At 39.1% G+C, this 288,358-nt stretch overlaps 2 protein-coding genes and 1 long non-coding RNA gene across 8 annotated transcripts; 2 read left to right on the top strand and 1 right to left on the bottom strand.

The window, feature by feature from the left end:
- The first annotated feature begins 156,192 nt into the window (after positions 1 to 156,192).
- prmt6 (protein arginine methyltransferase 6) lies at positions 156,193 to 159,109 on the top strand. Its single transcript, XM_044340294.1, has one exon. It carries the CDS (start codon positions 156,357 to 156,359, stop codon positions 157,413 to 157,415), a length of 1,059 nt encoding a protein of 352 aa, XP_044196229.1. The 5' UTR covers positions 156,193 to 156,356; the 3' UTR covers positions 157,416 to 159,109.
- A 9,111-nt stretch (positions 159,110 to 168,220) lies between these two features.
- Positions 168,221 to 275,539, top strand: ntng1a (netrin g1a). 6 transcript variants are annotated; one of them, XM_044340216.1, is made up of 9 exons: positions 168,221 to 168,568; positions 179,047 to 179,723; positions 218,294 to 218,937; positions 242,448 to 242,620; positions 255,889 to 255,915; positions 259,868 to 259,912; positions 260,990 to 261,049; positions 266,587 to 266,721; positions 273,827 to 275,539. In XM_044340216.1, the coding sequence occupies exons 2-9, from the start codon at positions 179,475 to 179,477 to the stop codon at positions 274,081 to 274,083; spliced, it is 1,590 nt and encodes a 529-aa protein (XP_044196151.1). In that variant the 5' UTR covers positions 168,221 to 168,568; positions 179,047 to 179,474; the 3' UTR covers positions 274,084 to 275,539. The 6 variants fall into 6 exon arrangements, with proteins under 6 accessions (XP_044196151.1, XP_044196153.1, XP_044196150.1 ...); XM_044340218.1 differs by lacking the exon at positions 168,221 to 168,568 and adding an exon at positions 171,172 to 171,349 and having other exon boundaries at positions 260,993 to 261,049; XM_044340215.1 differs by lacking the exon at positions 168,221 to 168,568 and adding an exon at positions 171,172 to 171,349.
- Positions 275,540 to 281,182: 5,643 nt separating this feature from the next.
- On the bottom strand, positions 281,183 to 283,056 carry LOC122972775. The gene is made up of 2 exons (XR_006399849.1): positions 282,839 to 283,056; positions 281,183 to 281,938 (listed from the first exon to the last, which is right to left on the bottom strand). It is a non-coding gene; the product is annotated as an uncharacterized LOC122972775 (long non-coding RNA).
- Positions 283,057 to 288,358: the final 5,302 nt, after the last annotated feature.

Below are 288,358 nucleotides of genomic sequence, written 5' to 3'. Positions count from 1 at the left end.
TCCAGGTAGAGCACAATAACATATTTTCATGGAGCTGTATGTCATGTTCAACAAACAACTAATGGAGCAACATTTGATATATCTTGATTATCAAATAGCAAAGAGCAACTGAGCAACTGAGCTGGTATACAATGTAGCGGGCGATGTCACTAATGCATCATGTGATGGTATCATTTGAGAGAAGGATTCTTTTTTTTAATTTGCACTTGTTATTGCACTGAAAAAAGGATCCAGTGTCATTGTGCTTGGTGAGATCATATTATACGTAAATTCTCCTAGTATTTGCAGTGCTTAGTCTTGTCACTTGTAGCCTCTTTAAACCTTGCATTTGAGGAGGATGTTTGTGGTGTGTTAGGTCTTTGTGTAATATACTATACTTTTAAAAAAACCCCTGTATTGGTCGGGCTATACTGGTCAAATAGTTTAGTTTTGTGTATCCACATTATGACAAACACTGCCCTCTATATAGTCAAGAGGAAGACTAAACCCTGTCCAAACCTTTCAGATAAAAAATAGTCTTGTATCACCTGACATTTCTAGTATAGCCTGTACAGTTTAAATTTGGCATTTCATTTCATTTAACCTATTCAATATTTACACAAAAATGTTAGTATTGTCAGTTTCAGTATCTCTTCCAGTGTAAATGGGACTGAAAATATCAAAGTAGAGTATGAGTGTTGACATTCACACAGTCTAGCAGTTTGAGTTACATTGAGTCTGAAGCTTAAAAGGGGAGATGAGCAAGGACTTTACCCTAATTATTATGCTGGCTAAACATGCTGTGTCGGTTAAATGATGTTTGCAACAGGCGCAACCTCTGGCTGCTTATAACAGCTACTTCCTGACACTCCCAATCAGCTTGATTGATTGGATCCCAAGCCCCTCCCTAACTCTGATTGGCAGCTTAATGACAAGGGGGGAGGAAGATAGCTAAAGGAGACAGGGCATTTTATGGTACATAGCTAATCCAAGGTAGGTTTTTGTACTTAAAATGTATGTGTAAGCTCTTATGGGGTTGGTCTACAATAACGGCAGCATCAGAAAAATATTCATCAATAATAATCTGTCTGAGCGCTTTTCTTCAGCTTTCCCAAAACTGTCACATTAATCAAGATTATGTGACTGGTGGAGCCCAATTCTCCCTTAAAATGAATCAATCTCACTGAATGCTTGCAACAACTGATGCCGACTGTCCAAGCGATTCGGGGTATAACCAACTCTGACAAATGTTCAAGGCTCATACCGAACCGCTGTTTAGACAGCTATGTGATCCATCTTCTGAAGACAATACTGACAGTCATGTTAGCATCCATCTGCATTTGTTTCTCATAGGCAGTTAATAGCATTAGCCTTTTGAAAAGGGCTATTAGCCAATGGTTTGTGTATAAATCCTTGCCTTTTACAATCATAAATCAAAGACAGAGTGGTTTCAAGCTTTGGTATCTTTTTTGATTCTGACTCCTAAGCAAACAATATGAGGAGCTTCTCATCTTTTACTCATTGTTACCATAAGGATTTCTAAATGCCCCCTGTAGTTGGGTCCTATAGTCATTAGGACTTCTACAAAAGGTACAACACATACAGTTGTGCGGCCACAAAGTAGTTTTCTAAAAACATTTGTAATCTACTTAAAATTTTGATTAATTGTTTGCTGGTGTTTGCAGGGGCTTTTCTGTCTGTTTTAAATTTTAAAATTAATGTACTTGATCAAATTCTTTATCAAGCATGTGACAGTACACCATGCCAGCTCTCTTCTTCATCTTTCATTCCATTCAAATGTGCTATTTTCATATAATATCCTTTCAGCGATAAATTGGATCTTCATCATTTTCATCTAGGTAACAGTGTCCCAGTGGAGTAAATTGTTTGTAATCAGAGAATTAAAAGAGCATTTAGTCTTAAAAGGCTTGTCGTGTGGAATCGCTTTGATGTGCACTAATTCAATATGAACGTAACCCGAGGGCACTTAAGATGGAGATTGGGGTTGCGATAAGATGTGCCTTTGGAATACCAGCGCAGGGTTGGCGCACCCACTGAAGACTAATCGTGTAAAGGAAATCTTTTCTTTGAACCCTTCCTGAACATATGGATGAAATGAATTAACAGGCAGCTGCTTGTATGCCACCGCAGGACTTGTGCCAAAGCTTGCTGGTGTATTGTAGCATAAGTTTGAATAATAAAAAGTCAATATTAAATAACTCAGATGTCAGTGTTTGGAAACGTATTTGTATCATTCTTGTTTTGCAGTCATTATAACAACTTATTAGTCCAAAGATATCGGACAGTCTTAGAAAATCTAAGAGTCTGGGGGATTGAGTATATAACACCTCCTCCCCTCCATTACATACTATTGAAGTGCTCTTAAACTGGGCAACTAATACCCATTTGTTCTGTTGATCTTGATATGGCTGACAGTACAAGACTGCAGTTGTACTAAAATGCATGCTCAGCACACCTCACCCAAGTGAATAAATATTTAAAGAAAGGAATACAATGATAATTCAAAGGGGCTGTAAACAAAGTTTTCAGAACAAAATGACCATAATATCTTGGTAGGACGGTAGATCAACAATAATGACTCTGCAGTTACCTGGCCAGAGAGTTCAAAAGTAGTTTCTGGCCAGACTTCAAGCTTGTTTTGTAGAAGAAACCTCTGTGCCAATTGGAATTTGTACACGTCCAAATTACCCTTCTCAACACAGTATTTTGAATTGCTTCATTATTGCATTTGATAGTTCAGTTGTGGCTTTGCATGTACTGGCTAAATCATGCTTTGGTGAAGATGTTGGTGAATTTCTTGTGCAATTTACCAGCCACTGAAACTCAAGGAAGAGGCCAAAACATGGGCAGGAGAGGATAAGGTCTTGAGATGTTGTCATACTATTGTCCACACATAGAGTTTGATAAAAGTCATGGGTTATTCTCGGGCAACTGAGTCTGCTGTAGTTCTAATATGCTATTTCCACCACTAGAGTATGGATTTAAAATTAGTTTCAAAGTTACTAGTAAGCTAAGAACTTTTTATCTACTATTTATTTATCAAACACATCATGCCGATATTTTTGAAATCTCTCATAGGACATAGGTCCAGTGTGTGCCACAGATACAGACACAGTTTACCAAATCACAAAGGCATTAAAACACTAGATGGACACCAGAGGCACAGGAGGAAAGGTGACATGTGATGTAACTGGGAGCAGATTGACTTATACAAGACTGGCCATTTGGTGCAATTCTAATTAATCCACTAACTCTCCATGGGACTGCTGTTAGCACCACAGCCGCTCACACAAACTTACTTGGCCAAGGACACCAGCTAAGAGGAATTTAATCAATGTGATGGATAACATTTGTCTTAACAGCTCTCACAGCAATTCCAATGTTAACCATTTGAGGTGACAGTACTTTTCCTTCCAAATGTTCTTGGCTTTTTTCTGCTGGAAACATATTTGTATGAGGTAAACCAGAACCTAAATGCAGTGAAAAAGTAAAGTCATTGCCCCCTACATAATGGCAATGAATAGGATACAACAGAAATACACCTAGACATTCAAAAAGCTCGCTTTTGAGTAGAACTGTGAAGCAATGCCACCATGCATTCACTTTGTGACATTAAAGGCTGATAAACACTCAGTCTTAGAGCTGACAAGTCATTTTGACTTTTCAAATCTGGATCTGTAGACAGAACTATTTTCATTCAAAGCCAGGAAGCAGACACCCAAGACTTTGATGTGTGATGTAACAAGATGTATAAGCAGCCTATCGACAATTAATGAGAGGCTGAATTTCCGCAGCTCATTTGTGAATCATTATTTTCTAACATTCTAAACATTTCTGAACCAGGAAATGTACCTCTTGTATATTTGTGTGTGTACACTGTTACCTTTTTACATCATTTCAGCTGTTGGTCTTTCGAAATAACTTTTCAAGGAAGGATTTCTCATAGTTCTTACTATGGGGAACAGTATTAATTTATAGCTTCTTTCTCAATACAAACCGAAGTGTTACAGAACACAGGAAAATCATTTCTGAATCGTAAGACCCAGCAGTCTTTGTCAACTCCTCCCACAGCTGACATCAAGGTCTTTTTTTCCAAGACTTATTTATTCAACTCATGCCTATAATGATACAGTAATGAGGTATATACAGGGCATCTATTGAAATTGCGTGTATTAGTTGTGCTTTGGTGTTTTTGAGCAAACAGTTAGAAAACATTGTAACTTCATTTTCAAAGTTTTGTTGCTCAGGTAACTCTAAAGCAAAATAGAATCACATCTGGCTTTCATTCTGCTTTGAGCACAATAAATCCTGTTATGAATAATGATAAATGCCTCTTGAGTGATAGTTAATCACTGACTGGAAAGAAATGCAGCCTTTTGGGGGCCTTAGTGTTATTTATGAAATTGCAGATTATATTCTATCATCACCTTATTTCACACATAGGAAGTGTAGCACAAGATGACGTGACTGTAATTTCCCCAGAATAACTCTGACTGGGGGAATGGGCATTAACAAGTTACCTCGTGCTGTATCATAAAAGCCAGAATGTGGCCCATATGTTACTCACAGAGGGGCGATGGTGTTTGGTGGAAGTAGGAAGCTGTTTTAATCAACAGCCCCTCCAGCTGCTGACCACCAGGTGAATTGCAAAGTGTCTTCTGTTGACGCAACATGAAAGAGAGATCTTTGTGTATCCACTGTTCTTCAATGTAAGTCTGCAGTTGTGCTTGGCTTTAACAAGGCTGCAGAGAAAGCAGAACACAGGACAGAGGGCTGCATTATTGCGGAACTGTGTAATCATGGGAGCTGACAGAGGGGTTTTTCTTTGCTGTCACAGGTTGCCTCATGCCATGCTGTGTGCACCAGCAAGCAATCTTACTAGACTGATCTTGTGAATTCACATCAGGCGTGTGTTCCTTCCATCTAACATCCAAACAGGCAACAATATCTTGACTTATATTTAGAAAAAACATTACACAACAGAGGTCCAACATGTTTTGACAAAGATTATATGTTACCATCTGCAATTGTTGGCACCAGTGTTGCAGTAACAATGAGAAAAATAGCATGAATTACAGTAGCGTGAATAACAACAAGAAACTTTCATAGAAGTAGCTTTAAGATGACAAAGAGTCAAACTGTAAGTTATCCTGACATTCACATGAAACCCAGCAGTCAGCGCAGTGGAGAACAAAGACAACATGAGAACAACACTGAAGAAAATATTCACGGGCCTGTCATGAATATTTATATTTACAATTGTTTTGAGTCTGGTGGGCTCATACAATGGAGAAAAAGCGTGATTGACAGTCGAATGGCAATGGCGTACCAATCAATCAACCGCTTGAATGAGTGGTAGTCCCAATACCATATGCTGCCGACGTGTAGGACACTGCACTGTCTCTTGGACGCGATACCGTTCTGCATTTTTTATAATTTCATTTGAATGACTAACAAGACCAACCAAGTGGGTGCTTGTAGAAAAGCTGAATATTCAGTGAAAATGTTAATGCATCATTTTATGGAAATTAGGCACTGATCCAAGAGGCAGCAGATTTATAAACACCTGTTTGCTTTTGATGTTTTGCCACAAACTCATAGCCATTTCAGTTGGCAAAGTGAAGACTCTACTTGTACATGAAAGACATACAGGGATTCTCAAAATATAATAAAATAAAGAACACTCAGACATCGTCTATAATAAGTTAATGGATGTATAGATGGCACAATAGAAGGATGATAAAGTCATTAATTGTTCTATTTTGGAACTTTTCTTGAAGAAGGAAGGGAATTCTTCTTTCTCTCCACCAGAGAAGTAAAAGTCTGTCCCATGAAATATTCAAAAAGCTGTTTTCCCTGGGATAGTAATTCATCATCTATATATAGCCTCCTTTTTATCACTCTTCCTGGATCATGGATGATTCCTGATTCCGGCGATGCATTTTTTTCCCCCAGACTTAGATGATGAGAAGAATGCTAGATGAATAAAATATTCAGCTGCCTACTTAGTCATGGTGGGGGTGTGAGTGTGGGGAGCTATCATGCAAGTAACCATAAATAACCAGTGAACTGTGGCTTAACATAGTTCAGGCAGAGGCAAAGACAGCCAAATTGTGATTTCAGAGTCACTTTAAGATGTGGATGGATATAGAAAGGGAGTAGTGCCCGGAGTGATTAATTGTGCAAGAAACTGAAGCAGTGAAGATGGAAATATTAGACAATCTCTTTAATACCTGAGGGCCAGACAAAAATGAATTACATACTAACAAGAGCTATGTGCAAAGGTAATCAACACCTCCACATGTGGGGGAAAACTGTCTGTGAGCTGAAATTCTCAACTTTTTCTGTGAAGTAATCCCAGAAGAAAGCTGCTCATATTACTCACTTTCCATCCAACTAATTAGTGCTTTATTCTCATTCTGTCACACATGAGTTTAAAGACAAAAGTCTGTGAAAATGCAAAGGTTCTAATTATTCTAACTTTGTACAACACTTAATAAATCTTCAGATTAATATCAATCTAAATATCTTGAGTTCTACACAGTATGCTGTGTTTCCTAGAGGAGAGATATTATTGAAACTATTTCTTTTCATCTTGTCTTCACTGCTGTATCTTGCAAGGGATTGAGATGGACAGAACAAGGTAGCTTCAAAGAGCTTGGGAGGCTTTGATGAGTCCACTTCCTCTTCCTTATGGATCAACAGGGCTGTGGCCTTTACTGGCTCCGAGCAAGACAAAGTCCTTCCTTGAACTTGTAATCAGCTCCTGGAGGAAAGAGCGAGCCAAGTAAAGGACTTGGACTTGAGAAATGAAATCACTACATAATCTTATTTAGTGATATTTTTGGTGCTTCCATGCATTTCAAGGTATCTGGCTCTAAGACAGCGGTATTATCTTTCAATAAAATAAATGCCTCCACAATTTATTTTTATCCTCATGAGCCATCTGGATATCGCAGGTCTTAAGACTTAATCTTGTATTATCATGAGGTTAATCATTTTGGACCAGCTAATTCTCATGATCAGTAGTGTTTGATTGTTCTGGGAAAACATACTTTTCAATCAATCAGTTTCTCCATTTATAATCACCATTAGAATATTTTGAATTCAGTTTTCTAAAAAAATAAACAATTATTTTCATTATCAATTAACCTATTTATTATTCTTTTAATTGATTGATTAATTGTCTAAGTGAAAAAAAAGTTATGAAAGCCCAAGTTGATGTCCTCAAATGTCTTGTTTTGTCCTAGATATACTTTATTGATCCCCAAAGGGGAAACTACAATAGTCACCACATGCCAACACATGTGACAAGTAAAAAACATGAAAACAAAGATAATCAAAGCCAGGATAAAACAGTTAAACAGCACCGGACACATGGATAAGTAATGTGTTTGACGAAAACACAATAAAAACTTCTGAAAGGGAGCAAATAAAGAATACAAAAGATCTAACAGCCAGCTGTTGTTTTTGCTTGATTAAAGTGCCAAAATGATAAAAGTATACTGAAAAAATAATTGTTAATTTGGACACATTAGAGGATTGTTTACTATTTTCCACAAATTCTTCCGAATCTCTGAATTTTGATTTAAAATACTCACACTTTTCAGAACTGCGTTTCTGACTCTAATCCTGTGGTTTAATGTGAGTCATCCCAGAGAAATGTCAAATTTAGATTGACTCTCTCATAGATGCAGTGGCATGAAATAACTGCCTCATAAAAAAAAACAAAAAGGCTTGCAGTTACTAGGGTATAAGATAAAGTGATGTCAGTTACCTGCCGGTCTTTGCTCGAATGTAGCATACTGGTGTCACAGTTCAAATATTCTCAAATACAAACAGGGAGGACTTATGGATGGACAGACTTTTGAGTTGAGATGAGAGAAACTGCAGGGTGCTTGCTGCACAGCCAGGGAGCAGTGATAACCAAAGCAAACCCCTGCGTTGCTGGATTGGCAACGGCGACCCAGGAGACGTGTTTCATGTCCGGTACATAAGTGGCTATGAGATTTGTGTGCTAAATGTGTGCTGCGTTGTGTTCATTAAATTTGAACCTGACTGTCACTGAATGGCTAATCATGACAACTTTGTCTTTCGGTTTTTCCTTATGATAAAACGTTTCTAGTGTGTACTTGGCTGCAGCTCTTCTCTCAATCTAGGGACACATCAGCTGTATCACTGCCATCTACGTCCTCTTCCTGCTCCAGTTTGAGCCTCTCCTGGACTATACTTTGTTTTTGCATCTTATTATGCCGTTCCATCTGCTTTTCATTTTCTTTAATGAATCCTACAGCATTCTACAAACCTTTACACAAATGGTGACTATAACGCAATCCTAAATAATCTTTCTAAGGTGGAGTTGAATTATGGTCATAGTAAATGTTATTTCATTACTTCAGCACCGCTATCATGTATTTCCTGAGCTTGCATATCTTCCACAGATCCCTCCTACTCACTATGTAATTACCAGATGTCTTAGTAAATCAGGTGCTAATTACATGCGGATTGAGAGTGCAAATTGAATGAAAGGTGTAATGCAAATTTTCCTTGCACTTTCATGGATATAAATCTGTCCCTCAGTGTCTTGAAATATCTACCTGTACCCAACAAGTGATGGTTTTTCAGTTTGTTTGGAGTAAACGGAAGAAGATCTGGATACTGAGCCAGGGCTACAGGAAATCAGTCTTCATCAAAAGGAAAAGGACATCATGTTACTGGACACGGAGATTGACAGGTGTTATCTGGGAAGTTGAGTACAGAGGCATCAAAGCGATAAGTTCTTAGCACCAAAGTTGCAAAATCAAAACAAAATTTCAGAAATGAAATAAGTGAACTTTCGGACTGCTATAGTAGTTACTGTTTGTGCAATATTACATCATAGGATCAGCCTCTTTACACAGAAGCAATCCCTCAGAAAATGTAACCTGAACAACTGCCTGTCACCGCAGTGTCAAACACTGAGATATGAGTGCTGACAGACTGAGTGCAAAACAAAATGTGTAGTGTAACTGGAGATTTCCCCGCACACCTTCAGGTAACACTTCTCTTTCTCACTTAATTGCACCTCACGGTTAAGTAGTTTTCTCAGATCCAGGAAGGCGATCCAGTCCTGATTTGCTTTTAACAACCCCACATTCTCCAGAAAATAATGATAATGATAATAATAATGATAATAATAATAATAATAATAATAATAATAATAATAATAATAATAATAATAATAATAATAATAATAATAATAATAATAATACCTTTTTTACATAGCGCTTTTCAAAACAAGTTACAAAGTGCTTTACATACAATTTAAAAAGACGATAAGCAAACAATTAATAAAATATTATGATAAAATACAACAAAAGATAATGAAACAAACAGTATAATCAATAAAACAGCAATTCTTAAAAGTGAGTTTTTAAAAGTGACTTAAAAGAAGACAATGTGTTAGCTTCCCCGATCTCCTCCAGCAGGTCATTCCACAACCGAGGGACCCGAGCAGAAAAGGCCCGGTCACCTTTAGTTTTAAGGTTTGACTGAGGAATGGCCAGGAATAACCTACCAGGGGACCTCAGGTTGCATTCATGCTCGTAGGAGGTCAGGAGGTCAGTTATATATTCTGGAGCTAACCCTCTGCAAGCCTTAAAGGTGATCATTAAAATTATAAAATCCACTCTAGACTGGGTGCCAATAAAATGAACCAGTATGATGTGATCTCTCCTGCTGAACCTGATTATGAGTCTGGCCACAGCATTTTAAATCAACTGAAGTTTATTGAGGTTTTGTTGTGTGAGAAGTCCAACTAAGAAACATTTTTCTTAGTTGGTAAAAACATGATTGGACAACAGAATTAATATGCTGGTCAAAGTTGAGGTGGTTATCAAAGGTAAAACTGAGGTTTCTGTAAATGTTAGATGAGAGGGGACCAAGATGGGAGGGAGTGTAATTCTGTGATGAGTCTGGACCTCTGATAATAATCTTGGATTTTTCTGAGTTTAACCATCCAGTTACTGATATCTGCAATGCATGTGTGGAGGTTGTTTACAAGGCTATATTAGATTTTAATTAATTCTGTGGCTGGCAATACTCAAAGCTAATGACGATGCAGGTATGCAACTCACAGCACAGGTCTGCAGTGCTGTAATGAATAACATGGCCAGAGTTCAGAGTGGATGTCTGGCGTGGCACTGCACTGCAGGAGCTTGATTTGAGGAAAAGCTGGAGGGACTGTAAACTCAGTGCCAGGTTTGGCCGTAGCAGTAGAGGTTACCTGCATTTAAATAGATGCTGCTGGAAAAGAGTTTTTTTTCTGTTTCCTGTGACTTTTTGGATCATGAGCTACTGTATTACTGCTTTCTTCAGAAAAAAAAGGATTTTGTTATGTCTCTGAACTGTGAATGCCTTGATCTGATTTGGTACAGCTGCTCAGTCCTTTTTGCGTGCGTTAGCATGTTCCCAGACTCCGGGTTTTTCAAAGGGCTCCTTTTTCAAAGCCAAATGTATGACCCAAACTAGAGATAGACATGTGGTTCATGTAGACAGCAAGCTTAAGCAGAGTGTCCATCACATATTAGAGGTTTGTAGTGCTTTCTTCTCTTCTCTGTTTGAATGTTTAGGAAAAATCTACATACTATCAGTACTGCATGAGGGCTTTGAGATAGTAAGTGATTTAATCTCTTGATGGGGATGATTTATAATACATTACCAACGAGAGAAACGTCCCATCCCCTCTAATTGAAACTCTAAAAATTCACTCTCTTTGCCCAAATAACATTCTGCTGTTGGGTATGAACACTTCTCCTCCGACAAGAAATGATGAATCACACATGGCTTCAGAGGGAAATCCAAAGTGTCTCTTAAATAGCAGAGAGTCAAAGCTGGGCTCAATGCTGCTACGTTTTGCCTTTTTGGTCACAAATCAACAAGGCTCGTAAACATGAGTGTGTCTCGAGCAGTTTACTGAATTCAGCTTGTAGGATTTCTGGCTTTTAAATCAAATGAATAAAAATCAGTCTTGCCACCATTTGTAGCCGCCAGTATGCAATGTTGCTTTATGCAAATTTGAATTCAGTGGTTATTTTTAAACTGTTTAGTTTGCTCGGTGCAGTTGCGATGATATTGATCATTGTGGATTTTTCTGTCAAAGGCATGTGAGTGCATGAAGGAAACATTTCCTTCGTTTGCACAAATATTTGCTTCATCTTCGTTACTGTGTTCCCCCACCTCGCACTGAATTGTTTATAGCTACTGGATGGATGCACAATTATCTGACAGTTTAATCAAATTATAAATCCTGAATACTGATAGATTGTTACTGTTTGCTGTGCACATAATATAATTTAGTGAGAAATAATCATGAATGTAATCATGAATATTACATTTGATTATGTGTTCCTCAAAATTGAATATATTACTGCTTCAGGTTTTCATAAAATGCTAAAATTTTTACTGTATATATTTCTTGATGGTCCCAGCATTAGTAGTATTAGCAGTTGTAGCTTTATTAGCAAAAGTAATAGTAGCAGAAGTAAAAATAGTGGTAATTTGAATGCTGAGAAATTCAAAGAACCTGAGCTGTTTTTTTTTTTTTTTTTTTTTTACCTCAGAGTTCACATACAGGTTAACTTGTGTATCAGAGGTCTCTATGCTGAATTAACATCCTGCAGCACAGCTCCCTCCAACACCCAGAGAGATCTGTTTGTTTATCTTCCAGACTCCTCCACTCAGGTACAAACTCTCAAGAAGCTCTCTGGGTTCAACGAATTATATTGCCTGGCATTCTGGTTGGAATATGCTGAATATAATATTGTTAAATTCCTGGTGATAGGTAATGCAGTTTCAATCAAATCCTCTTGTATAAGGGCTTCAGCCAGCAGGATGCCACATCTGAACAGACTGAAGGTCATGGGGAATGTTTAAGATCAGAATTGCTGGCAAGCTTAGGCAGGACACAACAGTGTGTAATCATAAGGGATTAAATTGAAACACATTTTGATTCACCTTCATCGTGGTAATATCTGCTCCTTTTGAAAACATGCTGACGACTCCAGCTGGGGACACACAGCATCAGCTACTGTTTGTACCCTGCACACACCTTGTCCTCCTTTCTTGAGAAATTAAACTGCTCCATAGGAAAATACCAGTCCTGCACCCAAACATCATATATACAATTATTTGCATGCCTGCATTTGCATACAAAGACGGACACACATATATACGCATTGTAACCCCACTGAGGTTCATTTCTCCTGTTACAAAGATAGTGTTATTGATGTGATGGGTCACATTGCAATTTAGAGGCAATTAAAAGGTAATGAATGTGCTCAAATGAAACCTGTGTCTGGAGGGCATTTGCAGTGTATGGTAGAGATGATATATGTGTGTGTGAGTGTGTGTGTGTGTGTACGCGTGTGTGTGTGTGCTGGACACATCCATTGGTGTAGGTTTAAAGCAGAATAAAAGATGACTCAAAGAAAGGTGCCTTTGACCATGACAGCCATTATAATATTTTAATAGATATGGCTATATGTAGATTTATTTAGTCAGTGCATTTACAACAGCATTGAGTAGCACATGCTCATGTGTACCTAATTTATCAGCAAAATATTTAATGGTCAGATTCATTTCCATTCATTTCATCCCATTAGACACACCTTCCCATTCACTTGAATGAAAAAGTGTGTCCAAACTTTTGACTGGTACTGTTGGTAGAATTGGCGTGAAATTGAACGCTGTTTTGGTCCAACAGTTACTGACCCTCCTTTTTCCTTATCTTAAACACAGGGGACAAATTCATTTCTGACAAGTTATCTTTTCAAGTGGAACAGCGTTTAGCCTCAACTATCAATTTGCTTCTCACCCTGCAGAGTCAGCAAAATACTGGGGCAAGTTCATTGTGTTTTAGGACCTTTTTGCATGCACCTGTTATTATTTGGGTGATTAGGAATAGTTCAGAAGGTGTCTTTTGACCACTTCAAGATGTAACTAGTAAATGTACTTCATTTATATGCTTGACTAATTTGTTTAGCTCATTTGGGTTGAGTAGAAGTTATGAGGTATGCTGTCATACCATGTCATATCAGCCTGGGTGTGTGTTTTATGAATAGCACCGGATCTATTCACCTGTTATTCTGATCATGCATTAAAGCTATAATATGTAACTATTCTGCATTAAAATATCTAAAAACAACTAGACCTACATTATATATTTAGTTGAGTTGTATACTTACATTATCACATATGTTTCCAACAATTTTCAAACCAAAAGAAATCAGTAATTTTAATCAAGGTAACGATCTGTTTCATTTGGCCGCCTGTCAATGGCGTAATACCCCTCTACCAAAGAGTATACATGCACAAGATGCATGCGTCCGTGTTGTGTCTGTCAGCCACAATGGTGCCTACCAAAGAGTATACACATACAAGATAATATGTCGGTGTTGTGGTTGTTCATAAATCGACTTTTATTCTGTTTTAAGCCACATTTTTATGATTAACTTTTTAGATCTTGGTTGGTTTTAACTATATCTTTTAACTGGATGAAGGATTTTAGTCATTGGATGTCTGGATCTTAAGTTATCTGGATCTTAAGTAGTTTACAGCCCCTACTGGATGTCTGGTGCCAGCAAAACAACGTCAGAGAAACAGTGATTTCTTACGTGAAACTGTTTTATTCAGTGTTTTCACCTGTTTTTATCACCGGGTTTGTTTGTTCTGGAGAGGAAGAGACCTCTGTGGATAATTCGGCTCTTGGTAAACACATCCTGAACAATGAATACTGGAATAATCCTAACCCGAAGAAGCTGGTTGTTTAACAATAGAGGCAACAACTCCCATGATCCCATGCTACTTTACGTCATCACACTCTGTCTTTTGTTATTGTTTTGATTGAGAGACCCCTAGCAACAGAAAATACATATTGTGCATTAAAACCCCTCAAAAATATGATATTGTTGATCAAAAAAGCAAGTACGTTTTGAGTCCTCTGTGTGTCATTCATGCATACCTGCCAACACTCCCGAGTTTAGTGAGAGTCTCCCTGTTTTTAACCCTTTCTCCTGTTGTGCTCCCAATTGGTAATTTCTCCTGTTATTCTCTTGATTTCATAGTGATACAAATCAAATGGGTGTTTCTCAGTTTCTGTGTGAGATATGTGTCATGGTACCTTAGCAAGTGCTGTGGTTGTGTAAAATATATTGGCGGTAGATGGGACACTGCGGGCAAAGCAGTTGAAAATATTGCTTGTTTACATGTTAATGCTTGTTGAACAGGTGGTTTGATAAAGTACTTATTATCTTTTTACTCGTGAAGGTATTGTTGCACTTACAGTAACAAGCATAGTTGTCGTCAACTTGAGTAAAACATTATCTTTCACGTCATCCACCTAGATTTTGGTTAGCATTTGCTGATTGCATCCTTTTTATGAGCAGGACAGAAGAGAGGAGAAGAGAACAGAAGGAGGGAGCAGAGGAGATGAGGAGTGCGACAGACAGATGAGACACCAAAAGAGCTGCTGGAGAGGTGAAGAAGAGGAGAGTATCAGATAGACAGACAACACACAGAGTTAACACAGTTTGTCACAGTTCAAAAGGAGGCCTTGTCACACAATAGCAACAGAAGCCATGAGACCAGGGTTGGTCAGTTTTCAAAACTGAACAAGCAATCGGCAACAGACAATCTAGTATATGACTATTTCATTCACGTCAAGGCTTTTATTTTTTCGCAGGTTGCTGAAAATAAAAATAATAAGGAAGCTGAATGAGAACTCAGATTGCACTCGCTTTGTTTATTTTGATTTCATCTTGTGAAAGCCAGCTTGACCAGAACCTTTTGGTAGAGCACAGTGTCTCACATTTTATATTAATTTCACTCTGAAATAACTGTAAAATAGTGCAGTTATTGGGTGAAAATCTTTTTTCACCCAATAACTTAGCCCAGATTTCTGGGCTGGGCTAAGCCCCCAATGTTTCAAAATCCTAACATTACCTCTGGTAATGCATATGTAATCTGGATTAAGTAAACACATTGGCCTTTTTTTAAAGAGGTAAAAGAATCCCAAACCTGTATGTATGTTTTTGGTTTAAGAGACAAGCTTTTAAACCATTGTTTCCCATAACAAATAAATTATGTTATTTATGTGCCATTCCTCTTGTCATATATCGGGCAAAACACCTAAAACATTGGTGTAGTCCTCCCATAGTCTGTAAAAAAAATATGGATGTAGTAACTGTGACATCACCCATTGGTTTGTGAGCTGCCATTTTGAAACCTAGAGTGTAATGATTTGACCATCACCATCTTGGATTTGACCGTTGCCATGTTTGATTTTTGGAACCAGAAGTGACCATATTTGGATGAGAGAGTGGAGCTGATCATAACGCTAGCTGCTAGCTTGGTTAGCACAGTGCATTTACAATCTATTATTAACAGTGATAATACTAATGCTAATTCTAATTTTTGCTAGCGAAAAACAGGCCTAAAACCGTTAAAACAAAATGTACTGACCGGAAAACTGAACATCCAACTCATTGATGGGTCTTTTATTAAAACCAAATGCTGAACAAGATTTTTTTAGATGACCAAAATGTTACAATTAACTGTCATGAACTGAAAACACACTGTGAAATAGCAGCAGCTACGCCTATATGCCATGGTTACGTTACGTAATCAACGTTGTCTCTGTGGTAGCGACTTGTCAATCACAACGTAGCCACGCCCTAAAGCATACGCTGCTTTATCGTCTATTTCACCCTAAAAGGGGCCATAATTTACAAAATGAACATCGTGATGCATTGAAGAAGACTTGAAACTAGCGATTGAAACCATAAACTCATTAGCAAAGTGTTTAATGAGGTAATAATTCAAGTGAGAAGTCGGGTCATTATCTCATAGACTTCCATACAATCTGACTCCTTTTTACAGCCAGTGGAGTCGCCCCCCGATGGCCATTAGAAAGAATGCAGGTTTAAGGCACTTTCGCCTTGGCTTCACTTTTAAGACCAAGAGCTACCCGCGTGAGTCCTCCTAAATGTTTAACCAAATTAAAACTGAATGTATACCACTATTTGGAATTCAATTTATTGTTATTCTGAAACCATCAGGCAACACATATTTTTTCATCTCTTATTTCAGGTGTCTAACAACCTAACAGGAGGAGGAAAAATGTTTTTGTCATGCACAGATGTGTTTCCCTAAATAGACAATGCCTGCGACGATAAAGGAAGAACTTATAGTGGTATTACTCATTTTCATGTTCATTAGATCTCCCTAACCTTACAAACCTAACCAGGTATTACTTCCTAACCACTCTCCTAGGTGTTTTTAATTAGTGAGGAATCCTCGTTATGTGAGGCAGATGGCACAATCCTGTCTTTTGTTAAAGTCACACTAATTAGGATTCTTCGAGTAGATGCGTCCAACCAGAATCCTTAATAAGGGAGCCTGCTTAGCCAAGTAATAAGAAACCTGATGTCTCAACGACAGTGCTCACCTTGAAACTCGAAAATAGAAACCAGTCAATTTTTCAACACAGACCTTTTGTCAATGCTTTCAGTTTGTGTGTGTTGAAGGCAAATGTGATAATGTGGTTGAAAGAGATCTTTTGCCTTGGTTAACTTTAAAAGGTCAGTTTTTTAGCCGTTGTTGATATGCCATTACCAAACGATGCATACAAATGGAGCCGGTGAAAATGCGGGTGAAAAACTGATTAATGATCAGTGATTATCCAGATATCAACTGTTAAATTAAACAACAGTTGAGTCAGAGAAGAAAAGCGATGCACGAGAGAGAATGTTTGCTGGCTTTTGTGGGGATGAAAATGCCTGCATATGAAACCCCCCTCATGTCAGCCCTCTCTGCGCTTTCCAGCACTTTGAAAGCAGGACTTTGAGAAAGATTTGTAGATCCTCTCATCTGAGTCCAGATACCTCCTTCTAAACAAGCACAGATGGCAAATTAAGGCAAATATGGCCCAAAATGAATCTAAGTTAATTTTGGCTTCTTCCACTGAATAGGGTCTGACAGAAAATAATGCTGGCTCGGGATTTTGACATTCTAAATAATTATCATAAACACTACATCTCCAGGAAACACTGTCACCTGGTTTTCGCCATCGCCATCATTCATACTGTATATGATCAAAATAAGAATATTCATGACAGACACATGCTGATTGCACCATACTGTTTGCAGATAGTAATTTTACCTGGTTCAAAAATACCTATAGTATATGTGTGTATGTGTTTTTTTCGTTTTACTTTTTTGTCATGCAATACTTACAGGACCCTTTCTCTAAACTGTATTTGTTTGCAATTTTGGTTGTTTAAAGCAACAGTTCGCTATAATAATTGTGAATATCGATCTTAAACATGGGATCTATTTAAAATGTTTATTAAAAAACAAAGAAAACTGCCATATTGGCTGCAATTCTTCTGCTTACAGTCAAAATTCTGACTTGCTTCAGCTGTTCCTACAATAGCCAATATTTACCTCACCATGAGAACCCCAGCAACTTCCCTACCCCTTATAATCAGATATTTTTCAGTTGCACATTATGTAAAAAAAACGTATGCTGGACTGACTGTACTGTATGATAAATAAGTGTTCCTTCAAAGGTACCATGTTGAATTTTCTTGCATGTGGTGTTTCTCAAATGCCCAAATTCCCAAACGCACTGTGTATCATTGAGGCCAAACACACATTTTAAATGCATTTCCTTCCTCATAAAACATTTTCAAAGTCAACTTTTTGAATATTTGGAAATTTATTTTTTTGCATTTATGTTTACATCAACCACCAGTCTTCTTTCTCGCCTTCTGCTGGTGCATTTCTATGTTTTTTTGGTGAGATGCTGCCAAAAACTGTCAATTAGTGGAATAGTGTTAAACTGAGGGATGTTATACAGCTTGGATGTACCACACATTTGCGTTCTCTGGGTACTGCGCCACTTAGATGCTTGTATGTGTGCTTGTATTCATGCTAGGAGAGCATGAGATAATCCTATCCTTTCTGCCTGCTGTTGCAATGTGAGCTCTAAAAGTAAGGAAATGATAAACTGTCATAATTACAACACAAAAGTGTAGAATTCAGCCATTCTGATACTTATTGGTTGCTTACCTTGGAAAAGGACAATATATATAAATCACTAGACTTTCCTAGTGTGCAGTCAATAATGGTTCAATAACTCCTCATCTCCCCTGTGTACTAATAGCCAGAGCTGCCTTTACAGAAACAAACAAGACTGTGCTGAGGAAGACAACTTTATAGTCTGGGCTTCCTTCTTCAATTATGTGGTATTACTTTAACAACAAAGAGTTATCAGTACAAAGCTGATTCATTTTCCATTTGGTCAGGTTAGAGTGCTTTGTGCTTTGCATCTCTTTTATTCAGCATCAGTCACTTTTTTAAAAGAACTAATATGAACACCATAATTAGAGAGAATAATGCACCACTTAATTCAATTTGCTTTTTAAGATGGAATTAATAATAGGAAGGGTGAATGGAATTTTCTACCTGAATCATTTTCATAAATCTTTATAATGAGGTTCACTCCCCTGTTGGCTCTAAATGTCATACCTTGAACTCAGAAACATGGTGCCTTTCTCTCAAACCAATTAATCTTTAGGATGAACTCTTTCCCTTTTCCAATAACAAGCTCTATTATAGTCAGCAGAGTTTCCCTGCCTTGTCTATGATATCATCTTAGTCTTACAAGATGACATATTGTACATCTGCCTGTATTTTATGCAGGCAATCTCCCCCTTAGAATAAAAATAAAGAATGTTGGAGAGCATACAGCAATTTTCCATTTATGGCTTTACTGCTCATAAAATAAAATCATAATACTGCTGTATTGTGTGCACAAATAAAACACACTTTTATTAAATGTGAAAAATATAATTACTGGCCACCAATAGAAGGTGATACATTTAATAGATTATTTAATACCTCTTTACAAAATCATTTCAAACTATCAATTGTATGGCATTATTAATTTCTATCAGTGGCTTGGCAGTAAGTCATTTAAATGGAAACCTAAATCAGCATCAAAACACTTAGAATGAAGTACAAGACCAATTTGACATTTGGTTAGTGAGAGCTGCATATATTATAATGCAGATAACTAAATAGGCCCAAATAAATGTGGATATAGACATGATGACATGAGGAAACAGCAGCAGTTGAGCTGAATGACGTGGCTTTGAGGCCTGTGTGCCTGTAGACCACCTGGTGCAGAGGGAATAAAGAACAGCCTGTTTGGAAAGCATGCCGGATGACAAGGACGCCACTGACTGAGCAGATCAGAGTGTTTGTTTCACACACCATATGCATCAACAATTTATTTACAGTGATCTTGTGCACAGGGATGGAACCAGCCTGCATTCATCTTAAACAGGAAAAGAGGAAGTACAATCAGAAGATGTCGTGGGAAGGCATGTGTCGTATTTCGTAATGTGGATTTCAGGGAAGTAAACCCCACTCACCAGCTCTATTTCAAGACCAGGCTCACATATGGTGGAAATACAGGCGGAAAATGTTGCAGGAGGGAAGATTTCAGGGAAGTGGATCCTACTCACCAGCTCTATTTTAAGATCATGTTCCATCCATAGGTGAATATTTAAGGAGCCACCCCACAGACTCAGTTGTATGTTCTTTGAGTCTGGACCACAGACTGGCATATCCAAGAAAAATGGATAACAATGTATAGGTGAGCTGTGTGAGCATGGCTGAAGAAGGTGCAACCACTCGTAGGATGAGGGATGTTCAACTTCAAAAGGGGGCAAGAGAGCAGAGCAGCATGGAATCACAGGGACAGAACACTAAGTATGTTGTGAAAATAGGCAAATTCTGATCTTGAGAGGGGAAGTAGTGTATATTGGTTTAGGCCTCTTCCCTGTCACTTAGTCATGTTTCTGGCTCCAACACTTGCTTGAAACTACATTCATATGCAAACTAAATTGCAACACAAATAAGTTGTTTTTTGTCCACCAACATATCTGATCTTGCAGTATGATATCCACTAGTAAAGGAATATTTAACTTTTTATGGTTGTGTTTATGCACTGGCAGCACTTTGTTAAGGTTAGGGAAAGATCATGGTCTTGGTTTTATACAGAAAAAGGACCACAATTATTAAATGCATAACATGCTAATCAACATTTAAGTGGCACCATCAACTTAACTTTTTTTGTTTCTTCCTGCCTTTTCGGTGTGTGTGGGCAGGAAAAAAAAAAACAAAACAAAAAAAAGATTCTTATCATCTATAATTCTGAATGCTTACAAATTAATGCATTTAACATTTTTAAATAAATAGCTGCATATTCTCACACAAATGTTTCTGTTTTTTCTGTCTGTGGCCTTCATCAAGCCCTGTTAGCTTAACTGTCAGTCATGTTTCATATTACAGGTCAGTGGACAAAGGACACGAGTCACTGGTTTGGCACACAGAATCAGAATCGAATGATGAGATTCCCAAAGATTCCTCCTGTAATTTGGGCATTATTGTTCTTTTAACCTCCCTGCATTTGGAGGTGACAGATGTCAGCCACACCCTCAGCAAATGTCTTATACTCTAAAACATCACAGAATCACTAATAAGCCAATTTTATGTAACACAACTAACATGCGGATGAAATATATGATAAGCTTTATTTGTTATTTTAACGGGTGGAAGTTCACAGTGTAAACTCTGTTATGCATTAGTAACCAGCTGAAAGTACTTGCACAGTAGACATGGAAAGTTGGTGATCTTGTGTGGGATTGAGGATGTAGACATTGACCTCTGACAGCCAGAAATCCTTGAATGTTTTATTGTTCTACTGTAAGCACCACTTACTTCAAAGACTTCTCTACATCAAATGATCAACAGCCTCTTGTATGGAAGAGGATTAGGGCCACATGTGAAAAATGTATTTGAGTTCCGAGACTAAAGTCAGAATTCTGAGTTTAAATTCTGGTCATCTTCCTTACTCTTGACTGTTGTGATGTGATTACATTTCTTTGAGTGACTTTGTCGTAATATGTCATTCACAAAAAAAGTTTCACCTGCAAATGAGAGGGTTACTCAATTATTTGACACTTAGAATTTTTGAAGCACCACAAACCAGATGTGAGCGGTTAGTTCAATACCTTTTTCGTCCGTCTTGCAACATTGTGGTGAGCCTTGGATTCAAATCCCTGCAGATAATGAGAGCATTAAGGAGACAAGTGTGAGGAGGTCTCACCTTCAAGTACCACTTTCCTCATGAGACAATTTAATTTGAGGTAATTAAGTCACAGGTTGGAATAAGTTGGTGGCATTTACAGTCATAAGGGGATGAAAAGGCAGGATGCACCAAAAGCCCTCTCTGAACCATTTTGTGTGTGTGTGTGTGTGTGTGTGTGTGTGTGTGTGTGTGTGTGTGTGTGTGTGTGTGTGTGTGTGTGTGTGTGTGTGTGTGTGTGTGTGTGTTTTTTTTTCTGTCCTGGTTACAAGTTATATGCAATAACAAGAGGCTAGTGCAAAGAGAGCGTGCCTTGCCCTTAGTTCAGCCACAATAAATAGCCTGGGCCTCCACCACATTCGTCATATTGATTTTTCTTTAATGATATGCACAAGAAAGTAATTTCCTTGTCTCTGCGTTGTCAGCGGTGACTAATCAGATTTTCCTGAGACAACCAATTCCATACCTCAAGGAAATGCTTGGCTACAGATACTGGTCATCCAAGTGACACAGACATCACCTAACAGCTTGTACAGGTGCAATCTCTCTCTGCATGCAGGGCTGGAATACTAAGTATGTACTACCTACACTGTGCCCTTGGGTTTGTTTTAAGCAACATGTGCACCTTAGGCAAGGCATTAAAAACACAGATATAATATGACAAAAGTACTCACTAATGTGCATAATCCTGTTTTCTTTAGAATTAGTAGATATTTCTGCTCTTTTTCCAAAAAGTTATTCATTTACAAATATTCCTTTAGGTGCTAACTACCAGAGAAATTAAATACACTGAGCCCTGAGGTTGTTTGTGTTGGCCACCTCAAATACCAAATAATGACACAGTAGCTCTCAAAGAAAACTCAGTTCATTACTACACATTTCTTTTTACAATGATCTATCAGAAGGAAGGCTTGAGTCAGTTTATGGCATGGTTTTCATTGACCAATAAACAGCATAAAAGGCAAAACCTCCAATAGTTTATGTATTGTTTGTGGGATTTTCATATGCTTGTCTTCAATATTTAACCTTGGCCAAATGAAATTTGAATATCAAATCAATCATGCCATATTAAAGTTGAATGCTAATCGCCATCGGCTCATTACTATTTCACGAGGCGGCTCCATTTATGAAATGTCACTCAAAATAGTGTACCCACAAGCCAATCGATGTCAGCCGTCTTTCCGTCTGAATGTTTCATTTGCTGTAAATACAGAAACTGAGAGATATAGATTGGGGGCAGGCAGTTGGACGCCCACATGTGGTTTCTGTGCTGGGTGGGGGCGCACTGAAAAGGCATTGATCAGCGGTGGGGCTCAGTATACAGTTTCCTGGAGGCCTAGTCTAAAGCTACGACTAAGGCCTACCGGGGACAAGACGTTTGGAGTCAACTCATGACCTTTGAGGTTGGTCTGAGACCGTGCTATTGATAGAAAAGCAGATACGGTTACTTCCCCACTGGAAGTTGTAATTTTTCAACAACTAATATCAGTCTGTGTACGCCAATGCGCAGACAGAGAGAGGTGCTGCAGCATCACTGGAGCATGGAGTATTTATAAAGGGGCTACGTGGTGTATTGTATATTTGTGAAAATATTATAATGACACTCTCACATTATATTACCTCTCTTATATTGTAACTAGAAACAGTAACAGATGAGAGATTTGTTTAGTAGCCTCTCTCGTTTATCGGTAAATATAGTTTTATGTAGAGAAAGCTTGAGTTTAAAACATGACTGTGATGACCCCTTTAGTCCCTTATTGCTCGTGTTTTACATCCACTCTTACAGAAGTGACTCACCATTTAATCTGCTCTCTGAAACAGCAGAGAGACTATAAATAAGCCAGAATGGGTGATGTGGATATGTTATTATGCAAACTGAATAATAATGAATTATCCACCGCACGCTGAAAAACACTGTGTTTCTGTTTGCAAACAGCGAAACATGCTGTTTTGTAGGCACAAATACATAGAAATTAAAAGGACAAAAGATAGTGTGAGTGCTAAAACATTCTTGTTGCACTGAAAAATTATACTGTAGAGACCAAACTGTGTCTGATTGAGAAGAGCAGCTGTGATGGTGCAGTTTCATGAATGCTACATTTAGTTTCTAAATCTTAGAGTATTTTCCTCTGTGGAAGGTTGTTCCTGGACCCTTCTACACATGCTTAGCATTCTTTATCAAATCACTCCTGCAGATGTCACTAAAGCCACAATTCCTGTAAATAAGCTGTTTATTGTAATAATTACAACATGATACAGAATGAGCAGCCATAGAAAGACATGGAAAGCGATAAAGGCAATGGTAACAAATGCCCCCCCAATCCTGAATACAGTAAAGTCGCTTTGATTTTTATTTCATTCTGTGTGCTTCATTTTGTAATGCTGGTTCTATCAGAGCAGAATAACACGGGTAACATTTTACATTATTTGTGAAATACACATGCCACCTGCATTTACTACCTGGAGAGCAACAACAGAAAGAGGAAAATTATTGAATATCACAGTGAGTACATGTTTTTTTCCCTTTGTCATAGTTGGTGCGTGGCTACTATTGAGCCTTGATTGTCCCCTTGTTGAAACTACTAATACTGTAACCTGTGGATGACAATGAAATTATGCCAAACAGTCTGATCTAATCCAGAGATATCACTGAATCTGTGCATCAGATGACATGTGCATGCCCTTGCACAACTCATGTGAACACAGTTTTTAACATACTCATCTTACTTGTTAGCTGTTAAGAGCCTAAGCAAACACAGGAAAAAAGAAAAAAGCCCAAATTATAAAAGGATGCAAATATGAAACACCTTTTACAGAGCTAATACATTGCTTTATGAGCCATTCAAAACATTCTTTGATGTCAGTTGTTCTCATAAGCTTTAACTGTGTAAATGAGTATCAAACTGTAAACTGCCTTATCTGCTGTTTTACAAACCTGTCACAACTCTCAAATGAAACCATTATGTTAATTGGGGAAAAAAGAAATTCAGATATTGCAGCTTTCAGAGTGTTGCTTTTACTTCGAATTGTGAATGAGTAAAGAGTTTAACCCCGAATGTTCATAATCACCCAGAAAAACTCATTAATTGAAATAAATAAAAAACAATTGCATGCTTTGTGTAATTTTTAATTGGCAGTAAACAATATTCTTTCTGGTGGAAAAGACTAATGACATGTTGTCTCCGTGTCACTGCTTTCACACTTCAGCCCATGCTTGATCTCTCTGCGGAGCAAAGAAAGGGAGGAGGTATCACAGTGTATTTTTCCAAACAGACTGTGTCATATGCGTCTCTAAACATCCCCCCCAAGCCCCCCAGACCCCCACCACCACTTCTTCACACTGGCTAGCACTCTTCCTTCTCTTTGTAGCCCTGGCTTTGGTGAATATTCCTGAAATACACATATTCACCACTGCCAAGGGCATAAACAATTATCAATCAGCTCTAATCCAGTGTTCCGCATAAATAAGAGTTTCTCATGCAGTTTGCAGAGCTTTGCTGTCACTTTTTTTATGACTAATAGAATTTGACTTGGCACACTGAGCCCAACATGATGCATGACAAGTAACTTACATTGGGGTCTCAAATCCTTTAGAACACTTACACAAATAGAGTGTCAATTTGCATATGCAGTAGATGTGGTCCACATTGCTGTTTATAATAAGTGTGCCCCACACAGTATTATTCTCATCAGGGTGAAAAAGCCTCTGAAACAGCACTTTAGCATGTGGATTTATTCACTCCAATATCTTTAGTTATGCTAGCGGCATGGCTGTAGAGATGGCGATGTCAGTCTGTCAGTTGGGTGGTCCACTGTTCTGGTCCAGACTGAAATCTCTATTGGGTAGATTGCCATGAAATTTAATGCCGCCAGCAGGTTGACATTTTTGGCTTTTAGTGAAATGTCTTGACAAATATTGGATGGATTGCCATGAAATTGGTTACACATATCAAGATGAAGAAGATCTCAAGCTGAATTGCAATCACTTTGGTGATCCCTTCATTTTTCATCTAGTGCCATCATTGGTCTAAATGTTCAATTACTAAATACTTGCAAAAATAATGACGTGCCCATCAGCCTGTTATGCTTATGTTTATCGCTAATTAGCATGTTTTAGCATGCCAAAATAGCTAACTAAGGGGGTAATGGTTATTTGTGTGTCCACTTTTTGGCGAGCCATTCACTTTTGACATCCACATGGTAGTGAGTAATGAGAAAGTGAAATATCTTGCAAAACAAGCTACTACTGTACTGTACTTACAAAGTACTTTACTATTCCACAAACTGCTGAGTGAACAAGAAACATTCAGATAAATCCAAGAGGGAGGGGGTTAATTCAGGCAACAACCAAAGTTGGGTTTCAAGACTCACCATAAGAGAAGCATCAAACAGATTGCTGAGGACACAGATATACTGTATTCAGATGTATTCACTTCATAGGTAAAGGCATTATGTACAGCATGTGCCATTCTGGATAAGCCACAAAAGGGAGCAGAAACACACAGTTGTTGACACAGTGTATAATTGCCTTCCTGTACCCTCCTTCAGGCATTTTTCCAGTCAGAAACTATGAAACACCCAAAGGCAACTGCTTGTGTGCATAACTCTGAGACACTAAAAGTGAAAATGATTAGACTGTGAAGGCCTGTGTGAACATTGTGCACTGGAGGGCATTTGTTTAGCATGCATATTGTTTGGTTTGTTTTTACCGTATGGGCTCATCAATTATGCAAGGCGACTTAACCAGCAATTACAATGATGAAGACATCAAAATGCAAAACAAAGGGCTGTGAGCTCTCCTATCCAATAAGAGTGGTCTGCAAAGGGAGGACTACAGACTGGACAGACTTTTAATTAGTGGGCTTTGTATCCCAGCCAGGAACAGCAGATTGGCTGCTTGCTCTTTCTTGTCATCATAGCCATAGAAACCAAGAACTGGAAACATGACTATTTGAATTATGGGTAATTTTGTAGAGTTAGCAACGCTTGATGGGCAAAGCACTTCTAACCAACTTTACAAAAAGATGGTTACATTTGTGAAGACTATGGACCAGACAAAGTAGATGTTTTTGTCATGTTGTGCTGGCCAGTACATCTGTGAGGCATAGAGGACTTTGTTAGACATATAAAAGCACTAAACATTTGCCAAGATACAAGCAAATCAGTTGGTCATTTGTGATAATTATTTTCCCTCCTGACAGTCCACAGGGAAGGTAAATAATTTCCCAGGCAAGACTCCCAAGTGCAGTGAAAAAGTTTTAAAAATAACTTTACTTTTCTTTCTTAGTATCATCTAGTGAGTCAACCTTCTGTACATGTATACCCATTTCTAAGCCACATTCAGTGTTTAAAACTCTCAATATTTCAGTTATTTCAAATGTTATATAAGGATGTTGTAGGAATAACTTTATCAACAGAATGACTGTAGCTGTTTAACTGATTACTTTTTTGTGCATGTTTGAAAAATTAATATGTGTAACAGTGGTGGAACTGCTTTTATATTACCACCAACACTCCAAGTTGTAAAGAAGAAGAGCTCGTGTTAAGGTGCTGTAAAGTCTCTGTTCCTCTATAAACTTGTGAAGTTACAGAGTCAAGTCATGCTGGGGACCAGTAGTTATTATGCTTTTCAATTGACAGTGTGTTGAATTCTCTAGAAGGCTTTTTTAGTGTTGAGGCTCTACTTTTGCTGAATACAAAAAATACTAAAAATATACTCTTTTATGTAGAGGGATACACAATACAACTGGACTGCTGTGCCAATTTCTAAAGGATTTCATTTTCTAAGAAGAATCCACTGTCCTAAGTTTATATTTTTGTAACTGAAATGTTTTGCTTCATATGAATTCATAACAGGCAAAAGCCCCCCTCCCCCTTCCCATTTCCAACAATGGAGGCCATTCTGCTTATTCTTAGAGTCCAGTGTTAGCTGAGAGTATGTGTGAGTAGTTTTGGGTTTGGACTTTCTTACCTGCAAATTTGTAAATCATTTTACACTGTCAATATTTAAAACTAAGCTAGTAGTCACTAGGAGTGAGAAGCACTTTTCCTTTTGTAAATCATTTTTCTCCTGTTTTCCAGTTAGGAGTTAGGTTAGTGCTTTGTCTTTTTGTTTCAACTTTATTTCTTTGCCAGGGAAGATTAGGGTTGGGATTAGTGGATTTTTGTTTGTTGTTTTGTTTTGGGCATTGCTCAACTCTGAAGCTAGTGAAACTAAACTGCTACATTGCGAACTTTGATTGCTGTTTGGCTGACCATTCTTGGGATTGGGAAAAGCGTGGGCTCTAAGCACGTTGTGTCCAGGTTTCGCTTAGACCAGGGATATAACATGATTTTGGGGCTCTTCCATCCTTTCTTTTGTCTGTTGGCGTGGCGGGTATGTTTGGTGAGTATTTACCTTTTGTCTCTATTTGTCTAGTTGGCAGGTTTTTCTTTTCTGTGGGTGGCAATATGGAGTTCCAGTTAGAGGCTTTCACTACTTATCGGACTGAGGGCAAATTGGATAGGTGTAGGAAAGCTGACCGTATCTTGATTACAAATTTCTTTGACGTGCAATTGCCTTTGAATGCAAAGAAAAAGGAGTTAAAAGAGCTCCTGCATGAGAAGCTGAGTGAAAGGGGTTTGTTTGGTGAGCCAGCTCCTGCAGTTGGAGTTGAGCCGGGTGAGTTAGCTGGTGTTCCGACCTCACGCCAAGACCTCCCAGTGCAGGTTGGCATGACTGCAGAGGAGCTCACATTAACTTTGCACATAAGGGAGGTGGAGGTGAAAAGCCAGGAGTTAGAAGTGGAAGCCATGCATTTAAGGGTTAAGGCTCTGGATATAGAGCAGGGAACCACTGTAGCCGCCAGTCCTCCATCCCTTTCGTCACCCTCCCCTAGTCCCCGAGCTCGAGACAGTTTCGATGTGAGTAGGCACATTGCACTAGTCCCGCTTTTTAGAGAGTCTGAGGTAGATTCATATTTCAATGCATTTGCATGCATAGCAGCTACATTACACTGGCCAAAAAGTGTTTGGCCTCTTTTACTCCAATATAAGTTTGTGGGGAAAGCTCAGGAGGTTTGCACATCTCTGTCAAAAGACGACAGTTTAGATTATGATATTGTGAAAGCCACCATCCTCCATGTTTATGAATTAGTGCCTGAATGTGAAAAGACTGCCACCCAGACATATGTAGAGTTTGCGAGGGAGAGAGGTGCGCTTTCTGACAAATGGTGCCAGGCCAGTAGGGTTAAAACTTTGGATGACCTACATGAACTCAAATTCAAAAATTGCGAAAGTTTTACTCAAATGAACAGAAAGTAGCGTCCATCAATGCTCCTGTAGTACTGGCAGATGAGTTACCTTTGATGCACAAAAGTATATTTTCTACGGCAATTCGGCAAGATCAATTTCCCTTTGAGAAAAGGGTTAAATCTCCCGAAAGTGTGCGTCGTCAGCCCTGTAATGAGCACCTCATTGCTGCCTGCCCCACTCTTAAAAAAAATAGCAGCTCAAAAATGCCAAAACTCCATCTCCTGTAGGTCTAATACAAACGAAACCAGAGTCTACTCAAAATCTGAATTTGGCAGAGACAGAGAGACAAAATTGATGAGGATTCCCGCCCATTTGTTTCTCAGGGTTTTGTTTCTCTAGTGGTTGAGGCAAAAAGAGTCCCAATCACTATCCTGCGGAATACTGGTGCAAAATAATCCATTATTTGTTGAGGTGTCCTGCCCCTTTTGGCTAATTCTTACAGTGACTCAGTTATTCTGGTGTGGGAATTAAAAATGCGTGTAGTGCGTGCGCCTTTGCATTTCATTCAGTTGTCTTTACGATTTGTGCCAAGCAATTTCAAAATTGCCGTGAGGTCTGAGCTGCTGGTAGCTGGTATTGATCCTATCCTCAGGAATGATTTGGCTAGCGGAAACGTCTTGTCTCCTGAAGTAACCGAAGACCCGATTCCCAATGTTACATTGCTACATTGTGAACTTTGATTACTGTTCAATTGACCATTCATGGGATTGGGATTGGGGCTCTAAACATGTTGTGTACAGGTTTTCCTTTCGACCAGGGACATAACAACTGAAAGATGTGGAAAAGGAGAACAAAACTGAATGATTGTTTTGGTTTCCCTCTCCACTATTACCTCTCACCCAATGCAAAATGTACTCAGACAGCTGTAGGCAACATGCTTCAGTCTCTCAACCATAGAAAACAGCTGCCTCACAAAGCAGGACAGTCATGTAGATTTTTGGCCACTTAATGTAGGCTAACGTAGTGTAACATGCACCCAGCATCTTCTTCAAAGACTGCTTTTCTCCTCCAGTTCTTTCCCTGCATGACTGTCCTAGTCTATAAAGTACCTGTTCTCTCTGCTTGGAGAGGGTAAAACATGTACTCAAACAGCTCTCACAATGACATCAGTAAGTAACTCTCATTACCAATCAACATCATATAAACCAAATACATTTATGCATGGTCTGCTCATATAATCTCTAATAATCTTGCTTTTAATTTGACAAGTTTATATTATCAATTTCTAGTTGGCATGTGGGTAAGGGTTTTTTGCTTTGTACTGTTTGTTATTATGCTGTTATATGTTTTATTTGTAAGGGACTGCAGATGAAAATTAGCTTTAAAGCTAACTCTGGTGCAGTCCATCAAATGTTAACATTTATGTTTAAAACTGTACATTGTTCCAATAAATACAATACCAAAAAAAAAGTTTCATTGTTGACTGTCAAGTTCTTGCTTGTGTTGACATTATTGTGGCTGGAGTTTGCTCCCATATCCTGCACATTTGCCCATGTTTACAGAGGGTAAAGCTGAGCACTCAGTGGCGGTCGAGTTTACGAAAACAATCTCTCCACCTAAGTGAGCTCTCACCCACAGCGACCTTGGTCTCATTTAAAGTAGAGTGTATTGTCTGACCTTTTCAGGAGACCTTGCTCAAGTAAGGAATGTCCCTGTCAATACCAGTTTTCATGGACCACTTACAGTATTTCTGCTTTTCTTCCTTTAGCCAGGAAGTAAGAAAGTCTTCACTCAGAAGAAAACAAGTACAAGAAAACTAGACAAATGTACAATTATAACATGTAACATTCAGATATTTTGAAGCATTTTAACTCTGCCAATTTATAAAAATGTTAAAGACATATTTTTCATCTCTAACACAAACGGAACTTTTTCTTATTTTTTTATATGATTAGATTAATACTGAGTTCAAAATTCCATAACTGATTTCACTGTAGATTTTTTTGGACCTTTTGTGTTGCTACACTCTAATACACACACAGAGCCAACCCGATCTTTAGTCCAACACAAAAAGTGTTTAAACATGTCATTTGCACATAATAACTTTTACACTGCAGTGGCACTGTACCTCTCCACCTAAGTTTAACACAGAATAGGATGTCTGTGCTCTCACATTAAAACCTTGACTATTGCAGCTGTAATGTTTGAAAAATTTTCAGTACTTTTCTAACACTTTTTTTTTCAGCAAAGTGAACATTTTGTCCATTTACGATTCATGAGCAAAATGTCAAAACAAAGTGCTAGAATCTTGAACCTGTCATTGAATTCTTGTAATTTATGAAAGTTTAATATGAATCTGTCACAGCTCTTAGTACTTTGTGGAATATGTTATCTGCTAATGAGGGCAGGTTCTGGCATGGTTCGATGTGGAATACCTGACACGCTGGTTCTATGTGATCATGGGCTCTAATACCTCCTTTAATCAACACAGCTTGGTAGAAGGTATTCTGGGGGCATTTGTCTCACCTCGCCAGCGACACTCGCTGGCAGATGCTTTGCATATCAGGCCTGCTGGATCAATATGTTATTAGAGAACAACCTCTTGGAGGCATGTCAATTAATTCTGGGCTGTCAGCTGCCCCCCTTGCACTGTCCAGTGGGGCTGAGAGAGAACAGTGGGTGTCTTTTTAACTTGGTGCCTGTGGAGGATCTGCGACCTTAGCAGCTTCAAGGTTTCATCCACAAACCCAGAACGGGGATAGTAAGGATTATTTGTTAAGTGACCACATGGATTCACTTATATAAAATATTAAAACTGCACTAGACATGATTTTCATGTTGAAAAACACTGATGGCTGTAAATGAATCTTACTTCCCCAAGTTAATATCATGTATGTAATATCAATTATAAAACTTTACAGTGGCCCTTTAGCGATGTATTCATCTATTCATACCTTAATTAATTTAATTTGTAAGAAAACAAACAATGCGCCTGTTTTTGTTCTCACCTTAACAACTTCTTGAGCATGTAGGAGGTGCCAGGCATAAAAGCACGATTGAACCATGCAGAACTAAGTTCCAACAACAAACAAAAAAAGAAAATACAACACATACTTAGAGCAGTGAGGAAGTGTGGAAATGTAGCTTATTGTATGAGTGTGAAAGTTAATTCTTCACCTTGGAAATAGTAGTTTGCCAAAAATAATTTTCACTCAAGGTCCACTTATTAGCTTTTTCTGGAGCTTTCAATCTCATCTCTCTCTATCTCTATCACATCAGCAGATGGAGTTTGCTTATTGTAGTCGCTAATGTATGACAATGACAACTACATTCACTTTGGGGGAAACTATGACATACAGTTGAAATGTTGTGGACCAGAAATATTATTATTGTCATCATAGCTTTGGTATAAAAGTGTCTGGGGCCAAGAGGATAGTGGAACCTAGTCACTGACACAATCTCTCTTTCACAGATGCTATTTTTGAACTAATATGCACAATAAATATTGAGACTAAATACCAAAGATTAGACTCAGTAGGCTAACCAGACAACACAGATTATAGCTGTTGATTTTTCTTCTGTTTCAAACCCTGGAGTTTATGCAGACGTTTGGATAACACACACTGCTTCACAATCAAAACAGGGGCTGAAGCCACAAGATTAGTCTTTCCCTCCATCTCAAACTTATTATTTTCCTCTCCAAGTTTGACTTTTCTTTTTTTGCTTATGGTTCTATTGTGCTTTATTTGTCAGCAAATCTGGTATTGACTCTTTTGGGAATTATTCAGTGTTTGCATAATTTAATATAGATAGACACATTTCAGAGGGATGATGTAAAGGCTGTAGTCTATCATATCATTTTATTGCAGCATTACTGTATTATATACAGCATTATCCAGAGAGGGTAAACGCAGAGGAAGTTTATACTCCTGAGGGAAATGAGATAGTATTACCACATATTTTCTATGTCAATGGAAACTAAGTTGATTGTGGTAGGTGGGAATAGCTGGGCATTCTCTAAATACACCGTAAAAAAGGAGTTGGCTGTAATGTGTGTACCTCTGTGTGCCCTCCACTCTGATACAGACAGACAGAAGTGTTTGCACAGACAGAAAACAATGAGATAACCTTGATGACTCTTGGCACTTTTATAAAAGGCTCTTTTCACATAGAAGTCTTCACACTCTTTGAATCAATGCTTTCTAGCGAACCGCTGCACTATCAATATGTTGATGCTTTCTCTGTACTGGCTGTTACAGTTACCTCTCAGAATTTAACATCACACATCACACAGCAGGGGCACCGAGGGACCTGTTTCTTGAAGTAAAACCTCCAAGACAGCCTGTCCAGCCATTTTCTAAGATTGACCCCAAAATCCAGCACTTTCCACATATTTCTCTCCAGGCATTTGAAGTAAAGTCATTCTGCTGGCACTGGATGACAAAGATGGAGAGACTATTGTTTAAAAAAGTGAGTGATGGTTTTCCTGCCTGCTCTGTCTTGAAGAGAGAGATGGTGTTGATAGATGAACCAATACACTCCAAACTCTTTCTTTTTTAGGTTTGCTGTGTGTATTGTTTGATTCTCCTGCTGAGGTGATATTTCGCCCTTTTGCTTTGACACAGCACAGCAGTGCCAGTCTCTGGCTGTGGATATCTTCATTAGGTTACATCTCTCCCTTTTTTTGCCTGCTGAACTTAAGTCTGTGTCGCAGCTCTTTGCTCTTCCTCATATCTCATGACAAACTAATAGTGTGTTGTCTGAAGTATAAAAAACATGGCAGAGAATTGTGTCTGAGGTGCTGCATTAAATCAGTGGATAGAAGAAGGAAGCACAGTGATCAAAAAGAAACTGTTGGTGGAGTGATGTAAAGAAATATCAGAGCCACTTCATTAAAATCATGCATACAGCTGTATCAGAGGAGGAAAATGTCTAAATGCAGAGCTGCTGCGAATGTCATGAACCTTTTAACCCCCTGCAGCTTTTAGTTTAGAATACATTTGAGACAAACATATCCTGTGATGGAAACCCTTACCTATTTTTTCTCCATCATTAAAATTTTAGCATTTTTAAACTTTTAGTGGGTAACAAACTTGAAGTGGTGGCATTGTTGATGGCTGACTGGCCATAGTTAACACAGTTCTCTATTTATTGTAAGCCAATTCACCACAGCACTCTCAACTTTTGTTTTTGCACAATGTGTAAAATGTCGAAATTGTGAAAATTTTGTTATTATATTGATATTATACATGCACAAAAAGGTTACTTTTAGTATCTGTATTTTATGCACAATGATGACAGCCTTGCAGGTGGTGCAGTTTATTCATAATAATAATAATAATAAACTTTATTTATATAGCACCTTTCAAAACCTAACAAAGTGGTTTAAAAAAAAAAACAAAACACATTTAAAACACAAAGAGATTAAAATGAATTAAAAAGCCATAAAAAAATAAGCACATCATAAAAAACAAAGCACGTTAAATGAACTAAAATGCTGTAACATCTAAATAAATTCACAGAAAAGCAATTTTAAAAAAGTGGGTTTTTAAAATCTGATCTCCTCAGGCAGGTCATTCCAAAGTTTTGGAGCCCAAACTGCAAAGGCTCTATCCCCTTTGTGTCTCAATATGGACCTTGGGACAACAAGGAACGATGAGTGTGAGGATCTCAGAGAGCAGGAAGGGACATAGGGTAATAAGAGATCTGATAAATAACTTGGGGCAAGGCCTCTCTGGGCTTTGTAAGTAATCAATAAAATCTTGAAATCAATTTTAAAAGCAACAGGTAGACAGTGTAGGGAAGCCAGGATTGGCGAAATGTGATCATGTTTCCTAGTCTGAGTTAAAATACTGGAAGCAGAGTTTTGGATGAGCTGGAGGTGAGAGAGAGATTTTTATGCTTCTGCACTGGCAACAGCTGTGGCTGGAGGCATTATGTTCTCTGATTTTTTCAGATTTTTTCAAATTTGGTACAAACGTCCACTTGGACTCAAAGATGAAATTATTAGAATTTGATGGTCAAAGGTCAATGTGACCTCACAAAACATGAGGTTGTTGACCATAACTCAAGAACTCACATGTTAATTATGACAAAGTTTCACACAGTTGTCTAATAGGATAAAATGATGAAGTGATGACATTTTATATCTAAAAGGTCAAAGGTCAACTTCAATATGACATCATAATGTTCTGCAAAACACTTTTCTGGCCATTATTCAACACCATAACTCAGGAACAGAAGGGGAGATTGTGACCATATTTCACATTTGGTCGGATACTGAATTGGTGACACTAATCTTGGTGCCCATCCTGAAACTTGATTGATGGTGATTTTATTACATTCCTTCAAAGTCTTCACAACAAATATTATAGTCTGGATAGACATGGATGTAAACTCCAACTTGACTGGTTGACGGAGGCATACAATTGCAAGGCGACATTTCAAGTTTTATTGATGCCAGAGAGGAAGGAATTACAAGATTTATACAAGATACAAGATTTTTGATAGAAAGAAATGGTCTCATCCTTTAAATGTTTCTGAGATAATGAAAGCAGGACCATTGATTTAACATGTTTGTCTAAGCTGAGGTTTTGATCAAAAATGACACCAAGATTTCTGCAATGCTGAGTCATTGAATGGGACAATGAACCAAGACTGTTTGATATTTGGGTATTTGCATTATCTTGACTGATGATCAATATCGCTGTCTTGTCAGCATTTAGCTGCAGGAAATAGGCAGTTTAGCAGGTTTAGCAGTGCCACTAATGGTCAATGGTATCAAATGCTGTGCTTAGATCCTGGAGAACAAGAATGGATTGGTGGCCAGCATCAGCTGACAGCAGTAAGTCATTTATGAACTTAAGAAGAGCAGTTTTGGTACAATGGTTTTTTCTAAAACCAAACTGAAATTTCTCAAAGATATGGTTTTCACAATTAAAAGCTAGCCACAACCTTTTCTAGAACCTTAGCTAAAAATGGGAGCTTAGAAATAGGCCTAAAATTGTTAAGATCAGAAGAATCAAGAGACTGATTTTTGTCAGTGGGTGTCAGTGTCAAGTGGTTGAACAAAAGCAAAATTCAGGAACAGAACCTGTCGACTGAGAACAGTTTAAAATTTGCAGAATCGAGGGGCTAACTGTGTTAAAAACATCCTTTAGAAATTTTATAGGAAGAATATTTAAAGGACAGGTTGAGGGTTTCATTTTCTTTATCATTAGTCAGTATAGATGGAGAAATTGGACTGAATGAGAGGAGGGAAACTGCACAGGGCTTCTTAACATTGATTGGAGAAATGCAATTTCTAATAAACGGGATCTTCTAAGTAAAGAAGGAAAGAAACATGTCGCATTTCTCAGGGGTGGCATCTAATATCTGGCCCGGGGGAGGATCAATGACATTGCTCACAATGACATTGATCAACAACATACTTGGGTTGGACTGATTATTTTTGATTAGAGAAGCAAGATATGCAAATCTAGTGTTAAAAGTCTGAAGTAGAGATGTGGGAATTGTGAATTGACCCCAAGCTTGTAAAATAAATAAATAAATCAAGATTTAATTTTTTTGAACATATTGCCCAACCCTATTTGCGTTCTCTGCACAGTGTGAATTCTGGACAATATCTAAATAAAAATCTATATCATAATATACTGTTAAAAATCAATACATTTCCTCACCTGTTGGCTTTCCTTTTATGTTTGCCAGACTCAGCATAATTTCTGAATTTTGGTGTTGTTCATTAGTTTACTTATGTTGAATTCAGACAATTTATTTATTGAAAACCGCAATGACAGTAAATTTAGTTTGATAAGAGTAGGTAATTTGATTGTCTTTTCAAAGCCTGAATTAACTGACTCCCTCTTTTTTCAACCTTCAATCTTATTGCCTCCACCTTCACAACTACCCTCACCTTTCCCCCGTTAAACTTATTTTAGCTTAAATGCATCTTAATTACCATCCTTCTGTGTCTGCCCCCATCTGATTTTTCCTTTTTCCCTCCTTGTGTCTTTGCCTCTCCACTCATTCATTTGTTCCCCCTTTGTCATCTCCTCTTTACACCTTTGTGACCAGACTGCCAACCTCAGGGGATGTTACTTCCTGTTGATATGCAGAGCACCTCTCCTTCCAATCAGTACTCTTGAAAGGTTGTTACTAATGGTCCTCAAGGAGGGGAATCAACCTTGAATACATACAAGGCCTGTGCCGGCATTTTGCAGGTTCACTGGGCAATGGGAGTGTCACGTCTTGTTTTCCCCTTTGTCTCTGCCAAGGTTCAATTGCAACCCAGTCTCACATCAATATGTGTAATAGCTAATAAACTAACTAATGATAACTAATAATGAAACTAATAACGTATTCGTTTCATTATAATGGCTCTAAAATTGTGAGATGCCTACATTTTTTTGGCCCGTTCTTCTCTATTGGCCTGCGTCCATGTCACGTGTCAAGTTCACATGAAATGGAATGAAGTCCACTGACAGCAGACAGCCCTAAACAGTAGCCGTGTCATCCAATAAAGCACTCCAGCGTGGTGTGTGTGTGTGTGTGTGTGTGACTCAATGAACCAGCTGCACACAAAAATCTTAATCAGTTTGGAATAAATTCAGTAATTAAAAGTAAATAGCAGATATAATAGTAAATAAAAGTTTTGTAAGCTAACACAAAGCAAGCTGTCTTTGTCTCCATAGGAACTGTTGATGAGGATTATGGGTAATGTAGCCACTTCGGCTATCAACAACTGAAAAAAAAAAGTCTTGATATCTCAGAATCAACGGTGAAATAATTAATGCTGATGGCCTTAACATTAACCCATTGTATTGTTGAGTTATCAAGGATGCTTGTTTGTGTTTGTGTTTTTGTGTTGAGAAATGTTGAGGATATCATATTATATACATAATTGACGGTGAGGAAAAATGGGCTTCTTCCTAGCAGCGGGTCTTCCGGTCCACCCACCGGATTGATGCAATCTATCAGAAATCCAAAGAAGAAGAAGAAATACGTCAACCCTGGGTTCTAAAATCTTTTATTGAAAGAACATCATCAAACAGTTACATAAAATAACACAAATAATATAACAGCTCAGACACAATGCAAGGACAATCATTCAAACAACGTGTGAGCTACGTGTTTTCAGCAACAGTAGTGTCCATAGCAACCACCATAGCAACGATAGAAAATTCCAACAGTTTTCTGGCGGGACCTGAAACAATCTTCATAATAACAAATTAAACATCATATACATTCACTGAACAGAGATTACAAAGGTAAACTGCACATTTCTTGCTAGAAATGTTATCAAAACACATTTTAATGCTGAAACTATCTTAAAATATTGCATTCTCCATTGAGAATAAAAGGAATGGTAGCCTTTTTTTTTGTTTTTGCGCACAGAACAGTCATGTGACATGATGTGACGCAGGCCAATAGAAAAGAATAGGCCAAAAAAACTTTGGCATCTCACAATTTTAGAGCTGTTATTGTGAAAATAATACATTTTGCCCTGCGGACTAGAGGACCCGTGTCCCGTGGGATACCAATGCACCTTGCGGCAGTGGGCGGTTTTAACTTTGCTGCAGGTGGGAGCAGGCAGTCAAAAAATATACTGCAGGTCCCGGGATTTAGGCAGCGCTGCAGGCCGACTCTCACAGAGCCGGGCTGAGTGCTCAGTCAGCGCTCTTCCTGGTGCTCCCTGATACTGCTACCTGCTGCTGCTCCTCCTCACACACATACACACACACTGATGAGTGCGCACCTCTGACTGCTGCAACCTGCCGACTTCACCTGAACGAGCAAGGAACAGAAACACCGAACAATGCGTGCATATTGCATTATGTGATACCGCAGGTTATTACTACTTTTGTGCTCTTTTAAGAGGTAACGGAGGAGTTGTATGCCATCATCATGATGAGCACTACTCCTGATTAGTGTGTTAAAAGACACATGGAAACTAAACAAAATAAAACAACCACAGCCAACAACACATGTTCTAAATAATAAGTAGGCTAAATAAATACAATGTAATTTCGCCCGAGAACAGGCGTAGCCTACTTATTGCACTAGAATAACTGTTATTATTGCACTAGTATGAATGTAATCATGCACTAGAACACAATTTTGCTATGTTATTACCATATAAAAATATAGGTATGTGTCTCTTTACTAATACTACACAGTAAAATAATGTGTTTTCCCTGTGGGATGGGAGAGGACACAAAATCGATGCAACTCTATTGTGCGGGTGTAAATGATCAGAATGTTTGCGGGAGTGGGCGGTTAATGGTCAGAAATCCAGCGGGAGCGGGATTAAGGAACCAATGTAGCTATTACACATATTGATGTGAGACTTGGTTGTCAATTGCAATATAATGTCTATGAAGTGGAAAACAGCCAATTCGTCTGGCTTTTATTGTCTTGCTGGAACCGTCTGAATGGTTAAACACACAACAACTTTATTAATTAATACCCAAGTATGTTGTGAGGGGGTTGTAATCAGAAGAATCTGGTACATAAACATAGTATTCTTGTAATTAAGAAGGAGATCTAACACTCACTGTTTAACAGACCATCAAATTATTGTCTAACTTTGTGCCACACACTTTATGTCATTAGTAGCTGTGCTGATGTGTGTTGTAGCAAGCCACTGAAAGCCCTGCCTATTTTTATCAGTGACAATGAACAGGCTGCACAATTTACTGTGATGGTCAGGCACAGTCTTGAGCTTCTGAGAATAGCTTGATTATTCTACTGGGAGAAGTGCATGGATGGGGAGAGGCATTCCATATGTTACACTTAACAACCAATGAAGCTGCGATTCAGAGACTTGGGGCAGAAAGAGCTGACAGCGCTCGTCCACACCCCTGGCTTTCTCCAGAACAGCCGAGGCAGGCAATAATCTAACTATAATTAAGGGGTATAAACCATGTCATGCAGCCATTAGACCAAATAGCTGGCAACCAATCAACTATGACATTAATGGTAGAAACCAGCTTCAGCTTTATATTTCATCTCTGTTATAAGAAGGCAAATCTGTTTTAAGATTTCTACAGTTTGGTGCACAACTCTTTTTGAGTCAATAGATGACAGTTTATTTTATGTAAATGTAAATAGTGTATATCCCATTATGTTTTTTTTTGTGTTCAAGGTTTTGTTGCAGTAAGTGACAATCAATGTACAGCACATTCATGCACGCATTCATGTAAACACATGCATACACACATGTACAGTTTATAGTTATCAGTAATTGTCTGCAAAGACCTTTGGCATTGACATAAAGATATACAGGTGAATCTTGACAATATAGTGTTTCACATACATATTGCTCTACTCTGTTTAGCCATTATAAATGGTTATGACAATGTAATATTTCAGAACAGTACAACAAAAATAAATGTGTTCTGTATAGGTATAGCCAGTCTTTAATTTATTTTTTAACCTTTCTTTGCCTCTGATGACTATTATTATGGCCATTATTTTCAAGGCAGCCACATTCCATCATCTGCACACCCCTAAACTCTTTAATCATCTGTGTGTATCCACACTTCTTAAAAATAGGTCAATTACTTTTTTTTCCAATTAACCCTAAATGCCTTATAAAAATACTCCTTTGCAAGTGAAGAGAAAACATGCATAGGTTTTTTTATCAGTGGAAAATCTGAGTTGCCTAACACCATTATCCAACAAGCACATAAATGTCCTATTTATGCGGCAGAGGGCAAAACAGGTCTACACACGAAAGTGCTTGTTTTCTTCTCAGTTCTATATCAATCAAAACTCAGTGCAGTTACAGGTGATTCTTAATGCAGCTACTGAGACCATTTACCCCCAGCATCATCAAAACGCCAAATGATTTCTTGCTGATGAATGAAGCTGCATCAAAACTTTGTGTGTGCTACTGTGCCAACTGAGAGGTGATGGGAAGGGTACCAACAACATCAAAGAAACAAAAAATACTACATTTATGGTTAAAACATCACAAACTCAAACAGATCATAATGAAGATTTAACTTATAGTTTTATCAGGTTCATGGTGTATGCTCTCATTTTGGCACTGACTTGAATTTTAATGATTATGCATGGTGTGCCTCAAGGCTCTATGTTTGGATCTCTATAGTTCACTTGTATGTCATCGAACAGGAGGGTATTCAGAGGGCAACACATTTCCATTGCACATATACTGCAAATATATCATAATAAAAATAGAGCTTGCTTAGCACAAAAATAATGAGAAGGAATTGATAATTATCTGCCTGTTGAATATGCAGTCTGTTGACTGAAAATAGTTATACTTGCATGTTAATCTGTAAATGCAATCTGCAAGTTGTTTCAACAATTACTCTAATACTAGTTTAATATTCTACATTAACTACTAACTAATAATAAACAGAAAACATACAAAGATAAAACATATCAGAAATAGACTCTTAGTCAATCTGCTATATACTCTTTAGCAACAAGACATAAAGGGACTAATGCACTACTGCACTTTTGCTTAGTTTTGGAACTTTACTCTGTGGTTACACTGGTGGGATGAAGTCAATCTCGTGCAAATGTGTTGAATGTGTGTGTTCATGTCAAAAGTGTGATTAAGTTATGCATTTCATATTGTTTTTTAAACAGATGTAAAGTTAAAGTGAGAATAAACCTGAACTCGATGTACTGCAGTAACAGTAACTTGATCCTGTGAGTTCCTCTATAATTTCAAATATATAGTATACAGTAGACCACTAAAACAAAATTGAACAGTATTACTAGGAATATTGCTAAGCATTTTAATAATAAACGCAATACTATGCATCTTTGTTGCCAGCAAAACTAACTTGCTTTACAATCACCTATTTTGATGAATTGATTTTATTGAGTGTGGCATTGTCTTTGTTCATAATGGGCAACTTGGAAGGATCGCATGTTTACTCAGCAAATGATCAGTCAAGAAATTACTCTTAATGGAAACTATGGATCCTTCCCAACCTCATTCTTCACATGCTCACAGCTTAAAGATCTGCTCCTATAGACAGTCACTGACAACAGCAGAATTTACAGTATATTGGATTGTAGCCAAAGACGACTTACGGTATGTGAAAGTTAAAAGGATGAGCTTTGTGTTCGGCTGTACATGTTATTCAGTGTAACATAAACTAATATGAAACCTAATAGTTATAATTTTATAAATTGTACACAAAGTAAACTCAAATTCTCGGTAACAACTGCTGCATCTTTGCTACTTGTTGCTTCTTATTTCTGTTCTTACTACTGATTGAACTGACTGAACTCAGGAAATCAAAGAGTTCACTATCAAATCTGCAAACAATCTGCAATGTCATTAAAAATGATCATCTGTTTTGGTCTAAAAATCTTTTTTAATTAAAGACAAGACTTTGAAGATTAGAGTATATTTAAAATAAAATCAGAAGTCCTTTGCACAGCAGTATAATTTTATCATATGCTGCTCAAATACAAGCAGTCCAAGTGAGCCTGATAAAGCATACATAAAAAACATAGCTAGCTCATCTACCTGCAGAAAATGTTAAATAAATACCAAGGAGTTTTAAGTAGGTCCAGAGCTGAGTTTTTGGTGTGTTGCAAGCCTTTTCTTCATTTTTGATTTATGTTTGAACAGACTTAAAGTGAGAAAAATCTCAGAGCAGAGGCTTATTTTCTGTGCACATAACATAAACAAATGGAAAATAAAGCTAACCATTGGTGGAGATAAAACGGCAGCAAATCCATGCTGATGCTGCAGCAGGTTTATTTCCACAGTGCTAAGACATGCCAGTAAGGTGGACTGGAGAGTGTGGTGGACAGCCAGACACAGGACAGACAGACTGTCTGGATGCAGTGCATTTTCAGTACATCCATCCATTTTTTATACCCACTTTCTCTCTTCAGGGTCAGCCTATCCCAGCATGCACTGGGTGAAAGGAAAGGAAACACCCTGGACAGGTCAGCAGTCCATCACAGTTCTAACACGAACATTCACATTCACACTTACACCCACACCTACACTTAATTCACAGTTTCCAGTTCACCTGAGTAAACTGCAGCACCCAGAGGACACAAACACAAGATGCATAAATAAAAATAGTGTATGCCATTTCAAACAACAACAGAGATGAATCTTCCACAGCCAGGTAGTTAGCAGATTGCCCTCCGCCCATGCTTTCCTTTGCATTATGTAAATGACTCTTTGTAGATGTAGGATTAGTGTTTAATCATCCATCCTGTCCATTAGCCAACTGAAAGAAAACAGTGTAATGAGCAGGAGACAAGAGACAGCTGTGTGCAGCTGTGATTGTTGTCATATACTTAATACACCAAGTGTTCTCAAAAAAAAAACAAGCATGCTAGCATGACCAAAGCGACGGCTTCTTGAAGAGGATTGCTTGTTAAGTTTGCTGACAGTGACGGGGCAGGTAACCTTGAGATGTGTCATCTCATCTTTGATTAATCTGTGAGCGATTGCACCTTGTTTTGTTAATGAAAAACACACACCTTTGCATTGCCATTCCTCAAGAAAGGAGCATTACAGTGTCTTCATCTTTCAGCAGAAGTGTATCTCACTTCTTATGATATAACATGTTCTCTCACTCTTTAAAGCATTGATGTCACATCTTGCACCTGTATGGAGCAGATATGTATTAATTAATGGCTCATAGGGAGTTTTTTTTTTTTTTGCTGTGGAGAGGATGGAGAGAGTAGAATAGCTAGTAAAGACTGCAAACCTTTCTCAGACGTGACTAGAGTGTCATGATCCAACATGTTTTTCAATGAGTGGTTCCTCTATAGACTTTGCCTGAGCATGGAAGTGTGAAACTTCAAACTGAAAAGGTGTGCCAAAGCCTGCAAGAAATAGGTCAGACTGTAAGATGTAGCTACTGAAAGTCAAAACAAAAAATTTTACACATACTGTGCATGGTGCTATTACAACTTGTGCTGTTGGTCATGCTGTGACTCAGAATGTTGCAATGGTGGGAAAGCATAGGGAACAGGTCTAGTGAGGAAACAATATAGTAACTGGTTGATTATTTTGTGGAGCAGCAGCACAGGCAGCCTCACTGGCTGCCACAAATATAGCAAACATATAGCTTTGATGTTATTGCCTGCTTGCATCTGCATCTGAACTGTAGCTGTCTGTTCTTGGACAAATTTACAGACACAATCCTTGCAAAAGCATCATCCAAGTTTCCAACCGTCACTGCTTTCTCTTTGTCAGTGTGCTGCAATGGAGAGGAGAAATGAAGAGAGACATGTTAGGCAGGGGGGGTTCTTGACTTTACATCTAAAGAAATACAGATGAGAGAGATTGTGATGTACCTACAGTATTAAGTGTCAGTGTGTGTTTTATCTTTGTTTTCTCTAAGACTGACTTAGTGCTTCATCAGATGCTGAGGTCCTACACTAAAGGCTACTGGTGTCTGTTCAGCAAATGGTGGAAGTGTCATGGCCAATGTTGCATAAACAAACCCCTCATAAAAGTCATAGTGTAATACAAATTCATCACAACACTGTGATAAATTCAGGTTAAATTACAAATACAAAAGGCCAAAATTATAGACATTAAAAGAATGACATAATTAATTGATGTTTTGGTCATTTTTGTGCAAAAAAAAAAAGGTTTTCAGAAAAATATTGGCAATAGCTGTGGCCCAGTTTCTCAGTGTGCACAGAATAATATGGTGCCAATAACATTAACATCTGTTTGATCCGTTGCAATGTAATATAATAACCCTGCAGCAAATAATAATTCTGTGAAGCTCATAATGTTTTATTTTTGACTGTGCCAAAGAGGTGTGGATTCAACTCAATGGTGACTTTTTAATCCATACTTTATGTTGCATTCCATTGGTTTGAATAGAGAGATTTTCATTATTTTGTAAATATTGCTCTTGTTTTTGGTAGGTAAACATCACTGATTAAATGATGTGTGAAAATATCACAACACTGATGAATACAGTCATATATTCAAAACATAATATTTATGAATGTAGTGTTGAAATATTTTTCATGCTGAATGTGAAGTTCCGCCACTTCTAGAGGATGGAGAAAAAAGAAATAAATAACAAAGGGAAGGATGGAGGGAGAAGTCTCAGTGGGTGAGATTCTAGGTCTCTTTGTCTCTCTCCTCCCCTCCCCCTCGCACCCCCTCCCCACAGTTGTCACCTGGAAGCTTTCCGTCAGCCCCCCTCTCTCTGGAAGCCAGAGATGAGAGCTGTTCAGAGGAATGGCCTCAGGCGCAGGCCTCCGCGAACGCTCAACTCAACAACCCCGGCTGCTTCAAGGGAGCCTCTCTTTATGCTTCAAAAGCTTTCTACGAATGGGAACCAAGTTGGCTTCCCACCATAGGCTGCCTCCATAAAGACGTTTTTCAGTTGCTCGGCTTAAAATCAATATGAAAAGGTAAAACCACAAGCACACTTGGGATTAAGTGCAGAAAAGGAGTAGGATTTAAACTGACAAAAAGTGAAATTCCTCGATACCTTAACAACTGATATTTGGAGACGATTGAAATTTGGGATAATGTCAAACCTCATGGGAGGCTCAAAAAGCCGCGTTGCATCATATCAAAGCCTGACAGAAAGCTAACAGTTTGACAGAACAATACTGATCTCTGTGTGGCATTTCATGGGATTTCAGCATCAACAACCCAGATAAAATGCCACAGTACAAATAACATGGGGGCAATTAGGGAATTAAATCTGAATTTGTTGTAGTACTGTGTTCCCTGTCCATTTTTATTTGTCACTTTAATCACATATAAATCATAGGACAATCTGAATCAGCTTGGGAACTGTCTTGAAATTTTATTCTGATGGATGATGGTGCTTAAATTTATGACAGGGTAATAACTACAAACTACAGAAAGAGACCCAAGCACTCACAAACACAAAGATATTACAGGTGCTTTATTTGTTACCTGTTAAAATGCATTATAATTTACACAGGATTTAAATATTAGAGTTCAGGTGAGGCCTGAAGATAGTAATAATAAACAGAGCAATGTCTGCCCCACCTACAGCAGCAAAACTATATATCTCTGCACAAAATATAAACATACAGATACACACTGCATCCTACAATCCAGCTCTCAAGTGCATCTTTGAATGGTAAGCATTGTTTCCATGGAAATGGTATTTGAACCTGTATTAGGACAACTTTTTTCCTATTTTCATCATCAGTTCACCATTCAACAATTTTGTAAGGAACGCTTCATGTGGCAGCTCCGTTCGCCCAGATCTTTTGTTGACTGTAACAAATTAAACCCACATCCAGATGTTTCCTTTGAAATGAAATCTGAGCACCCAGACAAGCCAGGGAGCATCTCACTTGGCAGACCAACAAAATGTTAACAGCATTAAGGTTGACATAGTGTTTTATTACAGTCCTGGGCAATCATCTGGATCATTCATCTGCACATTCAAAGTCTTTACTCTCTCATTTGTCAACCCAGCGGCCCGGCTTGGGGCTTGAGCTGGGCTATTGCAAGCTAGCATGTTGTCTGTGATGTATGGTGCTATGATAAGCATCTGCGTGCAGAAAATATGGATCTCTGTTCAAGATATGATTTTAAATGTCCAGTCTTTGATGTAAATGCAAACAAACAGGCACTCTGACCAGTGAAGACCCAGATATGGATCTAGTTTTTCAAGCTAAAATTGATGTGTGGAGCTTATTTTATTGGATTTACAGCACATGAAGGGTAAGGTAAAGGGGCTGCCTTAGGTTTATAATGTATTTTGAGTTGCGCTGATTTTAAGTAGGGTGACACGGTGGCTCTTGGTGCTCCATAGGAAACCCCATGTCTAAAGGGAGTCAGGTGAAATGGAAGCTGCAAATTTTCCGTAGGTGTGAATGTGTTTGTGTATGTGTTAGTCCTTCCACCTCTAGAAAATGAATGGATGTGTATTAATCCTCTTATCGAAATCAGTGGAAAAATTAACTATATTTATGCTGTATAATAGTACTGTAATAACTCAAATTTATGTATGGCAGATTGTCTTATGTGTAATTCTTTTCTACTTCTCTGAGACATCTCAAACTTCTCATGAACCAGTTCTTTAATCAAAGATAGTTATTGTTGTTTATTTCTGATGCCAACACTTTGGTAATGGGGGCCATTCAAGTTGATGTGTGGCACATTTAGACATTGCTACTGCTGTATAGTTATTCTTGTAATAGAACTGATTAAAAATTACCATCGCATATCATAATTCAGTGGCAAAGTTATCTCTTTTATTCAGATTATGTTGACGCTAGCATTTATGCCACACAATATTAACATGCTCCTTGAGCCCCTCTGAGGAAATCTCATAACTTCAGTGTATCAAAAACAGTTTAGCAAGCACTGAAGGTGAATGCAGTATCCCTGTGTATCGCCTTATATTTTTCCACAGACCAAGCGAGGAACATTTAGAATATTTATAATGGAGATTTCAAATGGCACATAGAATTTTCCAAGGCTGAAAGAACGATAAACACAATGAAAATGTCACAACGCTACTTTAAGAACTCATAAAACAAGCTACAACAAGTAAACGCTCACAGCGACTTTACTACAAAAGCTGTCTTCTCTCTCACTGCATTGTTTTATGGGCGAATCTTATCTGTGGTCACCCACAGTATGGTTTCAGGGGTTCAGGAGGGAGGGTTGGAGAGAAGGGCAGTTTGAGTGATGCCTTAAGGAGGCTATTATCCAGTGCAGAATGTGCTTCCCTGGTTCGCCCTCTCTCTTAATGTAAGTTAGTTGAAATGTTCAATCTGCTCCTGCTGGCTATAAAATATTGATGGAAGGCCTTCAGGTCTGAATATGAGACCACAGGTTTTTGACGGATTTTTTCTTTTTTTGTTATTATTACAGTTTCTACTCCATCTTTCCTTGTCAGCACACTCTATGTGTTGATCAAATCCATTGTCTCACTGCTTGTGGTACCACTTGGTGGGAAAGCCTCTTCGTAAGCATAATTACATTACATAATTACATGCTATTATTATTATGAATCATATTTTTATTATTATTGTTATTATTGTTGTTGTTGTTGTTGTTGTCTCTCTCTCCCCCTCCCTCCGTCTTTCTTTCTCAATCCAACCGGTCAAGGCAGATGGCTACTCACCTAGGGCTGGTTCTGCTTGGGGTTTCTTCCCATTAAAGGGGAGTTTTTCCTCGCCGCTGTTGCTCATGGGGGAATGTTGGGTCTCTGTAAATTAAAGAGTACGGACCTGCTCTATGTGAAAAATGCCCTGAGATAACTTCTGTTGTGATTTGGTGCTATATAAATAAAACTGACTTGACTTGACTTGACTTACATCTTAGCTAATACTGTATGCACCAGTCATTGGAGTGTAATTGTGACCTTAATAGGATGTAATGAGAGTACTGGCACCAAAACACTTCAACATGCAGTATGTTGTAACATGTAACTGTTGGTAACCATAAGTGTAAAGATGGACCTCTCAGTAATCCAAATTTGTCATTTTTTTCCCCTGTGCACCTTCTGTGAGGGAGGGGAGCACCAGCAGCTCGATGGTGCTACTTCCCAAGAAGGCAACACAATCTGTCAGTAGATTTAATGTAGCCACCAAAAACAACTATCTTTGACTGTACCTGCGATTGTCACAGGTGTTGTAAATTCTTACTTCGCACCAAAATTTATAAAACATTAGATATAGCATCACACAGAACAGATCATCTGGCCATTATTCAGCAAAAACTGAAAATGCACTCAGTGTTCCGTACAGCTCTCTATATTCAGGAAACACAATGAACAGAGCATTCAGGATTTTGATGTTTAATTATTTGATGTTGCACTTGATTATCTTTTCTAGACGTTCAAACACTATTTAAAAGTCAATGTACACTAAATTATACTCTTCTCCTGTACTCTTCTCCCGTAGACAAACCATAGACATTATGTTACTGCTTTCATAATCAAAACTTCATCATTAGTAAAGAGTAGTAGGAACCAACAGCGGAAGAACTTTATTTTTCTGGCCACTTTGTTTAATGCTTGTGTAAACAACAGAAGTTGTGCTGGAAGTCTCATGGGAAGAGAGCTCTTCTACTTCTGAATTTCTGTCTTGTTTGCCAATCTCTAAGCAAATCTGGAAGGTTTATACATGTCATTAAAATTTACTAATAGTCCTGCTGCTACAAGCTCTCATTTCATCACTTTTGATATGAACTAAGTTGTCTTTAATTAGTTAACATGCTGAAATATAAGTAGTAAGTAAATACTGTAAGTATTCTAAACAATATGCACCCAGGTATTCTATGTAGCTGAAAGTTCATTTCACTCTGAAATGACTGAACTCAAAGTTAGTGCACAACACACCTTAAAACGTAATATTATAGACACTTTGAGCTTCTCTACACATTAGGCACAATTTTAAAAAATGCAAGACAGCTGTTGCAAAGAGAGAGAGGAAGAGGACAGTGTTAGTAAGAGGAACATGTTAGGAAGAGAAACAAGTGCCTCTCTTACATTTAAGGACTAGCTTATGCAAACCCTTTTGCATACACTCTGTTGCACCCACACTGTATGCCCTATTGGACCTCACCATGATCGGTGTGATGGGAACATATGCCTAGACAAATCCCCCGTAGCTTGACGGCGGGATATTCTCAGTGTTGATGGAGCTATTGATCATGCACACATTAAAATGATGTTGGCAGCGGTAAATGCCAATGGTGGAGAGGTCCATTAATCAGGAAATCAATGGCCCTGTCAATATGCTGCCCTGGCCCTGACAATAGATGACAGTCTGGAGGTGGAGCTTAGGCTTAGCTGAGCAGAAAGCATTCCACTGCAGGAAGTCCATCCTGTGTCACCGCTGAAGCTCTGTCCTGTCTTCCACCACCCCCAGGCATGACTTCATCATTTACTAAATCCTTTTAGGGACTGCTCAGCCCCGCAACTCATTGTGGGCCGAAAGCGTGAGTGGGTCATGAGTCATGAACTGGTGGGATATGAGTAAGTTCAGTGTCAGCTTTCCTCCACTTACGCCCCAGAGACACTCGCCTCCATGACTGATAGGCACAGCAGAAGTGAATCATGTCTTGCAGTTGTTAAAGTAAAACATCAGCTGTATAGTGCAGTACAGCATGATGTTCAATAGCCTTTCTAAGAGGGATGGTCCACCTTCAAGGGATGCTAACATATGTTCCATTTGAGGCCATTTCAACGTTGCTATTCACTCAGCGCCATTGCACATGATGGCAGGTACTCACACAAAAAAATGTATTAGTGCCATTGCACACTGGCTCTACTGTATGTTGACTTTTAGAGTCCATAGATTTTGTAGTTATGGGACTTGTTTCCTTGTTCTCTGTCCTGCTGTAGCTGCTAGCCATTGATTTAATTTGTCACACTGGCTCTCTGGTCGGCTCAAAGTACACCAAGAACACAACTGCAATGCTGGCTTACGTATCTTAATGTGCAGTATTAATCATATTACTTCATTATGCTTAACTATCTGACTTCATGACTTAGAGCTATGAATAGTGACACAGTGGATGGAATTGTGGTATTCAGAAGAGGACCCATGGTCACACCTTCAGAGGAAATTTTGAGTCTTTTGTACATTGGACCTGCATCTCTCTGGACCACATAAAGAACAAACACAAAGAGAACACTAGCAGACAGCCTGGGAAATGAAACACAATAATCTCTTGCTTTGATGGTGACAGTATCAACCACAGAACTGATCGCCAACAAGTTTTTTGTTGTTTTTTTTTCAAAACATTTTTTTCAAAACACTATAAACAGTCTGCTGAATACATGCTTTAATTTTGATTTAGAAATATGTCAGTATGAAAACAGAAAAAAACTGAAAGTGAACAGAGCTTTTACAGTTTTTAACGATTTGACACTCATGTTCAATTAACACATACTTGCAACCTTGAAATAAAATTCCTTAGTAAACCATAAATACCTAAACAAACAAAAATTCAAAGCCTTTAATACATTTTTTTTTATTATTGTGTCAAATACTGAAATACTGTAGCACTGAGGGAAGTGACACAGGATAACAAGCTTTCTCCCCTTTTATCATTTCATTTGGTTATCACACACATTTCCTGGATATAACTCCTCTGGCAAGAGTATAAAAAGAATCTTCAATCACCAGAACTATCACCAGTTCATATTAAAGTCAACTTCATTTAGGATTCAAGTGTTATTTTTAATTTCTTACTGGGCTCACTACCAATATTGGGCGCTCAGAATATTCCTTTATATTTCTATAATGAAATTCCAAATGGCCAGTTGAACACAGCACCACTTCTAATGTCTTAAAATAGAACAAAGAAAAACATTCTTATTAAAATCAAATCTGGGTCAGTAGATGAAAAGACAAATGCACCTATAATGGAACTCCAAGAAATCAATCTAATCAAATTGCTCAGATGTGTGTTTATAGCCAAAGTACCAAAGTGCTTGAATAGCACAACCATAAAATTACAATGCCACTCCACGTGGGCTGGACAGGTTTCATGCCATTCAATAGCAGCTTTATAGTTGTCAAATAATTGCTTAGAGGGACTTGACTTTTCTATTTTGAAGCCATTCCTTTTTCCGTCAAGCATTACATGAATGGCATTGAAAGAACTCTCTGCTTATGTCTAGACTAGAAATTGGCAGGCAATCTGGTGTGAGTTTTCTTCTTTGTGAATGCATCTTTTAGTGAAAGCAGCAACTTGGAACATTCCTTTTTAGCAGTTTTTTTTCCCCCTCCTCTTTTCGATAAGTGAATTGAATTGCAAAGACCTGGATATAATTTGACTTTAGACATAACCAATTTATCTCACACCTCAGTGCAATCCAGGACCCTGTAATGAAAAGCCAGACTGGGAGTCAGGTTTGGCGGAGAGTGACACCTGCTTCAGTTGGTTCAAATTAGAAATGCCAAAAGAAAGGAAGAAACTGTCAAATAGAAATGTGTCAGACATTTTACAGGTCTAATACTCTTGTAGGCTGGAGGGTTGAAGGTTTCAGTCGAAGGGTCTCTCAAAAGTGTGATGTGAGCCGCACTGAGCGCAGACATACAGTAGCCTACACAATGAGAGGAGGCATTGCAATATGCTCGCCTGTCACAACCATCCGTTCTTAGCCTGTTCTAATGCTGCTTTGTGTCCAAAACTCTGGAAAACTGACTTCTTACTATGGAAAGGGCTTTTTAATTGAGAATCCCGAGAAAGTAAAGCAAGTTTTCTCAACTATAAAGTTTCTGAAATACATCTGAAGTCAACGTGGTGGTACACAGTAAATAAAATGCAACATTAAGTTTAAAACTTGTGTAAATTGGTTCCCTTCACTTGCCAAAGAGCTATTCAAAGGAATCAGATTGAGCATTATTGGTTCATTACTATTGAATATCATTTGAAATTGTCCTTTTGTCTCAAAAATATTTTCCCCCCCAGCTGTGTCAAGTGTCTGGTGGAGAAATACTGCTGAGCTTAAAATCCATTTAAGTTCACCTTTCTGTTGTGTGTGATGCTCAGGGGAGCTGGAAAAATGTCCAGCTGGAGTGTTTGTTATTGCTTTTTTGAGTCTGGCTGTTACCAAAGATTCAAGTCTTCAATCGACCAGCTTCCTATAAATCACAATAAACAGTTTTATACAGGAAATTTTTATTAACACATCAGTTTAGTGATAAAACTGATTGCTTTAATGTTATAGAAATATGATAAGAGATGATGATATTGTATGATATACAATGTGACTCCAAGCAGTTATTTGTTATGATACGCTTCTCTTGGGTCTCGTGGTGGACATCAAAACCATTATGAATCCATCCATCAACAACATTGTCAATGTTAACATAATTATTATTAGCATTGAGACTGATGATTTCACACTGTAAATTCAATCCATACCATTTTTAAAAGTCACATCTTGTTTCCCTGTTCAGTTGGCACATACAGTAGCACAGCTGGCAACAACATGAACCGTTTTCTTTTATCTAAGGGGTTTGAATTAGTGTCATTCTTGTCTGAGTTTACCTTCCCTTCCCCACCACCTTCCTCTTCTCATATTCTCACAAATTTAACCTCAAAACAGAAAGTTTTACTGATTACGCCAAATCACTGAAAGTTGTTATTGTGCAGGCCTCCTGGTGAGAGCAGCTGCTCGGCTGTCGCATTAATCCATGTTGCTTATGCAAATGTACACCCTTTTGAAAGGTTCTCCAGAAATATGATGTTATTTAGGCTGCCAATCATTGTTTATATAATTACGCCATTGCATAATCTTGTGGAGTTTTGATGAATGACACCTAGATCAACAGCAGAATTTGAGACTGACAGCATGAAACATTTTGTATACATGGAAAACTTTTTGTACCTAGTAGAAAACCTTCCCAAGATATGTAATTAATAAATGTGGATTTAGGTTGTTATCAGTAATGACACTGATGCATTGGTTCCATCACTGAGACATGGATTGTATCCCATAATTGCCAAATTGTTGGTTAAGTCAGCCAGCTGTGCAAACACGCCAGTTTATAATATCATTGCTCTTCATGTCAAATGTATCCTTACAACTCTTATCTCCCTGTAAATAATGTGGGGAAATTGGATGAGGCCAGTTGGATGAAATACTTCTACTTTTTAAGGCGGTATTATGTTAACATGGCTTAGGTTTTTCAGTGATAAATGAGCCGACAATACAGCTCAGAGGAGAGGAGTTAACATGAGGAGACAGTCGCTCCAGCATGCAGGTTCAATTGCTTTATTGATGAGGCAAGGGAAGCAGTCAACAGCTGATTGCAAGTTTAATTAAGTGTACTTGTCAAGGACACAGGCCTCAGCTCTGCTGAGTTGAGGGTATCGCGTCCATTTCCTGAAAATCCCATCATACCCCTATAGCACCTCTTTTGTCTTTGGGCACCAGAGAGACTCATCTTTGAGCTAACTCAGGTTTTTTAATTAGCTTCTGCTCCACCTTCCATCTCCCAGCACCTCTCTGCTTTGCAAAATCAGTTAAGGCAGAAGCCTGCAGGACTGCCAGTTCAAAGCATCCTCTGGATTATGGACGCTTTGAGAGTGTGTGTGTGTGCTCTGTGTACCTTACACTCAGGAATTCTGCTATTCTGTTTGGACACAGTGAGGGGTATCTTTGTTGTAGTCTGACTTGATATTGGTCGACATGCATGTTTGATCTGTGTCTGATGTCTGATGATGAAAGTGCTATAACGTGCACATTTCAGCTTCAGGGTGCTACACAACTCATCTCAATGGATTACCTCCATAGAAATGTTGTACTGATAAACTCTGTTCTCATGTCAAATGCCGGCTTATGAACAATCAAAATGATAACATTAAGGGGTTGTGCGGGAGCACATTAAAAGATGATGGCTCAAAAACATCCCGTAGAAAAGTATAATGCCAAGGAACCATTTGAAGTACAGCCCTACTGTGCAAGTTATTTCACTGTGACAATATAATATTCATTCATTATTTTGCTAAAGTTTTCATGGCTGTGTGAAATGTTACCTAACATTTAAATAACCTGAAGCAGTTAACAAATTATATGTCACCATGATGATGTAAAAGTGTCCATATACAATATGCTTTGTACAAAATGTTTATGGGAAATAGCCTTGCAGGAGAAATATTAAAAAGCTTATTTTTTGTAAAATGAAAAATGCCATCTACTTACATATAAACCTTGTAACTTAACTGTATACTTAAAGTATATTCAAAACAAAATTACAAAGACTTGCTGTGAAAACATTTAAAGATACAGTAGTTTTGTATTTAACACTGTAAGCCCACCCTGGGGCCCTTGTTTGACCCAGACTAGGCTCATCTCACCCTTACAACAGCATAGATCACTGCTATGTGTTTACGTTTCCTGCTGTGTTCACTGGATGAGATCTTCGCCTAGAGGCTGACATAGGCGCAGGGTCTACCATGTGCTAATGCTGCGTAGATTCATCATGTGGTGTTTGTCAGGCTTTTACATGGGCTCCAAGGTTGCTGCAGCCATCCATTTTTTAAGACGCTGCTTGTCGCCTTGATAGATGGGTTGCTGGCTGTTTGGTTGTCTGAGTCTTTGACTGTCATGCACTATATATCCACGACTCCATCCAGTCTCACATACCAGCCCTCCAGGTCGCTGCGTGCATGTGTGGGTTGTGGCACAGCGTTCATTTTCAGCAGGCTCCATGCTCAGCTTATGTGTTGAGCTTCACTCCATCAAGATGAGGTCAACCTTGCTATGCGGAGTGTTTTGCACAGCATCTTAAAAGCAACAGACTTGCTAGGAAAATGTATTTCAACATGGTCTAAATTTATGTTAATGGTCAACTAAAAGTAAACACAGCTTTTGTGAGGTGAAATAAATTCAGGAAAAAACACTTATAAAACACACAATTAATTAATTTTATGTATTTAGATACTTTAGCCATTTCAGAGAGAAAAGGTAATTGGCATGATTTATAATGTTGGACATCAGGTGATATTATTTGAGATCAATGTTTGATGTTTTTTGAACTTTTTTGCATGTGAATGAAAAGAAACTGGAAGAAAAGGATCACTTTGATCATTATATATTGACTGCAACACTGAATCAAAGAGTCTGTCACTCAAATCACAAAAAATGTTTCCCATTTTTCCCTGTTCATATCTCGCCGTGCATATATTGAGATCTCAGCTGCAAGCCCAACACAATTGAGATGGAAAGATTGGGAGGTTGCAGAATTCTCCAATATGAATGTGGGCTGTACAACTTTGGCCCTGTTTTTAATGTTTTGGCAATAACATTGTCTTCCCAGAGTTAATTCCTGAGATCTGGGAACACAGCTGCATCACTAAAAAGAAGTGTGTTGGGGCAAGATACATAAGCATACAAGTTTTAAACAAAATCCCCAGATTAGCCATTTGAGGGGGCAAACAAAAGCTGTAAAATTATTGTCCAAACTGTTTTCCTCTGCAATGAGAGATTATCACTGACATTTTGGGTTCATTTTTACCACCAAATAAAGTGAGATCATCCGGATAAACCGTTGGCGTGTTTACCAACTGTCTGATTGTCTGAATTCTGGTGTTTCTTTGCCTCACTGTAGCAAAGTCTCAGTTTTTATAGATCTAAGCAACTGCTTTGGTGAGTACAACATTTTATCATAACCGAAAGAAATGAAACAAATTCCAAAAATAGGTCCCTAACTATAATAAACTGGAATTATTCTTTAGTAAGTCATCTGATTTTGACACATGGTTATAAGTATTGCTTGATAATCAGTTTTGTTATTTAGATTTGTGTTAAATTTCAGGTACCTTCTTCCATATCTGCTAGATTCAGTGTGTTGGGCTTGTGCACTGTCAGGGCGGCCTGCTTGGAGGTGCATTGGATTAATGGCTTTTATGTACTGCAGCTAATGGAGTGGGAGATCAGTGGTCAGTAAATGTGACTTACTCCAATCAAGTGCAAGGCTTTCTAAGCCTGACTGCTGCATCCTCCAGAGCTATAAAAGCTGTTGTTTTATTTCCTTCTCATCACCCAGTGACCTGCCTACACCGCCTGGTGTCAGTATTGGGCATGGAGATTTACAGCAGAGGTCAGAGGACGGATGGATGTACAGTAGACATGAAGGGTGGGGGATAGGAGGGAGGGAGGACAATGTTGGGATTGTAGGGAGAACCAGCTGACTTGTGAAGCACCACTGGTTGCACGGATGCGTAGCTATGAATTATTGACGGCTTTCAACAGTGAAATTGTAATCGCATGTGGGTCTTTTATCACCACTGGAAGGCAAGAGTCAAAACAGAGCGGTTGCACGCAGTGCAGAGGAGATGATACCAGAGCAGTTTTCATGTTTTATTTTCAAGAAAGAGAAACAGTGTGCACTGAATGCAAGTGTTAGCTGTTGAGGCTGAGCAGCATCTCATCAGCATGTGAATGCATATGCTCATGGTGTGCTCAAATTAGGCAGCCCTCGGTAGTGGTATCATTTCCAAATTTAAGGCTGATTCACAGGCACAGCATGAAGTCCCTTCTGAAGAATGAAAACTGGAGCACTCATTTGATTCCGAGACTGACTGCTAAATAACCAAAATAATTGTTACCTCTATGGCAAATACTATTATCACTAATAATAGATGGCATACTCTGTGTGTTTTTCTGATTCAGCTGTCAGTGCTGCAGAATATTTTTTCAGATATTTCAGTGACTGTTGGCTGGCATGAATGGCGTTGTTTGCCATGTTCCAGTGAATGTCAGCAAGCATGGTGGAAAATATGGGCTTGTTGTGTACTTTTAACCAAGCATAAAGATTACTAGGCTTCTTACGTAAGAGCCTCTCAACAACTTCTATTCTTGAGAAATCTATATTGAAATCAGTCAGGTGAACAGAACCTATCTGGACAGATTGCTGAGAAAAAGGTTTGTTTTGACTTAATAGCAGCAGCCAGCGGAGTGACGGGACTGTTCCTGTAAAAACCTTTATTGATAGGAAATGTGGTTGTCCTTGATTAATGTACATATACCATCTTATTCTTTTTATTCATGTCCTTCTTGTCATAGAGTTAAATAGTATAGCCTGTTATAGTTATTGATACAGTAAGTAATTAGGGAGAAATACTTTAGGCATTCATTCCAGATTGCATTAATATTAATTTGAACACTAGTTATCATATGCCTCTACTTGCAAGACATGATCACAGTACTGAGGACGTCTTACAACTTAAAGTTATGCCCAGAAGTTGAACTCCAGTAAAAAAAAAAAAAAAAAATCTTGTGCACCACGCATGCACATCTCCAGGCAACACAAGTGTCTCAAGCTTCTTCAAAAGTTGAATTTCTCCGCCACCACTGTCACACATAGAGACAATTTCTCCCCTCTAACACTTGGGCCTTTCAAAGCTTCGATACATATTTTAATACAATCATGGGCTAGGCGCCACAGATAAATCCGTTTGTATAAGTCTGATAAAGTATTTGCCCCCAGCTGTCAACCTATTTCCATGACAGTTGTGTAGTACCCAGGGTAAGCATTATATCATTCCAATCAATCAAATCTGACATGCTTTCACTTGAAATGAAGTCAAGTCCTTGAATGGCTTTAATAATGTCATGGAAAACATGCACTGGTTTGGAAGTTGCCTGTGTTTAGCCTCTCAACTGAAACCCAGCTTTTGGGAGACGTTATGCTGTATATGGATTTCACAAGTTGTTGATTTCAGCTAATTTTTCAACGTTCAATGTAAAATAATTCATATAGCCTATGATAGGATGTTTGGTTGAGATGCACCTTTATTGAGCTTTATCTTAAACATGATACTTAGTGATTTTTTCCCACTAACTGAGGGGAAATATTGTGTCCACTGTAAATATTTTACACTGCTCAATCACAACTCCTATTCATATCACAGAATGTCATATACTGAGTTTAAACTCTTTTCACTGAAGCTATGAAGAATACAAGCACTGTCTTGAGAGATGGAGAGACGTCGCATTGTGAACACATTTGCATTGAAATGCTGGAATAGTTCAGGTGTTTCCCCTTATCTCCCTTTTATTATCATTATCCATGCTTACAAAGATGAGGTGCACCTGCATTAATGCTTTCTGTCCTCTGAAAGCTAATGAAGAAAAGATTCATAAAGCTATTGGTGATCTCTTGAAGCACTGTATAAGTCAACAGACAGCTCATGTTAAACCAGGGTAGCCGCTGTTCCCGTTGACCTCCCTAGACAGGGATTGATTGGCCGGCATTGTCACCAGACTCATACTCATCACAGATTAAACCTTGAGGTGCATGCGGGTAATTACCCAGGATCCTTAGTCATCAAGCTATGTAAATCACTCGCCAGCTCATTAGCGGGGGTTTATTTGAAGAACACTCCCCATCTTCTTTTTTTCTCAGCTTCTCTGCCAGATTTTGCACCTCTGTAAGATGCTTTGCTGAGCTGTTTATTTCCCATGTGTGTAACTGGAAAGTGAGACTAGCAAAGATGATGCAATAGCCATAAAACACCCAACATGTTTAAAGGCTGGCAAACATAGAATCAATTTAGAAACATTTTTAAGTATCTATTTTTTTAGCAAACAGCAAAATAGATGGGCTTGAAATGTTTGTTATATAAAGATAATAGTAACATTAGTTTATTTGCATCCTTTAAAAAGTGCGGTGGTGGGGCAACAGGAGAAATATTGAAAACAAGATGCTCATTTGATATGCTTTTGTCAATTATCAAGAAATATCTTATTTCACTTTGCTCATGTGTCTGTATCATCTGCCACACAACTGTCTTGTCAATATTATCTACCTCAGATAATTAGTCGCCATTCTGTGTAACGAAAGCTGCAGGCTCGGTGGAAATGACTTTATTGATGAGCAAAGCAACACTATTGACTTTTCCAGTAAAGCAGGAATTAAAAAAGCAACATTTCTGTTCTAGTCATGAGATCCATCCCGTGTCAGTTTACCTTCAGTTTTAATATTTCAGTGCAATTAAACATCAAATTAAACGAGACAACCCTTTAAACCTTGAATTCAGCTGTTTATATAGAGTCAGACAACTTTGCAGTTACTGAGATGAAGACATAAAACAGAGTAAACCTATTTTCTCATAATATATTTATTATCATTTATAAGTGACAGCTGCTTCAGTGAGAGCTAGATTCATTGTGATGCCCTGAGGAATGCAAGGAAATCCCTTAGATTAGCGAATGCAAACAGAGGCTACAGAAGCTCGATTTGAAAACTGAGGACAGAGTTTTATCAAAGTGGGGGGTGGAAAAGGGCTCAGAAAACAAAAAAAATTTGCAAAGATGGCCACAACTTTCACAAGGGAGCTGAGACTAAATCAGTCTTAAATTCCCACATATACACTAAGCATATTGACTCATACAATATGTATAACTGTTGAATAAAAACATTCATTTTCATTTAATTCATCATTATTTTATATCAATTTAATGAAGTTTTGAACACTAGTAATTCACCTCCTCACCTGAAATATTTTAAGATGATTCCTACAGTGTATGTAATCTATTTTCTGTGTCCTCATCCCTTCCACAAATATTTTACATGTACTCAGCACCATGCAAAAGTTGCACACACACACACACACACACACACCTCGGTAAGTCATCTTGAAATTCGGTTAGACAGATATCATGAATGTTGAATAAAGTTGCCCACCTGTCTGGCTCGGAGCTGTTACGTTTAATGTCAGGGCAGCGAGCGCTAGTGGACAGACGAACCCTCGAGAGTTCATGAAAGAGGCAGCCGGAGCAGCAGCTCATTTCACATGCAGCGCCTGCTGAGGGGAAGCTAACGCCCCTTATGCACACCAAGCCAGAGTCATTATGGAAATACGTTTTGTCTGTGCTGGCTGCATTTTTATGTAGCAAGACAAACAATTTACATATTATATTCTCTCAGTTCCTCTCCGTTTAGAGGCCTCTAGAGATGATCTTTGTGCTTGGTGTGTGTGTGTGTGTGTGTGGTGTGTGTGCATGCATGTATGTGAGTGTGTTGCCATTATATCATCCCCCGGGCATGTTGTGACTGCATGTGTAAATACATAGCCGTCGTGTGTTTTGTTTAACTGTGTGTGTATGTGTGTGTTAATGTGGGTTATGTGATTGTGCATGCTTTAGTTTATGAATGAAGAAGTAATGGAGTGCCTGCACTTGAATATAGCAGTGCGTGTGTGTGAATTTGCAGACATGTGTGTGCATATTTGGTTGAGTTTGTGTGTGAACTGGTGTGTGGGTGTGCATATTGTGATGTATGTGTGTGAGAGAGTTTGTGGCCGCTTTTATGTTTTTCTTTTTCTTTTTTTTTTTCACCAAATGATTCTTTCTACGGTAGAACAGACTGAGTGCTGCACTGAGGTCGGGTGCTTACCAAATGTGGGCTCCCCGTCTGCTGACCCAGCCACATCAGAACACCCTCCCCTGCTCCCTCTGAGTGATTTGCAAGGCACTGCTGTCCTTCAACAATTGGTTGTGTCTGCGACTGGAAGCATTTATTTCCCCCAGCCTATCAAGCCGCCACTGGCCTCAGCCTGCTGTAATTGTGCTGACCATAGGACATGTTGCTGAAAAAAAAATGCACCGGCTGCAAGGGAGAGAAAAAAAAAAAAAGAAAGAACTGAAGTCAAATATCCTTTTTTCTGTTGGAATGGTTTGGCTGCAGGATGCACAGATCTACAGAAACCACAGTGAGACTTATAAGACAAAAAAACGCTGCTTTCATGGATTCTGCTTCTTCTGCATTAAGCTTAAAATGAAAGCTTTACAATAATTAAAGGTTCTTTAAATACATTCTACTGGTCTTAGCATAAAAAGGCCATAAAACACTAATAACAATGACTCAGTGATTACAAGACCAGATGCTATGATTTTGGGACTCACTCTATGGCTTACACTCAAACCAAAATACATTACTATTGCTACAGTAGTTAGCATGACAATACAGAATATTTCAAACCCAGAGAGCGAGCTGGACTAAACATCAGTGGCTGAACCACTTCAGATTTTGACTATGGATTCAATGTAACTAATATTTAGACTTCACTAATATGTCATGAATTCAATTCTGGGTACATTTAGCCTTTTTTCAAGGTACAAAACATGGATGACTGAGTACATTTAAGACTTTGCCTGAATGCATCCGTGTAGAATCAAGCTCGGATGGAGGCTGCTGTTGCTGCTGCTCTGCTAACGTGCTGCTTTTGCTATTCAGGCTGTGTAGACACTTGTAACTTTAGACTAATCTACGAGCAAAATTAAGTCTGGCCTAACACTACAGACTAGTACAAAATATCTTTTTGAAACTGGCCCCAGAGTGCGATAAACGCCATTTATCAACACTGTCATTTTTGGAGAGTGAAGTCATCTAAAGTCAGACAGTTACCTTTCACTGTCATTTGGGTCACCGGTGTAAAAAATTCCCAAGTGCAGCAGCATTAAGCTTTGAAAGCTGCTCTTTCATATTGAGATTAAACTGATAATGAAGACTCCTGTGGCACAGAGCTGCCAGCTTTGTTTAGTCACGACTTAAAATAGCTGCTTCATGCTGGTTTGCTACTGGCGTGCTACCTGTTTTAATGGACAGATAGCAAGATTTGACTTTTCTCATAGTGTTACATTTATATGATTTGCTTTTGCATACCAACATTTCTATGACCAAAGCAACTTTTTAGCCATGCTAGAGGCATGTCTGTCTGTTGATTGTGCTACCACTTTAATTCACATTGAAATATCTCAACAAGTACAGGATGGATTGCAATGTAATTTTGAATTCTACTGACTTTGGTGATCATCTGACTTCCTCCAGTGCCACCATGAGGGCCACCATATGTGGCTCAGAACTATTTCATGGATTGCCATGAAACTTGCAACAGATATCCATGTTTTAGTTGGCCACTGTGCTCCTGCTGACTACAACCTGCTTGTAATATATTGGGCCGGCTCTCAATAATCACCTGAAAGCTTTCTCAGTACCTGCATTTCCCAGGCAGGCTTTTGCTTGCTGTGGGTGATACAGGTGTTGGTGGCACCTCGGCAGCCTGTTAAGTTGATCAGTGAGAACAGTGGGTGATGTCTGGCTCAGTGGTGTACGGGGCAAAAAAACTGGAACAGCACAGTCTATTGTTACTGATGGCACAGTCTCTGCAACTGGTGGAACCAACTTAACTGGGGGTCTCCCAACAGTTTCTCACCATGGCAACGTGGTTGAGATGTACTGTGCGCTGTCTCTGTCCCTCTTGTATAAGGTAAGTGACAGTTCCTGCTTAAGAACTGTTGCCTGAATCCATTTCTCCACTTCTCCCCTGAAATTTTGAATGCAGACAGCCTTTACTTTCAGAACACTGAGACCCCATGGTCATGATGGTGCTTCTATATGGCTTGTTTTTTTTTCAACCCGTCTGGAAAGCTCAGGCTTTAGCAAACTGAAATGGGTTCAGATCTGGCGTTTCAGGAATAACTCAGCTGGTGTCTGACCAGTCACAGTGTGGGGTTTACTGCAGTACATGAAAGGGAAATTTGCCAGTCAGAAACTGATTGGCAAGGAAGCCATATCACTGGAAACAACATAACTGAGGCGGTGCTACTTGCACAGGCCCTTGTGAGTGTTAATAGTCAAATATTTCTCTTCATCTAACTGCAGCTGCTGGTGGGTATGAAAAGGTCAAGTTTACTGAATGATGTTCCTCCTGGTAAAGTATTAAACAAATCATTATTGAGTAGTGGGTATGTGTCCTCTTCAACAGTGACTTGCTGTGTCTCATACTGTGTCTCATTTCTCATTTTAACTTGGAAGCTGGTTTTAAGGGAAAACGGGTGAGGTTTGTCTGGTAATATTTGTCAGATACCGCTGACACTGCTGACCCAGTAGCATAGCTGTGCTCTTGTCCCCCAGTGCAACATTAACTGTGTATACTTTTTCATAGCCCACGGTAGAGTATACTGCATACACTCCAAAAAACTCAGCATCATCATCTCTTCTGGATGCATTTCCGTCAGTTACTGCATACTGACCTTGAGAAGTGACTTTTCCCTTTTTTCAAGCAAGAGCAATGTGTCCAGTTTTGGAGCAGGCATGGCGCTTTTCATTTTTATTTTATTATTATCTCATCTGAACTGTCCTTTCCTCCCCTTTTCCAAAAAAGTGACACTTGACAGGGCATTCACCTGGTGAGGATCACTGTGTCTGGAAAACTCCATTGTATTTTTGGGCACAAGCTCTATTGATACTACAATCTCACAGGCCCGAGGAAAAGTCAGATCCTTTTACGACAGCAGCCTGCACTGCACAGCATCAGAACAAAACGATCTCTAAGAGTATTGTCCAAGTACTGTCCAAAATTGCAGTTTGCAGACCACCTTCCTTCACAAAAACACTTGTTGTGGTTACATACAACCAGTGTACAGCTCCTTATACAGTCCTTCCATGCAGTGGTATTCTTTAATATTCTCGTCACCATTTGTAATATACTGAGGCGGCTCTAATCAGGCAAGAGAGATGAACTCAACACACGTCTTTTCTTGGAGACCTCAGAAAAAAGACTACAACAGGTTCCAGTGAGGCATACGCAGACTCTGTTATTTGCTGGCCTACCATAAAGTAACATCACAACTGTATTTGCATATTAAAATGACAAGGTAGCAAACAAGACCAGTCTATTATACTGCTCAAGGGCTACTATTTGCTAACCACCCTTATAAAACACTTTTGACTTTCAGAGGCAGAGGTTGCATAAAGGCAACAAACCATGAACCAAATGTCAAATATAAATATCAAAATCAACTTAAAAAGGACTGAAAAAAATCCACTGATACTTTCAAGCCAGGAAAACACTCACAAAACAGTAGCACTGTCAGTGAGTTCTGCCTGTGTGTTAGCAGGGGAGAACACGCTAATGCAAATTATAGAGGGGTCACAATGTGGAGCAGTACCCCTTTCTGCACACATCTTTGTGACTATAATCCTGGCACAAATCAAATCCCACCGCTATACTGAACCTGGATAATTGCAGACAGGGCTCTGATAAGCCCTTGTAATGGAACTCTGTCAATCAATTCATGCCATATACCCTCTCTCTCTTGGGTGTTTGCTCAAATTGAATGAAGAAATCCAGGAGCCACTTACATTTAGGTCTACTGCACTACTGATTGTGGGAAGAATGTTCTGGTTTAATTTCATTAACTGAGAGAAAGTAAAAGCAAATTTGCCGTATGAAAAGCAATTATGGTGCTGGTGACTGGAGCTTTTATGCTCGGAAAAGGTCTTCCTCTCATTGTCTCTCTGAGTGGAGAAGAGTTCCCACGCTTTACTGCATGAGGTATTTATCATGTAAGCAAAACACAGGCCTCATGGTGGGTAATTATTTGGCCCCAAGGTCACCATGATCCAAACTGAATCATTTCATGATAACTCTACAACTAGTCAGTTGTTAAGTCAGTGTTAAGGTGAAGTCGTTTAGGTGATGTGTTGCCCTTTGTATTCATGTGACAGTTACATGCAAAATGACAATTCACATGGGTAAAAGGTATTTATTTGTGCCCTGGGAACCACTGTTTATCAGACATATAAGGCCTAAACTACAGAGGCAATGATTTTTTTCAGGTCAGATTCATAATTGACTTACAGTTAAAAAAATAGGACTGAAATGAAAGAACATTCAGTAAACCAAAATCTGATGTGGAAGATCCACTGCAATTACAAATCACTATTGTAATATGAAACATTTAGTAAAACACATTGTAAAACAATATATATGTATATATACATATATTATTATATATATATATATACTATATATATTCACGTCTGTTCATGTTTATTGTTTTCATGAAACATACGTCCTGAAGAGAAGCAACAATTCTGAACAGATCAAACAGCATTATTGGATGTGTGCCAGATCACAGTTTAATAAAGGGGAAAATACAGTTTGAAGGCTCTCAGTTTAACACAACAACACTTACGGGACTGACAGATGTTGGAAAATGAGTTCTTCACGTGCATTGTAGAAGTCATACTGAGAAAAACACGTGTTGTTTTACTGATAAAAATACTATGGTAACAGAAGTGAAAAAGCACTTCCACTATCATGTTCTAGTTGCTTCTTTGTTGAAACCTGCAGTTGATCATCATTTTTAACCACAGCAGTTTGACTAATCAAACTGAATTTGAAGACTAAATTGTCATCTATTTTCATAAGCCATTAAATAATTGAATATCTGACGTATGCAAGTGTGTATCTGATTAAAGATGATTAAAGAAAGCTGACAAGGAAGAAAGAGAAAGTGAGCCAAGAGTGGAAGTAATTTGACATAAATGATTAAGTTTTTCTTCACATATTTAGAATGACCAGGAATAATTTCAAATAATAGAAACAGAAAATTTTGAATCAGTCTTATTTATTTTAGTATTGGTCTATAAATTTAGAATGGTAAGCGACACAACAGCACTCTCCCTAAAAGTGGTATTATACAGGGAGAAGATGACCATTATTCCCAATGAGAATAAATTACAGTACATTGTGTCTAAAAATGAAAACAGATGAAGTATGAATAACAGCCTGTAGTACAGCTGTTCCAGACTGAGGAACAGTAATCATTTGACAGATGACTTGATTTTACAGAAGGGGGAATACACCACAATCAAAATGTGACATGTGGGACACTATCACACATTATGAAACCCCACTTGAAGAAACATAATAGTTGATGGAAGCCAGAGACAATGGCAGAAACCAGGTAGACAACAGGGAGCATTTATTAATTGTGTTGGTTGGGAAGATGCTATTTAGTTACACACCTCGTGTTGACACATGGATACAGATGCAGTGGCAAAAATACATTTCATAGGTGTACAACGTACAAAAAAGGATCTAAAACACTTTAGTAATTGCCTGAAAATAAAAAAGTGGTCCATCCTGAAAACTGAAGTTTTTAAAAGCATTGACATAATAAATACCCAGAATTTAAGATAATTTGTGGTAGAGTTGGATTAGATGACCTGTTCCCAGGCAAAACGGACAGAAACTTAACAACTTGAAGTCTGAAAACCTGATAATGGACCCTAACATTTTCAGGATTTCTGAAGTGTAAGTGAAAGCTGTAGTAATATACTGTTTTACAATGTGATATCAGTACTTTTACTCAAGTAAAGCCTCTGAATACTTCTTCCACCACTGTTAGTTAGAAACCTGAAGCAATCGCTAAATATTCTAGAAAAGAAATCTTAAAATTAAGGCTAGTTATACTTTGGCTGCGCAGGGCACAGTGTTTCATAGCATGGTGTTTTCTGAAAACTCTAAGCACTTAACACACAGAATAGGCAACTTGTTTTCCTCTCCCTGCCTTGGGCAGCCATGTGGGTGTTCCTGATATATCTCTGAAGCAACAATGAACATATTGTGTAGAAAACAGGCTGCCATTGCAATTATCACCACAGCATCAATCTGGGTGTTCTCTAGATCTCAAAGATGCCTCCACTTGCACTTCATCCTTCCGAAGGCTTGCTCAACAACCACTCTCCCACGGCTGATCTTGGAGTTCTGCAGCTGGTCTACTTCAGTAAGAGCCCCATTGTCACGCTTAGGAGTGATGACAAAAGGCCCTCAACATTCTGGCATCATGAACACTGCCTGGTGGTCCAGCAAAAATGTCAATGCATCACACCCTCTTGTCTACAATCCCCTGAAGGAGGATGGAGTAGAATGACTTTCTGTTCATGTAGTTTTCTCTTATGTGTGGCCTGTGCACCCTGATGTGGCACTCATCAATTGCACCAATGACACCACTGAGTCCACAGAGGCAGTGGAAAGCAGCAGCAGACACTGCTTCTCACAAGTATTTGGCCAGTAGATGAAGGTTGGTCCCACTTTAAAAATGATGTTGAGCACTTCTAGGATGATCCTGTGTGCTGATGACTGTGACACATCAAACTTGTCTGACATCTCCCTAAAGCTGTTTTGGTTGGCCATGTACCACAGAAATATCAGCACCTTCTTTGCCACAGGGACTGGTGGTAGACCTTGACTGTGTTGCTTTTTTAGGCTGTTCTCCTGCAACTTCATCAGGAGATATTCAAACAATTAAAACACAGTCAAAACATTTTTAACACAATGAAATATGCTGAAAAACAAACATACCTTCTGTGCCTTCTTTCTTCTTCTATGATGTTTTTGAGGTGGACTTCATATTTGTTCTGTAGTTGGCTGTATTCTGAAAGTGCAAGCACAGCAAAGGTTTTCCTGGAGGTGTCCATTTTGGTTTTCTGACTTCTTGTACTGGAACTTGGGTGTGACATCATTCCCAGCTCCGACTTCCAAGGTAAATGGAGCGCAGCATCAAACTATGGGTCAGTTACCGTGGTAACTGACTCTGTGAAGCAAACCTGATCGCTGGCAGGTTTTCTTCAACAAACTCTGAGTCCCTCTCTGTTTCCTACTGCAGAGCCTGAAGCAGCTCTGTCACGTTTTATTTCCTCATACATTTAGTCCATATCAAAGCAATTATCAAAGTGCATTCATTAGCAGAGGTTTACTGTATGTCAGAATCAAAATACCGGTTGAATATTAGTTTATTAGTTTGTCTAAAATTACCGCTTTTATATGCATCAGTCATTTCTTTGATTAGCGGTTTTCGCCCTCACATTCAAATATTACACAGCATGAATTCACCCTCAGCTCAGAATAAAACCTCTGCATGTCCTTCTTGAGTGGAAGTTTTTTTTTATAACACTGTGACTTTGTGCACATTGATCAGACAGCTGATACAGTAGGTTATTAGTGCAGCTACTGCACTGAAATGTTTGTTGCACATGATGTGTAATCTCAGTTTAAATTAAAATATCTGTATGAAGCTTTAGACACATAAGATCAATGAATAATTAGCCAATCTCTATCACTCACACAGTGATTGGTCGCACTGATTGAACATTCCTGTCATAGTTTTCATATCATATTAGAGATTATGTTCATATTTCTAAGTAAGCAGGATTGTGGTTCATCTGCAGACTGCAAACTAAATGTTGTTTGAAAGTGAGTCTTTAAAATAGGCTGCTCATAGTCTTGTTTTTAATAGCATTTCACGTGACTATGTTTAAATTTAATACATTTGTTGAAATAGTTGAAATAAAGTCACTGAATGCTGTTGAGCCAAGAATATAGATGTCTAAACATTTACTCTGTTTGAACCTCTATGCCCTTTCAAATGCAAATCACCAAACTCATTATTACTGGATCAGACTGAGGTTACAATCACATGTCTCTATGTAAAATATGTCTTATCTGTTTCAACTATATTTTTAAAAAATCTTCAACTATATTTTTCATCTTCAGTTGCTGCCCCCTGTGTTTTGTCTCTGTCAGATTAAAGCTGAATAAATCTATTTAAAAATGCAATGTAGGATATAGTCTGATACACAGTAAGATTCCACCACTTTATCATCCATTAAGGAAATTCAAGTCTGGTAAATGATGAATTAATGGACAACACTGAATAAAACTTTATTGTAACTTAATAGCTTTTTTCCCGCTCTGACTCAGGTTCTGTCACTGCTATCTTCTTTAAAGATAAATGTTCACTGTCTAGCATACACATGCATTATTATCTCTACCTCCAGTGGATTACAATGGAGACTCTGCCTTTTATTTACCTGTTGCCATGGTGAATCCAGAGTTGATTGAACCGACTCTGATCAGCTGTTCTGGAACAGAATACTTAAGGCCAATTAATGCTTTCCAGGTCCAGGGCTGCAAGGTTTGGTGTTGGTCCATATGACATAAATTTCATCATCTGCCCATGTCTGCAAGGGTCTGTGCACAGCCCAACATTTGTGACTGAGCGGACTGTACTCAACTGCATGTGCTAGAAAAGCAAACAGGAATACCTGTCTCGTTTGCTGTATGTATATACTGTATTCCTGTTCTCAATAAGCTGTTACTTTTCTTTTTTCAACTTTTTCTTGTTGTTCAGCAACATAGAGGAAGTAGACCGGAGGTAGGAAGTTAAGTGAGCACAGGTTAAGAACTGGTCTAAGAACTGGGTACTGGACTCAAAGATGGCACTTATTCAATTGATTAAGAATTGCTCTCCTGGTGCATGAGCCAAAAATGTTTTTAGCTTTCGGGTTTTACTTCTGGGTCTGTGTGTTTCTCCTGCTTGGCTCATAGACTTTACCTTAGGGTGAGGTCACAGATCTTAAAATTGCCTTTCTAGGCTTGAGGAAAGTTTTACTAATATAACCCCTTCATGGATCAAAAATTCATACAAAGAGTCATAATTGACCCTATTTGTAGTTTGAGGTGTCCTGTCAACAGTTTTACAGATGTCTGTTTTATAATGGTGGTCTATGTGAAAAATCCTTTTTGGGCCACAGGAGATTTTTTAGCTGAAATACCATGAGTGGCCACTGGGCAACATTGGCAGCAAGGCTGAGTGGTGGCACCATATCCAGGACTTATTATACATCCATGGTCTAGTGGAGGGCTAGAATTTTGTCTTTTTCTAGAATTTTTGAAAGCTACCAAGGGCAGATGATAGCTTGATATGAGATAATTATCTATAGGGAAAATAATGTATTTGGTTAATATTTGTTAACATAGTTCTAGAAGTAACATTAACTTTTGCTAAATATGTTGTGTTAAACTATTTTAAGGTGCCTTTTACATCTGGCAGAGGAGAACAGATAAAAAGCAGCAATAAACCACAGGGACATGTGTAATATTTAGAATGACAAACATCCCTGCAGGCCTTTTCCCCATTATGTCAGTTTAGTCCTGGGTTTGTAAATTCCCTTACTCTTCATGACCAGCACAAAATGATAGAGTGTGCCCTTCTGAAGAGAGTCAAACATCCAGCAGATCAGAGATTCAGATATAGTTGAGGGACCAAACTAAGAAAAAATGCTGGTGAATTGTTTTCAGCAGTTCTCAGTGGTGAAAGTAGACCCCATGATGTCTCTTTGTAGCTGACAACTACTTAAAGCCTCTAGAAATTTGGCTTGGCCAAGTCCGGTTGCTTAGCAACACCCATTGTTTAGATGTCTTTTGATATGCATGCTGCCATATCACAAGATAGAGCTGGCTAGATTTAATAGAGGAAGAACTGAGGTGTAAAACACAAGTGTGCAAAAAATAAAACATCGAAAATGTGCATGAAGTGCTAATGTGCAGTGTTGACAGTGCATCGTGAAAGTCTACAGCATGTGCCCATTGACTTGTGTGTGCGTGTGCATGTATTGTATCTTTTTTGTTGAAAAGGTGGGCAAGGCACAATTCTTTGACTTGATAAGAAAATGCCTGTAAGTCTGTTGCTGCATATACCAAGAGCTTATCTGGGAATTTTCCAAATACATTCACTCATCATCTCCTTGCAGTTTTCATGCATAACTTCAGTGTTCTTGACTGTGTAGTTACTGTGGCAACTTTGACTTTCATATTGGTGTTCAAGTTTACTGTCTGTTATTGTTGCAATATCAAGTGAGAACGGAAAACCCTGTTCAGTTCAGGTTTATTTCTCAATGTATATATTATCACATCTCCCAACCCTACTTATCAGTACTTATTTTTATGCTCACAGATAATTTAGCCTAGCACTACTGCAAACATGTATGATCCATGGGTGAACAGATGAGTGCTGCCAAAGCACTGTGTGTGTGTGTGTGTGTGTGTGTGTTTGAGAGAGACACACACACACACACACACAGAGAGAGAGAGAGAGAGAGAGAGAGAGAGAGCGTGAGCACTCCCTTTCTTTATTCCCAGTGTAAAACATATTATTATCCAAAATTTGTTTTCTTCATCAACAATAATTAAATTAATCAAATGTGTTAATTATTTTGTTGTTAGTTTGTTGTAGCCTACAGTTTAACAATGAATTTTAAAATGTATTTGACCCTTTTGATCTGTAATTAAATAAAGCAATTGTAAAATTAGTAAATAGTGAGCGCTCCATTTCTTTATTCCCAGTAGTGTAACAAAAACATATTATGCAAAATTCATTTTTAATTTTTACTTAATGTTCTTCTTCTACAATAACTTAATTATTTAAATGTGTTAATTATTTTGTTGTTAGTTTGTTGTAGCCTACAGTTTATTGATGAATTTTAAAATGTATTTGACCTTTTCAATCTGTAATGAAATAGCCTAAAGCAATTGTAAATTAGTAAACCCCATAAACTGAATTTTAAATACTTATTTTGTCAAGTTTTACTTATTTAAAAAAAATAGATGAAAATGAACAACTTAACTGCTTCAAGACATTATATCTTTGTGATAACTGACACGGCGGATCTAGTGTTAAATCCTTCTATCAAACCACAAGATCTTGAGAAACTGAAAGCAAATTTCTTGCACATTGCTGAACCATGACTGAAAATCTCTTTATCATCATCAGCTGATTTGAGATGCTGGCCTTTAGATTTAAACAACCCCTCAGAATCCAACAGATGGCATTAAAAAGTAATCAGTATGCAGAAAAAAGCAAGAAGTTCACTGAGGAAGAATGCTAAGCTTGTTAAAGTATGCAAAGAAAGCTCACCTTTGCCAAACACAGAGCATTTACTTGAATCTGCAGCATCTTAATTTCAAGTTAAGCACTTCTAAAAGCAACCTACCACCCCTGTGATACACCCTGAAACCACCGACCACACACACTCACATACATTCATTCTCTTTACCTCTGCAAACAATTGTAGGGAAACATGCCACTGCTCTTTAAACAGACATACAACAAACTGTGAAGTAAGATGAGAGGTAAAAAAAAATACAGAAAGAGTGGAGAAAAATCAATCATGGCCTTTATATCCACAGCTTCAACTCCAAAGTATCCTGCTGCTTGAGTGCCACGGTCTGCTCTCTCCTTTCTTCCCATGAACATGCCCCCTCCGAGGTGGTAGAATAGTCTGACTGCATGGTAGAGGTCACTAGCTACCCACCTGTATTTCTATCAGAGTCACAACAGCTCCGGCAACTCTTGCTGATCCAGGAGAACACTGGATTAAAACATGTTGGTCACACAGAGAGCTATCAGTAAGTACACATAGGTGAAAGAGAGGGAGCAGGAACTTCTGAATGGCACCCTGTCGCTGCACTGTCCAAGTGTTGTCTGAGAGAGAGATGTCAGAACCAACAGGGTGCGGAAATGTGCTCAGACATTACAAAATGTTCTGTAGACTGAGAGGAAACAAGAGCATACTGGTTTTGTCAACCTAACAGAGAAATAGTAGTAACTATTTATTTACCAGACTTAAATGATAGCATTGTAATGACAACTTTCCATGTAATTGTGTATCACTGGAATTATCCTACCTATGCACATGATCATGTGATCTATTGGCAGTGGGTGTTTATTTCTTTTTTCAAGTTACAATGAGCACATTTATTCTCATTTCCAGGGCATCAAATAGCGTCCTTCTGTCACTTTTTAATGCACAGGGTACCCCTTAGCGTTATTTTTCAATGTGCAGGGTAGTCCGAAAGTCTTCTATAGAACTCCCACAATGTCTGAAATAGACGCCTTGAGACTGATGACGTCTATATATGGTGACAAATTTCCTCATTTGGTGGTGAGGGTTTGGGTGAATGGCTATATAGTTAGCTGGCAAAAAGTCGCAAAAGCAGCAAGAGAGCACTGTTCCACCAACCGGACATCTTTACTGTCATTTCGGGCATTTTAATGCTGTTAAATCGGACATTCGATTGGATAGGCGCCATCTTTGAGTCGGGTATCTGGTTCCTCTAATGCATCCGTGACAAAAAATCTGATGTCATCACAAGGAGGAAGTAGAGATAACATTGCATTCAAAGCATTAAGAGCAGGATGAAGCCTTGGCTTCTGACTTCTACATACGTTCACCTCAAGTTTTGAAATTTTTGGAAATTTGAGATTTAATGGAGATTTTCTGTCATCTGAAAATGTTGCCATCAGAGTGAGCCTTCCTACATACAGCAGGTCATAAGTAAAGACACACAGAGGTTTCTAATTATACCTCATATATCATTTGAAAATCAAGACATTCTAAGACATTAGTATAATTATTGGTAAACGAACAGCAGCAAAAATGCTGTCAAATAATTACATCTATACTGCATTTTACAATGTATGTCACGATCCCATCATGTCAGCACTGTGTTTCAACTTGTAGTGTAGTGATCACAGTGAAGGTCAGGTTTGGCCAAAGCATTAAACAGACCTCCGTGACCCAAGCCCCTGCACTATCATGAGACTGAATACATCCTAGTTCAGCAGCTTTACCTAACAGCTCCTCTTATCTCTCCCACAGATTGATTTAGCCACTATCATCACTCCTCTATTCGGAAATATGCAAACAGCCAGCTCTCACAGCGTTCCCTCAGCCAAGAGCAGTCACTAGTGAGATGTCTCAGATATTCAAATACTCAACTTAAAGGTGAAGAAAATTAAGGTGCTGATAAGAAATGCTTGAAATGAGGAGATATTTGGGAATCTATAGGTTTAGATAAGCATTAACTGTCTATTGTGGAGGACATACAGTATTACATATTACATTTTGAAAGAATAGTTCACATGAAAGGAGCCATACTGTCTTTGATATTACCAATTACACTCCAACTGATTTTTTTTGTTTATTTCATTTTTTTTTACTACGGTGCTGGTAACCCATGGCGAGCACAGAGGAGACATTTAGTTGTACTGTATGTAATAAAACAGCAGCAGAATAATTCACAGGGGTAAATAGGAATCAGGGCCCTGGGAGCCAAAGTCTGCCAGGTTGCTGGCCGGTCTCAGCACAGACTTCCCTCGCCAAGCCTGTCTCATTAGTAACAGGGAAACGTCACAGGATGGCTAGCTGGGTAAAAGAGGTTGACTAGGCTCACCAGTAGAACTGTTCTTGGAACTTGCAGCTAACATAAAGTAATGTGGGGGGCTCTGAATATTTTTGACCTAGTAATGATTTGTGGGGCTTTTGTATTTGATTTTCCCGCACAGTTAATGTATGTGTGTGTGTGTGATAAAATTCAAATGTAAGCAGTGAACCATGATGCAGTCTCAATTACTCAGTTAATTTTGCTTGGAGCTGTACATTTGGGAATAACGCAGGAGAGACTAATGCAAGTCTGTGGTACTTCTGTGGGGCTGGGTGGGATAAATAGGAAAGGAAGGGCAGATGAAAAAGTCCTTGAAGGATCCTAGTAATGTTGCATCACTCTTTCTGTGTTCTAATTGTGCATCGTGAAACACAATGAGGGAAGATGAGAATTCAAAGCGGCCCATGGCGAATGATGAGAGAATGATAAAATGGTGCGGCGTGCTTTCTGACAGAGGTTGGAATGAAATGCGGTAAGGCCACGACAAAGACGAACCTCTAGGGAGACACAGAAAGAAACTTTAATGAATTCTTATTTTGCAAGGCCATCTAATGCATCTCTCATGTCGCTTGACAGGTGCACTGGTCATTGTTTAGAGGCAATTGTGTGAATTGTCACAACGATTGTCATGCCAAAAGGGGAAGGAAAGACAGCCTTTTGCCACACAAAGAGATGAAATCAAACCTGATAGTGTCAGTGAGTTTTTTTGGTACTGTTCATATTTAAATTATATGACTCCAAGAGCATCTCTGGATATTCTGGCAACAGGTCAACTGAGCAATAAGCAGCAGTGGAGAGTGCTTCAACATTTTCATGCGGTTGCTAGTGTGAAGCAGAGAATAACAGACAATATTGAAAAATAATTCAATGACAAAAGGTCACGATAACTTTAATAAAACTGTTACCAGCATCTGCAGCTGAAAGGTTTACCTGTATATACAGACAGCTCTAGCTTCTCTTCTGTTTGAGATAACATGCAGCTATTATTGCAGCACTGTTATGGTGCTTGTGCTCTGTATTTTTCTACTTAAGTGGAATCACACTGGCCACCTTTCCTTAAAGACTCAGTGAAAGCGGTCTACTTTTCTTGTAATGTACATGCCTCAAGGTAAATCCATAGCTTTTAGAATGGAAACATCACCAGATTATATAACAATTAGACCTGAAAGCAGGTATATCAGGGTCCAAACACATGACAGAAATCTAATACTGGCTATCATTCCTAGGCAAATGTGAAGTAAAGGGCAATGGATTTTATTAAAAATCTCCAAGATGCTGGTTAATAAATATACTGGCATCATATTGAAGTGTGGTGCAGTATAGTAATGTAATGTTTTAGTGTTTAATATAATCAATCGATAAATTGATAATTATAAAAAGCTGCTGTAAATTGATTAATGAAATATTGAAATTGCATTTAAATCATTTATAAAAAGTAAAGATTTTTTAAATTTTATAATCCATCATCATGCTTGTATATGACTATCAAATAGTTAAAAAAAAATAGCAAATGTAACTATAAATTAAAATGTTTGTGTTTGTGCTTGTAATTTCCAGAGTATCGCTATACGGACGGTTCAGTTGCTGTGTTTGGCTTTGATGCTGCTTTTTCTGCTGGCTTAGCTCTCAACTGACAACTGACCTTTCTTAAAGTGGGTATCACCACACAGCTTACCTGTCTGACTGAGTATGACCTCTTCCAACCCATGCTTCTCATCATTCTCTGCACTAGGTAGGAAGAACTGCAATTCTCCAATAAATCTTAAATGACAAATATCCGGCACAGCTATTGGTGGTGCTTTGTTATAAAATTGTGTGACCAGGGTTTACTCAAAGACTATTATTTTATAGGGGCTGGACAATGCATGTAGAACTGCCACTGAATAAAATATTGAAAGTAAAGTATATTCAAAGTAAAAATGTGTGTGAGAACATACGTTAGTTCATTTGTATCAGAAAAATGTATTGATGGGCCATGGATGTATACTTTCTCTTCAACTCGCATTCAACTCACTTTAATCCATTTGGCTTGTAGCAAGGTCCTGATGAGATGCTATGAAAGAGGACAGCAAGCCAGCTCCAGAGGGCAAAGACCACAGTCATAAAAACACACACAAATCCCATTCTGCAAATGGCTGCAGCATACAGCTTTGACCAAGAGACACACACACAGAAACCCTCTTAAAATGAATGCCAATCATAACACAGTGCCTAAAATGGGTCAATGTGCAACTTAGAAAAATGGACAGTGCCTCTTCAACAATCAAATGTCAATGAATAAAGTGCTCTTAAGGCAAAGTTGCTGGTGTCCTGTTGCAGCAGAAAAAGGAAAGTTCTCTGCATCTGTTTATTACAGAGTTCCCAAAGCCAGAATTCTGCCAAGTCTGGTTGCTATCACGAGGGTTCATTGCTCATTAGTTGTGAGAGCAGCTGACTATAATACATGTTGATTTCTGACATTGACTCATGGGACTTCAAAAGCAGTAAAAACAGGTGGAAATAAAAGGCCAAAATTGCCTGAACATCACTGTTTGACCCACATGTTGTGTTTTTTTGAAGGCAATTAAACTGAACTACATGTTGGATATGTCAATGGCACTGATAGTTAATATCTTTGACTAGTTTTACACACAAAAATACAAGTGATTTCCCCAGAATGCTTCTTTTGTCAAAGCTTCTTTTCTCTTTTTGGAAAGCTTCTGAAACAGCATTTAGACTGTCATTGGACAATAACATTTTTTGTAGCTGTGGTGAACAACATGACTGGACATTATTTGATAAAAGGCAAAGACTACTAGCCTAAAACTGTGTTGACATCACGTCTAATAGGAATCAGTGTGGCGGAGTGTATTGTATTGCAATTATAAAACTGCATCCATGAAAGTGAGATGACTATTTCTTAAACAGTTCAATATGACTCAACAACACTTGAAACCACTTGTTAAAGTAATATTGCTCAGCCAAGAAATTTTAACTACTTTAATTTAACATATAGGGTAAAGCAGACTGGATATCACTTTTTGGAATATGTAGAATAGTAGCTGTTGTATGTAGCTCTGACATTTTTAGTATAAACTCTTTCTTCTCACTTTCTTTAGTACTGGTGTCTGTCCTAACGCCTTTGAGTGGGAAGCAGTTCAAAGAATTTAGGTCAAGATGAAAACTTGTTTCAACTCATGTAGTTTGGTGTGAGATTTGCTCTTCTTTCTAGTTTGGCATGTGCAGACAGATGGGTTCAAACATTATTATCCTTGACATAATTACCATTGTTAGTAGAAGTTTAAATCTGTCAATAGTGACCATGTTGTGATACAGCAAACTCTTAAAATGGAGAGTAAGAAACCAATTACCTTTCTGCTCACTTGTGCTGAAGATGTAAAGAGGAAATATCCCAAACTGTTTCAATACATGGTATCAGTCAAAAATTTGGATACACTTTCTCATCCAAGTGAATGGGAAGGTGTGTCCAAACCTGGGAATTCCAAAGAAATATAATACAGAAATATAAAACATGTACTTCTATCAATCCCTGCTTATCCTGTCACATTTTACTGAAAGTACATGTCAGTGATGCTCATTTCATGAAGTGTAAATGACTTCTAATGTCATTGTCAGCGTCCATTTTCTTTTTTATCAGCTTAACCAGCAGAGAACAAAAGGTCAGATCTTTACAGGGGGTGGCAGGTGATTGTGATTATAGAGAGTGTATATGTGTGTGTGTGTGTGTAATGTATGGTGTGAGGATTTAAAAGCCCAGTCTGTGTAAAAAAAAAAAAAAAGCCCTTCTGCTAATCCATTCATCTGATGTGACCAAATGATGCACTGTTGCAAAGTCACTTTAATCAGTTATAATGAAGTTTGAATAGAGAGGATGCAGCCCAAGCTTCCACCGCCTCTCCATCTGTGTCTCCGAGCACACATCAATGAGAACTCAACGCGCCCGTGCTGCTGATTCATCCAATGAGAGATTTAACTTTCTCTTTGGTCACTTGGGTTAGTTTCAGTGTACGAATAGAGGTAATTAATGCTGTTTCTCCTCAAGAGGAAGGTGGTATCCTACCCTGAGCAGACATATTGCCTCTGGCTGTCTTCACCTACACTTTCAACCGGATTAGGAAGACATCATGATCAAAGGTGGGGGGATTATATTGGACGTTGGGAACTGATGGGTAGGGGCAACATGTGGGCCTCAGTGTACCAATGCTTCAGTCAGACATTGACCTAGTTATAGAAGGTCTGGGGAGGAGAGAGCCATTGGAGAAAGTCATAAGTAGTAATAATTGTGTAAATATGTTGGAAGATGCACTGAGACATGGATCACTCATAACTTCTGTAAGATCATGTCTGACAATATCTCAATATGACAAATTGTTGCAAAAACACACTTTCAGATACAAATAATAATGTAACTGTGACCTTGACAGACCTCCAGGGTTGTGCCAGGTTCCTTAAATAATGTGAGTGGGTGACATGTCAGGTCAGCATGACAAAATTTAATCGTCTTCAGTGTCAGATGCAGGAGGAAGGCTTTTACTGTAATTTAAAATCAAAGGAATAGCTTTGTTGTGTTGTTGAAGCTTAGAGGAAGATTTCCCTGTAAAGCTCTGAAAAACATTAAAACAATGTTGCTACTGTACCATCTCCAAATTAAAATGTTTCTGTCCTGACTATCCCCTCATCCCCGTGTATGGAGAGGATTACTTGGCAGAGAAGATTCTGACCATAACTCACCTCAGCCAAACCTCATCCCATCACTGAAGGACAGGACACAGGTTTTAAAGTATAATAATAGCAACACTATTGTTGCATTTGACTAAATAATCACTGAATATGAATATGAATGAATATCAACAGTCAGTTGTCCACTGTAAAGGAGAATAGTGCTTACTCCAATACAAAAAAAATGACCAAACTATTGCCACCACAGTGAGAGAAAGATATGTAATTTAATAGAAATGTGTTGCCTGTAGTTTTGGGAGCAAACTAGGATGGAAGATTGTGATGAAAATGAGAAAAAAACTGTATTGCCTGTGTGGTGTGCTGTGTGTAGTGTCGCAGATGGTGCCTTCCACAAAGCTTCATTAACTAGAATACAATACAGTGAGTCCTGAAGAATTTCCCTGAAAAATTCTAAATGAGGGTTTAACAGCTGTAACAAAGATTTAGCTGAATAGCAAATGTGTAACAAAGATTTTTAGTCATTTCTATGTCAATTTTAGAATTAAAGTCCATAAATACTGGCTATTGTGAGGCATTCTAAAGACTGAAAGACAAACTTAAATAGATGTGATAAAAGTTGCAAATAGATGGATCCAATATGCCAATGATATCATTTTGTCATATCAAAGCAGGAAAGGCACAGGTGCAACTAACAACATTAATCATGGCTGAATCCCATTTAGTTTTTTCAAATTCATAACCCTGCTATAGTGCATGATGGTTCACCAGTATGACTTGACCTGTACTAAATTTGGATTGAATAAAATGCTCCTGAAACTTAACCCTGATTTGGCATGTGCATTTGCACCTCCCACAACTGCAGTAAGAAAATGGATACAAAGTCCACTTCACACACTGCTAGGAGTCTCCATATATGCCTGAAGGCAGCAGAATAGATTAATTCATAAATTAACCACAATTCGGGCTGGTCCTTGACCATGGTGGATGAGAGGTGGTTCATGACGATGCAATATTTAACAGTCAAGTGAAGACTGAGGCCTTTGTGTATCAAGAGAACTCGCACAGGGCAGTTGCTGCAGAATGCAGCACCACAACATCAATAAAAAAGGGGCTGTGCACAAGACAGTGGCATACTTCTTCTGAAGGTTGCAACAGTATTGTCAAATGATTCCTTAAATATTAAATCAATTCAAATAATGGAACATAGAAAAGTTTAGGATTGGCAATTAAATGGACCAACAAATATCTACACAATTCTTTTTTATAAAAGATACAATAACGAGTTTGGGTAGCGTTCTCTTGTTCAAGTACTAAAAAATGCATGTATACACACATACTGTACACATAAACACACTGTGCACACCTGTACAGTTATTCTAGCCACATGAATACCTTCACCTCACTTTGCTAAGGTCGTCTATTATTATGCCATTCTGGCTAACATTACAGGCCAACTTTTGTCTAAAACAAACTTAATTTTAATACTAAAGGCAAATCTAGACTGGTGATGATTTTCTCTCATTTACATTGTTAGGTGGTCAGAAATGCAGTTTGTAAATAGGTTCCACTCTTTTTGTTCTGTTTGATGTTGTTGTTATTTCAATAAAAAATAATCACATACTTTCTTCTGTTGATCTTCTCATATTATTCCACAATGATAAAGCAAGAAACATATTATATTATATGTTAAATACATATATTTTTTTTGAAAAAAAAGAGAGAAAAAAAAACAATGCACATGCATAAAGAAAGGGGGGTAAAATAGCAGCAACATCACATGTGTAACACAGAGGCATTGCTAGCCCAGCCCAGATATCTTTAGATTTTCACCGGATAACTGCACCATTTTCAAGTTATTTCAGAATGAAATTGATATAAAAGTGAGACACTGCGCTCTACCAAAAGGTTCTGGTCAGGCTGGCTTTCACAACATGAAATCAAAATAAACAAAATGAGTGCAATCTGAGTTCTCATTCAACCTCCTTATTATTTGTTATTTTCAGCAGATTCAGATAGATTGTATGTTGCCGATGCTTTGCTCAGTTTTGAAAACTGACCAAGCCTGGTCTCATGGCTTCTGCTGCTATTGTGTGACAAGGGCTCCTTTTGAACTGTGACATATTTAAACTGTGACAAACTGTGTTAAGTCTGTATGTTGTCTGTCTATCTGATACTCTTCTCTTCTTCACATCTCCAGCAGCTCTTTTAGTGTCTCATCTGTCTGTCGCACTCCTCCTCCTCTTCTCTTCTTCTCTCTCTTGTCCTGCTCATAAAAAGGATGCAGTCAGCAAATGCCAACCAAAATTTAACCAAATCTCTAATTTTTTGATGTGATGATTAGATCATAAACACATTATTTATTAATCTATTTTATACATGGACTATAAAATAAAAAGCAGGCTAGCTTCACCAGTGGTGCTCAAACTGTGTGCCATCGCACACTGGTGTGCCTTGGGAGCTGGCCAGGTGTGCCTTGGAACTAGTCTTATTTATGATTATTTATATAGCTATAATCACATGTAAAGGTGTGCCTTGGAAATACTTGTTTTCATAAATGGTGTGCCTTGTGACAAAAATGTTTGAGAAGCACTGAGTTAGACTAGCTAGCTAGCTAAAGAGTCTTCTTCTTCACCAACCTGAGCTTGTAGGTGAGGCAGTGGCACTCTCACGTCCTGACTCATCTGCTGCTACAGCAACAGGATAGAACTCTTCCTCCACCTCCTCTAGCCTCAGACTTTTATCCTTTTTCTTTTTTAAAAAGCTTCTTATGTGCACATGACCTGTAACCAGAATGTACTCTCTCACTCTCTTTCTCTCTCTCGTAGGCTCACACAAAATTTGCGTGTGCCAAGTGGTGTGAAGTAGATAAGCTGCTTGAATGATACTATAGACTGTAAAAAAATAACCGGCATAGCAACGGTGACGTGACCCATTAGTTTGTGGACTCCTGTTTTGAAGCCTTGAGTTTGCCATGTCAGTAGTCAGTGCAGTCGTCTATGATCTGGGAGACGCCAGTTTGAGACTTCGTGTGGGGACCTCCTTCACAAGATAATTGTTTACTCATGAACACTTATTGTAACACTTTAATTTTCTAAAATTAAAAGCGTAAAAAAAATAAAAACAGGACTTTTATTCCAATACAAATACAAATGATTTTGCTGCCTCAACAAATATAGATACAAATACAAATACTGGGCTCTCTGCACATCCCTACTACCCACACCATCCAGCCTCTTCTCATCATCTCCTGAACCTGTTTCCCTTTGTGTTTTTTCCATGTAGGAAAGGCGAATAAATGTATCCCATTGTCCAGTTTTCTCCCTGAATGATGGTGTGACCTACAATGCAGTTCTTGACGTAGCAGCACTGACCTACCATGGCGATATTTTCCAGAAAATCAAAACACAGCCTTCAACTCACCAAAAGTATCTCATAGTCAAAGAGAAACAGCAACTTCAAAGCTGCTACTTTGCACTGATATTTCATAAAAGAAGGAATTCACTGCAGAAGTGGAGACACCAATATTTAGAGCCAAAGTAGCACCAGCGAATAATTATTATTATTATATAGGCCTTTTATTATATTTGAAGCACTGACCCCTCACAGACCTCACAGCACCCACTTGCACTCACCTGTGTGAGTGCAAGTGGGTGCAACGGCTGTATAGCTGTTTGAGGAATGTGACAGCACATTATGAAATCATGATGTCTGAGCAGTAACCATGGCCAAAAAATTGTAAAGATCGTATTTCATACATATGATAATAAAATTGACCGTTTGACAGGCTTTTCATGTTAAATCATTATTGTATAACTTTATTTTAAAATAACACAAGGACAGTGTTTCCTACACGTCTCTTACAGCCCCCGTACTTCCCATACTCGTCGTGAGCTGTGTTGGCCTGTAGCTGAGTGTTTTAAAACTCTTCTCCCAGTGGGATCTCAAAATTAAAAACAGTTGGAAGATGAGAGTAACCTCTGAAAAACTTACTTCACAAATATATCCTCACTCTGAAGGAGAAGCGGAAGAAGACTTACACAGACTTTACTTTTGTGCCTCCCCCTCTCCTTATCCATTGCTCATCTCCTGTGTGGTTGCTTTGTGACTGGCATGTGCTGCGATGCCACACGTGTATGAAAAAATGTCATTGGAGAGTTTGTTCTGCACCTCTCTGTTTACCAGCCTCCTGTCATTAGTACACTGCACGTGAAAGCCATGACGGATATAAAGGGGAAGAAAAACCCTCCTCTAGAATAGAAGATTGAGTTTGCCTTCCTTCCCTGTTACCCTTTTGTTTGCCTTCCATTCCTCAAAAGTCAGCGTAATATCCATCTGGCTCTCTCCCACCTCTGCTGCACCTCCTTCTATCTCGCAGCCTAAAAGACAGAACAAGAAATGATTATCTTTGCCCAGAGATATCGGGCCCTGACTCCAGTGTAAACTCATTTGGAAAGCAGATGCTCATATATCATATTTCACTCACCAAAATACAAAACTGATGACCATGACACCAGCTGAACTATGAGTGGCAAACTTAGTTTGAGGACTTCCTACTTTGTTGATGAACCGACACACTATAATGTTTTCTACCTCAAGTACTGTGCAATCTCAGTCTATCTGTGAGGGCAGGACATTACACTGGCACTCATACATTCCACAGAAGTATGAGTTTCTCAATTCAAAATGTCGCTTATAGCACTGGCTGTTTCCACAGACTAATATAATTCCGATTTCCCCAAGGCTGGTTCATGAAACCGTCACTGGCAGCCTTTCAACAGTGTTTTATGCACTGAGGAAACATTTCATATTTTTCTAACGGACTGTGAATTTACAGTAAATTTAAATAAGGCACTGGCTCCAGCTGCAGAACTGGGGCAATAATTTACAGACTACTGACACCGAACGGGTTTCTGTGGCAGTAGTCCACAGGCTGTTGGTCTGGACTTTCCATGCCGATAGTAGTTTGTTCTATTGGTATGGAATGGGTTTCCATAATTTATTGCCAGACCTCTTGTAGACCACTAACCATACATTTTTTAGCGTCACGTCAGACATTTTAGTGCTGTTAAACATGACATTTTTACCAGACATTTTGACCATTACATTGGGCATTTTAGTGCTGTTAAACAGGAATTTTTACTGCATTTTACTGTTTTAACCCAAACCATCATCTTTCCTTAACCCTAAGCAAGTGGTTTTTGTGCCTAAACCTAACCATTTTAACCCAAACCATGGGAAGGATTGGCATATTAAAAAATTCCCCCATTTTGAAACAATTTGAATTTGATCACATGAATGAATCAATGAATCAATATCAATGCACATGCATAATAATTCTGAACCAACAATCAACGGACTACTGACATAGAGGAGTCCGTACCAATAGCCACTTCCTTTAAATAATTAGGAATGTAAGTCCTGTGAATCAGTTAAGTGATTTAATAATTGAGAATGAAGGCCTACTTTATTACTATAAAAGTATTGTTTATGATGACATATATTTTTAAAAGGTAACTTTCAATCCCAGACATGCATTGTAATTCCCTTCACATCACGGATGACTAGCTCAAAATTATGGCTGAATATGTGTAACTTTTGTGTCATAATCCATAGAATATGCAGATAGCTGCGTTGCTGTGTTACAGCATTACTGGATATATATTAACTTCAAACACTGTATCATATGAAAGTGTTTAAAAATAATCACTATATTTGTGACAGATTCACATGTAAGTGAGTCTTTTACATGTAATCTGTTAGGCCTCAGTTCTATAAATTACATAACAAGGATTTGACCCATTAATATGCTAACTTTAACATAGTGTGAACTCACAGATGTATTGAATGTAAGTAATATTATCTTTTCCCTCTTGCTCCTTGTATATGCCACAACACATCAAAGCGCTCAGAGGCTCTTTGCCCCTAAGCAACTCATTCTTTAGGTTGTTTGTTTACAGTATTAGGAAATAAAGCCCCTCTTGTTTTCAGCTAAATATGTAATATCAGTCGTATGCACATCATCTCCAACTGAGTGTTGCCTGTGTTTGCCTTTGGAACTATCTCAATTCTCTGTTTAATATGAAGTTTAGACAGAAATCCTGTTTGTATTGACCTTTTGAAGCTTTCATATCAGTACCCTTGTTTTGGCATGAGTAAAACCTGTCTTAACCCAGTGGTCATGGTTATTTTCATCACTTTTTCCAGCACCATATTGGCTTTCTTACTGTTGAGGAGGGCCATGAATGCCTCTCTGTCACCGGGCTCGCTGTTGTCTCAGGCAGTGGTGAGACCTGTTTCCATCCGACGAACATTCAGTTGTGATTTGATTAGAAGCACAGTTTATTTTGCCTTGACTTGAACATTTTGTATTTGAAATATCCTGCTAGGATTGGTGTTTTACATAAAGAGTAATTTAACATCAGGCTGAAAAGCAGAGATTTACTGCCCTCTCCGAAGATTTTTTACTTTTATTAAATTTATTTATATAATGACATAACATGATAGTGAAGTATCACAATCAATGACAATACACTATACTAATAGTTGTTTTACTGTTTGACACAATAATAAGATTGATAGAATAAACAGATTGACCTTGTGAACACTCAAAGTACCAAGCACAGTGCAGCGTACATATAAGTTTTCTTCAAAGACATTTCAAAGTCTGATCTCTACTTGATAATTGAGCTGGTTTGGTATGTGTTTTTATATGAAATATAAAATAGATGCTTTTTGGAACAAGACAATTTCATAGCCATGACTTTCATTCTCTTGTGGTGTATTGTATTTATTCTACAGTGTTTTTCACCATTCCTGGGTTTGTGAGTGAGTGTGAGATAAGGCTTGAGGCTGTGTAGTGACAGCAGAGCACACAACACGCCTTCATCGACAGTTTGTTTGATATGACGAAGCTTGCGGACGCACACTGTGCTACTACACTGGAATTAATCTGACATGCTATATCAAAAGCAATAACATCAGGAATCCTTTGCATGCCATCGCCCATTACTAACTCAATTAAATGATTTAACATTTTCAAACATAGACACCAGCCATGTCTTCAATAATGTAATAAGTAGTTTCAATAAGATTATTCAGTCATACGCTGACGCCGGTTTTGCAGGAGCAGAGACTCAAGTTTTTCGACAAATATATTTATATAAAACATTTTGATATTAATTTGATTCCATTGCTGCTTGTGGGCATGTAACGTTTTAGTGTATACTGTCACGTTGTTGCTGTAAGGGCATTGCTGAGAGATTTGTCCTCAGACTGTGAGAGTGCTCTTATCCTTGCATCCACAGAGGGGACTCATTTTAAAGGCTAAACACAGAAGGTCATGTATGTGTTGGCAAATACAGCGTTGCATGTTAGTCTTGTGAAATGCAATGGAGTGTCTTTCATAGAGGCTGTAGGGCACCCACATACATTATAGTTCAACACAATGCAGCTAGACTGTATGAAAGAAAAGGGCTGTAGTCCACATCACTTTAACAGAGTCCAACTCAATTCTGACACTAGGTTCAAAGTCAATACTGAGGCCAGAACTCTAACAAAGGTCAAAACAGACTTTAAACCAAAACATTGTGTTCTAAGCAGAAAAAGTCATTAGGGGTACAAGCAGCAAAGCTCATAAACAAACTGTTTTCTTGGATTCTGTGGGTCCAGATAAATCTATCCATATACCCCATTTGTGAATGGATAGATTTTCCGTGATTTTAAATTTTGTCCAGATCTGTTTTTTCGCATTACTCCTAGAAATTTTGCGTAAACGGCATCAAATTTGGCATATAGAATATCTGGATCAAGCTGTAAAAAAGTAGTTCTTCAGATGTTCGATATGCCGTACCGTTTTGAAATTATACATTTTTAAACCTGTGTCTTTAAGTTCAATTTGATATCAACGCTCATAAACCAAAATTGGCTTAAGCTATTGTAACCAAACCTGGTGCATGTGTGAATGCTAGGTCCGAGCTTTGCTGCACAGTCCTGGGATATTCTGCCACAAGGGGGCGCCACAAATGCAAAACATTTATATCTCACAATTATCTGGGCAGATTTGAGTGAAACTTTTTTCACATGTTCCAATGTCCAATTCATTGTATAAAGTTTGGTCATGATTGGTGAAAAGATGAGTGGTTTATAAGTGTAAACTCACATGTTATCAATATTGCAGTCAAAACTTCCAAAATTCACCATAGGTCCTAGAGAGCTGAAATTTTTTCAGCACACCCACTGATGTGTGACAAATGCCTCATTGCAGCCTATGGTCAATTCAGAAGTCTGTCACTCTATGTTTTTCAAAATATGCAGAATCAATTAACATCTGTATCTCTACAAGTCTTCATTCAAATGCTACCAAAATTGTCACAGACATTCTCTAGATGGTAGATATCAAGTGTTTCAGATGGTGTTCAGATCGATTAAACAGTGAGTCTGCAGTGATTCAATATCTAGCTGTAATTTGTACTGTATGCACAACATTTTCTTTTTTGCTCAGTGTTGGATTCAAAGTCATCAAAATATTTGATGATACACCCGAAAAGAGCAGAATGGTGTGTGCTTTTTTCAGAATTTTCTTACCAACATTTTAACCAATGTTTTAAGTTTAAACAGACAAAAATACCCCAGTCTGGCATATTTGATGTCATTGTCTCAAGTTGAAAGAAGGTGCATGGAAAGCCAAGTCTCCCTAGAGGCGCAGTCAGTAAGTCACCTTCTCTGGGGATACAAAGGTCCCTGGTTCAAGTCCCAGGGTGTCCACTTCAAACTTGAAAACTGTCAACTTATGCATTTGGAATTTTTTCAAATTTTTCTGAGGGTCATTAAGTCAAAGACTTTGTGCTTGGACCCTGTTCATTGCCACCTCTAGCTATATCTTTTATCTATAATCTCAAAATATGATAAAATATTGTAGTGGTTCTTTTGGGATGAGGCATTCAGAACCTTAAATGACAAGAACAATTTATCGACTGTGCCTCTTACCAGTAAAGGCAGATTGACAGACATAAGTAAAGATAGTAAGTCAGCCTTGTAAGGACAAAGTTTAGAAAACTTTGCTCAGGCATCATTGTCTCTTTCTGTTTCTCAGGCTCTGTTAAGGGGAATTAAGGGGAATCAGGCACTCATTGCTGCCTTTGTAGTCAGTCACAGACTAACTTCTCTTCAACTCCAGAACCAAAGCTCAAATTCACCCCTGCTTGCCCCATACTTCCACCACCTGATGTAGGCTGCTAATCTGTACAGAACAATAGACCAAAAGGACACTTTCTTTTGAATTCACCTGGCTGGAGATCATGTTGAACATAATTGTTACTGATGTTTTAGGAATGTGTCATGATGTTTATGATGAGACTGAATTATGTTTTGCATGAATTCCTGTCACAGGGCCGAGGGTTTCTTTGAGATGTTGACAGAGAGAGAGAGTTAAGTGAAACATGGTAGAAAGTAGAAAGGGGCCCACACAGTTTGAGAGAGTGTGCTGTGAATGCAGTACAAGCTCTCAAACTCTCTCTTTTTTCTTCTGAAGTGTATTGAATTAATGTTGCATCATGGAAAAGCTTGGTGAGATTTAGTGTGTATAGTCACACTGTAGTTAGAGGACACAGGTAAACAATAGTCTTGTTTGTGTATGTGTGTGTGTGTGGGGTGATGGTGGAGATGTTTGGCCTCTACAGTCTATTTGTAAAGGCATCACACACAGACACTGAATCAGTTTAACTGACACTGAGAGAGAGAGATGCATAAAAAGAGGAGAGCGAGAACTAAATAGAAAAAAATACAACTGAATGACTGAAAAAAAAAACAGAGTCACCAAGAAATGGCTGTAAAATGATATGTAAACTATTAAACACTGTGTCCATTGAACGTTTTGTGAACCGGCTGGAAAGAAAATGAATCTGAAAGGTTATACAATCACTGACAGATGGTTAGACCATGATAGGATGGAATTGGTATTAGGAAAGTGTCCTACCAATCCCCCTACGCTGGAGCCAACAGGCAAATCATTTAAGTGATAGTCACTTATCTAATCTGTATTTTATATTTTTCATGCACAGCTAACCGCTATTAAACAGAGCATGGCTTACTGCAGGACAGCCCAGTAACAACAGTTTCCTCCAGTGACGTTTCGAATAAGCTCTGCACTTTCTAACTTTTACTGCATCCACAAGGTCACACACCAAACCTCTTGTCAGTGGCTGATCTGTTGAAAAAAAAGAAGAAATTGTGGATAGAGAGTTGTTATGAATAAGAAATGATAAATTCATGAAAGATTTAGCCCTGTCTATACTGAGATTTTAGGTTCTGACTTTGTGTCACTTGCAATGTACTGTGGCTCCAGTGATGACTTCAGGTTGGTGGCCGGGCAGTCAGGACTTTTTTCTTTTTTGCACCGTAAGCAGATGTCGCGGTACGTCAGTGGGCAAGCAGGACAAGCTGATGAGGTGAAGGTGTGACTCTGACTCATAGCTGCACAGTCACTGTGAAAATAAACCTATTTCTCTGAAAGTCTGTGGCTCATTCATGAATTCTGGCATCAGCGTACTGTCTCATATTGGACATGTTTGGGAACTCAGTTGTAATTGATGATCATATGATGAAATACGGCCATCAGTCTAGTGGATAAAACTAGTCCTCAGATCAAACGATGAGTATCACTAGGGGTTTTGTCTAAATTAGTGATTAATGTGTTCTCAGTTAAAGAGAAGAGTTAGTCAAGTCAAGTTTAATGCTGATAAAAAGTTTTGAATTAATTTATTTTTTCAAATATCAATAAGTTCTTGAAACAATTAAATTATCTTTTTTTTCTTATTTTAGTTAACTGGCAGTCAGTTTCTACTTGGTTAGGTTTGTAGTCATGGCTGGTTGAGTTTCATCTGTGAAACACTCAAATCCTCTATTTTTTTAAACAACAAACTAATTTTTCGCCCTTTAAAATGAGCATCTGCAGGTCTTGAAAAGTCTTTAAAAAGCATTGAATTCCCCAAATAAAGGCTGTAGAATTATTATTAGTATTAAAAAGACAGTAACATTAGTAATAACTTTTTTGTATGTGGTTGTGGGCTGTTGGAAAAGGTTCATCTATAAAGTACATGTGAGACTGGAACAACAGTTTGTGTGCGGATGAAGCTGTTTAATCCTTTTTTGTGGATTTTGTGTAGCAAACACAACAACAGCTACAATAGCTAGATAGCTGATAAATAATTGAATTATTACAATAATTCATTTCAAAATTAATTTATCTTTTCCATCATTCTTTCATCTGTATGACTGTGAAAAAGGAATTAAATTACATTCTATGTGGTATTAAAGAGGTTTAAATGTGCTTTAGATTTAATTTGGGGAACACTGCAGAAAAAGAACAATGTGGCAGTCATGATTGGCCAGCTGTATGGTAAAGATTAGGCAACTAAAACTACATGTTTAAGGCTAGGGGAATATATTTGTCATGGTTAATGTTACAAAAGTTTGCGGTTAAGGCTTGCATGTTAAACCACAGTCTCCTCTGTGACACATGTTATACATTCAACCATATATAACCATTCACCTCAACCTAAGAGATTTTGCAGCTGTATTACAACATCACATTACTTCCATCTTGGCTACAGAGAGAGATCAGCTGTTTGTGTCAGAAAGTGCTGTTGCGGTGTAATACAGTGCATGGCATGCGTAGGAATACAGAAGTTCTATGGTTGAGAAAATGTAGTGCCAAAGGAAAGGGCTGTCTGATGGCAAGGTAAAGTGGTGAAAATATTCTAAATATAGCGTACACTTAAACTGAGACTAATTTCTTTAGGTGTGGCTAAAATATGTTTTGCTGCTGGCCCCGTCCAGAGCAGTACATTGCTTAGCTTCCATGCTGGTACTCCTGTCTGCTTCTTCAAATAGGGTGGGAGGGGGTGGGAGTTGGGGGGTGACTACCCAAATCTACTGCAGGTAATACACTGACTATGGATAAGTACCTCATACAACCAACTTCAAAAAATATGAACTATCCCTTTAAGTGTAAAAACACTGGAGTTGTTTTTTAGTGAGGACAGTCTCTATACAGTAAGTAGCCAGAATTAGAAGTACTGCTATGGCCATCTGCTAAATGTGACACATACTGACAGAATTGCTTCTTGCATGACAATGAATTCATTACTGAATATAATTAATGAATTTTTACAATCTTGGGACATGTATTTATAAAATTAGAACACTTCAGAGGATGCAGTGAGCAATGAAAAGACACTATTTTGTAATTAAGCCTTTGATTTCCTCTCCATATCCTCTCTAATGTAATAGTTCCATAAATGTAGAAGTATACTTGTCGCAGTTGACATACTAGTGCACATCTACATACATGTTGTAGGAATGACACAAGTTGATTCAGTGTACTTAACACTTGTGAGCCCTTACCTTCTAAGCAGGTGTTTATTTTCTTTTAATTATAATCATGCGGATATGAAGTGAATAGAATTGAATAAACAAAGCCTTGAGCCAAAGCATGGATTCTATTTACAGTGGATAATTGGTATGGGTATGTCTAGACTCTAGCCTATTAGACACAGCTTAGCCGACCACGCCGCCGCTGATACCATTGCTCGTAATAATCTGAGCAAATAATGAAACGGAGAATGAAAAATGCACCTGAGGCAAATCTGTGGATTCTCTCTGAGAATAATAAGTGAAAAACAAAGATGACAAGCACACTGCAGTGATGCATCAAGGAGGGAGCGTGGGTCATGCACTGATATTCATCACATCTGTTAAAAGATAGATGGATCTCTCATCTTTCTCTCTCAACTCTGTCTGTGTGTGTGTGTGAGAAGGACATACAGAGTGCAGCATACATACACAAGTGTTTGTTTGTGTGCTGTTACGTAAGACAAGCTTTGTGATTGGGCGTATCTGTCCTGTTTACGCCTGCATCTGCCTGTAAATCTTCCCATATGCTCTGCACCCAACCAAAAATGTGACAGGTGCAACAATCCCGGAAACTCAAGTGGATAACTGAGATATACACGAGCTGCTGTCCAGTATTAGTGATTTGATGTGTTAGCATCTCCTCTATGAGATGAAAAAATTGTGCCAACTTTGGTCTTATGAAACACTTACAGAATCATTTACATAAACCTATACATGCATGGCGGTCAAGCTGAAAGCCTGTGCTTGAAAGCTTCTGAATAGCATTGAAAACATGTATGACTGTCCCTTTACAATGTGAAACATGAACATTAACATTTCTCTATCAAAGATGATAGACAGCCAACCTAGCATGCATCTGCTTGTGCTCGTATTGAAAAATGTGTGTAAATATACCGCCATAATGAAATGTCAGATAATTCAAAGCTGTGTGAATATCAGATTTGATTATATTTTGTATCTCGAAAATGTACTACTGCTTTGATGTATAATAGGCTGGATGTTTTAACCTCTTGCATGTTATTCTCCCTCAGATTGCGAGTTTTTTGATTTCACTTTTTATTTTTTCCCCACCTCGCGTTAAAGCCTTTCCAACAGTTTCTCTGTGGAAGGTGAGAAGTGTGTGAAAGCTTGAAGGCTGTCACAGCCTCAGCCTGGACCAGAGGGCTAACCCCAGCGCTGGGTGACGTGGCTTCACTGCCATCAACAGCGAGTGTGAGGGAGTCCTCTTATTGACCCTGTATATCTCAGTGGGCTTTAACATGTTGGTTTTGAATGGTGTGGCTTAAAGTCTCGCCTGCCAGCAGACTGGCTGAGTAAACACATTCATTTGCCCACAGGAAAGGTTTATAAATGGATCAATTGTTAAAGAGACATAATTAGCCCTTGATAGACTGATAGGATGAGTCTAAATTATTAACATTTATCTAGTTTATTTTCTATTTCTGCTTTTCTCATGGGTACTGTGGTATTACAACTATTCAAATACATTGATGTGTTTCAGTATAAAGGAATTCTGGATATTGTCTGCAACCTCAGATTTGAAATAACTGCAAAACATTTAACATTTAACAACCTCCTTCACCCTTCTGAATTGCTTTGAGATGAGACAAACTATTATAGTATTAGTATTAGTATAGTATTAGCTCTATTAAATTTTTTATGACAACTTCAAAATTAAAAAAAAAGTCAGAATTTGTGTTTTTTTTCTTTTTCTCTCATGGTCATGTCCTTTTTATTTAATATTAATTCTCTAGAACAGCTGTCATAGGAATTTTTCATTGTTGCTCAAGATCCACACAGTGACATAAAGAAAGCATTAAACATTGTTACTTGTTGAAGCAGTTGTAGACACTGTACAATCCATCACACCATCAGTAACAATTCTACAAATGTCCAAATACAAAAACACAAAACTAAAATACAATCATCTTGTATTTTTGGAGAGAAAGCATGTTGTTCAGCTGCCCTTTCCCTAAAGATTGTGAACACAAACCAGACAGCTTTATACTTCTCCAGAAGCAAAGTTAAAAACAGTCAGGTCCCTAAACGGACACTTCCACAAACTGTTACACCTTCTTACAAGCAAGTGTGGTCACATGATGATCCCACAGAGACCTCCTGGTCAGTCAATAACCCTCAGATAGACACAAGTTCAAGAGTTCAACAAGCTTAGGAGTAGGATTTCTTCACAAACATGTATACCAGAATGACAATGACATTACATCACATTCAGTTGAAAACAAACAACACTGTCCTCTAAAGGCTTATCAGATTGACACAGAAATCTGCATAACTATGATTTGTCTTCCCACTGGCTCAGACAAAAGTACAACAAAATAAACTAACTGTTCAACACTCAACTGTCTCATTTTACAGAGCAAAGAACTAAGTTTAGAATAGACACAACATGTAGGTATTTGGAACAACAAACTACCACTAAACTTAACTTGAGAACGCTATTTGTAACATGTATGATATATACAAAACATACATCAAATGATAACCTCAATTTTCTCTCACACAGCACACTTAAATATTTCAGAAAGGACCCTTCAAAACTCAACAGGCCTATGATTCACCGTATACTATATATTTCCCTATAAACCAATAGCAGTGGTGCTGCTTTGCCTCTGAGGGTCCAGTAACATAAGCAGTCACTTGGAGGGGATGAGAAAGCTGTTTCTAATGATCCCCGGGGACGACCGGTATATTTACCATAATCCCAAGCCTGAGGGAGCATCAACTTCTAATCACCTCCATCTTCCCTCCTTACTGCAGATAGAGATCAGTGCCCATTATAAACCTCATAAAGCACTAAGCTTTAAGATGATTGTCTCTCTCTCTCTGTACAGAATGGTTTATGCAAACTGTAGGAAACAATGCTTCATAGCTTTGTGTGTTTGATTAATGTTATCGGCGACATGATGTGACAATAACGATGTTGGAATAACATTTCTACATGTTGCTACATGAAGTGTTTTCAAAATGGGTGGTGCCATGTTCAAATTTTACATAAAGTTGCTTCAAACCTGCATTCATAGATTTCTTGGCCACTTGGGGGCAGCTGTAAACACAAAACTGATATATTATCACCTGATAAAGTTGATATGATGGATGTGTTAGCAAACAGTGGCTTATTTACACATCGAGCACACACACAGCAACATTAGCATTCATTTGGAGTCTTGTTTGTGTCTACCTGATGAATGCATCCTTTTAGCTGTGTTTTGCTCTCCACTGTCAGTTTTCTGGCTCTGGTAAAGGAAGATGTCCCCATTTTAATCCCATCCACAAGAGTTTGTTTGACTTAGTTTTCCACCTATGGAAACAACCAACAATGAGCACAACATCAGAGTAGAGGGCAGTGATTTGAAGGTCTGGAACCAGGCTAGATAATAACATTAATAATGATTGCATTCCATTCAGGTGTGTCAGCATCACAGCTCTGGTATTGTATGCATGTTTGCTCAGTGGCACACCAAAAATGTAATGAGCCATCATTTATGTGAAGTTGTTTGACCTACAATACCTTAGCTCCACCCAGGCTCCAACCCGTCGCCCAGATTTGGACTTTCTTCCTCAAAACAACAAAAGATGGTTTAGCTATAAACTGGCTTCACATTCAGAAACCAGTGGATGACATCAGAGATGCGGAGAAATAATTTGCATTGTGGTGTCTGATGGTCTCTTTATGGTTTCTCTATGTGGTAATTATAGACATTTCTCAAAATGAATGTCAATGAAAATAAAATATTACTCATAGCACATTTCAATAAAACCATACTGGCTTGCAAAGTGAATATTAGTTAGCTGCCCCTTTTTCTAGATGGGCAACTACGCATATCTGAAATGATTATCTTTTATTTTTTTTTTCATCAGCATTTCTGCATTTCAAAACCTTTGCATTCACTTCCACTTGTGGCACGAGTCATTCATCACTAGTCTCAGGCTATCATTTTGTCATTTCTGCCTGCCTTACAGCAGTGAATGAATGCCGGCCATTTTAATGTCTGCTCTTATGGACCGCTAGGTTGCACTTGCACTGTCTCACTTCCATGCTCAATTAGTGTGACCTCACTTTGCATAATTGCATATCTAGGTAATTACTGTATCACACACATGTGTCATTTAGTTCATCCAGGCAATTAGTAACTGTTTTTAACTCCTTACTCCTTGTACTGTACATACACTATTATCCCTATATGTTTTGTAAAATTCTTGGGGGCATTTCAACAGGTGACAGGTTGTACGAGGATGTTGTGGAATAAAACCAGGTCAGGGCCAGTTATCAAAACAAAATGTGGCCAAATTAAGTTTCTTTAGAGAATAGTAATTGGGTTATACTTAGGTTTGTACAAGGAGGAGAACATATCGCTTCCTGGGGGGGAAAATTGTTGGTCCACCATATTGGCAGATCAAGCGAATTAATCCCTTCTTTATTCTTAATCCCTTTCCTTATCATAAGATTATGAAAATCCAGATCCCTCCCTCCTCTCAGATATTAAATTGCACCCATAATATAACTCATGGCTTAAAGAGGAAAAGAGGACGAAAGAAAAAAAAAACAGCCCAGGCCTTCAGCCATTGCAGATCGTGGCTCAAGTGCTCTTTGTTTTGAATTTCTTTCAGTAATTTCTAATTCCTCTACTCTGTGAGCCTGGTCCACTGCGCCATGAATAATGTCAGGGGGCAGCTGGGCTTTGGTATTCAGTAGTTGACAATCTGCCTAAACAGAAGCAAATTGGGAAAAAATAGCTTTCAAATGCACTTTCATTCCTGTGTGCGGGGGTGAGGTTGAGGCAGGGTTATTTTCTCAGCAGAGGGCGTTTTGCTCTGACAAGATGTCAGCCTCTCTCACTCTAGCCACTGTGTGCGTGCGTGTGTGTGTGTGTGTGTGTGTGTGTGTTGTGCGTGATACTCAAAGAAGTCATCTCTAGTCATTACAAGTTCTTTCAGAAACTGAAAATATTTATGTGATACTGGTGCTTTGCCTGCTTTTTGCTTTTTTGTCACATACGAAATCTTGACATCTTGGCATACATGTGTTACCTATGTATCCTGACATCTTTTTCTATGGGTATTCTGTTGATGAAGTTGGAAATTGTAAAGGTGGTGGTATTTTCTCTTTTTTTGGTCATGATGGGTATTGCTACTGCTGCACATGCTAACTACAGTACACAGTTAGTCACTTTCATTTTATTTCTGTGTCATGCCAAACATTTGGCCCATCCCACACAGGATTACAAGACATGGCTTTCAAACATCTGGTAACACATTCACAAAATTGAAAGAAAAAAAATATAAATTATAACATTATATATACAGTATGTCTTTCAAATGCTGTATATGTAAAATGTTTAAATAAAAAAGGTCTCCTAAGGAAGAAGAAAAAGGGAGAAGAGAAATGCTGCAAACTTAAAATTGATCCCAATAAAGGGCTTTTTTTCCTCATCGCTCAGGCCAAATAACTGGGTTTCATGCTCATTGAGGTTGTGTAGTTTGGTGTGGTGGATAGGCATATATGTGTATACCTTCAACCCTGATGTATGGATTGGTGTTCAATGCCCACAACTACTCTCTCATGTCAATCAAGTGGGTTTAGTTTAACATACTTAAAACAAAGAAAAGTTGGGAATACCCAACTGAAAAATTCTGTCAGTACATACTAACTACGATAATACTAAATCTGTCTGATAAGCTGAATGTGAAATAGATTGGGTTTTTTCCCCAGAGTATAATTGCTAATGCAGAACAGTTGAATATGAACATACTGTATTTCATGGGAGATAATGTTGGAATCGCTGCTGTGTTCTAACAATCGGTGATAGAGAGCAGTAAAGAGCTATTGTGTACCTCTCAGTACAGAAGGCAAATACTGCTGACAAGCCACAACATATTTCTGTATATCAGGACATGAATATTTCTCCACAGGATTTCTGAAGTGTAGTGCCCCCAGCTATGAACAAATACAGTTTATAAAGCTGTTGCTCTACAATTACTTTCCAGGCGCACAAAATCACATATGCAATAACTTTTAATGGTAACTAAACTTGATAGAAATAAAAATGCATGTCACCACCTGTGACTTTTACTGTAGACAGTCTGTCGACACCTCAGTGACAAGAAAAACAGGCTGTATGTCAAACCATAAGAGCACATCCTCTGCTACTTTTTGTCTTGGGTTAAATCGGACATTAATTAAGTGTTTGACTCCTCACAGCAAGAGAAAGCTGCACTACCTGCCATTGGTGGCATGGGGCAGTTCTATGAAAAAACTGCATCATTAGCACATTATTAGTGTTTCTAAATGTCACAGAGCCACAAAGGGGATGATGAACCATTGGGAAAGAGCCTTCGTGCACAAGCAAAGCTCTTATTTAGTGTTAGAGTCCGCTTTGACCTCTCAGAAAGCCACACGGGAGATCATTATTAACCTTCTGCAGACGGTGGCAGGAAGTGGAGTCGGCATGTTTCTGTGTGCATGTGTGTGCTCATATTTCTGTTTTTGTGTTCCTCATGTGTATGCACAATAAGAGGGGGAGAGAGAGAGCGGGTGGGGTGTGGGTGAAATAAAAAGAAATGGAGTGTACTCATAAATCAAGTCAAGGTCCAGCCAGTTACCCCTGCCATTGCAATTTTTGGCTGGACCGCAACAGCGGGGCCAGCCCTATAAATGCGAAAGTCTTTCCCTGACTGACTGACTGATGAAGTTACAGTTCACTTGACAATAGTGTAACTTCAACTGGTTGGCTGAATGGTGTTACTTCATCAGTCACCTTGGCTGAGTGTTGCCACTCCCTGTATCTGTCCTTTCAAATTAAAAGCCCTCTGGTGTCTCATACACAGTCCAGCCATATGCTAGTTTTGACTTAGTCTTGTTTTCTCCTCCGTGTTTCCCAGCATTTGACGCTTCCATCTTCTCCTCTTATAATCTCATCAACCTCAACAAGTGCAGGAGAGGGGGGCGGCGGGGCTCGGCGGCAGGCTGTCCGCTGTGTCAGATGAGGTCTGTCGATATCTCTCATCAAACAGGAGCTGATCAAAGGCCTGCCTGTGCCCATGCAGGCAGAAGGATTAAGTCACATCATGCACAACCTCCTTGACAAAAAAAGCCTCTCCACACGAATAAAGAGATTAAGTCAGGAGTGAAATCTAATTCAAGGGGAATTGTGAAAAGGGGGCCTCCGTGTCGTGCTCTACTGACAAGATCTGTGTATGAGTGTGATGCATTTGTAAGCTTTGTCGCACATTAATAGTGACAAGCTGATGTTTTCTCAGCGAATGACCCCACCAGAGATGCAACTAGATAAATTTGATTATTTTCAGTGCATCATCGTGATGAGGTTTCTTGCTGCCTGCACTGCGCTGAATGTTTGTTCTCCTTACATCTGAAGTAGCATCAAAGTTCATCCAATAAAATATCAAATGTGTAGTTTAAACGCTGTTTCGGAGGCTTTTCTGACCTGAGAAATACAGTTTTAGAGAATAATTGCAAACATTTTAAAATAGTCAAATTAAAGATACTGACTATTGACACAAAATGTCAGCCAATGAAAAAACTGACATAGCTGACATTACATATTCTGTAATCATGTCAATAATGCACTGTAAAATAGTTTTCCATTAACAAGGTAAAAAAGACATTGCATATGTATGTTATAGTATAGGGAGTCATCCTTGGAGCCCTTCCAATAATGGTAGACCACAGCTCTCTGTGGACCAATCAAAACATTATCATTACAGGGCCAATCAGCAGGTGGGATTAGTGAGGCTTTGATCCAAGGACTGGGCTTTGCTTCTTCTGATCCACTCCTCAGAAAGCATTTACTGGCTTTGAATTGCCAATCATGTTCCTGTACAATATCAGCCTAATGTTGTAGTACAATGCCTTTCATGGAGGCGCTTAATTGCAACATCTGAGTGCTTCAAAAGACCCACCAGACCAAACCAGTGTATTGGAGGCGCATCACTGGTTTGAAACGCCCTGATAAAGAATTTAACTGTGGAACTGTATTGTTGTTTATTTGTTCCATAATGGCATGATTGCATTCAATAGTCAGAGCTGTTTTGAAGAATTGGCCTGTTAAATGTTGTATTAGAGCCAGGGATGTAGTGGAGAGTAAATCCATTTTACCGCAATGCATTCACCTTATTGATTTGTAAAATAGTCTTGACTCATTTCTTTGTTGGTTGTAAATCTTATGGGTGTAAATTCATAGTATACATCACAGTCAGAGGTATCCAATTTATGTAAGAGGGAGAAATCAATCGATTATACTCCCTGTAAAAGTGCAAGCTGTTTGCGTTATAACAATCACCTGGTCACAGTTCACCCACTGATTTTTATTTACCATTACAGGCTGACTGTAGCACATTGTAAATATCTGAAAGATAATGGAAAATGACCAGGGTCACTACTTCTCTCATAGAGAGGGAGTGCTTATTGGATTGGATGGGGCTTTGAAGCTGCATCTCTTTGATGTGAACAAAATGCATTAAAAAAGTCAAAAACCTTCTTGTTTAATGGGGTTGCTGGGGAGCAGATAATCTTAATTTGCCTTGATTGAGGGATGATGCACATTGTCTTTGTTGAACAGATAAAATGATAGAGCTAATGGACAGACTCATTAAGCATTATATTCATTAAGTTATAGAAGCCAGATTGCAACATTTGATTAACTTTCCAAAACAATCCAACATTCACACATTAAGTGAAAACTCTGACGTACTGGTGGCAGTGGAGGAAAAGTCAGGGGATCACCATCGTCATTTGGATTCATCCTCTGGGCACCATCTTCACCACATTTCATATCAATCCACCCGAAAGTTGTTGAGACATGTCACTAAAACCCTAAAATTTTAACCTTATGGTGGCACAAGATGAAATGTCAGGGGATCACCAAAATCAGTAAGTAAGTGGACCTTAAATGTCTCTTCTAAATTTTATGCCAATCCATCCAAAGATCTCCATCTATGCAGATGGATAACGGGATGGTATGATATGGTAATATTTCAAATAATTCTGAGCAGATATGTATGCTGTAGTAGACAATACAATTTAATTTCAGTTGGACTTTAAAATGTGACTTACCCCACCTTGTCTGTCCTCACTGTGGGTGTGAAGCTGCAAATATGCATTTCTGAAGCCACTGCATCCTTAAATCAACAATCATCACAAGAATACAAGACTTTCCTGGTACATCTAATACATAATGTGCTAAATTTGAAACATGTTGACCTACACTAGACAGGGACAAACTCTTACTTTGAATAGTTAACATTAGATGTGTGTCTCTTTGGCTTGGGAAAGGGATAGAGAAAGTACATAATGGAAAAGAATAAGTCTGCACAGAACCAATACAGTATTTTTCACAAAACATTGGCTTGGTCCTGGCTGCAATTTGTCAAACATTTTGTGCAGAGATGTATTCAGATTCTTCTCAGGTATCTTTTACAGCAGCACTTTACCTTTTTTTCTGATTTTATCTTTTTACACTGGTCTTTCTATTTTAGCCTTGCCATGCAATTACAGCACCCATTAATGTCTCCATTCTCTCCCCTGCCCTCGATAAAATGCCCCAGATCAGTGTCAAATGGGGAAGAAGACCAAAATAGTCTCCCTATGACATGCGTGTAATATACCAGCCTTGAAGGATGATTCAATAGTTATTCACAAATGTTGGAAACCAGAGGCCTTGAAGACTAATAATGTTTCAAATGTCTTCTTTAGTTACACACAGGCAAGGGTTAGCTGCACTTAAAGCTTATTATAAGATTCTAAATATTATTCAACATAAATCAGGGGCACTCAGAGAGGTAGAATATGTGGCAGACAGATTAGATATTTTGTCAATGCAGGTACAAGTGAGCATCCTTTAATTATCTCTCATTAACTGCAATGAATAAAAAATATTTCAGAAGTCATCACATGAAAAAGTTTTTTTTGCGTCTTTTATTCTTTGCTGCTGCAAGATATTGTCTCGCAATCCCTTTTCCTCTCAGTATCATCGTGCTTCATTTCTTTGTGACCTTCAAATGCGTCTTGGCATAAAGAATGTCTACATGAAGGGATGTTTACCAGAGATGACAGTGCGTTTGCACAATATTGCCATGGTAGAAAACTGAGTGATCATCTTGTTGTGATGTGTGGGCGACGACTCACCGGCAGGCAGTTGCCAAAGGAACTAGAGTCTGTGATAGTGATGCATCGTATCAATACTAGACACGGGATAGAAAAAGGACTTGGCACCTCTAGCAATATGTCAAACTTGCACCAGTAGACACAATCTGGGGTTATGATCCATTCAGATCACAATAGTGTCTGGTGTGTCCTCAGCTGGGAGGATTTTGCAAATGCTGTCCATAAAACTGTGATAACATTCTTTCATAACGTACCCTAGAGAGAATAGCCTGAAAGCGAAATTCTAAAGAGGACACACCTTAAAGAACCATAAATAACTTGAAAAAAGGAAAGCTTTTAATAAACATAGTAGGAATATTATTTCCTCTTCACAGTACAGTGTGAAGCTGCTCACTCGATATACTGTCCACAGAAGCCTCTGTGCATTAAGACAGCAAGCCTACATGAATACCAATCAACCTTGAATGATCTTAGAGTGCAAGGATAAAAACACCACAGGGAGAGGAAATATCAACCCACAAGCTATAATAACCTCAGAATCCCGAGGATCAAAGATTATTAAACATAAAGATGACTACAGCCTGAGACATGTGCAGCACGACCTTATCTACATGCATGCACCGTAAACTCCCATACTTGTTAGTCTTGGCATTCAACTATTGTAAGCAATGACACAATGGAGCTTGTGCAAGTGTCCTATTTTGTTGTATGAAGAGAAATATCTTCCACGTGACTTCAGCTGATAAAAGCATCGGCTAAAAGTCTGAAATTTAACGTTCATTAGCCTGTCACAGGCCTTTTTTTGAATGGAAAAAAGCTCATCATGTAAATCCAACCTTTTCAAGGGTGGCTGACACTAATGTGCAGTCATTCATCATTGTAATAAAATCAGCTGGAAGATTATTCCTGTAAGTTGCTGTACTGCTGGTGAATGACCGATCATCAGCATGAGGTATGGACGACTCTCAGGTGGCGTTATGGGCTGCTTTGCGTTCTTGTGACTTTATATCAATCACTTGGCCCAGTTCTTAATTTCAGTATAGTAGATTGTGGATTCTATTTTTAGACTATAAGATGACCTTTGTGTTTTATTGTATATAAAGGTATTAGGGGTGTAATGCAATGACAGTATCTATCTATTTTTATTCAGATTTATACCAGAAATGGGCTGTATAGAATGAAATGAGATGTATTTCAACCCCACCTTCAAAAAAAAAAGAAAAAAATAAGTCTAAACTAAGTCTAAATAAAAGAATTAATTATCCGGGTAGAAATGAACAGTGGAAATAGAGCACAAGGTTTTAACCTTTGGGAAATACAAAGTCGGAAGTGCTCATTAGGCCATATTACATGACTTTCTCTAAAAACTGGAGGATGTGTATATAGGAAGGTGTAATAGGAAGGTCACATGAGTATGAAGTAATTCTAAAGTGTCTGTGATTAAAAATGAGAAACCTATTGACAATAAAATGTGCTATAAAAGCTCATTGGGTCATATTGCACATACAATTAGTGGACAAAGTGCCTAACTTCAGCTTGTCCATAACCATGTGGCGAAAGGTGACAGGTGACAATATTAGATCACGGCGTAAAAATAACACTTGTGCAACATCAGTTAAACTTTATCCAAATCAGGTATTGAGAGTAGTGGAACTTCAGAGGTAATTGCAGTATAGTGACATCACTTGTATATACTGTAAGTGTCATATAATTTACTGATGACTTATTTTGGGAAATTTTCTACAGTGCTTCTGGTTTGGCTAACATAGTTGTGGACACAACAAATCTATATATATTCAGATTTGTTGTGCACACAACAAATCTGGTTATTGAAAATGAATCTCTCTGAATATTGAACTTAAATCTATCAACAACTCTGTGTTTTAGCTATGCTAGACGCATGTCTTTAGGGGAGGCAATGTCAGTCGGCAACTGTATGAAATGTGATGCTCTAACAGCAAATACAGCTGTGTGATTTTGTGCTCTCATTTTGGTTTGCAATCTTGTAGGTATGACTGAAACTTTTTGTTTCAGCATTTAAACAAACACACTCTGGCTATATTAGAATAATAACAGAGTCATAGAGTGAGTTACCAATGATAACTAAAAACACTGGTATTAGTATCATTTTCTAAATGCTGGTATTGATGTGGTATCTATCTGTCTATGGTATCCATGTATTGGTTCTTGTGACATCCCCAATTATATCCACTTTGTAATGTGGTTATCAAGTTGTTTAGGAGAATGATTCCCAAACTGGGGTCTAAAGACCACCAGGAGTTCTTGAGAGGGCTGCAGGGGTTCCCAGCAAAACCACAAATAGATTAATTTCATTTATATTACAGTAACTTCCAGGGAATGTATCTTCTTCGAGGGGATTTTTTCAGACAAAATCCTCTCAAACATGGGTCTGTGGTCTATTGAGCATCTTGTGCATCGAGGTCCTTGACATGAAAAAGTTTAAGATTGCCTGGTTTCTCAAAATCCCAACAGTGTTGTATTTTTCTAGCTTCCATTTATGTCCATTGCTCACTTTTTGCTCCTCTGAAGCGGGGAAAAAAGTTGTCATGTCATATCATGTCATGTCACGTCTTTCTATTTGGAACACTCAGAATTTGTAAATCTGAACCCATGATTTGAAAGTTTTTGTTTTTTAATAAATGAAATTCTGAATGAGTGTTTCACAAATTTCTGCTTTGATTCTTTCATAAATGTAATAAGTAAGTAAGTAAGTAAATAATTATAATAGTATACATATTTATAATATTTTTGTCATTGTTCAACACAGGCCATTTTGGTAGAGGCATTAAATATGTGACAATAGAATAGACAGAATTTTGTTTTACTTTTGTACAGCACTTTGTAGGCGGGATGTTTACTGGTGTCATTCAGGTGTCAATACATTAGTCGCCTTCAGTCCAACATGGTGGAGGCGGAACTCTGCTGCTGCACACTTATGTTGCAATGGAACGACCAATTAGCTTTCACTTCTTATCAATGTGAGTTCTTAGTCTCAGAAACATATATTTTTTTCCCTGGATTCTTTTGGTCCAGACAAATCTATCCTTAAACCAACCCCATTTGTGTCTAGATCGCATCTATGCAACTCACAGTAATTCCAAAGTTATGTTGTAGCTTAGCCAGCTTGCTAACGTTAGCCACAGGTACACCTACATTCAGGAGTCACCTCATGCTAGTTTAGTTCAGAATTGGAGGGTGTGTGTGAAAGTAAAGTAACGAGTAATATAAGGCTTTACTTTTGCTGCTGAGTAATAAGTAAAGTAATATAATTACTTTTTCAATGAGTAGTATGTAATCAGTAATTAACTGCAATTTCCAACTAACTTGCCCAACAGTGTCTGTCTGTTCTTCTCTTTTTTTGACAACCATTGATCAAATTGACTTCATTCTTGGCAGGTGTATTGCTGAGGACCCAAGGAAATACAGTGTTGAGTGTGAGCTCATTATACTCATTATTACCAATAAATTATTGAGAATTATTACATTTTGATGGAGCTTTTCTATTTTAACCAATGCGGCTTTTGTAGCCTTTACAGCACAGGTTTAGTGGCCCAGGACCAATTGCATGTGTTGTAAATCAGCTCACATGATGTTACTCAGCCATTCACATCTGTACATTCGACTGCAATCAATGAGTGAGATGCGCACATACAATAAGCAAGTCAGAGAAAAGTAATTTCACATGGCGTGCTCTAAAAAGAGAAAAGTAGAAAGCTAAAACAGATTTTAATCAAGAATGGACAGACTTATATGTTCATTCTTTCCACAGTCAGTTCAAAACCAGTTTGTCTCGTATGTTCTTAGACCATGGCATTGTGAAGCTCCACTGTGAGACAAAGCACAAATCTTTTGAGCAAACATACCAACTCAAATCTGAACTGAAGGCACAGAAAACAATCTAAGAGTCCAATATGATTGATCCACTTCATTTTAAGATGCACATTTTTTCAAAAGCTCTGTTAGTTTCTTTCATGCTGTTGGTGTGTACCCCTCACATCAACAGTATTTATTTTTCTATGCGTTAAAGCAGCAATACCAGAGGCCAAGCTATTGGCCTGTTCCAAAAGCAATGGCTGAAGTCTTGTTAGACTATAGCCTTTACTGCCATTTTTACATTTGTTAACATTTTGAAAAATCTGAGTCATGCTGCAATGGCTACTAGCAGTTTGCACTGAACAGATAACACCCACCTGGATTACTTTAAATCTGACGACTATGATCATAAGGATCCTTTTCTATGGACAGTTATTCTTGATGGACATCGGAGATCTGAGTTCATATTGTGGCACTCCCAAATTTGACAAAATAAAAAAATATTAACAAATATTCTATATTTTAAGTTTTTCAAATCTTCAACATTTCTATTACAGCTAATCACAACAAAACATTTTCATCATTACTGTATATAAAAGATGCAACTAACCTGTGATGAAAGTGGAGAGATTTTTATCAGCATTCTTGCCCGCTTCCATACAACCATTAGAAAATACAGATAAACAGATGGTTATAATTCACGACAGGACCAATATTTCAAAGACAGCCTGTTCAAAAATGTGCATCCTCACACTCAAACATTGTACATGTGTGCACACAAACATTCTGTCGAGTTTCAGCTGCCTCTGAACACTTGCACAGAGGGGGAAACGTTTCCTCATCAAAGTCACTCCTCTCTCCACTTCTGTCAAGGAAACCCAGTGGGATCCTGGGAAAGAGCAATGGTGGTGCTCTCTAGTGAAGGCCCATGCTGCTGCCTTGCTTTGACAATGAAAAGGAAAGCGTTCATAGTTTCTGGACGGTGCTTTTCTCACTGTTTTATGGAAATGCCATTTTGTTTTAAGTTCTTTGTTTTGGATAAACAAAAAGACTAGATAGAAATGAGAGTTTAAGATAAATGGTGGAGCCTAGTCGCTATGCCTCAGGGAGTATTTTCAAACGTGAACCCACTGAAATAAATGTCATTTTTACTGCTTTTATTGTAGAACAAACTGTTCCCTGATGAGCCTATTAAAGTGTGTATTTTCTCAAGTAAAGTTGAACTAAATAATTTTTATGTGGTCCTCTTTCCCTGTGTTACTGTTGATGAATATAAAGGCTCATTATTGTCAATACCTTTTTGTTCTGTTGTCTCTGTTGTCTTCCTTTTGAAGTTCAAAAGTCCTGCTGTGAAATAGGAACTATTTTTTAATGTTTTTCTGTAATAAATCCAGTCAGGGGGGGAAAGACTTATTTTTCTTTTATCAATCTACTTGCTGATCTTTTTGTGCCTGGGCCAGTGAATCCAATCAGAATGCAACCCTTAAGCCCTTTGATTCCCCTAACAAAAGTTGATGGTCTCCCAGCTTGTAAGCTGCCTATCAGATAATAAGGGGGACTTGAATACCAGCCGGTGTGCTACAGTGAGGGTGGTCCTGGTGTTTTCACCTGACGTCCAACATGTCTTTGCCGGCCCTGTCTCACTGTTTTCTCCAGGGAAATCTCCCAAGAGCAGCTGTCCTTATCAATGTGCCGGCTCCCCGCTCACTGCCTGCCTTGGCCGCATTCTCCATGACAGCAGCACTGAGGTAGCGGTAATCTGCCAAGACTTCAACAAAATTAAACCGCCAACCAGGCCACCGGGGGAGAGGCAATGGGGAAAGATTTCCTGCTCACCGTGATATGGCAACAGAGGCCGCAGACATTAATATGGCTTTGCATCTGCAAGAAATAAGCACTGCTAAGCGTACAAATCTGGAGCCCTTCTATTTCTGCTTTTCTCTTAAAGGGTCAGTTCACCCAAAATACAATACAACTTTTTCTTTTTTCACTTGACCGCTATCTATGCATCCAGATATTGGTGAAGTGATTTATTGAGCTTGATAGCTTAATAGAATGGAGCTCTATGCAACTTGGTTTGTTGCACTCAAAGCATTAAAAATGCATGGGAAATGTCTCTGCAGAGGCCACAACACGGCAACTTGTTGTGAGCAGTTTAGCTGAAAACTTTCTAGAGAGACATTGCTTTTGAGTTCTTCAAATAGAATAATTTGGCACTTTGAACCCTAAAAATCATGACATTTCAGTGAACTCCTTTGCATGGGTGCGTTGGCATACTTCAAACCTCAACAAATCACGCTGAAACTCTCACTCTGGATACACAGATAGTAGTTAATGTAATCAGATAAAAGTAATCTTGAATGAACTCTCCTTGCTAAGGAAGTAGCCTATGGACCAGTTGAACTAATTAATGAATAACAAGTAGTTGTAAATGATAAAATGATAAGTCTGAATTAACTATACTGTAGATAATGATAGAAGTGAACGGGCTGCTTGATATTATGTTAATCAACCAGAATCTAATTGCTAGTTCTTAGGTATTTGTGGATTTGCATACAGACCACTTTTTCATTAATCGTTATTTACTATTTCTGACTAGGTCAGCAGCCGGGGCTTCTAGGACTGAACAGAAAACGAAAACAGCACCACCTATAGAAACTCACACTCCAACAACAGAACACTCAAAATACACTCAACGGTGGCTGCATGATAAGAATGCAGGTGAATATCGCAGGTGTCTCTGAACTGTTGTATTTGCACCAAACAAGTGATGAAATTTGGAAAAAAAATATTTTTCAAAGATTGTGATTTGAGCAATACTGACCTTCAGTGAGTTGCTTTGTATAAAAGGAATGTCATCATTTTCCCATTTCCCTTTCCCTTCTTTTATCTACTGCTATTACTTGTGTCACATGAAAACAATAAGCAGTTTGGTGGTGTTATTGTTAACCTGTCAAGAGCATGAATAGAGCTATTTAAATAAAATATTCAAATAAATAAGGTTAATATGAAACTCTCCAACTGGAAAGCAGACATGTATTAAGACTAATAAAAAGACTCTGTTTTGAAAATATTGCGTGTCTGACATAGTTTTTCCACATAAAAAGTATAATTACCACATTAAAATCCTTAAAATGACATCTACTTCTTCTCCCTCATTAAAAATTCCAGATTCTATGAATATGTAAATTTCATTTCATTTCAAAAGTTTAACTTCTTCACACAAGATGTTTCCTACTTCACTGTAAAGTCCATTCTCAGTGTTTGTGCACTGGAGGCTTCATGTTTCCACACCACACTTGTGTAAGTTGAATATTGGACCAGGATTGGCTTCCAAACTAGTTGTAATCCTTATAATCAGATTTTCAGTGAGCACAGAGAAACTTTCCACTTTCAGCAGATGAATGTGAAAACAGCCTTCAAGTGTTAAACTCTGCAAATACATCATTCTGCACAGTGAAGCTCAAACATTCAACAGACGGAACAAGAAGAAAAACATATTTTTGAGTGGAGGGGAAATGTAAGTGGTCCAACATTGTAAAAAGTACTAAAAAACACCCAGGGCTGGATTTTGCTTTTGCACCTGTTTTTCAAACATGTGCTATGTTTATCAAACCGATGCAGCAGCCTGGAGTCACAGTCTGTAGGCCCTATTTTCATGGAGGTGCAACAACCAGAGCTCTCCGACTGTTTGGTACAAATACCAATACCAAACATTATTATGAAAAGTAGCTAGCTAAGCTATAGCAGCATGGCAAATGTAGTTTGCTATATCGAAGCCACTTTTATATTTTTATTTGATGATGATGATGATGATGATGATGATGATGATGATTATGATTATTATTATTATCATTATTATTATTATATTTTATATGATTGGCAGTTTAAAAAGTGGTATTTTTCTTCTTTGACTAACCACCATGCTTTGGTTTTGTAGACTTGCATTTTGTTGTACCCTTTATAGTCAATGTTAAAAACTACAAAAGTAATATTTCAGAGTAATCTAAACTTTTCCTCTGTTCCCTCATTTTTTCCGATCTCTTCCCTCCTATATGTAGCTGGGTGGGAAAATGTGACTGTAGCTATTAACGCCACCAGATGGCACTGTCTAAATTTTGAAAACGCCTTGTGAGGGCAAAGGATGTCGGAAACAGTTTAGAGAGAGAACCGGAAGAGAAAAGCTATCTTGTTGTTTTCCAGTTATTATGGACTGTTTCTGAAGGTAAATATCATGTAAAATGTGACTGTTGATACAAAATATCAAATGATACACATGTAAGGGTAATGGATACCTACAAATTGTAAGATGTTGTACACTGATGTTTCTGTATTTGTTGGATGTTGACAGACATGCAGACAGTGTATAGAGGGAAGTCGTGTGGGGAACCTGATGTAATTAGTGTCCCGCTATCACTCTTGTTTGTGCTCCTGGACAGACGCACAAGTCAGTATGTATTTTAGTTTACACATTCATTGTAAAATTTCAAGAACTGTGAATGTATGACTGTTAATTGTGAATTTGTGGGCTCTTTGTGTTATAGGGATGAGCCATTACAGTTATTTTTGCACTCTTTTGTACTAGTCTACATTAGGGCTGTAGTCTCCTGGTTGACTGGTCGATTAGTTGGTCGATATGCTCTCGTCTGACTAAATTCTCATTGGTCGAATAATATCTGTGTTACTTTCATAAGAAGAAAAGTGCTACATCAGTAGCCTTCCAGGATTAACCCATTATTTCCTGCGGTGGGAAGGACAAACTAGCAAATTACCTGTGAAATTGTATTCAAAACACCCCCGTTGTTTTCACAACTTTTAACTCACCCAACCTAATGGAGACTGCTGGGTCAAACTGTACTCAACGTTTACTGAACTTACTGAATGTGTACTGAATCAGCGTTTCTCCTGTAATAATATCAACGAACCCCTGCCAGGCCAAAAGATATTTTTTTAATGCCAAAAATAACGCTAAATATCGGTAGCGTAACTCCGTTTAGGAATAGGGCAGTGCTTAGTATGTTTGCATAGCGAGTGGGGAAGAGTGGCAGGAAAGTGACAGTGGATGCGAGCGGAGCAGACGAAAAGGTTAGCGGTAAGTTCTCAGTCTGGCAATAAATGTACAATACAGACTCCAGTGTAACAGTTAATAAATGCTAAAAAGTCAGGTCTGTTGTTTCCCCAAGTGCTGGAAAAGTGAATGGGGTTAGCTACAAAGTTGGCAACAATAGGTTAGCCTAACTTGAGGAGGCAAAACGGAGAAATGTGAGTTCACTGTGCACTCTGTCCCGTTACATCACCCCCTTCCCACCTGTGACTAATCGATTAGTTGAAGATCATGTACAATTTCAGTCTACCAAGATTTTCTTTGGTTGACTACAGCCCTAGTCTACATATCTGTAGTTATTTTTGCACTCTTTTGTACTAGCATACTTGTCTCAGTAGTATTTGGTAGTGGGTGGTTTAACACCAGTAGTTCATGGTTATTGATACTACAACTGTACAGAATACAGTGAAGAGCCTAGGTGTCTCACCTTAAGCAACTAGATAGGTTTAAGTGTTACAGTGGATAGAGGAGAGTCCTCCACTGGTACTGATTTTGTTTATATAAAAAGAGTGCATATACAGCAGCAACCTTCTGCATGTTTTGTTTTAAAGTTTTTTTTTTATTTTATTTTATCATCTCAGCTGAACACCAAATTTTCCTGTTCAGAATAAAGACCCCAAAGAGATATTTCTGTGTCCTGTGCTGGTTTAATTTTTGCCAGGCTACATATATGTATTTGCTTATTTATTTCGTTCGTCTTTTGCAAGAGAGCAGCTTCTTCTTTAGATTGCTCAGTTAGCACCTAAACACATATTCTTTCTCTGCTCATTCAGCTAAACTCAGGTGTTTGTCAGGTAAGGCCATGGCGACTCCTCCGGGATCAATTTCTGTCCGTCCTCAACGTTACAGGTTCCATCTGCCATCTTTTCATCAAGTAAACACACGCTTGTGTGTCTTTATTCTCCTGCACCAGACATGTCGTAGGCATGAGCCCAAGGATTGGTAGGCCAACGTGATGTCACCATCATACAGGAGTGCAGATGCGGTGGGTTGTGTGTATCTTGTGTGTCTTTGACTTGTCTTATGATGTGACTTCATCTCCTTTTCATTTTCCATGAACAAGTTTATTGCATCTCAATGCATTAATATTCAGATATATGCTAAAGATGATAAAATAATACTATTATATGAAATATTTTGACTGATAGCCTAACACTTTATCTCCAGTGGATTTTAATGGCGGCCAAAGTATATATTTTGTAATCAAGATCACAGTGACCAGATAGACCTCATGACCCTGGCAGGTATAACGTCTGCTAGATGGGAAAAAAAAAATAAAAAAAAATTAACCAGCCAATCTGCAGGCTTGATGGAACTGATTTTCACTTATCTATCCATTTGATATTTTTTTAATCAAGAAGCAGCCCAGGGGTCCAGGTGGTGGGGATGTCTAGATGAGAGGTTTACAGTACCAGTGAGCTTCACATCAGTTTAACACACCAAAGAAAGTCCTCAGCTCACATATAAAATACACAATATTTTCATACTTATAGACACAGAGTGGTGCTATTGAACACCATGTTGACACATGCTACACGTTTTGTCATTGCTGAAGCACTTCCATTTTCAAACTGTTTCTGAAGCCTTTTGTTACGCCGCTGTGCTGTTGTTAAACCTCCTCACAGTGTCGTCAACATTATGAGTGGTTCAGGGTAAAATATAGTCAGTTATTGCATATGAAACCAAATTTTCTTTCTCCTTATTTGAAGTATCTTGGGAAAGCAGCGGAGCTCATTGAGGGCTAAAACAAGGAGAGGGAAGAGAGGCATGAGGATTAGATAAAGTCTGGCACATACTGAGACGATAATAAGCAAGGAAGGAAAGTGAGGGGAAAGAGAGGGAAATGGAGAGAGAGAGAAAGACAGGGAGAGACACAAACAGATGAAAACAGAGAGGGGGTGGTTATAAAATGATTAAGGGGCATGCTATATAGAATTTCACGATTTGAAAAACACAAACAGGTCTGTCAGATGGCTCTGCCTCACCATCTGTTCTCTGCTGCCAAAATGTACAGCGGGGAAAGATTTGCGATGCTTCCCCGTTTTAAACTAAACGTAAATAGCTCTCTGATCCAGCATTATTGGAATAATAGTTTGGCCCTAGAAAGTTAGTTATATTTTGCACATGTGCAAACAAACCTGTACAGTGAATGTAAATGTGAGGGAATATACAGTAAATGTGGCCTTGTATTTATTTCCATATAGTATCAAATCTCACATACTGATAAATTATTAAAACAAATTGGAAACAATATTATTGCTGCTCTTTTTTCCAACTGTTTATTCCCTCATATTTTACATACAGTATGTCATCATGCAAGAGACACAGGTTTATATTGTGTTGTGAGGTGACTGTTTTCATATAAAGCCACCATTCAGTAAAGGGTTAACAGTGTACATGCTGTAAATACTCTGCTGGTATTTTTGCTTCATGGAGCCTCTGGCCCCTTCTTGTCCGGAGCCTGTGAGTCTGGACACACAGACTGAGGGCCAAAGTGGTCCTGGCTCGCTAATGCTGCACTGACACACACACATGCACACACACAATGAAGGATATTTCTTTTGCAAAACCCCTGGCATGTAAAGTGCACTTGGTTTGATCACATATACTGTACACAGAACAAGAGGAGAACCCAATATCACCTCACAGTATCATTCAAAAACCATTGATTTTTTAACTTTTCATAAGAAGAAGGTGCATTACAGTAATATGATGCCTGCTCATTTCTGCACCATGATGAATGGCTGAGGATAACTCTTCAATCACTTATGCTTCTGCTTACACTTAATGCACATGTCTTCAAAGGTAATTATGTGAAAATGTGTTTATTTAAGGCTCCACATGTAGGATTTTAAAATCAATGAATTATTCCTGTAGTTATTGTGATCCATCAGTTTTTAAAAAAAGGCGCCATGAGTCAGACTCATTACTCATTGTGTGACACCAGGTCAGATCTGGAAGGAAATATGCTCAACAGCTTTACGGGAAAAGGGAATAGATGGATGCTGGCAACGGCAGATAAGAAATAAACGACTGATAGAAATATCTCGAGAAAAATGTCTTAATTTAAAAAAAACAAACAACAACAAAATCACCAGCACTGAGTTGGAAGCCCTCTTCTCATCATTTTAGGGCTAAATCTAGGTTACACATGCATCATGCACAGTCAGGTAAGGTCTGTGGTTCTGTGGCTACACTCACTGAGATTTTACTCTACCAATCAGATTACTTCTACCCCCAGAACAGTTCTGCTACTGAGGAAGAAATGCAGACTTGCAGACAAAAACTTACCATTGTCTTGTGTATACCCTGCTTTACATGATTTTTTTTAATTAAAATGAAGAAAACACAGAAACATGATTACACAAATGGTTTCTCAGCAAATCTATATTATTTTACACATTATCCAGAAAATAACATGATAGGAAATTGCATTCTAGCAGAGCAGTACTGTAAATCAACAAAAAAAGACATGCTTAGTTTTTAGCATCTTCATAACAAAGATGTCAGACTTTGAATGTTTAAGGAAAAGGGCCTTACCCAGCAGTATTAGATTACAAGAAGTTACAAAGGCTGAAATAAAAATGGAAGGAGAACGACTGTCCCCATCATATTACAAGGGCTATTCTGATGCTGTTTTACCTTCATAGTCTCCAGGATGATTACAACGGCAGCACAGTGGGAGGTGAAATAAAGCTGTACGGCTGGTTCTACAGCTAGCATCAGATGACTTAATCAGGCCATAAAGAAGGCCTCACTTATAGATGCTGTGTTGCCCCTGTGCTCCGCATTTCATCAGCCCCAGGGAAGGGTGAAATATGCTTCCTCTGAAGGTAATGTGCCCTATCTCTGTCCAAGCGGTGACAAATTTATCGCCCCCTCGACTATTTACAATCCATCCGAGCCGTGATGATCTGCCTTGTGTTATTTAAGCTGCAGAGGTACAGCCATGTTGATAATACTGCTGTTGTGAGGTGCCAACAAAGGGGCACAGCAAAAAAAAAAAAGTAAAGCTGGAAAAAGTAAAAATATATTTGTTTCATGTGTGAGGTTTTGTAGTCCCCACATGTGGCACCTTAGCTGGTTTACCACAACATGATTAAAGTAAACCAAAAATGGCATGCATTAAAGAGCTGAATTCAAAGAAGTATTGCAGGTTGAATCATAAAAGCAAATGTATTCCAGTCAGTCTAGCTTACATATCAAAGCGCTCAAGGTGGGATAATCTCATGTTTCTACCATATTGTCATGGTCTTCTAGAGCCAAATTCTGCCAAGGCAACACTGCAAAGACCTCTCACTGCTCTATAGGTGCCAAACCTCAATGTGCAATAAAAATCATGTACATGTCTTTTTATTGAGCAGCACTCAGAATTAACTGCATATGTGACTTTACCTACAGTATGAATCTGCACACTTAAGCTGTAGTTTGATGACTGCAAACAGTCAACATTCAATTCAAAGGTCATATTTTTACATGCCTTTCTCGTGTACATCATTATAAAAGACAGCGGGATTCAGAGCCTCCTCTTTGATCAGAAGAATTAACTAAATAATAACGACAAGAATTCGCGTGGTATATATATGACTACCTTGGTTAAAGAGACCAAGTTTCCAAAGCAATTAAAACTAAACTACAGGCTGGTCATATTTCTCTCAAACACAAGATTTTCTCTCAGAGAGTAAATTAGCTACTCACATTTAATGAACCTAATTAGGCACATTCTAAACTATTATTCACAACAGTATTAAAATATTGATTTACTAATGCGTCCAAGATGTATACAACCACGATCAATAAAAGCTAATTTGCACTTGTTAAATTATGAATGATCTGTTTCTGCCACAAGGAATAGCCAACAATATTGAAATACATCTCATTAGATTAAACAACACAAGGAGCTTTAAATCGATGTGTTGAAGCTGCTGTATTTTAAAATTGAGTCAAAAATATGTAGTAGCTGGACATGTAAGGCATTTTTGAGGCATTACAAGAATTTGTCATTAATTACAGTAATTTCTAAGAATTAAAATATAAATAATATAATAAATTAGTTCAACACAACCATGCTCCTAATAAGAACATAGAATATAGAATAACAATATAGCACCCAAGACGGCTTATGATACAACATGACTAAACACGCACACAGCACATCCTTTGCAAACCATCAAACAAATTATCCACCTCAGCTAGTGTGCAAACTCATCACTAAATGTGCTCCATTATGTTGAACAGCTTCAGTTTGCATGTTAGCACAACCCAGCCTGTTTGACAGACCATAAACAGGGACTGTGAGAGGGGCTGAATGGCTATTTAAGCAATTCTACTGTACATTTAAGATGAACACTGTGCCGTGACATGCCATAATCACAATCCCCTCTGTCTCCAGTGGCCTTTGGTGTTTCTACATTAGATTTCTCAGAAATCAAATAACAAAAAATACATTATAGCTCTAGTCAGTACTTTGTTGAAACAGCCTTGTTTTATAAAAAACTCAGCTAGCTGTTCTTCAATACAGTGGTGCTTTGAGCTTAATACTAATGTCTGCATGCTAACATGCTCTATGACAATGATAAAATGCTGATGTGTAGCAGGTATAATGTTTCCCATTTTTAATTGAGCATGTTAGCATGCTAGCATCTGCTAGTGCAGTTGAGGCTGATGGGAATGCCGTTAGTTTTGCCAATATTTTGTCAATAACCAAAGTATTGGACAAATGAAGAGTTGACCTGATAATGGTGCCGGATGAAAAGCTTATGGGGCCCATGAATGTTTGCACCAAATTTCAAAACAATCCACTTAACAAATGGGGAGATATTTTACTCAAAACCACAAATCTCGACCTCATGCATAAGATATATCAATGTCTTTGTGAAATTTTGTGCCAATCTATTTAGTAGATGTTGAAATATTACACTGGATAATTCAAAACATGACTATGACTGACAAAAGTCATAGGGATTCGTCTTCTGGGCACCATAGATATCATAGTTGTAACACATAAAGTCATAGTAATAATGACCAACACCTCAAATGGGCAAAGGAAAAATAAAAAAGGCAGATCCCATGCAAAGACAATACTGTGGTTATGTTACAGTTTTTGGTTATATATGGCTGCACAATCATAATATCACACTGAATGCTATTAGATGGAGACACTTACCTACAAAAGGTATGTTGATAATCCAGCATAAGGGTTGTTGCATAGGGAAAAAATGACAAAACCAAGTTTATTATTTGGGGAGTGACAAGGTTGGAGCCTACTCACCAAATACCAACTCTCCACATACACTCTGTATAATCTGTTCTCTTCTAGCTGATTGAACTGCTTATGAGATCAATTTAATCAGGAAAAATCTGGTACTTAACATCAGTGACCAGAAGAATGGATTGTGATTCAAGACACCAGACACCAAACCTTTATCAAGACCTCGCAGAGACTACAGAGACTGTTTAACTTCCCCTTGATGGCGCTTTGTGTCTGTTACTCTGGAAACTGTCATCAGATCAGTATTTGCTCTGCAGTTTAAACTGTACTCCCATATCTTCAAAGCTGTCCTATCTCATATCCCTCATTCTTTTAATATAACAATGCCAGCTGGATCTCTGCCATGGGGTCTTATTGTTGTGCTTGAATGTGAGAACATTGCAGTGTTAGCCGCCACTGGAAGCAATAATATTCTACTTCTAAAGGGCAATATAACACTGATGAATAACTCATGCTGAAGCAGGTAACTAGACAACCAGCATTACAAACACCATGTTCATATAATGTAGGGTGTTCTTTTTCTTCTATTTTATGTAATGTGCCTGTGTGATTGTTATTCTAATTACCAGAAGCCATGTTACATTAGACATTTTAACCCTTGGCATTCCCCTTTTAGGGAATCCCTGCAGCCATTCACATTATGTTCCATTATTGTGATGAGCACACTTTCTAAGATCAACCCTTCAAGGCCCTTGGAAGTCCACTCAGAGTTGTGATATTGTATTAATCATTGCCATTTTCGATGGCAAACGTTGCTGCATCACATGATTGGCTAATTTGACTAGGGCATATACACCAAATTGCTGCAGAGCCTATTCGGCTTGTCCCTGGGAGGTTTCGTAATAAAGTGCTTTTTTCTCAGCTTTTGATGTTCTTCTTTTCTCAGGATGCCTTTTGACATGCTATGGAGGATTGGCATGAACTTGTTGCATCACCTGTGGGTTATATATTGTATTTAAGTGGAGAGAACAAAGGCAGTAACTGTGCAGAGGTCAGTGAGCACTTTTTCATATGAAAAAGGTCGAAACATTTTTTTTTTCTTCATATTATCATCTGGACAAAGAGAGACTGCCATATTAGTCAGCTGCCAAACTAAATCAGCTAACAAGATATAAAAAAAAGAAAAATAGATGACACTTTGTTAGTGGCAGCCCCTTCATCTTTCATGTACTCTGTCTTAAAAACATACACACCATGTCATAACAAATCCCAGTGAACAGAGAACAAGGTTAAATTACAGTAGTTTCCTGTCTGCTGCCTGACACAGGTCATGATATCTGGTCAAGTCAAGTCAGTTTTATTTATTTAGTGCCAAATCATAACAGAAGTTATCTCAGGGCACTTTTAATATAGAGCAGGTCTAGACTGTACTCTTTGCAATATGATTTACAGACACCCAACATTCCTCCATGAGCGAACTCCCTTATAATGGGAAGAAACCTCGAGAAGAACCGGGCTTTGGGTGGGTGGCCATCTGCCTCAACTGTAAGGAAACAAGAACAGGAAAATTGTCTCTCAGTGGTTGGTTGCCATGGTTGAGATGTAAACCAGCAACACCTGTGTGGAGTATAATAAAAAATAACTGTTACAATAACAACTGTTGCCACTGTATGTCTTTGGATTCTAAAATTATTCTTTGGTATAAATTTGGTGTCGAAAATGAAATGAAAATCTACATGCAAGCTAATCTTTTACAATAAATGTGCCATATGCTATTTTAAACTTTAACCAACAGCTCATCAAAGAAAAGTAAAACTCTAATTGACCTTGTTTGGATGGAAAGAATAACTAAAGCATTCAATCTGATCACAGGCCGATCAGACATTGGCTGAAAGCTGACCAGGAAATGTGGTTCATCATACCAAGAATGACACGAAATCTGTAAAATCAGAGATTCCAAAATGTAAAATTGCAGATTTTGAAAGAGAACTGATCAAATGAATTGGGATACAGTAACAGAAACACATGACTTGAACACTTGCTGTGATAATTTCATGACAGCAATTAATGGTTTAATAGACAGATACACTAAAACAGGAAAGAGTAGCCCAAAAAAGAAGTCACTCCCACGGTTTAGTCAAGATATCTGGCAATTAATGAAAAAACCTGACTTTGCCCTCAAAAGGTTTGACTGATACCGATCATCTCATTTACACAGGCCTAAGAAACAAAATTGTCACTGAACTATGCAAGGCTGAGACAAATTACTTCTGAAGACATACTGAAGAGGCTAAGGGTAGGAGCTCCAAACTGTGGAAACACATCAGTGGTTTAACCAACTCAAACACCCATAAGCATCAGAGAATAAAGGAACTAAGAATAAACAATGAACATATCTCTGATAATGCCCTAACTGCAAATTAATTCAATGGGTTTTTTTGTAGTCAGTACAGGAACTTGCAAATAATTTTAAACCAGCTGTAACCCAACACGGTGGACCATAACACTAAAAATCTATTTTACATCAGAGGTTAATCTTGAAAAAGTCAACAAAATCATGAGTCACTTTAGCACCTCAAAGGCAAGGACATCCATAATCTTGATTCTGCACTGATAAAGAAATACAGAACTCAACTACTTATGCCAATAACACACTTTGTGAACTTATCAATTAAAACAAAAATTTTCCCTGAGACCTGGAAAAAAGCCGTCAGTCCAATCTTTAAATCTTGTGAGCAAGGCTTGACATATAATTACAGGCCCATTGTAATTACCGACACAGTAGCAGAGCAACTCATATTACATCTAGAGACAAATCAGTTACTGCATCAACAACAGTTTAGATCCAGACCCAAACTTTCTTCTTTTGGATAAAGGTCATGCTGTGGGAGTAGTATTCTGTTAATCACAGCGTGATGATATCCAAATTTCCCAAATTCCAATTCTCTGACCATGCCCCACAATGGTTTGACTCGTACCTCGGGGAAGAGTATAATGTGTGAGAGTGAATGGGGAAAAGTCTACCCTCCATGCCAATAACATAGGGATACCCAACGGGTCAGTCTTAGGTCCATTGCTAATTAGCATATATATCAACGACCTACCTGAGAGATGTCCTGTCCTGTCCTGTCCATATCATCTGCCAAATGTATGCAGATGATATGGTCATCTATACATCTGCCAGAACATCCAACAAGGCTGCTGACCAACTTAATGACTCCCTATATTCTGTATCACAATGGCTGGAGTTCTCTCACTTAACTCTGAATGTGAACTGTTTTTTTTATACATAAACGAGACAACAATGAAAGATTCATGGTAAAAATAAAGAATGAGGTCATCAGTGAGGTTGACAAAGTAAAGTGCTTAGGAATCATCTTAGATTCGCATCTAAAATTTGATAAATAAGTGAATAATATCTGCAAAAAGGTTAAATCAAATCTCAACTGCTTCAGACGCATCAGAGAGTATCTGCCTTTCACTACAGCCCAGCTCTACATGCATGCCATGATATTCTCAGATCTAACATATTGCATCACTACCTGGTCACAAGCCTCACAATCAATAAAACTATCATATCACTATATAATCAGACAAAAAAATCATATATAAAAAACCAATGAGGTGGCACCGTCACATCTTGGAGAAACACAATATTTTCAGTTTTGAAAGCTTCATAAGCTATTCCAACCTAAAGCTTATTTTTAAATGCCTACATGGTCATGCTACTTCTTTGCTTAATGAATTTGTTACAAGATACCAGCACTCCAGTAGAGTCAGCACACGGGCCTCAACAAACAGTAACTGTCGCATTGCAATGTGCAAAACCTCATTTGGACAATCAATTTTCTTTGTTAAAGGAGCACAACTATGGAACTGTCTACCCACTGAGTTGAAAATGCAACACAATTTTAATGCTTTCAACACAGGTGATAAATCATGGCTAAAAGAGAGACAACATTGTTCTCACACCTAATACCCCTGAATAGACACACCTGTATTTTTATGTATGTATTTGTGTATATAATCTTGTTTTTCCTCTCATGTTTCTTTATTTTCTTCTTCACATTTTAACTTTTATATTCTATTTTTTTTTCTTTTTAAAAAACCTCCTGTGGACAGGTGTTGTAATTTAGCGTTTTGCTACAAAGACTAAGCAGTGCATCTGGTGCCTTTACATAATTGTATGTTGCAGTTCCAATGCTATTGTGATGCCCATGTCAAATAAATAAACTTAACCTAACTTAACTTAATTCAGTTCAGTTTTAATGGCTTTCATGATATTCTGACAATATTTTGTTTAATGTCACCAAGTCAAAAACTACTTCTTGACTTTTATAGGTTATTTTGTAAATGACCTCTTTGAACCCAGCAATCACAAATGTGTTTTTAGCCTTGCTCATGGTTTGACAGGGGATGGCAATGTTGATGGAGTCAGTCAGTTGGAGTCAGTTTTGTCCAGACTGAAATATCTCAGTAGAGATGCCCTGACTTTACCTTTAGTGTTGCCAGCAGGTGGACATTTTAGGCTTTTATTCTCTACAGAATCTAGCTACAGAATGGATTGCCATGGAATTTGGTAAAGATTATTATTATTAGCATTCAACTCACAGCGCCACCAGTGTGGGTGTAGATGCTTGTCTTGCTCGATGATGAGTTGGTTGGGAATTCCGTGGCACTTTTCATATTCAGATGGTTTTCAACTGCACTTACTGCACTTACAGTTACCTTTTTTTAGGATAATGTAAGATTTACATCTGCCTTGCTAGCAGTTTTTATTGATTGATTGACTTTGTCTCATTGGATGCAATATATGAATTTGATATCTGAAGCTTGATCAGTGACAAGACAACAACGACAAAGTTTCAACATTATCCAGTCAAAAAGATTTTACAATAACGTTGATAAAGCTGGTTGCAATGATGGATGTACAGTTCATTTTTAAAATTAACTCAAATGGCTTCAGATTCTGCTTGTCAGTATGGCATGTCAATGCACACTATGTTGTTAATTTAGCAATTCACGTCTTCTTCTCAACTAACTCCTTGTTGCTTAGCTTCTCAGTTAAATTAGATATTGTCAAGACAAGAAGTAAAAATTTAAGCTGTAAACTCTTATGATTTCTTAAATGTCAAGTTGAAGTATGGTGCCACATTTGTCTAAAAATCCCAGCAATGTTAGCTGTGCATGATGATAGATTTACAGGCTGTTTGTGAATACTTCAACTCTTATTTGTTTTTTGTGGTGTCCTGGCGTATACTGTATTTACCTTTCAATAAAAATTATTGGATAAATGGATGGAACTTGAGCAAAAATCTCATCCACAATCCCAGAGACCCACAGTTGGATTCCTAATAGCATTATTTCTGGTTGTAAAAGTACAATTAGCCATGTTTGTGGGTGGGTCACTGCACCAGAAAGTCCTACTGGTTGGTTGGGGTACCTGCACAGTGGAGTGTGGAGCTAGGGGGTAGCAACAACCTCCTAGGTGCTAACGCCCTCCCCAGTTAAGCTCTCAGTTGGCAGTTGAAAAGGAGCATGTGGCTGTCTATATGCTCCCTACGACAACAGCAGAGTTAGCAGTGAAAAGGACGTCAATGCATACTGAACTGTGCATTCCAAATTGGGGAGAAGATGTGGTAAAAAAAAATTGACATTACCTCCAGTGGGTTGAGTGCCAATCACATTTTCCTTCCATGACAAACAAGCATGATAGGTACAAGGATAGCCAACATGTTCCACTGTGCAAACACGCCCGTCAAGCTGCCACAAAAAATAAAATAAATAAATTAAAAAATCAATGGCTGGACCTCAGTATATCCTGCCAGTGTTTTAACATCCCTGTTGGTTTCTCAGCCTCTCTCAACACGTGAGTTCCCCTCATCCCTGTGTCAATAAGATTCCCTTCCACTTGTCCTGCTCGCCAACTTCTCTCAGCGGTGGCTTAGAAATTATGATTGCTTGTTGTACTGTGACTTTCCCAGCCACTGCCTCTCAGTCACCTTACTTCCTCTATTGTAGCCTCAGGTCCCTTGCCTCGCTCGTTCTCTCCATCTACACCCCCCCACACACCTCCCCCACCCCCAATTCTCTGCTTCATCTTGCTTTTCCTCTCCATCCTCCACTCACTTCAGTGCCTTTGTGATCGGAGTGACAGGCTTTACAATATGTCGCTGTGGATCTACCTCACCTTTAATATTTCAATGAAATGCCAATGCAGGGTGGTGTAGGACCCTGGGGAAAGCCTGTTCTCTCTCTCTTTCTCTTTGGGTCTCAGTCAAAACAAAAGGCTAAACAAACAACCACAACCAGTAATTACCATAGACAATATAGAGGAGAGATGGATTCTTGTTTGGTTATAACTAAGAACAAAAAGTCAGTAGAGTCATCTGAGCTGTTTTGAGAACGCCTATAAAGAGAGGTAATTTGAAAATTTTTAGATATATACAGTATTTATCTAAAAACAGCTCAAAGGACCTCTGAGCACTTTTTATAGACTGAGTCTCCAGTGTTTGAGAATTAAGGTCTGTAATTGGAAGTGATGGATTTGATGTGAGAGCCACATTTCTTACAAATGCTACAAACCACCTATCTGTAATAAAATTGCATCTGAAATAAAAACATCTACTGCAAAGTGCAATCAAATCATTTGCATAATGAGTAGAAAGCCAAAAAGCACGACAAGTAATTTTCAGCATCAATATCCTACTTATATCAACATCTTTAACCAGGATTTCCCCTTGAGATTGGCCAAGTAAGCAGCATAATAGCAAATAAAAGTGGCATAAACATAAAACATAATGAAACATAATCAAAATACCCCCAAGTATTAAGGCGTAATTTGTTACAAATACCCTCAAAAGGCAGGAGTTCAATGGCAGAGGAACCTATTAGACCAGCTTTCACTTCTACTGCCTGAAAATTAAGCCAAACTGCTGCAACATTTCACATATCCTTGAATTGATGCCAATTATACAGCCAAATGAATATTTATCAAGGTCTTATCTGAGGCATCTTTGAGCTAAATGTGGTTAAATCTCCTTGAGTAAACTCCTGATAAGAGATATCTACAATAGATGTATAAACACCGTGACTAAAGAGCATATTTACTTTTTACATCATTATCTCCCATCAGCTTGTCTTATCGTCGGGCTACTGTACAAATCCCTATTTATTTGTCTGACACGTTATCTTGTTTTTTGCTCAATTTTAAAATGTATTTCTTGTAGTGGATGTGTCTGCAGTACAGAAAGATGATACCTGACAGTCAGAGTTTCTCTTGCATAGTTAAAAACTTCCTGTGCAAACCTGTGTGTGTGTGTGTGTTTGTGTCTGTGTGTGTGTATGAGAGAGAGGGTAGAGAGAGGCAGGATATGTGAGCAAGACAATGCCCCAATCTCCAATATTAGAACATGACCTGGGGATAATAGTTAGCACCGGGGCCTTTGAATTCTTAATCCAGAAGTCAAGAGGCATGGATTAATCATGGAGGAAATCTATTTTAGCGACAGGTCAAGTATGTTTGATAGGCATTAGCAGGGGGCAGAGTGTTAATACTCAAGGTTAAAGAAGCTACTGATGTGATCACTTTAGCAGACTGTGAGACATTTCTGAAATGCATCTAACAGGCTTTCGTGGTCACGTAGTTAACAATGGGATTTTAAAGTTTTTATTGGATATTGTACCGGAATAAACAATAGGAGAAAGATGGAGCAGAAATATAAAGAAACATAGTGGCTACTGTTAAATGTTATATACCTTAACCCATTAAAAATGCCAAAAATTAATGAATACTCTTTGGTAATCAAAATTGATTTAATAATCAGGTTGCAGATTGTAATCATGGTAACATACATATTATTGATCATGTACATAAAACATGTTACTGTTTTGTGGGCTTTATGTGATATGAATCTCATTTAAGTTATCATGGCTTAAAAGTTGGAAAAAAACTCCAGAAACCGTTTTTATCATATCCCTAGAAATGAGTATTTCTAGGGACGTATTTCATGTTTACAATGGACTACAACCACTTCATGTGTTCATGCTATACAAAGTACCTGAACCAACTCAACAAGCCTTGATGGAACTGTAAGGGGGAAGACAATGAGATGTCCTCTGGCTTGGTTACTATGTCACCTAACACAGTAGACAGAAGGATCAGAAGGACACCCATGGGGCCTGTAGTGCTGGTGAATTGTGACTTTGTCGTGACATAAGTGGTGTAAAAACTGGACATATGCTTTTCCTGGTTTTCTGTTATTTTTATAATAATCATCAATTTTATTTGCATTGCACTTTTCAAAACACAGTGACAAAGTGCTTTACAGAACAAGATAAAATAGAACACACAGTCAGGATAAAAACAACAAAACCATAAACATAGAACATAAGACCTGGTAAAACAAAGTGTATAATAAAAAACAAGTGAAATAGTGATAAAGAGACAAACAAGAGATTTACTATAAAAAAAAGAGCCTTCCTGTAAAAGTAAGTTTTGAGAAGTGATTTAAAAGAAGGCATTGAGATTGCTAACCCAAGTTCCTCAGGTAGGGAGTTCCATAGCTGTGGGGAAAATGCCCAGTTACCTTTTGTAATGAGGCGAGCTATGGGAACAGTTAGCAGAGTCCTACCTGAGGCACACAGGCAGTGGCTAGGCTCATAAGGCATGAGTAAATCTGTGAAATAGGTAGGAGCAAGGCCATGTAGGGCTTTAAAAGTAATTAATAAAAGTTAAACATCAATTCTATCCCTAACGGGTAGCCAGTGTAGCATTGCAATGATGGAAATCATAATGATCTTGTCTCTTGTCTTGAGCTTTGAACGAGCTGGAGAGATAATAAATTTTAACTTTGGCAATGTTCCTAATTTGGAGAAAGCATGATTGTACTACCTTGGTGATGTGTATGTCAAAACAAAGCTCAGAGTCAAAGATCACACCTAAATTGTGGGTGGATTGCTTAATGTTGGAGGACAGGCTCCCAAGATTCTTTTTCAAGTCACCGGTCGGATTAGGGGGACCGAAATAAAGAACCTCAGATTTGGACTAATTGAACTGGAGGAAGTTTTGTGACATCCAGCATTTGATATCAGGGAGACACGCCAAAACATGAGAGAATTTGTCTGTTGCATATGCTGAACATGGTCAAAGTTCCAAAACTTGAGGTTAACGAATGCAAATCAAAAGCCAGGGCTTCCACCTGTTCTGAACACCTCATTTGCAACGTTTTTTTCTACCTTGCTGACAAACTGATGTTAGTTTGTCACACATGCCCATAAAAGGACATCCTTTACATAGCCTTTGTTGCTAAGGTTGTTCCATGGATTGTTTGCGTTGTGCACTCATATTTTGGATCGGATTTCAGCTTGAACATGAACAGATGTATTTGAGAAGTTGACATTTCGAGTGAAGAACGAGAAAAAGTAGTGAAATCTTAGTACTATAGTTTGTTTCATGGTTTGGTGGCATTGCCTCAGTAGCCGGCAGATGTCTGCCGAGGGACAGCTTCAGAGAGATGGCCAATCAGAGTAGAGTGGGCTCCTCAGGAGGAAGGCCTTAAAGATAAGGAGTTTTTTTTAGACGTAAATCATGCAAAGATATTTGAGTAGAGCCCCAGAATAAAAATGTAAACCTGGAAATATGCATTAACCTCTTTAACTACATTTTCAACTGACTTAGAGTAGCATCTTTAACATTTAATTATTTTTTAATGTGATCTTTTCATTGTCAAGTACTATGCAAATCAAAATTATTCTGTTTATTCCTTACAGTATTATATTGTGAGTAAGCCACAGTTGTGGGTCAGTCCAGACCAAGTACAACTGTTAAAATGTACGGACAATACTGTGCATGCAACACAAAAATTAAAGAATTTTTTTTCATTTCCTTTTGTGATGAAGCAGACATGTCTATTTGGTTTGGATCCTATTCAACTGTTCACCTTTATTTAGTTGTTTCTTGTACTTTTTGTCATAAGTTGTCTTCATCATCAGCCCAGCTGGTTTGCTGTTGAGACATCCCTGCTGCAGACATGCAGTGAGTCTAGAGTCTCTGGAAAACTCTGGAGGAGAAAGGCGATACTTCTGTCGCCTTCCCTTCAGTTCATTCAGACGTGAGCTTGATCAATGCTTTGGCTCTGTATGGACTGGGACTGGTGTTCCTAGGCGTCACTGCACTCGTTTGTGTAGACTACCCTCCAGCCCACCCTAACCCCCTCCAGTCCAATCACACTTCAGAGATCCTTTGAAAGGAGAGTTGGTTAAAAGACTCACTGTTTCATGTTAACAGTGTTTTTTCATTGTTCTTTTTAGCTGTTTGTTCAATTCTTTGTCCTATTTTATTCCAATCTCACTCCCAGCAATATTTTACTTTCTGTGACCTCAATGACAAGATAAGCAGCTGCTATATCACCAGCCACAGTCAGTCAATTGTTCAGTGATCAAGCATCGAGATGACATCATTATGTGCTGAAATATTAGCCGAGCCCGGAGCTATCTGCCCAGTCCTACATTCCTGTCACTTCTCCTGGCTCCTTTTTGCATATTCATTGACGGTGTAATCTCCTTGACGTGTACCCAAGGGAATCAGGGGGATAACCTGAAGAGTTCATCTGTGCCCGTGTTTATCTGGGCCGCGGCATGGGGGTGGGTGTTAGGGTGCAGAGCGGGCAAGCTAGGGCTCAACTGGGTGTGTGCATACATGATTTATGTGGCTTATACAGGAGGGGGAGATAGAGACGACCTTCCTTGGAGTCAGAGCCAAAGCTCTCTTCCTACTTGCTAGAATGTGTTTGATTGCTGCAGGTGTGATGATACATTACAAGAAATGTCACATTACAACATATAAAGGTAGTAAATGTATGGCTTTGAAGATTCAATCAGGGTTTCTCTTTTATAGCTGCAATCTTAGGTTTTATGTCTGGATTTGAAAGTGGTTCTGCTTTGAGGAAAGGTCTGCAAATTTTTCTTTTTTATATATATAAAAATGTCACTTTTGCTGCTGTTTGTTGCTGATTGACACAACAGTGTAGCTAGTTCATGAAAGGTTTTACTGTAGCTCTTCTAAACCTCTGCTGCAACAGATGTGAGGCATTTAACATTTAGGAAAGCAACAGCATTAGTTCAGAGTAAATACTGAAAGTAAAAGAAATACACACTCCAATAGTTGCATTAGAACAGCCCCTAAACACATCTATTAAACTACATGTGAGCTTGTAATGGGGCTGCTAATGCCTGCAGCGCTCACATGTGGTTTTACAAAATGAACATATTTCCAGTTGCTCCCTTTGCCCTTCTGTTCACTTTGACCATTCAATCCAAAATCAATGGTGTGCTTGACCGTGAAGAGTTCTTCTAACTCTTGTCAAAACAAGGGAACGCATAGTAAACGTTGTATTCAATCGTTGTGGTTGAAACCTTGTACATGAGTTCAAAGTGTCATGAGTGCAAATAAGACCTTGCTTTGATTTGTGTTCTCAGTCTTATCTGACATACAGGCCACTACAAAACATGTGGAACCTGTCACCTGTCAAGCTTTAGATCTTTACGATGCCTCCAAACAGGTGCTACATATAAAGTAGTCCCAAATGTTTTTTATCAGTGTGTCTGTTAGTGTGTGTAATTCCTTTCACTGCATTCAAAGCAGCTGTTAATTCACTTTGCTGTTGTCGTATTATGTTCATTTACTTACAATAGCATTTCACCAAACATTTGCTCGAGTCTTATTTAATACATTTAACTACAAGCCAATTCGACATAAATGTGGATGACAGCTTGTTAGTGCAGATTAAAAGCCTCCCTCTTGTTGACTACATTTTGGGAGAGATGTGTAGTGAAAAAAGAAAACAATTTACCTGTGCTTATTAAGACTGAAGCAATCACCCACATTGGATATGCTGTATTATATACAGTTGTTTATGTGTCAGTTCTGTCACAGCTGTCAAATATAGGCCATGTAAAACCCAGACAAAATGAGAACGCAGGCAGCATGTTTCCTGAGACAAGATTGCTCTGCGGAGGTGGTAGGTGACATGTTTATCCTTAATTTATGGGTGAAATGTGTGTCTGTGTGTTTTCATTTACCTATCGTACCGACAAGCAGTTGATGATAGTAGTTTTATACTGTACATATACAGGGTGCAACCTCACTTTGCTAAAGACTTAGGTTAGAGAGAGGACTTGTTTTAGGGTTGGGGAATGAAGATATTCTTAAAAGAATTTTAAGTGGTACTTCCCCAATTTTACGCAATCAGTAATGGTCAGTTTACTTGTCATGAAGAGTTCTATTCAGCCTGTGAAAATGGCTTTATTATATCTTCTGTGGCTGTGGAGGAGCTCTCCAAAGTCAGAAAAAATAACCCTCAGGGTCATCTTGAATTAGGCTTGAGACTTCAAATATTTGACATAAATGCTGCGTTATAAACTGGGGGGCAAATGAAAGGAGCAATTGAGTCGTATTACGGGAATTGTAGGATCCAGCATCTTTGAAGATCCACTCATATAAGGGGCTAAAAAATCAGCATATCTCTCTGCTCCACTGATTTTGAATAATATTTTTAATCTTTTTCTCCAAGTCCCCAAACTTTATGGAAGGGAAATACTACAAGTCCTGTCTCTTTTTTTTCTGTCTTTTTTTTCTTTTGATTTTCTGGTGTCAGAAAATCATTTTCTTAAAAAAGTTTTTCTAATGATTATACGGTCTGTAGGAGTTATTGTATGTCAGTGAATGTATTTGTAAGTGATGTAATTTTTCTCATGGTATGTGAGTAGGAGGTAATGTTTGTTATATGTCATACTCCGTCTCTCTACAGCTATTTCCTGTATGTCTGCCCTTTCAAAATTGTCATGTTAAAAAGAAGAAAAAGGCAGAAAAAAAGATTTGGGACATGAGTTTGGCAATACTAACTCAAAGGACATGCAGACTACTGTGCACAGTATGCACAACCATGTTGCAATGACCTTAACACAGTCACTGTGATTTATGAATACTGTCCTCGCTAGTAAGTGTTTTATGAGATTAAAGTAGCCTATGTGTAACACAATTGTATGTTCTGAAAAAATAGTTGCTCTAAAAATGTGAGGTATGTAGAGGAATAAAAAAACATCCCTGCAAGGTTTAAACAAACCTCTCTCACATGTCTTTCTGTGCTTCAAGGTTCTACTCCTATGTGCACTTGTATGAATCCCATGTGCTTGCATACCTATACTCGCTCCAGTGGCTCACATCCCCTGCTGCTATATCCTACTACCTTTTATAAGATGGAGATTCCTAACAGGGGAATTTAATGTGATGCCAAGTCATGGTTCTGAGACCTTTTTGCTATTCTAAATGGCTTCTCCTCCTTATTATACACGGCCATCCCGCTGGCAGCACCTGCCCATGTCCGTGCACCACGTCAATCTAATAAGGCACGCATAAACAGCCTGCTATTATTCAGCAGCATGAGGCTGACTACATGTAAGCATGTTCATGATTTATATTCACAGTCACACTCAGGCCCACAGGCTTTTCTATAATTTTGGTCAAATGGGTTGGCAGTGTGAACCTGTGGTTAGGGAGGGCGTCATGTGGCCATCAGGTCACAGCTTTGATCTCTCCAGTAGCAAGTGTATCTGCCTGTTGACAACTGACTATCACTGTATGTCACTTTGTCTGCAAAATGCATGAAATGCAAATATTAGAGGTTTGTTCATTATAATTTTATGTTGCAGTTGAAATCAATTTCTCAGAAAATCCTATATATGTCATGGTTGATGTTTGTAGTGATCAGCTCCCCATACCCAAATCATGCAGAAGCTTCAGCGAGATGCCTCGGAGCCACTTAGCAATCCCAACAATCTTCAAATGCAAAATGTGTCACTCAACAGTGTACACATGCATAAGCCAAGTTATCCATATTCATAAATGTTTCTAAATAAGGAGGACAAACAGATTGTTTCAGTAAAATAACAGCTTTATTCTTAGCAGATTAGATGAGAAAACAACAGAAAGCCCGTCTTGAGACTCACAGTGAGTCCGGGTGCAAAGAGCTCTAACAAGGACTTTCTTACAGTGGCTGGCTTTCTCGCATCCATCTCTTCTTACGTTGCAGTTGACAGTATAAGAAACAGTAATTACTGTGGCTAAAAGAAGGAGAGTCCCATTTGTAGGGAAGTATCAACAGTTTTTGTGCTCAAAAACCAAAACAATTGCATTCTGCCAGTTCAGAAAGGATTCTGTATTGATTTACCAGTCTTCTGTGCACATTGCTAATGGTGGGTGATTTAGGAAACTGAGATCCATTTAAAAATATCTCATATTGATTAATCAATATACTCAATATGATTATTTCAGAGTTTTTTGGCTGAAGGTGTCGATATATTTTGTTTCATTTGAATGTAAGGGATTCTTCCTCCCAGACTTCTATTAATGTCAGCATGAAAAAGCCTCAGAGACATATGTAGATGTGACAGTCAAATCCTCCATTGAAAGTAATTAAGTTCTGCTGTGGATGCTCCTGAAGGGGCAATTCTGCTCATATTCAATAATAAAATCTATCTTCCTGTGCCCCTTCAGGGAGAACTGTGATCATAGGCTAAAAGTTTGACTCAGCCCCAGAGCCAGGATTGCCAGGCCCAGCAGGATCAGATCACAATAGCAGCTTAGGTGCCTTGGACACTAATTTGACATGTTCCCCCGTTGAGGCAGTTGGCATCTAAGCTGCCAATTCTAAAGCAAAATGATTTTTTCACGAAATGTCCCCAAATTAAATCTGAAGTGTAGAGATGCATCAGTGTTTTGGTTCTTTGCAGGTATTTCATTTCTACTCCCACAACATGGAAGGTCAAGAGAATTCTCAATCTATCAAACGTCTAAGGCAGAGGAAGAATCTCACCGTCTCACTATGCCAAAAGAAGAAAAAAAAGACCTTGCCGTAGATGAGAGCGGCATCCACTCAGCTGTCTGCACACAGAATGACACTGAAATATTTACTAAATTGAGAATAATCACAGTCTTCAAGAGGCAGAATTGCTTTTGATACCGAAATATAAGCACATAATTATTTGGGTCATAAGAATGAACACACACAGATCAGGTTTTAGTCAGCTCTCAAATCATCGGTTTCACATTTAGATCCCACTTTTTTTCCCTTTAAAGAGCATCAGAGAAGCATCTGAGCTTTCCAGGCTACCCATGTGACCCGACCCAGCTGGATGCTGCAAATCATGCTTTGGCTCAAACTTCTTCTCTGTGATCACAGCACTCCCCGAGGGGATCACCCAGGAAATGTTTACTATTGTCAACCCTGGAGCTATTAAAGAAAATCAGAGCCTCACCTTCATCACATTGGCTTATCACTGACTGATATCCTGTTTTTACTGAAAGGTCAACATCAGTAAACAAATTTCCGCTATATTTCCTAAATTTTCTCTTCTAAACCATCTATCAGTGGTGTAGTTTGGGGTATTGAGTATATTTACAAGCGCCACAGAAATATTCATAATAAACACACTTTATCAGTTACCACTACACCACTGATCCCATTGACAGCCTTCCCTTAACAGCTGAGTGAATAGGGAACAGGAGCATAAAGAATACTGAGAGGCCATGGATGTATGTGAGCAAGGGAGGATTATCCATATAGAGCCACTTTCTTCAGGCCATATTAAATCACCTGGCGTTCTGTAGCCAGTGGTTGAAGCCCCTCACAGGGCCGCTGGCAACTCATAATGGTGCGAGCTCTCTGGCTGAAACCTCCAGCCTGACAGCACTTTAATAAGCTGCAGGCTGACACTTAGACTGAGGCAGAGGAACTCCAGCGCTCTCTTTGGGAAAGACACCTCGCTCTCCTTGACGGGTGAGTGTGCGGCGTAGTTATGAAAAGGGCTGCAGAAACATCCCAGCTGAGGTGAAATCATAAGATTTTAAATGAGATGTCAAGATTCATGCCAATGACAGCTGAGTTTGGAAATGGATCTGGAGCTCTGTGGTATGATCGTAATTGATGTGTGATATAACAGTTATAAACAATAATTGTAGAAGTTGGAATAACAATTATGTGATATTGTGAATGGTCAGGCTGTGTGATCAATTTTAAACTAGTTTATTTGAGAGAAGTAGCGCTTCCCTCTTTTACATTTGATCACAGCTTCAAGCAAAACCAATCTCATGATGGGGGGATGAATAAAATAGCAAATATACATTCAAGTCACCTGAAAGTATCAGAAAGCCCTTTATTACTTGAGTCAGGGCAATAAGAATGTAGGAGAACTATTAAAGGCGCTGCGACTAACATTAGGAGAAATGGAACAAATCAAGCTGAGGGTTACCTAATTGCTTGCAGAGATAGACTGCGTGCCTGTTTAGGAGCAAGGATTGCAAATCCTGCAAGGAAATTACCTGCCTGTATGTATCTCATGAGCAGGATATATTTAACATCCTCTCTTGAAGAGAGAGTTATTCAATGATCTGAGGTTTATCAACAACTGCTTTTATTCGTAAGACTTTTACAGCCTATTTCCATTCTGGATTGTGGAGGCCCTTATTACAGAAGCTCTTGCCATCCCCCAGAGTGCAAGAGTGAATCTACTGTCAATGAAAAATGCAAGTGCTACTGCATCAAATTTTTAAATATGCTGGTAAGCAGTCTGATATGCTGGGTCTCCAGGCAAACAGTGTCCTGAGACTTCCTGTCCTGTCATGCACAGTGACCTAATGGTCTGCAAAGCTGCAACTGGAGCACAAATCCAGTTTCCATTTCTTCAACTTCATTGGTGTCTAAAAAGTTGGCTCTACGTGATCCTCTAAAATTGATTCACTGCCCCAGGCTGCTGCCTCTTTATCCCCATTCAGATGAACAACTGTTGCAGTTTTGACCAGTAGAGCTAGGAAATGCACCCTGTTAAAAGATTATTCCTATCAGCCGTCCGTGCATTGACTGACTGAGCTCTTCGCCATGTAAAAGAATTCCACTGCCTGTCCCCTGATTAGAGCGCTATCACACCGCGTTTCCATTGCAGAGCAATAAAATGTAATATACCTAGCTGTCACTCATGGGTTATATCCTGCTAAAAGAATAGGGAACTGGCAGTTTAAAAGCAGAAAGATAAGCAAGCTGTAATACTGCAGGTGTGGCTCCTTCAGTGGCAGGTGTTGAAAAATGTGTGGCAAACCTGTCTCTTGTATAGGAATAATGGTTCTACTGTTGTGCATGATCTAACTGGACTGTACACTCCAAACTACAGATAAAGTAAAGCAAATTAAGTATTTAAATCTTATGGGAAGATGAGAGACACATGAGAGACAATGTGGCCATGGCAGACAGTTAACTTTGGTACTTAATTTTAATATTGTAGGGTGATTTCAAACCTGCAACCTGCACTGTTCAGTTGGCTACGGATGAGCGAAATCATCAGTAGCTAGCAGTTAGCAGGAGAGTGAATTGAGGTTCAACTTGTACTAACAATTAAGTGCATTGCATTTTTGATATTTTGGAGATAGGACCTTCTTCAGGACCTTCTTCTTGTTTTTACATTTTGCTCCCACTGTAGACACACCTCTGACCAATGAGTGGAGTGAATGCTCTTATGTGGCTTGTAGTGATGCATTAGATGGATTATATTTTCTCTGTGCAAAAAGAAACTGAACCAAGGGCAAAATTCACCAAGTTAACCAACTCATTCATTGATTCAGACCAGAGCAAACAAACTATAGGTTTGAAAATGCCCTTAAAGGCCTTGCATGCCCACATAGGTGCTTTCAATTGCTCTGGCTTATTAGACCTCAAGTTGAAGTTGGGTGGAGCCATGTGGGAATTACATGATGTTACCAAACTCTAAGAACTAATGGCGAGTTTGGAGAGTTTCTTTCACACTTTAGCATACACTGTTGAATGATATTAGGCAATTATTTTGCATGAGAATCATGACCTTTAACTAGCCTAGTCAAGTTGCTCTCCTTGTGCAGTATGTCTTGTAGATATACCACTTATAAAACTGAAATACAGTGAACTCAGTATAGCTTATGTAGCTGTGGTTCTTCAAAAGAAGCCAACTGCTCCTCTCACAGTAAAACTAATATGTTTAGTTATTTTACTCAGATGTCCTGGTGATTACCAAGACATTAAATACAAAGTGCCTTACTGGCAGAAAAGATGTGGTTTAAACCTTTGGTACCTTTGATGTCATTGATTTGATTCTGAGTAAGGACATTAGGCTCATGTCTCTCTCCCATTTTTTGATGTTGAAAACAGTAAAAGAGATCATCATGACTATGCAACAAGAGGTAGCTTAACAAACATCATTCCTTTTAGATTTAGATATCAGAGTTCTGCAAACACATTTTATACTTCAATTATGCTGCAGTTCAATGGACCAGTTCTCTAAGTTCTCTGAAGCAACAGTAGTCAGAGAGGGGTTTTAAACTCTTGCTAAAGACACGGTTGATAAAAAGCCAATCATAGGTTTGCTTTGCTTGTTGTATAGTTATTGTTTTTGTCTTTGTTTGTCTGTTGGTTTGATTGAGTATGTACTGTTATTGCTTGCGTTTTAACTGGTCTTGCCTGACTTGAATATCTGCCATCTTACCCTTTTTCCCCTTAAAGGACCACAGTGAAAATAAGCTTTTAGCTTTATTGTGTTCTTATTCTTGATAATTTAATTGTATGTCAGCACTGAGTGACTGCAGTCTTGTATGTACTTTTATTGTTAAAACTGACAGATTAATGAAATTCAGAAGTGGTTCAACACTTAGAATTAAAGCTGCCTGACATGAAGCTCCTAGCGCTTTTCAAATGCAAAGATAAGAATTAGCTTTCCTGCCAGGTCATTGTTAGACAGGCCCTTTGTTAAAGACACACTTCCCATGAGAAGTACACTATGTGCAGCCCACAGGAATCTCCCTGAATGCAGAGCAGAGTGGAACAAAGAAGAGTAAGCTGGCATTTTCCTTCATTAATAAGGCTATTTTTTGGGTAGATGCAGCAAAAATTTACTACCTTGGGGAATCTAAGATTACATTTGTGGGTGATAATGTGCTCACTATAGCACAAGGCTGTACTTGTGACAATATCAATGTCATTATTTTGCCCTCATAAGATAGACTTCGTAATCTATCGAACCACTGCTAAACCTGAAGTTTTACCTTCTTTAATTATGTTCAATATGTATGTGCACATAACATGCTCTATTGTTCTATTGAATGAACTGATCGTGTATTGATGGCACATGCTTAATGGCAGCTTGAAATTTATAAAACATTAGAGCCGCAGGCATCATATTTTACTCAAGTATGTATATCTTTTAAAATCACAAAATAAGGCACCCCATCTGTCATACATTTACCTAATTTGTATAAATTAAAGTCATGTGGGAATCATTACTAATGTTAGCAAGCTAGGCAAACCAGCCTCCACTTTCACTTCCACTTTTTGGAATACAAACTCAAAAGCATGAGGGCAAACAAATTAAATTGGTAATGGGTGAATAGGAATGCAATGTGGACTGTTGAAAAATGGGTAAAATTTGTAGCGTAGTTGGTAGGATATATATGTCATGCCAGTGGTGCACCACAGACGTTTACAGCGTGTCTTCTGGCAGATGTCAGTCAACCTCTGCCGTAAGAAATGCCTACCCAGATACTTAAGTGATGTTTCCACAAATATGTCCAAAATTATCCTCTTTAAAAATGTAAAAATATGCACAGCAGCTGCAGCATCATTGTAGTATACATTTCCTCACACAAAAAATGTGAGGAGAATTAAATGTCAGTTTGACTTTGAACAGCTGCCCAGCGCTACTACTAGATCATGTGAGTTCATTGACAGATTGTCTATTACATTTCAGTGTGAGAACAAAGTCAAATTGTACAATGCATTAAAATTCACTTTTCTATGACCTCAGTTTGGTTTTTGATCAAGTGACGCCTCTGGCATCAACAGATAATGCTGGAAATGCAATAATTTTAAGAAAGCATATAGGCAAGATAAGATGCATTATTTGAAGTCCTACAGTACAGTACATGCAGTACTTTAATGTTACATTTTCATTTGAGCGTGTCGTTTTTTGAGGTCTGATTTTATGGACACACACTGGTCAGTGTCCCTATCTGCTACACATAATGCAGACTGATGCTTGTCTAGATTCTTCAGTCATACAAGAAGGAAATTAGAAATTCTTGTTTCATATCGCTCAGTTGTTACTCAGTAGTTGAAATCTGCTTAAAATTTCAGGTGACTCCCAAACCCATCAACACTCCAGTATATTTCCTAGAAACCTATTTGGCTTCACCTGTTTCTGCGTATAGCAAACCTCCATCACACAAGGATCTCTTTACAGCTCACTTCACATTTCATCTGAGAGCTGGGAACATAAACCAGACCACTACACTTGCTCTGTTGGCTCCAACTGCTGAGGCAAAGGGACAGGAAATCATTGCTATCAAAACAACTCTTGCAAAGGTCAGTCAAATCAGGAAAAATTAAATTAGTCACCTTGAAGAAAAGCAGAGACCCTATAACAAATGGAGGGGATATGACAGAAGGCGGAGACACTCGGGAAACTCCACATGATGGAGTGGATTTGTTGGTGGCTGAGTGTGTATTGTGTGTGTTTACTTGCTAATTAAGGTGTGTAATTGGGCCATTCCCATTTCTGAGTGAACATGATAATAAAAAAGAGGATTAAAATAAATAAATTTCGCTGAAAGCTTACATTTGGAAGTAGATAAAATGGCAGCAGGGAACTAAAATGAAAAAAATACACCATCTAGTCTTTTGTTTCATTACACACATCACTATTGAGCACAGCAGGGATTTCAACAGAGCCTGTTTATTAGAGGTAAATCCTTTACCAGCCTTTTCCAGCATAGCTTTACCTTTACCACACTGGTTCCAAAGAGAAAGAGTTGCAAAATAAGTAGTTTGGAGCTGAGGACCAGAAAATTTTGAGCATGGGGATATCTTTTAATAGCTGTTGCATTTAATTTACATACAGTGTGCAATCTCATCTTGCAGAAAGGTTCACAGGAAAATATGAGGAAAGGTTGAAAAGGTCGCGACTGGCAAATTTGTTCCTATTGTAGGAGACACTGAGGAGCTGCTGGGTCTTTTCAGCAAGGGGATTCATTAGATGAGCAATTCATTTGGTTGTTAGCGAGGTCTCATTATGTCTGATACACACAGACTGCAGCTGTATTCATAGAGTCATCAAGCATGTTTGTACTTGTCATACACCTTAGGAGGGTTGAAATAATACACAGCAGTGAAACACTGGAGAATTTGGTCGCACAGAATAACCCTTTTATTTAAGTTTTCTTTCATCAATATTCCATTTTGTTTTCAGTGACTCTGAACAATGTAAACAATGTTGAGTGAGTGATATAGGAGTGACAAAAGTACAGTAGCCTTGACTGTCTCGGATGTCTCTCACCTGATTTAGTATTTAGAAGTACAACAGTTACTGATAGATGAGCTGTACCTTGAGGTATTGCTTGTTGCTGCACTGGACACACAGTTCCACTGTTAAAACCCCTGAAAATAAGGTTTTGATTCCGAAGTATTTCCCTGCAACATTAAATATTCATTAGTAGATGCACAACAATTAAAGTTAAAGTTTGCAATAAAACATCATTAGTTATTATTCATTAAGAGTTAAGGCAAACTCAGGGCTCTGTGTGTGGTTTGATAAATTTGATTGACAGTGGAGTGGCAACAACAGTAAAAAATGATCAGATTTTGATTAAGATATTGTTAAATCCTGATTGGTGTACAGAAATGTGTGACTTCACCTTTTTTCAATGGAATCCTGACCATTTCAAACCAGTAGGCAGAGGACAAACAAAACAAAAAACCCCAGAAATCTCACATGTGAAAAAAACTGTTTGAACTTCAGCCAAACATTCTGTGTTCATGTAGGACATCACTGCCCAGATTAAGAAGCTGATTGAGAAAATTTCAGGGTTATCAGGGCATGTAACCTTTTTTATAGCCCTGGTAAAACATGCAGGACACTAAAAATAATGCACACTAAATTTCACGACAAATTAATTTAAGTCTTGCTATTGTCTTTACATTATATTGACTTACTTTAGTACTACTTTGTAGTTTAAGTAATTATGCTAGTACTAAGTACATTTGAGTGACTGTCTCAAGCTTACAATAACCCTAATAAAAACATGTGGGACCAAAAAAAGCCAGCAGATCACTCATCCAGTTGACAGCTACAGTACAGACATGACTAATGATAAATAATATCTCAATATTCTCCTCTGCCAGTTTTTACACCCATGTGCTCATGTTACTGTGGTTTATATATAAAAATAATAATTAATAATTTTCATATTAAATCTTAATTTTAAAGCTGGATTGCAATACTTTTGTCTCCCCCCTCTAGCTGTGAGAGTAATTACAAAAACACTGTCGACACATGCTTACGTCATAGGCTCTGCTGTAGCCTACACCGTAGCTACTGTTGCGGCTGTAAAACGGTGGATAAATTATTTTGAGTGTCACACAACGCCCGTGAAATGATTTGTTTCACTATCAGAATTTGATCCATTTGGTTCAATAACATTTGGAAAGTCTAGAAGAGCGGCACGATTAAATTGTTTTAGCTCCATTCAAGTTAGCAGAGGGCTAACCAGAAGTTAGCCACTCAGCCGGCAGGAATCTCTAATGCTCATAGTCTGCCCATAGAGCATGTGCAGTATGCATTATTCCTGCCAGTGAAGGGATATCAAACCTGACACCAGATTAAAAACTCTGTATGCTGTGAAATACAGAGAGATTTATCTGGAGGTGATAGGCTTAATCAGCATTGTGTGAACTCGTTTGGCATGGGCTTGAATGTAATTTCATTTCATTTGTTTCATTTTCATTTGTTCATTTATATGTAAAAGTTCTGCACTGCAGGGTTAAAATCAAGACATTCAGACTCTAACACAAGAGCTAGGCCAATGTTTCCACCAGTTACCAAAAATTAAACACTAATGTTCAAGCACTACATCCTAAACTGTTAAACCACAAGAAACTGCTGTTAAAGCTATATTGATTTCATATGAAAAGAGAATGTGTTTAATACAATGCAATTTGTGAATTTTATATTTTATATTTATGGGCAGGTCAAACAATCAGTCACTCAGTTTTAATGGCAAATGCAAGAGGACAAAATGATTACGCTGTTTCCCTGTTCAGTGTTCAGGATTAAATTAGATTTAATGATTTCACATGAAGGAGTACATTTACATTTAGGTTTTAGCAAGTCTGCTGAATTGGAGAGAAGCACTGGAGAGAGCATTTCTTATTTGAAAACACATTATTCCTTGACAAAACAGGCCAAACTTCAAGTGCCTAATCATCAATATGTATTTACAGACACTTCTGGTGATGGATATAATGGTGTCTTTATGAATACTGGTGCTGACAGCTGCATATGACTCACTCTGTATATGAAATTCAATTGGTCTGAACCACTTTTTACATAACAATTTTAACATTTAAATGTGCTAGTTGCAGCATTTTATGTTTCTTGAAAATGAAGACCACATGCCTGTTGCCTCTTGTCAAAGGATGATGTTGCTACTTGTCCAGCTCCTGCCCCCCAATTCATTCTGTTATATTTGAAGATCCAGAGGAAGGATTAAAACCATTATCAGCCCTTGATAAAAGCCAATATGTATTTCACCAAATTAGCTGACAGAGTAGAAACCATGCAGTTGAAAAAGTTGCATATCACATCATATAAATTAAAGCAGTAACTGTTTTGTGCCATAAAGAAACATGCCTCTGTGTCAGAAAGTCATTGCCTGAAGGCTACACAGCCAGCTATCCTTATAAACTACACCTAGTGTAGTTAAAGCTCAAAAGTTCTAGCTCTGAAAGCTCCCTGCGATGCATGTGCAACTATCTCACTTGGCACTAACTGGCAAGATTAGGGAACTACATTAAAAGTCAAAGCTGCAAAATCAAACACAGTATCTAAGATACCACTTAATACCACTTGAACTGTGATAATCAAAAGTCAGTTAAAACAATAAAAAGTTAACAAACAAGGCTTACAGTAATGGTAGGCCTATAGAGGCTTGGAGGTCAAATCAAAGATTTGACTTTAATAATTTGCATCAAAACTTTTGCATAATTCTTCACAAATCTACTGTAGGTAACAAAATAAACACAAGGCTTGTGTAAATCCCAATTAATATGTTACCTACTATCCTGTCCCCACAGGAGGAGAGGCATTAAAACTGTGGTTGCAGCATGCTATTTGAGCAGTGCATGGTGCTGAAATTACATCTAGTGAACCAGAAATTAAATTCTGATGTGTGAATTTGAATAGTATTTTAATTCCACAACTTTAGCCTATTTGACCACAATAATTTATTTTTCACGTAAACAAATAGTTGGCAGTTGAATAGAAATGGTGTGTTGATGCCATTTTTTTCAAAGGCAACAACAACAGTATGCTCAGTCAACCGTGAATGAAGCAGGCCACTGTGTGTGGATAACTATAAAGTATGTCTCTAGTCCCAAAGTGCAACACAGAACATATATTCATCATTTTTAGCTAAATGAATATTATAATCTGCCCACAGATACAACAATAAACAGAGTTATAAATAACAAGACTTATGGGCATGTGTTTCCACTGCACTGCTTAATGGTCCGCCAATTAAAAATCCTTAAAAAACTGACCCATAGTTATACCCAATTGCTGACTCCTGGCTTACAGTCTACAGCCATGATAATGGCTCTTTGTGGCTGTACTTAAGCACAATGGTGCTTTGAGCTGAAAGCTAACATGCTCACAATGACAATGCTTACATGCTGGTGTTTGGCAAGTATAATATAGAAGATGGTAACCCTTGCCAATTTTACCATCTGACAGTAATGAGCACTAAACACAAAATACAGTAGAGGCTGTTGGAAATCGCATTGGTTCCACAAGTACTAAGTCATGAACATGACAAATTGAAATTGTGTGCTATATAAAATGTTAAGACATCACCAAAGTTATTACAGTTCATCTTGAGGGAGAAATTAACATGTGTACCAAATTTCTAGGCAATCCATCTAATAGTTTTTGAGACTCACTCAAAGCCACAAATGTGAACCTCATAGTGCGAGATGAAAAGTATGTGATTCACCAAAGACATTAAGAAACACTGACAAAGACATTCATGTCTGGTAGTTCATTGACAAATTTCATGGCAATCCATCCAGTAGTTGTTGAGATGTTTCCGTCTGGATCAACATTGCTGAAAAATGCTCAACAACTAACTAACGGTTTCTACAGAGTGTAAAACATGAATGCAATAAGGCAAACCAGTCACTTTCACTATTAGGTCCTGATGTGACTGACATGCTCTCTTTCCTTCAAAATATCACATCAGGTAAAATTCTGATTTCCTGAAATAAACAAATAAACAGCTCGCACACTGCAGGGCTCCGATGTCCACTTATTTATTGCACCAAAAAAATCTGACTTCCCCCGTTTCTGTTCACCACCCACAGTTACAATATTTTTGAAAAGGAAAATGCCAGCATGAGTTCACATTGATTTATTGCAAAAACAAAGGTTCACTGAGAGTGCGCTGAAGTCCTGTTGTCTGTAATTTACATCCATGTTATGCTAAGGTAATGCTGGAAAACAAGGGATGCTCCAGGAGGGACCCAATCCCCATGCTGTTAAAAAAAGGTTTGATCCAACTGAATGTTTTCTTATTATGCTAGACAGAATACAGAGAAAAAGAGGGGAGTGAAGCCTAGACGATTATTTACAGCTTATTAGCCAGATGCAGTGGGGCATTCCGTAACTCTATGCTGTGCAGCCTGCCATCTTGACTGCATCCAGGGACCTCACAGCAGAATCCTTTCATCTACAGCACATTGTTTGTCTTTGCACTTTCTTCTAGGCAATGTGGCAAACCAACTCTCCGGGGATAGAGAATGACCAACTTTGACTAATTGTCCTGTGCAGTGGCCCGGAGTAGCCATTTAGGAATGCAGTGTAATGTTCCCTCTGACATATACTGCCTTGCCAATTAGAGGTCAGAATGAGGGTACTTGTGCAGAGGTTTGTTTGGGGATGAACACAAAGCAGAATGAAGAGTCATGGCTCACTGGATCCCCAAGTGCAACTTTTAGAAAGCCCAAAGTAAAGGCAAAGGCTTTTCCAACACTTCACTTTTAGCAAGAGGCAGTTACTAAATATCCAAGTGTGGGTATTGTGTAATTCATTAAATTAGGCAGGAAGACAAGAAGAACGTAAGCAAATCAGGCAATTCTCCTACTTCATGTTAACATACCACAAAATAACATTAAATATGTGGCTTTAAACCAAACACTGGGCTGTTGAGAGACGTCATTATGTGTGAAAACAAGTGTTTTGAGCTGGGAAGTAACACTTGTTTACTCTGCCTGAGGACACTGGCTATATTTGCCTGAGGTCCACATGGTTGCCATGACAGGTTCAAATAAGGACATCAAAACCACCCAAGGCAAGACTGTACATTTTACTTTCGGTCAGCTTTGTGTAACAATAAAGAGACCCCTCCACTTACTCACATGCTCAGTTAATCACACACGGGCACACATCTCAGTGCAGATAAAAAGGGAGGTTTTAGCTATTAATGTGGCTTGTCACTGACAATGCTAACATTTGATTCAACTGAATGATGCACTCTAGTTGGAGCGATTATTTTCTGTGTTATGGTAGCAATCTAAAAAAGCAAAGTGCTTAGTTCATAGGATAATAAGGCTTACAGTGCAGTCAGTTGAGATTTTGCTTAACCTGATGCCAAAATTTCGATTTTCTGGCTCCATACACTGAAGCCAGGAAAGGAAAGGTAGGGAAGCTCAGATTCTATGTAATGCTGTGAACGGTCTAAGGTGAGCACATGTAACTCAAAGAAAAAAGAACAAGGTGCACTTTGGCTGCACGAGGAAAGTGCTTTTTACTTATTTTTTCAACCAGGTTGTTTAAAATAACACATGTGTAGTGCGCTAGTGATTCGATTATGCTGACTTTTTTGTGGAGCGAGCACATTCAAGTCCATACCCTTGAATTATTCATGCAGAATTTAAACCTCATGTGTCACTCTAAGCTTAAAAGACCTGGTACTATAGCACAACAAAATCCACAACTGCCCCATACATTCAGGCTATACGATGACCATTTCTGTTCCTCATATCTGAATCCTGTGGCTGAATGTGGCATAAAATCCTTTATCTGTCCACTTAAGGTCTTTAATTTCACAATTCCATTTCAACTGGAGGAGGTTGTGGACAGATCAATGTGTGCAATTAGACACACAGCAATTAGCAGTTGTGCTAATGTGCTTGAATGGATTTTCTCATTCGGTTGGAGGAAAGCAATACTGTACAGCTAAATCTCTCGCCACCTGTCCTCAGTCAGCGTCTCCCTGATGGTACAGCCAAAGATATCTAAAGCACCTCTGCCTCACCCACACACTACAGTAGTAAACCTTTAAACAACATTTGATTTTTCCTGCAGAGGAAAAGCAGAATTTTACATTTAAATTGACATGTTTCCCTTTTCTTTTTAATGTAAAAGTCTCCTTTGCACTGAATGTCTTTGTCTCTGTATGATGGCATATCTCTACCAAAATCCGTGAGCACAAATGAGATCCACAAGCATGGAGGTAGAGGAGTCGTGCACGCAACTCAAACAGCCACACACGCATATTATTTTTGGGAGGACTTTCACAGCACGCTCACGCAGAATATCTCTGCTTGCACTGTTATCCCCGAGCGCACAACTAATATCACTGTTCGCAAAACTTTCACCTGTTCGCTCATGGGTGGTTTTTCTTTTTGGCAGTAGATGAGAGGACCCAGTCACCATTATAGGACATCATGGATGATTCATGGATAATTCATGGGTAAAACAGCCTTTTTCTTTCATTTCAAACTGAGAGACATGGAAAATGCCTCAATCCTGGACCCTGAACTGACCTCTTTACCAATTGGGTGTCTGTTAGCTGGACATTACACAAAATCTAAACATTGTGACAAAATGGAGATTGAACAGGCCTCCTGAGTGTTTAACTTTTGATCTGTTAACCTCATAGACAATCAAATTTTAATAGTTAAATTAGATAAGTAGTGGCATTGAAAGAATGAATTTTCTGAAGTAATAGGAATGTAAAGATATAATGTTTGAAGAATATCGAGTTGAAGTTTTCTTGTAGTATTGCACAATAGTTATATTGAATGTCTTTATATTATGAAGTAAGAGTTTTGTTTGATTTATATTAGAATATGTTTCTGAAAGTTGAATCCAGTCACATAGTCGTTGCTTTAACTTTACGTCATTTCACTACAGTATTAAAACTTTTATCTCAGTGTAGATGGTTTGAGAAAAGTTGAATCAATGAAGGTTGGATGTCTAGACATAATGAGAAGTGTAAATATGAAGGTTAATGTTTGATATGTTAATAGAAGAATTGATTTATTATGAAATGAATGTATACAGCTTAACTGTTCTCCTGAATGGTTTTAAAAAATATGATACAAGTTGACATGAAATGTTGAGACCTTGTGACTCTGAAGCATTTAAAACTCAAAACTTAATTCTCCAGTGTAAGAGAAGTTATTTACCATATCAAGTGGAAGTCAACCACACCTTAAAAGTCTCTGAAACAAAGAAACTGAATATTCATCAGTAATTCAGTGTGAAAATATTAAAACATACCAAAAACTCTGCCTATCTTGTTCAAAATTATAAAAAAACAACCTCAGAGGAATTTTTCTCTGAGCTCGACTCCAAACTTATGAGCCTAGACAGATTGTTATTAAGATGTCTCCTTTCTTTGTTTTTTTCACTAAGTATATGTTTATTTTAATATTTTATTGAAATAAGTTAGGTTTGTTTTGCTTAGTTTGTAACATTAAGTTTCAAGTTTCCGTGTACAGTATTTTATTTATGAAGTAAACACTGCTGAAGATTTGAGTGTAGTCAGCTTAAGCTTTATTTTTTTCATTTATGTGCCTTATTTTTCTTTTTATTTATTATCTTATGTTTTATCATGTATCCTCAAGATGTTTAGCTATTAATAAATGTTTTCATGGAACTTTATAAATAAAATTGACCTGACTTGACTTGAAATATGTATGCAAAATCTTACACAGAGCAATGTAGTTGAATGTTGTTGTGTTTGTCTGAGCTCTGTCTTTTGTTTCTTCCATCGTTGACATTAATTTGATAAAACACTGGTAATTTGTTTTTTAACTTAGATCTTGTAGTTATTTTTATGTTGTTTATTTTAGTAAAATGTCACTGTAGGCAAAGATATTGAATACATTGAGATAAAACAGAAATATTATTTCAACAAGCACAGACTTACCTCATGGAACTTTTCATCTGTTTCCAGCAATCTAATTGTATTGCATGACATTTTCACAGCATATGAGTTATTACATAAAAATGTGTGTGTGTGTGTGTGTGTGTGTGTGTGTGTGTGTGTGTACTCACACATATACACAGAGGACCAATTTCAGTTTTAGACCTGTGTGTCAGTGTCTGTGTGTGTTTTAGTGTATGTATGAGGGTGTCTACCTTTGTGAGGACCAATTAGAGTTTTAGATCTGTGTGTGTGTGTGTGTATGTGTGTACACACACATACATAAACTTGCCCCTATCAATAGGTTGATAGACCACACACAGGGAGAGAGAGATATCGCAATGGTTGAGCAAGGCATTGCAACAGGTATAAAGGCACTGTCAGTATTATTTGTAACACCACTACAAAATGACAAACAACAGGAAAATGAGTTTATTGTCTATTCTGTATATTTGTGGTAATGTAGGCAATAGCTTATATTTTTTTCAGAATGAATAAGCAGATACTGAAAGTTTGTATACTTTTATTTTTTAACACTACTTTTATAACTTTCAGGGCCAAAGAATTACATCTTGAACATGAACCAAACTGTTTTATCAAAATAAACAATATAAAAACAACCAGAGGGTCTAAGTAAAAAGAAAAAAAAGTCCCAGTGTTTTATCAAATTAATGTCAAGGATGGAAGAAACAAAAGACAGAGCTCAGACAAACACATTCAAGTCCATTGCTCTGTGTAAGAGTTTGTATTCATATTTGAAGTCAAGTTAAGTCAATTTTATTTATATAGCACCAAAATTATCTCAGGGCACTTTTCATATAGAACTGGTCTATGTGGTTTGTCCAAGTAGCGTTGCTGTACCTAGCTGTCCAAGATGGCAGACCTGATAATCCAATTATATTTAGGGCTACAATGGTGACTGGTTCCACCCACTTACTACCAAAAAGAAAAAACACTCACAAACAAGCAAGGGAAATTTTTGCAAGCAGGAGAGCAGTGATAGTAGTTCTCTGCCCGGGAGATAACAGTAACACGCTCCTTTGGATTCTGTGCACGCTCAAAGTATGGTTTTCTCCTCGCAGGCTACAATATTGCTCACACGAGCAGAGATATTCTGCATACAAGTGCCGTGAAAGCGCTCACAAAAATAATATGTGTCCGCCGCTGTTTAAGTTGCGCACACAACTCCTCTACATCAGCACACGTGGATTTTGGCAGAGACATGCTGTCATACACTGCTATGTAAACTTTTAAAAATGGTCAATTTTAGCATAAATACATTGAATGTTATATTATATATATATATTTGTTTTGATTCAGCACTTCAGCACATAGTTCCATTCATAGTTTTCGGGGGTCTGCGGACACAGACGTGTTCCACATGTGCACACTACTAAACAGGGTTACAGCGTGATAGAAAGAATTACAAACCGCAGTGCTGTGTTTTTCTCATCAGCCTTTAAACACAATAATCTGTTACTCCGACTGATCGTATTTCATTGTCTCACTGGCACTTTAGACAACATACAAGGGGCTGTGTTGGTGTGGGACCAACACAGCCCCTTGTATTGTTTTACACAGGACTGTTTTCAGCAAGGGCGAAATCTTCCGTCAGACATCGGAGGATCCTTATCTTGGACTTTTAGCTACTTTAAATAAAAATGTCCTGACCTGATGGAGCTCAGGATTCATCCATAAGGGCTGCTTTATTACAAACAATTCTACCATATAAACAGCTGACCTCTTTATATACAGTCAATGGTGTAGATGTGTAGCAGGACACAGAACATTAATTACCGTCAGATCCTGACTGGTCCGGTGACGTTACTGCTGTTGTGCCACAAAATGCACACATCACTGGAGGAAAGCCTGAAACACTGGAAACCGCTCTGCTCACTCTAAACAGTAACTTAACCGCCTGTAATGCATCCATGGCCTGTATGCGTCTTGTTATGTGCCGCACTATATTTCTCCCCTCCCCCTGTTGCTTCACATTCAGTTCCATTCTGTTTCATTAAAATACCAGTTTTGAGGACCAGACATATGCTGGACTCAGCTCAAAACATTCTGAGCTGAAGCAGTGGCAGCCCACAGTAGCTACAGGATGGACCCAAAGCTTTGGCACCATGCTCACAGCTGTAGTGTTCACTGTTGCTGTTGACACGAACACAAGCGAGACACTTAAAAAAAGAAGCAAGAGGTTTTCTGTGAATCATGGAAAGTGTTGCGATATAGGGGCATTTGAGGGAATACAGTGATTCGTGACTTAAAAAGAATGTGGGAGGAGTGTGAAGTGGGGGACCAATGGCCCCTTGGCTCCCCTACATCCATCACCACTGCACTGAGGGGAACTACTGAGTTCGATGCAAATTTTCTACGAGCAACCCCTTTCTGATCACACATAGTCATTTGATCTATTGTTATTATTAAAATATTCATTATAGCTGCTTTGAAGACATGCTATTGAAGGTCTTTTGTATGTAGCAATTGAAAAGGCATGGGACACAAGTATGAGTCAAGATAAATGAAGCTGACTGGCTAATGTCCTAGTTTAAACAATGTGCCAGTACTGGTAAGGTATACTCTAACCCTACCCCTTAATATCTAGACCAGTGTGAATGTGTCTGTGTCTATCTGTTCAGATAAACCTTCCACTGACACGCACTAACTAACACCAGAGGTTTTCTCTTCCCCTGTCTTTCCTTCTGTGGAAGATGCACAGTACCTTAACAGAAAGTGAATACTGCCTTCTGTCCCTCTGAAAGAGCATCGATTTTTACTTTGCAGCACCCAAGGTCAGTGCGAAGAACAAGCTGAGAGGATCTTATCACCTCAGAAGTACAGGCATTTCTCTCAGTCTATTTATTGGAGGGAAAATAAACACAAATGAAGTTGAGAACACAGCTGTCTGACTTATCGTGACCTTGCATAATGGCAAAGCAACACAACTAAATGTTTAAACTGAGGTGTTTTATGTTAAAAAGAAAATTGAAGAAAGTACTATGATGTTACATATCTCTTCATTTTATGGCTTCTGCTGTAAGCTATGTGTGTCAGTGTTTTTGAATTGCTGCACACCTGTTTATCTACTCTTTCTCAGTTGAAATTTACCTTGTAACCCCAGACTTAGCACTCCCTTGGCTGTTTGTGATATCATACTTGGGATACAAATGGCAACACACAGTGACTTGGAGGCAGTAAACAAGTAATGGGCCTAATCATGGCAGGTGACAACGCCTCCAAATTAATTCTTTTCCAGTGAATGACTTAAACTTGGCCCAAAGTACATGAGCAGAATTAGAACTGACAGGAGAACACAGGAGGTAACGCTGCATCAAAGAGGGAATGAAGAGGATGCAAATTCTCCCAACACAAACATTACTCATTACATGATTGTGTTGTTGTTGTTATGGAAATTTCCCTGACACATACAGCACCACTATGTGATGGTATGCATCCCATTTTGAAAACCACTTGCATTCCTTTCTTTTGGGGAGAAAAATTAGCACATTAATAACAAGGTCATGATTAATTTCACAAATTATTACATTCCTCATTTTGTATTTTTCACACATAATGTCTACTTTGGTTTGCATTTTTAAAATAACTTGTCAACTATGCTTCCATATTTACATCAAATAAACACATAACATACTGTACATAGTATTATTTCATGTATGCGTGATCACATTTTGATTGATTCGTAACAAAAACATACAATGAATTCAAACATTAAGTTGATCTGCAAAACTTATAACGCTACATGAATTATAATACCACCTCCTCTGCTTCAAACAAACTGGAAACAGAACATTTTGTTAAAATTGGATTGCCAGTATGTGAGATAATGGGTGAAATGGACAAATGAATGAAATGAATGAACTTGAGTTTGATGGTCGAGACAGCACGGTGATGAAATCACCTTTAGAGCCTTGACCTCCCCTTAAAGTGATCATTATGGGACATGTCGACATGCTAGAAAACAAGAACGAATCAACTTTAGTCAACAAAAATGATCTCACTCTTAAAGGAATAGTTCAAAATTTTTGGAAATATGCTTGTTTGTCTTCTAGCAGAGCGTTAGATGAGAAGATTGACACTGTACCACTCTCATGTCTGTGCAATAAATATGAAACTACAGCCAGCAGCCAATTAGCTCAAATTAGCATAAGGGTTGGAAACTGGGGGAAACAGCTAGTTTCACTCTGTCCAAAGGTTAGAAAATCCATCCACCAGCAACCTCTAAAGTCTTGTTTTAACTTTGGCAGAGACTCCAAAACGTCACTGCACCCAGCCAAGAAATAGTCAAGCACATAATCCCCCATAAAAATCATAACTTGATGATAAAAAAAACTTTAGAGCTTTAGAGGTGCTGGTAGGTGGACTTCCTTACATTTTGACAGGGCCAGGTCAGCTCTTTCCAGTCTTGATGCTAAGCTGAGCTAACCGTTTCCTAACTCTAGTTTTGTATCTAGTGTGCAGACATGACAGTGGCATCAATCTTTTCATCTAATGCTTAGCAAGAAAGCGAATAAGTGCATTTTCCTCAAACTACTCATTTAATCAAATTTGACTTCTACCTTCACTGTCTCCACTGGTTGAGAGGAAGGGCTTTTACAACTCTGTGTGTGAAAGCTGCTAGCAGAATTGCACAAAATGTCATCCTCTTTGGCCAGAAAGATTGATCCTCTCATACATTTGCATGAAGTTAACTGAATTTTCAACTCTTCTTCTGGCCTTTGCCTCACGCTGCGTGCTTGCTTTACAACACAAGTGCATTACTTGTTACTCATAGAAGAAGAATGGAAGCAGAATTGATCTGTTAGTGGTCTGGAGTTGGTGTGACTCGCTGGTGATCCATAGTTCTCATCCTGATGTTATTGTGGAAGAAGTAGAAGAAAAGCCGAAGTCTCACGTACAAGAGGAGGATTATCAGGTAATCCTGACTTGCAGAGAGTGCAACTGGTTGCTTAGCAGCAACTCCCAGACTCCCAATGGCAAACTGATGTCTGCATATATTAGTCCTACCAGGAATTCACTGATCCGTGATTGACTGTCTGGTTCTTCTGTGAAATTATGATCTATCTAAAATGGAAAATGTCATAGAAACATGCAGAATTGTTTCCTATGCACTGTTTATTTATCATCAGGTCAAGTTTTTGTTCAGTACTTTGGTTAATGACTAAATACTTAATTTGAAATACTAAGCAAAACTAATGACATTCCCATCAGCTTCGGCTGTACTTTGTGTTTAATGCCAATTAGCAAATGTTAGGAGGCTAACACACTTAACTAGGCTGGCAAACCTGGTAAACATTATACCTGCTTAACATCAGCATGTTAGCATTGTCATTGTGAGCATGTTATTATTGTCGCATTAGCATTTATTATATAGCACATATATTAGCATTTAGCATTAGTGTGTGACTTGTAGGGAAAAATCTTTTTTCTGTTGTGCATTGGGCATGAACTGATATTGCTGTGTTGGTTTTGTTCCTACAAAATCATATTTAATGTTGCCCCAGGACCATTATTGCAACTAACCAATCATATTGTTGTGATATCATAGCTTTGCGACTTGGGGAAAAAGACCAGAAAATATGTATACTGTATGCAGTGGCAATACTGTATACTGTATGCAGTGGCAATAAAAATACTTTCTTTAATAATATGATAGGACAATTTAATGTTCCCCACAGCATACAGCATGCATGTAAGTGGGCAAGGAACTGCACCTCTGTATTTTCCAGTCGCAAAACAATAACATTACAACAATGTGATTGGTCAGTTGCAATGATGGTCCAGGAGCAACATTAATTATGATGTTGTAGGAACAACACCAACACAGTGATATCAGATCGTGCTAGGTATTGGTATTGATATAGTATATACTGATATACTAGCTAATAAATAGAGTTTAGTGGAAGTTTGGGCCTTTGCACTTTTTTTCAGGCTAATTGTACAGAGGCACCGATAATGATAAATCAGCTTAGAAAGGTTTATCTAAACAAATAAACATTGTGAAGACATTCTCTGGTAGACTTTTGTTTAACTAAGACATATCATATTGCTATTAAGATGTGATGCATCTGACAGAATCTTTTATATTTGATTGATGAATAAATTAACACATTTTATATAATAACAGAGTCATTATGGGCCTCATTTTATATCGTAGAGTATTGCAAAACATAATTTTTGAGCAGCATAACTCCCTCAGATTTTTATTTATGGAACCCTAATGGAACTAATACAGTATCTCCTCATTTATGTATTTATCAAATGACCTCCATTAACAAACAGACAGTATTTCCATTTTACAAATTGCGCAGTGGGATTGTCATGGACTCAGCATAATACCCCCGCTGACGCCGCCATAACAGCTGTCATATACAGGTTGTACTTAGTAATTTAATCTAATTGCAGTGTAATGTAACTAATACTTGGGTGGCATGAGGGAAGTGAGTCTGCAGGGACAGGGATATAATTAATGAATTGATTACCGGTGCTCTAGATTGACAGGCCAAGATCCTATAAAGTGATTGGTTGGAGTGATTGAGAAGAGGTAGGGTTGGGAGTGCTGTGTGTGTGTGTGTGGTTGGTTGGTTGTGGACTGTACAAACAAGGGGAATGAAAATGCCTGGGGCAGGAAATTTCGCTCTGGCCGTTGTTATAACTTTTCCCCTGATAAGTACTAGCGCACACTGTGTCCATATAGGGAGATGTCAAAGCATGAAACAAGATAACACACACTTGGAAAAGGCATTCAGATGGATCCATGCGTGAAACAGTCTTTTGGGTGAGATGAATTATGTTTGCTGTATAAAATAGGTGAATAAGAAGGTGAGTAACGGATAAAAAGTGTGTTATGACACACCAGCTTTCACAGATGTGGGTCCTTTCTCTGGGAGTGAGATATCAAAGTAGCCTGGTATTGATCCCGGGAACAATCAATATGAAGCCATTGCACCTTAGTATTTGTTGCTCAGCAGTCTGCCTTCCTCTGAAATAGGTGATCATGACACCAAAACTGATGGCTGTGTGTGCACGCGCTTGTGCACGAATACAATCTGTACATTATTTGTGTGTGCATGTATTTCAGGCAATATGGGCGGAGGTGTGTTGAAGTGGCCTCTGTATGCCATTTCTGCAGGTTTGTATGCATGTCTATGAGAGGTTGTTTTTATTGTGAGGGTGTGTGTTTGTTTCAGCGGCTGACAGGTCCAGTAATACTGACAGGACGCAGGCGGTTCCCATGAGGCTATGCATGTTGACAGCCGCTGGCCAAGAAGAAGAACAGCTGCTGATGGGTATCCAGTACAAAGAGCCTGCACAGTCTCCTCTTTATTTCTCCATCCTTTAGATATTTATTCACTTTCTCACCCACTCTTCCAGTTGTTTCAATTTCTTTGTTGTATTCAGGTGTGTTTGTATTTGACAGTTTGAGAGTTAGACTGTCAAAGTTAAGGCCAGGGTATATTTGAAATGAACTATTTTGCACAACGTGTTATCTGATCATGTCTAAAGGCAAAGAGTTTATAGCTGTTCCAAATGGCCACACTCAAAGGTTAATTGTTGCATCCAGTGGTGCCAATTGGTGGATTGTCAGTTTCAGAAACTTACCGAAATTGTTGGACACCAAAGGCAATGCCGTAGCTGATGTGAACCTCCTCAAAAACTAAAAAAAAAATGTGCTCGGCTGCATGTGTTTTCTCCTGCAAGTCTCTGATGACTGTGGAGATAGTGAAGACAATATTAAGGAAGTTGACTTAAAAATCTTCTCCTTTTCAGTCACACACATCTAGCAAAGCCATCTCTACTGCAAACCCTTGGCTCACCCTATTCAGTAATGAGACAAGGGAACTAAAAGTTACTAGGATGTAACTCCAGTTATATGTGTGTATTGCACTCAATACCACAAAGCAAAGTAAAACCGTCACTGTGGGGAATATAATTAAAGAAGGACATAGCCATAGTGTCTGGTGGTGCAGTGGTGCAAGTAAGCAACTACACTGTAGGTACCCATGATGGGACTTTCACAAACTCTGTTTCAGTTCTTGGAACTGAAGCAACTAACTAGGCTGTATGTTGAGTTTGACAACAACTTGTAAGAAGGATAAGAGGGCAAAGTGGGATAAAAGAATAATAAAGAGACAATATATGATTGGTCAAGGACAGTAAGTTTACCTCATATAGGTGCACTGATGAGCTAGTGCTTTGAAGCCTTTTTGTGCCATTGTAAAACGTTTAATATGGGAAAGACAGGTTATTCCAACTCAGTTTTGACATTTACATGTTATGTCCCAAACCTGCATCCTGTGAGACAACTTATTGGAAAGCAGACATCTCTGTGCATGAATACAGACTTGTTGTCATTTACATACTTTAGGATAAAGGTAAACCAGGCCAGCCATCACAGTGGGAGCTGGGTGTTGGCTGTGTCTAGGCCTGGCAGCAGTTCTACCTGAAGCTTGAGAGGAAGAGAGGACAACATGGCCAACAGCTGCTTGTCAGTCTGTTCTCTCTACCAGGTACAACGCCTGCAAACCCTCCTGCCAAATGCATACAATCACAACATGAATTCCACTCTGTATTTCACAGTCCAGTAATCTATCCTATTGTATATTTCCATTCCTGCATTGCACTTAGTACAATTTTGCTTTTGACCAGCTGGGTGACCAGCTTTGATATTTGGCTCTCTTAAGGATTACACTGCATCTTTAGATAATGTTTGGGTTTATTGTGCGTCTAGTTCAACATAAATAGAATATGTCCAAAAGGGAAAACTGGATCTTTGAATATAAAGTCAATGTTTACTACAAAGGTATGGCTCATTTTCCCTTGATGGTTGCTCTTTCCATTACTCAAGCTGAAAACATATCAGTTCATGCAGAATTATTTATATGCTTTATTCTCTATATAGTTTTGAAAAGACTGAATTATGAACTGTGCACAATTTCCCAAGAGTATTGTGCTTTAAAGGCAGCATCGGATACAAATTTAGAAGAAGCTTGTAAATGCGCATGCATGCACATACACCCACCTATCCACCCACACACACAGCAATATTTTCTTATTTGTGCAATGCAATTATTTTGTATTTCCTACATCACACTGTTCTGTCTTCTTGCTTCAAAAGGTAGTCTTGAAAACAACAAACTCCCTAGCATCTTGCTGTGTTTGTCTTCTCAAACCACTGCTTCTCTTTTCCTGTTTTTTCCTCTTTATGAAATAGGATACAGCTCCTGCTCATTTGTCCAGTATCTTTTGCCAAAGACCTCTGAAATAGAGTGGTGAATGTCCCATAGGACTGTCTAGAAGAGAATGGAGCTGAGCCACAAGCAGCTGTGTACTGCCTCCCATAACTTTGTGGGAAGCTCAGAACTGCTAATGGCCATACTGTGTTGTGCAACTTGTTATCAGATAGACATTATACATGTACTATAAATGATTGAACTCTATTAATTATAGAGACCGAGATACTGTGGATATTCTATAGCTTCAGTTGATGATAGATATTCCCTGAAATATAAAAAACAGCAAAAGTAACGTGACAAGATGACACACTATTATGAATCTGATCATGCCTCTTTAGTGTAGCATCATGTGGTGCACAATGCACAGTGCATTCATCTTAATGTTATAAAAAATAATTTTGTACATCAACAACCCCAAAGGGCAGTGAGAAGTTATTATGAATGTTTTTTAGCATATGCAGTGTGAGGGGGCAGTAATGAAGAAGTTGAGGAGATTCCAGCTGTTAGTAATAACCACATTATAAACCACAAGGTACATGGCAGTGATGGGGAGTTATTTCACATTTATTGATCTTTTTGTGTTTCTAAAATGACTTGTATGTTTAAAGGCAAACACAAATGAATGACTATACCAATTTTTTGGTACCAGTAGCTTTTTCTCTGACCTATGCTGAAAATATAATATAATATATATAATATTATTTTCAGCATAGGTCAGAGAAAAAGCTACAGGTACCAAAAAACAGCTGCTAGAAATTTTAAAACAATAGCACATCAGAATTGTACATCTTTCCCCCAAAGGCAATATGTTCATATGGATACTGCACAACCAGATATTATAGTGACAGTAATGAGAAATAATTAGTCATTTTGTATTTTTATACATTACATCAATGCCATCTAAAATACTAAAAAAATCATTCATTCTTCACCTTCCAAACACACTGTATCCGTGAATGGGAATCCGGGGCAAATTTATCATTTCAGAAAGAAAACACGTAAAAAAATATGAAAAGAAAAATAAAATAAAATGTATCAATAGGGAATCTACATATGAAGAACAAAACTGGAGACGAAACTACCTGATATGACAAGCAGAGAGGAAGCATTTTCTCTGTCATTACTCACTACTTTGCACAGGAGGAGAATCTCATATGTATCTTGGCCAAATTTTATATTCACAAATCCATATTTTTAAGCAAAAAGACAAACTTTTCAGAGCTGACTGTCCATATCAAAAAATGATTTTTTTCAATATCTGAATGTACAAACAAAAAAGCTGTTAAAACGTATAACCACCGTAAGCTTTACAAGTTATTTATTTATCAGTACAACCTTTACTTCCCCTGGCGTGTCTGTGATTGTAGACTCAGGTTGCAGACAGAAGGTGTTGTAAACTTGTTGTAGCATGCACTTGTTTTAATTTAACAAAAAGAAAAAAGGAATCTCATATGTACCACCTTCTCCTTAACCGTGAATGCAGCAATCCCACTTTAGCGTCACTTTCGTGTGTTTGTGGGACTTGTAGTCTATTTAAAACGTGGATGTATGGTATCACGAGCCGCGGGAAACTACAAGTCCCATATTCCACAATGAGGAAGTAGCGTGACAAAACACTGCTGAGGTTGCTGCACAAAACGCGAAAAGATGTCTCATGTTGTAAAGAAAAGAAAATTAGATAAAACCCGACAGGACAGCCTGTACTTTGACAGCTACTCCGATGTGACTATTCACGAGGAAATGATAGCGGACCATGTACGAACCAACACGTACAGGATGGCGATACTGAGGAACAGTGAGTGTATTCGGGGTAAAGTTGTGCTGGATGTCGGGGCAGGAACCGGCGTGTTGAGCATCTTCTGTGCACAAGCCGGTGCCAAGAAAGTGTACGCGGTTGAAGCTTGCTCTATCGCCGAGCAGGCTGAGAAAATAGTGAAGCAGAACAACATGGAGGATAAAATCCAAGTTATACGAGGCACGGTGGAGACGGTGGACCTACCGGAGAAGGTGGATGTGATAGTGAGCGAGTGGATGGGCTATGCGCTCCTACACGAGTCCATGCTCAACTCGGTCCTTTACGCGCGGGACAAGTGGCTGCGACAGCCGGGCGGTGTCATCCTGCCCAGTAAAGCCGAACTCTACATCGCACCCATCAGCGACCCGGTGGTGGAGGACCGCTTACATTTCTGGTACACAGTCAAAGACCAGTACGGCGTGGACATGTCCTGCATGTCCGACTTTGCTAGGAAATGCATCATGAACTCGGACATCACTGTGAACTCTGTGACCGTGGAGGACGTGCTCTCCCACCCGGCCCGCTTCGCCGAGCTCGACCTGCATACCGTCACCGTGGAGGAGCTGCGGTCGGTGAAGGGCAACTTCAGATGCGAGTCCTTCGGTTCGGCGGCGGTGAACGCTTTCTGTGTTTACTTCACGGTGACTTTCCCCTGCCCGGACAAGCCGCAGGCGCTTGTGCTCTCCACGTCCCCGTTCAAACCGGAGACGCACTGGAAGCAGGCGGTGCTGTACCTAGACGTTCCGGTAGATGTGGTGCAAGATACGCTGATTACCGGAGAGATCAGCATGTATCCCTCGGAGCACAGCGCCAGACATATATGCATCCATGTGGACTACACGATAGGAGAGCAGAAAAAACAATCCAAGACTTTTTCTATCCCTGACTGGAGCTCTGAGGCCCAGCCGTAGTGTGGTGGCTGTGAACGCACCAACATGTTACAGTCACCAGGCAGCACACTGAAATGCCGAAGTCCTTGAACTTCATCTAATATTATCTGCCACTTAGACCTAAACTTTCTCACTGTACGCGTGTATGGGTACACAGTAGGGCAGTTGCTGGTATTTTTGCTGTGTAGATTATTATTATCATATTTAAAAACTATAAAAATCCAATTGGAAGGCACTGCAATGCTTCAGCTGACATCTATACACAAGAGTTTGGTTTTTACTCATCTCAACAGGCCAAATATTTAGTGCATTTTTAGATTTTTAGACAAAGTGGCAACTACAATCTAACGTGAGTTACAATACATGATCTTTGTTTGGAGTTGTTTACGATATGTCTTACAGTACAACATTTGTTGTCACACCTAATAAATAATTTGACACCTGAATTGGAGGAATAAAAATGCATATCCTTAACACCTATGTTACTGCATTTTAGTTAGCTTCACATAAACAAACCAACATGTTTTTGAAAGCCAGTAATGATATTTTTGTATTGCATACTGTATCAAAATATTGCAGTATGACTTTTAAAGGGGCACTCCCCTGATTTTACACACGAAGATCAGTTACTCATGAGCAGGAGTACCCTGATGATGTCATCAGGCTTATCTCTGCTCTGACTTGAGACTTGAATTTTTTAACAGAAGCCTGTGTTACAGACTGTAGTTGTAGAGTTTGAAAGAAGTGGGCATTTAAGAGGTTTTGAGGGTCTAATAAAAGACCCTTTCCAGTTGCATTATGGGAAATGTAGGATATAGTGTCTTTGGAGCTTGACCCATACTAGTGACTCAAAGTCAGAATATCGTAGCCTCTGCTGCACAGATTTTGACCATTCTCTTTTAATCTGTCTTTTGTGAGTCTCCCAACTTCATGGAAGTGACGTAGTAAATTGCTGCCTTTACCAATTTTATTGTTATCATGGTGGTAACATCATTTGAAACAGTGTTTCGCCATCTGATGAGACTAAAACTACTAAATGTCAGATCCGTCGAATATTTTTAGGTGGGTCTGAAGCTCCTTAAGGCAGAGTGAGGCAGGTTTCACTGGCGTTCTTACAAACTGTTGAATAAATTCAAAACCCAGCTTCAGATATCTGATTTTCTAATAAATTCAAACATGCATATTGTGTGGAACCTGATCAAAATGCTGCAATCGAAACAGAATTAAACCACTATATTGACTTGGACTAGCTCTAGTCAGGCAGGAGGTGTTTAACACTGGCTGGTATTCGGTTTTTAATAAAGCATCAAATTGGCTCATTATTTTGGTTTAAAGCTAGCGCATGCTGTCATCTGTTGACAGAAACCACTGACTCGATCGAAACAGGCCACACCTTGCTATACTGAAGTGAGTGAAAAATGATCTTGTAGTTAACAGGAACAATCAAGCATAAATAATAAAATTTGATAGTTTGGTGAATATTTATCACGCATCATTTATTTACTGAAGAATATCTGCTCACTGATCAGTCTTTTTGGTTTCATTACGATGCCTCGGAGTCAACATACAGAAAGTTGGTTTGGAGTTTTTTGGCATTGCAGGGACTTTCATTAAGTTTGGTGAACAGACACCTCTGTGTGTCAAAGAGAAGTCATGTACAAACTGTTCAATATTGAACAAATGGGAACTAGACTCTAATAAATTGTTTGACTGTTTCATTTGTCACGAGTCCTGTCTTCTACAAACTAAATAGATAGTAGCCCGCTACAAAAAAAAAAAATCTTCAGTATGTGTCCCGGTACAACTTCAGTCACACATCTATTACTTGCCACAAGGAATCTGCAGGTTTAAACATTCATATTAAATGACTTTATTGAGAGTGAACCGTTCGTTAAATGTGGGTCTTGATCCCCTTCTGGGAGAACTGCACTGCATTTCATTAGGCAAATTATTACTTTAAAAATGCTTTTTTAGACTCTATATTTGTGCAATGGTAGACGAAATACTTAAAATACTGTTTATTGTTAATGAGAAGTGATTTTGAGTATTATTATTCAAACGGATCATCACCTCAATCACATGACACAAACTGGCCACCATAACATCTGTTTTTATATTTGTTATTCATTCCTTTTAGTTTCTATACTGAATGATGAGTAGTTAAAAATCAAATATGAATTGCAGTGCTACAAGTGTGCTCCTGCTTACTGTTCTGCCCTTTGGCTTTGTTGGGCAGTATTTGTCACACCCGAATAGATACTAATAATTAATCCACTCCTACAGGAGAATTTAGTTACTCCGAGGTCAATACAAGGACAATGTGTTGATTAAACCTTTATGTAAGCGTGCATAGATTCTTGAAACTGTTAGCTGATAATTCATCTTTCGCACCTCGTTGCTTGAAATATGGTTTCCATTTGTGTCAGCGTCATTAGTACAAATGTGAACCCACCCCCTAATGAACGCATTTGAAATTAATCACAAGGTATAGTGTCCACAAATCAAGAGTATTGTCAGTCATTTGGGGAAAGAGTGAATAATGACTGTATCACATTTTTGAACTGTAATTGTAAAACTTCTGGTTTCCATTTGGATGAAGATTTAAGATGTTCTTCATTCTGTAGAGCTCTGTATTCTCACATTATCCAGCTATGCTAATAGTCATCAACTATCATACAATTTTATTCAGCTTCCATTTCCTTTTAGACAAAAAGGAATACATCATAATATAATACTATGTGTAACTAGAACAGGTGTAAAAAGGTAGTCAACTGACAACTTCCCAGTTATTTATTCACCTTTCCTTTTGTTAAGTGCGCCTGCCATCATAATCTTTCAGAAACTGTTTTGTCTCATGACCTTCGTGAAACTCAACTACATTTCAACATTCTGAGCCTGAATAATGAGTAGAAATGAGTTATGTGCATCCAATCAACTACTGTGAATCAACAGACGGCTGATTGAATACATATGCTGTTGACTGCCTCTCCACCGGGAGCTAAAACAAAATAATTGGTAGTTGCTGTCATAAAAAAATAAAAAGATTACTAATGGCTTGCAGTTATCCAAACACTATCAAAGATTCATGGAACAATCTGAAGAGTAAATCTGACTTTAAACTGTCTTTACTGGTTTTCTTGACCCTCACTTTCTCTTAATGTAGAAGATTTAACTCTGTTAATTAATTAGAAACTCCAAATCCTACATCTGAGTATTATGGTGAGTTTATGAGAGATATTAGCTCTGTATTGAAACATAAAACATTACAGAGTCTAAGCAAAGACTTAACACCAAAACACAAGACACTCTTGAAATGTGTTACAAAGACGCCAATCATCATTGCATTGACACTCGTCTGATTTACTTAGCAAATTAGACAAATTAGATGATGATTCTTAGTCGTTAGTAGCTAGACAAAATGTAAAATGAGCAGCTGCAAAGAAAATACAGTGACGCTATCAAGCTCCTGATGCATGTGATCAGTATACAGTAGGAGGACATATACAGAAAGCAACGTCGAGAAAAAAGTAGTCATCATCCATGAAGTCACAGCACATTGATAACAACACTTTCTGTGGCGAGCTTCAGCTATAGTGCCCAGGAAGAACCATATGGAGCGAACAAACTTGAAGTTTAGCTGCTCTTTATATTCCTAACAGCCATCACCTGGATCCTTTGGGGTAATTCTATTTTTTTTTTTTTTTTTGGAAAGTACTTTTGATGGTTAAATTCAGATGTTAAAAACTATGTGTTGTGATGTCTAACACTCTCTAGAAGGTCATATTTCTAATTGTGGGTGTGTGTAAGATCACAGCATTTGAGTTAAATTTGCTTAAAAGAGTTGTGGATAGGAAAATAAATGTTTTCACACAGATAATTAAAAATTATACAATATTAGAATATACATGTCATTGTTAAACAGCGTTCAGTGTCTTTGCTATAGAAATAATCACAGCAGTATTGTTTCGCACCAGAGATCAGTCAGACCAACTTAAAACCCTGCTTGTGACCACATCTGAAATTAAATTCTACCCTTGCAGTTGCCCTAATGTGCACACACAGTAGCTGAATATCATCTCAGCTTTTGCAGGTACCTAGAAAAAAAAAAAAAAAAGCCCTGCAGTCAGAACAAAGGAAGGTGTCCAGAGAATGGAAATGTCAGATGCAGCGCAGGCAGCTACTGTCAAGCCCAGAATCACACTCATGCATGCGTGGCCACTCTTGGCTGCTAAATGCTAAACTAATTGTGATCCCTTCCTGCCTGAAATGATTTGGAAACCTTTAGAAACAAGTGTTGAAACTTGAAATGGGATTATTTGTCTTGTATTGCACAGCAATTTAGGAGCCAATCAATAGACAATGTGCTTAATCTATCTTATTTCGAGAGTCATTGTTCAATGGCCGATGAATAAGTGGGAACAGAGAGACAGAACAACCAGAACTCTGAACAGCAGTCGCAACAAATGCAGGTGTCTTTAGAAATGTTTCAACTTTTTGACAGTAACAGTGATGATTTGCAGGTAGAAATAAAGTGTAATGTGATCAAGTATAATAAATTATGTTGTGCTGATCTTAAAATATTTCAAATTCAGCACCTCTAAAAACTCTCCAGTATGTATCAGACAGTAGGATTGACAGGCCAGACAGTCTAGATGTCAGGTTTCTATGACTCTGTACTAGACTAAGGCAGTGTGTGTGCAGAATGCATACAATGAAAGCATTAAAACTCATGAATTTTTCAACATTTTTTGGTGTCTCCATTTTAAAATGGATTAAATTGAGATTTGTCACTGCTTTACACAAATGATCCTATTACACAAGCTTCACAAAATTCTGCATAAAGTTTTGCAAATGTATACAAAATATGATACAAAAATATTTAATCAATCAACTGCCCTAATAACAGCTTAGAATGATTTTTTTCTCTATTCTTACAGTATACAGTACGCTTTTAACCGCTATACCATAATGCATTTGTCAGCATAGCAATTGCAAGATTTTCTCCCATTTTCCCACATAGATTCAGTCAAGCTCATTTAAGTTGGGCAGAAAACATCTGCTACAAATGATTCCACAAATCTTCCTGTGAAATTGAAGTCTGTGTTTCAGTCGTTTCCACTCAAAGGCCTTTCACATCCTTGTTTTGTAGCTCTTCTGATGTAGATTTGGCCTGCATTCAATGTTTTCTTCAACTTCACAGTTTACCTTGTTCCTGCTCTAAAAGCCATCACACATTATGATACGATATCACCAATGTTGCTTCAGTCTTGCATTATGCATAAAGTTCAGTTTTGTTGTCAGTTTCAGATCCGTGACCTTCTTGACCTCCTCTTTGACCGAGGCCTTTCTTGACCAGTATGGACAGATAATCTGCTCTACAGAGAGTCATATGAGTCATAAACCCCAAACTCCTTAATGCTCAGTGGTAGAAAGTAACTAAGTACATTTACTAAAATTTACAATATTTAGATACTTGTAGTTTACTTGAGTATTTCCATTTTATGCTAATTTGTACTTCCATGCTCAGAAAATACAACACATTGTTGAAGATGAAACCAGTGGTTTCCATCATTTTTGGCTTTTGACATCTTATAAAAAGCAGTGTGTAGTCGGGTCACGTTTCAGATGTCTATGAGCTGCTAACAGCTCCACCAAATAGTGATTTTTTCCCTCTAAACTTCTCACATGGTTTCATTTCAATAAATGTTCAAATGATCCAATATTTCACCAAAAATCAAAGATTAGAGAAAAAGTGAAAACAGATTCATGTATCAGAACTTTGTTTTTTCTTCTTTCCTCTCCCATTAATCATCTCACAACCCCTCAGATTTATCTAGTGACCCTTTGAAGGGGCCCGACCCCCAGGTTGGGAACCACTGGACTAAACTCACTAACTGTATATAAAATAGTTCAAACTAGCTCCACCATAATCTAACAATGTCATATATAATAATATATCAGTCAGAGCAGAAATTAGTACTTTTACTTTAATACTTTAGGATTTTTCATGCAGGACTTTTACTTGTAATGGAGTATTTTTAAATTGCTGTGCTGGTACTTTTACTTAATTGAAGGATCTGAATACTTCTTCCACCACTGTTAATGATGAAGATTACTGAGCTGAACAACTACTTACTGACTCTTCCTCAGATCTGTGTCTTCTCACTATTCTGCTGTTGGACTTAATAGTAGCTTCTGCTCTGACAAGAAGTGACTCATTATGTGTTCATTTGTGCAGAAAACTGTTCAATTTGAACTTGAGTACTATTGAGTATTGAATTTTTTTTATTTTGAACTCACCACAAAATGTAGTGAACACTGAATCGAACAATTTCTGGAGCATCACAGACTGTTATTAAATAATATTTATAGTCATCATATCAGGAAAAGGAAAAAAACAAACAAACATTTGGCTGATTTAGAGTATTGGTAATGAGGTGTTGCAAGATTTCATTGATCAGAAATGATTTCAAGCAGCGCTGTAGCTACCACTGAGGTCATGTTCTCAATATTTTGGGTTTTTTGTTGGGTTTTGATACTGTGTCTAACTTTTAATTTTGAAGAAATTTAGAATAATGACCAGTGACTAAATTGACTCTTTCTGAAATGTGTCCTTGGCCCCAGCATTTCAGATCTTTGTTTTGTGTGTGTGTTTGGCTGCTTTCTCTGATTCCATGTGTATATTTTTTGTAGCAATTAGATTTAAAAATTAGATCTATGTTTACTTTTTTTTTTTTTTTTTTTTTACAAAATTTGTCCAGGAACTATCAAATCATGTAACAATAAGCCTACACAGTGGATGAAGAAAAGAAAAAGAAAAACTCTTTTAAAGCCACAGGCAGGACTGATGAGTATTTCTAAAATCCTGGATACAGTCCTGGTTCAACAAACCTCAAGTCAACTCATGTGGTTTTTATGTGACAGGGGTGATATGGGTTTGTTCTTGTATTGTCCACCTTCAGGAGAGATGGGAACACAGTGTTCAGCTCCTCACATCTGTGTTGACAACAGTCTGAGCTCGTTTTACAAGAATCCCATTGTTCAGAAAATTAGGAAAACATTTTGTTTGATGTCAATCCTGACAGCAGTCTGTTGAAAAGTAACAGCACTGATGTCACTGTAACATAAAGTTGTAACACAGCCTGACTTATCAGGGGGAAAAAAACAAAATTTGGCTTTTAACTATATTACAAACATGCTAACTATACTGCATGAAAAGTGATGGATCTCTGAGTATTTCACCTCCACATTCAACACCTCATTGTCAGCTTGATGGAATCTAATAGTGCCCTGTGTGACAAAAACTATGAATTATGTATTCTGAAACTACAGTAGGGAAAAAAAATGTAAATCTCCATAATGTCATTTGGTTTGATTTGTCAGTAGTGTTGGAGGCCTATTTATTCCTGCAGTCATTTGTTTCTGTTGATGTGTTTTAATGACCTGATTAACATGGATATCCAAACTCTCTATGGGTCATATGAATCCTAAACTTCAACCATTAGATAAAAGTCGAGTGAAAATCATTGAATGCGTTTCTACTGAGCTCATTTTCGATCGCTGCTGAAACCTGACTGGACTCTGGTGGCGCGGTATCTAATCATGGCCGCTCATTCATCCTCGTATGCTAATGACACCGTGAATAAGCCAATAGGATTCAATTCCCACAGTCAGTTACAGTAACCAATATTTCTGTCAGCACATCCTGAGAGGACAAATTGGGAACATGGTATTGACAAAAGCTAATTTGGTGGACCGACCCCTTGAGTGGTGGACTTCATTTCTCTGGAGCCCAGCAGACGAGACCATTTGTCATCATTATCGTTAGCAATAGGAACTGACCTATGTGCCTAGTGCCCCAAAATAACTGTCCCACTGTATGTCCCTATATTTGTTCTCAACAATAATAAAACACTACATTTATTTAAATGAGAAACAGTATTTATTCTAGCCCTGAGCTGCAAATCTCAGCCAAGAAAGCCACTTCCTATCAGAAATGCATCCAGCTGAATGCACTGAGGCATGACTTCATGGATGGACACACACCGTACAACGAAGACAGATCTGGACTGTGCCTGTTAAGAAAGTAAATCCCAAATCACTCGCAGGGGCACGTAAATCTGAACGGGATGGCCCCGATTCACAATCAGTCCGAGGCAGACGGCTCTCACCCTGTGAGCAAAGTACAAATCCATCAAACCCTCCCCCTCCCCACTAATCCTTTTCCAATCATGCACTTTTTGGATTATGCTTCTATGTAATTCTTCTCAGGTATTGTTTTATAACTTAATATGATATTTCAATTTAGGGGAGTTGGGTTATGGGTTTAGGACACCGTGCAGGATTGGATAAGCAGTGGAGGTCTGCAGGCAGCAGATTGGAGCTGAGGGTTAGTGCCAGGCTGAAAGAACCGTGATAAACCTTTGACGCAAAGTCCAAATGGAGCAGGTGCATAAAGGTGGTGAGACTGACCCGATTCACTCCTCCGAAGACATCCCGTATTGCAATGTGAGAACTGTATTTGTCCTGACTCTCACCAAGTGTCTCCCCCGCAAAGAGAAGTTAGGATGCTTTGTGTAGTCAGACAGTTCGGAAGTAAAGACAGCAACTCTGAAGCTGCCATCTTCATTCACCTTGTCTGTATCATGCAAGCAAGGAAATCAAAAGTTCACAAAGTCAAAGTTACAGAGAAGTGATTGCACAGAAAAACACATCTCTTTCATTTCTCTGCTCAGCTCTAAGATGCCGCTTTGCAGGTTTCACCTTGTCCAAAAAATGTGAACTCACTAAATCTGCACAAGACTGGAGGAAAAACACATTTTCTCTTTTCTGAAATGCTGTTTTTGCGATTTAAACATTAATACTTTTGCACATTTTCTTTTACCCATCACCATTACTACATATGAAAGGTTTGTTCCAGTTGACGGTCAGAAGTCACTACTGTCTGTTCTGCAGATTTACCTGAACTTCCATTTGTCTCCTGCAGTCCTGTGCGCTCTCAGGTTCAGGTTGATGACACAGCTGTATTTTACCACATAAATGTGTATCGAGCACAAGCTTAAACACAATCTCTTCATGAATAACCTGCCCCCTCCTCTTCTCCTTCCAACCCCCCTCAACTAACAAACACACTCCTCCGGATGAAGGCAACATTACCCTCCATTGAACAGGCGTAAAAAATCCAATACCTCTGTGCCTGGCGTCCGCCAGACAGGGATGTGCAAAAACAGCTTTACCCATCAATTTTCTAATGACCATCATGAGATATGACAAGAAGAGAAAAAAAGAGGAAACTTAACAACGCTCATGGGTGGAGGTGAGATATCGGAACACGGGGCCACGTGATTACTGATCTCTCAAGTAAAGAGCCATCTATTGAACTGGGATAGATCTGAAGACACATGGTCTTGCGTGCATGTATGTAACCCAAACACCTTTCATTCTCCCCCCTTCACTGACCTCTAACACTTCTTCTCTCACATAGACGACCTAACATGTTAATATACATGCGCGATATCTTGCCGTTTAAGTATTTTAGCCTTTTAATGGTGTCTTCCTTTATTTACAGAGTCACAGTGTGAGCACCCAGCCTGCTCGAGCTTAGTGTTAGGCCTTGGGAGAAAAGACGGAAAAGAGCTTAACAGTGTGCAGATGAGCTTCAGAAATGTATTGTGAGTGAACATATTATACAGTGTCATTGTATTGAGTCAATAAGTGGGAATTAAATGTGCTCTTTGGTAGCTTTCCAATATGCACTCCTCTTTCTTGTCGCTGAGTGAATTAGAAAAAGACTTTCATGTCAGGCAAGTTGCCCTTGGGCTCGGAGAAGGGAGGGAAACAGAGAGACAGCTGCATGGAGAGCTGTCACCACTGTATCCTTCTCTTCCACCCTGTCACAATTAAAGATGAATTAACTCAGATCTGAACTGTCTCATGAGCCAAAATTACCACCTTAGTGTACTTTATATCTGTTGGATTTGATCGGCTTTAGTGATCGATATCAGTGATTCAACTCAGCTCGGCTTGTTGTTGAGATTTCCAGCTTTGGAAACTTTCTGGCTCATACGCTGCTTTGAACACTTTCAACTGTTGAAAAATTGGGAAAAGTAAGCATGTGGTATCATATTAGCTACACTGCATGTTTCTCTTCAGTTTCTCCACTCATTTGATTGCTTAAACCTCCTTTTTGTGGTAATGTTTTGTCCATTAGAGGCTACTGCACATTGTGCCAGAGATCTGTCAATATTCCAGTTTCTTTGTCACTTAAAATGTGCCATGTAGTTTTAAAATTGGTTTATCATTGTCAAATAAATTGCCCTAGCTTTGAATAATGACTGTAAACAACAAGGTGAGTGGCAGCCTCTATATCTGGAAGCAGTTGCTCAAAATTAAGACCACATTTACCCTCATTGCTTTTTGTCTCTGGGAAGCGGTTTTTACATCATTAGCAAGTGATTTTTCCCATCAGTCCCTCCTGAGAGCTTTATATTTCTTGCTGTTTTTGTGCAATAAAGCTTTATGCCACTAAGCAGTCCAACAGATCCCCCTCAAATTCCTGCTTCTTATGCTGCTACTGTCGCCTGGATTTGCATGTGATCTCATATTTGTCACAAAAAAAAATGTGTCAGGTTTGAATATAACTGAAAACTCCCTCTTTAGTGCAAAAATGTCTACGATGAATAGAATAATGACTCCAGTTAAAGATGTTTCTGTTCATGTTTGCACTCAGCTGCTTCTCATTGGCTTCAGCAAAGAAATAAACTTCAGGTGAAAGTCAGTTGTCAAAGCCTCACCGCCTCATTGTGTCTGAGAGCAGTGAGCCTGGTCGCTCTCAGGCTCTTTTTACAGGAGCCACTTGGAATCTTGTGTTTCTTACCAGCATCATTCGCTTCATTTTAACGAACTTTTTTAAACATTGCATGTACGTTGCTCGCAGGACTCTGGAGGATTTTTATCCTATCGTCGCCACTTGTGTGCCCGGCTCTAAGTGACGTTGCGCCGGTACCAGGAGCTCTCCTCCATTCACCGGGAGCGGCCGAGACAAGCGGGTCGCTTCACGGCGAGTTTCCCGTTCCTGCGCCGCGTTAAGATGTCCCGATTTAAAGCGGATTTATTTGGCTGCAACAGGCTACATGGCTGGCTGTCCTCGACGGTATGAAGCACTGAAAACCAAGGTGAGAGGCTCAGACAGCCGATTTCTTTTGATTTCACTAATCTCCAACTGGATGCTGGGGCGCGTAAACTTTTGAAGCTTCGCCACGACGCGCGCCGAGTGGGTGGCCAAATTGTGCGTCGTGATTAGAGAAAGTAAGCCGACTATTTTGAGAACAGATGCTATTTTTTCGGTCATGTTTTGTCAGCTGTCATTCAATACCTAACCTTTCCCACGCGTGGAAATGTACTAATCAACACAAGCGACACGTTTGGTGGGAAAACAAAAAGCAGTCAGGTGTTAATGCTGTAGCGAGTCTATAGACACTGTAAAGCACAAAGAGATGTTTTGTTTCTTTGAGCAAACTGCATAATTATTACAATTTTGTGCAAAATTCACCTGGATGTGAGACTAAAAAGGAAACATGGACGCGCTGTGCGCGCACAGAACCAAGGCGGTTTGGACACTGTTTTTTTCCAAATCCAAGTCTGTTGAATTAAATCAGTAATGCTCTGCGGATAATCATTGACCCGACACGTTTAATTCCTTGTCATTTGTAGCCTAAATAATGTGGCATACAGTGTGCGACCTAATTTGCATGCTTGATTCTCCTTTTATCTTCATCTCATATTTTAAAACCAACCCCTCTGTGATAAAAAGAAGAGCATGGCGCATCTTTCCTCTTTCTTATCCTTCAACGTTACAAGCAGCATCACAGGTCAGAGTGATCAGGGCCTCTCCGGGTCTATAGGCTGCATACAGACTGTAAACATCGACAGATTCAGCTGTTTAGAGACGCTTGTCAACCTGCTGCGAGTTAAACCTGTGCGCCAAGTGTCATGACCCGACTCCTTCTAACACCCTCCTCTGTCACTCCTCTCATTCCTTGTGGTAATCAATTATGATGTGAGAAGACGGTGCATATTCAAAGCTTGGACAAATTTGCTCTCTGCTTTTAGCAGTTTTATTGTAGGGTAGATATGAAGCAAAGATTATCAGAATGTGTCGCTTGTCATAACATCAGTAGTTGATCCAGTCTCTCCTGAGAAAAACACGCCAGTTTATAACAGCAGATCTGTGAGTCTTTGTGTCAAATTATAATAAATGCGTGGCTTAACACCCCCACTCCTCATTTGTTTTTATTTATTTATTTATTGCCTTATTAACCGAGGTCAATTGAACGCTTAATTTTTTTTAGAATGGCACTTCCACCTACGCCTTCGCACTGGAGTGACCCTCTTCTCCTATCATAATCATTTTATTCACACAGAAACGGAAAACTCTCACAATCAGGAGATGCACAACCTCCTTAATTTACATCTTTTTGGAGTTAAGTTAAACAACTTGGAAGATGAAAGGACGCTAAATCTACACAGGTACTCTGCTTTTTTTTTATTCACATAATCGAGTCAAATCGCGTTTTTGGAAGAATTACGCACCATTCTGACCTGTGACAGATATTTCAGATTTTACATTTCTTTTATAAGCTACATATAGTGATGAGCACTCAGCTGAATTAAGCACTATGTGGCTTTTAAACCTGCTCAGAAAGGGTTGGGCTTTTGAGGAGACAGAAACAAAAATGCAGTAACACTTTTCATCAAATATCAAGGATTTTTGTTCACACTGTGGCTCGGATGGCCAGTAATAATATCCAACTGCGAGTCAGCTGGGAGCTTTTCCTCCAAATATTTTTACCCGGATGCAATAATTCCTTTGGGACTGTATTAACGCGCGCATTTGTTAGATAATTTAACGCGATGAGGCGACTGGAGAACTCCACCAAAAGGGGTTCAACTACAGGCAATCCTCCTCCCTCCTGACTTACTAACGGGTCCCGAAAGAGGATGGTGCGTGTGTGTGTGCGTGCGTGCGTGTGAGAGTGTGAATGTGTGTGGGTGGGGAGGGGTTGACTGCGAGGTGGAGAAGGGCTGGAGGGGTGGGGAGAGAAACCATAGGTGTGCGTGGGGTGGGGGGGGGGAGGGGGGTGAAACAAGCTGAGTGTGCGTCTCATCTAATAGAGCCTGGGAGCGCATTATCTTCCCCGTCATCTCCGTCTGGGCCGTCGGTGCTGCGCCGCGCAGGGGGAAACGGCCAGGAGAAGACGCGTTGATGCGAGCGAATATTCTCAGCAGCCGAGTCTAATCATGTCCCTGTTGAGTGGCTGAAACCTATTCATAGTCAGGGAGAAGAAGAGAGTGGAAGGAAGAGAGAGTGAAGACGAGATCCGCGCAGAGATCCGCACGCTGGAGTCAAGCGTCTTTTGGAAATGAAGGAATTATAAAGAGGACAGAAAGAGGAAGGACGCACGCCAGGTCAAAGTTTCTTTCGCAGTGGTGGGGGTTTTTCTTTTCTGCGGACATCACAGTGCCTCAGATTGACGCCGTGATGGAATGACACTTGGAGAGAGGATGATGGACACTTTGGCACCGGAGCTCCTGCTCAGAAATCCTTCCGTTTACATCATGCGCGGTGCTGACAGAGCCCTCAGGACGGTGATCAGTCATTTGTTTTGAAGTGGCAGGAAAATCCTCCTCTTGATCGTTTCCCCCCCCCCCCCCTCACCACCACCACCTCCAACCACCCCTCCACCCCCCCACCCCCAGGTCGCCAAATAGAGTGAGAGATGGTGCGCGCAGCGATTCCTCTGAGACTGACGTGCGTACTCATCACATTAAGGAGCGCAGTTTAAAGAGCTTCATTCTTCATTCATGTTCATTCTGCTGCCTGAACTTGTTGAACGGCGATAAAGAGCAAGGGGACAGGACAGGGAGGACTGTTATAGGAGGGGCATTCAAGAAATGTAAGTTTTCCATTTGCTTGTAAAGTTTACTTTTGTTGTGTTGAAGCGTATATCGTGCGTTAGAGGTAGCTGGTTATCAGTGTTGGAAGTTACTTGGCTCTGGCCTGGCTGCATTTCTCCTCTATGATGAACAGTAAAGGAGGGGGCAGAGTGTTTTGGGTATTTTCATCGTTCATCTGCCTTCTAAACCGTATATGCAACTTTTTAAAACTTTCTGGAGCACAAAGAAATACGTATTAACTTATTATATTTTATTTTATAAAGGAGGCGACTTTAAAAGCGTCCAAAAGTTAGCTCCATTTCTTCATATTTAGAGGCGCCCCCTTGTGGAACTTATTACCTAATCGTTGCCTATCTATCACACATAATTACATTTGTGTCATGCTGCAGCCAACTGGCCTACCCTCCATACGTCATTGTATGAGCAACCTATTACAGTTAGACTTGTTTTTTGTGCGTGGTCTCAATATTGGTTCACTCTTTACACATGCGTCATGTTTTTAATTCATTCAAACGTGCTTGTTTTAAATGTGTAATGCAACCTTTTTGCTTAGGTTAGACCCAATATGATTGTCTGTGGCTGTGCTGTTTGGTTAGTGGTTTTATTTAAATGTGATCTCCTCAGCCCACATGGTTTTACCTCGGCCTTGTGTTGGATAACACATTTATTCTTTAGCCACAATTTATTCACATTTATTCACAATTATTCTTTTAAGGATGTGCTCATATCCATTATCATAGAACAAAATGATTGCTCCTGGGTGAAGGGTGAAGGCCAGTAGTAAATGGATGAACAAACATCCATTACAGCTGTGTGTTTAGAGGACTACCTGCACCTGCTGGATTACTGATCATATTAGATTTTAAATTGCAACTCCTACTTACAGTCAATACTATTTTTAATGGGATATTCTCTATTACTAATTGTGACTGGGGTCTGTTTTCATTTATTTTACTCATTCTATGAAATAATAGCAGGTAGTGAGTCATCCTCTGTGTGGTTGTTAGCAGCTGTCGCTTTAAACCATGTGGCTATTCTGGCTTTTTCACAGTATTTCCAGTTTGTAGAGAGAGAGAGAGAGAGAGAGAGAGAGCTACCTGGGTGAGCACATTCTTTAGAGCTAAAGTGGACATTTTGAGTATCCAGACATGTCACTGTGGTTGCAGAATAATGTGCTAGCAGCCTTTTAGGAAAAGTGTCTTTAATAATGCATAAGGTGTTCCCGTGTCGCAAAGAGAAGCATGCTTGGTGGCGAGGAGAGGCAGAGAGAGAGAGAGAAAGAGGGAGGAACGGAGGGAGGGTGGTGGAGGCGAGATCTTGTCTCACTGTCTCAGTGGGTACCCCGTGTGCTGCTGCTGTATATGTAGCGCTGGAGTAACTGACGCCCGAGGGTGTTCAGCTCGACTTAGGGCAGCATCACCACAGTCACCCTGTCAAAAGTGCTGCTCTCGCACACACACACACACAGACACACACACACAGAGTGCGTGTGGCAGCTTCAGCAGCTCAGGGGAGGGGAGTTGGGGGGGTTGTATGGAGTTGGAAGAGACAGAGGGAGAAATAGGGTGTGATAAGAGCATTGTGGCAGATGCAGCTGGTGGAGGCAAGAGAAGCACGTCTTCAGCAGTCAGGCACTTGCTCGCCTTCAGAGGCCTCAGACCCCTCTGGCTCCAGTTGTTGCTGGATTTGAGGAGAGGATGTAGCCACGTCCTTGTTAAAGGAATGATGATCTCAGCAGGGTTCAGATACCCTGTTCAGTGATTCTTCTCTATTTTTCTTTTTTATTTTTCAATTTCTCATCAAGGTGGAAAAGCCTCTCAAACATAAGATACCAAAGCTCTAAACTAATGAAATTCTTTCAGGGTGTTATAGCTCAAATTTTAATACATGCGGGTTTCACAAACAGGTAATAAATGATCATATCAGAGGTGGAAAACAAGCCGAGCTGACTTTTGGCAACCTGAAACTGGCAAACTATAGTCGAGCAGAGCCTCAGCTTTGATTCCCTCTAAATCTGCTCACCCATCCCCTACACAGTCACTTAACCAGCTGTCAGCACTCCACCCATTTGCTACCTGTCGTCATTATTAAAAGATCATAAGCCTGCCGATTGAAGGCGGCGACATTTTAAGAAGTGGAAAAGAGCACTAAGTGACGGGCTGACTCGAAGGCAAGCCCTGGGGATGCATTATAGGCGTGCTCACTGTTCCACAGGAAGGCTGGCTGTCATGTTTGCGGGGCCATGCTCCACTCTCCGTATGTTTATTCATGAGGACAGCGGCCCTATTGGCAGGTTGTTAACAGGCAAGATTAGGGATTCTGGAAAGGCAGGCAGAGAAATCTGGTGAGTGGAGGCAGGAGGCTTTTTTTTTTTTTTTCTGAAGCTGGGCCAGCTTCTATCTTTATTTATCTTTCATCTGTTTCTGACTGTCTGCCCTCCTGTCTTTCTGCCCTTCTCTCTCCTGCGCTCTTGCTTCTCTTTTAGTAAGGGGCTGGTGGGGAATATGAAACAGGTTGAGGCAGAAAAGATGAAAGCAGGTAGAGACAGGACAGAAGCAGGGTCAGAAATTGCCCTTGAAAGTGCATAAAATGCGTGAAATTAAAAATGAAAGGGGAGAAAATAGCCCTGATATGAGCGGTAACCTTGTAATTATTCCACGTTATTCTGTACTGAGCACATCCTTTAGAGTTTAAGTGGACGTTTAAAAAAATTTTGTGACATTTTTAATTTGTGGAGTTGTTAAATAGTCAGGCAGGTGTTTAAGTACTGCCCCCTGTGGGCCACTGGGGATGAGTCAGGGCATGTTATGACCTGACAATTTTTTTCTGCTGTGTCCTGGGTGAGAAAAATTGGGCCTTTTTGATCAGTGAACAACTAAGAATGGTGTCTGGAGCAGCTTAAAAGTGTTGGCACCTCACAGCCAGCAGCAGGACAAAATGCTGAACTCACACAAACCACCGGCCAGCAAAACATAAAACGATCAATATGATCAAAAAATGAAAAGTGGAAGGATGGGAGATGAAGTTGTTGGGGACAGACGGGGGGAAATACAGTGGATCAAAACAGCAGATGGAGTGTTTGTTTGCCAATTTGAAATGTAAAGGTATTATTTTGAACCAGTCCAAATTAAAGTGAGAAAGAAGAGCTGGAAAAATAAGAGGACACAGATGAAGGACATGTTTGTTCATTTATATATCTGATCATATGCATGATTTATACAAGTGACTCCCACCAGCAGTAAAGAGCTGCTCTGGGGACACGCGTGTAACATTTCCCTCATGATTTTGAGAAACACTCAGTCATGCTCGAGTGGCCTCGGGGATGAAATGGAAGCGGACACCAGGGGCTGTTTCTCCAACCTAGAGACAGGCAAGCGGTCGAGTGCATGGGTGGCTGTTTGGGTGGATGGAGTGACCTCGCCAGCTAAGCAAACCTTCTCTTGGGTCGCCCGGGTCTCGTGAAAGATTCATGTGTTTAAATATAAAATCTAGCTTGCCGTGTGCAGTGCCGGAAAGGTGGGACACACCATCTTCTTTGCACACCTCACAGACTGATCTACTCTATGAGGTATACTACAGTAATATTGCTCGATGTAGGTTTTCAAAGGCCTGTATCTACATTGTTGACTTGAAGTTGGCAGTAGCTATTTTGTTGCTTTTTTTAAGGTAGTATTCATTAGATCAGAACATACATATTGGTTCATTTTTAAATGAAAATCATTTTCATGCAAAGAAATTTGCAAGTTTTCAGGATTTCATCAATATATTCTTTTTAGGGTGGAAAAGACAGAATTTAGAGCAGCAGCCTCCAGTGTACATAAACTGAGAATGGACTTTTCACATCTTGGATAGTTAAATATTTGAAATATAAAATATCAGCAATTTTATAGATTCTGGATTTGTCAGTTAGGGAGACGGAGATGTAAGTGTAAGAACTGTTAACTAGGTAATTGAACTGTTTGCTGTCTTAAAATGTGTCCTGAGTGGATCTTTAAGGTTATTTCACTTGTTTCTGCTGGTTTAACTCCCACATACGCAGGTGAATAACATTTTGGTTTACTCAACTTCACTTTGGTAAATATCTTTTAAAAAGTAGTTGAAACATCTTGATATTAATTGTTGATGTTAAAATTATTTTATATCTTCATTTTTCATATCTATTTCATGTGTTTTAAATTGTACTTAGTAAAACAGTAAACATAATATCATTGTGACTAAGCAAGCTAATGTACATTATAAGCATTTCTTTTCTCAGTAGACCAGGAGAAAAAACATTTTTCCAAATTTAACACAGATTAGTTTTTGTGCAGTCATGGCTCCCTAACACCCAGCGACCTGCGACTGTTACTGTAAGTGTTTATTGCTCTGTGCCTACGATGCAATAAATATTCTTGTACATGGAAGACTTTGAGACTTCCTGCGAGCGGCTCCTCTGATGTCCTCAGACCTTGATCGATGGTTGGAGGAAGCAACCTGCCCTAAAATAAACCCTTTTCTCACTTAAAATGCACATCCACACTTCTTCCATCTGCTCTCTTCTCTCTCTCTCACCTTGCCTCCTTGGGGCAACGGAGGGTTATAAGCAGGGAGTAATGAGAGGAAGGAGCCGCGGTGTCCAGGATGGTAGAGTGATAATGACCCAGCTTTTGTGATATCTATTGCTTGTTATCGAAGCCCTCGCCAACGCTTGTTGTCTCATTACCCATGACTTGAACCTCTCTTTATCCAGAGGTTGCGTATGTCGCACGCACATACACACACACACACACACACACACACTCTTACACACATAGAGACACTTTCCGGCCAGCTCTTTAGTCTCCTCCTTAACACGATAATATTATGTCTCTTAATGGGAACAGGGAGCTCAGTGCCAACAGTTCCTCTGGATAATTGGCTGCTTCCTCACCTGCTGACATCTCCCCCATTGACATTCTTACATTTTACATTTAAGGTGCTTCATTTCTTTCCCCCTTAACCTCTTTCCCCTTCCTCTGTCCCCTGACTTGAAATACTTGTTCTTGTTTTTCTTTTTTTTTGTGCTGCTCTTACATTTCTTTTCTCTATCATCATCTGCAAAATCCTAGTTTCCAACCATATCTATACATAATGCTCATTTCAATTCATGCAATGGATTTTTTTTGCACTAAAATGTAGTAAGTTAAATTATTTTATTTTTTAACAAAGCACAGGATATGCTATAGATTTTTTTTTTACTATTTGTACCCAGTTTTTGTGAGTATTTTTCATCTTATAATGTCCATTTTAATATCTCACCTTTACCAAGCTTTTATTCCCATATGCCATCTGCTTTCACGTAGCATTAAAGGATGTTTTTTTGTGCTGTGTGTATTTGCTGCTTTGTGCAGTGTGTATTTGTAAGCTACTGAGCCTTTGCTACTGACCTTGTCCGACCCCTCAAACAATTATTTACATTATATCATGTTAAAATGACTCGAAATGCTGTGAAAGTATTTGACACAGGAGCTGCTCTAGATCAACCATACCTGAGTACAATGCATCATATTTACATTAAAAAGTCACAAATATATCACTGAAAATAATAAATATCACTGTATATACATCTGAAACAGCGCCTTCACACTGTACGTCCTTCTGTACGTCAAATCCCCACATCTGTACATCTTATTGTTTTAACTCTAATATAATGAAGTGAATAATCTAGAATGTGTCTTGCTGTTTTAACCTGTCTTCAGGCTTTAGGCAGACCATTAAATGTGGATACAACTTCCAAAAGCAGTATATTATTTTTCACAGATTGTCTTTCTCACACTCTCATATTACACATATGTCACCTCTTCTTTTTGTCACAGCTTGTGCTCTGTTTACAGCAACCTGCATGTGATTTATTAATATAATCCATTTTTTTACTGATGCACTATTGTTTGCTAGGACCCAGTGTCTAATCTAATCTAATCTAATCTAATCTAATCTAGTCTGATCTGATCTAATCTAATCCAATCTAATCGAATCGAATCTAATCTAATCTACCGACAATTTAAATAATTAGCAATGTGTGTATTAATACCATAATTTTGCAATAAACAACTGTCAGCTACATAAGGTCTAATTGATCCCTGACTGGAAGGGGCGTTGGGTCAGCACACACACACACACACTGACTCAGCTGACGGATTAAGCAGTGCTAAAATGTCTACCAGTCTGTCCCTCCTGTCTCCGACCGCTGGCTCTGGTCTTCATCAATCACCTGCAGTCGAGCTGCTGTTTGTAGGCAGGAAACCTTCACACACTTGCATCTGTGGGCTCGGCCAACTGGCTCACTGCTGTGTTTCTGGCTAGAGAGATATCAAGGTATATGCAGGTTGTAGACAGGCTAATTTTTTACAGTTTAAGGTCAATTGAAAAACGAAAATCAAAAAAAAGGAAAAGATTGTGATTTGTGATTACACATACATAATGTAGCCAATGAAATGAACAATAAGAGGGAAAAAAGACAAAAGGAAATTGAATGTTTGCAATCTTAACGCCCGGCTGTGTTTCAATAGGTGTTTTAATGCAAAAACTTGAGACAAAAGGAAAAGTGAGACCGCAGGCCAGAACGGTTGGCAGATATAAATGGATACTACGTAGCCTAGAAAGTAAGTCACTGTGTGTGATATAGTGCAGTAGCTCCACCACTTAAGAGATGACACTTGAAAGCAGCACAAGTCACAACATATTTATGTTAAAATACAATGGCTTATATCCTAAACTGCAAACTGGGACAATAACAAGGAAGAGTGACAACTTCAACCTGTTTAAGTGAAATTCTAGTGTCAGTGCTTTTGCTGTTCACTCTATTTCAAAGGATCTCAAGTACATTTAAATTATCTCAGCTACATAAGCAGAAAATTGAAATATCCTTAGTTTATTTCCATTGTTCGACGCATTTCTTCTATGACATTTCAAATGAACATTGACATTACTCTCCAGAAACAGGTTGTTATTAAACCAGAAAAAACAGGTCCATCATCATACTGCTCTAGATGTTTTAAAGAATTAAATATTGTAATTCAATATAGCTGATATAGCCAAGTTTTATCATTTAAACCACTTTACGCACAGCTGTATTCATTGCAGCTACACAATCTCACTCTTGTTATTGACACCTGCAAAAAAAGTATTTTATTATAAAACTGTCATGTAATGTATAGAATGATAAGATAGTCTCTCAATAAATGACATTTACATTAAGCAGAGCACTTCAGAGTCCTGCTCAGTATTTATGATTAAGGCAGCATCGGGTCAAGTCAAGCCAGAAATCTAATTTGTTACTATATGACCATAATTGCTTAAAAAACACAACGTTTCTTGATGGTTTTTTGATATTGATGCCTGCTCTCCATCATTGGAGCCCATGCAGTGCGGGGTGTGTGTGGGTGGCGAAAACTGTAACACTGTAGGCTTGATACCGTCTAGTGAGATGAGGGTTTGGTGTGAAAGCAGCAGGATCCAATTCACCCTGATGGCCTCGCTTACTGATTTTCTCTGTTTTGATGGACAACAAACACCAACATGGCACCCCTCCCTAGCACCCATCCAACTTTCTAGTCACACATACACCTTTCACCCATGCAATGGCGCCAGCTAATGCTCTCTCACTGTCAAGTTGTCTTCCCATAAGGGAGGTTTATTCACCCTCCTCCCCTTTCTTCTGTTTCTCATTTCTCCGCAGCGCCAGATCGCCACGCAGGACAAGGACCATGATTGACAGCCAGGGAAGCTGAGGAGACCTGTCACTCATCTTCATATCAGCGTGTCAGAGGGCTATCTCCTTCTCGCTTCCCCCTTCTTCCTCCTCCTTCTCCTCCACCATCCTCCTCCCTCCCTCAATCCTCTCCTCTTATCTTATCAATGGGCTGGTAACCTCACCATCCCTTCGTAGTTATCCACCACTCCAGAGACCTGAAAGAGACTGAAATAGTAAAGAAAAACACGGCAACACTTCTAAACAGACCCTTGCTCCACCTGACGGGAGTTTGGCATGCCTCCTCACTCCAGCTGAGTGAGCTGTAGTAAGTGGAAGTAGAAGAGGGATCCCTTGTTCATACGCCTTCATAAGGAGATACAGCTCCTTGAGAAGGAGCCGAGAGAGGACCAGTCATGCGTTTCCAATTTGCGTTGACGCTGCAGGCGCTGTGGACTGGTGTTTGCCAGGCGGCCATGCAGCACTACCCTGCAGCGTGGGGCCACTACGATGTGTGTAAGTCCCAGGTTTACTCAGATGAAGGCCTGACCTGGGACTACATGGCCTGCCAGCCAGAGGCAGCAGACATGACCCAGTACCTGAAGGTTACTCTGGATCCCCCCAACATCACCTGTGGAGACCCTCCAGAGACATACTGCGCCCTGGTGAGTACATAAGCACACTGACATGCAAAAAGCTTCACTAAAAAATGCAGAAAAGAAATCCATCCTTTAAATAAATTGTAAACCTAGCAGAAAACAGTAAGGCAGCTCTTTTATCTGTGTGTGTGTGTGTGTGTGTATCACATATCAGCTCGGCTTGTTCTGACCTCAGAGACGTGACAGACACTTTCAAAGCCCGTGTGACTCAGACACGTCGCTGTGGCTGGAGAAATAGAGGTTCGCGCCCGTCGACGTCAGTGTCTCTGCTGTTCAGAGAGCTGCTTCTCGACGTGCACAGCAAACACTGTCTGATGTGCTGTTGACGCTGCTTACTCGCAGAAAACACGCTACAGTGTGACTTTACCAACGAAAACACACCTCCTCATCTCACTCCATACACATATGAGAGTCACATAAGAATACAGCTCCCTCAGTAGTTCTGATTTCAAAGAGAATAGATGTTCCAGCACAGCTTTTTCTGTTGCATCAGTGTGTGTCTTTTAGCAGAGTCGGATGAGTGAGCGGCCTTAAAATTCAAACAATCTCTGGGTGATATAGTGCACATGTGGGCTAAAAATACAACAGTATGTATGAGGAACTTAAATGGAACACTATTTTAAGTGTAAATACGCAAGTTTTTTTCACTTTTATAGAGTTTTCTGTCATCTTTACTTATAAGCATTCATTGTTTCGAACCAGAACACACTGGTGCAAAATTAATAAGAATAGTGTAGAGTGCTGTGGTGTAATGGTTCAAGAACATTCTGTATTAGTCCTGATGGTCAGTTTTCACCCTTAAAATCTTTATTTGTGGAATCCAGTGACACTTTTTGTGTTGTGGACATTTGTTTTCCTTTTAATCATACCTGCCTTCCTTTAAGTAAATTTATCTGCTTTAGTTTTCTCAGATCTTCTGGTGATCAACTTTGAGATAAAGCGGGTAGGAATACTTCTTTTGTCTGTTTAGCCACGGAAATTCTCAGTGCTCCTGCTATCCGCTCCATTTTTCATCTACTTTTTACCAAGCAAACTATAGACATAGTGAAACATCTACTATGCAAAAGAGATATTTCTCCCCAAAAGAAGATTTCAGGAGCTTGCAACAGGCTAATTCATTATCATACTGTATGAATCAAATTTCTTTTTTAATATGACAAACTGCACCATTTTTCCTACTGTTAAGCTTATAGTTGTTTTGGGACCGAAAACACTTGACTGTCAGAGGGCATTTTAAAATAATGAGTCAATTAACATTTCTTTTGGTTTGATTTTGCAACAATAGCTAGTAAGAGTTGTTCAATCACGGAACAAATTTGCCATGTTTGACTTGTGAATAAGTGGCTCTACATTGTTGCACACTACAGCAAAACCATGCTGACTTAAAAGTGATATTTTTCCAGATGAGAGGGATTTGATATTTAAACAGCACAATAAAAAGCAGTGATTGGTTGATTGGCTCCCACTTGGAGAGCCTCTGTGGTGGCTGTTGATTCTGCAAATTATATCGCAATCATGAAAATCACAAATTCCTGGTGGAGCTGAAAATAAAATGAGCAAAAGATGCATATTAGGTCAAGTATTTAATTAGCAAACCGCCCTCCTCCTTATTCCGGGTCCTTTTCACTTTGAAGTTCACAGCTGGTCGTCTCAGATTAACACTAAATGATGAATTCATTTTGGGTCGTCGTGTGTTAGCGAGTCATCAAAGATTCCCTCAGAACAAATACACTCCTCAACAGCTTCAAGAGCTCTTTGGATAAATAGAGAGATGTTCCAGGAAAAGTGGGAACTTGAGGAGTATAAATAGACAGTCGCCATCAGCACGAAGTCAGCTGAGAGGAGAGACAGAGGAACAGAGAGGGATTAACAAAACACAGATGACAGAGACAGCGAGCGAATGATCAAGAGAGAAGTGAGAACGGGGGGATCATGGGGGAGACAGAGACTCAGAGGACTATGTGCAAAGCATACGGTGTCTGAAGAACTAATATCTCCTGCGTGGGGCGGGATGGGGGCTCTGAAATGTGAATAATTCAACATGTTTTGTAGCTAATGTGTTTTATTCATAGGACACATTATTCAGCCCGACGTCTCTCAGGCACTTTTTTGAAAAATGCTGACACCCATGATCGGCTGAAGGTTGGTTCAAGGCAAAGGGAGTTAGTGGCGGTTGAGAGGGAAGGACGCCGTATCTAGGAGGTCATCATCAAAATGGGGTCAACCTCCGTTCTCCCTCTGGGCAGGCCCGTGACCTCTGATTGATCCGCATTTGAACCTGAAGTGTGTCTGGTATTTGCTTTGCAGCGGCTGTGTTGCGGATAAATTGGATGATGTCTGAATCCTGGATGAGCAGCGGTCCGTGTCTGATTCTTCCGTTGAGCCGTTTCTATTTCTGGAGTCACAGTTGAGACTGAGTTTATTATTATTATTGCCAGCCTTTTAACAGTCTGATGATCGCTTATTGAATTAGTGGGAGTTTGCGCCGCGCTGTCGCCCTCATGTCTCCGGCAGTCAATGTGATAGGAGTGTTTCAATTAAACAGGCAGTGGTTAGCTCCCACATAACCATTTCCTCCCTCTACTGTACTCTACTCGTCACAAATCACACAAACATCAGTGAAATATGACCCCTGCTGCTTGCCATAGAGTCCAATACTCTGCAATTGGTTTATGTTTACCCCAGGCGGTAACGTGGCTCCAAATCAACATCAGAACAATTGTCATTGATATTCCAGCTACTCTAGCTGCCAATATGCTGCTGCAATGCCAATAGTGGTTTGTATCGTAAGTAAGATCATTGCAGATTCGGGGCAATTATCATTAGGCCGCATTATCGGAGAATTTCATCTCTCTGGTAATTGATTTTGCGCTCATAGAGGCTGGTGTATTTTAAAGCCTTGTGTCTGCTTCCTGGAGTGCTGAAGGTAACAGACACCAAAGCCTGACGAGAGGAGAGAGAGAGAGAGAGACAGAGATGCAGCAGCCCGAGGGCGTGGTGCTAATATGAGCATGGTTATCTCAGGTTGCGGCCTTCATCCCAGGGTCACAGATAAAGGAAGACAGCCTCACACATACACATACAGTATGTTGGCACGTACACACACCACTCTCCCCAGTAAAAGACTTTTTTATTCTGCTTCTAGCCCAGTGACCTTTTCGATAGCAATAAGCTGGCATTCACTGAACTCTGCAACACGAATCTGCCATCATATGAGATTTCTCTGTCCCCTCCAGTTAGACTCTGACTGGCCTTTAACAGCCTGGACAGGTCACACAGCCTCAACCAGTTGATGATTGAGTTTTCGCAGCATTCAAGCGAGAAGCTTCGACGTCATACAAAAATTGGGCACCACTGCAGAAGAAGCTGAAGCTCATTACTTGTCTAAGAAGTCTGATTATTGTGTATACTGCAATACTACTTGAACTGTGATTGTGTTTCACAACATAAAACATAAAATATAGTGAACTGAAATAATTCTGTTGCATTTAAATGTGCTGGGCAGTATAGGTAGATTAAAGTGAGTTGTAGTTGTGCTTTCTGTGTAGCTCCTGCATCATAGTATAGTGGACTCTCAAGGGAATGATCAGTATTTCATTTACTCTACTGCAGAGATATGCTGTTAAAACTGACGTAAAGTAACATCCACTCATTTACTTACACACTCCAACACACAACTCATCAAACAGCATGACCTTGTATGTGTCGGTTCTTCTTTGATGCATATGGCATTAAAAATAGAAGAACCCCCTTTCTAGGTGTAACTCCATAATTCATACCACATGTAAGATACATGCTTGTGTGTATGTGGATGTCCTCACGCATTCCCGTGCAAGTACTGTATGTCTCCATTTGGGCCATCAATTTGCAACCAGGAAATGCTGATGAATGCTGAAACCTGAGTCCCGGCAGGCTGGTACATTTCAGAGCCAATCAAATCTAAATGAGGAAACGAAGGGGATTATTAAAAAGGTGGTGCGGAGTGTGTGAGTTTTTTCCCATTTTAGCTCCAATAAGAGGTCATTAAAGATGTGCCATGGTAACTCACAAATAGTGTCTTAATTATTCTCCTTAGCTAATGAGAAAAGTAGAGCGATGCACTGATTTCAGCTTTAAAAGTGGACTTTTGGGTCTTTTTTAAGCATTAGCAACGCTGGAAGAGTCAGTAAAAGTAGCTGCATTAGAGTATGTGATAATTGTTTTCTCCACCAAAGCTGCAGTATGGAACATATTCATGTTCTTCATGTTAGAAAGTTATATTTCCACTCTGAATGTTTAAATCCCTTAAACTGTCATTAAATGATGTTTTGGATGCTTTGTGTACCATTTGCTCATGCAGCAAGTACTTTACAGTATATATGGTTGATGGTGCAAATATGCCACATGGTACATCTATGAAAATAAATAGAAAAGCCTCATGAAACAGCCCTTTCCTTCTGTTTTAAGTGTTAAATAATTAATTTCATCCCTGAGTTTTGCCAACTAACCAGTTTATTCATGAGTCAGCATTAACTACAACAATAGCAGAGCACAAGGTTTTTTAAGTTAGTATTTATTTGTGTCACACATGGTCGTGAACTGACAAACAGGTTAAAAATACTGAGGTGAAGAGTAGATGTGTTTTGTTTTTTTGCTACTTGTGGTGTTGTGGATCATCTCGTTTAGTAAAAACAGGTGTGTGTTGTTATATCTCCTCAGCGGTGACAGGGCACTGTCAAGTGAAATAAGGGTAAAACTGTTGCTCAGTGGATGACATTCTATTTAAGTTATTGCGTTCATGTGTGTATTTGGGTGTGCTTATATCTTAACTTTAGATGTCAAAAATATTTAAGTATATGAAGTATTTATATTTTTGTTTTGTCTTTGTAGTTTTTGACTACTTGTAGCTATTAAATTCACCCCTGTGCTTACCTGAGCAGATGGTACGTTCCAGTTTAAATTAGGCTTAGATGCTAATGGTGTTACTCACTTCTCTGCAGTGGGAGAGAAGTCTGCAGCCTACTGTGAAACTCTAGCTTTTGTTTGTTCATTTTACCTCAGATTAATGGTGTTTTTGTTGAACTGTGCCTCTTGCTCCAGTTTTTTTTTCATGAATTCATCATCTCCTTCAAAGGCCCAGTGGGCCAACAAAGAAAAAATGACGAGTTTTATTTGTTGCATGCTTAAATATGATCTGCCTTCACTAAACAGACAAGCAGCACTCATAATAGTAATTTAGAGCATATCATGTTCAATGTTTTATTTGCTGTCTCAATGACCAGCCCACTAAAGCATTAGCAAGGGCTTTGCTAGGTGTTTTAGCCAATAAATGCAAGTGAGGGGTGCCACTGGCTCCCATGGATTTACACTGGGATATACAAATCTGACCTTTTCCTAAGCTGATCCTGATTAGAGGTTTCAGACAGACAAAGCGTTTTACTCCGTTCCCTGTACCCCACCCCACACTCAGGCACTGTGCCGCCTCTCCACAGGCTCCATGCTGACATTTCCTTGAGAGACGAGTGTGCTGTCAGCAGCAATATGTCTCATTTCATAGTAACACTCAGTCAATGCACAAGTTAGAGGAGGATGAGAGAGTGAGAAAAGCGACGGCGGCATCTTTCGCAGGGCTACAGTGTTGTCTGTGACATTCTGTCTCATAAACTTGTTTATATTGGCTTTTCTGTGAGGGGGCGAGACTGCAAAAACATGCACAAAGGCAGCTTTTCAGACCTGCTGATTGACTTCAAAAAAGGTCAGATTCCAGGAACGTAGTAGCAATTAACCAGCATTGAAAAACTAATTACTCATTCAATAGAACTGTTTAACATCAGAGGATTAAGTCAACTTGATCCATTTTATGTGTCTTCTTTCATCTCTGCCCAACCGAACCAAATCAAAGGTTTATTGAAATTAGTGACAGAGGCACAGGATATGGACCAAAACAAACTAAAAGGAAAGACGTGTACTGTAATTCTCAAACTCTTAGTGCACAACTGATTGTTCTTTGTTTGATTTGTGATAGCTATCTGGACCCCGAAACAAAGCAGGCGTTATTATTTCTGAATAATTCACAGACAGGCAGTGTTTGAGACCAGGCTGAATTTTTCACACATGATCTTAATTTATGCTCAAGGGAATTCTGTTTCTTTTACTGTATGTGATTTTAATTAGCTTAATCAACACTAAACACATTTTCAATTTGTAGTTAAGGTACACTATTTTCACTTTCATTTCACTTTTTCACTTCATGTATATGACATGACACTCTTATGTGTGGAACAGTTTTCATTATCTAGGAGCCATAAAATACTCAAATTACCTTTAACGCAACTGTGAATGATATATTATGCTAAAGGAGCAGGGCCTCTTAAATTACTCTAAAATACAAGGGACTGCTACTTCAACATTAGACCATATCTCCATGAAAATTAATCTCACACAGGAACCTCTTCATCTTTTATTATCAACATCATGACATAATGTACAATACTTATAACAGCAGCTAGATTGTAAACTTTACTGTAGTTATTACCACTAACACATTCCCATAACACAAACCAGATACTACTACTGCCTCCACCCTCTCACTGTTGATGCTGATGGGATTGTGGCTGTTATGTTTCAGTCTCCTGAAGACCAATGTCAGTTCTTTTGTTTTCTTTGGGTATATATACGTGCAAAACCCATTATTAAATCACTGATATCAACATATTATTGTCAACAATGCTATTTAAATCATCCTCACTCAGGAAGAAGCTTCAATGTCAAGGGCATTATATCTTGCAACACGAAAAATGTAATACATATGCTTAAATTTCCCTGTGGTCTTGCTTATATGGGGAAAACAACCAGAGCCCTCAAAACTAGAATCCCTGAATGCAGCCCAGTTGCTGTCCATTTTAAAGAAGCCCAGCACAGCATATCCACTCTCAGATACATCGGCATCAAAGCTATTAAATACCTTCATAGAAGAGGTGACATTGACTCTCTACTCCTGAGGAGAGAACTGTTTTTTTATACACTGGATACTCTCATACCAAGGGGTGTGAATGAGGACTTTAATATCAGACAGTCCCTGTGATTGTTTATTTATTGCTGCCATGTGCTCTTCAGGTATGAATTCATTCCTGTGCTGTTTATTAATGTCTGCATTATTTATATCTGACATGGTTATTCCCTGCACTATTTTTCGTATTTGAGTAATCATCTGAGGGTTGGATATTGTAGATTCCTTTTTAGAAATGAGGGACATCTTTTTAGAATATGGAGGTGCCTCTATTTAAATCTAGCCATACTGAAAATATGATAGATACTGGCCTGATGTATTTCTATTGTGCTCTGAGCATCCTTTATATATTTCTATGCATTATTTGCATATATTTTTCTTTACACATGTGTTTGGCAGTTGTGACTGTATATATAATATCAGTGATATAATGGATTTTACACATATATCATGTGACTGTCATGTAACCGGAGTCTATGATCTATTTAAGACGGCGACTGTATATATTTTGTGTGTAGTCTGAAGAAGAGCATGTAGCGCAAAACGTCACTGGTGGATGTCTCAATAAACTGCATCTAAGGGAGCTACAGTGTTCAGTTCATCTTTTTTTGTCATCTTATATAAATATCATTGGTCTCATGGCGTCTATTTCAGACATTGTGGGAGTTCTAGAAGTCTATCAGACTACCCTGCACGTTGAAAAATGATGCAAAGGGGTACCCAGTGCGTTAAAAATGACGCCAAGGGGTGTGACAAAGCAGCACTATTTGATGCCCTGGTAATGAGAAGGGGCTGCATTACCACAAGACACGATACATGCAGCATTTTGATTCATTTTCATTTTGATCCCCCCCCCCCTCACACACTCCCCACTCCCCCCTAATCTGAACCCACCAGCATGAGGAGCTTCCATTTTGTATCTTGATACATTCAGCTGAAACTCCAGTTCAGTGAGAATGGGTCAGATATTGTCTAACACAGCACAGAACTGTCAAGGCATCCAGACTGCATCTATCTGACCAATGTGAAGGTTAGACACTCTGTGGTCACAGGAGGATCTCATCATATTCTCCCTTCGCCATCCTGTGCCATAAACTTTGCATGAGAATCAGGCACTGTCTGAATTTTTATCATTTTATTTCCTTCAGCCACTTGTTCTTCCAGGTCTTCAAGCGCCAACACAAACACAGAGTGGTCAGCCAGCCTTGGCCAGGCTCAAGAGAAGTCCATTAAACAAGCGTTGGCAGAAAATCCCACACATTCTGTTATGGCCATGCCAGGAGTTATTTTGTGATAGTGTGTTGTCATTTACATTTTTAATGTACTGAGTTTTTCACCAATGTGCCACATCTAAATGATTTCCTACATTTCCTAGAATGCCTTTTGGCAACCCACAGGAAATACATATAACCCAGAGTTGGATCAAGAGTGTATTTAGTGATATGGATCATATTTTGTCACTTTTGGATCATTTATGAAACTCATATCTCAATAGATTATTAGGGACTTTGGTGAAACACATGATGGCTTAATTGACTGTGTGCAACTCATCAACAGTGATTGTCCAATTAGCCTTAGCAACCGTAAGTAGGCACAACAGACCAGTGAAGTTTTGGATTTCTCCACATGCCAAAATTATGTGCTTAGGGCTATATTAGGAGCAATACTCTGCATTTAATGAGTCTGGATTTTTTCCCTAGCTTTTCTAAAACCAAAAACACAAGAGCAAAAGTGTAAAGCATGGATTAAACAGTGTATTTACCTGCTCTGATGTAAGCTGAAAATGTTAGCATATCAGCTAACTAGCTTACTACCTACAGTAACCAGCCATTACTTTCAAAGTCAACAAGCATATAACTAACTAACTAAATAACTAACTACCTAACTCCATTAGCCTGGCATATGTATTCCCTTCACTGTGTAGGAGTTGGTCCTGGATGCTATCAGAATTTAGGATAACATTAGTGGCTCTATGGCTGGTTTTACAAAAGCAATTTGCGAGGACTGCTTACATGCATACCGCAAATTGTTCTAACACCTCATTTCACAAATGACTATCACTTGCAAAGTGCAGATACATAGGATACAAATGGATATACAGGATATGAATGGATATAAGAGTACTGTAAAAATGCAAACAGGAAAGGAAGGAAATGTTTACTCCCAAGGAGAAAAGTTTATAACAGTAAAGTTGGTGAAAAAGTTGGTATGCAGACAACATCAGGTGTTGCTGTGTGATGTTGTGTTGTGTGAGTGTGTGACTCGTCTATCTGGGCTCCATCAAGGCGTTCAGTGTTGCCTCGCCGTTTACACTGCCATAACAAGATAACAGGGGGCCTCCTTGACTCCAGCCTCCCACAGGGTTTTCTGTTGACTTTTTGTTTTTTTCAAAGTTTGGAGAAAAAACATCTCTTCCTTTGCCACAAACTGCGGAGAGGCAAGCTTGTAGAAGCTGAAGGATGGAAAATCTCCATCTTTTTTTGTACGTGTTTTATAAGAAACTATATGTCAGACTGTGAAAGTGCCACGTGAAAAATACTGCCTCGCATGCATGAGAATGACGTCTGTAAGAGAAGGGCTAATGTTTCATTTTGGGAAACAAAAACATTATATTTCACTCTTATTCAGCTTTGACTTCCAAATAAAGAAATGAATTCCCAGAAAATTAGTATTGAATATAAGTCAAGGAAGGAATGATCCCTCATAGCTCAGATTTAGCCTCTGAATATCTTAAAGACTCTCACTATTGACTACAAGTCACCCAGAAATATCACATTGTCTTACTGTTAAATGCTCTCTTCACTCACTGGATTTGAGGACCCATGCATAATATGAACCAACCATATGGGCCTTCAGCCTGATTTCTATGACACAGGGATTTTTTTTTTCTTCCATGTATTTTATTTGACGGAGGCATTTTTACCCCCTCTCTCTCTCTCTATTGCTTTGTGGGCTCTAAATCCCTCTTGCGGTAATGGGGGCTTTTGTTGCATTTCACAGTTCATCACTCATGGAAAATTATGGTCTGGAACCCCCCCCCACACACACACACTCATCATCCCACTGTACTCCTTCCACCTTTTGTGCATGAGGCTCCCAGAATAGATGGAGATACAGTAGTGGGCTGCTGGAGAGATCCGTTGACTTCTAATTGCTCTTTGAACCTCTGGGGTGGATTTCCCCTCAGAGCTCATTCGGTTGAACACTGATTTTCACAATACCCCTCCCTCTGTGGGATAACAAATGGCGAGCAGGCAGACTTACAGAGCCGCAAGCATGGCATATGGTTGCATTCATATTTAGAGGCACTCATGATTTCATTTATTTGTGTTGAGGGCTTTTAATGTTAATTGCAGCAGATAAGTGGTAGCGTTCTGAATAGAGCAATCCCAGTGATCCCATCCCTCATTTTTATCCATGGTGGGAGGTCAGATGCTCCCACAACCATGGCAGACGCTCTCCCTCCTCTACTCAGCATTTCAAAGCAGCAGGGCCTCCCATCCCTTATCAGTACAATAAATGCCTTTTTTTTTGAGGGGGGGGTAAGTGTGTATGCGTGCTTCTTTGTCTGTTTCTATTTGTATGTGTGTATCTATATCCACACCACAGGCTTTTGTGAATTCTGAACTGCAGCTCATATCTTACTGTTTTAGACCACTGTTCACATCTATTTTGGGATGTAACCTACTGTATAGGCTGTACCAATATGAGCTGCTATGATGTGGGAAAAAACATGTGAAGAACAACATGTGCAAGTATGTGCCTTCAAATTCTGCCTGGATTGAGTTTATTTTCACCTATGTTGCTTTCTTTACACCGTTGGGGTTTCTTAGCCAAACTGTTACACTACCATTACACCAATGTCACAGTTATAGTTGTCTCAGGTGAGCATTTACTTACTGTCATGGCAACACGGTTGCATGTAGGCTGCATGCTTTGGGATCAGTCTTGTATGACACATTCATGTCAACCTAATTGGAACTGGAAAATGCAGTTGCTGCTTTTTGTGTTTCAGACTCATCAGAAACCATAAGATCTGTATCAGATAGATTTAAAAAAAAAAAAAAAAAGAAAAAAGAAATGTGTCACTTTCAGTTGCAGCTTTTTGAAAATGTAAGAGATGTAATGTGTGTGTAATTTCTTGATGTCAAAACAAGACTGTTTTCAATCAGACGCAGAGAAAAAAGCTAAGGAAGAGATCAAGTAATTACATAACATTTTTACAAGGCAAAAGGGGTATGACCTGATGCTAAACACTATATTTTTTGTTTGTTGTTGGCTCAAAGCATTCATTTGTGTTTTTTTTTTTGTTTTTACCTCAGAAGAATAAGTGGTAAGCCGTTTAAGTTTTATTTTTCTTGCCTTTTTGGTCTCACTTATTTTCCTCTGTGGAGAATTCCTCTCTCTTAGACAGCTTTTAGGCCCGTTCTGTCTTCCTCCTTGTTTGAAGGAAATGTGAGGCCTATGTTTCACCCAGACAGGCTTCAAAAAAGATTCCTGGATTACCTTGACTGACAGCTCCCAAACTCTAATATCTGTTGTGTCTGGTCCACTCTGAGCATAGGGCAAACTCTGAATCAATAGCAACGCTATCAGTGATGGAAATTGAATGCTGCATCTGAACGCTGAGTACCCCCTCATGAACTGCATAAGAGCATTTTTTTCCGCTGCTCATCTCAGGTATTTTTCTCCCTGGCAGATATGGGTATAGCCGCAGCTAAGAGAAAGTGTAAAGTTTGTTGGGACGTGCACCTTTTCTGGAGCATCAAAAATAGAACTCTGGGAGATGAGAGGCCACAGATGGAATTGTCTTCAAAGTAAAGAATCGGCTCTTTTTTTTAAAGGGATATAGCACTGCGTAAGAACATTTTCATTTTCCTGTGCACTCAGCTAGATCTGACAGGGAGAAGTAATTTGAAATTTGCTGCCATGTATCATTTTGTTGACTACTCATTGATAGTTGCAAACAGACCAGATTACTTGTTCAAAAAAGAACACAACAAAACAAGCAGAATGAAGTGACATTTCTGCTAGAAACTATTATCAAACCTATACAGGGAGATATATTCCAAAAACTACAGAAACATGAGAGCTGTCACTGAGATTTTTAGCCATTTGAACTTTCGGGAGAGCGCTGAAATGGCTCCTCTGTGCACTATCCCACACATGGCTGAGTTGCTTTGTAAGCTAGCATCTGCCCCGCAGAGGGAACTGGACCGGTCAGCACACAAGATGAAGGCCTGGAACATATGCTTGCTTAATTAAAGAAGGGGAATAACCAGTGCAGCTATTTACACCTAATTCTGACATAAATTTGCAGTTATCGCACTGGCGAGATTGTCCTCTCCCCAATTTAGGAAGTACCCGAGAGCTTTTCCTTAATAAGCAATCCTCCTGATTAAGCCAAGGCAAGAGTTACAGTCTCTTTCTGTGAGCGAGAAAAGGAGAAGAGAAGCTGAATTTAACTAGAGGGGAGGTAGTTAGCAAAGTGCCGTCACGGATATTGAGATGGTTAGCATTTTATTAACCGCAGTCAGGACAGAGAGAGTAATTGGTAAATTGGGTGCAGACTTGCAGTGTCTGCAGGACGTTGGCCTAAGGGTGCTGGGATATAGACACTTGGCATTTCAACCTCTCCATCTCCCAAACCATCCACTCAGGCAATACTGTCTGCCTCAGTCCATTGCTCCCTTAATTAGCAAGTTGTTTTATTTCCTGTGGCTGCTAAACTAGTTTTCAGTCCTTTTTTTCTCCCAGACCTTACTATGGAATGAGAGGACATACATTGAAAACATCTCCCACAAGGTGCCAGGCACTTGTCAGAGAAGCATGATGTGACAAGGATGCAAACTGTAATGTGACATGGGTGCAAACGGTAATCTGTTCATTATGTTCGTAAGGACAGCGAGCAATTGAGAGGCTTGGTGTGGAAATGCATTTTACATCCCCTCTGTCTGCACATCAGAGGCTCTAAATGAAATGATTTAGTTAGAGGTGCCAGGCATTAGCTGTTACTCTGGGACACACATTGTTGTCACGTTGAAGGCTCTCTTTCAACGACATTCAGCATTGCTTCAGACTATTCCCCCACCGTAAACACGAGGGCGATACGCCAAGCTGCAGACACTGTGGCAGGGAGCGTTGGCGTTTGATATGAGTCTGCTACCCGCTCCTCGCCTGAATTCCCTTGGATCTCATCAAGGGCTTTCTTCTACTCGTATTATTAGCTGGCTTGCTGGCTTGCCATCACCCTTACTGTTTTAGAGAATACGGGAGAAACACTGAGAAGCAGATTATGACAGATCAGTTGTCGATTAAAATGAATATCTGAGTTTTATATGTTTGATGCTTTTCTTTCTGGCCCACCATTTGGAACGGGGCGTCGACAGATTTCATCTATCAGCACATGTGGAGTTTCTCATTTTCCTTTCGTGACTTGGTTTTGAAATGTGACTGCAAATTTGTGACTGCATGTATGCCAACATTAGATGCTGTGTATGGTGATGTGTCTGATTTTGTCTCCATTGTTGTTTCTTGTTGAGAATTCTTAATATTCCCCTTATGCCAAGTTAGACTGTGGAAATGTCTCATTGTCTCTTGTTATCAACTGCCTAAGCTAAAGGACACTAGCATATAATTTATTTATTCTTTTATTAAAGCAGGTTCTCGACATATTGCACTTTTTCACTTTATTGATGAGAATTAGATGAGAGGATTTATAGCACTCTCATTATCTGTCCTCCTAATAGTAAGCTATAGCCAGCGGTTTGTTTAGCTTAGTTTAGCATACAGACTGGAAAAACCATTAGCCTTCCTCTGTCAAAGATTATAAAAACTGTGCCTACCACCACCCCCTAAAGCTCACTAATTAACATTTTTTATCTGATTTGTTTAATTGCACATAAGTATAAAAATGACAATTTGTGGTTTTATGGGTGGTTATGTGCTGCACTGTTTTGTGGCGGGGTGCACTGACTTCCTGGAATCTTTGCTAGTTGCCTGGCAACCTTATGGTGACAAAACTCCAGTCTTTATGCTAAGCTAACCTAACCGGCTGCTGGCAGTAGCTTCATATTAAGTGGACGGAGTGGTATTTCCTTAAATATCGAACTATTCCTTTACAAAAAGAAAAAACTATTTTGTTGGCTGCAGCAGTAGTGCGGTGATCCTCTGTTATGAAACCACGTTGCAGAAAACTGTCTTCAAACAATGCAAAGCAAGAGAAACAAGGACGGGACATGACAACATAGTTCTTGAGCCATCAACTCCTACAGTATGATTTAAAGTTAGGCAATGATGACGAAATGATGGAGCTGTTAAACATGCATGGTATTTCGTGTTTGAGCTGCTGACTAGACTTCATGACAGTCACTTTGAATCGCACATGACATCACTAGTGTCACTGAATCCCCCTGAGGTAGGGTTTGTAGCGACACTACATCTCACAACACATTCTGGCTTTGAAAAAAAGTGCAAGTGCACTTTCGCTGTCAGTAATTCTGCACTCATTTTCAATTTTGCTCCGCAACAACTGAGCAATTTATTTTAGTCCCAGCAGAATAAAGTATGTCCTGCTAATAATCCTAATTAGCTTCTCTAATGTACTCCCCCTTCCTCCTCTAAATACTCCCTCTGGTGTGCAATTGAGGCTGGAACCTATTCAGCCCTGCCGCTACCTCTCAGCTGTCTGTCTGACTGATAGGGAGACTTCTAGCTACTATGGAAGGTGAAACCGGTGTTTCTACTGAGGCTTCAGTTAATACAATAACAACATTTCGAATTTTTTCTTTAAATTAATTCATCCATGGAACTGATCATGTCTCTGCTTTAGTGTCCATACTTGGGATAATTTTCAGCCATGCTAGACAATGTATGCTATTAACTTTGGTATTAACGTGTGACTTTTTCTCTAGCACCATCATGAAGTGGTCATTTGTAGTTTTGAGTGAAACACCTCAACTAATATGGGATGGATTACCATGAAATTTAGTACAGACATTCCTGTCCCTCACAGGATAAATTGTAAGTACTGAAACTTTTTCATCTAGCGCCATCATCAGGTCAAAATTTCAATTTGTCTAATACTTTGGTTAAATACACACAAAACTAATGACGTTTCCATCAGACTCAGCTGTACTTCGTGTTTAGTGCTAATTAGTAAGTGTTAGCATACTAACTCATTAAACTAAGATGGTGAAATGCTAAACACTTAACCTGTTTAGCATCAACATGTTATCATTGTCATTGTGAGCATGTTAGCATGCTGATGTTAGCATTTGGGACCACACTGCTTTGAGCTTAAGTACAGTCTTGCAGATCCACTAGCATGTCTGTAGACTCTTAGTTTTCTTAATTACTAAGCAGTTACTACATTAGCCTACCTATTCAAAATGCCTAAAAAGCTGTGAGTATTAATGTTACTTAACTCAAACTACTTTTAAACCATATGTAGCCATCGTCCATCAATTTGCTAAACATTGTAATTTATTTTTCTAGTTTGATATTTGGTGTTCACCTGGTGTGGAAGCAGCCCATTTCAATCAGTTCCTCTGTGTGCCACTTAGCTTCTGCTTTGCTCAAGAGCTCATCTACTCCACACTACAGCTATAGATGGAAAAAAGAGTTTTTACCCATTCATTTTAAACTCACTCATTTTTTGGCATCTTTTTTGGAATTCAAACCAGTCACCAGCCTGCACCTCTCCTATATGGACTGCCACCATAATTTGAAGTTAATTCATTTAAAAAAGAGTTATTTCCTGTAGTGTATCTATTAGTTTACAAGAGGAAACACTACCAGATTTAGGTCAGATTACAAAACCAAGAGCAAACTGCGATATTCCCAGTTTTCCCTGCGGTGTTGATAATATTAAGGAGAGAAACCTGGCTGGTGTTCTTGCTTCATTGCTATTGACTCTTTTGAACCTGCAGAGGTACTTTTGTGGAATAGATCATAGAAGCCAACGTGTGTCTATATGTGTGTTGGTGTGTGTGACTGTGTCTCACTGTGTATCCGGGTGCCATGTGGCACTAAGCGACTCAGCTTTGCTCTGCCAAGAGATAAGAACACAGGGTAAGCCGCTCGCTGTGCCAGCCTACTGGATTTCACCTCTGAATCGTCTTTGTTGGAAGTTGTAGGGCTGCTCTATTTCTAAAGTAACAATTCTTGCAGAGCGATGTATTGACTTTATATGGTGTACATGCTCAATGTGAGAACCTATTTGAAATAGATTATCAATGGCAAAGCACTTGAGAGCGAGGGGGGAAAAGTTAAATCCTTCAAGGGCTGGAAATTGTAAGGTTGTTAAAGCATTGTTCATGAAGGACAGTTTCGCATGGTGATTAGGAATATTAGCGTGTAGTGGCTGTTCTAATTGTTTCTGATTATGTAAGCACTTTAATCTCAAGTGCTTTATATTATTATAGCAGCACAAAGATTACGTGAGAGATGCTGTTTAATCTACTGTGTTATTGCAGATCAGTGCATAGTGAAATAAAGAGAGAGTAGCTCTTGAAGTAAAGGTGTTAGACTGTTGTGCTGACTGGATGCAAGCCTTGCAGAAGAGTCCTGCCAGTGAAATGTTGGCAGCAGTCAGCAAACAGGTCTGCAACAAGAGGGCAGTGCCTGCTGGGAAGTGTAGGCGGAGGCAGGCATATGGCTCGCAGGCTTTTGCTTCAACAGTGCTTACCCTTGCTAGGCTGCCTTTTTAGCTTGTTTTAAGAGTGCAGAACTGAGATAATTGAATCCCATAGTGGTAATTTAGTGTCTTATATTGTTGGACAAAGGGTCAGTGACCACACAGTGTCATGCAAATGGTTTTACAGCTTCTCCAGGTGTGCAACCACAGATTTATTCAAAATGATCTAATTTTATAAGTGAATTTGGTTGTTTGAGGCTCTTCCTTATTAATGGTCATTAGTCATATGATGTATCTGAAGAAAAGGAGTAGCCTAATTGTGGAGAGAGGCTGGTTGGCTAACAGGCAATGTGGCACTGTTACCAAATTATCTGATTTCTTTGTGTCTGCTTTTGCATCATTAATGGATTTGACTGTTTTTTAACTTAGGAAACTTAACTGTGTCTGTCTTATGGACACTTTCTCCTGTGTATTACTGTAAGCTCTACACCAACTGCTGCATTGATCAGTGACCAGCTAAGTTATTAGAGATACAGTTTATGCAGAGTCAGTGTGGCAATTAACAGATGTTGAAATGACAGCTTGCAACAAACTTGCAGAAAAATGTATGTAAATATCAGTCTTTGGTGTATTGTTGCTACTTGTGTATGATAACATGAATATTAGGAGTGAGATGACTAATGTGAAAATTCAACTCCTCTGGTAGAAGTTGAGTTTTCCTTAGATACAACTGCTGTCTGACCTCTGTAGACGAGCATCTGTGATTGAAGAAGCACATCCTGAGATCACAAACACATATGGTGCTCACACTTTGGTGCATTTCTGCAGCTCATCATTTGATTGCTTCAGCTCCTTCAAGCCCTGTTAAATACTTACTTAGGCTATGAAAGTTCAAATAAATTGCTTCACAACTATTGATATGAAAAGTGTTCTTTTCAGGTATTTTGGACTTTTTGTAACAACATGGACGTTTTTCTTTTCTTGACATATTTGATTGTTCATGTTTAGCGTTGGATTCCCGACTCCTCCGTTCCGCATATCAACGTGTCCTTGCTGCTCCCGATGGTTGCACCAGCACCTTGCATGGTAGCTTGCCGCCGTTGGTGTGCCAGTGTGTGTGTGTGTGTGTGAATGGGTGAGTGAGCAGCAAAAAAACCCACTGTAAAGTGCTTTGGATAAAAGTGCTATATAAAATGCAGCCATTTACCGTATTGAAAGCTGCTACCTGTCAGCACATGGTGCTAACCATCTGAGCAACAGAATAGCTAGCCCCTCCTTGCACCTAAAAACAAGTCTTTGTTAATTATGTGCTAGACAGGTACCTTCTTATCTAACAAAAATATTATTGCTTTAGGGCCAGGACTCCCGTCGTTACCCTTGTACTTACTGTGTCAAGTTTAAAGCCACTCAGTTGTTATTCTCTAACCACCATGGCTGCTCCCTGAAGCAATTATAGTAGATATGAAAATTAAAAACTTGCCCTGTTCTCTGCTACTGTACACTGAACCAGTGTTTACCTTGTTATATAATTGCTTGCGGTGTATTTTGTGTTTTTTTTTACTTTTTGGGGGGCCGTTTCAAGTTCTACCTTATGAATATTCAGCACAGAAACTTTTACATAAAGGCCTGGTAGAAATATGATGTATGTTTGAGTGACAGCCGCTGAACACCCCCCCTCCTCCCAAACCTTGTCTTTTCAAATCCCTTCTGGACACCGCCTGGCTGCCTCCAGCATAACAATTTAAATCCCACCTGATAATTCTTCTTGTCACACTGACAGCTGTCATCAAGTCAGCCGTGTTCACTGTTTAGTTTGCTTTTCAAATTAGCAAGTGGATATTCTCACAATGGTCTTTGTTTTTCCTCTTCTGAAAAAGGAAAAATACACCCTCAGGGAACGCAACCAGACATAGAGCAAGTTTTGTTCGTGTTGCTGAGAATTGACAGCCAGTTTGATTTGACATTTGCTGCAGTTTGCTGCTGCAATTATTGAAGTTTTGAATATTTCAGTTTGGATTTGTCCGATAGATACTCAAAGCAATTGATCGCGTTCGTTGTACATGCGGTACAAACTGCCCGCTGCTATATCTGAATTTATCCAGTTCATTTTAGAAACTATAAAGCCTTCAATCTCATTCTGAAACACACCCAGTGAGTTGCTGACAACACAGTGACATACATATGGTGACCAAGTCCAATAGGGCACAAAGTTTTCACAGTATGACATGATTGCTCATTGGTGGCCATAAATAACAGCGAGGGGTAACTATTTGAAAACAGTTTGAGCTTTAGTAACCAGAAGTCAGCTAACTGTGCACAGCATGTTCATGTTTACCAACTAATCCAGTGATGTTTGATGCCATAAGATAGCAAAGACATTTTTTTCTCGACTGCTGCTTTAGAGACATCTTGAAGAAAAGTTCACATCTGAAACCTGAATCATGATTTTTATTTGCTAAAAAATAAAGGATTAATCTACAATATCTGAATTGAAGCTTTGCTTTGAAGAAGAATCTTCCATTTCCGGTCTTTAAAAACCCATAAAGTTGAGACGTCAGCTAGGTGCAGACTATCATACCAAGGTCTGTTCAGCATCTATATACTCGCGGGGAAGGATCAAACCTCAGCTGCATGTAAAATAGCAAAACAATCATTATGTTAAATCACACCAGCATTATGGCAATGATTTAGGCTCATTGTAGGCCATAAAAAACAGCGTAAGTGGAGCCTGTGGAGTAATCAGCTAATGTTCTGAAAGCAACAAACAATAATATTTAATCGGCTGACAGAGCTTGGAGGGCTGAGGCATGCCAACTCGTAATCACTCACCCTTCCGATTACCCCCAACCAGGTCTACAGTATTTGACTTGTTACAACGGCCATGATCTGTAACTTTGACCGTTGATGTGCACAGGGGTGCGAGTGAAAGCTAAATAAATGTACAGTACATCACCTTGTCTGGTGATGGTGCAGTACAGGAGCCAAAGCTTGGCATTTGCAAGTGAGCTGTGTTGTGTGAAGCAGGCTGAGGTGAAGAGCAGACCAGCCTGAATTATTGAGATCCAGTCTGGCTGCTGATCACACCCTTCCTCCTCCCCTGGTAGAAAGATCCTGCTGTGAGGAGATTCAGGTTGAGGTAAACACACCAGGACTTGTTTATTTCTCTCTCTTTCTCTCTGTCTCTTCTGTGTCTAATTTTAATACATACATGAACTGATCCAAACAGTTACCCAAAACATGAATCATGCAGGTGGAACATATGCATCATTTTTACTTTTATGTTCTCATAAATTATAGGTAAATGATGATTGGGCCAATCCCTTGAAAACCTTGTGTTGACTGAAGTGAACTTAACTGCATACTAACTGGCATCCATTGCAATGTGAATTTTGTCTATTCTTAATTGCTAACTTGTCAATTGGAATATCTGATTTGTGCTTGGTTTTTGTTTTTGCACAAGGAATCTTTTAGATTTTTGTCTTCCCATGAAGCAAGCTGTTCATATTCTTTTGTCATCCTTGTTGTATTGTGTAGGAAATACAGTATATGCAATGCTTTCTTTTCTAAAGTTCATTTTATACACACATTTACTTTTAATAACATATCCAGCATGTTTATAAAAGTAGCTGTATTTCTATTTCTGCAAACTTTCAGCAGACTGTCAGTGCATCTACCACACTTACATATCCAGCTTCACACATGCATATCTAAATAAAGGCTGCCATATACACACATGCGCAGCCGTACACCTACAGCTTCAGAGTGTGTGATGTTGTGTATACTGTATACACAACATCACGTACTCTGAAGCTTCCCCCTCTCAGCCTCTACATTGCTCTTTCCCATCTTTTATCTGCCTTTCTTCCCTCACATCTGAATTCCTCCTGAGCACAAGCACACAACCTTTTGTTACCTCGCTGAACAACACGCCACCCCTTGCTGGAGAGCTAAGCCTTCAGAATCCAATCGGGTCGTCTCTCTGACCTGTTTCGACACTACAAGTCAAAGTGAAGGAGAGAAGTGAGAAACCAGTATGTCCTGAAGAAGTAACTAATTATCTGCTGATAATCTGAAAGAATTTTTACAGCATTGTATTGTGTATGTCTGTGGTGGTATATTTACAACTGTATTGATAAATCATAAGCATTTAGACTTAATTAGATGTTTTTTCGGACTGAATTGGATAGAGAAGCAGGATTTGTAATTCTGGTTCAGCTCCCTGGATCATCCTGGAAATGTGATTGGAGGCAAATGTTCCAGTGCAGCTACAACGGTAGATAAAGCTTTATGCCAATGATATAACTCTCTACAAATGACTCTGCTTAGTATTGACTTTTCTCATCCTTTTATAATAGGCTTATTGCGCCTGAGGTGACCTTTGTGTTCATATGCCACAAACAATGTGCAGAGCATGTTTTATAGAGGACTTCAAGGACTTGATGCTAATTCGAACATGCAACATCTGTAAAGAGTAGTCTTTATTCCTCCCACATGAACATGGCTGCTTAAGAGCCCATTTATGCTCTTTCACAGAGCTCAGACCCAAGGTCAGTACACAAGATACAGCACATCAACCTAAAGATCTCCATCCTCTATTCAGGTTTCAGGGTGCAAACATTAGTTCAACAATTCCTCAGCTTGTTAAGCTTCAGTTTCCATAATGGTGTGTTTGTTTACTAAGGGTTAAGGGTTTTGTTGTTAGGCGAAATCACCATCGTCATGTACCCAACTTGGAAATATTAGATTTCTGACCTTTTTGCCAGCGCTTGAACACAACAAAATAATTGAACAATAAAAGCAATTGGCCAGACCCAGAGCATGATCAAATCTATGATTAGAGCTTATTTAAAGACAATATTTAAACATTAAGAGAACCACTTGACCACTCATGGCAGTGGCACCAACTGTCTGGGTAAAATGACAAATGACACTCACAGTTTTCAATTATGTTAAATTTCCACACAGCTCCACAGCTTGTTTTCAGGGCTCTATTGATATTTAGGAGGTCTATTAATTCAGGTAGATTGACTGCCATATTCCCATTAAGAAGTTAAAACTGGGAGGAGGTTTGGCAAGACTGTTGTGTCTCGCCGCCAACAGACTCTCTCCAAGGGTTTCAGTCTGGAACTGTAGGCAGACACACACAGAGTAGAGTCAGTGAAACGAGACAGCTTACAATGTGTGTGTGTGTGTGTGTGTGTGTGTGTGTGTGTGAGAGAGAGAGAGAGAGAGAGTCTGTGAGCCTCATGTGCTCAGGCATAATTTGGTGGATTAAAGTAATATTACAACTCAACATTTTCAATGAATTGTCAATTAATGTCCATTTAGCTATTTTGTATCAGTAATTGCTAAAAGACAAGAGTGATTCAATAATCTACACTTGCTGGTCTCAACACCTGAGAAACCTGGGGAACATTTGCTGACACACAGGAAGTAATGTAGTTAATGTGTCTGAAACAGAATTTAACACCTGTTGTACCAAATGTTGCAACAGCCCCAAATCAAATGTACACAAAAGTATGTGGAAAAAAACTGTCAATATACCTTTGGACATTTTCTCTGGTAAAGTGAAGAATAGGTTTTCCTGTGTTTCAGATCACAGACAGCAAATGAGCCCCTCCCTTTCAAAATATACCATTTTGTTAGATGATGTCATGTATAAAGGATAATATGAACACTTACCATGTTTGGTTGCCAGCGGTCTTCTCTTCCTCTTCTGCTTTTGTTTGCAGAACTCCTACAGTTCTTGGTATGTTACCACCACCAACTGAGATACAAACAAACCCACCCTAATAACATTGGTCCAAAGCGCTTCTAATAGTCAAAAACTACACAGGATACCTTTTTTAAAGTCTGAAATCAGTCCTACACAGACCCTCATACCCAGCACCAACTTTCTTTGTTTATACAGCAGTGCATCATGTAATCCTTAACCTGAAACTAAAACATGGCCCTAACCAGAATTTTGAATTACAAGTGATCTGCAAACACACAGACCAGAGCAAATTTACACACACACACACACACACACAGACACATGTATATTTTTCAAATCCGGGCAGTGGTCTGATAATGCCACAGAGATAAGATCTATAAGGAAGGCTGAATTACAGCCAGACCTCCTTTCTGCTGATACTGTTGAGTCAGAGGAAAGGTGGAAGTTTGATACTCTGCAGTGATATGCATTAACTTTATTTTTTCCACCACCGCTTCAGTGACACCTTATTTACGTTGAAATGAAACGCCAGTTTGAGTGGTATTGACATTGTCGATCCCTGTTGCAGCATAAAAAGCTGCTGTTATTTGCTTTCCGCTCCACAGTGCTTCCGATAATGTGTCTTGTTTGTTTATGGTGTTTTAGTGTTTTACTCAAACATACATACAAAAGGCCTGTTTAACCAAATAGTGAACTGTGTTTACTTTTCGTATGCATCATTTGAACCTGGAATTTTTCCCTTCGGCATCCACCGCTCGCCTTGCCTCTCCCTGTTCCTTGCCACCGCTTGCCTGCCAGCGAGTTCTCCCTCGCCAGCATCAAAACTAGGCCAGCTGAACGGGGTAGGCACAGAGCACTTTGCCGGTGTAGTTGAAATGAGAGATAAAGGCTGAAGTCAAACAGGCGGCGGTGAGGCAGAGCATCGTCGCCGATTTCCCAAGTTGCATCCGAGAGCTGTCGAGGCGTTCGCTTCCTGCCATGTTTAGCGTGGTGACAGAGCATTTGTAACACCTCCGCCTATGGCTTTCACAACCCTGTCACGTCAGATGAAATCAACTTTCAGAGAGGAAAAGTAAAGGAAGGAGGTGGTAGAGGGGAGACGGGGAGAGGCACGTTACAGGAGTGAGAGATCTTTTTCTGCTTAGCGGAAAGGAGTTTGAGACATTGTTGGGGCTGAAAACACAAGCACCCTAGTTTCACTATGTATCGTTATTGTTGTCAGTCACAAGCAAAAAAGTCTAGCCTTGGGTCGGGTTGATTGGACGTGGGGGTGGTACAGAATAGCAGAACAGGAAGCCAAGGGTAAGAATAAATGGAAAAAGCACCTTGAGTGGTAAAAGAGTGAGCCTGTAAGAGCTCGAATCAAACAACCTTGGTGTTTTATTTCCCTGAATGAAAACCAACAGACTGATGCACACAGTACCACTTCAGTGTAATTCATAAATTACAAAGTAGCTCTTTAGTTGTTGCACTTTTCACAGTTTCAGCACAGCAAAATATACCTGTCTAAGTTAAATCAATAAAAATGAATGAAACAGAATAGTAACAGTTCTTTATTAATGCAGAATGATTACAATTAAAAGTCATTAACAGTTCCTCTGAATCTCTTATATGGAGCCACAGGTGCTCAGTGATGCAGTACGAGAGAGACAATAGATGAAATAGAGACATTAATTTGCTTTTGTGTTCCTTGTTTTCCAGATAAAATCGGTAATAATTGACAGTTTATTACTCATGCTTACATGATTATCAGTAGAGTTGAGGTTTTTTGTCTGTAATTTAAGAATGTACCTGTGATTACACCTGTGTACCAGTGGAGGCTTGTAGATTCTAAAGCACAAGAAGAAATTGATTAAATGGATTTAGTGTGTAGAAATAAGCACATGTAAGGTTGATAAATGAGGCCCGAGCTCCCTTTTTCTTTCAAGATACATGTGTACTGCTGTTCATCCAGTAGTCATGTTTAAAGATCAGAAAAAGTGTTTTTTTTTTTACAATATTTATAATTAAAAACCAAAAGTTTGGCAGAAAGATTTTCTAGCATCTTCCTTAATGAGCAAAGCTTAGAATTTGAAATGTAAGGTGAAATCCTACTGCGGTTGCACAAATTTAGTTTCGAAAGCACATATCTCTGTAGGAGTTCATAAATAGTCAAGTACCAAAATAGGACATGGGAACCTGCAGTCAGCACTGTTCTCTTTCATTTTCCAAACCCAGACTACAAAAACCTACCTCATACATCTCTAAAAAAAAAAAAAAAAAAAGGAAAGGTAAATCCAGGGGATATTACTGTATTCTATGTCCTGGATCATGCTATATTAAAAGCTGATAAAAGGTCTAGGTGCTGTGGTGATAGCACATTCCCAGGACAGCTAACTTTAAAAAGCAGAATATCGTTGAATGTGGCAGCTCTTAATGCTTCTATAGATTTTAGTATTTTGAGCTGCAAAATAGTGAAAAACCAAATCATGTGTTCACGCAGTTTCCCCTGAGACACTGACTATTAAAAACACACTTGAATAAGCCATTCTGATTTTCTTCAAGTGTCTACAGTAGTAGCTTTGAGACGAGTCTGCTGTCTTGACAATCAGCTCTAACTTGCTGTGACTCTTCTCCTGTGAGGCTGCCAATCAGAGCCGGAGCTCATTAGCAACGAAGCTGCTCATATGAAACAGCAAAACGGCTCGTTTGCTTGTACTGCAGATAAAGAAGCACAAAGACAGAAATTGAAAACTATGTCAATAGAATCTTTACTAAATCATCCTTCATTTTTCGCTTTATGATCTTTTGTCAGCCATGTTAAATATCTATATTCTGTGTTCTACAGATGCATAGAACAGATGAATATGAATATGCAATTCACATATGAGATGATAATGCACTCTGAACAAATACAGTCAACATTCAAATATTTGCAGTAATGTGTTGGGTTTTTTGTGTTTGTTAGTTTGTTTTTTTCTGTTCATTTATAGATTTTAAGGCATTCAGTAATAACTTTTCAGCAGTTTTCACCAGATTTGTTAGGCAGTTCAGGATGTTTATAGGTGATAGTTTTACGTTTATTACAAGTTTATGGTTTACTTGCGCTTTTCATGTACAGTCATTTTTTTATTTTATTTTAGATGGTGTTAAAATACAAATAATGATAATTTATTTAATTAATTTAGGTACATAGTTTAAATATTGTGCTAAATATTGCAGCACTATGTTAAACTTAAACATGCATACTGTATATGTTAATGGGAGTATAAATGATAACAGAAAACAATGTAACACAGAAAATAAGCAGTCTTAACGATTTCGGACAACTTCTAGTGTATGCCCCCACGTCCAGTATGAATCCAAATACAGATATGAATACAGACATTGTTTGTGAAATAAACACATACAGATACAGATAGCAGCTTTGTGTTACATCCCTAACATGCATACTGTATGAAGATTTAAAACATGGAATACATAAAATGATAAATCTTCCTCCTCGTTAGCAGCAGCCTGCATGACCATACAACCCCATTATATCTTAAAAATATACGCAACACATGAAAACCTGCTGCTGTTGCTGCAGGAGTGAACCCTTTGCTTCATATAGGCAAACTATGAACATTAAATATAGATATGAAATCTTACTTTACTGCACAGTAGTTTGACATGTCATTATCGTGGGGGTGTAAACAAAGGTAGGTTTATGAAGCCACAGTGGTTTCCCCTCCCTCAAGTCCGAGAATATTTGCAGGTGTCCCTTTATTTCAGCTATTTTAAGCCTATCTGTTGACTGTTTAATGAGCACAGGCGTGTGTGCAGCAATCACAAGATCAAGCACTGCATCTAATCCCTCTTTAAAGTGGGTTGCAGCCTGAAACCTGCATGTACTTCTGTGTGCTTCTGCTGTGTTTGGTGCCAGAAATGTACACAGGAAATTTTACAGGCCACCCCACTTCATGCACACACACACATACATACATACACGCACATTGCTCTGTGTGGTCTCATTAATTTGAATCTCTTGGTTTAATTAATCACTAACAGAGTGCTTAATTCATCTATAATTTCAGCAGAGTGGAGTTGATTAGTGTAGTATTTCCCTCTGGCCCTGTTAAAGTTTTTGATTTCCGTTTCTGTATTTTTTTTTTTTTACCCCCCCACCCCCCTCGCCCACAACCCAACCACCATCACTGCTTCTCTCTCATCTTTTATAATGGCGGCTCATCAAGAGCTCAGAGACAATCAGCTGGCAGAGCACCCTTGACTCCCTTTTGAGGGTTGTGATTACGATGATGGTGGAAGCTTGAAGTTATTGTCGTGGAATCAAGTGGATCCACTTGTGTTTCATTGTTGCTGGCTGCATGCTATTAGAATCTTACTTTAGTTTTATTTTACGGACTTACTACCTATTTTCAGCTTGACGAGTGATGAAGATGAGGAGTGCAATGTTTTTTTCAGAGAAACGATGCATCAAGAGTATCCTCTTGTGTTGTACCATTGTTGCTGATGGGACTGAAGAGTTCCTTTAACTCGCTTTACTGATGTATGATGATGGAGAATTACATATTTCAGAATGGGATTTGTTATTTATAGGATTTTGATAGCTGGCTTTGTGTTGGTGAATGTTTGCAAGCGTTTTCTATAGTTTGAAACTTAAGAGGGTATTTATCATGGGTCTTCCTTGGTTGTCACATGTTTTTTTGATAATAATCCTTTGACAAAAGTTTAAAGTGGTGAGTGCAAGGGGACATAAAGTTTTTTGTCATTGCTACTGCTAATAATACCAGGTTATTAAGCTTGTTTCATGTAAAATCCTAGAAAATTATGTCCAGAAAGTCAATTCCCCAACCAGGTTTAGGAGTCTCATTCATTTTTGTAAATCCCAGGAGGGTTGAATCGAGGGCAACTGTTGCACTCGATTCAACCCTCCTTGGATAACCATGACCTGGATGACTGAGAATCTTCACAGACATTTTTGTAAATATACTAAGCTGTCAAGGATCATAACAATGGTGTCAAGTCGATTCCTGTGTGTGTGTGTGTCCTTATTTTTCTTCAGTGTTCTGTGTGACTTGCCTTTTAAAATGAATTTGTGTGCGTGTGCACACGTCCGCACGAGGCCACTTTGCCTGTCAGTGTGTTTGAGTGTTGTGATCCTCTGAGCTCGGAGAGAGGAAAAGGCCTGAGCTCTTTTTCCCAGGAGTCATCTGCCAATCATTTTCTCAGATTCAGTGGTAAAAAAAATGGAGGGGAAGGAAGGAGACAGAGAAAGAAGAATAAAGGGAAAAGAAAAAGAAGAAAGTCTCCCTGTAGAATGACTAAATAGACCTTCAGTGATCTGACAGAGAGGCCTGGAGCTGAATCCCAACTACGCGCTGCACAGTTAAATATCCACACTGGGAATGCAGAGCTTTACCACACTATTGATTTTAATCATCTCTTAAAAGCTCAGACATTTAAAAAAATAAATAAAAAGATACCCTAAAGGCCAGGGTAAAGAAAATAGAAAACTTGTGAATCCGGAAGATGATGACTGATTGGATTTTTTTGACATCTCACACCCCCATCTGCACCCTGAGCTCCGTCACATAATCCCTGAGACCCCTTTGAGATGATTATAAGGTGCTAAATTTACCCCCTGCTCTGGCCGCTGCTGACCGAGTCACAGAAGCGCTCATTAACAGGAATAGATTCTCCATGTACTCAAGGCGGTCTGTAGAACCACTAATGAGGGGTGAAGCTTGATGACGGGAACTTGATTGAAAAGGCTTTGCTGGGAGTGAAATGTGATGGCACTTACGACTGTAAGAGCTTTCAGAGCACAAATTGTGTGATGGACACTACGCTGCTCTGCTTATTCCTCAATGGTAGGAAGCCCAATGAGAAGCAATTTTTAAACTTTGTTCAGCATTTATATTCACTGCTCATTCTTAAACTAAAAAGTGTATTTTTTCTCTTTTCCTTAAACCAGAACCTGAAAAACGCTGACATCTGTCCAAACAGAATATATCTCCTTGAGCTGAAGGTCAGAATCAAATTTCAGTTAAAGGAAAACATTCAATAGGCCACATTTTTCTTAGTCACTAAACCCATCCATAGAAACCTGGTCCTTTCTTTCACTTTTCCACATCAGGAACCTCAGAGTATCTTTATCCAAGCTGAAGTTTCAAACCTGCTGATATAAAGAGGTCTGGTGAGCGTAACTGTGAGGGTGGACAGGGCGTTTCTGGAATTAACACAAATTAGTTTACAGCTGACTCTGTGAGGCTGTTCTGCTAACATGCTGCTAAAATGCTCACAATACTCACAACATAGTGATGTTTAGCAGGTATGTTACCATGTTAACCTCTTAGTTTAATGTGATTGCATGCTAAGATTCTTTAATTAGCACTAAACACAAAGAACAGCTGAGGATGATGAGAATCATTTTGCAGGTATTTCATCATGAACCAAAGTATTGGACAAATTGAAATTTAAATCTGATGATGGTGCTAAATGAAAAGTTAAAGGATCACCAAAAATAGTACAATTCATCCTTAAGGGGGAAGTTGACAGTCTACCAAATTTCATGGCAATCCATCCAATAGTTGTCCAAATATTGTAATATAATATAATAAACCTCATGGTGTCACTAGTGGAAAAGTCAGGGGATTACCAACATCAGTAGGATTCATCCTCTGGTGACCATTAACATTCGTACTAAATTTCTTGACAATTCATCCAAGAGTTGCGGAGGTATTTCAGTCTGGACTAAAGTGGTGGACTGACCCAACAGACCAACCGCTAGCACTGCTAATAGATAAAAAACTTTCCTCTGACTGAAACTTCCTTTGGCGAATAAAGGCTGAAAAATGTGTGGATTTAAATTTAAAATAGTGGCCCTGTACAATAAATAATTAGCAACCATTGTTTATATCAAACATTGGTAATGAATTTATTCCCCATATTTTATATTATGATGAGTTGGAGGAATTATTTCACCATTGTTTATGTTCTATTCTATTGCTCCTATTATTTTATTCTATTCTTTCTATATTTTATTGCTTATGATTGTATTTACAGTTTCAGATGTATTTGCATACAGTATATTGCAGAAGTTACAACAAAGTAATCAGGACTAAAGGATGGTTTGATCTTATCTAGAATTGCTACCTGTGAAGCAGAAGCAGTTTATTTTTAACATTGTATTGTTGTATACTTTTTATCACACCATGTATGTTGCAGTGGCCAGATATGACTTGAAGATGACAGTACTTTGTAGTACATAGTGGCTGTCAAAAATTGAATTTACTAAGACTAATCATGGTTAATCCCACACTTTGCCATACCAGCAATACTTGAAATACATGCTCAAATATTCTTTTGTGTTTTAGAGTATTTTGCTACTGGCAGCACAGCAAATGAACTAACACTAATTTATAAGGTAGCCTTATTGTTGCAGGCAAGGTGGGGGTTTGTATCCATGGGGAAGAAGCCAGGGCAGCTCCCTGTGCTGGGGTTAGCCTCTTAGCTTGGTCAAGGTGACAGTGATCCATGTCTCTCTGGAGGGCTTCTATACAGGATATGTAGCATTATTATACCATTAAAAATCCCAGTGGATGGAGAGATGGTGAGAGGGAAAGAAATGGCAATGGGGGATGGAGCGGTAGTGAGAGTGTGATGTAGCCTCGGCTTCACAATGTCAACTCCTGGGGGATTTCTCAGCTGAAAGATAAGGGGTGATCATAGCTACAGGCTAGCCTTGTTTTCAAGTCTTAATGTATAGTGAAAATGTCCAAAGTCTTCATGTTATCTGACAGGACAGTTTGATTGAGAGATCTACCATTTCAGCAGCCTGTAGATCGATAATGCCTTGGTTTATTGGCTCACTGTGGAAATGCCATCTTAATAAAAGATGAATGACACTGGTGGAAAATGATGGAAAATAACAGTGATCCATCCCTGATTAGTGCTGATTTGGCAGTGCCTTGGTCATCTAAAAAATGTTTTATTATTTGAAACTAAAATAGAAATTATGATTTTAAAAAATCCATATACTGTATTGACTTAGCTGTAACACCTGAACACTAAATGTTGACTGTCTACTGAGAGTACATGAAAACTAGTTAGCAAGTGAGCTTAGAAGTCTAAACAGTTAGCTAAAAGTCATGGCTAAACAGTTGAAGTATTAGACAAGTGGTGAAAAAGATACAAGTAATGCATAAATGGTTGAAATTATGTCCAGCTTAGTGAGAGTAGTACAAATGTGAATTTGACCAAACCAATGAAACATTGACAGTTCAGTTGTATGAAAAAATGATAACAACAACATCCACTTTTATATAAGTTTAAAATCGATTCAAATGAACACATTTCATGAAGGGGTACTTGAGTTCATCTGACAGGGCTATGGGAGCATATCTGACAAAAATGGTTGGGAACCATGGGTCTAAATTTGTAGACAGAAACAAGCCAAAACTGAAAAGCTAAGTTTGGAACTAACTGTCTTATTGGACAGGTTTCATACCTTTCAACACTTTACACAAACAAGTTATTTTAAATTAAATGAATAAATTGTCATCATCATTCAACATCATTTACCTTTTCACTCCTTTTTTGATCATGAGGTCCTTTCAAGTGCCAAAATGTCTTATTTTCCCTAAGAGAACACTTGCTTGCATTATAAGTATGTGGTGATCTGTACACTTTGTATGAATAAGGTTCCTCAACTATACTTAACTGTGCCAAAGCCGTGTACTGTACCATTAACCTGTCAAGTTTACTGCCTGTGTTAGAGGTATACTTACAGCCATTAAACAAGCCCTGGCTGTGGCTCTTGATGGGTGTATATGCCTTGCTCTTACAAATATACCATCTCTTAAGCAGGGGATATCAGCCTGTCCTCCAAACCATATCGCAGTGGCACCCGGTGGGGTTTGCAATGCCATATAAAAGATAATGGAATATAAAATTGTTTTTTATAGCCTCTGAATGTGTGGACGGTACGTGCTGAAGGCTTTCTCGCTATTGTTTTAAGGCTCATGAATCTCCTAAATCGCCGCCACTGATAGTGATGAACGCAACATGAGGACATTTACACATCGTCTCGCCTCATAACCTCCCCTCAGTCGACTGGACAGCCAACACTGTGGTGCTTAAGGTGGTTGAACAGTGCAGCTTGCTGCCTTAGATCAGTATTGGATTTCCCCCACTGGTGCCACAAAACGGCATATTTCATCTGTTGTACCCTTTAAGATGTCGTTCTACGGTTCACTTCAAGCTGTTGAGGGTTGGTGGTGCACCAGTACTCTTTGTGTATTTGTGTGTTTGTGTGAGGGTGCAACAAATGTCATGCTGGAACTGATTGTATGGCTTCAACTCAAACGTCCTTATTATTTTTTTCTCAGTACATTTACTTAGTTTTGTCCAACCAACAGTCCAAAAAGCCAAAGACAAATATAAAAGACAAAAGCAACAAATCCTCATATGTCAAAAGTTGGAACGAAGCTGGCTTTTTGCTTGATAAATCACTTAAACAATTAATCATCAAAATTTTTGTCAACTAATTTTATACCGATGACACATGTTGCAGTACACCATGATGCTAGTGTAAGGGAATGTGTGTTTTAAAGTCTCTAAACCATCTTTAGCCAATTCATCAATATCAATTCATGCCCTGTGCTTTGACTTTGTTGACCTAAAGGTTATTGTAAAAGTAACTACTTATGTCAAAATGCTATATTGAAATATATGAAAATATATGCTAAAACCATGCCTGATCTAAGACACAATCGGCAAGCAGAACCTGGTGTGTGTGTGTGTGTATGTGTGTGTGTGTGTGTGTATGTGTATGTGTGTGTATGTGAGTGACCTCCGGCCGACCCTGAGCCATTTGAAAATATGATTGTAATCCTTGTGAGGATTTGGCCTGGGTGTCTATTACCACTGTAATCTGTCACACTGGCATCCAATATTCATTCCACGTCCAGGTTAAGCCCCTCTTTCTGTCTGCACCACCCATCACCATGGGAGAGGGGATCCAGTAAAGGTGTTGGCATGACTGGAGAGAGAGAGAGAGAGAGAGAGAGAGAGAGAGAGAGAGAGAGAGAGAGAGGTTTGGAAATTGAGAGAGCGCTGCTTCAATCAAGCCCCTGGGTCGGGGTGAAGAAATCTATCGTGGAACACAAGGTCTCATTAATGCAGCAGGGATAGCTTTAACCCCCACCCCCCATCTTACTCACATGCACACACACCTTGCTGGGGAAAGAGAGGTACATATAAAAAATATGGAAGAGAAATGGATAGATTTAAGAAGGGAGAGACTGTGCATTTCTGGGCAGAAGGCAAGAAATCCTCCACTGTTGATGCAATAAAATGGCCACACACGTACAAAGTTATAATAGAATTTCAGCATAGATTTTACATTAGTTATACATTTACTTGCTTTGTGGATTCATGCCAATCTGAAGTTGAACTTTAAATGTGCTGCGTGTAGCAGTTTTTACTCACCGATAAGTTACGTTTATTGTCAAATCAATTTTGATATGATGGTATATTATGGTTAGCCCTGTAAGAGACAGCTGACCTGTCCAGGATAGATTGTACGTTTTGTCCAATGCATGCTGGGAAAGGATCTAGTCCTCTGACCTTGGAAAGAACAGAGGATGGATGGATGGATGGATGGATGGATGGTATTATTACACTTAAACCAATAAGATCCTGGTATTAGAGATAGCAGATATTAGAGATATTTAGGTATGATATCATCTCACATGACAGTCTCATACTGGTATTGCTATTACCTGTTTTTACATATTTTACTGGAAGGAACTCTTCCACAGAGCAATCCCTCTGTGAAGTAAAGTAATCCATCAGATTTTCTACCCATAACACAGTGTCATGTTGTATCATTTGATTTAGATCAATGTTCTAATAATTTGTAAAAAAAACAAGTTGTTGCTCTCATTAGGAGTTAGGAGTTGGGCTTTGGTATCTATGTGTTTAGTGACAAACTCCTCTGATCACTCTCCATCTATCTTTAGTCTCTATCTTGGTTTTTAGTGACAGCATAGGCAGCATTGCATGTGTGTGTTTTGATTTATTTAACTGTGTTTTATTGTTAAGGTAAATCTGATAATGTTGAAGGTGAATACAGAGAGTCAGAGATGGGTGCAGAAGCTCATTAATCATTACTTTTTTGAAAGTGTTTGATCCAGGATATGCACACAGCAGTTGTATTGTACCGGTAATAATAAAAAAAACATTGCATTTCCTTCCTATTTCCTTTTGTGACAGGCACTGAAGCTCAGCTACATGAAAGTTGGAAACACTACAGGAAAGGCTTAACTTAGACAACATTAATTCAATGAATTTGATTGCCTCTTGTTTTATTTTTACAGATTTAAAAAGTTAGAGAGTGGTCAAACTGTGAAAAGGGCCTGTATTGATTTAAGTGCTGTGGCAGTCTGAATCTTGATGTCGGTGCTCTTTTATCTGAAATGCACTATACAGTAAGTCCTGATCCAACATTTTCTGCAAGGTTAGGTCTGTTCAGTGATAAGAAATAGCTAATAAATATAGCAGCTATAAAATAGCTAAAGCTTCAACAAATATTGCCTGTGACTCACTGTGTCAGTCCATTGAGAATTATACATTTTTTGCTTCTTTAAAAAAAAAAGGTTATAAAGTTACTTGTTTAAAGCAGTGTGCACACTAATCACTTTTGAAATTAAAACTGTTATTGGAAAAGTAAAGAGGAGAAAGAAAGAGAGAAGAGGAAAGGGTACAAGGAGGAATTGATGGAGGATAGACTCAATTTGCTATCTGGGTTACAAGTCCAAGACATCTGTCACACAAACGGATTGATTTGATTGGTGGGAGCCCATCTATCTAGATGGCTTGTCAGCAGTTGGTAAATTTATATTCCCCCAAGTCCCATCCTCCATCAGCGGATACGGTGTAGCCTGGCCAAGGCTGTCAGCCACCACGCTCATATCTTATTTTAAACCTGGACACGGTCAAAACCTCAGTTACTTATCTGCTCTACACCTCTTTTGTATATATATACCCATATCTACTTTTAATGGATCCCAACTGTGACCTCGGCCAATGAGGAAAATGGCATAAAATATTCCCTACCCCCTTGGTCAGAGCAACTTTTCAAATAAAGGTTTGCTCTTTAGGGTACTTTGTCAGGGTAAAGGTTGAAGCCTGTAAGATGATACCCCTCTTTTCCTCTTGTGTATAGTGCTACAATGAGAAAACACCTGTGATATGCAGTCGTCTATGTTTTCCAGGAATGACCAGTAGATATTCACATATTCAAGTCAAGTAATAAATCATAAAAAATGTGAGAATTTGCATAAAAGTATGAAGAATTTTTCAGAGGATAAAGCTTGCATGCCTTTTCCTGTTAAAGGTGCAGCAGAGAAGCATATTTTTAACTTAAGAACTCTAGTTGTTTAGATGATAGATTGATCGTTGTTCATTTAACTGTTGCAGTTATAGAGGCACAGCGAAAGATGTCAGAACTGAAATGATACCTTGATTTGCAAATGTCTCTGAGGTAAATTGCTTCAGACAAGTGATATGAAGACCGTGAGTGCATCAGGCAAATTGTTCTGTAACATGTTTAAAAGCCTTGGTTGGCAAAGCAGGAGAAAAACATTTCCCCATGACCTAGACACTAAAAATAACGCTGGTCTGTGAAGTGCAGCTGAATGGAATTAGTCTAATTTATTATCCTCTGTGTTGCTGCATTGTTGATTTTTATTACTCTAGTTGGTTGGTAAAATTAGCCTGAACAGTTTGACAGTAATGGGGACAACGCCAGAGGAATTTAGAGCAGCTTCATGATAATTTGTGAAACACATACTACACCCGCACACAAGCACGTACATGCTGCTATACAACAATGCACCTGTACACACACACTCCCACTGTCTCACTGCATCACAATGCTAATAATCGGATTAAGCCGGTGTGTTTTGGGTGGCTTGACGGCATCTCTATTAGCGCCAATTTAGCGTGACCTTTCCGCTCCAGCAACCTCGGTGCTGGCTTTGTAATCTGTGATGGCTGTCCCCCATCTTGGCCACTTATCATCACACTGAGATTAATAGAAACATCTTTTGTAATTACAGAAATGCTGCGTTGCCGTGCCGGGCGCTGTCAATTATTTTAATGTGTGCCAAACCATTAATCGGCTAACAGAGCCCTCAGTGGTGCCCTACAGTAAAACACAGAAATCTGCCATTGATTTTCACGAGGCCTTATACTCAGCATTTTATCTCCTTTCTCTTCTCCGGGCTGACCATTGAGGTTATTGATCTTCATAAAGGCGGTATTTTGTCGCAAGGCGAGAAGCGGAGGAGACAGTAATGAAAGGTTTTTAACCTGTGTGTTCGGGGGAGCGCTGGACGACTGGCCGAGGTTGCCAGGTGCTACACGCAGCAGATTTTCAGCTGCTCGGCTGCGGGGATCGATAGGGATACATCTTTGTCTGATTACAGAGATGTGCTGGTGAGGATGGGGGGGAGGTGTTACAGTAATAGCTGATCATTGGATCTGCCTGATTTAGACAGAAAAGAACAAAAAGTTTGACCTCAGACATGATACATTCACTTGCACAAAGACACTCTAAGAACTGCTTGCTTATTCTCAATCTTCAGTCCAGAGGTACAGTAGAGGCTTCACTGTAGCTTTAGTTTTACAAACAGAGGTTTTGGCTTTTGGCAGTCCGGATCAAACTCACACTGGAATACTACTGTATGGGCTAATGGTGGCATAAATGCATTCATAAGACGTGGAATGTAATTGTCCTTTTACTCAAGAACTGTATTTCTGTTATGTTATACTTACACTCCACTACATTCTAGAGTAAAATACTGTTTACTCAACAACATTTATCTTTCAGCTTCAGTTCCTAGTTACTTTGCAGAATAATATTTTATATACAGAACCTTTGGACATATAAAATATGAAGAATTCTAAAAGACGAACCTGTCCAATGGTGTATATAAAGTAGTTATAAAGTAAATCAGCCTCACTTTGACTAACTACAACACTGAAATGCTGCTTACATGTTCACACATCAGTAATTAATATTTCTATTATATCTTATATAATAGAAATACAACAAACACAGGCACAATTCTGCTTCATTTTCAGTGTTATTACTTTAGATACATAATGTAAATTTAGCTTACGATACTTCTGTCCCTTTACTTAATACGATTTTGAATGGAAGACCGGAGTATTTTTAACATTGAGGTATATCCACTTATACTTAAGGGTACCTCTTCTAGCACTGTTTATAAGTGACATTGAAGCAAAAATTTCAGTTGCAAAGACAAATTGTATGAGGGCAAGAAGAAAATGTAAAAGTATCGCATAATTGAAAACCTGATCTGAAGGTAAAGATTTAATCAAAATACAACTGTCTTAAACAACATGCAATAGAAATTCAAATTTGAATGGCACCACTTTTAAAGGGAAAGTGCTGATGACCAAATGCTCTTCAGTAAAGCTCTTCAATTGTACTTCTTCTGTAGTTCAGTTAGTGTGGAACAGTGTAAATACTGTATATTTTTGTGTTGTCATTATTATTATATATTTTGTAATTATAATCATTAAAGCATGCGGTTTTCTCTCTCCTTCTGACTTTAACAGTTTTAGGTCTCCCTCAGTAGTTGCAGCTCGAATGCACATATCCAACAAGCCACAACACCGAGAGCCATCCTGCATGCCAAGTGCATTTTTTAGACACTCCACACCCACTAAGCAGGCATAACTGTCGCGTATGAGTTATTACACATCTGTCTGTGGGTACACGGTGCACCAGATGCTGTAGTTAATGGCACACCTAACCTCCCACCATGAGATGGTATACTAAAACCTAAGTGGAATTTTCCACTGCCAGCCTGCCTTCTTTTTCCTTCCATCTCTTCCCAGCAACCGCTGTCCAGTGCTGGGAGAAACCTGTAGGGGATGGTCCAGACAGGATATTAATGGGGCCCTCCAACAGTCAGAAGGCCTGACAGAGCCCTGTTTCATTGTCACCTTGCCTTGGAGGACGAGGAAAAACTTGCAAAGCTTATTAGTCGAATGGAGCTGTTTCTCCCTCTAACTTACTCGATCTCTGCCTCACTGCTTCATTAGACTGTCTTACATCAGACGGTCTGCTCCTTTCCATGTTTCCTCACCACATCACCACACTCACTCCCACATATACACACACATGCACACACGCACAGGGTGACATCTCTCACCTAATCAAATAGTGGATTATCTTGTCCTGATAAATTGGAGCTTGTAGCACTTGAAAGGTCCTCCTGGAGGAGTGCCTGCTCCCCCTGACAGCCAGATTGAGCCCCCAGGGAGCAAGGAGAGAACATTGCCTGGTAATGATTTGTGGTAAATCGGACAAATGTTTTTGGAAAGACCTCTTTCAGGCAAGGGGCTTGATGAATTTAAAGCTTGCAAAGAAACTCGAAACCCACAAGTCAAACTCAGACATGAGTGAGAAAATAGACATCCAGTTAGCCCTCTCTGAATTAAGTAATGATGGAAATGATTAAATGGTCCAAAGGATTTAGGTGAACTAATGTGCACAACCCGTTTGAAAGAGCGAATGTACTCAGTGATACGAATCAAATTGGCAATAAATTAATAAGGAAAAAGATCAACTAAAGATATTTGCAGACCCAGTGAGCTCACTGTGCAAAAATATGCCAAAAGAGGCAGTTATTTGCTTCCTTTTAGAGTGATATTCAGTTAATCCAATCGGTTATTTAGGAGGTTTTATATTCCTCATGGCCATTTTACACATAAACAATGCCAACATGCGTGAGCAAGAGACATTAAACATGTCATATTAGTCCCAGTCCTAAATTAAGATAATTATAGTTAATTATGTAACAATGCAAAAATGATAAGAGTTAACAGTGTAGGCAGACTCACAAAAGATAAATGTGCAACACAAAGCCAAATGCCCTCAAATAATATTCAAATACAGACTGCACTTTACAGACTGCAGAGCATGTGTATTTACAATTGATGAAATTCAGCCTGTTTCATGAGAAACTTAAAGCTTGACAAATCTGTAAATTACTACCAAGCATGGTGGTATATGAGAGACAATATGCCATGCTTACATTGATTTATTGGAATAAAATTTAATCAACTCTGAAAATGTCTTGATTTGTTACATTTCACCACGACTAACAAGTTTTCTTTACTTTCTCTTCTTCTTCTCTGATTTCTCTGTGTAGGAAAACCCCTACATGTGTAATAATGAATGTGACGCCAGCACCGAGGAGCTTGCCCATCCTCCAGAGCTCATGTTCGACATCGAGGGCCGTAACCCCACAACCTTCTGGCAGTCCACATCCTGGAAAAAGTACCCCAAGGCCCTCCTGGTCAACATCACCCTATCTTGGAACAAGACCATCGAGCTGACAGACGACATCGTCCTCACCTTCGAGTCAGGCCGGCCCGAACAGATGGTCCTAGAAAAGTCGCTGGACTATGGACGAACCTGGCAGCCCTACCAGTTCTATGCCACTGACTGCCTGGACGCCTTCACCATGGAGCCCAAGACGGTGCAGGACCTGACCCAGCATACCCTGCTGGACATCATCTGCACTGAGGACTACTCAAGAGGTTATGTGTGGAAGTATGACAAAACGGTGCGCTTTGAGATCAAGGACCGCTTTGCGCTGTTTGCCGGGCCCCGGCTCCACAACATGGCTTCACTTTACGGTCAACTGGACACCACCAAGAACCTGAGGGACTTCTTCACCATCACAGACCTGAGAATCCGCCTGCTCCGGCCTGCCACAGGAGCTACGATGGTGGACGAGAACAACCTGTCCAGATACTTCTATGCCATTTCTGACATCAAAGTTCAGGGCAGGTAAGAAATTCTTTTGCACACATGCTTTCTCTTGGGCTAACTCTCAGACTGAACACTTTTAGGATTGATGTTGTAATAATGATTCTGTAGACCAGAACTTCTGTGGTTTCTCTGTAGCTTTGTTGCAACTACAGTACAGCTACCCAATAGTGAAGAAAAATGTGTTTACCGTTACCATTCTTTCCAATTAGGCAGCAGATCTATAATGATGTGCCGAGTTCACCAGTTGTCAGCATGTCTTAATTAACCAAGCTGCTTATGGCTTGCTGAAGCACTCTACTGTATTTTGGACGCCAAATTCACTCAGCTGTCTGTCTATTAGCCTATGGAAGACATTAGAGGTAGCATTTCAGCTGTCAGGTCACTGAACGTTGTAATTAGTGTTTGATTTACGGAACCCACAGAGGGTCATATAACATGAAAACAAGACGCCATTATACTGTTAGCAGAAAGGCTGACAAAAGCTTCTTGACGCTACTACAAGAGTCACTGGGGCATAGACTTAAGTGGATCTGTTTTACACTGTGTGGTTTTTCAATTTAACAGATGTGAATATGGTTGTAGGGTTGGAGGAATGAAGATTTAATTACTCTTGTTTTGCTCTTCACACATGAGAGGCTCGCAGTACAGAAGTGCAGAGCAGCGGAACGTCACAACAATTTGAGGATATGGGTAGAAGTGTTGAAGTCAGACTGCCAGACTATGGCTCACAACAGTGGCTGTGTCACAGTGTGCCTCAGCCTGGAGATAGACTTGGGAAGGTGACTACAAATAGAAAGATTAGTAGTGTCAATGGCTGATACCATTATGGCTGTGTGAAAAAGTAAATCAAAGTTTCCTGAGCTGAATGTTAGGATCAGCATCAGGTAACAATTTAAGAAAATAATGGGACTTTAATTGTTGGCATCCTCGTGCTACACTGGCTGATACATAGTTATATTGCAATAATATGTTAGCTGCTGTGACATTATTTACACTAATAATGTCAAATGCCTTCAAGCAATTTAATGAATCTCTAATTTGTTGATTTCCTTAATATGCCATTAAAATGGAGTACAGCCATACTACACATTGCTCATTGCACTGTAAATGGGCAGGTACCCTTGAGCACAAGGGGCTATGATAATGAATGCCTCGTTCAGAAATTGAATTTTTGACTTTTCTCGTGATTGAGAAGGTCATTCAGCAAAACTAACTGGAGGGAATTTACTAACACAAAAGAGTTGGATGGGGCATCCATTCAACATCCGCTGAAATGAAGGGGGCTGTCATAAGCGCAGATTATTTATTTTATCTGACTAATCATGACCGAACTCATACATCCCTGTGGGGCTGTAGATTTGAGCAATGGCTGTGCGCCACTGTCGGGCTGCGATCGTTTACTAGCCCGCTGCTTTTAGAGTGACGCTCGCCTGAGAAATGTTCCCAATGGTTTACCAAAGGTAACACACAGTTCAGCCATAATGAGATACAGTCTACACAGAGAGAGGCTTCACTCTCCTTTTTCCCCTCCCATGGCGAATCACTGCTCAGCCCCTTTCTCCATGCGTCGTATACGAGACATAAGCTCCTTAACCCCCGGAATACAGTTCTGTGGGACTCGGTGGGAGCGATTTTGCAGGGGCAGTGAGGTTGAATCTGGCATATTTCACTGTGCTGGACTCGGCTGCCATCCGCCTGGATCAAAAGTGGGTGGAGGGGGTGGAGGAAAATACCGTAGGAGAGCTTGCCGATTTTCTGGCCTTGCCACAACAGTGTGAGAAACAAAGAAAGGAACCTAAGCTCTTTGCCAAAGTAGGTCAACCTAGAAAAGATAGAGAAAGAAGGGAAGAGGCACAACTTTGCAGAAGTACATCTCTTTGCATCTGTGACATGTAGCTAAAGTTGTTACAGGGAAGCCAGAAGTGTCATGCATGACCATTCTATTATGGTTGATTACAAGAAAGGGCCAGACCAAAGGCACTGGGGAGAGAAAAATCGATGCAAAGAATTTCAAATCAAACCAAGCATGCAGCTGTGAGATGGATGTGAACAATGCATAGTGCCAAGTGACTTAAATGAATTTGACACCCTCACTGTTTTATTGTATCAGCAGTGTTAAATGGGCGTGTGGAGACAGAAAGCGTGGAGAGTTTGGAGGATTTTCTAATTATCTACCGTATGACTTTGGCATAATTGCTCTGCCTTTTTTTTTTTTTACATGCTTTACAGTAACTACAGCCTGCAATTTCGCCAACTGTGTCTCCCTCTTCGCTCGACCCCCCTTCCTGCTCTTCCTCCCTCCCGCCTGTGATCAATACAGTGTAATTAAAGCTGGAGAAGATTCAGGCTACTAAAGGATCTCTTTCTAGCTCTCTGTTTCACTCTTTCAGGCTCTGTCCCCCCCTCCCCGTCTCGCTCTATTTCTCCTGTGCAGAGTAGACTTGTCTCCGAAGGGGTTCTGGATCTCTGCCTTGAATTATATACGAGAACCCAGCCCCATTCCATCCCTGTACCGCCACTCCAGAGATAAACACCAACCACATACCCGTAACAAGAACTGTAGAAGGGATATTTTGGTGCTTTTTTTTTTTTTTTTCCTTTTTAATCAAAGCACCGTTATGGTTTTTAATTGCCAAAATCTACCAGGACAATCCTTTTATAGGCCAAACTCTGAGGTAACCTCCCAATAAGGCACCGCATTTTTACTTGTGCTATTAGTTCCAAACTTTTCTCCTGCCGTCAGGGCTAAATAATAATGCAAGCCCCATATCAGAAACTGAATTTCCAGCTTGTTTCTACCCTGTTTGTGTAAAGCAAAACAGAAGATAGGGAAGAGAAAGTTTGTTTCACCAATTTACCCTTGTGCCTGTGGGAGTTGTGATTCAATTTCCAAAGCATATATATGCCGCGAGGCATTATCAGGGAAGGTCAGAAAAGACCTCAAGGGTTCACAGTCACTTTGACTGCAGGGTAGACAGGTAATTCACTCGAAGGGGTGAATTGGTTATTAGATGCACTGCCTTTTTCTGGTCTAGACTCCCTTCAGCCTCACGGAAAGCAAGTCTTGTTCAGTGAGTGTGAAGCCCACACTGACAATGAACCCCAACATCTCAGGATATTGCTGCATTTTAACTCTCCCCACTGAATTCTGAGGGGGGAGAGTTTACACTGTCAGTTTACACTGACTTCTGATGTTCTTCTGAATGCAAACATTTCTATATGTAAATATAAGAATAAAATTCATCTTTCTACATGTAAATTCACCTAATGTGAAATCAGTCGGATCATCACTGTTTGGATTGGGATAAAATCTCAAAATATATTAAATGCTAGAAACATCCAAAATTAGGCTATAACTGGTATGAAATATATCTGTAATCCTATTGCTATGTCCGTTGCCACTGCCAACAGAATGCAACCACTGGTATCCTTCTTGGTCACTTAAAATAATATATATTAGTATTTTGGCACATTGCATGTTTGATTGACTCAAATCTATCGCCATATAATAATGTCAATATTGGACAATTTTACATTTAGTGCCAATATTTTTAGAATTTACAAAGTCTCTGTATGGAAACTACAGTGTGGTTAAGATTGGGGTAAGGGTTTATTAAACTGCATGTTTTGCAATAAAACCACTGCAAGTATTAAGTGCAATGTAGCGCATTACACTAACATTGTGGATGAATTATCATTACAAAAGCACTGCTATTATTCTGTATTATTTTTGGGTCATGTCCACACTTGCTCTAATATTCAAATGTGTGATAAAGAAAAGAGATCATCTGGCACAGTCCCTAAGAGATTGCATAGTTCATCTCTCCCACAGTGCACAGGTCATATTGGCACACAGTGTATGCATGTGTGCTTTGGATACAGCTGTTTCAACTACAGATCAGCAATTTGGTGAGTGATGGCTCTATCGGATCTCCCCTAAGGGAGGAACAAACAAGAAGTCAATCTGCTTTTCTTTTTTTTTTCCTCCCTCCCTCCCTCACTCTCCCTCCACAGTGCTTGGCTTGCTCTTAGCCCTGCCTGGAGTCGACAGAAAATCTGTTTGTGCTAATTTCATGTTTCTTCCTGCCCACTTCCCCCTTGAATAAGTCATTCCACTTGTCTACCCTCCTTAGTCTCTCTCTCTCTCCCTCAATGCCACCATAGGCATCTATTTACATTGGGCTGTGCTCTGCATTTCAGCCTTTTTTGGAATCAGCAGTCTGTATTACTCATTGTGTGGGAGAATGCCATGTGTGTGGGACAGGCCAAACGATCGGTCCAGTTAACTTGCACCATCTGTTAACATCCACGCCACATGTTGGTTTTATACTAACATGTGGCTGTAATCAAATGACCCACAGCCTTTTGTTAGTCCAGCACAAATGAGTTCAGTGAAGTATTTCAAGAGTCAATGAGGCTATAAGTCAAAATGATTTGCTGTGTGTTTATGTTGTATTTTCTTTAGGTCCAGGGTGACTCATCAAAGAGGAAATACAGGAAGATAGTGATGCGGGTACCACTTAAAGGGCAGTAGTATAAAGTGGTTGTGATCATTGAACCAGTTCATTCTGCCCTCCATTTATCATTCTGTCACTTTTTTTATTAAGTGGGTATTGTGTTCATTGGTTTGTAGTGTGAGACAATTTTAGTTGTCTGTTTGTATTGTTTTTGTTTATTGTTGTAGCAATGTTTATGCTGCTCTCTTGGCCAGGTCTTGGAAAAGGGATTTTAATCTCAATGAGACTTTTACCTGGTTAAATAAATATAAATACATTAAATAAATTATATGGTGTGTCTTCCTCAAGCTCGGGTCCTCTACCAGAGGCCTGGGAGTTTGGGGGTTCTGCGCAGTATCCTACCTGTTTCTAGGACTGTGCTCTTCTGGACAGAGACCTCAGATGTTGTACCTGGACTCTCCCAGTTTGTGGGTCACAGCCCCCAGTGCTCCGATTACCACTGGTACCACTCTTGCCTTTAAAGAATAGAATATTCTTTAAAGGCAAGAGAAGAATATATTTATTTATTTATTTATTTATATGTACATACACTGCCCTTTACCCATTACCAGACCTAAAGTAATGTTACTTTGTGCAGTAAAGCTGTGCAGCAGTTTTTAAATCAACTAACCTATTAGCAGTGGAGGAGGAAGTGTTCACATCCCTAAGTTTAGTACCAGTACCACAATTCAAAAATAGAAGTATTTACAATTCTATGTAAGTAAAACTACAGAAGCACAGTAAAATGTACTTACTTTACTACTTACTCAGTATCAAGTACTCATTCTGCAGAAAAAAGCCCCTATGATTAATATATTATTATTTATGACATTTATTAAAAATAAAACAAAGTGCACACAAATTTCTATTAATCTTCTAAACTTTTCTCTAATCTTTGGTTTTTGTGAAATATCGGATCATTTAACCTCTTTGGACATCAAACAGTAATTTAAATGAAACCATCTAAGAAATTTAGACCTGAAATGAATCTTTGGTGAAACAACTCATACACAACAAGACATTTTTGGCTTTTTCATAAGCCAAAAAGGTTGGGAACTGGTTTAATCTTAACAGGGCATTTTCAAAGCCCATTGTATGTTTCTTTATGCAAAATCTTAATCTGTAAAGTAACTAGTAACCGTAACTGTAAAAAGTTCAGTATTTCCCTTGAAAAGTAGTGGAGTACAAGTATAAAATAGTGTCATGTTGTACTATAGTGACAGTCTACCACTGCCTATTAGCACATACTGAAATATAAATCGATTTTTTGTCATATTTATTTAGGCAATTACTTCATACAGTAAATATTGCAATGCTAATCACTGGGTGTAGTGTGTTTTTGTGAATGGAGCACTTGGACAACAAATCAACAACATGCAATTAAATTGTTCTCTTGCTTCAATCTGTCCTTTGACATACGCTCGCCTTATTCCCCTCCCTGCTCTTGTTTATCCTCCCTCTCACTTCAAAGCGCTCGGTGAAAATGTCTTTTATTTATTTCAGCTGTGTTTTGAGTCAGCTCAGTTGGACGGTCTGCCATCCTACACTTGTGGGTCCACGGGGAGAGGAAGCAGAAGATGCTTTATTAACTGGTGACCTCCAGTTTGCAACTGAAATATCATCACTCCCCTCATTGAAGGTCCAAGGTTCCCATGTCTTTGTCTAAAGATTTTCAAGTTCAGTTCTAATAGCTTGGAACTTTAGCACAATGTTTAGCAGATCTCTACTTTTAATTTGTGCAGAAACAATGAACTGTGAAGTCCACATTAGACGTTTGAGAGTCAGTTGACGTCAATGAGCAGGTGTTCTGCTTTTGAGCTGACAGGAACCTTCATTTATCTCAGTATGACATTTTAACTCTCCTTGCATCTGTGTTACTTTACAGAACCGATAGAACTCAATGAACCATTCAGTCGTTGCCTTAGATTCTACAAAACCTCCCAGCTGCCTCGCTACTCCTTTTGTCTCTTTCTTCCTCCTCCCCATCAACACCTACATCACCTGTCACTCCTGACTTCTGTCCAGGCCATTTTTCCACCTCTCTGCCTTTGATCCTCCTCCCTCAGTTCGTCTCTAGCTGACGCCCTCCCTGCTTGAGTCTGCCAGGTTGAGAAGCTCAAAAGAAATTTTTATCAGGCAGGGCAGAAACTTTTCACTCACCCTGTTCCCATGCTCTGGTAGTGCCATGCTTGATAAGGCTATCATATCTTTGAAACGTATGCATAAGTAATAGTGTTTGGACAACAGAGCATCTCAAAGTTTTTTTGGACCAACCCGCAGCTGCAGAGAAGCGGGGACAAGCTGGCAAAAGAGAGAAATATCCCTGCCTACAATAAATCCTGATATGACGTATTAGTTCCATCTGTCCTCGTAGAGTTTTTAACCAGCCTCAACACCTGCAATGCCCTCCTCATTCTCATGCAGCTCATGCTTTGGCTTCACGTTTAAAACATGTGTTTACATAGATAATGAGAATAAAAATGGGGAATTTGTTTTCACTGGTTTGTGTTCAGTATTTACCACTTTCAGTCATTTTCTCAAAGCCAGCTGTAGTGGGCGTGTTTCCTTGTGAGGCTGTATTATTATAGAATCTGACCTCCCTATCCAATTAATTGGATATTCCCAGCTGCAGAAACCTCCCCAAGCAATACACATGTGAACCATGAAGGTTAAAAAAAAAAAAAGAAAAAAAAAAAGAATATGAGGAGAAGGCAGATTTGATAGGGCATAGGCGGATGCAGAATATGAGGTGCATCACTTAAGCAGCAGTAGAGCGTAGTGCACTGTTTCTAGAGGCCACAGCTGCCTGTGCAGAGTCATCTGCATATGGCTGCTGGCAAAATCGGACCATCGCTGCCACACCTGTGTCCCCTATGGCGATGGACAAAAAGGGGCTTGATGCTGGATGTCGGGACAGAAATATTCTGTGTGGTGATGTTTCTCCTGTCAATCAATCATTGGTTGAGAAGCTTAATTAGCTCTTATTAGGGAGAGTGGCCACATTTTTCTTAATTTTCTTGTAATGGTAGATATACAGCAGCACGGGCATTTTACCACCAAATTTAAGCCACATATAATTCATTAGGGTCATGTGAAGTCATTGCACAGCCATCATTTGGCAGGACTGGACATTTTAGAGCTATTCATGTAGCAAAATCTATATTAGCTGCATATTTAGCATAGTATAACCTGTGATAAGGCTGAAAGTGACTGATATGAGATATTTTTGTTCAGACACTTATAGCTTTGCTTTTTCACTATTGACCAGGTTTTAACATTGTGATGTCGTACAAATAGTATCAGATGATTCCATGAAAGATGTTTAGATTTGCATGCCAGAGCACAATATTTCTTATTCACAACCCATTCATACATTGCATTTTTTATTATTCACATACCTTTCTAATCTTTAAATGGGTATGCTATTATCTATTGCACTTGGTTCTGTAAGATAGAGAATACAAATGGAGTTTAAGAAAGTGAATCTTACCTAACCCAAGGCGTAAACATCAGTTAATGAGCTTAATCTTAAGAGAAAACAGGCATTGCATTTTCCTCAGAGAAAGTACCACCTCACAGAAATCACATATTTAATTGTTTTGAAATGATTTTCAAATAAATTGGACATAAGTGACTGATGTTTTTTTTGGGATGTACCTCTAAATACATGTTGCAGTCCTATTCATTTAGTGAATTTTGTTAGTCTAAACCTCACATGGGGTTCCAGCTCATTACCAAAACAGACACTTTGTAAAAATGCAGAACCCGGTGTCATACATATTCCACCATATCTACTCTGTTTTGATCAGCTATTATCTGTCAGATACAATAGGTCTGAAACACTGGAGAGTCTGACAGCCATGTTTTGTTTGAGGGGTGAGGTTCATGTATAACTCTCAGTTGAAAATTACCATATCTATAACATTCAGACCCCGTACAATGTGGATAAAAAAGTGACAAAAAAGGAAAAAAACAGGTATCCAAGGCCCCCTGTTTAGCAAATGAAAAGTTCTTTGTGAAGAAAAACAAGTTGTGCAATGTGAGTGTTGCTTTAGTTAAGAGAAAAAAGATATCTCTTGTTTTGAATATCAAACAAAAACGTAATACTCAGTGTTCAAGGGCATCTGTCTGAGTAATGCATTTTATCCACCCTGTGTGTTTAGAAGGTGAATATGAGTTTGAGTGCTAAGGTGGACTTTTAAGTCCTAGACTGTTTCCATGTATAAACTGCCTTTTTCTCAAGCACAGATTCTTTTCTTTTAAAACCGTCTGTGTCTTTCCCCTCGCTCCCTACCACTCTCACATACCAATGGCAGGATGAAAGAGGGATGGATTTTGACTGCTTAGTCTCTGTTTGCTGAGTTGCCCCTTTCCAAAGACAATCCAGCTTAAACCTATTGTACTGCACTTTCATAAGGCCCATGATATTTCAATTTTTTAATATTCACAACACAAACAGCAGAGTGTTTGCTCACTGCTGTTTCCAGCCTGAATGAAGTTTTACAGCAGAAGCAGTATTTATCTATAGAAACCTGTAGGCGTAGGTTGTGTGAGGAAAGGCACCTGGGTGAGGGTGACAGTCTTTGCTTTTGAGATAGATAGCTTCAGAATCACTGGTGATTTTAGAGGCAGATTGTTGAGGTGAAAAATGCAGTCTTTCACAGATTGAATATGCTTCACTTACTGTAAAAGAAAATATAACAATAAATTACAACAAATCAAAACAAATAACAGTTGTTTATATTTATTATAATAGCAGTACTTCACCAAGCACAAAATTAGCAGCTAGTTAAAGCATCACAATTTGATAATATTTTAACAACTACAACTGTTTCTTTCAGTTTGTTTGAGGAGAAACAGTTTAAAAATATTCTTGGTCATTTGCAAATAATAAAACATAATGTATTGATTTTGCATTATTTATTATTTATAAGCATACAATAAAATGAAAAAAAGCATGGTGATGTTATTCACCAAGAAAAAGTTGCTCTATATGACATGTAATCTGCATTTTTGCTATAAATAAAATTTTAGCTTAAAGGTATCCTTCAGAGTTTCGTGTAAACAAACAAAAGTTATGTTTACATTCCATGTTTCTTACCAAAATGCACAGTGTGTCTAACAAACATGTTACATGTTTAGCAAGGTAATTTTTTTGAATATTTTAAGTCTGCTTGTCAAGCTAGTTTGCTAGCTTGCTGTTTTTCTTCACAGCACATTGCTATACTTATTTGCACTTTACAGCCATCAACTGGTATTCAGCAGAAAAATGTAAAACTGGCAGAGGGAATATGTAGAATATATTGCATCAAACATAATGGGGGCCCACTCATATATAAAATGCTCCACAGCACTACTAGTGGCGAGAAATTCCCTAGGGTACCTTTAATGATAGTAATAACCAAAAAAAGATTTAATTAAAATCAACAGGTCACATGCTTGAATTTTTACAAGTAAAATTAAATCTGATAGGATTATCATTTTGTTTCTCTTTTATATTCACCTGTGGGGTCTTCTCATAAAGAAAGCATCCAGATGTAGTATTTTTCAGTGACAACAGACAAAAAAACACAAACCCTGAGAACAGTGTAAATGGCACAGAACAGGTAAGTTGTGAGATAAAATCATGCACACTGAAAGCTTCATTTACAATTATTATCAAGTGATAAGCCACCATGTGCCTGACATTGAACCCACAGAAGCTGTATGAGCCAATCCCTTACTATTTATCACAGGCCAGAGGAATCAACTGAGTCCAGAGATATGAGGACCAAAGCTACAAGTGACATGAAGATTTTATCAGCAGAGCAGAGGACAGGTGGTGCGACGCCTCAACAAATCCCTTTCCCGTTTCCCTTCTCCCTTTCTAAAGGGATGAAGCAACATTTATTTTTCACTCCAGAAGCTGGAGGTTACACCTCAACCTGATACAATATCTCTTGTTTTCTTATTGAGTGCTGCATTGCTGATAATGCAGATCTTATATTTTGCACATCGATTTCTTTCCCAATGGGTTAACCATTATTAGTAGCCAGCACAGACAACAAATTGAATTTATGACTAGGACTGGAAGACTGCACTGCTGATGTGCCCTGCATGATGAGACAACTCATGCTTCACAGCTATGTGTAGGGTGTGGTGGCAACATATACAGTATGTCCACAACTCTGGCTAAGTGTGTATGTGTTTGAGTGCATGGGCTTGCATGTGTGTGTGCATTTCTGCTGAAAACATATCCTCCAGACAATATCTATATGCCATATTTTGTTCCATAAACCCAATTCTAGTTCAGCATGAATTCAATCTCAAATCCCCACATACACACACACACACGCACACACCCACGCACACACACACACACACACAGATTATACAGACCATGCAGCCAGCACCTTTAATTTCCATCATGATCTATACATTAATACCACCATACAAACTAAATGATTTACTAACTGTTTGCGATGGAGTTCCATTAAAATCATGACAATCTCAGGGGCTACAATGAGATTGATTTCTCATAAAGCCTTTTTATCTGCAAGTTAGGGTGGCCAATTTCCTCTTTTGTGCAAGAAAGAGGGTCATGGGCACAGAAACCAGCCATATCGGAGGCATTTTTCTCTTCCTCGCTGTCGACAGAGCACATTCAACATTCATGTGGTGACCCATTTCATTAATGGAGAGGCCTTTTTTCAACGTGTCTTCCCCCTGTCTTTGTCGGCTGCAGCCGTCTTCATAATGGGCCCTCCTGTCAGGGTTTCATGACTAATCCCCTCATTGACCTCTCCTTCACTTGCAGCCCCCACCACCACACTGATGATTCGGTAACTAGTACAGGGTGGGGGGAGATGTTGGCAACACTCGCATAGTAAATTACATCTGGAAAAACATAACACACTCTACTCAAAGTCTAAACAGTGCTATCTTACTTACATTTAGTTATATCAGTCAAATTTTTAGATTTGAAAAGGTAGTAGAGCACCTTTACACCAATTTATGAAATCAGATTTAATTGTGATGTGATTTTGTACAATGGGGTATGAACTGTTTGCAAGGGGTATGTGGGAATTTGGGGAATAAAACCAAAGTAAAATATATATCCATACACGACATGCTGTGATTCAGAGTGTGCGAAAACTAGCAAACAGAGAAGTCAAAATACACCTTTTGCCACTCCAAGTGACAGTGGTTAAAATGCAAACATGACCAAACCTCACACAAAGTCTGAGTCTGAACAGACTCAAGTACTCAACCAAGTCTGAACATCAACAGTTTCAGGATCAGTATGTCTTTGATTAAAAAAAAAAATTGTAACAATATTTACTTATATATTAAATATAATTAACTGTGTTATCAAAACATCGAGTTCAAAAGAGAATTATCACCTAACTCTGCAGTTCCCCTCAGCTCTATGGAGCTTTGTAGTGTCTTTCAGCTCAGTGTTTTGGTTTTCAGGACACCAACTTTACTGTTTCGTTCACTTTTACAGCTCTCATAGTGTAATTTTTAGCAACAGCAGGCAGCTACTTACAAGCTACCTTCCCATCACTAAATGTTAAAGGGGCAAAGTTAGTGACTTGCTGGCGAACATAGTGGAGTATTTAGCATCTTAAAAGCCAAATGTTTCCCTCAGGACTAAGTGATAATTAGGATTAAGAATTGTGAAGATTATTTCATAATAATACTTGTATCTCAAAATGAATGACTTATTGATGTGAAACTAGCATATGTGAGACCTGAAAACACTACTAATAAACCCAAAACTTTAAGGGTCACTCTGAGGTTCACCTTGATCCAAGTGAATGAAGGTGGATGATGAAAAAAAACAAACAAAAAGAGTTGCCTATTCTCCCATGAAGGGAAAAGTCCCCTCATCGCTTCGAATGCAGACAGTACAAACCTTCAAACAACAGGACCAGCTTTTTCCTCAACCACTCAGGAATGCTGGCCAACAAGACATCAGTGAGATTTCCAAACTTCTCACTTCTCACAGACCATACACCACATCCTGCAAACAGCAACAATCAAGATAAGAAAAACCCTCATCTCCTGCATGGCCCCTAAACCAGACCACTGACTCTGCCACCTTTAGACCCTTCAAGATCTCCAACATGGAAAGACCATTTCACACTCACACAGCAGTGTGAGCTGATAGCACAACTTGGATAAACATCACCCCTACCACCCTATCACAACTCACCTCTAGGAACACACAAACACACACACATACACACACAAATGTAGCACATGGCCTGGACCCCTGGCGTTTGCAGTCAGATCAAGGAGAACAAAGGACTATAAAACCCATGGACTTACACATGTAGGTTTAGATTTTGTCTTAGGACAATTAATATTGTATCTAAGTATCTATGTAAGTATGTGTGTGTATATCACCTAATGTGTCTGCTGTAGTTATAATTTTATACTTTTACTTTTATACCTTTTAAGCCAAGAAATGTATCACTAATATAATTCCATCATCTTGGATAACATTAATGTTTAGTTCCATTTTGCTTGTTTCACTTTAAACATGCTAAAGCTACAATTCAAAAGGCAAAATTAGAAACCATGCAATCATCAAAAGTAATCAACCTGGTATCACACCAAAGCATGTAATACACTCATCAGTCCACCCTGCCAGTGGTACATTTTGCCTCGCCTAGGCGTGAAAAATACATGTGTGTATGAAGGTGCAGCACCAGCAGGGGGCGACAGTTTTATGGTATAAAAACACCCAGATGAAACCTCAAAATTTAGAGTCATGAGTTAACAATCAAAACTGGGAGAAAGCCTAAACCAGGTGTATTCCTCCAATGGGAACTTTTCAAATCTGAATCGGCCGACTTACTCATCATTAAAAGATCCAGACTCCAGCTCCTCACCCCAGCACATCGAACTCCATTCTCTGTGAGAAGCCCCCCCCCAGGGAGCAAGCAAGCATTTCTATAAATCCATCATCAACTTCCTTAAATCCTGGTGCTTTCATAATTTGTAACTTCAACTGTAAAATCAGAACTAAGCTGTCGTATCTTGATTTGCTTCGCTGCTTCTCAGGTAATCTCAGTCATCTCATCTGTTGACGTGCTCTCTCATACCAACTACACAATACATAACTCATTAGCCATAGCCTTGTACCAGTTTTCCCCTTCCCTCTTGTGTCTTGTTTGTAAAATAGTAGTGTTCAGTACTTTTAGCTGTAGTATTAGCAATGTGTGTAACAAGTGAACTTGTTTATGTTTTCTTGTGTTTGCATCTCAGTCACTTAACCTTAAAAGACCTATACCCTCACAAAATCATAATTAAGATCAATAACAAACATAATTCTAATTGACCTCTCTTGTGTGGCCAACAAGGAGGACTATTTCCCTATTATTATACTCTAATATGAGGTACATAACTGGACGAATAATTTCATATGAGTTGTGCACAATAATAATTCATAATTCCCCCTTAAAATCATAATACTATTTGAGTGCAAAAATTCCTTACACCCATCAGTCAGACAGAGATAGCCATATCAGCATTGGCAACATGAGAAAAGAGCCTCATGAGTGAAGAAAACACCATATGGCAATATTTCCCTTCACAAGCTAAAGCAGATACAGCATTTCTAACAGAGGGAGAAGTGTTGACAGCGTCATCATACTGTTTCAGTTTGTCTAATTCACTTTGTGTGCACACAAATACACACACAAACATACAGTGACAGCACAAACGTGGTAAGATCCTAAACCTCCCCAAGCGAGATATTTGATTCTGATCTGAAGACGACAGGGAATGATGAATAAAAACTGCTTGATAATGGGATCATTGAGTCATGAAAAGCGATTCTGAGCAAGTTATCTTATGCAGAGGCCAATGAATGCAGACGCTCATTATGTATGGCCACCCTACAGTGCTTTAGCTTTCAAGCAGAACAGGAGCATACAATAGAGCTGCAACTGACAAAAGAGGAGAAGAATAACAATCAAACAAAGAAAAAGTGCCATATTGAATTTTCCAGACCTTTTCTCCTTTAGCAAGGTAATGTAACTTACTGGAGCACAATGACTCAGTGATGATGTGGGCTGATGATGAGATGATGGTGATTATTATGTTAGGGTCTGGGTAAAGATCAGTATGTCTGACTTACTAAGCTGACCACAAATAACCACCAGGGCTGCATAGTTGTATAATTGCAGGTTTTAAAACAGGTATTTACTAACACTTATGATGTACTTTACAAAAGTCTCTGCTAATTGAGAGCTTTTCCTCTGTTTAAGATGTGGCCTGTGCATATTTGGATGGAGATGTTTTTTGGAGAAGGCTGTTTCTTCTGCAATTGAAATATTGGTTTGAAAATGTAATATATACACATTTTTTTTTGCAACTGTGCATTGTTCCTGCAAGAAGGAATGTTACAGGCAGACCATTTTACATAAATATTGCTGTCAGCACTCAGCAAAGAGGTCAGTTATGGAATTAAAAAGTCTTCCTGGAATTACAAAAAAAGTTATGTGGAAGAATTTTTTTTTTCTGAAAACTTTTTTTTGCCATAAAAAGGGTTAGGTCTGGGGACAAAAAAGCAAACAAAAAAACATTCTCTTATTCCAGCTACTCAGTAGTGAGGAAGCAATTTAAAGGCTTTATGTTGGGCTTAAGATATTGTAATTGGCAGTTTTCACTATTTTCTGAAAATGAGTAGACCAAATAATTAATCAGTTAATCAAGGCAATAATCAACAAATTAATCAATAATGAAAATAATCATAAGCTGCAGTCTTGCAATATAGTACTCAGTGAAAAAAACAGTGAAATGAAAATTGCTACTATAAATGCAATGTTGGTCATTTGGCTTGTGTTGAGGTTTGTGGTGCTGAATGGACAGCTCCCGTAGAGTGCACTGAGTATGCATCCTTTAATATGCTGCAATATTCTTTGTTCTTGTCACTTGCATAGTTTTCATTGTAATATCATTGGTATTAAACTGTTCATAAGAGCGCCCAGACACTTCTCTTCTTTCTCTCTGTCTCTTTTCTAAATCTGTCTTCTACCCTGATCCTTTCTTTTTCTTTCTTTCTGTGCTAAAATAACTACGCCACTAATTTTAGACCTGCTTTTCCTAGATGTTAAATCACAAATACTGTACATCAGTCAATCTGCAATGATAAATCAGTTTCAATATCATTCTGCCATGTTTTGTAGTCTTAATAGGGACGCCTTCTGATACAACTTTGAGAAAAACAAGCAGTTTTGTCTTTCTGTCATTTGGCTAGCTAAAAAGTTTGATGTGGCCCCATATAAAATATAGACTAATGTGACCTCACATATTAGTACCTAAAAACTGCCATAAATATTTAGTAAATTGAGTCTTTTCAATGTTGATCTGAAATGCACAAAACACTGAAAACCTATGGCCTAGATGTAAACACATACAAACACAGTTCTTCACAATCTCTGTGCGCTCTTTGAATCTTGATCTCTCTCCTCTCCTCTCTCTCTTACACACACACACACACACACACACCAGTACTGCCTCCTTCAAGCAATTCTTTACGTCTCATGCCGCTCTCATTAATCACCGGGAGGCCAGCCTCTCATTTAATTTAGTGGAAACGCTGCCCCCTGGTCTGTCAGGGTCTCTTGTTTTCAACACAACAGTGAACACCGTAACCACCAAGGTATTAATGACCCCCGCCCCGGGTTTAAGAAGGAAAAGAGATGCTGAGAGGGCAAAGAGTTAACCCCCGCTGTTTTCTGGGAAACCGACAACATTTTCTGTAATTACACCTGCTCTTTGGGTCTTGCCCTGGTTTCAGATGATGGCCTCTGTTGGGCGTAGTCATGGGAAATGTCTACTCTAGATATCGGTGTTAGGTAACAAGGGAGAGGGTTGCCAGAGTTTAATGGCTGGTGACATTAGCAAGGAGCAACAATGGGTTTTTACTAGGGTGCTGGATGATACAGAAGATAGCAAAAGACAATTAAGAGGTAGTGGCTTTTATTATTTTCCATATTTCCTGCTAATCAGTTTTTGTTGTGGTGTTTTTACACTGCTCTTCCTTGAGATCACTTGTGACTCAAACTGTGACATCAGTACTGAAACTTCTCTGTTTCTCTCTGTTTTATTCTGTACAAATCTGAAACATAAGACACACTCTCCCTTGTGCTGAAGGTGATTAAAAATGCATAAATCAATTCATGATACTGAGTATAAAAATGGATATTTGTTTGTACAAAAAATATCAGATTATTAATGACAAAATGTGAGTCTGTGGATGAGGAAGATGTTTGATGCTGCAACAGAGAACATGCTTTCTCATTTCTCTAAACACACATGTGAGTGCGCACACACACACACACACACACACACACATACACACAGAGGTCAAATGCAGTCTAACCTCTTGCAGTCTGCAAACAAGCTTCCAACCCAAACTGATCAATTCTACGCAATCTTTAGGGAGTCACTTTGTTCAAGGGCTCCAATCAGTGATGTAGCTTATGAAATGACAAGATCGCTTCATGTCACTTCACCTGGCCTCGCCTCGATTCTGTATGGCACTATCGTCCCAGTGATGGAGCTGGCTCACTTCTCTGCAGTGAATTCTCTGTCACCAGGTCCACAGCCAATAGTCTTTAGCTGAGAGCAGTTTCAGTGAGGCCCAGCATGTCGATTCTATTGAACTGGCTTGGCATGTCACAGGCAGTAAAGACCTCTTGATTGACTCCTGCTTGGATAGCATGTCCAACTGCATACATTAGTAATGCTGAGGATTCGATAGATGGATGGCTCGGGTGGATTGATGCAGGCAGGCGGCGCATTTACCTCAATGCGGGGAACCGGAGATGAACTGAACTTGATCACAAAATATACTATAGTGTTATGTTGGCCTTGTGTGGCTGGTTATACAGTAGAACTCATGAGCGACTAAGATGAATATTTACTGTCATGCCATGTTAATTTTGCAAGATCTTATTATTTTTTAGATTTAGACTGAATTATTTTGAGAGAAACTTAAAACAGAAAGCAAGAAGCTCTCATCAGCTCACCAAAACACTCATTAAAATAATTTGGAGTGATGCAGTTTTTAAGCGTGCCGTCATAGTTCAGCAGCTGGGTCAGTGTTGTGTGTGCCACTCCAAGTCTTAATTGGCCACTTAAGCATATCTCATTTCCAGTAGAGTAAATGCGCCGTTGTAAATACGAGCACAGCCAGGCAGTGCAGTTAAGCAGTTACGACTGCAGCCTCTTCAGAGACTGAACTGCCCTGCAGTAAATAATTTGTTCATGTATGTTGCATCTTTACAAGCTGCAATGAAAACTGTTGTTTGCCATTGCTGTCCTGTCTGGCCTCAAATCATTTCCTGCAATGTCTCTCTCTTCTCTGTGTCTCTCTCTGCTCGCCAGCTGTTGAAATAAATAAAAACAGTACTGACGGTGAGAGGACTGACCGTGCACCTGTTTAAAAATCAAAATTAAAAACCACATCTGCACAGCATGGCTGCTCTTAGTGATCTGTCTTGCTTTTTCTGTGATTTCAAGTAAGTTTCTCTGCCTCACCAGACCACCGTGTTTTTTGAGATTTTGTTTTTTGTGTGATTGCTAGATACTCAAGAGTATGTCAGTCTAAAAGCCTGTGTATAAATTGTGTGTTATGTTCCTGAAGATTTCAAATTGAACTATTAATATTACATCATTTCACTTACTTATCTGGCTTCTTAGGTAGGTTACACTGTAAATGTACTGTATGTACTGAATAGGTCTATAATGTCTCTTCATGCAGTGGCTCTGTAAATTTATTTTCTCATGCCAACAAATTGAACCAAAGGTTGTCATTTATGAGTGGAGTAATACAAGGAATCTGCCATGATTTCTCCCTCAGCCTCCACTTTTCTCTAACCACATACACACCTTCTAGTGAGAAGAGAAGGAAGGATAGGGAAGAAGGATATAATTATGAGGGGTTTGGGAGCTGAGGTCCATCCTAGGGGAGCTTGTGCTGAGATCTCACTCCTTCCATTTCCCACAATGCACTGCAGGCCGGTGGTGGGGGAGAGGGAAGGCAATTAGCAGGTAACACGTTAGCAGGCAGGCTGATGTGTATCAAGCCAATACCCAGCTGCAAGCTACAGCATGTGTCAATGGGGAAGAGTGTTGTAGTGTATATTGAAGAAGCTATTGGTGTGTGTGTGTGTGTGTGTTAGGGGGAGATCAGGTGGGACAAATATATTGTTCAGTAAATTTCCTTCTGTGAGCGTGTTGTGCAATTATCCTTTCCACCGACAGCAAATCACCTGCGCTCACACCTCAAGGCCTTTTACCAGCCACTCCTGTGTTTTTATTTCATTTTCATCACACATAATTAAGCCAGAGTATTCTCCGAACCACCCGCCCCTTGCCACTTCCCCCACCCCACTGCCCGCCCCTTGCAACCCCCGGTGTGTTGTTGCTCATTTACAGCAGACACTGAATGCAGACATGAGCTAAAAAAAGCATTTATTAACCAAGCGTTTGACCCAATTGGCTATATGAAAACACCTGGGCGTTAGATTGAAATTTAATTGCTTCACTTAGTTAACCCACTTAAGGACCATGTTGAGTCTAGTCTGTTCAATTTGTTGGGATCAGCAGCTTTGTGCGTTGGGGATGTTGTAGGCTTGGATTGTGGGTAATTACTATTAATTAGTGGCTGATACTTTTGGCTTTGAAGCCGCAATGAGCGAAATGGAGCGATGTCGGGGAATGAACTTGGATGAATGGAATTATGTAGATAATGGCTGAAGTGATAGAAAGGAAAAGGGCATTTTCCTGAGAAGCTGGGTTTTGTGTTGCCTTGTTTTTGTTTGCCGTTGCTGGCATCATCAGTGGGAAAGCGCAATATGTCGTCTGCACCCACAGTCTCAATGAGAATCCCATTACTGCAGAGGTCATAGGCACACTGCTTCAGGTAAGCTAAGTCTCAACGGGATGCTCTGCTTGCATTTCCACCAGGATAAAGAAAAATAATAAATTTGTGCCCAACCATATCTTGTCTCCCACATTTCAAGGAGAGCTTTAAACTCTTGTCAGATATAAGAATATGTTTGCTGCATTCTTTCAGACAAAATGGAATCAAAACTTCAGCCAGTCTTTTTTTCTCTCTCCTTTTTTTTTTTTTTGCCAGTCTAGCAATTTGAGCTCATAGCCTCATGGGTAATTTTATGAATACATATCAGGACCTTTAGCTCAAAGGCGGTGGCTGGCACACTCAATAATGCCTTGAGCAATATCACTTTGAGAACACCACACAAAAACAAAGATGCCTTAGCTCCATGAATATTTATTAATAGGAGATACTGGAGCAGAGTTAAAAATGACGGGCTAATAGGTGGATGGAGAAGAGAGAAATGAAGAAAAAGATACGCCGAGCCAATGAAAAAGCCACCGAGCTTTCAAAGTGAAACAGGCCCAATAGCAAATGAAGACACAACATTGTACGTATGGGGAACCTTGGAGGTAATTTGCTATTAAAATGCTGTTAAATACACGCTTACTCCACTGAAGCTGTTGCAGCGGTGAGGGAGCCTCTCCTGGTATCCACATTCAGGAGCCTCTTTGGATTGGCAGCACAACAGCGCTGGTGGGTATGAGAGCCTGCGGGCCTTATTGGCAGTCTCCATCATAATGCCGATGGCGCTATCATTTCTGGATGTTGATTAAAATGTTGGCAATGTTAAAAGAAGCTGAAGGTTAAACCACAAAGGACTCCATGTGAAGTCATTCCACACCACATCCCTTACCCGCTCCTCTTATACACACATATATACATATTAACAAGTGAGACTTTTTTAACAGAAAAGGAAAGAAGCACATTGAACAGGAGTGTATAGGAATGCTGATATCTTCTTGATTTTTAACTCAACTTCAACCACTTTGTCATAATCAGTCTCAGTAAGTCCTGTCTGGATATTGCTAAGACGGTTGCTGATACTCTGATCCAGTGTTGCTCAAGGCTGCTATAGTGGGCTTAAACAGCTTGTATCATATTGGCTTTCAAAATCCTGTTTTGGTCAGCACTGGGGTTCAATAACATTTTATCAAATCTGAACCCTTTCAAGTCCCTTATTAAATCCATTTAAGTTCAGCTTCAAACATCTGTAACTAAATAATCTAAGTAACTAAATTATCACCTTTTGTTGGCTTAGAAGGAAGAAACACTACAGTTTTGAGTGACAGCCTAATTAATGTTCACAACCTGAAGGTCAGATGAGCAGCTTAAGATATTATTTAAACATGTATCTGACACTTTGAATAACAAGCGTAGCCTACTTACTTTTGCACACCTTATATTTCATTAGCTACTTAACCTAAATACTTCCCAAATCCAAACTATTACATGGATGAGCTTAAAAATGGATATAATGTGTATAAAATGTTTAACTGGGAGATTCTGAGTACTGAAACGGATGTAACTTTGTCTTGTTAAACTGTAAAAACACACAGTTTCTTTAACTTCACAAACTACTACATTAACAGCAAGTTTTATATTTGCCTATTCACATAATTAATGTTAATTTAGCTACAAGCTGATGCGATCTGCTGCTGGTAATGTTTCTAATTCAAACAGGTGAAAGCAACAGTCAGTGCTAGCTAAAAATGAGAAGCACATTGTTTGTACATTTTTAAGAGCAAGGAGGGACAAAAGATTCAGTTGAACATTTTGATAGCCTCACAGTTTAGAGAATCCAGGTGTTTTACCAACCTTGAACCCACTCCCAGTCAGCACACAGCCCCTGAATTTGGTGCAAACAGCAGATATGTTGAGTATCAAGGTCAGAAAGCGGTGAGTGGTTTAAGGTTGTGCTTTTCCTCCAAATTATTATCTTTATTCTGGGTTCAGGCTAAGCTGTGGTAAAGGAAGGTGGGCAAGGTGAAAGAGGCCAGCTGTCACTGGAGTTTCTCACTGAGACGTTAACGAACACAACTGTAGGGCTATCTGTGTCATCTCCCTCCTCAACACCTTTCCTTCTGTCTGCTTCTCTCTGCCTGGGGAGCAAATGGAGAGACGCCTTTCACCTGGCTCCCAGTAAAAAAAAAACAGCTGAATGAAAGGACATTTTCAAAGTAAGGAGACAGGCTTGAATAGTGCTATTTTGTCTGCCTCTCAGCATTTTTCCTAAAATAAACAAACACAGCCACATGCGCCATTAATCTACAATGAGTCATGCCCGTTGGAAGTCAGATTTGCAGTTCTTTATTTGAAGCTGCAGCCAGCGTTGGCATTGGTGCTGGAACGTGAGTCATGGTACGCTTTGGAAACAATAAGGTTATCTTTGAAAATCGAATGTGCTCGTGCTGATTTTTTGAGAGTGTGTCGAATCACATTTCAGTGTTAGATGTCAAGGAGCGAGGGATTCCAGCTCGGTTTTTCTCTAAACTCTCTAGTATTAGGACACCCATTAATAGATAGGGGGTGGAGAAAGTCATAACATAACTTAATCACAGCTATAGAGACAGATCTTTACTCACTGTAATTACAGGATTTAGCCACAGTTGTGTGACACCTGGAAACTAAATGTAATGAATAGTGTTGGGAGACTTGACAGACTGCTACAACTCGCAAGCTGAGGGTCATGTGGCCGACAGGGTTAGCCCAGCTACCACCATCGCTAGCGAGCTAATCTGCTAGCATGTTTACTGCTGCCTGACCTCTTGTTTGTGCGAGCTGTTACCAGTTATCTTGTGGGTTCGACTGTTGTTTAATTGGGCTTTATTTTTAAAATGGACATAGTTCAGAAGGATACAATTATTGAAAATGGTGTTTGCTTTCCTTCTGCTACAGTAGCAGTTAGTTTTGCCTCCTACATTTGATATTTGGGCAGATTCTTTGATGACAGAACTGCAATACCTAGGGGTATGATTTTATATTTTTGAGGGATGCTGGGTTGCTAGTCTTTATTTAGTTTGTTTCGCTCATAATTGTTGTTTTTACTGTTGGATATTTTTGCATAGATTACTTTTGCATCACAGTGATAAGGTGTTGCTTTATCAAACTAAATTGAGATGAAAGAATAAAGAACCTAGACTGTTTTTTAGTGACAGTTGTGTTATGTCGCCAAGCTAGCAAGGCTTTCTCTGTCTGTCATGTAACCACACTCCAGAACTGGGCATCAATTGTTGCTGCTTAGACATGTTGTCATATCAGCTTTGTGTAGAAACAACGCTTACTAATCACATCTCCGTTGCAGACTGGATGTTGCTCTCTATTGCAAAGTTCTTCAAAAAACAGTCCAGCAATTCAAATTGTTCAAATAAACGCCAGCAGTTTTCTTCACAGTGCTTTATGCTGCATGAGGATCATAAATTAATTTAACAGATAGATATCCCCTCAATACTCATCTAGCCACAGCAGAAAATGAATTTCCTGGGTTTATTGTTAAATGAAGGTTCTGGTGAGCAGGATGTGAGTGAGGATTTAGTGCACCTTAAGGGAGTCCCTCTTTCCAAACTGAAAATATGCTTCTGAGATCTCATCTCATATTAATTTGTCATCGAGAACGCAGCCGTGCTTTTGCTCCACGCCACCCTCTGGCTAACTCTGAGCTATTCATTGCCTTGCAGAGTTACAAGCCCTGCTGCCTTCATTCTGCCAGTGCTTGTTCCACAATTTAACTTGGCTTGTTTTCCTCAGTCTCCCCTCGCAACCCTTTGTCCCTCTCTCCCTCCTGATCTTCTCTCGCCCATCGACTGTGACCTTACTACAATTATGCATTCTCCAGTGGGACAATTAAAACTGAGCTACCTTCCCGAGTGGAGAGGAGAGAAAGAGAAGGGAGGAAATAATGATGCCACATTTGTTCGTGGAATCGCCTGCCTCCTTTGAACTAGTTCCTCTTGAAGTTCTGTGTGTCTGTGTTTCAATACCACCGCTAGTCAAGGACATGCTGCCCTTTGTATTGTCCAACAAAATAAAACCTATCTGTTTTTCATTTAGTGCCGGAAAATTCACTTATGTTGACGTGGTTGTCCTCTTTCAACCCCCCAATCCCAAACACCCCCTTCCATCTTTGACAGGTGCAAGTGCAACCTTCACGCCAACAGCTGTGTATATGACAAAGAGAAGTTGAGCTGCGAGTGTGAACACAACACCACTGGCCCCGACTGTGGCCGCTGTAAGAGGAATTACCAGGGACGAGCATGGAGTGCTGGCTCCTACCTGCCTATCCCCAAGGGCACGGCTAATATCTGTGAGTAGACACAAAGACACACACACATACACACCACAGACATGTTGACTAATTAAAAGGATGAGTCACATGACAGAGCAGGTATCAGTATAGGTCTTGCAGACAAAAATACAAACGCTGGGCTAAATTACAGAGATTTCTCATAAAGATTTCTACAAAAAATAACAATAAAAATAACAAAGGCATCAGCACAGACAGCTGGCAAAAGTTGAATCTCAATTAGCAGCATCATGTATCTCATCTTTGAGAGTCCTGGCAAACATCATTTTAATACTGAGATATTGAGTTGTGTGGTTTCAAAGCAATTTGAAGCAATTAACAGTGTTTCAAGGAGACAAAATGCAGAGAAGCAAAAACAGTAGGGAGACCAACTTTTCTGTATTTGATTTTGTAAACAAATGTGTCCAAACCCAGACTAGGATATAGTCTAGCTAAAGATGGTATAGCATGAATACAACCTCTTATCTGCCCAGTAGCCTCATGTTGTGATTCAGCCTAATAAAACTGGAATACATTTCAAATGAAAATCTTTTCAATAGTAGCAGGAATAGGACAAACAAATTGTAAAATTATGCTAAACATGAGCGAACTGCTTTAGCAAGAGGCACAGTGTTGGCAAGTCGTAAGTCAGTGGTAGTGAAACTTCACACTTAACATCACGGTCACCAAATATAACAAACTAAACTGCATGGCAACACAAGTGTAAGAAAAGGCTGTCCAGCAGCAGCAGCAGCAACAGCAGCTGCAGCAGCAGGTGCCCTGAGTGTGACTTCACTCTTCGTTACAATCTCCTCATCCTTTACAAAACACCCACAACATGAAAGCAGCGCTTTGACTGAAAAGACTACGCTCTCTTCTCTGTATGTTAACAAGCAGAGCATGCAGCATCAGGATTACAGTTTGCTTTACTTTTCAATTTCACGTTTTTTTAAACCTGTATTCAACAAGGCAAGCGACTGGTAGACCTCATGAGACAAGCTCTGCTTTGATGAAACTTGTGGCTCAACAGCAGTGAGAACAGTCATTTAGGAGTTATTCATTAACAAAACAGTGATTATATATGATTGTACTTAATTGGAAGTCCTGGTGATTTTTTTTTTGTGGTGTCATACAAACCTTCAGATTACAGTAACCTTCAGGTCACACAAATTTAGTGTGAAAATCTGCATTAGCAGCATTCCACTGTTGACTGCATGTGAACTATGATGGATAGTGTGTTACAAATGCATTGCACTCCAGTGTATTTTTAAAGATCCCCTCCAGAGATGTTTTAAGATGTTATTTAAACACTCTACCTTGAATAATAATTTGTGTCTGATATGGTTTTTCCACAAAAAAAAGTTCAATTATCTTAATCCTGAAAATCCTTAAAATGACACCAAATCCTTCTCCTTCATTAGAAATTCCAGTATCTATAAATATGCAAATTTCAAAAGTTCATTTCATTTCAAAAGTGTAACTGCTGATCACAAGATGTCAGCTACTTCACTGTAAAGTCCATTCTCAGTGTATGTGCACTGGAGGTTTCCACATCACATTTGTGTAAATTTGAACATTGGATCAGGATTGGCTCCAAACTAGTTGTGATATCACAAATAATGCTCATAGGCCCACCCCTTAAAATCTGATTTTCAATCAGCACAGAGAAACTTTCCACTTTCAGCACTGTCAAACTCTGCACATACATTATTCTGCACAGCGAAGCTCAAAGATCCAACTGAAGGAACAAGAAGAAAAACACATTTTTAAGTAGAAGTGGACTTTAAAGCCAGCTACTGTATAAGGTGCAACATTGAGGGAAGCGATAATTCAAATTATCTTCTTATCTTATCAAAGTTTTTTCATCTTGTTTACTAAAGCAAACTGCTAATTTTGCCCTGGACTGCATGGTATTAAACAATGTATCCATGTTTTTATTCTGCTTTTAGGTTCATAGTTAGCTCGTAAACGATGTGAGACTGTTTCACTCACAATTATTTGGGAAGATTAGATTATTTTTTGTCATCCCCTTTTGACCCCAAAGTATTTTCAGTAAAGGAGGGCATGTACAAAAGGGAAGTTACAAATAGCACCATACTAGGTTCCCATCTGTCATAATCGGGAACACACTGGTCTATAATAAACTTACTTCATCCTTTAATGTGCAGTTACAGTGTTCAGGATTCCATGTATGATCCATCAGTTCTAACTAGCAGCAGACTGAATGATCTGGTATCATTATTGTCTTTAAGTGCCTGTTGATGTAGGGACACAAGCCTTGCTTTACAAGATACACAATGTATTACAGTTGATAAATAATGTTCTCAAACTGCAGCTGCAATGCTAATGTAGGATAGAAGCAATTATTTACTTGAGCTGAGGAAATGGGGCCAACTCCTTTATGTCTAATGTCTTGTGGTGGACTCACATCATGCGAGTGTCTTTTCTCCATTCTTATATAGCTTATTCATGTGGGCTTGTGAAACCCAATGAGACATTATTTGTGATGTTGGGCTTTGCAGATACACAGATACATGCCTTGACTAGAGGGAGGCATGTATAAGTAAATGATCCAGTCCGATGCCTCATGTGTAGACTTTGCATGTGCCTCATAATGGCCACTAGGGGGCAGATAGGCCAGCTGTTAGTGACTGAATGAATAGATGGTTGGATGAATGGATGGACCTCTGAGTAGACACAACAATCCTTACAATATCACATGAACACAGGATGCACGGCGACCGGTTTGCCAGCTAAAACAGCAGAGTGATGAGCAGCAGCACTATAAGTTCAAGTGCGCTGGCATTCATTTCAAAGCCCAAGTTTTATCCTGCTCCGTCTCCTTATTGCGTCCACTGTGATTTCTGCCTTTCTCGACGATGCTCGAGGACTCTTGGCCACCGGCTGATGACTTATTCTCCCCCCCAGAGGATCCGCGTTATGAGACTTAGAGTGGGTTAGTGAAATGGCCATTCCCAGAGCTCAGATTGACAGCACATTATTAAAAAAGGTAACACACACACACACACACAGGTGTTCATCCAGACCTTCTTATTCACACACACACACACATCACACACATTCATAACTACAACACAAGGACACACACACTCCCTTTGCCCTGCAAGTGATGAAAAACAGTCTTAGTATAAAGTGCATTATTATACTTTGTCTTGGAGGGGAAAAAATCCATAATGTAATAACGCTGTGAAAAATCTATAGGAATGCAAGGCTATCCCTCCTGAATAGAAAAAAAAATACACAAGGCTGACAGAAAAATGCACCTTGTGCTGTTTTGTAATTTTCTAGACCATTCAACACCAATTCCAAAAGTCTCCTTCCCTCTCGATGTTTTCCCTCGAACCCAGTGAGCATATGGCAGCTCTGCGGAGACAAATTTGTCAAAGATGAAAATTTAATTAAGATTTAATTTCTTTTTACTATGCCCATCAAGTCGTCTGATGCGATAAGGAGATCGATGAATCATCATCCGGAGGGGGTGTGGAGTTGTGGAGGGGGGGGGAGAGCAAGGATGATATGTCGTCTCACAATGGCAATGTGTTGAGAGCGAAGAAGAAGAGCAGGATTTAAAAAGTGATGAAGAAAGAAAAGGATGGCGGAGATAGGAGGGGAAGTGGGCATCACTCTCTGTCACAGCTAACTCAACCTTCTGGGGTGGCTCTGTCTCTCTCGCTTTTCCTCTCTCCCTCTATGTCTCTCACCCCCTTCCAGTCCCTCAGCCTCACTCATTCTCGCTTCCTCCCTCTGTGGAGACAGAAGGAGAGGGATCAGTTTGAGAATTAACTATGGCAGTTCATTTCACTGTCGGGCTGAGGATGCTGAGGAAGATAGAGGTCAGTGGTGGAGGGGGGGGGACGCTGGGTGGCCTCTGAAAAGTTGATATCAAATAGTACGAATGTATCTGGAATTTTATAGTAGTGGCAAAATCCTTAAATAGAACTTTACATTGATATATCGATCTTTTTTTTCTCTAAGCAAACCACCAAACAAAGATGCATTATAGAAGCCCTGGGTTCTATCCTCTAAATTAACTCAAAATGACTAATCTGAATTATATAGTATACCATACATTATAGCATATACTAATATAATAAGACAATTAGCCTGGATGTTTTTGGATAAAGAATAAAATACAGGTCCTGACCGTATTTAAGGCTGTTAAAGTCATTTAATTTGCTTTGCAGAACAAACTGTAAGGTGTTAGGCAATCCCTGCCATGGTACACCAACATAACACCAATTAACAGGCTTGTTTTAATCTGAGGAGTATAGCATGAAGTGACTGGATAAGTAACATGCATCATTACAGAGTTAGTGTGAATGTGATTTTTGGACAATGCAACAATGTGTATTGCCATCTTCAGGTTCCTGAGCTTTATTATAATAAATAATGCTCTGACCTGTGCAGGTATTTGTGGTCATGGATCTAGTGTGACACTGTAGCCTAATACAGTGGTTCTCAACCTTTTTGGGCCCAAAAGTCAAACCAGAATCACAGGGCACACCAACTCACAGTAGTCAATTATGCAGATTGTCTCAAATGTCATGATTACATTGTCATTAAAGATATTTCCACTATATGACACACTGACATATGATTAAAGATGACAGGCAGCAATGACATCACTCATCAAAAATATGTAGGCCTATTTATATGAATCAGTACAAGAGCTTGCAAAACAAGTGTGCTACACATTATTGTTCAGATTAAATAAGAACAGCAAAAATAATTATGATTATTACGATAAGCCAATGTACATTATGATTTGACAATGACATCAAGGCCTGTGACTGATGCAGTGAGAAAACAAGGCCTTGCTGATGTGCAATCAGAGATTGCAGAAACATAGATGAGAGAATGGTGCAATGTCAACAATAGCACAAGCAGCACTTTTATGTGGAAGTAATAGGCATCTGATTAACAAGTGCAGATATTGTACAGAATTTGTATTTAACTCTTATCTGGATTAGACAAGTGGCATGCTCATATCACCAGCACCTGTTATAATCATAATCCAGAATTTACAGACTGTGAGAGGAGGGATGAGAGAGACAGAGAGAGAGAGAGTAAAGCTCTGGTGATACAAAATAGACTGGGCAATCAGAGCAACCCTAATCTTTCATGGCTTTAGGGTGGAATTGAACTTTCAGTTTACAAACATACTAGCTGATGTATTATGTGGCTATATCAGGACAGGATTAGTGGACTGGAGTACTGAAAACTCGCTATTAACGTAGTTGTCTCAGTAACATCACAACTTCAGGGAGGGAGAGGGCGGGAATTACCTGAATTTATCTGTGGAAGGAGTACTTTGTTTTCAAGAGCCTCTTCAGCTTACTTGGCAGCACTGTTTGCATCAGCTGGCATTAGTGACGTTAGCTAACATAACTTTTCACTGCAGATCACGCTCTCAGGTTGAGGGCTACTGACATCTCCAGACAGTCCAAATAACTCAAGATAATTTTCTTACTGTCTGTTGCCAGTTTTTTTTCTCTTTTTTCTTGATGTGGACTGTCTTCCTTGTATCATAAAATAGATGGAGTCATTCATAAGATGTTGCTAGCAGCTCATTATGTGCATCCTGACATTTGATGTGCAGCTATATAATTATCCCCCCTCCTGTTACCAAAATTGATGTGAGAATGTGGAAGGAGGATGTATCAGGTTTATAAAAAATGAATTGGTTGTTGTAAAATTCCATGGTACACTTGATATTGCTTCACAGCATTCTGGTTGAGAACCACTGGTTTAATAGCTAGCTAACCACTTAGCCTAAGCCAAAAAACATGCAAGCAAAATTTAGCAAACAAATTTAATGAGCAGCAGAGCCGACGAGAGCAAAACAGTTTAGAGGCTTAGAAATTGCATTTACAATTTGTAAACTGCATTATAATGTTCCACTGAAAAGTTGTGTCCTGCTTGGGTCCTGGTGCTTGCATGTGTTTGTGTTGTTGCAGACAGTGGAGTTTTGTTTGATTTATGTACGACAGCAAAACTCTCCCCTTAAAGGCATAGCGGGACAGACCAGACGTACAGGGTACAGGCAAAGTAGATGCTAGATCACACAGGGTCATCTGCTAATGCAGAAACAGGGAGGGTCATTATTTAAAAGACCGGTGTGTAGTATTTAGTGACATCTAGGGATGAGGTAGCAGATTACAACAAACTGAATGCCACTCCCCTCCCTTTCCCCTTCCAAGTGTGTAGGAGTGGCGGTGAAACTTGCAAAAAAACGCGAAAAGCCCTCTCTCGAGCCGGTGTTTGGTTTTTCAATTCTGGGCTACTGTAGAAGCATGGTAGTGCAACATTGCAGGCTTCACAAAAGAGGACCCACCCCTTATGTAGATGTAAAGGGCTCATGCTAAGTGAACGAAAACACAACAAGTCTTATTTTCAGGTGATTATGCACTGATTAAAACATACTTATGAATATTATATTCCATTTCTGCCAAGTTTGTTCTGTTAGATGCCACTAAATTCTACACACTGCACCTTTAAAGCTGCTTGACAAGATTTTTGACTTATTACAAACGACAGTCTAACTTGCTGATTTCTATTTTAGAGGATATAAACTAAGTAATGAAAACATGACTTTGCCATATTATGCACATTATCTACACACAAACTCGTTACTGCAGATTACCAATTTTATAGTAATCAATCCAATTAAATATGCATTCTGACTTCACTCAGGATATATTTTATATGTGCAAATTCCAGTGAAACAGAAACACAGATGCAGTTGCTGTAACAAAGAAACCTTTGAAGGTCGTGACCTGTCTGTACATGGCGACATAGACAGTGAAGTTATGTAAGGGACATGTGGCCTTGCTGCATGGTGACAACCTTGTGAATGTTCAAGTGTTGAGTTGGATGATGGCTGTTATGGCAACAATAAGAAGACATCCTTCCACACACCTGCTTTCATTACTGTTTTATGATGGTCACACAGTTTTAAATGATGTGCATAACCTTTGGTTTGTTGAGGGTTTTGCAGAAGAGGATTTTTTTGTGGAGAGTTTTGACTGAAATGAACTAACTAAATAATATCTCTTAGTAGTGAAACAGGGTTCCTTTTCATTTTTTTAAAATTTTGCAAATTATTTTATTTGGGAAATGTAATTTTCTCCCAGTGACACATAATGTTTAAGAAATTAATTCTTCATTTGTTATGTCTGCAGTTTGATAAAATGAGTAGAATTCCTTGTCATGGCTGGATTAGGAGACACTTGTTCAGACTTAGCTGAATCCAGAGTTTATGCATCTCCTTTGATCAAAGCAGTAAAAGGCATGGACATGCAATGGATTTAACTGTAATGATTCATCCCCTGCCTGGAAAGAAGATCCACATCAGCCCTCCTCCGTCCCAATAAAAACCCTACGTCTCCTGTGTCCAAGTCGAGCATGAAAAGAAGCACTGTCACATCAGGAGGTGGCTGTCACAATAACAGCAAATATTATTTTATATGACTTACAAATTGCATTTTTCTGCTGTTGTTGTCTAATTAGTGTACATTAATTCCAAACTACCAGATGCTACAGCCTTATTATCAGTCCTGTAGTCCAACTGGGAGGAACTGATCACAGAAATGTGACCAAACACACACACACACACACACACACACACACACACACACACACGTATAATGCCTCACACTCATTTGCACAGACACACAAATTCAGATTTTTCTGATTAATCCTCTCTCTTGCACAGAGGAAGTCGGTTTCTATACATATTACAATGGCAGGAACAAATCCCACAGGAACTGATAATGCCACTGCAGAATAAATCTCATTCTATTGTGACTGAATGCAAACAACCATTATGTATATGGGTCTCTAAGATCTGCTCCCTGTATTAAGTTATTGAAATAGATTCAGATTTGACTGGAATATTTTTACAAACATATAGGGAGCTGCGTTGAAAAATGTGTTGTTTTTAAACACATTTATTATAGTTATGAGTCCTTGGTAACATTATTAACTACTTTACATACTGCTTTACTGGACTAATACAACACTAATGTAATCATATTACACATGTGCCAATACACGTGTTCCCCCCAAAAAATAATGTTGATGCTTTAAAAAAAAAAAAAAAAAAGCCTTTTTTTTATTTTTGCCTCACCATCATTTGATAAAACAGAAGTTATTTATTTTGAGCATCATTCCTCTTTAAATCTTAACACAGTGAGCCTTGTGAGACAGACAGCTCTGTGTAAAATGTGAGTTTTATTCAGGCTCACAGCTCTACTGTGCATTCAATTAGTGCCATGTGTTTATGCATCTACAGACATAAACGTGCTCGCCTGCGTGCACATAGCTTTACCTCTACCTTCTCCCTCTCTCTGACACACAACACCCACTCATTTATGTTTGTGTTCCTTGTTCCACTTCTATTTGAATTTCCATTTTACCCCCATTCTCTTTCTTTTTTCCTTTGTAAAACTCATCGCCTGTTGTTTTGCATCCTCTCATTCTGTTGCTCCTCCTGCCCTTCTTCCCCACCAAATTTTTTTCTTCCCCCTTCTTCTTCTTCCTCTCTGCCTCCGCCTGTTCTCGCTCCATCTCTCGGTTTTGTTTCATGCTTGTGTTTCTATCTCTCTCCCCCACAACACCCCCAACCACCCCAGAGACCGAGCTTGTTTACTCTGTCTTTTCCACATCTCGGCTCGGTGCAGCTGTGACGGTAATCTTTCTTTCAAATATTTGTTTCTTCCATCTCCAGATTTTTTCTTCGCCTTCCCCGTTGCCGCCACCACCACCACCGATGTACACCTCATTCAGTCCCTGAAATCTTAAACTGTGCTTCTTCCTACTTGGCTCCTGGGCACTTTAAGACTTGCCACCTCCAATTCGGATCTACACATTGAGATTGAGCGAGCGAGCCGGGCACTCCGGCGAGGCAAGCCGAAATTTTGCTCCTGAGGAATTCAATCAAGTTGCATTCCGTGCGCTTGTGTTTTGGCAGCCTTTCCGCTGCTAACCAGTTAGCAATGCCTGTCACCATCACTGGGTTCTGTATAGCCAAAGAGCTCCAGATGATGATGGATTGCTATAAAAATGATGGCAGCCAGGGAAAGTAATTACCAACTTTGCCTGCGGTGGAAATTCAGCAGATAAGACCCTTTCCAGAGTAGTCCAGGTAGCACCAAGGCAAACAGGTGACACACATCGAAGGTCAAAGCCAAATGGATACTGACAGAAACAATGTCATGACATCCACAATCACACACACAAACAAACACGTGCAATCTGACTTCCACATCAACAAACGAATGTTCTCTTGACAGTAGCATCTAGGAGCCAAATTTGACCAAGATGTCCTTTCTCTCTCTACATGTACAGACACACTGAGGGTGAATAAATGACAGATTGGATTGTTCAGTAAGGAAATAGGATGCATGCCTAAGATTTAAAGCTCATAGATCCATGGGAGAACATGTTTATTATGGGTTTTTGATCCATTAGTAAGGTTACAGTAATGGTCTTAGATGGATGACAGCATAACTGAGCTGAACCAGTGAAGGATGAACATCAAGCACAACCACACACAGCCCCGTAAAGAGAGATTTATTGTAAATCAGTTGATGCCTCACAAGACTCAGGCTGTACTCTACTGTATTTTCATGCCCACATTTGTGTGTGTGCGGTCTGTCGCATGTGCTGACCCCACGTGCGTACAGATCATGTTCATCGAATCACACACCCCTCGGAGATCACGTTCACCACCCAGCGACTCGCAACCGTGATCCCAGCACAACTCATAAAAATCAATGGAGCACACTGTCAACATAAGCAGCTCCTAATGCTCTTCCTGTGCGATAGGACAAAATTAGATTGCAGCCATGCCCCGTAATGGCAGGGCCGGGCTGGTGAAGGGGATTGGAAAAGACGGTGATTGAAAATTAATCGAATGACCCGACATGGGATCCTGGACATCTGCTCGAACCCCACAGTTTGTTCATAAAGCAGCGAATAATTGCACTGACAGGCCATGGACGCTCCAGATCGTGACCTGGAAGACAAGGTTATTTGGCCTTGGACTAGTCAAAACTGACAACGTGTGATTTGTCAAATGAGTAGTCATTTAGGTAACAGTTTGAATTACAAATGATGCGTTTTTTAAGTACATTATATTCACATCATAACTGCATAGGCAAGTGTCACACAACTGTGAGGTATCATGAATAAGTAGATTAACACATTAGAAGTCAATTACATGCAACATCTGTTTCATAATGCGTAATTAAAATAAGTACATTGTTCCATGCCTTATTCATAACAATGTAACCAATATTCACTGTGCATGGTGTGATGGGTTTTATCACTTGTGACTTGTGCTTCTCATCTTTTAGCTGAAGGCAAACAGCAGTCACATACAGCAAATATTTTCTCTGTGTAAACACTGTTAGAAAGAATGTTTCTTATTCTCTCTGCTCAAACTGTGAACTTACAGTTTGGTGACGCACACTAACACTAGCAAGTCTCTCTGTCTCTCTCTGGCTCTCTATCTGGTTTTATATTTATATCCCTCTCCATTTAATGTAGTGGGTCCACTGCTAATCTTCTAGACTAGATGTAGATAGGGCCTGCGTATTATTGCACTGTCAGCTACTCAACTAGGCCCTTTTTAGCACTGCATTACTTTATTTTTTTTTCTTTTAGAGTTGTTCAGTTAAACAGCTAAAACTGAACTGGAACAACTTCATATAATGCATGTTTGGCTACAGGAATGTATGTGCATATATATTTACAGCTTGCTGTCATGTCATTGGCTGAAATCATTTATCTAAATGAATTAAAATGATACATTTAATCAGATTTCACACAAGTATGCCTGCATATGGCTTGATCATATCTGTAGTATTAGTATAAATGACAATATACAGTACTGTGCAGAAGTTTTAGACACTAAAAGTAAAGTGAGGATGCTTTTGATATAGGTTTTGTTCATCAATTAACTTCCAACAAAGTTCAGTAAAGAGAAAAAAACTAAATCAAATCAATATTTGGTGCTGACTATGCTTCAGCTGTACAATATGTATTGTCATTTCAATAAATATTGGCATTATCCTTCAAATATCCATAATCAATCACTACAGGTACATGCACAATACATAATTTCACATTATTTAAAAAACAGAATGTGGGCACCTCACACATACTTGAAACCATCCCATGATATGACATGATGGAGATGGAAAATATGTTGAGAGATATATGAGTAAAACATTATTTGTGTGAGGTTTTTCTACACAAATAATGTCAAATGTCACTCAATGGGACATAAACTTCATTTTGATTAATTTCTCATGTGTGATCAATTGTATCATTCTTTGTATTTCATTGAAGACATCATTGTATATCCACGTTCTTTTAATTTTATCCTTTATTATGAAGTACTTTGTTTGGATAAAGGTGCTACAATTTTTTAAATCAGTATATTTGTTTTAAAATCAATGCTGCTTAATCAAAGTGAACATGGTGATTAAGGTGATTCAGATCGCCCTTGCCCTCGTCCTTCCTGTCTCTTGGTTAGCATCTGCCCACCCTCTTGAGGTTTGAGATCCATTATGCTCCGCCTCCATACAGTATGTCAGCATAGCCTCCTGCACTTCACAGCTCTCAGACAGGTCACAGATTTGGCTCTTAAATACATCTGGCAGGCAGAGATCAGAGAGAGAGAGAGTGATTGAATGACAGGAGTTTGATCAAAGTCCACGTACACAAACACACGCACACATTCAGGAAATCCTCATGTTTCCCCTGAGCACTTGGAGATATTTTGTGACGGCTCCATTAGATGAAAAGCCTCACCAAAAAAAATCCTGCACAGATGCCTGCTTGCCTCCTTAGCTTCCTCAGCCTTAGGTGTGGCAGTGAGCGGATGACGAGAGGGATGCGAGCTAGAGAGGAAGAAAGCACCCTTTTTATTTAATTTCTTCTTCTCTAGTTTACGTGGGCTGATTTCTCCTATTGCCCAGCATGCTTCCCCTTCCTATGGTGAAGGGGGGGGTTGTTTGTTTTTATGGGCAGACTGCCTTATTGAGGGCAGGGGGTAGAACAAATAGGAGGGAGGGCCTCCGTTCAAACGGATGATTAGAAAAAGTGGAGCTGGCGTCTATGTCCTGAAAGCAAAGCATTCCTCTGAAGCCAGTGCCGTCCGAAAATACACCGCCGGTGTGTTCACGTGTCTTTGAAGAAAATGGATTCAAAAAGAGAAAAACGGCAAAGTGTTTGCTAAAATTGCCTGTGCCCGACGGCGTCTGAAACAGCCACAGATGTGAATGTGTGCGTCATTCATATTTACAGACCAAATTAATACCCAAACCAAGATGACGGTGGTTGGTTCAGATGGTGAAATGATCGGCGCGAGAAGTCTGTGAATGTCTCAATCCCCTCAGATCCACAGCCAGCTAACGTCCTGGTGTGGGAGAGATCTGGTCACCATGGGGATGAGACAGACTGTATTATCTGCTCAGTTGCTGTCTGGCACAAGGGATTGCTTGATGGAGGGACGGACAGGCAGGCAGCAGGATAAGACATGTCTTCCTTCAGCGTCGGAGGCAGAGTTTGCTATATGATGCCATTTGATGTGTTGTGTGTGTGATTGTGTGCCTGTGTGCATGAGAATTCTGTGTTATGTGCCTTTGACAAGACATATTTTTGAAAAACTGATGTGCTGAGCAGCGTCTTATAACAGTGTGCAACTTTTTAACTTTAAAATAACTAAAATCACAACAGTCTGTGAGCCTGTTGTGTCCACAGAAATTGTTTTTTTCAGTGATTCTGGTACATTTTTGGTGTGCGAGAGAGAGAGAGGGCAGTAATAACCTTCTCTGGCACTACCAACCGCAGGGACATCAAAGCAGAAATAATGGAGGAAACCAGAAGAAACCAAAGAACACTGATGCTAAACATGCAACAGACGACACTCTCACATCATGGGGAACACCAGCATTGCTTTCCCGTTTCATCCTCTGCCTTGACTATACCTGTGCTGGCTACACAGATGCCGGAGAGCCTCAGACTGTTTGTCATTTGAAATGTATGCAGCTCATAAAGATGAATCATAATAATTGGTGTGGGAACTCAATCAAATGCAAGGGATGATGGCAGGACTAACATTATACTTCTAGTCTCATGGAGAAATGTTGCAGTTGTTGTCTAAAGTCTGTTTTAATTTTTTTTTTAATGTTTTAAATGCATGTAAGTCAGTTTTCTGCCTTGATTTAAGTTGTTCTTTCTCTCTTCCTCTGTTGCAGGTATTCCCAATAACATTGGTCCAGTTAGTAAGTAAACAGTCACAAAGGAACTATAATGAATGCTTAATGCTTTGCTTTGCCTATTATGCCACCCTTCACCATACAACTCTGAGCATCCACTTAGTGCCAAGTGTTCATTTCTGATTCCAATCAATCTTCCTACAAAGGATTACTCACCAATAGTTAACGAACCTTTTTTTTAGAAGGGAGAAAGATGAGCAATAGCTTGAGGCAATATTGTCGTGATGCAGGCATATTAATTTATTATATCCAGGCTCAATTCAACCAGATAACACTTGCCTGGCCCTGCATGCCGAATGTCATTTGTTTTTTCCCCTCCTTCCATGCATTATAAATAAATAGCATCTAGACTTTATTAAAGTGCCAAGACCTTTCTGGCAGTATAATGTCACAGGAGGTCATTTTAATATAAACCGCAAGCGCCTCGGCTGGTATTATCTTTGTCAACCAGTAGCCCCTCAGGAGGAGGAGGAAGAAGAGAGGTGCCATGTCTCAGGTTACCGCTGCCTGGAAGGCCGTGTGATGCAGGAACCATAGGACTGTACTGAACAAGTCAAAGTGCATTCACAGCCTGACTCTGTTCTCCTCAATCTTTTTTCTTATTGCCCTGTTCTTATTGAGCATCCTCTGTACCCAGAGCAGCAGATTGATTACCAAAATGCCCCTTCCCTGTCTGATCCTGGACCTACATACACTGCCTGGGGGTTAAAGAGACATGCAAGTTTTTGATAAACTGGCCCCAATGATTGACATATTTGCCAAATGATTATACACACAGCAGATGCCTAAGTCTTCTATAGCTGCAATGTGGTTGGCACTTGTGCTCCATGCTAACACTTTGGCACTGGTAAGAGTGATAGAAGTCCACTAGTTTCATCTTAAGTATGAAGACTGACATTAAGTTGTACGAAGCGAATGGCAGCTTTCATGAAATTGTGTATAAATTTAGGTATATATTAAAAAGAGGATACATTATGAAGTCAGTAGAGTTGATGTAGACAAGATTATCTGCTACTGTAGCTTTAAACAATGGGCCTCGTTTTTGTATTTACTTACTTTTTTTCAGTGACATACGAGTGTACCATATTGGATTCAGCAGACCGTCATAACTGCACAAACTTGTCATAAATTACTAATTTTAACCTGATGAAATGACTCATGTGAAGAAATCTGTTTGTATGGATAGTTCTTGCTTGAGGCCCAAGTCATATATTGTGTAAATTTCACTAATAAAAATTCACTAAGATAAGTACAGATTACCTCCCATTTACCTAAAGATCTGAGTTTTAAGTGCTGATTTTCAATATAAAGCTAGTGGCTTACTTTCAACTCAAAGCCCAAGCCAGGTTTTACTAAGGGACACATGCACACCCGTCTTGTTTACATCATTTGCGAGCTAAGTCGACCTTTGGGCAAGTTTCCCAAAACATGTTGTGAAAGCCACAGTGTGGAAACAGATTGTTCCCAGGTGGTATTTAATCAGGCTTTAGAGGGATAGATTGCACAGAAAGTGAACACTGGCTGTAAAGTCTAATGCTATGTCAGAGTCAGAAATGGACATGTGGCCAAGAAGACCAAACAACCCTCCCAAAGTTCCACTGCTTGCTTCCTTCACCACCTCCTCACATCTTAGACATTATGCATACCTTTGACTCCATGCATGGCCTGACTTGAGATAAGTGTGTGTGTGTGTATGTGTGTGTGTGTGTGCATGCTCTTCATACATGTTGTATATACATATTGTACATATTCACTGCTGCACATGAGTCCTCTCTGTCCCATCCAAATGCCAGGCCAGACCATGTCCAAAGGCTGTCCTCAAATGCTTTATGGAGAGAGTGTGCATGCTGATAATGTGTGTGGTTGTGTGTGTGTGTGTGTGTGTGTGAATGTGTTGGGAGGGGGGTGGGGGGCGATCTAGAAAGGACACTCTGACAAACCAAAGTCTTCACTTCTCATCCAGATTGGCCCAAAGGGATTTAGAGTTCTCACGGGTAGCTGTCTCCTTGCAGCACAGACAGCAGCCTCCCACAGCAGAACTGGCATAACACGAAATACTAAATACTCTGACTTTTATAAAATCACACGGAAGAGGATGAGGCTGTTTTCAGTACAAACACAAACCAAGTTAACATCTGCATCATTGATAAAGTAAGAACAGAGTGGCCAAAAAAAGGTTAGGATGTCCTTGAGGTTGTTAAACGGACTAGAAGCAATGCTAATGTGGGGGGAAAAAAAGAGACCACTGCACTTTTCATGTTGTTGTTTGAAGGTAATTGAATTCCTTATTGACTTTTCTCAATTCTATTTCAAGTTTATTAAGCCAAGCAGAATTGCCTAATGCGGACCATTAAAGTGAAATTAATATTTAAAAAAACAATTCTGGCTCTGCAAGATTGCATTTCATTATGGGTATGGCATTGATTAAAATCCGTCAGCTCTCATTTAGTTCGCCTTACCTGAATATTCCCCATAACAAAATAATTAATGGCACCCAGATGTGTATTACATCCAATCAATCGCCAACACAGAATAATTAAAAAATGAACTTACGTTACCAATTAGACATTCTGGATCTGAACAGTGTGGTTTGCTCATGTGTTTTATTTTCATATCAAATAGTGCATACTGTGTGCTATCGTCATAATTTAATTGTTCATATTGTCGCAAGTCAGTTTTGTTTTGAGGAAACAGCTTCACCACAAAATGCTTAAGAAAAAGAAAAGACATGAATTCAGATAAAAAACAACAAGCAATTCACAATTTTTAAGAGTGGAGCTGTGGTGCGCCCTCTTTATTTGATAATCTGTCATTTTCAAAGAGCCTCTCAACGACTGACTCAAGTGACTTTAACCCACTGGAGACGCAGCAGTCATCACCGATGCCAGAATCCCCACACTGGATCAGTTGTGAAACATTTTTGGCGGGATTAAAAATGAAAGGAAAGGATGAGACAAGAGATACTGCATGATAGTCTTTTGTTCAAGCGGTTTTGAAATCAATGAATGGCAATGCTAGGGGGTTTAGAAGTGATTGTCACAGCGAGTAGACATGCCAAGCCCAAAGCTAATGTATTATTTAATTCCAATGCAGTAAAAAAAAATGTTTGAAACAAATTAGCCCATGCGTAAAAAGACATTTCTAAAATGATTTGGCCTTATAACCAGCAGTCATGTTCTCTATTCACATGTAGTTAGGGTAATAGGCTTCGTGCCAAGACACCACTGGATGTTAATTACCCAAGATTGCATGATTCATGGAGTCAATAGCAAAAGGACAGAAAGATCAAATGAAGAGATGAAGGGGCATGATGAGGAAACTTATCCGTATTCGTCCCTTTGCTTGAGTCCTCTCCATTTCCAACCGCAAAGTATTTCCCTGACACGGAAATACCGACTTGTATGTAATTATGAGGTTATGCTACCCACAGCAGTCCGTCATTCCAAGTCCCAACACCTGCCATTATTTATTCATTGTTATTCCTCCACCAGAAATACACTGTAATTAGATATTGATTACATAGTCAATGTGATGAATTAAACAAAATGCCCCCCTAACGTCTTAATTTGCTATACATAGTTTAGACTCGCTTGCATAAACCATGACTCAAATACTAAGTTTAAAAGGGTTTTTATCTTTTTTCTTCAGTTCTTCACTCATCATTGCCATTGCCATAAACATGTGCATACACAGCAAGCCCATGGAAGTCACACAAATTACATACAACGTCTCTCCAATGTCCTTAATGGGTCTTTGGATGCATTCTCTTTGCTCGTCCATGTCAGCCCTGCCCCATTGTATTTGCTGTTTCCTGATTTACTGATTTAAGTCATGCTGGACATGTTCGTGTCTCCAGTTGTGTGTGTCCACTACCACGTAGTCCCCACCCTAGACTATCTGTAAAGTGCATCACACAAGTGCACATGAATAACTCCTGGTTTCTCTCAATTGCACGCAGTTCGGCCGAATGTCTCATCTCTAGGTGTCGCTAACCGAAAAGAAGGTAGGCATCTAAGATTATGCAACAACTATGTTTTTTCACAGATTCATTGATCTCGGGGTGTAGAAGCAAAAAAATGACTCTTTGGTAGATAAAAGCATTTGTTCGTAGTAACTTACCCCTTCCAAGTCTTGGTATCTTTTTGACAAACCAAAAAAACATCCTCAGTTTGCTTGTCTTCTGCTCATTATAAAGGTTTTTGGCTCCTCAGTGGAGGCTTGAGTACTCATGGGACACTCATGTTGCAACATGCTGGAGTGCCGTGCATTATCCTCTCAAACAATGTGTGCACGGTACATTTATACACACACTCTACTACTTTTATTGGCCATAAAGCTTCCAGGGATTCTCAGTCCTATCTTAGCGCATCAGGAAGAAAAGCAGGAGAGGCTTCACAGTGGTTTTATGCAGATCGATGTTAGGCTCATCTCAGCTTAATCCATTGCGCAGATGTGATGTGCAGCCACCTCGCAAACAACTAGCACACAACCACTCAGCTCTGTGTTTCCATGACTGCAGCCAAGCGTATGTGTCAGGGGCTTATGTCTCCCAGTACAATGGCAGAGGCTGGGCCTATTATTTCTTTTTCCCACTGTTTGTTTTATGACCGGAAAGGAATCGAGGGATTGATGTGTTCACTGCTAGCCAGTTTCCTTACCCATGCTCCTGTGCACAAATTTATAGGGAAAATTCTTGGCTGGCCTCCACCGAGGTGGAGAGTAGTTTGTCAGGGGGTAGTTTCTGTCTAGAGAAACATACACACGAGCTTTTGAATTATACAAAGCACTTGTTAATGAAATGAAGCATAAAAGAAGGACCATAATATTTGAATTGTTCGGCATCTAAGGCATTTGTAACAGATGCTGCTACATGCAGCCAACTTCACTTGGCAATGTCACTCCTTATTTCCCAATGCCATCATTCATTGTTATTGCGTATGTTTCTTTCGTTTTTATTGTTACATTTATTATTAAGCCTGATGCTCAGTATTCTTAATTCTCTGACATTACATGTTTTATGTTTAATTGCAATATCATGTTTTTTTTTTTGTTTGTTTGTTTCTTCTTTTAATTTGTCTAGTAGCTCCTCAAGTTGCATTGTCCACTGCCCCTTCTGTCCACATTGCAAACAGCAAGCGAGGTAGGAGCTCTGGTATTCATACATTGCCCCCCAGATAACACCCAAGCTTCCTCACTGTATGAACTGATGTCTCTGTTTAACTGTAAGCCCCTTAACCCTGCAGCACTAACCCAATGTTAGAGCACTCTGTCTTCATATCTCAAGCTCAGTGCTGGACTGATGGCTTTCACTGTACAGGGCACATTGAGGATTCATTCGTCTATGGAATTGTTTCTAAACACTATAAAAGTCCCTTGGAATCATATCTTTTTCAGTGCAAATAAAGTGGGTGAGACTACAACTATTTTTGGGGAACGTGTTTCCGAGATCCGAGACTTTTTATTCCCCATGCGTGCATGATTTATGACCTCAGCCCATTTCTGAAAAGGGGAGATTATTTGTCTTCTGAGAGTATGTCTGCAAGAGTGAGGCATCTAATGTAGAAGATCTTAGCTTACACTCGGTCAAGACTTACCGCTTTAGGTGAAAGGTAGAGTGGACTAGACTGCTTCTCCTTCATTTCCAAGCCTTGTCGGGTTGTTAGTGAGTGGACAGAGAGACCTGACCTCAATACAGATCCTTAATAACCACAATCCTTTGGACGAAAGCCCCATCCGCCAACCCCCCCATTCTGGATCTGTGAGTGGGCTTTCTGTCCAAACGGCTGCCAGTGAGGCTTAAGGGTCACATCTGTCTGCTCTGTGACACATGGTGTCAGCGGTCACTCAGCACGGCGGACTGATCTTCACTTGGAGAGAGCTGAGCTGAGGCTGCACGCTTCCCATCCTGCACCCCTTAAGGCAGGGCTGCCAGTGAGTATCATAGACTGCAGCATGAGGTTTCACATATTCTCTAAGTTAGGTTGTAACTCTGTAATTCTACAAACCTTTAAAAACAACTACCCAGCTATTTTAGAAATATTGGATGAGTTAAGGGTTTCTCAGATTTGGAAATTATGCATTTCATTACAGAGGGTTGTGATATGAAGCGCCATTAAAAGTTCCATCTCATCCTCTTTTCCCGTTACTTCAAACCAAATCAACCATGACGTTCAAGAGATCAATTAGACAATAATTTCAAAAGTCTGCCACACCATTCCCTGGGTTGAAAGATCCATCTCATTCATGGTTTGACCTGCCTTACACTGTGTGGTGTTCCCGATGTGACCGTGTCTCTGTGCCATCATTACAGAGCCTCCCTTGCCTCGTGTTGTGGTGTGCTTGAAGTGATGTGACCTCTCCGAGTCCTACTAATGCCGTGCTTTTTTATGTGATGTCTTTTTCTAACTCTGGCTGTGCCCATGCCAGACTAATCATGAACTACCCTCCCTCTCATCACTTCCCCAACATCTCTTTTCTCCTCTTCCACAACGCAATTTCTCCATTCTTAACCTTGCATGCCATGGCGCCTCGCTCAAACTCTTGCTAACCCCACCGCCGTAGCGCTCGCAGCAACAGCAACAATTCCAACACTCCCTGCTGCGTCTCTCTCTCTCTTTCTTTCTCTATCTTTTTCTCTCTTTCTCTGTTCTCTCCCCTTCACACGTTCTCCCTCTTTGCAAGACTGCGAATGCTTCGGCCACTCCAACCGATGCAGCTACATCGAGCTGCTAAACACCGTCATTTGCGTGAGCTGTAAGCACAACACTAGGGGCCAGCACTGCCAGCTATGCAAGCTGGGATACTACCGCAATGCCTCGGCAGAACTGGACGATGAAAATGTGTGCATAGGTTAGTCCCCTACCCCCTTCACTGCCACCCTGCTTTCACACAAACTCTCTACTCGCCTCACCTCCTGTCTTTGACTTGTCACAAGAGAAAGTGTCACCTTTCATCCCCTATGGCTTCATCATCCATTTTCTTGCCTCCATGTCTTTCTATGGTCTCCACATCTTCCTCTTTTGCTTCTTCTGCTTTCACACAACAGTGTCACTCATTAACCTCCTTGACAGAGTGAGTGTCATTGAGGATGCTAGTCATTTAGCTTTAATCAGATACACCCAAATTTGATGCTGAAGTGCTTTCAGTCATTCTTTCAGGTATGGTATGGATTTCTGTGGACTGATATTGGGCTAATGTAGTATGTTACAGTTGATGTCTAGCTGTCAGCTTGTATTCAAGAGGCATAAAGTGAGCCAAACATTGATTTAAAGCTTTTAAGTGTAAATGAGTGAATTATCTGAGTCACTAATAGATATCAATAACAATAACAATACAGAATGTGCACAAAATAATAGAAACACCTAAAATATGAAAAAATGTATGTCTTTGACCTACACTAATCACAAATAGGCTTGTGTTTTACAGTCAGAACAGCTAATTGTGAAGGGTATCCTCATTTATCCATGTAAGCTTTGATTCCATTGCCAATGCAGTTTTCTTTTTGGGTAAATTCTGTCATGATTTTCTATTAAAAAAAAATCCCTTGCCACATTCAAGAAATAGTCATATTTAGACATTTGTAGACATTTTGGGAAATGCGTATTCCCCTTCTCATATGAGTACAGTAAATATGAAGTTACTACAAGCAGCCTCTTAGCTTAACTTAGCACAAAGACTGGAAACTACTGTAGGAAATGACTAGCCTGGCTCTGTCCGAAGGAAACCTCTAACCTCTAAAGCTCATGAATTAACATACTATATCTTGTTTGTTTAACAAAAACCTAGCTTAGCTGTTTTTCGAGCGAAGCTAACCAGCTCCAGCTAAATATTAACTGTACAGAGATGAGAGTGGTTTGATCTTTAACTCTTGGAGAGGAAGCAAAAAAGCATATTTTCACAAAATATTAACAGCATCATTTGTGAGCTAAGCAGATGTAGTTTTACTATTTAGGGAGTAAATAGGTTTGGTGCCATGCCATTGGTCTGATGGCCCATTTTGATGAAATCCCAATAGTTTGAAAAACTTATTGGACTGAAAGCCCATAGTCCAATGGCCTGTTATGTCCTTAATATCTTAGTGTATTTTAACCCAAACCATAACCCTAACCAAGTGGTTTTTGTGCCTAAACCTAACTAGACCTTAACCACAACACTGTCACACCATAAAACATTTTAACAAGCATGCCAAAATAAACTAAGATATTAAGGCGAAAAGATGACAGAGGTAGCCTAATCGGAACACCTAACCATAAATAATGGCACTGCGTTAGCAGACACAGATAATGTTTATTTTATTTGATTTAATAAATCAGCAGTTATAAAAAAAAAATGCGTTGTTAAGGCAGACGAGCATTATCTGGGAAACATCACGTTTATTCACTTTACGTGGAGCTAAAATTAATACTGAATTATGTTCGCCTAATGAGTTAATGTCTGTTTATGAGTCAAAAGAAATCATAAACGATTGTTTAGAAAGAGTTGCAGTTTACCAGTAAGCTCAGCTCTGTTAAATTTAACAATATTGTTATAATATATATATATATATATATATATATATATATATAATAGTTAATAGAGGCCAAACTGCATAGTAAAAACTGCTATGTTTGTGTTGCTGCCTCATCATCAGTCTTATCAAACAGACTTTTTACAATTCACTCAGTTCTTTTGATAAATTCGCCATCATATTTCACAAAGCAGAACTCTTTAATGAAATCATGTAAAAATTCTGTGGACGTGCTGACTAGCGGTGTTTCAGAATGTCAAACAGTAACGTTACACATCTTACTTTAGTTTATTTACATTAGTTCACAGGAGAGCCGTTAAAGTTAAACAGTCTTTCTTTAGGAGTCATACAGAGACATACATTATGATTTACGTTATGAGTTATATGTAATATGTAAATTGAGCAATATGTTAACATGTGGTGAGTATAAGGCCGACAGTCACTGAACTCCGACTGCAGAGTGTGTATTTTTGCAGCAATGGGCATCTGTTTTCGGGCTAACGGGCCATCGGACTAATGGGCTTTCAGTCCAATGGGACATTTTTCAAACTATTGGGGTTTCGGAATAATGGGCCTTTGGACCAATAGGCAGTTCCCTTAGCTTTAGCATGCCTCTCTAAAAACTGACACATGAAATGAGTCATTATGAGAAATGTTTAAAGCTGACACACTGCTAATTGGTATTCTATTTAGTGTCATTTGCCTGTGAAGACTGCTGCTTTTGAAGTTGTGATGTCAAAGTTAAAGGCCATTTTCATCTGGTGTTTCTTTTATTTTGTCCATGACCTTTACGCAGGCATCCATACACTGCATCATCTGTTTTTCTTCTGTGTAAAAATGTGTGAAAATTGCATTTCACATAGTTCCTAAGGCAACAGTTTGGTTCCCTATTGGATTCTTTAGCTAGCATGTGGAGAGTGAATTCACAGTGCTCAGTGCCAGGTGCATTTGTGAGTCCTGAGGGGGGAGTTTGACAAGCAACAAGAGTTCTGAGAGAAATGTTGCAGAGAAGTCACACCGCCAGTCAGAGGTGCAACGCAAGTGCATATGTCATATACATGAAATGGCCTCAGGAGTAGCAGCTGAAACCCGTCACAAGGCGTTAAGAGTCAGCGAGGCGCTACCTTGTGCCAAATCGCCGTCACCCTGCTTCTCTTTTACTGACCCCCCCCGTTTGTCACTTGCCGTCACCTCTCTCCCCTTGCCTGACCCCCGGATGTCACTCGAGTGCAGCCACGTGCAGCCGGCAAAGCCACAGAAGGTGCCATGTGATGGTCAGGGACTGTCAAAATAAGTGTCACTCTGACTGCAGAGTGCTCCAGTCGCTGTGGAAAGCTGGAAGGTCAGTTGAGCATAGGACACTAGAGACTTGACAGGTTTTTTTTTTTTGTTTTTTTGGGAGTTTTTTTACAGAATAGTTTTTTTTTTTATAGGATATTACAAATCTAATTGTGGCTAATGAACATTCTCCTCTGTAAATGGTGAAGAGGATTTGGCAATGAGGACAAAAAGTTGGAGGATGATTAAGATAACTTTAAATGAATACTAGTTATATACATTTGGAAATGAGAGAGAATTAAAGAACATATTTCAACAATGCCCATTTCAATGTTCCAAACTCATTCTTCTAAAACCTTAACATTCATTCTTTGTCTTTGTTTCATGCCATTATCCATCTGATACCATCTTATTACTGTCATTTTCCATCTCCTCTTTCCATCTTTTTCTATCTGTACCTGTATGAAAGATTTATATTTTAGAAAAGCATGTGCAGATTAGCCCACTTTGTCATCTTAAATCAAAGCTAATGATAATGCTTTGCATATTTGCTTATTGCAAGTTGTATATCTGTAAAACAGTAAATTTGACAGTAATTACAAATATGCTGTAATGAAAACAAAGTGTTCATGCATCTAGAATCAACTTCATTCTTTTCTCATTCTGTCTCCATTACAGTTGAAATGGTAGCATTTTCTCTGTATGAGTCTTTAAAATCAATCCACATTTTTTATCCAGTTTAAAGTTACTAAGCGCCTTGTTACAATGGTTGAGTTGATAACTGAGCTTGAGGACTGTGGTCCACGCTGTGAAAATCCTAGAAGTGTGCTGGGAAGTCAAAGCACCACCCTGTCTCCAGCTTGTGTGTGTATGTGTGTGTCTTGTTTTTCCAGAGTGTAATTGTAATCCCTTTGGCTCAGTCAGTGATCGCTGTAATGGCACAGGATTTTGTATATGTAAGGAGGGCACAACAGGGCCTAAGTGTCAGGAGTGTCTACCCGGCTATTTGTGGGACGATGGCTGCAAATGTAAGTAGAACCACAACCCTCCCCACGCAGCTCCCAACTGTTCTCCCCCTCAGCTCTGTCTCTCTTTGCTATCTCTCTCTGATTTCTTTTCTCTCTCTTTGACTCCTGAGCTTGGCTGGAAGAATGTGCTGCACATGCGCAGGACTGCCCAGCTGCCTTGACAAACACAGACCTAACCCATAACATGAGCTAACTCAATATACTACGTCATTTGACTCACTAACTGAACCTGCATTTCACACTTGCTGTGGCTGCGTTAGCAATGTGATGTTAGCAGGTGCCCTATATGGCTCAAATGGGGAAAAGAAAGCAATAGCATGTCAGGATGCATGCTGCTCAGTAACTCAGTTATCCAGCCATGTCACACACCAACAACACAACAGCTGAGTCAATATTGACTGCTTGACAGGCTGCCTGTGATCTGTTTGAGTATCCCATCACCCCTTTGCCAGTCCACAACAGGACAATGTCATCCAACACCAACATTTTTAAAGGGGAATGCAGGTCATTTTGAGTTCCAGCCCATTTATTACTGTCTACCGTTTGTATTTCCCCCAGCCAATTTGAAATGCATGCCATGTGTAGTCATTTTTTTTCAAATGTCACCAATTTTTCATTGTTTCTTTCAAGTCAAACTTCAGTGACAAACCTACTGGAGGTAGACAAAATAAAGTAACAGCTCTTGATAAAGGGTTTTAACTCTATTGATTTACAGAAAGAACTCTGAAGAATGTTGAAGTAACAGAATCACCATTGCAAACACTGGTTATACATGTCAATTAGCGGGTTAATAACTATTTATGTAATATCTTTTACTATTATTATATCAAATAATTTTGCCTTTTAAAATATATATGTTTTTTGACCAATACACTTGAAATTTTGGCACAGGTTGCTTCCTGGTTGACAAATCTCACATGACTGATTGCCGGACTTCTAACAGCTCGTTATTCCTGCTAATTGGCACTTGACCGACCATGACTCACCCGTTGTAGCATTGTTTGTAATTGTGACTAAGTTACCTCAGAATTATAGAGCTTTTTCACAAGGCAGTGACATCTATTTGCCTACCTTGTGTAGCTCAACATTAATCTCTGTCCTGGCTAACAAAGGTGCCCTAAATAAGGTACCTCCATACTGTAAGATGACAAGATCTTGAAGGATTAATTTCTAGCGGAGGCCGCTATTTCTTCCTGTGGATGTAAGGTGATGATCTGTGTAAGCAGAGTGTAATATTATCATGAAGGATGTCAGCAAATGGTCGATTGAATCCAATCAGGGATGTATAAATTGGGAAAATGCTAAAGTCAGACACAGCCCAAACAACTACAAACACAAACCTGCATATCATAAGATCAATTAAGGCTTTATCTTTTTTTGTGATGAATTATTAAAAACCGAGGAGGTATCCTTTCATAATATGCAAGAATAACAACAAGAGAGAGCTTCTGTTGAGGGAAAATGAGCACTTTTATCTTGAGCTATAGCAGGAAGAATGTAAAGAGGAGGAATCACTTTGCCATTGGCACAAATAATACTATTATCTTTTAAGAAGAATAATTTAAACCTCCAACATTTTTTGTATGATTATTGACAGAAATGACAGACTATTATAATTTCAATGGTGTTGTTTAAAATTTGCACTAAAAACAGAACTAAACACTAGACAGAACTAAAAGTAGCCAATGTTGTTGTTTGGTGTAATTGAATATAAAAGTGAATATATGTATACATATTCAATCTAAAGCTTGTTGATGTCATCACACATTGACATATTTCTATTATCATCATTTACCAATCTGCAATTAATTTATTATTGATCAACTGTCCATTGATGGTGCCAACAATCTATACATATAAAATTTCAAATGACAGGTTTTATTGTTAGTTTCTCAAAGCAAAGGCTTCTAGCAGGAGTTTCTTCTCTGACAGCAGCCTCATTATAACAGAATGCAGTGCTGCCTTATGATGTGCGGGGTTTGTTTACAGGGGTTATGTAGAGGTAAAAGAGGCAGGTTTAGAGGTGCATCATAGTGTAAATTAGAAAACATCACAAATAACTGGTGAAATGCATTGAACAACACAGGTTGATGATCTAATAAATAACAATATAAATCAGATGGATGATTTGAACTTTAAAAATCAGCTTGACACCACATCGTCAGAAATAATACCATCACATAACTATTTGGTGTTTGTTAGTCTGCAACATGCAAATAGAAAGTGCTTCAGGTGCATTATTATTTAAATTCAGTGAAAAACGAATAATCAGTTTATTTTAGTAGTTCCTGACACAGATGGATGTTCATTAAAATGTACTGTTTTTGATTAATATATTCAGTGTGTATTGTGTGAATACACACTGTCAGCATTGCGCATCTGTTTCTGCACAAAAGGTAAGTGTGAAGACTTAGGCTGGTATGGCTCACATCCCCTGTCATCTTATGATGCATGCATATGCAGACCCCAAGGCATTACTTAGTGAAATACAATAGTGAGCTGTACAAAAACCAGTAATTAAATGCAAATAAGAAAGTGAAAGAAAGGTATTCTTGATTTTAAACAGGACCAAGTCAAACAGATGGGAAGTCATATCCAGTGAGAGAGAGCAAAGCATGGATCAGTAGTTTAATCTGTCAGATTAGCTATGAAGCAGTGATAAAAAAAAAAAAAATCAAACCAACATTATTGTGTAACGTATTTAAATCTTTAAGTCCTCAAACTCTCAGTCTTCCTACAATGAGATCCATAGTGCAACATTGTATGCTCTTATACCTTTTACTTACATACAAATTCTTTTTTAATTAACTACTCTATTGGTGTACCCGCTCTCCTCAATCTACTATTAATTCAATTAGCATGTTTTCCTACATTTCCCAGAATGCCTTCATTCAAACCCCAAAGAATGGGGGTTCTCTGAGAAAAAAATGATGTAGTGTTATATTTGGTCGAGGACTGCACTGGGTTTATACTCTACTTTACTGACAATCAGCAAAGATGAAACCCTCGACTGCATTGCATTCTGGTCTATTGAGGCTATGGTAGAGAAATTAGTATTTCTGCCCCTGCTATGAATTCCTTTATATATTAGTGTGATGTTTTAGTAGGTGGAAGAAATCTTCTTCTGCTCTGGCAATAACTTGATAAGACAGATTTCCTCAGGAATTAGGAAAATAATCTTAACAGCAAATGGGCCCCAAAATACATGTAGCTGTTTAAGGACGACTTCTTTCTTATATTGACTACAGTAAATGCAACAAAACACCTGAAATAATGCCTGTCCAAGGAGCTTATACTGCTGATTTATCGCATGACTGAAATAGTTTGAAAACTTTTCGGACTTGACCTTCCATAGCTTCCCCAGTGCTGTGCTGTGCAGTACTCTATCTGCATGCAGACTGAAGAATGCAATTAAAACTCAAATCTCTCATCAAACACATCATAGTCCCAGACAGGCACACCTAGTTCATAGGTCCCCTCTCTAAATATTATCACTCATATCAAAAGCAAACGCAACAAATCTCATCATTTACTGCCTGTGCTGGCTCTGTTTGCATGCAGACAAATGGTTAATGTGGGAGACTGAAAGGAGATAAAGGTGCAGAGCTCTCAGCATAATTCTTTCTACAGTACACCAGGAGTTTTCCTGCTTTCAACACAACTCTTCACTGATCTTTAGAAATGTGCATTTCCTGCATTTGTCATTACTTTGTTTTGTGGATGACTGCCCAGTTACCACAATAATTCCATGATGATATTAGAAAATAGTAGCACTATCACAGTTGTTTTCCAAAACTTCCCCTGGAACAAGGACCAAACAAATAGTATGAGGGTCAGTTCATCCCTTTATATGTCCTATGCTATTACTGTTGCCTTTAATCTCATTGACCCAGCGATACATCATTGATAAAATTTGTTATTAATGCTTCTTTTAAAAAAATCAATGTCTCTGTTTAATTGGGGCTTTAGCACTTTAGTGCTTAGTGCTTTGCCTTCACAGGTCAGCCATTACCTGAACTTCCCTTTGAAGTCAACTGGACTGCATTATGCAGAATTATTTTTGGACTGGTTCACCTTAAAATCTTGAAATCATTAAATGGCAGTCATTTGAAAATAGGCAGGTGTGTACCTGCCCGGTCAGCTAACACTGACCTACAATAGCTACCCTTTGAAACCAGACGGCAGTCAGTGGTTAATTAAAAATGTAAAATTTCCTTTGAAAATCTCATCTGCTGCTTAAATTGTCCCTCTTTGGAGTTCTAGAGAGAAATAAGGCATTTTTCTCCATTCATATGCTGCTTTTGGGCATAGCCTATTTTCAGGAAGACAGTGAAGCAGCTCTAATTCAAGGCTAAATACAACCTGAAAAGAACATCCATGCTGCTGAAAATAGCTGTTAGCAGACAGCTATCCCACATCGCTAATGTTAACCTACATTTATCTTCAAAACCAAGTTAGATGGATTCATATTTACTGGTAGTACTGTATGCACTTATTGGACACTGGAAGTAGCCTAAACTTAAACAATTCAAACAACTCGACTTTGGAGATAAATAAAACATTATCAATACGAGGTTTCTTACTTCTGGCAGTACCCAACACTATACAGTAGGCCCACATCTTAAATCAACTAATAAGGGTTATTTTTTCAGGCTTTTGCCATCAACTTATTCAGATCTTCCATGTTACTATTTGCTTTGTTGTCTTCCAAAAGGGAACTCCCATCCTGATCATGGTGAAAATTAAATATGCTGCAAGCAAACAACATGCCGGTATTACCAGGCTCTTTCTGGAGGTGCAGTAGAATCTAAAAGCTGTCATTTTGTACCCCTTATCAAATAATGCTTGAGCAGGGCTTCAAGTGTCCCTCACTGTCTAGTCTGTTGCAAATGGTTGACCTTGGGCTGCTTTTTCTCTTTGAAAATATATGCATATACATTGATGTCTTGCACATCATTTCAAATTTTTGATGATAATTTTGAAGCATAAAGGGAATAAAAACTACTTGAATATCCTTAGAAATATGAGACATTTTAGCATTTTTTCCTGAAAGCAGGGAAGGGAATAAGATGGACAAGATGAAAGGTCATTGTCTAATTAAAGTAGTCTCTCCCGCGTCCTGATCGTATCAAGGCCTCTTGGGGAAAAACATGATTCTTTAATTAATACTCTTGATTGCTCTTCCTCCCCCCTCATCTGGGAGGAGATATTTCTCATTACCAATTTTAGCTGTTGCTTCAGCATAAGGAGAAATCCAGGTGAACAAAGGCTTTCCAAAGACAGAAACTGTTTTTTGTTTTTTTTGTGATAGACACTGTAGTTATATTTATTGACTCATTAGTTTAGTTTCTTGGGTTGGATGGGTCATGAAATTGATATGTCAATTGGAGAAAAAAAAGACAGAGTTAAGATGTCTTATTTGGATCTAGTTGTGCATTGTAATTGGTGAGCTGTGGCCTGAAGCAAAACTCACCGAGCCAAACAGCAGCTCCCTTTTCTCCAGCAAAATAGACGTTGCACAAATAGGATTCGCAGAGTCAATGTTTCTTAACAAGCCTCCCATCAAAGCCCTATTTGGCTATTCCTGGGAGACAGCATGCATCCAATCCTGAGTATTAGGAGAGAGGACTGATATTTGTTATTGTGATATTTATGTCCCATAGAGTTCATAGATTGCTCACCACATTGTTTTCCACTCCCATAAAGAACTGAAATGGGCAGAAGTGGCCCCTGTGTTTATCACAGTTTATTTGTCTCTGTTGGTTTATTAGTTTGTGCGGAGCTGCTTTGTTTGCCTCCAGCTTGCTTGACAGCTTGCCTCCACTGGGAATAGAGTGGCCTCGGTGTCCCAGCTCTAAATATACACCAATTTTCACTTGACGTTCAGTTTGTCTAAAGTCAGTGCTGTTTGGGGGAAAGCCTCACAGGCTTTGAGGAAACTGTGGATTTCTGTGCAGTAATGTAGCTGATGGGATGGAGTTTCAATCAGCTTTGTTATCAAAGAAATTAAAATGATTAAAAGGGATTTTGCTCATATAACAGAATGATTCTGTTCACATGCAAAAGATTAGTTGAAACTGCTCTGGTTGCCAGGTATCTAAAAAGGGATACTGTATTTGATACTTGATAGATACAGAGAATAATGTTATAACTGTAGACTATAAAAGTTTTAATGTTGTGTTCATTTTTAGCCTGTTTTGAAACTTAAGAATCTTCACTTTTGTCATGTTTAAATGTCAGGTGCAATAATGTTCAGTTTCATGCCATATTATTATAGGAGGATGTGAAATTTCATAGAGGTTATATTTTTATCAAAAGAATGAGGAAAAATCTGCACAGAGTAAAAATGTGAATATACAGTATATAAGGTGGTATTAAATTTTTGAGGGATGTTTAAAATTTGCAGTACTTGTCAGCACCTTGAACTAGAAAACTAGGTGTAATAAGAGAGTCCTTTGAAACCTCTATGTGTAGATATTTCATGTTATTGTGCCATCTTCAAAATTATTCTGATGGGTTACATTGAAAAATGAGACCATCCCGGTGAAAGTAAGTGTATTTCCTGATGCCACCACTGGGGGTGCCAAAGTTAAATTCGACACAGAGTGGCTTTAACGAGTGTGCTATTGCTTACAATTTGCGCTAACATTACTAACCTGACTTGACCTGAAATTTTGCCTGTTTTAAATATGCTGCTTGCACTGCAGACCTTGTCATGAAATACTTTGTATTACTATATGCGTTGAAAAATTTCTGCAACTGTAGTATGTTGTATAATGAAATATTTAAGAGTTCTGATGAAGTAAATCTGGAAGAACATGTAGTAACACCTTACTTGAAAGATACTGTTAATTTTGATAACTGTTAGAATCAGAGCATTAGAGAATTCCCTTTTTCCCCGCAGTGATCATTATAGTTTTATCCAATCCTAATAGGGCTGCTGAGTTGATAATTGAATTGTATAAAATTGTCTGGTGTTGATGATTAGCACTATTATAATGTATTTTTGAAGCATCACAGTACAATTCAAGTAAAGTGTTACCCAAAACCTCTTGAGTGTTTGATTCTCACTCTTTCTCCTGTCTTCATATTGCTTCCATCACAGCCCGGGTGTGTGACAACGAACTCCTCCGCTGCCAAAATGGTGGGGTGTGTGTTAACAACGTCCGCTGCACCTGTCCATCAGCCTATACGGGCCTGCTGTGTGAGAAGCCCCGCTGCGAGACGGAGCTGGGGGGCTGCGGGGGCGCCGATTCAGGCCAGTCCTCCCTGACGCCTCCGTCCATCCCCGGGCTGCTGCTGCTGCTGCTGCTGGGCTCGGCACTGCTGAGAGAAGCCTCCTGCTGGCCCACCGTGCTCTAAAGAGACCCATGACCTGGTGGGAGCGATACACTCCCCACCGCCTCCACCCCACCTTCCCATCCCTCTTTCAAATAATCAACAACCATTAAACAAGAACAACCATGAGCTTTCTGGACTGTACTGTACGAGCTTCTCCGCCGCCAGGCTCAATGGACACTCGCGCTGACGATAAAGGGAATGTGCCAGACAAATGAGTGCAAAAACTTTTAATTTAATTACAAAGAATATATAAAAATGAAAAAACATATACTTCTAAAAATGCCAGATATTATTTAAAAAAAAAGAAAAACGAGTAACTGAGCGTTTGCCTAATAAGAGTATAATGAGCAAAGAACAATGAGACCCCGTCCCCCTCTAAGCCATACCAGGTACTTGAGCTCCTTCCAGTTTGAGAAGGGATAACTGAAGATGACAGACTTGTTCACTTCCTCTCTTATTGCCACGGCAACAACAGCTGCAACCAATCAGCTCTCGCACGAGCCGACAGTGGCCCGCCGATCCCCCCGGGATGCTTCTGTGAGTTAATGTTGGCTGGACTGACGCAGAAGAAATCTCAAAGAAACCATCCCCGCTGAATGGCAAAGACTGGCCTCTGAAACATAACCATATACTTCAATACAACAAAAAGAGGAGAAAACACAGGAAGCATTCTTTGCTGTCAGTGCATTGTGGATAGAAGGAAATCTGTCCGGACTGCCACTTTGTGACACAAAAACCCTTGCCCATGTCGATTCCTCTCTAGCTTTCTGTCTCTCCTTCGAGCTCTATCTCATCCTCCCTCCTGTTCATCCTCCCCCCCCTTCCCTCCCCTTCCTCCAAATCCCCTCGCCATGCTGCCACTGACCTGTGCTTTCGTGAACGTTACTCTGTAACCCTTGTTGGTTGAAAGATTTTTTTGTCCGATGTTAGTGATGCACATGTGTAAGAAGCCCCCCCATCCCTCCCCTTCTTACCTCTCTTCCAAAAAGATACTCCAATTAAAGCTGTCTGATTCTTTTCTATCTTAGAGCCACCACGCTCCCTACGATCATGGTCAGAGGATAGTTTTCACCCAAGCAGATGAGAAGTGCATAGAAATCCATCAGTGTATTTGCAAGTTCTTTTCTCGACAAAGCAAACAAAAAAAAAGAGTCATGTAGTCCTTTTGTATCTTTGCCGAACTGTGATTGAAAAAAGGCAACCTTTATCTATTTAAGACATCCAAATGCAAAAGCAATTGTTTATGGTTTTCTTTTCTTTTTTCCATTTCTATCATTCACATATTTTATTTGTTAATATTACTTTTAGTTGTGCAGTTGATTTTCCTTTGTATTGGCAACGTGCTGGCATCAAAGAATATCAGTTTACATATACAGTATTAATAAAGTGTAATAAAATCCCACCAAAGGACATTATAAATGTTTTGTTCTTGCTTTAACACTTGAGAATTTAAGTGAATAAAAGTTTCAAAATTAAACTGTGTTGCTGATTTTTTAATCGCAGTTACATAATTAAGTTGTTTCTGAAACGAATGTGTGAATTTGAGACTTTTTTAGACATTATAAAATGCTGGCTGCTTATGTTGTGTAATTCTAATCAATTCGATTTTTTAACAGCTTCTGTGAAGTGTTTCCAATTGTAATAATAGGTTTCCAATGTTCTGCAGGAGTATTTATGTATCTTCTGTTGATTTTAGCAGTTCACTGCACTAAAATCCTATTTGGAGCATCTCACAAGTGTCTTTCTGTTATAGTCTGCTCTCTAAATGTTAAGATAAAAGTAAACCATTAGCAATCTTAGTTTATGACTTCTATAAAAACACTGCAGGTACTTAAAGTGCTTTTACATACTGTATCTTAATCTTGTTTATAACTGCACATATAATGTGCTCAGACACTTCAGTTGCTGCTTAGGAAGTGCTGACACGTTAGATAAACTAATATGCGATCTGAGGAACAGGAGCCCAACAAGGCCACCCTGACAAAATGATGGCATAAAAATCTGTGTATCAGCTTTGGTGATATTTCCGTGCTATTTATCTCAAATTCAATCTAGTAAAGATTTGTTTCAGTGGCATGCATTGTCGGAGGCACTGAATTAAATATTTACCACTATCGATGTCTCCCAGAGAGCCCGTGTTCAAAGTTTATATAGTGGGTCTTGTCAGACACTCGACAGTTCATCCATAACCTGAAATATTCAAGCAGCAGCTCTGACTAAACACTCCCTCCTTTTGTTGTTGTTTCAAAAGTTTGACTCAGGGGAAAGTAAAGAACTTAGAACCACTGATTGATATGCTAATGCATCAAAAATGATAATCAGTAAGACAATATTAAGCAACTGAGATGACAAATAAAGTTCAATTTTATTATTTCTTAGTTTCACAAAAAGTATCTGACGTCATCAGACAGGAAACCTTATATGGGATGTAAATATATCTCACCTTCACAAGCTACATAGTTTTTCATTTAAGTTTTTATTGTGTTGCAACCAGTTTAATGAGAGAACGAGACAGAATAACTGATTTCCTGACATTGTCTCTTATATGCCAAATTTACTGATTCTGATATTTTATTTTCTTGTTTGTATTTGATCCAGCCACCAAATCACATACAAATCCCAAGAACAAATTTTATTCAAAACTTAATATTTTCAGAAATCCTCAGAGTGCTGCATGCTTTATTGAAATGAAAATAAAAGACCCTCCCACACATTTTACTGGCTTCAAAGTGTGGCTCTGAGTGTTTGAGTTTCTTTATAAAACTTTCTTTACATACTTTATTCAATATGTCTTCAAGATTTCTGCTTCTATAATTCATGATTCAGACCTCTTAAAAAAATAACAATTGCTGATATGCATATACTATACATATACTGTAATAAAAGATAAGCAAATGACCAATTTAACAGTTTGCAACAATAAATCCCATTTCGGTTTAAAACTGGAAATAACTGTTTATGGACAACACAAACTAAAACAAAACTCTATTTCTTCGAGCACTGTTGTGTGTGAGAAGTGTCTGACTCCGGGGACGACCTGATAAATTCTGTCAAAGTCACTTGTTTGTCAAGGTCCCCTACAGTGGCCCTAATTTTAACCATGTGTTCAGCCCAGGTGTCAATGCACCATGCTGTGTGGAGAATTAAAATAGAGTTGATGTCGTTTGGGGAGAGGACTTCATCCTAGATATCTCACCTCCAGCAGCTGTTGGCTGACCCAACCATGAAGCATCACCGAAATACCTCGGAGCAAACCATCCCCTGCCACTGGATTATCTCCTCCCTGTAATGTGCTTTGTGAAAATGAGTGGTGAAAAGTGTTTAAAGGGGCAATGGGTGTGTGTGTGCGATTTTTTTTCCCTGCCCTGTAGCAAAAAACAGTGTGGAATTCATCTGTTGGGATTCAGTGACTCAACAAAGACATTTCACTTCATCACTTCATGTTTCTTTGGATCTGTGCTGTAATTAGCTGGCATACTCCTGTAATGTGGCAACTGTCTGTGTCAGTTACAGGCCACCGTGGCTCAAGGGGACAAGTCTCTTTGTCACATTGGTGCAGATAAGAAGGTGAGTGTCAAATCCAACAATGCATCTCAAAACTTGTCAAGCCGTCTTTGAGAGAAGTAATTTCAAAAGAAATCCAGAACTTGACCATTTCAAGTGGACTGTGTGTTTACAATTGAAGATGCAAAGCTGCTCATTTTTAAAAAAAATCTATTTCAAAACGTTTTTTATAGTAAACCCAATGCGTCATTCTCACAGTGAATATTGAGGCTTTTTCCAGTTGCTATCAAGCCAAGTTGCTATCTGATGCATCCTTGGCACCCAAGTAAACTTTGGGGATCTTGATCCATCCTTGGATTCTTTTGTTTTTGAGTCATTTCAGCTGTCGGATATTATGCCAAACGCATCACAGAGGACACAAGAAGGCACAGATGCACATTATTGAAATGACTAAAATGATTGCCCAGAGTAAAAAACTGGATACATCTAATGTGTTTCCTGATCACAAGGAGACCAGAAAAACATTTCTACAATTTGACATGCATTAATAAGCAGAGAACATGTTTGAGACGGACTAAAGAACAAAAACATATTACAAGTAAGAGATGGATATAGTTAACAACAGTTTGCCATTTTGGGAAATACACTTATCATATATGCTCTCTTGCCGAAAGATGAGACAAATTAAGGTTTTATGTTGACTATTCCTGGCCGAGCTCAGTATCTTCTCTGAGTCTCGTCAGCAAGTTATAATGTTTTGTTTAGTGAGCTTTAGAGATTATGGTAGGATGATCACTTCACCTTTGGACAGAGCACAATTAGTTGTTTTCTCCTGCTGCCCAACCCGGCCCTTGGTGTTTGATACCGACACACAAGGCACCCTTTAGCATCTGTATGAGATGCACATGGACTTTCAGCTAACTCCATTGTAAACCCATCCGCATCATTATTAGATGCTCAGAGCAACTGCTCCAGCGGTCCATTCACTCCAATATTAACCCGACCACAGCACTATAAGATGCTATGAGCATCAGTCATCTAGATGATCTATGTTAAGAAAAAGTAAAGATGTTGGTTTATTTCAGATATTTTAGCCAAAACAGGAGTCAAATTCACCAAGTCCATCCATAACACGATGCACTTCACCAGCCCTCCGCTATCAAAAACTGACCAAAAAAATTTCTCGGAATCGAAGGAGAGATAATTCAAACTGATGGCCTTAACATATACCAATCGTATCGTTGAGTTATCAAGGACACTTTCGTTTTTGTGTTGAGATATGTTAAAGATATCTTTAAAAGAAAACCTTAACACGGTGACAGTGAGGAAAATACTTCCGGGCAGCTGGTCCTCCAGTCCAGCAACTGACTGATGCTCTCGGCATCTTATAGCACAACGGTCATGTTAATATTGGTCTGAATGGACCACTGGAGCACTTGCTCTGAACATTTAATAATGATGCAGATGGGTTTACATTGAAGTTGGTTGAAAGCCCAATGCGTCTCATACAGACACTAAAGGGTGCCTTGTGTGTCGGTATCAGACGCCGAGGGGCGTTACAAAAATCATCAGTATTTGACGCCTTGGGAATGAGAACAGGTTGTGCTACCAGTATTTAAGCCAGTCATCTCCTGACCATAGCATCATATTTTGCCTACAGACATGAAAGTGGTTTCAATCTTCTCTAGCATATTGCCCAAACTGTCAAACTATTCCTTGAAACTGCATTGAGTGACTTTGGCCACTACGGGGAATGGACATATCATCACCTTTTAAATTAACAAACTACTAGCAAACAGCTGCCTATTAACACATCCAGCAGGTAGTACAGAGCAACATTAGTATTCATCTCGAGTTGTGTGTTTGGTCACCATGCGAATATGGTCCATAACTCTCCTCTTAGCTCTGTTTTTGGTCTCCAACAGAAATATCTGGCTCTTTAGCTGCTAAATACTCCAGTATGTTTATCAGCTGGCCGCTAGCTTTGTTTGCCTACTGTTTGGTACTCTGCAGGTAGCATACAGTTGGTTTTTTAAGCTTTTTTGCTGAAAACTGCCAAAAATGCTCAAAACTTGCCATGAGAACAGTAAGAGTGAACCAAAACAGCAAAGTTGCAGGCCTGAAAACCAAAACAATGAGCTGAAAGTTGCTATAAATTGCTAGAACTGAGTAAAACTGCAGGCTTGTATAATAATTCTCTCTGGCTTCATCACTACAAGCAATCCAGAGTTATCACTGAATATCACTTTCACATTCAAGTAGACGTGATTTATTGTTAATATAGAAATACTGGTTATAGCCACTTTAAAAACATACAGACCAAATCTTATTCAACTGGACTTCACTATAAACTCAAGGCTTTTTGATATTGATAGTTCTGCACTGACTCACTCTTACAATCAATGTCTGGGCTTCACCTTCGTTCAGGACGTCATCATAAGATGTGACTGTGGATGTTCTGGATTTTTATCTATTTTGTATCCATGAAATTCTTTTTAAAAATTGACCATGTGTAGATTTTATGAAAGACACAAGAATGCTTAAGAACTGCAGAAAAATGTGAAAACTTTTCACAGGAATAGGACTGGACAGCTCTGGTTGACAAGTGTGTACAGTATTGTGCATATAAAGAGTTTCATTCCACTAACCTCTATATTAAAGAAATCACATAATTCTTATTCCTGAGAAGGATGTTTCAGAGAATTAACAGTAATTCATAATCTTATTGCCTTTTATGTGAAACATCAAGAGTAGGTATCAAAGGGTAGACATCAATTAATTCATATTGCATTTTCACATATTAATGACATAATCTGTCATAATCATGCAATATCTACTCAGGAGCAGACATGCGTACACACTAAACATTACAATTTTAGTGTATATTCTGTTTCTGTACCTCAGATGTTCTTTGACTGATCCTTTGTAAGAGGGCAAGTGAAAACAAGCCTAAGCAGACTTACATTAGATTGGGTTGAGAGATATTGACCTTTCCCCAGCACTCTTATTCCCGCTATGGTGATGTGATGTGTTTGTTTGCGTGATGATCAATGCACTTATTGAACCACACACAGCACTTATTGATCAGTGTTTCTTTTTCCTACAGTGGGAGCTGAGTGGTCAGTGTTTTTGTTTTTTTCCACTGCCCAGTTTTCTCTCCAGTGAAACTAGACATACAGTACAGTAGGTTCATTAATGGATACTACAGCTGCTACTGTACTCAGCTAGAAATGCTCAAAGAGCTTGACTGAAATTGTTCCACTTTCACACTCTTTTTTCCCCTTTAGAAATGGTCCTTTTGAGAAGGTAAGAATTTTTTTTTCTTCTGGCCCACATTTTTTCCTTTTAAATCACACTGGCATTAGCAGGGTAATCTCAATGCTTGGCTAACTAATGAATACTTTCAAGGCTCCATTTTTCAAATGGTACAGATTCCTTTGGAGACCAGGACACCTGAGAGTTTCCACAGTGATGCTACTAGGGTAATATGTCTCCCTGCTGGTGATTAAGTGTTATACATCTAGGATTTTTACCTGGCTCAAACATATTGCTGTTGTATCCTCTTTCTTGGGGAAAATGTCAAACACTCCGTTCCTGCAGTGTTCGGAATCGCAGGTTATTCTTACAGTCAGACAGCCTTTTATTGCTGTGATTACCAAAGAAATATTCTGAATTTACACGCACATTTGCACACTTAAACCACCAATATAAACCATTAAATAAATAAAAACAAGAAGAATTACAGTTTAAAAAAAGAATATCAACAAAAAATTGACATTTTTAGCTTCACAAAGGTTGTAATTGTACATAATTGAGTTAGATTGTGCTCGTGTTATTGTTTGATATTGCTTTCCTTGCTAGAAAAAAAGGTATAGACACACGTTTCATTTCTGTATGCAGGACCATATCTTTGTAGATTTCTTCATTATCTTGTGATTCACGTATGTCAGTACAGTCTGTTTACTCAGTGCTGGGCCCCATCATACAAGCAGTGTGAGACAACACATGGGACACAAAGTGATTGAGAAGTGAGACTGAAGGGTGACATCTTGTTGAAGCAAAAATATTGTGCAGTGGCTCTGTGTTAAGCCATCGGGATTCAGGCTTTATCATATTTTTCCCAGTGCTTTAAAATACTTGACACTCATGGTGGTTTTCCAGCTGTGTGCAGGGAATGTTTGAAATGTATAAAGAGTGAATCCCATCGTGGCTCAAAGCAGTTGATGGATGTCAAATATTTCTCTCATTTCCAGGGAGAGTCAGGAGTGAAGGTGGAGCCGACATCAGCCACCATCACATGAGTGGAGCAGTTTTGATGTTGCAGCTCGGCAGTGACAACCTTTTCCTGGGCCATAGATAGATACACCTGTAACTGGAAACCACAGCCAAATGTAACTGGTAACTCTGTGACTGGAACCACAATGGGATTGAGAAATAATCCTATTTAGGACAGCAAGGCTGGCTGAGCCGGCTGAAGTGCCTTGGTAATGCTATAGCTGCACAAACAAACAGACAGAGCAAACCATAGCTGGGGCTACTTTTAAATAAATATGAATGAAAGCTGGAGTATGTGATATTGTTAGATATTATGGTGAATACATACAGTCCTCTCTCTAGAGCCATAAGAAGTGTGGTAAATAAATATTGGTTGTTTTTGAGTGGTCCTGATATGAACCATTCAGTATTTCCCTTACATTACACAATCTGTTTGATCATACAGTGAGATGTGATCATCTCTGAGTTTCCCATGTTCTATCCACATTTTTGAACATTCCATGGCAAATGATATTCTAGAGACACTATAGACTAGAAAAATCACATGACTCTGTTAGTGATTAATTATGTTGTCTGTATTGTGAAATACCACTGCAATCTTTACTAGGCAGACAAAACAAGTCTTCTGAATGAAAAGAGAAAATATGAAGAGAAAATATATAAATAAATCCGAAATATAAAGCTAAGTTAATGTCTGGTTAGGTTTAGGTACAAAGCATCCATGGAAAAATCATGGTTTGGGTTAAAATGACTATTTCTTCAAGGCTGAGGGGACCATCATCATCATGGTTACAACAATAACAACCTGGAACAGCGGGGGTCATGGTTAAGAGAAAGCAGGAAACGGCAAATAACAGTCTTGCATGTTTAAATCCAACTTTTTGTTGGCCCGTCCATCTAGTACACAACATCAGCGCAGGCCTTGCACACCCTCACAGGTGTTTTCAGTTCATCTTAGATCTCTACTAAGGTTGAAGTTTAGTGGAACGAAACTTACATGACGTCACAAAACTCCACATAGCAATAAGATAAGAATGATAGTAGTGAAGTGTAAGTTGTCTCGCCTTAACATGTCCAACAGGAGAGGAGGGACATGCCAATCAAGCAGTCTGTACACATCCCGACAGTCTAATCAGTCACCACTGAAAACACCTGTGTGGGTGGAGCATGAAGTCATTTTAGACTTTATGCATCACAGCAACTTAGAACTGTGGAGTAAAGTCTGTTGTTTTCTATGTCATATCACGATGGGAAGTGTCAATTAATGTTTTTACATGATTTAAGCTATTTTGCAGCTTGAAAATGTAGATTTTTTTTCTGTTTTGTAAAGAGCCAGTTTCCTTGAATCTGCTACTTCTAATTTTTTACATGTTGGTTAGTTTTATATTTAATTGTTTTATTGTAAATACTTTGGTGGTCACCCAGAGAGAATTACAACCAGCAATACGACCGTCTTTATCAGGTTTAAAATTGTGACACGTTTTAAAACAGATGAATATCAGCCTCACGTCACATTTTGCTCTATTGTATTCTCATGTCAAAGTCAAAAAATAAAGCAAATAACTGAATATAGAACTGTGGAGATTTGAAGTAACCGAATGTGTTTGGTTTCTGTGCCATGCTCTTCTCAGCAGTGTGCATAGCATCAACCTGAGTACACAATGGCCGTTTTCCACAGATGTAGTGTGTGCTGTGGACAAACAGTGTGTGCAACCACAGCGTCAACACTCTGATACACTGATAGACTGAACAAACACAGGGTCAAATAAAAAGTCACAAAGCTCACATGCCAAAGAAAATAAAATTCCGGTGAAACTGGAGTGTTTTTGTTTTCTATCGTTTCTTGTCCTCTGTGAAAAGTAGCAACCCACCCCTCTTCATCTGTCTTTTTTCCCTACTTTTCCCCCCGTTTTGATAGCATTAATCCCACCTAAAAGTAAGTGTAAACTTCTCATCACCGTGCTCAGTAACCAGCTAATTAAATGAATTAAAGATGTAAGTGAAAAGCAATCTGTCATATTAAATTAGGATTAAATTATGATAATTATAATATTAAATCATGGATGCAAGCCAGCTTCCTCAAACTAAACTGTGATAAATCAGACGTGATCATCACTGGCCCCAAATCCTTCACTAAAACCACTCACAGCTTCTGCTTCACCATCAATAACTCCACTCTGTCTCCCTCCACACACATCCACAACCTCGGAGTCATTTTTGACAGCAACCTCTCCTTCAAACACCATGTCAAACAAATCACCAGCACTGCCTTTTTTCACCTAAAAAACAGAGCTCATCTCCACCCATCACTCTGTTTTTCTGCTGCCGAAACTTTGATCCATGCTTTCATCACATCCGGAATTGACTACTACAACAGCATTCTTTATGGCACATCATCCAAAGTCCTAAATAAACTCCAGTACATCCAGAACTCTGCTGCTCGCCTGCTCGCCCACTCCCACTCCCATGACCACTATCACCCCTGACCTCCATTGGCTCCCTGTCCCCCAACGGATCCAATTCAAAGTCTTTCTCCTCACTCACAAAGTCTTCCATAACCAGGCCCCCTCCTACCTCACTGACCTGCTCCACCACAACACTCCTTCCTGCAGCCTCCGCTCCTCTGATGCTAACCTCCTGTCTCCACCGCTCAGGACCAAGCACCACACCTGGGGCGACAGAGTCTTCTCCACAGCTGCCCCCTCCCTCTTGAACTGTAACACATCCGAGACTGCACCAATCTGTCCATGTTCAAATTACTAATCAAAACTCACCTTTTCAGAACTGCTTTTAAAGTGTGATTAACGTTGTTTGTAATGTTTTACTGTGTTGTTTTCTATGATCGTTTTAACTTATATGAAGTGTCTTTGAGTACCCTGAAAAGTGCTCTATGAATAAAATGTCTTATTATTACTGTCACTCAGGGTGGGTTTGTTTTGACAGTAATTTGTTGGTGCAACAGGTATTCATTCATATTCTTCTCTTAAAGGCAGTTATATGAATATTCATTGTTGCATTAACAGAACCAGAGACAGCTGTCTTGTCAGAAATAGAATTGATCTGGTGCCATGCTGACGGCAAAACACCTGATGCACAAAAAATCATTTCAGACATGTGAGACTCACAGCTTTTAGCTTTTGTACGCCACACAGGGAAAGACAACTGCGCCTGGACTGGTTGTGTGAATCACAAATGTAAAAATCAATCAGTCGATAATAAAAACTAGTCAGTTGGTCATATCCTGATGTTTTCATATGTTAGTTAAATAATTCCTTTCCTGCACTGTTTGTTTTCTCTGGTTCTTTCTGAGAAAAATGAGACCGCACTTGACAGATAGTGATATTTGCATTTGAAGTTTCTTTCCCTTGGTGGAGGTTAGAGAATTAGCATCACTCCAGCACTGTTCACCTTCAAAGAGGCGGGCTAATTCCTACTATCTTTGATGTTTCTGCGGGTACACCATGTAGTGGGAGATAGGAGTAAAAGGGTGACAGTCTGAGGGAGAGAGTGATGCCTCATGCTGCCTGCTAACGACAAATGAGGGCCAAGATGGTCATCTATGCTGTCATTAGCCAACATTCCTGTATCTTCCCTTTATTGAGAGAACAAAAGAGCATCTCTGGTGCTGTAAATACATTTTGCTCCACTGCTGGCATCCCTGCAGCTTTAATAAGGATGGGATAATCAGCCGTATTGTGGTCCAGCCCTGCTAATGGGAATATCTCAGCAAAGGCTCTGGCAACAAATCAAACGAAAGTCATTTATTGGATGGTAAAGAGACAACCGTGGCTAAAAGTCCCTCGGCCTGGCAACTGGACTACTGGGCAACCTTCGGGTTTGGACAGCACACTGTGTTGGTTGGCAGCTCAGCAGCTACCACCAGGGAAGGTAAATAAAACCTCCCCTTTTTGCTTCTCAGCTACTAGAATAATGGTGCCCTTGAGCAAGGCACACCCAATCTGTTTGAAAACGCTGAAAAAGAACATGAAAGCTGAGCTAAACTAGTTCCACATATACAAAAATGTCAAAATCTGTTAAGGGAAGCTTGTCATAGAGAAACAGTGCGAGTTTTGACACAGGAGTGATGTTTTTATCTTTGAAGCCCATCGTAAAAAAAAAAGGATAATGAGAGATGCATAAGACATTTTTTGTTTCCCGAAACTTGTGTCCAACAAGCTGAGAATTTCTCCTTCGTCTGGTTTGTGCTGATGAGCAAATGCAGTCGGTAACCTAGACTGTTGCCTAGGAAGAGCTTCATTAAGGCTCCGTCTCTGAGCAGCAGAAAATACCTTTTTTGCTTTCACTTATCCCCAAGGACACAAACAGGTGTGTGAGTGAAATAATTATGCATGGCATGTTTGCACTAAAGTCTCCTGCACAGCTTTGGCTTGCTGAGACTGCAGTGATGAAGATATAAATATATCTGAGTTTACAGTACCATGATGATAGTAGTGTCATAATAAAAATCATAATAAGATTGTGCATTGGAAACAATAAATCCTGGCCATATGATTAGTGAATATTAAAAGTGAATGGTGTAGTCATGTTTGTAATAAAGACTGGCTAAATGCCTCCTTTAGCAGCTCAATATATTCAGTTACATTTTTCTTTTGATAGAACAGATCCACATTTAACTACAGCTTCCATTAAGTCCATAAATTCTCTACTTTTCATGAACTACAGGCATGTTGTTAATGCAGGAGTTCACACAGCTGTAAACTAACATAATCTATACCATCACAGAGTTTATGGGCAAAACACCAGGTGTGTCTGTTTGTCACATTTCATTCCGAAATGGATTTGTCGTTCTTGCCATTATGGTGATGATTTCCACTTCATTTCCATCATGAAATTTTGGTACAGACATTCATGATCACTGGTGATCATCATTTCATGTAGCACCATCAGCAGATCAATGTTTCAATTTGTCCAATACTTGCAAAACTATTGACATTCCCATCAGCCTCAGCTGTACTTTGAGTTCAGTGCTAAATAGCAAATGTTAGCATGCTAACTACAACGATGAACATGGATCAGCATGTTAGCATTGTCATTGTGAACACAGCATTTAAGCACCGCAATTACGCAACAGTAGTGCAGGCTCACGGAGCTGCTGAATGGCTGCAGACTCTTTCTAAATCCAGACTACATACTGATTATAAGTATGTTTTGAGTGTGTAGTTTGTTCACACTGGAAAAGTGACAAAATTTAATATACTCAAACCAAACAGCATGCATACTAAATACGGTTGATCCTGGTGGAATCTCATAAAAAGAATAAAAAGGGAAGAGAGGGAACAGCTGGATAAAATGGCAGAAGACAAATTTGCTGGTGCATTATCCTGATAAACACTAGACATTTACACCATATGTTAATGTAAACATTAATTATGTTGAGAGAATATGATTCTGTGAAGAGACAGTGTGTCCCTACATGCTGATGGTCTTATGAAAAAACTGAAAAATATGGTAAAGTAGTTAGATGTTCAACATTTTACTCCCATAAGTCTCCATATCCTCCTAACCTGCTCCAATGTTGATGTTGAGTTGTCACACTCCAAAATCTATATGACCTCATGGTTCCACAAATTCACAGCAACCTTGAACATAGCATAGCTGGCAATAAATATTTGAAATAAAAACACATTTATCCTCTATCCTATGCTGCTGATCTCTGAGAATTGCAGAGCAGAAACATAAAAGCAATGACCGCTTAGCACCAAGAATTAAGAAAAAAAATACACACAGATCACTCACATTACCACTTGAAAGAATTTAAGACAGTAAGAAATAATAGGAGCATTTGCATATGACCTTGAAAAGTGTTTTGGTATATAAAACAGAAAGGTGCTTCTCCGTGCACGCATCTAATCAGACAGCTTGATTAAACCCGTGCAGACCCCCTGTTGCAAAAGGGCTTTGCAGCTCACATGTGTGTGGGTGTGGGTGTGTGTGTGTGAGCGTACACTCATTTAAGAATCACTTATCATAGCAAATGAGTGTCAGTCAAGGTTTGAGATGCACTACACAGGTGTCTGTCACAGTGTCTTTTTATTAATAATTCCAGCTGAATTTGAAATAATAGTTTTATTTTTTTGCTAGTACAGTTTTCAATGAAGTACATGTAATGAGATTTTTTGTTTGTGTGTGGAAAAATTACAAATTTGGTCAAATGTTCGGTCCCCGTTGTTGAATAGTTGTGTGTATAATGATATGAAGAATTAGGTAATGAGGTGAAAAGTGTTTTTTTCCATTTCACTGTGTCACTAATGCTTTGGATCAGCCCACAGTGTATACAATATCAGCTAATTAACTTCCCTCTCTGGCCTCACTGGCCCTCCTACTCCCTGTCATTCTTTTCTCCTTTTCCTCTCACTCTGTTCTTTCAGCTCCACCATCATCACTCTTCCTCACATCCCACCTCTTTCTCTCTCGCTCTCTGTCTTCCTGTTTCGCTCACATTCTCCATCTTTGGTAATTTGGCCCAAGTTCATCTTGTCACCTAACGGATTCCTCT

Source organism: Thunnus albacares, chromosome 21 (genome assembly GCF_914725855.1).
Source record: "Thunnus albacares chromosome 21, fThuAlb1.1, whole genome shotgun sequence".
Lineage (NCBI taxonomy): Eukaryota > Metazoa > Chordata > Actinopteri > Scombriformes > Scombridae > Thunnus > Thunnus albacares.
This window is presented reverse-complemented; position numbering and strand designations above follow the sequence as displayed.

Coding starts and splice junctions, on each gene's coding strand:
- prmt6 (XM_044340294.1), top strand. CDS start 156,357: ATGTCTCATGTTGTAAAGAAAAGAAAATTAGATAAAACCCGACAGGAC.
- ntng1a (XM_044340216.1), top strand. CDS start 179,475: ATGCGTTTCCAATTTGCGTTGACGCTGCAGGCGCTGTGGACTGGTGTT. Junction 179,724..218,293: donor CAGAGACATACTGCGCCCTG/GTGAGTACATAA, acceptor TTCTCTGTGTAG/GAAAACCCCTACATGTGTAA. Junction 242,621..255,888: donor CAAGGGCACGGCTAATATCT/GTGAGTAGACAC, acceptor CCTCTGTTGCAG/GTATTCCCAATAACATTGGT.